This window comes from Pelodiscus sinensis, chromosome 17, assembly GCF_052426305.1.
Source record: "Pelodiscus sinensis isolate ZL-2025 chromosome 17, ASM5242630v1, whole genome shotgun sequence".
In the NCBI taxonomy this organism is placed as follows: Eukaryota; Metazoa; Chordata; order Testudines; family Trionychidae; genus Pelodiscus; species Pelodiscus sinensis.
The window spans coordinates 30,215,161-30,503,518 of record NC_143068.1 but is presented as its reverse complement, the minus strand read 5'-3'; the positions used below and the strand labels follow the sequence as shown (position 1 = coordinate 30,503,518).

Genomic DNA, 288,358 nt, shown 5'->3' with positions numbered 1-288,358 from the left:
GCAGCTTGCTTTGTCGACAGAACTGAATGTAGTCTAGACGCTCTTTGTCAACAGAAGCCTTGTCGACAGTATCTGTCGACAAAGCTTCTGTCGACAAATGCCTGTAGTCTAGACGTACCCTAACTCTCTTTCTTGGGTTGCCATTAAAATGATTCCACTTACAGGCAGCCCTGTATATCTGGGATCAGCAGATGGCAGCAACTTCAAAGAGAGATTACAAGGGCTTTCAAACTGTCTTTTTCTTTTTGAAGGCATCACTGAACGTTAGATGGCAGCAGAGAACTGGAATCTCACGTTTCTTTACGAATCCTGTACTGACACAATTTTTTTATGTTTGGCTGGTAATGGCTGCTATCTGAGTGAGGCCCGCCACAGTGGTGAAAAACAGCTGTTTGTTAGGAGTAGACAACACTGTGCCATCCTTAAAAAAACATTCCCACCTGAAAGCCCTAACCACATGATCTGCTTTAAAGACAAGCTATAAGAAAAGCCCCGTGGTATGTTCCACGTGTGAAAAGTCCTGTGAATGTGTGCGCACATGCACAAGGGGAATGTGTCATTGTGTGCTGTGTGATAAGCAGGAGTCACAGCTTCACACTGACTTCTGTGTCAAAGCAACCCCAGAATTTGCTTTAGAATCTAGCACAGGGTGAGGGAAATCGGAATGAATAGGGGATGGTCAAGTTCAGGATCCTGAGTAAAGGAAGAAAGGAGAGCAGCAAAATACACACCCTGGCGTTCAGAAAAGCAGACTTTGACTCCCTAAGCCTAAGACAACTGATGGGCAGGATTCCCTGGGATGCTTATTTATTTATTCCCGAAATATAAGAACTAGGGATCACCTAGTTTCTAAATGAAATTAACAGGAAACAGGTTTAAAACAAACAAAAGGAATTTTTTTTCACTCAGTGCACAGTCAACCTGTGGAACTCCTTGCCAGAGGATGTGGTGAAGGCTAGGACTTTAACAGAGTTAAAAAAAGAGCTAGATAGATTCATGGAGGTTATACCCATCAATGGCTATTAACCAGGATGGGTAGGAATGGTGTCCCTAGCCTCTGTATGTCTGATCATGGATGACAGGAGAGGGATCACATGAGGATTACCTGTTGTGTTCCCTCCCTCTGGAGCATCTGGTATTGGCAACTGTCAGCAAACAGGCTACTGGGCTGGATGCACCTTTAGTCTTGAAAGTAGGAATAAGAGATCCTCCGGAAAAGGGCTTTATTCCGGAGGATCGCGCCAGTCTAGACGCTTTTTTCCGGCTTTTCCCCCAGCCGGAAAAAAAGCGGCGGACATGTTTATTTAAATCCGCGGGGGATATTTAAATCCCCCGCAGATTTCCCTATTCTGACTTACCTGCTTTGCATGACTTTTCCGGAATTAGGGGCCAGTGTAGATGTAGCCATGTAGTAGGTGACCAGCATGGCTTAATAGTGACATCTTTGGTGAATTTAAACACAAAAAGGAAGCTTCCAAGAAGTGGAAACTTGGATAGATGACTAGGGAAGAGTATTGTTCGACCATGCCTGGAGTTTTTTAAGTCCCAGCTTGACAAAGCCCTGGCTGGGACGATTTAGTTGGGGATGGTCCTGCTTTGGGCAAGGGGCTGGACTCAATGACTCCTGAGGTCTCTTCCAACCCTATGATTCTAAATAAATGACACCAAAAGGAGAATTATGAGTGACGATGCAGAAGCTCCTTTGAGTGCTGCCAAGGTGGGTCTAGTTGTTATGGACCTCAGTTGCTGGATAATGAAAGAAGGACCAGTTCTCCATGGCAGCCTATTGGATGTAATAGTCTGGGATTATATTTTTTGGAGCTGCCTAACTGTTTTGGATACCCAGATCCCAATTAAATTAATGGGAGTTTAGCAACCAAATGCCCTGTGTAACATAAGAAATCCTAGCCCTATAAAGTATGGATGGAGAAGAATGGCATAGCATGAGATAGCTATGGTATAACTAGGGATGACAGAATTAAGAAAAATCAAACTTTAAGACCATGACTCCACTTGCCGAACTGGAGATTGATCTTCTGGTGTTTGATTTAGCGGGTCTAGTAAAGACCTGCTAAATCAAACACTGAGGGAAACCCTGGTCGGCACCAGTATTCCTCGAGTTGTGAGTAGCAAGGGACGCTAACAGAAGTGTTTGCTCCCATCAACCTCCCACTATGAAGACAACACCAAACTCGGCCTAAGGGATGTTGACTCCATCTATGTTATATACATAACTACAGTTGTGCACCTTAAGCCACCCTTCCAAGTCTAGTATAGGATGTACGGCAGGAAACTTTTCTTGAAAGTGAGAGCTAGTTGGTGGCGGAATTATCTCCCAGGTATGTGGTAGAATCCCCATTCCTCTGAATATTTAATATGAGACTATGCAAAGTTCTGTAAATTATACAGGGAATTATAATGCACAGGCAGGAGAATAGACTAGCTGATCAGATTAGTTCCCGCACCCTATCCTGAGCTTCTATGAGTCTAATTCTGTCAGCAATCAAGTGACAAGATGATAGTCTAAATCCAGAGCCATCTGCAATGCCCAGGGAAGTCATGGTCAGCCCCTCTTCACATTTGGCCCCATGGGCAGATGTAATCCACCAGAGGCCCTAACACCATGAGGCCAAACACTTCTCCTACACAGGGCTGTGTCTACACTGGCATGAATTTCCGGAAATGCTTAAAACAGAATAGTTTTCGTTATAAGTATTTCTGGAAAAGGAGCATCTACATTGGCAGGCTGCTTTTCCGGAAAAGCCCTGTGGCCAATGTAGACGCGCTTTTCCAGAAAAGAGCCCTGATCGTCATTTTCGCAATCAGGGCTTTTTTCCGGAAAAGACTACTGGGCTGTCTACACTGGCCCTTTTCCAGAACAGTGTTCTGGAATAAGGACTTATGCCCAAGCGGGAGCAGCGTAGCTTTTCCGGAATAGCGGCTGATTTTGTACAGTAGAGCGTTGTTGCTTTTCCGGAAATTCAAGGGCCAGTGTAGACAGCTCGCAGCTTATTCCGGAAAAGCGGCTGATTTTCCGGAATAAGTGGCCCAGTGTAGACACAGCCAAGCAGTGACCAGCTAAGAACTGCAGCTTTCAAGCTATGCGACTGCTTTTCATAATATTGTGTTAGAATCTGTGTCTCAAATTGCAATGTCATAAGTAGAGAAAATAATAACGGGGGTGGGGCGAATGGCATCAGTGAATCTCAGACAAGTAAAGTTGGGTTGAAAGTTTATGCCAATTAGAATTTTATCCAAGCTGGTTTCCCCTACATTGTTACAATCAACAACACACCCACAAAGTCTCCTCTGATACTCAGCTGTGTTTACACAGCTCATTAAAAAACAACCCACACAAAAGGCCTTCTCTCCACTTCATTCCTCATCATTTAGACTCAGCAGCTAAGGAATTAGAGTTTGATTCCTGTTGTCAGGCTCTTACTAGTGATTGTAAAAGGTGATCAATGAAGCAGCCTGAGTCTCATTTGCAGCATGAATGTTCACATTTCTATGCCAGTGACACCATCACAGGACCTAACCACATAAGCCACCACATCGAGCCTCTATGCCGTCAAGTGCCAACAATGCCCCTTGCCATGTATATTGACCAAACCAGACAGTCTCTTAGATAACGGATAAATGGACACAAATCAGACATCAGCAATGGCAACACACAGAAACTGTTAGGAGAACATTTTAACCTCCTGGGCCATTCTATAATGGATTTAAAAGTAGCCAGTCTTCTACAAAGAAATTTCACCACTCAATTACAGAGAGAGACTGCAGAACTAGAGTTGATTTGCATGTTTGACACTGTCTCCCTGGGCTTGAATAAATATGAATTGGTTAACACACTACAAAGGCAATTTCCCCTGCCTTTAATGTTCACATTTTACATCAATAGCTATGAATGTTAGGTCCATCAATGGCTATTAGCCAGGTTGGGTAGGAATGGTGTCCCTAATCTCTGTTTCTCTGGAAGTGGGTGACAGGGAAGGGATCACGTGAGGCTTACCTGTTGTGATCCCTTCCTCTGGGGCATCTGATATTGGCCACTGTCAGCAGACAGGATACTGGGTTAGATGGACCTTTGGTCTGACCCAGTATGGCCGTTCTTATGTTCTTATGAATAGAACACATCCAGCTCAGACAATTAGCTTCATTAACATGAGTCCTACACTTGACAGGTAACTATGTTTGTTGTTATATATGTATGTATAATTTGGATTCTGTATTTTTACTCCAAATCATCTGATGAAGTGGGTTTTACTCACAAAAGCTCATGATCCTTCACTTTTTTTTTTTGTCTCTAAGATGCCACAGGACTACTTGTTTTTAAAATTACAAACTAACACTCCTACCCCTCTGAGATTTCGTTCTCAGCATGGTGAGCCATTCTAGGGACCATTTCCTTGGAGTAAGGAAAAGAGGCAACCACAAATCAGAAACCTTATTTGCCCTCCAACTTTGGGATCCCCCTCTCAAGGTCTGATTTCTCAGAGGTGACGACTGGAGGTAATTGGAAGAAATCCAATGAAACATTCTTTCAGTGGCATGTTCTCAGTTGTTGACATCAAACCTCATCTTCCCAAAAAAAAAAAAAAAAAAAAGAAGATTCAATTTTGACTATGTTCTGACAGAACCCTGCCTCCCAGGCTGGTTTTAAAACATCCCTAGTTTCCTGATAGCTCATCCACTGGTAGGCTGACACAGAGCCAAGAGCTTCAAAGCTTTGTCTTTGGGGCTGGCAGATTTCCCCACCCCCATCTGGGCTCCAAGGTTTTTTAGGATCCCTCTCTGGGATGCAGAGGGGGGAGTCTCTCTAGGAAGGCTGCCCAGCGCTGAGGTTCTGTTCCATTTGGTGGAGAATTTCAGGGGGTTTTGGTTTTCATTCCAAATTGGAATGAAATTCAGTTTTGAAAATATCTGAATTCTCCATGAAACAGAATGAATGACCTTTCTCCACGCCGTTCTAGGTCTGTGCTACCCACAGCTCCCTTTGACTTCAGGAGCTTCTGCAAATCGGTATTTGGGCATGATCTGGCCTTAGAAGTTTCCACGCTGTAAGCCCTATTTATTGCAAAATGTTACTGTGATTCAAAGGGAGAATATTCTGTTATTTCCATCAGTCATCACATCCTTCCTTTCTCCCTTTTTCCCACCCAGGTCCTGCCCTTTACCCTCCAAGTTCCCCTACCACATTCAGCATGCTGTACACTAGTGGGCAGCCCCACCTGGCTGGTAACCAGGACAGAGGGGAACTGAGTGCTGAAATATGAATTCCAGGCCTGCTCTTTTTTCCTTCTCTTGGAGGTGAACAGTCAGGTTGAGGAGACTTCTTTGGCGTGAGTCTCACAGACTTTTCTTCCCAGCCTCAGGGATACCACTTCCTCTACCCCGCTGCTGCTTGATCTTATACTACCTATTGTAGAAATGTGCATCCATCTGTCTGTCCACCCGTTCATCTCTTTGTGAGTCTGTTTGTTCAAGACCTCTTCCTAAACGGTCAGAGCTAGGACCACCACATTTGGTAGGCAGCTTCCTCTTACCCTAACTTAACGCAAGGTCAGAGTTTTGTTGTGCCAGGACAATGGGATGAGCATGGAATGCGGTTGTTTCACATCAAATGGAAAGGGAGGGGTGTGATAGCAGGGACAGTTTTACTCCAGAATGACCACAGAGGGCAACAAGTACCCCAGTCCCACAGAGCAGCTGCTGGCCGGCAGCACAGCCCCTGCCACCCTGGGCTATATTAGGGAGAAGCTGCCTGTCACCATGTGGTCTCTGCCACCTCAGGTAACTGTGTCACCTGGCCCTCACCCCTGGACCATCCCCCAGGGAAAAGCCAGGCTTCTGCTGTCCCTGGTCTGTCTCCCATGGAGAAGCCAGTGAGTGGACTTAGGGTCTTCGTCCAGCCCCTGGCAATGCGGGGTAAGTCTTCTGGTGAGCCATGTAAACAGAGCCCTATAGTTGGAGTATTTTATATATTGGTGATCTCCCCCCATTATGCTAACTTCCCAGTAGGGGGCACTATAGCGTGGTTATGTCTAGGCACTTTGAAATCTCAAGAGATCAGTGCACTATATTTGGAGGAAGGAATGAAGCCTGAATGTTGCATACATCTTAGCTCTCGGTGTCTTTGATAACACACACACGTAACACCACTGGCTTCACCACATGAAGTCTGGATATCCGCGTCACAGCATGAATTCTGGGTTTCTAACAGAACCACTCTAAAGTGTGATCTCGGCATGGATCATCCAACCCTGATCAAGAAGTCCCATAGCAATGCCTCCGCCAAGTCCCAGGCTCAGGAGCAACTGTGCTGTCAAGAGCCAACATTTTAGCAATTTCTGTAATAAAACTCAGATGACCAACAGAGCTCCCCACCTTGGAGTTTATCCTTCCCTTGTTTCTTAAAAAACTAAATAAATCCTCAATTATCCACTGGATGGTACAGCATGTTCACAGGGGAAAAAAGGACAAGAGACGGAAGTAGGGAAGGGGAAAAAACTCATCCATCTTGATGCCTTTGAGTCACTCAGACAAAGTTCATTTCTCCTTGTCTGTACAAGGCTGGACTTTTTGCATTTTCATGGTAAATTTGTTTACCGAGCCGTTGTTGAAATTCTGGAAGCAGAGAAAATGCATTTGCTCCATAACCTTTCCGGATCTGACAAGTCCTATAAAATCTATTAAAGCCTTTAATGAAATCCCCGCTCAGAGCCAGCTCCCGTGAATGACTGCGGAATCGGAATTTAAATTAAAATGTTGTTTTTGTAATCGGGCTGCTTTCGCCCGGGCAGGAATTAAAGGGACAGGTCCTGAGTTTGGTTTTCCTTGGTGTTCACTACAGAATGTTACAACCCTGGTGGAAGATCTGCATTTCTTTTCCTCTGCTGCCCTCAGTGAGAATGTAGCTAGGTTTCCTGGCTGACTGGTAGGATTGAGTCCCAAGCACAAAATCCTGTAGGTCAAATCATTTCAATTAGGAAAATAAAAATCTGCTAATTGTCAGCACAGACCATGAAATTGGATGCAGAGCCCTTGTTAGCAAATGGAGGATGTATTACGTCCAATTTCCCATTTTCACACTGTAAGTGCATGAGGTTTATGAGGTATAATTTGCACTAGTTCCCAGAGTTGGCTGGCTGCGCTAGGCAGAAAGTAACTAACCCTCGGTGAAGTAGCCTGTGGACTCGGGGTCTCAGGAAAGCACCCTGAATGCTATTCAGGGCTTCCCCTGAGACAGAAGACCACTGCACTACAACCGGCACAGGACGGTGGTTTCCAATGTGGCTGGGCCCAGAGCTATAAGGACAACTGGAGTAAGTCCACCATAAAAGGTACGTGGTGAGCAAGACACGAGGAGTCATTCTTCCACTCTACTCTGCGCTGATTAGGCCTCAGTTGGAGTATTGTGTCCAGTTCTGGGCAGCACATTTCAGGAAAGATGTGGAGAAATTGGAGAAGGTCCAGAGAAGAAGTACAAGAAGTATTAACGATCTAGAAAATATGAGCTATGAGGGAAGACTGAAAGAATTGGGTTTGTTTAGTTTGGAAAAGAGAAAATGGAGCGAGGACATGATGGCAGCTTTCAAGTACCTAAAAGGGTGTTACAAGGAGGAGGAAGAAAAATTGTTCTCCTTAACTACTGAGGCTAGGACAAGAAGCAATGGGCTTAAATTGGAGCAAGGGAAGTTTAGGTTGGACATTAGGAAAAACTTCCTACCAGTCAGGGTGATTAAACACTGGAATAAGTTGCCTAGGGAGGCTGTGGAATCTCCATCTCTGGAGATATTTAAGAGCAGGTTAGACAGACATCTCTCCGGGTATGTCTACACTACAAAGTTAATTCGAACTAATGGATGTTAGTTCGAATTAACTTTGATAGGCGCTACACTAGCAATCCGCTAGTTTGAACTTAATTCGAACTAGCGGAGCGCTTAGTTCGAACTAGGTAAACCTCATTTCATGAGGACTAACGCCTAGTTCGAACTTACTAGTTCGAACTAAGGGCTGTGTAGCCCTTTAGTTCGAACTAGTGGGAGGCTAGCCCTTCCCAGCTTGCCCTGCTGGCCACTCTGGCCAACACCAGGCAAACTCTACTGCCCCCCTCCCGGCCCCGGAGCCCTTAAAGGGGCACGGGCTGGCTACAGTGTTTGTGCCAGTTGCAAGGCTGCCAGCACCGTGCCAGCAGACCCTGCACCTGACACCCCATGAACCAGCCACCCGATGCCCCCCAGCCCTCCCCCTCTTCCCGGGACCAGCCTGGCGGCTCCCAGGAGCCTGCCCGGGGTCGCAAGAGGAGGGCGCCCACGTGGTCTAGTGCGGAGATCGTGGACCTCATCCAGGTTTGGGGGGAAGCATCCAATGTCCACGATCTCCACACTAGCCACAGGAATGCGGCCGTCTACAGCCGCATGGCTGCCAGCCTGGCCGCCAGAGGCCACCACCGCAGCAGGGAGCAGGTCCACTGCAAGATAAAGGACCTGCGGCAGTCCTACTCCCGGGCCTGCCTGCCAGGGGCCGACCCGGAGGCCTGCCCCCACTTTCTGGCTCTGGACCGCATCCTGGGGGCTCATGCCGTCCCTGCCCCCCGGGTGGTGATTGACCCCGGGGCAGAGGGACCACTCCCTGACACCAAGGAGGAGGAGGAGGACACCGAGAGCCAGGAGCCTGGCGGCAGCCTACCCAGGGCCCCCGAGGCACCCCACTGAGCCGCTCGCCTGTGTCGTCTGATGCCGGGGAGGCCTCCACATGTGAGTACCATCATGCTCCCCTTATGTGTACGAGGGGCTGGGGGGAGAGGGAGTCCAGGGACCGTGCGCCGGGGCCTTGCCCACCACGGAGCAGCAGCTGGGTGTCATTCAGGGGCCCTGGCCTTGCAGAGGGGAGCTGGGTTTCACCCACCTGGGCCCCAGGGAGAATTGACCGCTGCTCTTGTTTCACCACAGCTGCAGCACCTAGGCCTGCAGGGCGCACCACCCCGCCTGCAGCAGCCGCCCGCGCCCAGGCCAGCAGGAGAGCCAGGAACCAGGAGGAGTACCAACGGCGGCACCTCCACTTCCTGGATCACCAGCTCCGCACCCAGGACCACTGGGTCCAGGAGGACCTTCGGCTGCACCAGCGGAGCTTAGAGGCGCTGGAGGAGCAGGGCCGTGTCCTCAGAGGCCACCTCCAGAGCCTCCTCGACCAGTTCCCGCTTCCTCCTGCTCCTCCTCCTGCTCCTGCTCCCCCTGCTCCTGCTTCCTCCGCAGCCCCCATCCCTCCTGCCCTAACCTCCACACCCATTCCCCCCCGACACCCCTTCACCCGTAGTGTTGCAAGATGGGAGAGGCAGCCGGACCCCCACCCCTGAGCTTTCCTTTCCCTTCCTCCCTTCCACCCCCTTCCAGCTCCCTCGTCCCAGGTTTCCCCCTCCCCTCTCCCACCCTCACTCCTCCGTCCCCCCACCCCACTTATGTTAAATAAAAAGAGATGTTGTTTGCCAAAACAGGTGTCTTTATTTGACATTAGGAAGGGTGGTTAGGAAGGGGAAAGGGGAAGGTGGGGAGGGTGGAAGAAGGCCCCAGTGGGGCATGCAGGGAGAGTTCAGTCCTCCTCCTCCTCCACCAGGAAGCTCTCCCGCAGGGCTTCCCGGATCTGGACGGCCCCCCGGTGGGCTTCCTGGACAGCGGCGGTGCGGGGCTGAGCATAGTGGCCAGCCATGCGGTCAGCCTCAGCCATCCAGGCTGGCAGGAAAGCCTCCCCTTTTCTCTCACACAAATTGTGCAGCACAGAACATGCTGCTACTACAGGAGGTATATTGTGCTCGGCGAGGTCCAGATGGGTGAGGAGGTATCGAAAGCGGGCTTTCAGTCGCCCGAAGGCCCCCTCCACCACGATGCGGGCCCTGGTGAGCCTGGCATTGAAGGCCTGGCGGGAGGGATTGAGGTGCCCCGTGTAGGGCTTCATCAGCCACGGCTGTAGGGGGTACGCGGCATCCCCCACCAGGCAGATGGGTATGTCCACGTCCCCGACCCTAATGTGGCAGTCGGGGAAGAAGGTCCCGGCCTGCAGCCTCTGGCACACGGAGGAGTTGCGGTACACCCGGGCGTCGTGTGCCTTGCTGGACCAGCCCACATTAATGTCCGTGAACTGTCCCCGGTGGTCACACACGGCCTGCAGGATCACGGAGAAGTACCCCTTGCGGTTGACGTACCGGGAGGCCTGGTGTTCCGGGGCACGGATCGGGATGTGCGTCCCGTTGATGTGCGTCCCGCAGTTGGGGAAGCCCAGGGCGCCAAAGCCCCGGATGACGGCGTCCGGGTCGGCGAGGTGGATCACCCTGCGGAGCAGCACCCGGTTGATGGCCCTGACCACCTGCGGAGAGACACAGCAAAGTGCGAATCAGTGGGGCGCCCGGGTGGCTGGGAGTGTTCGTGCCCTGGCAGTGCCCCGTGCCCCACTCCCGGAAGCAACCCCCCCGGGCGGTGTGTAGTACGGCCGGGAGAGACCGGTGCGGGGCACTTTCGCCTCCTCCCTCCCCCCCCCTTTTCCCTGGGGCGGCCCATCCCCTCTTGCAGCCCCCCTCCCCTCCCGGTCCAGTGGCCAATGAGTGCCATACCTGCATGAGCACTGCTCCGACGGTGGATTTCCCCACGCCGAACTAGTTCCTGACGGATCGGTAGCTGTCTGGCGTGGAGAGCTTTCAGAGGGCGATGGCCACACGCTTCTGGAGGGGGATGGCGGGATTCATGCGAGTGTCCCTTCTGCGCAGGGCAGGGGTGAGCCACTCGCAGAGCTCCAGGAAGGTGTCCCTCCTCATCCTGAAGTTCTGGGTCCACTGTCGGTCGTCCCAGCGCTCCAGGACGATGCGGTCCCACCAGTCGCTGCTGGTGTCCAGACACCAGATGCGGCGGGGCACGCCGGCATCCGGGCACCACCGCGGCTCCTCCACGGCCCCCAGGGCGGGCAGGCGGAGAGGCAGGGGGCTGACGTGCACCAGGTGGTGCCAGGCAGCCTCCAGCCATTGCTGGCAGGCTTGCAGCAGCAAGTCCAGAAAGTGCACCAGAAGGTGCAGGGCGAGCTCTGGCTCCATGTTGCCACCTGCGGCGGCGTCCCCGGGCACAGAGACCAACACTTTGCTGTTCCTCGGTGAGGTAGGCAAGCAAGCGGAAAAGCTGAGAACCGGCTGTCCAGGGGGGTCCCTTTAAGCACGAGCCTCAGATAGCCTCAGACAGCAGCCACACAACGCAACTACTGACCTGATGCGCTGCCGGAACCGGTTTCAGGTGCCCTTAAATGCACCCCTGCATCCAATCAGTGTGGACGCGCTAATTCGAATTAGCAAAACGCTAATTCGAACTAGTTTTTAGGTCTAGCTGCGCTAGTTCGAATTTAGCTTAGTTCGAATTAACTAATTCGAACTAAGTTAGTTCGAATTAGCGCTGTAGTGTAGACGTACCCTAAGGGATGATCAAATGCATTTCCTGCCAGGAGGGCAGGGGAATGGACTTCATGATCTCTCAAGGTCCCTTCCAGTTCAAGGATTCTAGGATTCTGTCATAAAGAGCCTGATTCAAGTCCCCTTGGAGTTAAGAGCAGCCTTTCCATTGTCCTCCAATGGGTTACCAAAGAATACAGAGAAAACGGCATGCATTGGCACACACAATAGGGGAAAATCTCAATACGGCAAAAAAAGAAGCCCTTGAACATCACCCTTGTTGGCACTCCAAGGATAAATTGACAGCATAGTCCAAAAGAAAAGGCCTTACTTTTCTCCACGATTGTGTCTTGCCCTATTTGGAGCAATCAACTTTTCCAGCATTTGTCACAGTGTGGCATAGGGCAAGAGGTGATACTTTAAGACAAGATCTCTTATATAAAAGGCACTAGCTCTCCATCTCTGTAACAGGTTCAAGTCCTAATCAAATGGCCATCAGTAGCAGTTATGTATCTTAGACCCTGCTCATGGCTTTATTAGGGTTGTTATTTGGAACTTGGGGAACTCATCTGATTATTAAAAGTTAGATTAAGTAGGAAATTTGTTGCCATTTTTTTTACATAAATGCCTCTTCAACTAATAGAAGACCTTTCTTCTTCATCAAAATTGCCCGTGTTTTTATTGATAAACTGCAAAAAAAATCAATTTGGGCTTTTTAAATATGAAACCATGAAAAATCCCATGAAAAATTAAGTGCATGGAAAAGAACGTGTATTTTTGCACCAGCTCTATTAAAATATAAAGGCTTGTGTTCAGTAATATATTTTCCACCTTCATTTGCGTTCAAACTAGTGCATCTTTTCCTAACACTCACCCCTATTAAACAGGGTTCATCAGCTTCTCATTTTAAAGAGTTGGAAACAGAGACAGAGAAGTTAAATGACTCATCCAAAGGCTGTGAAGAACTCACTGTCAAAGCTGAGATTATACAGAATTGTCTGGACACAGACATGAGGGGTGTTGTAGGAATACAAATATTTTATTATTGGAAAAGTGTTGCTACCTGTTACAACTGTGATCTGCTCACTGGTCTATACCTATCTGTAAGGGTATGTCTACACTAGAAAGTTAGTTCGAACTAACGGACGTTAGTTCGAACTAACTTTCCTATGCGCTACACTAGCGCTCCGCTAGTTCGAATTTGAATCGAACTAGCGGAGCGCTTAGTTCGAACTAGGTAAACCTCATTTTACGAGGACTAACGCCTAGTTCGAACTAGCTAGTTCGAACTAAGGGCTGTGTAGCCCTTTAGTTCGAACTAGTGGGAGGCTAGCCCTCCGCAGCTTGCCCTGGTGGCCACTCTGGCCAACACCAGGGAAACTCTATGCCCCCCTCCCGGCCCCGGACCCCTTAAAGGGGCACGGGCTGGCTACGGTGCCCGTGCCAGGTGCAAGCCTGCCAGCACCCAGCTAGCAGACCCTGCACCTGGCACGGCACAGAGCCACCCACCCGATGCCCCCCAGCCCACCCCCTCTTGCCGGGACCAGGCTGGCGGCTCCCGGGAGCTTCCCCTGGACTGCAAGAGGTGGGCACCTTCCTGGGCTAGTGCGGACATCGTGGACCTCGTCCACGATCTCCGCACTAGGCACAGGAAAGTGGCCGTCTAGGGCAGGAGAGCTGCCAGCCTGGCCACCCAGGACCAGGTGTGCATGAAAATCAAGGGGGTCCACTGAGACCCCCGACACTGAGCCCTGAGCTTACAATGGCCGTCCTGGGTCAGACCAAAGGTCCATCTAGCCCAGTAGCCTGTCTGCCAACAGCGGCCAACCCTAGGGACCCTGGAGGGGATGGACCGAAGACAATGACCAAGCCATTTGTCTCGTGCCATCCCTCTCCAGCCTTCCACAAACTTTGGGCAGGGACACCACTCCTACCCTCTGGCTAATAGGACTCCATGGACCCAACCTCCATCACTTGATCTCACTTCCCTTTAAACTCTGTTCTAGTTGTAGCCTTCACAGCCTCCTGCAGCAAGGAGTTCCACAGGTTAACTATTTGCTTTGTCAAGAAGAACAACTTTCTCTTACTAGTTTCAAGCCTGATACCCAGTCCTTTCCTTTGGTGTCCTCTAGTCCTTCTTTATGGGAACTCAGGAAGAACTTTTATGAATGCACCCTCTCCACCCAACCCCTGCTTTTAGAGACCTCTATCCTGTCCCCCCTCCGTCTCCTCTTTTCTAAGCTGAACAGTCCCAGTCTCTGTAGCCTCTCTTCATCTGGGACCTGTTCCCAACCCCTGATCATGTTAGTTGCCCTCCCCTCTCCCAGCCTTTCTCTTCCCCTCTCCCACCTCCTTTTCCCAGTCTCCCCCAGTTTTTTTCAATAAAGACAGAGTCAATGTTGGAAGAAACGTTATCTTTATTTTGTACATCAAGAAGAAGGGGGGCTAGGGAAGGGCAAGTGGAAGGAGGTGAGGGAGGAATGGGGTACGAGCCCCCGATGGGGAGGACTGGGCTGGCTCTGCGGGCTTCTGGGGGTGGAAGCTCTCCTGCAGCCCCCCAATTACTCCCTCTCCCCAGATGGCAGCCTGCGGCAAGTGCAGCCGGGCTGATGGCCGAGTGGTGTGATGTGCCCAGTGTGGGCACTCAGGGCACTCCAAGCCAGAACTTCTTTGCAAGCGGGGCACCCCTTAGAACTGTGTGTCCGGGGTGGGGGTCGGGACCCTTTAAGCGCAGCCCTCGGCTAGCCTGAGACAGTATCTCCATGCTCTAAGTCCTCCTTTTATGCCCTGCCGGCACTGCTTCCAGCCATCATTAAGCCCTGTTCAGAGTCCACTCAATGTGGACTTACTAGTTCGAACTAGCAAAACGCTAGTTCGAACTAGTTTTTAGTTCTAGATGCGTTAGTTCGAACTAGCTTAGTTCGAATTAACTAATTCGAACTAAGTTAGTTCGAACTAGCGCTGTAGTGTAGACGTACCCTAATATACACTAGCTAAGCTCTTAAACGTACCCTGATTAGTTAATTATTGTTATTATCAATTTGTATTATCAATTTGTATTATGATAGCATCTAGGAGTCCCAACTGAAATTGAGTGCCCATGAGACTAGGCACAGTATAAACACATAAGAGAAGTTTCTTCCCTGATGACTTCACAGTTGAAGTCCAGGATGGGAAATCTTTTTAGGGTTGGGGGCTGCTGACCCACAGAAAATCAGTCGGGGGCCACATAAAAGCGAGAAGCAAAAAACAAAACAAAAAACCCCACCCCCACCGGTGTGGCCCCTGATTGAAAAGGAGAAAGATGCTTCCCATATTTTCCTCACATACCAGAGCCTAGGGGGGCACCAGCTAGTACATTTTGTGGGGCCTAAAAATGAGGAGTTCAGTGTGTGGGAGGAGGCTGCTGGGAAGCAGCAGGACGGTGGCTTTGGGTGTGGGGGTCTAAGCAGGAGGGAGAGCACAGGAGGGCAGCCCCCCAAGCCTCAGGAGCCTGACCCAAGCAAGCCAGGCGCTGCATCCGACTCCTTGGCCTTATGTTCCTCACCCCTGATCTAAGCAGATTGCATTGGTTCTAAAGACTGACCCCACCCAAAAATGTATTTGTGAATCCATTTATCGGAAATAGGGGCTCATCATTTCTACCCACAGCATTTGCGTGTACTCCTGTTGTACAATCAAATGATGTGGTTCTGATTGAAGTTTGGGTAATGATTGCACAGGAAAATGCATATGTATGGCCCTGGAGTAGCAAAGCACTTTCAGCACATATGTAACTTCAAGCACGAGTCATCCCATTGACTTCAGTCGGATGACTCATGCCTGAAGGTCGAGTTTTCTTATCCCCTAGTCGTAACTCCGGTCATCTGGAGAAGTGGGCTGTGCCCATGAAAGCTCATGATCCCATCTACATGTTTTGTTACTCTATAAAGTGCTACCAGACCATTTGCTTGCTGTTTTTTTCTGGAACAGACTAACTCGGCTACTCCCTGAAGTACCTGCATATGCATGGGAGACTTACTGGGCTTAGTCCTACATGAGAAAAAAAAATGTGTATGTAGATGCGAATGCAGGATGTGTGGGCATGGCGAGTGTGCGCACACCTGAATGTTTGTTCATTTATTGGTTTGTTTCAAACCAAAACAGGCCCCCAAGATGAAACACAAGGATTTGAACCACAAAGGGGAAAAAGGCCAACCTGGTGGGCCCCAGATGCAAGCAAAACTGTAATACCTCCTACCCTCTCTTGGTCTCTCCTGCTGGCTACATTCGTCTCTGCATGTAGGGGGTTGGAATAGAAAAGATTCCTGCTCTATGAGGGAATCTTGTCTGTTTCTGCCCCCTGTTGGCTCAGGAGCACAGAGGAGGAAGGAAAATCGGTGGCAGGACATGATCCGATAGCTGCTATTGTTTTCCATCCAGTTAGAGAGCAGGGGTTTCGGCACGAAATTGGGGTACCATCTGAATAAGAGGGTTAGGGTTACAAATGCGGTTTTGCTATCTGCATTCCTTCAGACTGAATTTGCACGTGCAAAAGGCCTGGGGATCCATTTTGCACACTCAACGGTGGGGCTTTGAGCATAAGTTTCCGGAGATCCCTTGATGACGTGAACTTCCCAGTAGATCTAAGGCTATGTCTAAACTTCACTGTACAATCAAAAGAGGCTATTTTGAAATATGGCATGTCAACATTGTGCCAAATTTTGAAATAAAGTGCTCTTTCGAGCCATCCCTTATTCCTCGTAGAACAAGGTTTACAGGGATGGCGAAAGAGCACATTTGTTATTTTGAAAATTTTTCCGAAATAGTGGACACCATTCTTGGATGCGGCATTGCTGTTTCTGGATACTTCTGGTATTCTGACATAGCAATGCAGTCTAGACGTACCTTCTTCCTCTCTGTCCCATTCAAAACATGCCGTCTGGTTAAAACGTTAATGAAATCCAACCCTTGCCTGCATTAAGCCCCGGTGCCCGTTTACCATCCACGTGAAGGACCTGCCACAGGTGGGAAAGGCGAGCTAATAACAGGTTGTGCTCTGCCAGGGTTGGTGGCAGCATCACAACCCGTACATCTTACATCCAGAGAGGCCCTTACACGGGGCTACTGAAAAAGTTATCCGTGGCCTTTCACATTTTGCAATGTGATTATCTGCTTCCTTCCATCAGCTCAGGCCGGACAGGAGTTTGGCAGCTCCCTGTCCTGTTCTCTGGGCCATATGGCAGGAGGCTAATCTGCCGAGCGCCTGTTCAAGCAGAGTGACTCCTTTAATTAGATCAGCTTAGCGAGAACCAGGCCTGTTCTTTAGCTACAGCCCTTTGCATGTTAATGCCAGACTGAGGCCGCTTATCGGCCCTGGCCGGAGGGGCTGGTATCACTGTACTGGCTGTGTGGAGGAGGTTTGCGCTCCAGAGTGTCTGAGAGAGTAATGAGAAGTGATTCTAATGAGACAGAGGGACCGTTCCAAATTCCCTTTTAAAAGAGATACAAGGGTCTTTCGTTCAGCTCCTGAGGCAGTTTTTAACGTGACTGGGCCTTGGCGGAGTTCAAAAAGGATGGTTTGGGGTTGTTTTCCCAGTTACTTCTCACTATGCGGAGCTGGCCCAAGCTACGGGCTGACCGGGCTATCGCCCAGGTAGAGCTTGCTATGCTCCTCCAGCTGCATCATCCGGCTTCCCGCGGGTGAGTGCAGGGCGGTGCCACTCCCTGCCCTGAGCAATGCGACCGGACGAGCACAGGGAGATGGGGCCGTCGTGCCATTTGCCCCATCACTGCCAGTGAACATGGGGAGAGCTGGACCCCTGCTGCAGTCAGCAGCCCTCTCCCCTTGCTAATCCCACCACTGCTGGCCGGGCCCTTCTGCCCACCATAGCGGGGGCACATGAGAACGGCCAGACTGGCCAACAGTCCATCTAGCCCAGTGTCCTGTCTGCCGACAGTGGCCAGCACCAGATGCCCCAGAGGGAGGGAACACAACAGGTGATCCTCACGTGATCCCTCCCGTCATCCACCTCCAGAGAAACAGAGGCATGTGACCCCTCGAGTCCCCCAGGCATCGCCTATGGTGGGAATAGTGGGGAAATGCCTGGTAGGGCCGGCAAGGTGGTAACCATTGTTGAGAGCTGCCTGTACTGCGCAGCACACCAGGAGACGTTCCCAGTGCACTACAAGAGGTTTTACTGGGCTCCCGATCCCCAGGAACAATGGTGCATATTCCTGAACCCTAGATTCTTGCACACTCGATCTCTTCCTTATTCACCTTCACGGTGCACAGACCCATCTCTTTTACCAAGTGCTCTTGTTGCAGGCTGCTTGGCCAACCCACACGAGCCTTTTCAAAAATCCACGTTCGAAAGCACCAACGATTACTGCACCTCTCTGCCCCGGCCCTCCAAAGAGCCACTCCCTCGTCCACATGAGTGCAGCTCCTAACATACCACTTCTCCATTCATTTCTCCGAGTCTGCCTGGCATTAAGCCCTCGTCTACACTCGGGCTTTATTTCGAAATGACCTCCCTTAGGTCAAATTAGTAAGTGGAGCATCCACACTACCAAGCCCGTTATTTCAGGCCATTTATTTAGAAATCTGGACTCCTGCTTTAGTGGGGAATAACGCTCATTCCGAAATAGTTATTTCGAGATGGCTGTAGTGTGGATGCTCTGGTACCACTATTGAAGTCTGGACACTCCACGGTCGAAGCCCTTGTCGACCGCCCTGGTAAACCTCATTCCACAAGGCATAACAGGGCTTCCCTTGTTGACCGCAGAGCATCCAGACTACCACGCTGTGCTGCCAAACAGCTGATCAGCACAGCGCGGCAACCATTTTGATGTAAATGAAGCGGCAATTATTTAAATCGCAGCTTCATTTCCCTATGTCTAGAAACCTAATCTACATGGCTCCATTGACGGAGTCATGTAGTCTAGACATACCCTAAGTCTGAGGTAGCACGTCGGCATTAACAGAGCCTGCCTCGGACTAATTTCAAGGCTTCCCTGTAGTGTGGACATGCTATTTCGATTTTGTTATTTCAGGAGTTACTAAATCGATCTTTGTTATTTCAAAATAGTTTCCTAGTGTGGACCTGCCCTACCTAGATTTACCTGAACACTTTTCCTTGCCCAGCTGGAAAAGAGGAGCATAGCAGGAATAGCAACTATCAGGAGAAAGGAAGGAGGCATAGATTAAAACAGGAGATGATCACAGAATCGTAGAGTCATAGATCATTAGAACTGGAAGGCACCTCGAGAGATCATCAAGTCCAGCCCCCTGCCCTCATGGCAGGACCAAGCACCAATGATGCGCTATTTCAGTGATGTGCTACTAAAAAATGGCAAAACATAACACCCTATAGACATCACAGGGCAACAGTGTTATCTACACTTGGTGGCAGCTGGAGGCTTGTTGTGGGTTCCTGGATGCCAGATCCAGCTAAGTTTCCTGCAGTTTTAGGACGCAGCAAATAACTCTGGATTGGGCCTTCTTACAGCTCGGCACATGAACCCGTTACACCTGTGAATAATAGCTCCCTGCAGGAAACGGAGCCTGTAACTTTTTTGAGCTGCTCAATGTTGGAGGTTTTCTCAGGACATAGAGAGGGGCCAAAAGTTTCCCCAACATGATACAATACTTCCAGGAAAACCCTGGTCTGCTAATGAAAGATCCAGTCACTTTAACCTTGTCCTCAGCTACAGCTGGAGGTCATGGGAGGCTGCACGTTCATATGAAAGATGAATGCTGGGCTCCCCGAAGAATTGCCTCCTTTTCTCATTGGAAGATGCAAGGAAAATCGGCCACGTGAAGTCACTTTTAGACTTCTCAGCCCCACCCAGCCTGCCAACCAGCCAGTCCAGAAAGTCTCACAGCTGTTTGCAAATGTTGCTAATTGATACAGCCGGATAACTCTGCTGCACTCTTGCTTAAAAATGAGCTATGTTCGCTCCAGGGCTAGAATACTTATGTTACTCGGCAGTCTCGAGATGATGCCTTGTGACCTCAATTGACCCGCACAGTGGAATACCAGGCTGAATTGTGACTTCTGTCATTGCAGCATGGAAAAAGGAAGTGTCACACTCACAACTGTGCACAGTCAGAGGAGATGCAGCACACACACACACAAAACAAACAAAAAACAAAACCCCAATCCTGATCATCTCAATGCCGGTTGATGCCGATGCAAACAGGAGCTCATTTTCATTTGTGGAAGGGGCCTGTATTGCAGTCACATGTAAATAAGGAGCCTATTTAATGCCCTCATTACTACTCCTCTTGGAGACTGAAATTCCTTGGTTTTCTGTAAAGTAGAATGTAAAATCAGAATCTTGCCCGTGATCTTTTTGTTACTTATTTCACAAGGCCATCTTTTATTCTGTGATCTCTGAGAACTTAAGTAATCAACCCTCACAAAATGGGGTATTGTCCCCATTTTGCAGATTGGCAAAACTGAGGCACAGAGCAGCTGCCGACCACGGTCAGCATGGTCACTCAGCGAAGCAGAGTCAGTCACCGAAACTAGGATTCCTGATGTTGGTCCCTTGATCTAAACACTAGACCCACATGCCTCACAGATTCCTTCCACAGACGATGATTATTTATTTGGGGGGGGGTACTATGGCAGCACATAGGAGCCTCCGTCGTGGATCAAGATCCCATTGTGCTAGATGCTGTAGAAATGTTAGAACAAAAATATGGTCCCTGCTTGTATTTTATAGTCTAAGTAAATTTATTAAATCAGAGCTGGGCAAGATGCGGCCCGGGGCCGGATCCGACCCACCTAACACTTTGATCCAGCACACAGCCCGCATCTGGCCACTTTCTATTTATACCCTGCTGCCCCGGCCACTGAATTTCTAGGCGGTGGCTCAGGAAGCCGGATCCTATTTAAATGGCTCCCAGTCATGGCACTACCCCAGCAGGCTTCAGAGCCGTGAGCCTTTAAATAGGCACAGCAAACCGAGATGGCCAGGCAATGTGGTAGTGGCACAGCCAGGAGCCCTTTGCTGTGTTTTTCATTCAAAGCCTCCGACCCCAGATCACTCTGGGAGGAGGCTGGTCCCCAGCCCTGCCCCTTCCTCCCAGGCCCCGTCCCTTCCGGGGGTGGAACTGGCCCGTGACCTTGTACCAAAATTCATTAAGTGGCCCCACTATGAAAATTATTGCCCTGTATTCAATAGGTATTGGTAGGACCAGAACATTTCATGTCTTGAAACTGTCAGAAGTACATAGCTCTGTTTCCCAGATCTCTCCTCCCGTGAGCACAGTAAACAACCGCTTTGTTCTGTGGAGGGCAGCCACGACGCATCAGCCACGTTGTCCAAGAATCATCGAATTCACAAGGGTGTTTGAGAGATTGTGGTTTGAATATGATTTCTGTGCGAAGGTTATTCCTGGAGCTGGCCAGAAAACCAAGAAACATCATGATTTTTTAAAAAAACTGTCGTTTTGTTTTTAATTTTTAGAATCCTCATGTTTTCAAAACTAAAAACAAATCTACAAAAAGTATGGTGTGGTCAGAAAAATAAAATGACGTGGACTCTGGTTTTGTCAAGCTGTTTTTTTTCCCCCTGTGTAAAATTCAAATTGTTGATCAAAAATTAAGGGGAAAAATGTAAAATTTGAAAACTGTTGCCCACTTCTAGCTATCTATATCTTTTAGGGAGTCTGGGCAGCTGTCTGTCTGCTCATGAGTCTGTTTGTCCGTGAGTCTGTTTGTTCAAGAATTACTCCTAAAGGGTAAAAGCTAGGACCATCACATTTGATATGCGAGTTCCTCTTATTCTAACTTAAAACATGGTCGGGGTCTGGGTGTTGCAGGAAAACAGGATGTGCCTGGAATCCAATTGTTTTCCAGAACATAGAAAGGGAGGGGGCTGAAAACAGAAACAGTTATGCTCTGCAATGATCCTGTGGACCTCAGGGGACAGTAATATTGCAGTCACCCCAGGGGGGCAAGCTGCACCAGGAAGTGGGTGGCCAGCTGGGGCCTGGGCTCTCTATATTGCCGGTGTCCCTCTCTGGCCCCAAACTCCTCTCCCCTGCCCCCCCAGGAGGACTGCGAAGTTTGACCAGAGCAGTCCTGTGCCCCCTCTAAGAAGCTTCAGGGCCAGGAAGTACAGCCCTGGCCATCCTCACCCATGCGGCCTGCCAGGGCTAGGGCCAGCACTAGAGCCAGGACCAGGGCTGGGGCCATGAAGCCCCATCCCCACCCCATGCCCTGAGGGCCTGCTGGCACTGGGCACCACAGCCCCGTCCCTCCCCTGGAGGAGCCAGGGGTGGGGGCAGCAGCTGCAGTTCCATCCTCCCTGTCATGGGCAGCCCAGGTTAACCCCCTGAAACCTCCCAGCCCCCTTCCCCTGAGCCCTCTGGCCTGAGTTTGTCTGTCTGTCTGTCCTAAATGGTAAGAGCAAGGACCACCAAATTCAGTAGGCAGCTTCCTCTTATCATAACTTAAAGTTAAGCACGGTTTGGTTGTGCCAGGAGACTGGGATGTGCCTGGAATGGGATTGCTTCTCATAAAACCAGCCAGAATCACCAGGCAGGTGAAAAGGGCTGGCTAGGAGCATGCCTGCCTCTGCCCAGCCCCCCAGTTCAGGGAATCTCCCAGCCCCAAGCCTCCCACCTCCCAGGCATCTTTTAGGGAGGAGGGGGATGAAGGTTCTCCCCCTCCCCCACCTCCCAGTTCATACAGGAACAGTGCTTTGTTGTTCCCCTTCGTCAGGGAGTGAGGGGAAAGTGCCCAGTTTGCTGCATTCCTCACTCTGGCTAGGCAGCGCAGGGGGCATACGAAACTGGACCTGCCTAGGCCAGCGGGACATGCTCCCCTTTCCCTGTAAGCTCCCCAGGCCTGAAGAAAGGATCTGTGGAACTCAAAAGCATCTCTCTTTCTCCAATAGACTTTGGTCCAATCACCCACCTTGCCATTTTGAAATCTTTGTCCTTAATAAAAGCCCATAAGGGACTCTTAACGCCCATCTCCTGGAGACATGAACTTCCTTTGGGCAGATTCCCCCCACCCCTTAGTCTGTCCCTCACCACCTCAATCAAAGGCTGTCAAATCATTCCACCTATTCTGAATATTCCTTTCCACTTTGCTGACTTCCTGAGGGCATCTCCTTTGGAGCTTCCTCCTCATGTGATTTCTAAATACATATTAAGACAAGGTGGCATCAGGGGCATGAGGAAGGGGGAAAGTTCCACCCCAAAACGTTTTTTTTTTTTTTTTTCAAAATTTTAAGTGACTTGGGAAGTGTAAGAAAAACTATTCTCAGGTCAAATAAAATGTTTTATCTGATAGAAACTGAAATTCTTTGGTTTGATTTCAGGCCTTTTTAAAAGTTTTTAATTTGTAGTAAAATGAAAGGGGAATTTGAAATGAAAAGTCATTTTGAGCCAGAAATTTTAAAAAAAATGTTGACAGGACACATTTTGATTTTTTCTTCATCGAAACAAATAGGCAAAATCAGCGCAAACTCACAAAATGGATCAGAACTGCTGAATCTGCATTTGTCATTAAAATAAAAAAGTTTGGACCAAAAAAATTTGCCCCCTTAAGTGCATGCACTTGGTTTTCTCAAAGTATCCAGTTATCGCCGTGAGCTTAGTCAATACTGCGTTCTAGAAAAAAGTAACATCAGCAACAGCCAGAATTGCCAACAGTTATGTTCGTATCTTAAGTTGCAGGATATGTGTCGTCTTCCTTTATCACCTCAGCTCCTGGAGTCAAGTGTTTTTTAGTGAATTTCCACTTTTATGTGGAAAAAAGGAAATTTCTCACCCTCATGGTTGAAAAGAAAAGCTCTAAAAATGTCACCCCGTTGTAGAGTGACCAGAAGCCTTGATTTTACAGAGACAATCCCCAAATTTGGGGCATTGTTGTATATGGATGCCTGTTACTACTCACCCCCTGTCCTGATTTTTCACCTTTGCTCTCTGCTCACCGTACCCAAACGTACCCCCAAAGCTCAGACACCGGTAGGCAAATAAAAAACCCCCCAAATGATTTTTAAAACCTCTTAGAGCTGGCCACACTGACACCGTGCAAACCCTTTGCATGCACCCCCTTGGCTGTCAGGGGGTGAGACCAATAAAATAACCACTGTCCAACTGTGAGAATGACCAGCTCGCTTCTATGTCACACCTGCACTTAAAAACTTTTCTTTACTCGGGTCTGTTTGTAGATTTCCCCCCCCCCCTACCGTTGTGCCACCCCCACAAGGCCTTCTGAGAAAGAATGGAAGAAAGAAAGCCCTTCTGTTTTTAATTAGCCTAATTAGTGGAACTTTAATGCCATTAGAGAGAAATTTTACTGTCTCCACCCACCCCCCATTCAATTAAAGGCCCACTGTGGTGGGGTAAATTTCTAATCCATTTAGAGCTGACCCTTCTTGCATTCCCTCCCTTTTCCTCCTCCTCCCTGGCAGAGGGTTGCTTCCTTCTCCATTTTCTTTAGGAGTCTGTTCAAACAGCACATTGTGAAGAGTAAATAAATTACTCTCTGCCCTCTTGCCCTCTTTTCTATAGCAGCCGGCCCTGTTCCAAGCAGCTGCCTTTATTGTACCCTCAGACGGGGTGGGGGAGGGAGGGAGACAAAGGCCCATGCTGCAGGCCTGCACGCTCCCAGGTCAAGATGGGTCATGCTGCACATTCTTCCTTTCTTCTTTCCCTCTCTGCCGTCCTTCCCTGCCATCGTTGGTTGCTTCTCGTACCTTGGCACTGCCCTGCCTTTATATCTGCGTTCGACTCATGGCGACGGCCTATGAGCCTTGTTCTTCATTGTCCTGCTGCCCCAGATCAGTGGTAACATGTCCCGCTCCATTCGCACTGCTGTGTGGGACAGCACCTGGCTCAAGGAATCCGCGCCCAGGTCTGGTTCCTTGCCAACTTCCTTTCCCCTGTGGTCCCTCGCCAGCTAATGGCTCTAGACTTCTCTCATAAGGACATAAGAACGGCCACACTGGGCCTGACCAAAGGTCCAGCTAGCCCAGTGTCCTGTCTTCCATCAGTAGCCAATACCAGATGCCCCAGGGGGAGTGAGCAGAACAGCGAATCATCAAGTGATTCCTCTCCTGTCTTCCATTTCCAGCCTGTGACAGAGGCTAGAGACACCCTCCCTACCCATCCTGGCTAATAAGTATGGATGGACTTAACCTCCATGAATTTATCTAGTAAAATGACTCTGGTAGGACTCTCTGTGTATCCAGAACTTGAGTCCATACCGGGAGCGGTGGCTAGTTTGTGCAAGATGAGGAGTGGGCTGCCAAGGTGATGACTTACAACATTCGCTAGCCACTGTGCCATGCATTCACCTTGATGGACAAAGGGATTTTTCCTGCAGAAATGCCACAGGGTGGAGAATTTGTGCAGGTCCATGAAACTGGGCAAAGGTGTGTTTTTTCTCAATTCCATAAATTTTTTCAGGGTTGTCTCCCTAGCGGGATATTTCACCTGTCATAGATTTTATAACCAAAAAGGACCATTGTGAACATCTGGTTTGATCTCCTGCAGACCTCAGGCTGGAGGGTTTCATTCAGGGATTCCTTCGTTGAGCCCAATAACTTCTGGATGAATTAAAGCACATTTACTTGTCCCCTCCTGAGATGCATCTAGTTCTCTAGCCTTCGTATCCTGTGGGCTATCCGGTGCTTTATAAAATCATGACTGGTGTGGAGAGGGCAGATAAAGAAAAGTTATGTGTTAGTTCCCATCATAGAAGAACTAGAGGACACCAAATGAAATTAATGGGTAGCAGGTTTAAAACAAATAAAAGAAAGTTCTTCTTCACACAGCGTGTAGTCAACCTGTGGAACTCCTTGCCAGAGGACGCTGTGAAGGCTAGGACTATAAGGGTATGTCTACACTACAAAGTTAATTCGAACTAACAGACGTTAGTTCGAATTAACTTTGATAGGCGCTACACATGCAAACTGCTAGTTCGAACTTAATTCAAACTAGCGGTGCGCTTAATTCGAACTAGGTAAACCTCATTCCACGAGGACTAACACCTAGTTTGAATTAACTAATTCGAATTAAGGGCTGTGTAGCCACTTAATTCGAACTAGTGGGAGGCTAGCCCTCCCCAGCTTTCCCTGGTGGTCACTCTGGACACCACCAGGGAAACTCGTCTGCCCCCCTTCCGGCCCCGGAGCCCTTAAAGGGGCACGGGCTGGCTAAGGTGCCCGTGCCAGGTGCAAGCCTGCCAGCACCCAACCAGCAGACCCTGCACCTGGCACGGCTCGAGCCAGCCACCCGCTGCCACCCAGCCCTCCCCCTCTTCCCGGGACCAGGCTGGCAGCTCCCGGGAGCCTGCCCGGGTCTGCAAGAGGCGGGCGCCCACCTGGTCTAGTGCGGACATTGTGGACCTCATCCATGACCTCCGCACTAGGCACAGGAAAGCGGCCGTCTAGGGCAGGAGAGCTGCCAGTCTGGCAACCCAGGAGCAGGTGTGCATGAAAATCAGGGTGATCCACTGAGACCCCCGACCCTGAGCCCTGAGCTTAGATTGGCCGTACTGGGTCAGACCAAAGGTCCATCTCGCCCAGTAGCCTGTCTGCCAACAGTGGCCAACACTAGGGACCCTGGAGGGGATGGACCGAAGACAATGACCAAGCCATTTGTCTCGTGCCTTCCATCTCCAGCCTTCCACAAACAGAGGCCAGGGACACCATTTCTACCCCCTGGCTAATAGCACTCCATGGACCCAACCTCCATGACTTTATTTCACTTCTCTTTAAACTCTGTTCTAGTTCTAGCCTTCACAGCCTCCTGCAGCAAGGAGTTCCACAGGTTGACTATTTCCTTTGTGAAGAAGAACTTTCTGTTATTAGTTTGAAGCCTGCTACCCATTCAGTTCATTTGGTGTCCTCTAGTCCTTCTATTATGGGAACTAATGAAGAACTTTTCTGTATGCACCCTCTCCACACCAATCATACTTTTATAGACCACTATGATATCCCCCCTCAGTCTCCTCTTTTCTAAGCTGAAAAGTCCCTGTCTCTTTATCCTCTCTTCATATGGGTCCTGTTCCAAACCCCTGATCATTTTAGTTGCCCTCCCCTCTCCCACCTTCTCTCTTCCCCTCTCCCACCTCCTTTTCCCAGTCTCCCTGAGTTTTGTTCAATAAAGAGAGTTTCTATTTTTGAGCACACGTGTCCTTTATTTTGTACATCAGGAAGGTAGACTAGGGAGGGGTAAGTGGAAGGAGATGAGGGAGGAATGGGGTACAAGCCCCCAATGAGGAGGTCTGGGGTGCTCTGCGGGCTCCTCGGGGTGGAAGCTCTCCTGCAGCCCCCGATTGACCCCCCCCCCCCCCCCGGATGGCAGCCTGTGGCAAGTGCAGCCGGGCTGATGGCCGAGTGCTGTGATGTGCCGAGTGTGGTCACTCAGGGCACTCCAAGCCAGGACTGCTTTGCAAGTGGGGAACCCCTGAGAACTGTCTGTCCGGGGTAGGGGTCGGGTCCCTTTAAGCACAGCCCTCGGCTAGCCTGAGACCACAGCTCCATGCTCTAAGTCCTACTCTGATGCCCTGCTGGCACTGCTTCCGGCCATCCTTAACCCCGGTTCAGGGTCCACTCTGTGTGGACATGCTAGTTTGAATTAGCAAAATGCTAATTCGAACTAGTTTTTAAGTCTGGATGCGCTAATTAGTGCTGTAGTGTAGACATACCCTAACAGAGTTTAAAGAGAAGCTAGATAATTTCATGGAGGTTAGGTCCATAAAAGGGGATAGAAATGGGGTTAGGTCCATAAAAGGGGTTAGGTCCATAGCCAGGGGATAGAAATGGTGTCCCTGGCCTCTGTCTGTCAGAGGCTGGAGAGAGATGGCAGGAGACAAATCGCTTGATCATTGTCTTCGGTCCACCCTCTCTGGGGCTCCTGGTGCTGGCCACTGTCGGCAGACAGGATACTGGGCTAGATGGACCTTTGGTCTGACTCAGTACGGCCATTCTTACGTTATCTTTGCCTCCCAACTTTTACACTATTACATGGAGCACAATCCCGTGCCCATTGAAGAGGACGACAAAAGTGGGTGCAGAATGGGACCCAGAGTTCAGGGGTCCTTCATGTTTACATCAGCTCAGGTGATGCCAGAGGGCAGAGCCGGCTTTAGACTAATTCCCCCGAATCGGGCCCCACGCCTAAGAGGACCCCGCGCCCTAAAGCCGGAAGTGTGCTGGTGTGCCGGGCACGCTGTGGGAAGGGGCACCAGCCCTGGAGGAGGAGCGCTGCAGGAGGGGTGAGTTGATCACAGGGGTTTTCTTGCGCCACAGAGGGGGAGGGGGTCATCCCCGGGGTTTGGCGGGAAGGCAGGACATGACTTTGCCCTGTAGCTGGGGATTTAAAGGGGCTGTGACTTTTTTTTTGTGTGCGGTGAGTTTTATTGTTGTTTTTTTTTTTGTCTCAACAAAAAATCCTGGCTGCTGGGGCCCCATCGAAACTGTTCGAATTGGGCCCCGCACTTTCTAAAGCCAGCCCTGCCAGAGGGAAAGATAGAATTTGTGACATGATCAAGGCTGGTGGGGGAGGGGGATCCAGGCATCCCACGTTTAATGCTAGCAGGGACAGAAAGGTACCATTTGACTCAGATCTGAATTGAAAAAACCCCAGACAAACAGATCACAACCCCTCCCCCCAACTTTCCTGAGCTGAACGTCCTGGCTCGACTCCCTCTCTTGCTTTGCTAAAAGGACGCGTGTGGCATTTGCTGGATAGTTGCTGAGCTGGGGGAAGAAACGAGCCAGCAATCTGCGAGGAAGGACCCTCACCTTTTGAAATAGGCTAACGTAGCCAATAAGGTACACAACAGCAGGGAGATGCAGCAGCTGGGGCCGATCAATCAACCAGAGCACCTGAGCTAACACGGAGAGACATGACGGCAGGTGAGGCTGGAAGCCAGCTCACCTGTTAGCTGACACGCTCATCGGCAGGAAGGGAAAGAGACTGGAAACAGAGGCCTGGTTGGTGGGTTTTCTTTTATCCTTCTGCAGGTGCGACTCGGCTTGTTTGTACAGGCAATGGCAAACAAAGGGGAGCTTGGGACTGAAGTGTGGGTGACAGGTGGTGGAGACATACCGGACGGAGAAATAAGAGTAACCAGGGACAGCAGGTGAGTCAAACCTCACAACGTTGTCCTGCAACCGCTTCACCCTCCAGTGCAAACACAATTAGATTTGTCGCTGCTTTCTCTAGGTAGGCAGGCAGGATTTTCACATCTCCGATCTCCCAGCCTGGCACACAATTGCAAGGCCCCTTCCCTCATGGATCACTGAGCTCCTGCACTTTCTTAATGAACCTGTGTTTAACGCTTGACTTCTCCATGTCCTGTTTAATTATGGCAGCTGTAACTTTCTCGTCGCTCGGCTTGAAATAATATCTAAGTGCTTCTGTGCTTCGGAGACTCGCTGTTCTTTTTTTTCTCTCTCTCTAATTATGGTTTTCTTCAGGCTGGTGTGAGCGCCTCCATATACAATAATGTGGCTCGTTCCTGTGCATTTGCCCCAGCGCCTCAAATTTCCAGCAGATTGTCCATGGGGAAAAAGATCTCGACGCTACTCGGCATCAGAAACAGCACGAATCAAATACATGTCAAAGAGGATACGCTAGAATGCCACCTGCTGTACATGGGTGTCGGCGGGGCTCTGCTGATTTACACCCGCTTCGGGTCTGGCCCATCGTTTTCGTATGAAAAATTAAAATAGCACTGAGAATAGCTTGCTATAGCAAGTCCACCCAAAACTTGGCAGCCCTGGTTAAGCCAAAGAAATGAAACAGGTAAACATGATACGTAAGAACCTCTGTACCCCAGGTGTCCCTAATCCTGTGTAACCCATCCTGTTCACTAGGCCAGTGTGAGGTTATTCAGCAAAGGGGAAGCCTTGTGACTTCTTACACAACTGTGGGGGGTACGTCTAGACTACAGGCTTTTGTCAACACAAGTTTTGTCGCCAGATACTGTTGACAAATCTTCTATCGACAAGGAGCGTCTAGACTACAGCCAGTTCTGCCGACAAAGCAAGCCGCTTTGTCGACATGACAGTGTAGACCCAAAGGACAGTGTAGATGCAATTACGCCTTCTGTCCACAGAACTCTGTCGACAAAAGGCGTTATTCCTTGTAGAATGAGGTTTACAGCCGTTGACAAAACTGCTGAGTTCTGTCGCCAGAACTCAGTGGTAGTGTAGACATAGGTATAGTTTTGTTGACAAAAATGGACTTAATCTAGACACACTGGGGGCACATCTAGACTACAGGCTTTTGTCGACAGAAGTTTTGTCGACAGATACTGTCGACAAAACTTCTGTCGACAAAGAGCGTCTACACTACATTCAGTTCTGTCGACAAAGCAAGCTGCTTTGTCGACATGGTAGTGTAGACGCAAAGGACAGTTTACATGCAATAACACCTTCTGTCGACAGAAACTCTGTCGACAGAAGGTGTTATGCCTCGTAAAATGAGGTTTACCAGCGTCGACAAAACTGCTGAGCCGACAGAACTCAGCAGTAGTGTAGACGCAGGTATAGTTTTGTCGACAAAAGTCCACTTTTGTTGACAAAACTCTGTAGTCTAGACACACCCTGGGAGACTAGGCCTCAGGCTCCTAAAACTGCACCATAGGTAAACATGATACATATGAACCTCCGTACTCTGCGAGTCCCTAATCCTGGAACACTCATGGTGTGGACCTTGGCAGGCGGAGGAGGAAACAGCTCTGTGCACTGCCATTTCCCTTCCCCCCAAAGTGGGGGAAAAGCAGCCTAGCAACACGCTTCCCCTGAGGATATTCCCCGCTGTTCTCATAGCGGCAGTGGTGCCTGGGAGCATCGGGGAGCATGGAGCCATGTGTGCCCTCAGAATTGCCCTTCCTCATCACAACCAGACCTGCCACACCTGCCCTGGCCCATCCAATTCTTTAATCCCGCACTCCCTGGGTACGTCTAGACTACACCTCTCTGTCGACAGAGAGATGTAGATTAGGCACGTTGAAATTGCTAATGAAGCAGGGATTTAACTATCCCGTGCTTCATTAGCATAAACGTGGCAGCCACTTTTTTTCCAAACGGAGCTTTTTGGAAAAAAACCCGGCAGTCTAGACGCGGATCTGTCGATAAATAAACCCTTTTTCGAAAAATCCTGTCAACCTCATTTTTTGAGGAATAGAGGATCTTTCAGAAAAGGGTTTATTTTTTTACAGATCCACATCTAGACTGCCGGTGTTTTTTCGAAAAAGCTCCTTTTAGAAAAAAAGCGTCCGCCATGTTTATGCTAATAAAGCACGGGATATTTAAATCCCTGCTTCATTAGCAATTTTGACGTGCCTAAACTACACCTCTCTGTCAACAGAGTGGTGTAGTCTAGACACAGCCCCTGTCTCCCAGGGTTGCTGGATTAAAGCTATAAAGGTTATTAGGGAGCCTATAACATCACTGCAGTGACCCAGATCCAGCGGCAATGAACATCATGTTGTGATGTAATTGTCCAACACAGTTCAAGGTCTTCTTCCAGGACACTCTTGGCAGCATGGAATCCACAGCTGGAGCACACCCTCGCAGCATGAGGGATCTTCACAAATCCACTGACACTCATCCCCTTCAAAAACACTGTGCTACAGCCCCCACTGGGACTGTGCATGTGTCTTAAGTGGGTGGGTGGGCGATAGCCCCATCCATTCAATTCAGGAGTAATGGGGAGAAAAAAGAGTTTTCTAATATTCTGAAATAAGCACAAAATACAAATGCCTCCAGAATTGGGGATCATGACAACAATGCCAGAATATTATGTATGTATTTATTTATTTATTTGTTCAAACTTGGGTATATACAGAGGAGAGGTTATGACGTTAACCCTGCATTCTCAGAATCGGGTGCTCATATTTGCACAGGTCAAAATCTCCATGCTTCTGTGGGCAAGCCAAGGCATGGGTGTATTTACTCTGATTCCACATGCACCGTTGTTGTCAGTGCACATGCCGGTGATCAGCCGAATGTGTAAGCTGTCCTTTGTCCATGGGCTTACAATGACTTCTTCATGCATGACTGAGAATGTATCCTCTTGCTTTGTTATCATTAGAAAGGGTGCAACTTCTTCTCTTTGGGTGTGTCTACACTGAACCGTTGTTTCAAGATAACTAGCGTTATTCCAAAATAACAACATGAGCGTCTACACAGCCATTCCATTATTTCGAAATAATTTCCAAATAACGGACAGCTTATTCCGAAATCTGTCAGCTTCATTCCACGAGGAATAATGCCTCTTCTGAAATAGCTATTTCGAAATCACGCGTGTGTAGATGCTCCATGTCTGCTATTTCGAAATAGCCCCTCACCAGCGCTGTTCTAAATTATTCCTTCCTAGTGCCTCCTGGGACTCTTAATCGAGATAGTACGGCTACATTAGGGAAATCTGCCTCGGGCTAATATTGAGGCTTCCCTACAATGTAGATGTGCAATTTCAAAATAAGGTATTTTGGAATATCTATTCTGGAATAGCATATTTCGAAATAAGCGTGCAGTGTAGACGTATCCTTGGTCCATGGGCCTTGAAGTCAGTCAGAACTGAGACCCAACTGGATACAATGTCTCTAAGGTTGAAGTGCTGATTCATCAAAGTCACAAACTTCAGAGCTAGAAAAAGATGAAGGAAAACGTGGAATTTGCCAGATTGGCTCTAGGCCTGAGGTCTATCAAATTCAGCATCCTGGCCCTAACAAGCAAGTCCCAGATGCTTTGGAGGAAGAGCTGAGAAACCATGCAATAGGTCGTTATGGGATATCCGGCTGCCCATGAAAGTCTGACCTCTAATAAAGATGGAGCCATTTCATCCCTGAAATATGAGGGTTTATATCCTTATAAAATGCTTTCTATTTGTAAGCATTAGCTATTATAACTGGCCCCCCCTGCCAGCTATATAAACAGGCAATCCTTTTTTAGGGTCTTGCTGAGTTCTTGGCCTCCCCAGCATCCAATGGCAGCATGTCCCAGAATCTGGCTGCACGCTGTGTGAAAAAGTATTTTCTTTCTGCAGCGTGGAACGCATCACTTTTGACTCTCCCTGATCTGCCAGTCTCCTGGTGCCAGTTACCCATCATGGGCACTCTGAAGGCCTGCCCCCCTGGAATATTCGACTGACTGGTTGGGAACACACACGGGTTTGTAATGAGAACAATTTTTAAAACCTGATTTGATCCCCGGGCCATCCCGAGAAGAGGCCCAACTCACCAGCCAACTTTTCAGACAAACAGGCTTTTATGTTTTTGCCAACTTCTGAGAGAAGGGGGCTTTGAGATGGCAGAGATCAAGCCACTTGTAAAAGCAAACACTTGCAGCCTCGGCACATCTGCACTCCCAAAAGGAGGAGACGCAAATGTGCCCCTCTTTTCAGCCTACCTCCTTTTATTTATTTTTTTATTTTTTTGGCTTTTAAATAGAGATTTTGTTCTGGTGAAAGTGGAAACAGGGGTATCTCTTTCTTAATTGAAGTTTAGCCAACTATGTAACCCAGGAAACTGCTGTCTGAAGGAAGTGGAGGGGACCCAGAAGCACCCTCCCCTCTCCCCACAACACCCTGCCCCCCTCTCCTCCAGCAGGCAGGGATACACGTCCTCTCTCTGTGCGGAACGCTGCCACTGCTGGACCTGGTGTGTGTGTGGCACGGGGGGAAGCCAATCTGCCTCTTCACCCTCCCACCCTTTCTGTCCACAGGCTCCTGGCCTGGCTGGCACATTCCTATGCCTGCTTGTCCCCAGGGGATGGGGGTAGCGAGGCTCCCCTTTGGGACATGTGTGTCCCTGCAGGAGAGGACCCGGTGTCCAGGCCTCAGATGGTCTTGCTGGAAGCACATCCCTTTCATCTGACTTTTCGGTGTTGGCTCAGAGATGAGGGCTGGCTTCATGCACCGTGTCTCCTGGGGTGACTGTCCTTCTCTTTATTCTCCACAGCTGGACCAGCTGTGAGTGGGGTGCAAGCCACATGTCCCGCACCATCTTCCTGACTCCGCATGACCCACAGGTGAAGACAAGCCCAGGAAGACCTGCAGCAGGAGTACATCGCCTGCCTGTGTGTCCTGCAGTGCTCCCTGGACTGGCAGGACCGCGGACTGGAGGCGGACCTGGAACTGCACCGAAACACCAGGCAGGAGCTGCTGCAGCAGGACCAGCTCTCCTGGGGCTTTGTACATTTCAAAAGCAGGGAATGCGGGGCCAGTGGGGAACGGCTTGAGTCCCTCGCTGTCCGTGCTCCCCGCGACGCTTCCGCCTTTGAAATGTAGCAAGAGCCGGCAGTGGGTTTTACTGCAGATTGTTATTTTTGAGGGCTTAATTGTTGTCCAGCCATGAGCCCCCATGACTCACACTAATCTTCTCTTCTCATAGAATCATAGAACACGAGGACTGGAAGGGACCTCGAGAGGTCATCAAATCCAGTCCCCTGCCCTCACGGCAGGACCAAGTACTGGCTAAACCATCCCTGACAGGTGTCTGTCTAACCTGCTCTTAAATGTCTCCAGTGATGGACATTCCACAACCTCCCTAGGCAACTTATTCCAGTGTTTAGCCACCCTGACAGTTAGGAATTTTTTCCTAATGTCCAACCTAAACCTCCCTTGCTCCATTTTTTAAACCCATTGCTTCTTGTCCTAACCTCAGAGGCCAAGGAGAACCATTTTTCTCCCTCTTCCTTGTAACACCATTTTGGATACTTGAAAACAACTATCATGTCCCCTCTCAGTTTTCTCCTTTCTAAGCTCAACAAACACAATTCTTTCAGTCTTCCCTCATAGCTCATTTTTTCGAGAGCTTTAATCATTTTTGTTGCTCTTCTCTGTACCGTCCCCAATTTCTCCACATCTTTTCTGAAATGTGGTGCCCAGAACTAGACACAATCATAGAATCATAGAATCATAGGACTGGAAGGGACCTCAAGAGGTCATCGAGTCCAGCCCTCCGCCCTCAAGGCAGGACCAAGCTCCACCTACACCATCCCTGACAGATGTCTATCCAACCTGTTCTTAAATATCTCCAGAGAGGGAGATTCCACCACCTCCCTTGGCAATTTATTCCAATATTTGACACCCTGACAGTTAGGAATTTTTTCCTAATGTCCAATCTAAACCTCCCCTGCTGCACTTTAAGCCCATTACTCCTTGTCCTGTCCTCAAAAACCAAGAGGAACAAATTTTCTCCTTCCTCCTTGTGACACCCTTTTAGATATTTGAAAACCGCTATCATGTCCCCCCTTAATCTTCTTTTTTCCAAACTAAACAAGCCCAGTTCATGAAGCCTGGCTTCATAGGTCATGTTCTCTAGACCTTTAATCATTCTTGTCGCTCTTCTCTGTACCCTTTCCAATTTCTCCACATCTTTCTTGAAATGTGGCGCCCAGAACTGGACACAGTACTCCAGCTGAGGCCTAACTAGTGCAGAGTAGAGCGGCAGAATGACTTCACGAGTTTTGCTTACAACACACCTGTTGATACAACCTAGAATCATATTTGCTTTTTTGGCAACAGCATCACACTGTTGACTCATATTCAACTTGTGGTCCACTATGACCCCTAGATCCCTTTCTGCCATGCTCCTTCCTAGACAGTCGCTTCCCATCTTGTATGTATGGAACTGATTGTTCCTTCCTAAGTGGAGCACTTTGCATTTCTCTTTATTAAACCTCATCCTGTTTACCTCTGACCATTTCTCTAACTTGCTAAGGTCATTTTGAATTATGTCCCTATCCTCCAAAGAAGTCGCAACCCCACCCAGTTTGGTATCATCCGCAAACTTAATAAGCGTACTCTCTATCCCAATATCTACATCATTGATGAAGATATTGAACAGTACGGGTCCCAAAACAGACCCTTGAGGAACTCCACTTGTTATCCCTTTCCAGCAGGATTTAGAACCGTTAACAACAACTCTCTGACTACGGTTATCCAGCCAATTATGCACCCACCTTATCGTGGCCCTATCTAAGTTATATTTGCCTAGTTTATCAATAAGAATATCATGCGAGACCGTATCAAATGCCTTACTAAAGTCTAGGTATATGACATCCACCGCTTCTCCCTTATCCACAAGGCTCGTTATCTTATCAAAGAAAGCTATCAGATTAGTTTGGCATGACTTGTTCTTCACAAACCCATGCTGGCTATTCCCTATCACTTTATTACCTTCCAAGTGTTTGCATAGGATTTCCTTAATTACCTGCTCCATTATCTTCCCTGAGACAGACGTTAAACTGACCGGTCTATAGTTTCCAATACTCCAATTAAGTCCTAATCAGCGCAGAGTAGAGCAGAAAAATGACATCTCATGTTTTGCTCATCACACTCCTGTTAATGCAGCCCAGAATCATGTTTGCTTTTTTTGCAACAGTGTCACACTGTTAGCTCAGATTCAGCTTGTGGTCCGCAATGACCCCTAGAGTGTATCTAGACTACATGGCTCCGTCGATGGAGCCATGTAAAGTAGTTTACCCGACATAGTCAATGAAGCAGGGATTTAAATAATCCCCAGCTTCATTAAAATAAAAATGGCCACCACGCTGTGCCGACAATCAGCTGATCCAGCACAGCATGGCAATCTAGACGCAGATCGGTCGACAAGGGAAGGCTTTGTCGACTGCTCCGTTATGCGAGGTTTACCGGAGCGGTTGACAAAAGCTACCCTTCTCGACTGATCCGCGTCTAGACTGCCACCCTGTGCCGGATCAGCTGATTGTCGGCACAGAGCGGCGGCCATTTTTATTTTAATGAAGCGGGGATTATTTAAATCCCTGCTTCATTGACTATGTCGAGTAAACTACTTTACATGGCTCCATCGATGGAGCCATGTAGTCTAGACACACCCTTGGATCCCTCTTTGCTGTACTGCTTCCTAGACAGCCGCTATCCGTTTTAATAGGATGGGGATCTATGACATGCCATGTTCCATGTGTGCTTGCCCCCAAATTCAACCCCTGGAGAATAAAAAGTAAGCAGACACTCAGGGCCAGAACCTGCCAAGAGCCCAGCCAATGTACGCCCAGCATGCGCTCCTGAGCTGTTTTAAAAATCTGGCCTCATTTGTGCAGGGGAGCTGGAACAATTTGTGTAGCAGAAGTGCTAAGCACCATTTGGCCGCAAGGGGCGCCCTGTTTATGATGAATCCACTTGAAACCTGGGCCCTCCACATATCGATGTTTGGTCCCCCATTCCCCCTCTCCCTAAGAAGACAAGAATTGGCTTTGTCTTGTGACTAAAGCGGCGAGGAGTCCTGTGGCACCTTATAGACTAACTGCAGTGTAGGAGCATAAGCTTTCGTGGGCAAAGACCCACTTCATCAGATGCATGTAGTGGAAATTTCCAGAGGCAGGTATAAATATGCAGGCCAGAATCAGGCTGGAGATGACGAGGTGAATCCAATCAAGGAGGACGAGGCCCACTTCTAGCAGCTGATCTGGAGGTGTGAATTCCAAGAGAGGAGAAGCTGCTTTTGTAGTTAGCTAGCCATTGACAGTCTTTGCTTAATCCAGAGTTGATTGTGTCAAACTTGAAGATGAACTGCAGCTCAGTTCCCAAGGCCCACAGACAACCCGCCAACCTGAAGCATATTCTCACCAGAAACTACACACCGCACCATAATAACTCTAACTCGGGAACCAATCCTTGCAACAAACCTCGGTGCCAACTCTGCCCACATATATAGGTGCCACAGGACTCCTCGCCGCTTTTGCAGATTCAGACTAACACAGCTACCCCTCTGATCTTGTGACTAACTTAGTCCTACTCTATTCTTTCCTCCTTTTAAGAAATGAGCAATGATAGACTATTAGAAAGCTGGGGAACTTTGGTCCTAACCCTCCAACTGAAGAGGGGAAAACTGGGTGGGGGGGGAGGGCGGGGAAAACGGAGAGAGAGAGAGAGAGGATACATCTAGACTGCAGGGTTTTTTTTGAGAAATGGCTGTTTTTCCACAAAAACCTTCACTTTTGTCCACACTGCTATTGTGCTCTTCCACAAGAAAATTGAAAGAACAGAGGGGGTTTTCTGACATTAGTAACCCTCATTCTACGAGGAAGACTTTTTGCGAAAGAGCTCTTTCACAAAAAGGCGTGTGTGGACATGGAAGAGGGAGTTCTTTCGGAAAAGCAGGGAAGAAGAAAAAGCACAAGTGCCCTGATGGCCATTCCATTCAGTCTGGACGCCCTCTTTCGAAAAAGCAGATCACTTTTTCAAAGCGCTTTTGCAGTGTGGACGCTCTCTTTTGGAAGAAGTTTTTTCAGAAGATATCTTCCAGAAAAGCTTCTTCCGAAAGAAGGCTGGAGTCCAGACGTACAGACAGACGTACAGACAGACGGAACGAAAGAACGAAAGAAAGAAAGACCATTACTCCTTAAAATTCAGTGGTCTCAAAAGACAGGTCCTGCCCTGTAAAACCACTCAATGAGACCATAGACCATCGCAGATAATTATAAATACATGGAGGGGAGAGGGTGTTAAGCATGGATGAAATAAACAAGCATCTGCTGCACCTCCATAGTAACCCCACCTTCCATGGGGCTCTAGAAGAGAACCTGTATCTTTACAAGAGCTTGGAAATAAAACTTCTGCATAGTGTTAAGAGGCTTTTCTCCCGCGAAGGGAAGCTGGCAGGCACTGGAAATCTCTGAATTGCAGTTGGAAGCCGTTTATAGCCCAGTCAATCCTAATTCATTATTAGCTGTAATTGTTTCAAAGAAAGTGTCCACTGTTATGTAAAACATGGTCCCAGATGCTCCTAATGGTTCAGGCTCTCTGATTGCTATAATTTGCAAAGCGTTTCCTTTTTTCCCCCTGTAGTTATGTTGTGCCTTTTACAAGAGGGCGCGAGAGAAAAGCACGCCATTAGAGGGAAATAATAACGCTGTACCTGAAAGTCCATTAGAGAGGCATATATAAAAGTCTGCATCTGGTCTTTGCTGAACCCAACATGCTAGTCATGATTCACACTCAAACGCACATGGGGGGTGAGGGGAGGGAACACACACATACATGCATGGATGGCCAATGCTAACAAGAGAGAAGAATGGTGCACATTTTGCTGAGGTTAAAAAAAACTGAGCTGCATAATAAGAAATGGCAATAAACCAGTCTGGCCACTGGGAAATATAAATAACCAATGCCTTTAACAAAGATACGCGGTCTCCATGGCACTAGGAAACGAACCATCAGCTGGCGTGTAATCATTTGTACCAAATTTGACAGGATGATGATTTTATTGTGGTGGAGGTTTTGGGAGCAGTTTGTTTTTCTTTCTTTCTGTTGTCACAAAAAAAAATCCATCTCCCTTCTGCCTTGCTAGTATTTCCCCCTGTTTTTGTACAATGCAACAGTATTGCATGCCCGTCACACACATCTGAACTACATTTGCAATGCCCAGCATACGGCAAACGGGACTGGAAGGTGCTGATCCTTGCAAAGAGTTCACTGTTGTCTTTGTGGCTCTTTTTTAATGTAACAGGCTCACACTTGGAGCAGTTGCCACGGGGACAGGTGCTAGTGACTCTGAGGGTTGACCTGACCATTGCACAAGTAAGAGCACCCACAGGGCTGCTCTAATTTACGCTAGCTGAAATGGTCCCTGGATGACGACTCTCCCAATCCAGAAACACACCTCCCGCGATGCCACGTCCCTCCCACTGAGGGTGTGTTTAGACCAGTGGTCCCCAACCTTTTGGGGCTGCCGGGCGCCTGGGGGCGGGGCCGCTCACACGCTGCGCGTATGGGGGCGGGGCCACTCACAGGCCACGTGACTGGGGGCGGGGCCAAACATGCGCCGCATGCCAGAGGCCGGCAGTGGCATGTGCCGCGATCCTGGGCAGGGGCTGCTCAGGTTCCACGCAGCCAGGGCCGGGGCCAAGGCCAGCGCTAGGGCCGGCAAGGGCACGCGCGGTGCACCCGGGGGCGGGGCCAGGGCCAGTGCCAGGGCCGGCAAGGGCACGTGCGGTGCACCCAGGGGCGGGGCCAAGGCCAGGGCCGGCAAGGGCACGTGCGGTGCACTCAGGGGCGGGGCCAAGGCCAGGGCCGGCAAGGGCATGCGCGGTGCACCTGGGGGCGGGGCCAGGGCCGGGGCCAGGGCCAGGGCCGGCAAGGGCACGTGCGGCGCACCTGGGGGCGGGGCCAAGGCCAGGGCCGGCAAGGGCATGTGCGGCGCACCCGGGAGCGGGGCCGGCCATGCGCCCGAGGCTGGCACCTGCCGCACGCCCGGGGCTGGGGGCTGGGGGCGGGGCCAGCCCAGATTGCTCCGCGGGCACACGTAAAGGGCCCGGCGGGTGCCATGACGCCTGCGGGCACCGGGTTGGGGACCACTTGGGTCTGTTTAGTCTGCAGAAGCGAAGAGTGAGGGGGGATTTGATAGCAGCCTTCAACTTCCTGAAGGGAGGTTCCAAAGAGGATGGAGAGAAGCTGTTCTCAGTAGTGACAGATGGCAGAACAGGAGCAATGGTCTCAAGTTGTGGTGGGAGAGGTCCAGATTGGATATTAGGAAAAACTATTTTACTAGAAGGGTAGTGAAGCATTGGAATGGGTTACCTAGGGAAGTAGTGGAGTCTCCATCCCTAGAGGTATTTAAGTCTCGGCTTGACAAAGCCCTGGCCGGGTTGATTTAGATGGGATTGGTCCTGCCTAGAGCGGGGGGCTGGACTTGACGACCTTCTGGGGTCTCTTCCAGTTCTATGATTCTATAAGGGGATGGTTGGATGAAATAACATGATCTTGGTAACTAATTGACCATTCATTATCAGTTGGAAATAGGTCAATGGAGGGATGATAGGAGTTGCTATAGGGAACTTTCTGGGTGTCTGGCTGGTGAGTCTTGCCCACATGCTCAGGGTTTAGCTGATCGCCATATTTGGGGTCGGGAAGGAATTTTCCTCCAGGGTAGATTGGCAGAGGCCCTGGAGGTTTTTCGCCTTACTCTGTAGCATTGGGCACAGATTACAGCTGAAGGACTCTCTGCAAGTTGGGTCCTTCAAAGTATTTGAATGCTTCAATATCTGAGATATAGGTGAGAGGATTATTCTAAGAGGGGTGGTTGAGATTCTGTGGCCTGCACTGTGCAGGGGGTCAGACTAGATGATCATAATGGTCCCTTCTGACCTTAAAGTCTATGAGTCTATGAGACTACATCCCTTTTTCAAGAAAAGGATGTAAATTAGGCATGTCGATACTGCATATGAAGCTGGGATTTGAATTTCCCGTGCTTCATTTGCATAATGGCAGCCACCACTTTTTTTCAAAATGGGGCTATTTCAAACAAAAAAAAAAAAACCATGGCAGTTTAGACGGGGATCTTTCGAAAATAAAACCCTTTTTCGAAAGATCCTGTACTCAAAAACTGAGGTTTACAGGATCTTTCGCAAAAGGGATGTAGTCTAGACACGCCCTGAATGTCAGTGTACTGGGAAGCAAGTAAGAACAAGGTAGATAGCTTTGCCTCACCAAACAGACTACATTGTGGCTACGTCTACACTGGCCCCTTTTTCGAAAGGGGCATGCTAATTTTCAACTTCAGAATAGGGAAATCCGCGGGGGATTTAAATATCCCCCACGGGATTTAAATAAAGATGTCCGCCGCTTTTTTTCCGGCTTGGGGAAAAGCCGGAAAAAAGCGTCTAGACTGGCCCGATCCTCCGGAATAAAGCCCTATTCCGGAGGATCTCTTATTCCTACTTCGAAGTAGGAATGGTGCACTACTTCAAAGTAGGAATAAGAGATCCTCCGGAATAGGGCTTTATTCCGGAGGATCGGGCCAGTCTAGACGCTTTTTTCCGGCTTTTCCCCAAGCCGGAAAAAAAGTGGCGGACATCTTTATTTAAATCCCGTGGGGGATATTTAAATCCCCCGCGGATTTCCCTATTCTGAAGTTGAAAATTAGCATGCCCCTTTCGAAAAAGGGGCCAGTGTAGATGTAGCCTGCTAGTGTAACCGCAACTGGGCAGATTTGAACCTAGGACCTCGGTGTAGGAGCCTATACCGTTTGAGCTAAAAGCCAATTGGCTCTTAACTCATGCTGTAGAGATCTCTTGTTCTTATTTGTTGCTGTGGGCTAGGTGCCACTGAATGGGACAGTGAACCACACTAGGTATGTGGGTTACACTTGCATTGCACAAAGAAGATGGAAGCCATTCTGAGGATCTGGTCCAGTATTTCTATTACATTCGTGCCCAGAGGCCCCATTTGTGGTTAAGATGCTATAGTGCTAATACATACGTAGACATGACCTCTGCCCCACAGAGCATATAGGGGACAGAGTATTTAGTCTGGCTGAGCTCTGCTGGAGCTAGGGCCAGGAATGGGAGGGGATGAGGAAGCCGGGTTTACCTAGCCTGCCTTCCTTCCTGCTCCTGGGGAAAGAACAGAGCTCAGAACCCCTGGAAATCATACAAAAAGTGGGTGAATCATTGTTGTGTCTGCAAGAGCATTTGGAGCTTTAAGTGCTCCTTTGCGCCCCTCCGTCCCTTTCATCCAGAGTACAGAGGCCAGAGAAGGGATGAGGATCTTATCCAAGCAATCAAGTGTTGGGCCCATGGAATTTACAGGCCTGCAAAATTAGTTACTATTTATGGACACTTTAAGTCAGGGCTACTCAACACGCTGCCCGTGGCCCATTTGTTTGTGGCCCATGGAGCAGTTTGGGTTTACGCAGGACTCAACATGCGGTCCACAGGTGGGAGCCAAAACAAAAAAGCAGTCAACATAATGGTCTTCTGTTGAGATGCGTTTTAGTAGTTTAATTCCTGGACTGTCATTGCTCATTAAAAGTGCTGTCATATGGGTGGAAATTGGGTCACTATTGCATTTTATCAGTATCAGCAGAAATGACTTAAATAGGGCCTGTGTGTTGCGTAGTCTTGCCTAAATATTTGTATTCATGCCCGTCAGTGTGAAAGAATCTATTTGCATATATATTTGCATGTATATGCAACCACATTTAAGGTGCGGCCCTCGGACTGTGTGAGAGTATCCGTGTGGCCTCCAGGGCTTCCAAAGTTGAGTAGCCCTGCTTTAAGTGTTAACGATCATATGGGAGGAGTGGAGCGGATGTGGGGAAAACAGGAAGCCCAGGGAACAATATTGCTTTTTTACCCCATTGCATATGCAGAAAGATCGTTTATTTCTTTGGTAGGCTCCTAGCTCCCTGCTATAGAACTCCCAAAAAAAAGCCATTAATTGTCATCTTCTCCTTTCTGTCCCCTGGGATGCCTCGTTATACACACAATGGCCTTAATCATCACTTCTGGGCAAATGAAGATTGGGACTTAACGCTGGATCTGCTGTCAGTGATGTTTTGATACTTCAACTTATTTCCCATTTTTCTCTCTGTCGTGAATTTCAGTTTCTAGCTTCTCCTCCAAATAGTGACTATGTCAAGGACTAACACCTCCCTTTAATCTCCCGCCTTTGGCTTTGTCCCTCTTTTGATGACCTTGATCTTAACTCTGAGACCTCCTGTCACAGGGCTGGGAGTTCTCCTTACCTTTGACTCGTCTTCCCTAGTCCCGGAGCTTCTGTTCTAGGAGTCTACAACCACCTGAAAATCACTAGAATACACTTTAACCTCGAATCTCCTTCTGCCCCACACTCACCAGTGAATCACTTCCCATGTATGGATGGAAAATTAGCTAGATGACCTCACTGGGGACTGCATGGGATGGGTGGGGGAATGGTCACCATAATTATTTCCAGCTGTGACTTAAGGGAGCAAAGATGAAGTCCTGTGAGGTTTGAACATATTTCTCCAGGCCAGGGAGGGTGACAGAATTTCCAGGCCCTTGGGCAAGGTCTGGGGGCAACTCTGCACTCCTGGAAGGGGAGGGGCCTTAGGCAGAAGGGGCGGGGCTTTGGGCAGAAGGGGCGGGGCTTTGGGCAGAAGGGGCAGGGCTAAAGCTAGCCTCCCCCCACCAGTCCTGTGGCACCACCTGGAGCATGTCACCCGGTGCTCTGGCTGCCATTTAGAGAGTCTGGAGTTTCGGCAGCCGCAGTAGCAACAGTCAGGAGTCCCAAGCCTTTTTGAATCAACAGGCCCGGGGCAGCTGCCCCCTTCATGCCCCATGTCAGCGGGCCTGCGCCAGGCCAAGTTTCCATTAGCATGATGGTATCTAACGTGGTTGCTTTCTGACAGCTATCAGATGTGTAATAGCTTCTGACCCGTTCCTGCTGGATAAGGGTATACATTGCAAAACCTGCCACCGCAGCTGGTCTCTTTGGTCCAAGCAGGGAGATCCGGGATTGCAAGGAAATTGGGACTGACTGCTCCTTGTCTCTAGGGCAGTATAGGGTTAAACGGTCAGCATCACCCTTACCCAGCCTGGCCGCCTGGAGCAGCCCCCGACCTGTGGTGCAGGGTGGTGCACTCAGCCTGGCCCAAACAGCTCCCAGCTGCAGCATGGCAGGCTCAGCCCAGCCTGGCCGAAGATTGGGGGCTGCTCCAGCCCGGCCGGGCCCACTGCGATGAAGGGGGAGCTGGAGCGGCCCTCTGCCCATGGGGTCTGTTAGCATAATGTTGAACTGGTTAGCTTCTTAAATGGGATGGTATGTCCCTACTCCCCAAAGGTGATCCTCATTTCTCTGCCCCTGTCATGCCCCACGTCGGCAGGCCTGCTCCCAGCCACGCCGGCATGAAGACAAGAGTGACTGAAGTTGTTGCCCTGGTTAATAGAGTCAGATAGGACTGTAGGAAGCTAGCCAGAGACACACAGGAACCCTTGCTCTGATTTGCTCTGTGCCTGGCTTATGGCTGAACTGAGAACTTCGGCCTCCAGGACTGTTTAGCCTGTCACCTTCTACGAGTCCCTTTTGAAAGGTCTAATCATTGGCATTTCTCTTCCTCGAAATATCTTAAAACCCGTAAATCGAGGGAAAGAAAAGTCTGTCACACGGTGGATTCTCCAAACGCTGACAATCAATGCACCCTCCACTCTGCCTGGCAGCTGTACCCGTCCAGACGTTGCCCTCGTGTGAACTATTCTCCTATTCATTGCTCTGGGATCCGTTTTTAAAGGAGGACCCAGTCAAGGAGGAACAAAACTGAAACACAAAGACCAATGTCAAGCGCGAGTCGGACGCAGGGAAGGGGCTCCATGAATCAAGCGTTGCCCTTTCACCTCTGCTCTCCCAGTTCAAGTACAAAGTTAGCTCTGAAGTCGTACACAGGAAAGATTTCACAGGAAAGCTTCCCGCCCAACCCATCCTAGTGTTAGAACCTCTAGGGATGGGGAAGGTTCTTTGTCCTGCAAAGACTGAAGGGAATGATTTAACAGGAGAGTTGACTTTCCTTTCACCTCCAGGCAGGGTGGTCCTAACAGGTCATGGTTGTGGTCATCAGACGAGCAGAATGGGACATTACCGGGTGTTTAGAAATCTCGGGAGTGGCTTTTAAATGGAAAAAAAAGGCAAGCCAAAGTTGGTTTGGAAGGTCATATCTGCTGGGCTTCCCTCCCTGAGGTAGTGGTTTAAAATCTGCTCACGGTGGGAGAAAGGCATATCTACATCTTAGCAAGTGTTGTCTAATAGCAATTCAAGCAGGAAACAGGGCGTGAGGTATTCTGGGTGCTAACGGTAGCTTTACCGACAACTCACTTGGGAGCATCACTTCAATTCTCTTGTCCGCCACATATGCCTTGTTAAAATTGGCCTAACATTATTCATCCTCATTCCTGCCGTGTTGTATATGAACGAATGGGTATAAAACACTTGGCAATCATAGGACAAAATACACTGTAGAGTGAAAGCCGCATAGACACAATCATAAGAGTATCCCTTCAGGAATTGCAGTAACAGACCATTTTCCATTCAAGAGCCACCCCACAGGATCATGAGGACGTGAGGAGCCAGGATGGTGTCTCTGTGTTGTCTGGACGACCTCATGTGAGTGATACTGAGGCATATCTCCGTGCAGTGCATGGAGCCCTTACGTTGGGACACCACAATGTGGATGCCCTGGAAAGGGTGACATTGAACATCAGATGCAGATGGCAGAAGGGTTGTGGCGGGGGAGGGAATGACCTGCAGATTTTCGTTACCATGCAAGGAGATGCAAGAAGCAATTGTCCAGCTCTGGCGGATCGGAAGCTCAAAACCTACCCAACTCCGTGACGCTCTCATACAAACCAAGCCATGTTCCTTGTCTGATTTTTTTTTTCCGATTAACAATCTTCATTCTTTCCTCCCAGAAATTGTTCATGCTGTTAACAAGCGGGCCGCATTTGCAATGGTTTTTAGCACAAACCATGCTGCTCGGCTTACAGAACTTCAAGGAGGTGTTCCCTGCGGCCGCTTCTTCCCTGTCCCCTGCGTCTGCAGAATAACATGAAAGTGGGTGACTCTGACTGCAAGGAGAACCTAAAATCACAAATAAAAGATAAGCTGGCATCCTACTGTTTCCCACTGGCATCCATGACCATGGGAAAAGAGAAGAGGGGACTGCTTTTAAGAAACATTGAATCGGAGGCTCTCATGCAACAAAAAGAGAAAAATTATTATATCTGTTTAGACAGTCTGAGGCGCTATTTGAGCAAGACCATCCTGAGGGTGCGAGGCCTGGGGCAACCCCCCAAATGTCCCAAGCGTGGGGTTTGGGGCAACTTCCCCACTACAGGCCCCGTCCCGCCTCTGCCCCTACCTTACCCCTTCTTCAAGGGGTTATGTTATACCCATTGTTCTCATAGAATCCCAGAATACTAGAACTAGAGGTCATCAAGTCCAGTCCCCTGCCCTCACGGCAGGACCAAGCACCATCTGGACCATCCCCCGATAGATGTCTATCCAACCTGCTCTTAAATATCTCCAGTGATGGCGATTCTACAACCTCCCGAGGCAACTTATTCCAGTGTTTCACCACCCTGACAGGCAGGAAGTTTTTCCTCAATGTCCAACCTCAACCTCCCTTGCTGCAATTTAAGCCCATTGCTTCTTGTCCTATCCTCAGAGGTTAAGGAAAACAATTTTTCTCCTTCCTCCTTATAACAACTCAAGTGCAGGAAGAGATTCCGAGGGACATCCTTGAAGGACATGTATGATCTCAGAGCGAGGTGGACTCCTTCAAAGGTGCAGCTGGACCCGAATCAAAACCCGGGATCCCATACAATCTAAAGAACATTATGCAAGCCAGGAGACCCACCCGGATTTAGATCCAAATTTCAGTCAGCCCTTACAACCAACTCCAGGTGTTGTCTTCTCCTCATCTCTAGCATTTTGCATTTCAGAATCTCTCCAAGCACTGGACAATTCATGCCTCACAGCTCCCCACTGGGGTCGGTAGTTGCCTGTTTTGTAGAGGAAGAAACTACCTGGGCAAGGGGTTGAGTGACTTGCCCCAGGTCAGTCACAAGCAAGAGCACAATCTGGATCTACCACGTCCTGGCTCTGACCTCTAACCTGCTTTCTTCTCTCCAGAGGCCAGTGGCTGGGCCCACCAGAATCAGGACCCTGCGGCAGGGGATGGCACTTGGCTTTTCCACTACACCTCTCAGTATGGGTAGGTCTCCAACCAGCTCTCCGACTCACAACACTTGCTGGTGCAGAATGCGATGGAGAGAACCAGGTTGCAGCCTTCCCATCCCTGCGCAGGCTGGGGAAACAAAGCAGCTGTCCTGCGGGTTCTCTGGCAAACTGTGAACAAAGTGCTTTCTCCTAGCCCTGCTCCCCCACCCCCAAACCTGGGCGGCATGTGATTTGCATACAGATGCTTACGAAATGCTCCCCATCATTGCTTGGATCAGCTTTGCTGTGAGAATGGCAGCGGGGGAGGGGCAGAAAGGAGGTGAGGCTGGCCAATGAATGACCACCTAAAATCTCTGTCTAGTAGTCGCGAGCCAGTCTGCTGCCTCCCAGAGCCCAGGTGGCCGCACAATGGCCGTGCAGAAAGGGCTATTATTGTCCCCGGCGTTCTCGCCTCCCCCTTCCTCCAGCCTCCTGGCTTCAAGAGCAGAGCCCGGGCTGAGCCCTGCAGGACCACATGGCGGAGCATTCACTGCGAGCTGCCCTTGAGCGCTCGTCTTGTTATTTTTTGGCAGGCATGGGGAGGGGAAGCAGGAGTTTTTGTCTGAGTGTTTAACCCTGCTCCCAGTTAAATGGGTGGGCTTTTCCTTTCTTCAGGGTGAGGACGAAGGGTTGGATTTGATCCTGTTCAAAGCCATGGACAGTCTGTCTGCTTCCCCCCTCCGTTCCCACAGCTTTCATCCTCCTCTTTGTCCTCTTCTCTCTCTTCTTCCCTCACGCTTACCCACTCGCTCTCTTCTCTCTCTTCTCCACTGTCCTGCTTTTCCACCCCGCAGCCTTTCTTCCCTCCGCTTGTCATCTTTCCCTCCTTGTCTCTTGCTCCATTCCACTCGGCTTTTCTCAAAGGGCTGGAGCTGGCTTTAAGACAACTTTTTGATCATGTGCACAAACCATACCAAAGCAGTGAAGGCCGTGCCCTACCGATGCCTGTGGGGCTAGGTGAATGTATCTGGCTGATGTCCGTATCCAAATGACAGAAGCTCTGTTCTTTCCCATCCTCACACCTGATCTGTACGCTGCCCTACAGAGCTCATGTTCCCTAGCAGGAGCTGGACAAAAATGTCAAGACAAAATATATGTGAACTATCATTTGAATGTTGAAACTAACTCCATCCCTTTTTTTCGCATTTGCCTTCAGTGAGTATTTCTGCAACTGCGTTTCAGGCTCAAAAGCAGAGGGGGGAAATGCAATCTGAGGCCAGATTATAAAATTCACGTGCACAACTATCCATCTCCAGAGGGGGTTGCATGCTCATCCCATCAGCAAACTGAAAAAAAAATGACACCACTTAACAGGCAAGCTCAAATTTTGACGCCCAGCCATCAATGTAGAGAGTAAAAAATATTGAAAAAGTATCCATCAAATATGCTTGTATAATGAATAAATAAAGGGAAATGGTGCTCGGCTAATGGCTATGCCTTGAATAGGAGAAGAGGATAAATTTGTCAAAAGCATTATTTGCACAGCTGTACCCCTGAGCATTTTGCAGCATTAAGGAAACTGATCTCCTGAATGCATGAAACAAGAGAGAGACTCAATTCATCACATTCTTTGAATCCCAGTTGTATTGGCTTATCTTTGCTGCTGGAATTAAAACCCCCAGTTGGCATGGGGGAAATGCACATGCAATGGGATTGACTCCGCTCGTTTGAAAAGGCATTCAGAGAGGTAAGACGAACCACAAACATTCCGTGCTCATTAAGAGCTCGGCACAGCACAGCCAGGTGTAGTTAAGAAAAACAGCAGCGTGTCCCTGGAAAGGACTTGGCTCCTGCAGTGTCCTTGAAGTTGCTGCGGTGGGTATTGTTATCCAATATCAGGCATGATACCCCAAATGTGTCGCCTTGGCCAACAGAAAATTGAATTCCTTTGTCACGTGGATGCTTAAGAGGTGCTTGCCATGCAGATAGCCTTGGTATAAATTAATTGACTATACCATGCAATTGTTACACTGTTCCATGGGCTCTTCAGAGTTGACCCGTCTAACAGCTGCGTATTTGCATCCATTTCCCTTTTGCGAGTGTAATGCAGGGCTCCTTAGATCTCAGATGTGCTGGGAGTAGGTTGTTTCTCACCTCTTTCCATCGAGGTGTATTGCTTCCTCCTCCAAGAACTCACTGTTACCGGAGGGGCAAATCCAGGCAGAATGCTAGCTGTCTCAGGAAACCCTTCCATGTGTCCAGTCCTCATTTAGATAATCTGTGGCATACTTCGAGCCTTAAGGGAACCAGTCGCTTTCCTTGAAATGTGGCTTTTAATGTTAAGTGTGAGAAGATCTGCACAGGAAAAAAAAACCCACTGAATGAGATGGGATATCTAAAAGAGACTTTCTAGCAGGAACTTTCTGTTTTGCCTCCCACTCAAAATGCTTCTTCGGCAACCTGGACTCACAATGTCCAAAACTATATCTTCTGGTTTCCTTTTACCCTCATGTTAGCGTCCCAGGGGATCCTGTCCCACCAGTTCCTTGAGGAAGGCAAAGTCTGCTTTTCCACTCACCTTTTTTGCTGCTCTCCTTTATTCCTTTGGCGAGGATCCTGAACTCAACCATCACATGATCACTGCTGCCCAGGCTGCCACCCACAGCTACTTCCCTTCCAAATTCCTCCCTGTTTGTGAGCAGCAGGTGGAGCTGAGCATGGCCTCTGGTTGGTTCCTTCAGCACTTGCAACAGGTGGTTGTCCCCAATAGTCTCCAAAAACGTCCTAGATTGTCTATGCTCAGCTGTATGGGTCTCCCAACAGATGTCAAGGGGATTGAAGTCCCCCATGTGAACCTGAGATCTGGAAACTTCTGTTAGTTGAAGGAGAGTTTCACCTCCAAAGGCAGCTGTTCTTCAGCTTGTGAATTGTCTGGTACACAATACAAGGCTTTACTCATCTATCATGACTCCAATACAATGGCATTGACGCATTTTATAAACATCAGTGAATTACAAATGATGATGCACGGTCCTTTTGTGAGATAATAATAGCCCCATTTTACAGATGAGCACACTGACACAGAGTGATTAAATTGCATGCCCAAAGGTTATATAGGAAGTTAGTGGCATAGCTGGCAACTGAAAGATGATCTACGACATCAGAAACCTCCTTGATACTGATCTACTGGGTCGGTTTCTAGACCATGGATGCTAGACCATTTGTATGTGTGTGTATCTGTGATCATGTACATGGATATGAAGGAGAGGACCACTCTATGATTACATATGACGTCCATGTTAGTAACGTGCATACCCTACCTCTCAACCAGTCATGATCCAAACACAGGGACAATATGTGATCAAAATGCGGGACACCCCAAAATCATTCAGGCTAGATTCTCAAAAGTATTATGGGATTCACGCTGTAAGCATGACCAGTTCTTTCCGTAAACTCATTTTCACAATACTTCATTTCTGCTGGAAAAAATTATCAGTGATGAAAGGAAGAAGAGTCCTGCTCCCCTCCCCTCCCCCAAAATGGCTCAATTTTAGTACAAAATGAGTGGCATCCCTCAAAACAAAGGGATGGTTGGAAGGGCTGGTGTGCATATCTGTGGTTCTGTTAAATCAGTAGACTTGATGCTAGGCAAAAAAAGAGCGAGGCAAGTTCTACAGGGACTGTGAATTCTAAAAGCCCAGAAGTTCTAAAAGGTTCTAGAACCCGTCTTCGCTATTGGTTTGCGACATGAATAAATTTAAAACAAAAAGTGAAACAAACAATCTTCCCCCAGACACCTGGTAGAGACATAAGGGGGGGGGGGGAATTACAAATGTTACTGAAGCCAAGAAATCCTTGGGTGCTGAGGGAAAGATTTATTGGTGGGACAGGGATGGATGGGGAGGAGGAAGAATTGAAAAACTCAAACAGCTGAGCATATTTATTCTTGTCAGATGTGACCTTTTTTTTCCTTTAAATTCCATTTCTTCTGCGGCTAGGAGGCAGAGAGAGGCTCCAACTTCACAGCAGCTTGCTCTGATCCTTGCTTTCCTCCACCCCCTTCGGCTTTGCCGTTTACACACAAAACCTCCAAGTGTGCAAGATGCCAAGAGGTGTGGGGTCGCCTTTTCCGTCTGACCAAAGTCTAAAGAATGACCCACTTGGGGTCCTAAATTCTTGACCTCCCACTTCTCCGGCCCTTTTTCTTTAAGGAATTTCTATGTATTCATGACAGCAATTGATTTTTGTGTCACACGCCCCCGCCACACCTCCTCCCCCTTCTTCCTCTTTCCTACTTTTTGGGATTTATACCCCACACAATCACCACTGCGGGTTCATTTGCTTTTGTTTCCTATTAATTGCTCACTACTTTGCTCCTCCCCCTTTTGAAAATAAATTTTAAAAAGAGAAAGACGCCGAGAGAATGCTTGGGCCCGCTGTCAGTTTTGACATTCACCCCAGTGACAGCTGGACCATGCAAGACCGGGGCCTGTGCCACACAAAGCCTATTAGCTGTGGCCACTCACTTAATGAGGGCTAAAGCCTGGAAGGAAAATCTCTGCCTAGAAGTGTGGCAGGGTCTTTTGTTATTCTAAGCAGGCTGCTGTTTGTGGAGTGCTGCCCTCTTCTCTCTCCTCCTGCCAGCTATGTCTCTCTATTTACTCAGGAAACAAAAGGCGGGCCATGTCATCAGGCAGCCAAGAAAATGCACACAGATACTTGGACTCAGATGCCCACAGATACCTATCCATGGATCCCTCTTTCATGCACCCACACTTGCATGCACAAACAAGACCCTGCATAGTTTTTAGTGAATAAAAACGCACGCTCACGGAAGCATCGTCTAGTGGTTAAAGCAAAGGACTTGCATTCAGGGGATCTTGGTTCTTTTCTTGGCTTTACTTTGCTTTTTTTTTTCAGTGAAAAACTCAGATTCAGGAACACCCAACTGCTTTGCAAATTCCTGCTGGCTTAGCTGAATGATTGTGGGGCTACATCTACACTGCAGTGATATTTTGGGATACCAGAGGTATCCCGAAATAGTTATTCTGCGTCTTTTGAGCGCATTCATTATTTCGAAATGTAACGGGTTCACTATTCTGACGTTCCTATAAACCTCATTCCACAAGGAGTATGGGACGTTTTGGAAGAGCGATTTATTTTGAACTAAGTGCTGTGTAGACAGCACCAAATTTCGAAACAAGCTACTGTATTTCGAAATTGACTCAAAATAAGCTACGCTATTTGCGTAGTTCAAATTGCATAGCATATGTCAAGCTACGGGTGCAGTGAAGATGCATCCTGGCTGAAAAAGCAAACATATTCCAAGAAGATTCAAATGTTTCAATTTTTCAGGTCAAAACAACTTTTCCTTCAGTTCAATTTTCAAAAACACAGAAACATTTAAAAAAAAACAAACAAAAAAACCCTCTGTTGCAAAATTGAAAATTTTCATTTCAGGTTGAATTAAAAGTTTTGTTCGACCCAAAACACTTTTTTTGCCAGGGTTTCCATTTGCCACATTTTTGACAAATATCATTTTGGGGTTTACCTGAAACAAATTTGTTCAAAAGAAAATTGGAACTACCAGTGGGCCAAGAAAATTCATTATTTGCACAGCTCTGATTATGCATCTGTAAAATGGGAATTATAACCCTTCCAAAAAAGCCAAATTCACTAGCCTTCATAGAACTTTGTGAGATCCCAAGAAAGATGGTAGCACAGAAGTGAAACTTCAATTCCATGCTTTTCTTGAGTGCCAGCAACACATATGCGCAGACCAAGGAGGGGAGAAATGGCTTCTGTTTGTTTTGTGAGTAATTACAGGCAAAAACTGATATTTTCACTAAGGAAGAACAAACTGACTATGATAAAAAAAAAAGACAGAACTAGAGCGGGAGGAAAATTTTTCTGACAACATTTTCCCATCAGAATCAAAACTTTCCACAGAAGGTGTCAGTTGCAGTGAAATTTTGTTTTAAAAAATCAAAATTAAACATGTTGATGATATCAAAACATTCTGTTTTCACATTATCAGAATGGAACATTTAGAGTTTTTTGTTTTGAAGGGATTTTTCGTGTTAAATTTACATCTTGTTATATCTAAATTATAGTATAACAAAGCCCAAATGTAAACAAAACATTTCTTTTAATGCCAAAGCCATGTTCTCAATTGTATATTGTGGGATATTTTGAAATTATTTGGGCTTATTTCAATTTTCCAAACAAATTTCAAAATCATGAAGAGAGAGAGAAGAGAGAGAAGAGTGTGTTACAACAAAGTTCACTTCTTCGTGAGCCCAAGATTAATTCTGCTCCCATTTCCCTCCATGACTATGTCTACACTCGCGGCTTCTTGCGAGAGTAATATGCAAATGAGGCGAAGCGTGGAATATTGCCGAGCCTCATTTGCATACCTAATGAGCCACCATTTTTTTTAAGAAGAGGCTCTTGCGCAAAAAGGAGTGTCTACACTGCCCCTTCTTGCGCAAGAAAAACCCTCTTGCGCAATGCCGTTACACCTATTACTTTTCAGGAAAAACGGCATTGCACAAGAGGGTTTTTCTTGTGCAAGAAGGGGCAATGTAGATGCGCCTTCTTGCACAAGAGCCTCTTCTGAAAACAAATGGTGACTCACTAGGTATGCAAACGAGGCTCAGCGATATTCCACGCTTCGCCTCATTTGCATATTACTCGCGCAAGAAGCTGCGAGTGTAGACATAGCCATGTGTTTTGTGATTAAAATCCCTCTCTCAGAACTTTATTTTCACCACATTCTAAAACTGTTTGTGGGTAGATCCATTCTCAGATGATCCCTACAATATCCAGAAGGTAGGAAATCAGAGGTTTCAAATGGGTTAGTTAATAACAAAAGGAGGACAAAGTCCTGATTCTACTCTGTCTTTTAGAGTTTTCTTTATTCCAGTCCCATTTTTCTAAAGGGCCTGTATATTCTGCAAATGAGAAGACAGAACCCTGTCTTTCTTGAGAAATACACGGTGATATTTAATCATGAAGGCACACTGTAAGCTCATCCTGTCCACCCCTGCAGCTTCTGCTGTCGACTCTATACCCCAAGAAGCAGAATATCAGGAAACCTGCACTTGCCCAAGTTCTTTTTATGTCTTTGTTTCTCTTAGCCTTCTGCTCTGGCTTCTGATGAGGGTACATGCCGAGGGGGAGTCAGGCAGAAGAGAAAGTGATGTCGATACGATGTTGCCAAGTGCTCGCCTTCATGTCAATGACAATACTCCTTTTGGCCCGTTTGACTTTCAGGCCATTACAAGGGAGGATGGAGGGAGAGATTGACCTTTCTAGTTGGCTTTGTTTTAACTACTTGGAGTGTTAAGACTTTGTTTGAGCTCCCTCATGCACTGTCAAAACTTTTGTTTGTGAGAGAGAAGACCACCTGTCTTACAAGAGCCCAGACCGCCTGGCGGTGGATGGTGATCATGTCTCTTTTGGGACCCAACGTTTCCCCAGTGCAAGGGGGATCCAGCTTTGGCAAACGTGTTAGCAAGATAGCTTGACGGTAAGAGTAGCGGTACCATGGCAATGATTGGGGTGGTTATGTGCATCGTGCCAATCTTAGGTGCGTTGTAGACCACCCTAAAGAGCTTACCATCTAGAACAGGGTTACTCCACACGTGGCCCACAGGCTACATGCGGCCCATGGGCCATTTGTTTGCGGCCCGCGGTGCAGTTTGGATTTACGCAGGGTTCAACACGCAGCCCGCAGGTGGGAGCCAAAACAAAAAATAGTCAATATAATCGTCTTCTGTTGAGATGCGTTTTAGTAGTTAAGTTCCTTGATTGTCATTGCTCATTTAAAGTGCTGTCATAAGGGTGGAAATGGGGTAACTATTGCATTTTATTAATACCAGAAGAATTGACGTAAATGGAGCCTGCATGTTGTGTAGTCTTGCTTTAATCTTTGTATTCATGCCTGTCCGTGTGAACGATGCTATTTGCATATATTTGCATACATATTTGCATGTATATGCAACCACACTGAAGTTGCAGCCCTTGGCATGTGCTGTGAGTATCACTGTGGCCCCCAGGGCTTGCAAAGTTGATTAGCCCTGATCTAGAATGAGAACTTCCTCCCTAAAACATCATACCCATGAAAACCAATCAGCCACATTCGGATGCCATTTGCTGACATTCTCCCGAAAGCCATTCATTGGGCCTATTGAAGCCAATGGAGAACCTTGCCCCTAAATGTCATGGCTTTTGGATAAGGCCCATTTTGGGGAAAGAAGAGCCTGGCCTCTTTGCCTTTGTCAACTGGAGTTCTGGGAAGATTTTGGACTTGATTTTCCTATGGAGATACTCTATAGAACTGAGTCTTCCTTGCATGTAAACGTCTCCCTTTGAAAGTGGATTGGGACATTGCCAAGGAAATCTGTGTGGAAGTTGTGCTTTTTTTCTCTGATAAGTGATACTGGGGCAGGAAGGAAGGGCCGGAGGATTCCTCAGTTGCTGTGGCCTCTTCATTTCAGTGTGCACCTAATATCTGCAAATTGGATTTCCAGTTATAGACTCTTTTAATATTGTAAAGTTCATTCTTCAGAAGTAAGGGCTGGGCAAACAGTTCAGTGAAGTAGTGCAAACTACCGAAGAGCAAGGGGAACACTGTGAGCATTGGCTAGAAAGCAGGGGTCACCAAATGAAATGAATAGGTAGCAGGTTTAAAACAAACAAAAGGAAGTTTTTCTTCATGCAGCACACAGTTAATCTGTGGAACTCCTTGCCAGAAGATATCGTGAAGACCAGGACTTCAACAGGGTTCAAAAAAGAACTAGACAGATTCATGGAGGTTAGGTCCATCCATACTTATTAGCCAGGATGGGTAGGAATGGTGTCCCTAGCTTCTGGTTGTCAGGTGCTGGAAATGGGTGACAGGAGAGGGATCACTTGATGAGTACCAGTTCTGTTCACTCCCACTGGAGCATCTGGCATTGGCCACTGTTGGCAGACAGGATACTGGGCTAGACGGACCTTTGCTCTGAGCTAGTATGACCGTTCTTATGTTCTTGTTACAGATAGATTGCCATGAAATCTTTCAGTGTAGATGGATCCACATGGCCCATTGGAAATTACCCAGCAGCTCTAGTTCATAGGGCAACTAGACCCAGATTAGAGGCAGAAAGTTAGCCCTCTACATTTATAATTAAAAAAACTCTGGCTACTTAGTCAAGTGTCTAAGTGCTGATCAACTAATTACTCCTGCCAAAGTTGAGGGAAGCGGCGCAGCCCACGTGAAATTAGGCCCCTTACTTAGGTGCCTCACGATGATTTTGGCATCTAAATTTCACCTACCATTTAGGAAGTGGGATTGCTTCGACGGTAGGTTTTCAAAGGACGGGTTGTTAGCCAGCACTGGGTGGTGGGATGTCAGGTGCTGGGTCTCCTTGCTGCAGGGGGATCAGGTGAGCAGTGGGTAGGCTAAGGCAGCGACCTGCCCGTCTTGGCACCGCAGACTGCACTGTGCCCCTGAAGCAGCCGGCAACAGGCCCGGCTCCTAGGTGTGGGGGGAAGAGGGGAGCACACAGGTCTCCACACGCTGCCCCTGCCCTGAGCACTAGCTCTGCACTCCCATGGGCTGGGAGCCTCCTGCTGGTTGCTTCTGGGGGTAGCATGGTCTGCGGGTCCAGGAGAGGCAGGAAGCTGAATTAGTATCCCCGCTGCACGGCTGACTGGGAGCCACTGCCCCAGCCCTCCTGCCCCAGACCTGACCCACCCAAGCTGGAACCTCCTCCTACATCCCAAAGCTCCTCCTCAGCCCCGCACTGGAGCCCACATTCTAGTCCCTTGATGTTGGGTCGCGGGAATCAACCATTTTCTTCAACTGGGTCACGAGAAAAAAAGGTTTGAAACCCGCTGGCCTAGCCTGACGCAGATCCCTGCTGCCTCCCTCTTGTTTCCAGGAAGATTATTCGGTGATAGTGCCCTGAGTGATTCATTCATCTATGCAGAGGACGTGGGGCTCGCGGAGTTTTGTAGCCAACGTCATGACTGAAAACCTCTCCAGTGCGGCAATGCTAGTTGGACTTTTTGGATGCACGAGCCGGGCAAGAGTTTCCCCATTGTGCAGGAAGAATCTATGTGCATCACACAGGAAATAACAGTCGCAAAATTGACATCACAAGTAAAAAAAAAAATCGGTTGTGAAACTAAATGTAGCACGAGGCTCTGTACCCTCCCTTTGCTCATCAAAGTTAAGTCTATTGTCATGCCCCATGCCTTGTCCTGCTGCATGTCAAATTTCCCATCTTCTGGATCCTCTTGCGTGGTTCTAAATCTGCTAGGCATGGAATTGCTGCATCTCTTTGGAAAATAGAATACCAGCCACGCTGATGCAATAGTAGAGCTGGTCAGGATATTATTTTTCCTCTGCAAAAATGTAACGAAAATAAACAGTTGTGGTTTGGGGGAACCTTTTTCTTCGACATTTGGTGGGGGGAGGGACAGGGTGGGCTGCCAGCAATATCCATGTGGGTTTTCAATTTTCTAACAAAGCCTCCCAAAGGAGGTGGTTGTTTTCCACAAAACTGGACTTGTGTTGAGGAAAATAATGTTTGTTTAATTAAAAAGCCATTCCTCGTTAACAAAAATGCAAAGTTTTGATGGGGAAAAATGCCAGCGAGCTTTATTTAACAGATGGTGCTCTGAGGCTGATACGGGACTGTTCACTCAGCACACAGACGGTGGTATGGTTTGGATGGGGAATGAAATCTTAAAAGAGAGGACACTGATCTTTTCGCACTACCTCCACCAATTGTAAAACCCCAAAGGTTCCTTTCCCCCCCACTTTCTTTTTCTGCTGCGGTCTCTCCCGTGTCATGATGTTAGTCACCTTTTGAGGCATCACTTCTATTTCTACTATAATGAGAGTGGTCCAGTAGAGATATGTATATGGAATTCTGAGCTCTGAAATGGAGCTCACAATGCATCTGGATGCAGGGGGATATCACAGCGGTACAACTCCCATTGAATCAATGAGTCTCAAATCCTTATTAATATTCATTACTTAAATAATCGTCCTGCTCCAGGACACCAATCAGGATCAGAGCTCTACTGGGCTCGGTCCCAGGCCAAAATAGAGGAAGACAAAGTCCCTGCCATCGTGTAGAGCTGCGTGTTCAGGATTTGATCACATATGAGGAAAAGATGCTTTATCCTTTATGAGCCCATAAATTCCAGTTTATTAAGTACTCTTATTATGGTTTCTATGCCATCAGGAACACTAGCGTGTGGCGTATTCCTGGAAACACCTCGCGCTCTGCGTTAAAAAGTCCTGCCACTTAAACTCCTCCAAGGCTGCTGTTAATAGGTTAATGAGACCCTCGTCTGACTGAGTTAGAGTGCCTGGCTTTCTAAGATAAAACTATCCAGTGACATTGGGAGGCTGGGCCTCTTTATGACTGAGCGCCATTCATCTGCGTACACAAGAGCTCGCAAATTTAATAAGCAGAATCCATTTCAGCCCTCTGGCCTGCCATGGCAACAGGAGAGAGGGGGCTCCAGCCTCCATTGCTCAGGCGTCATTATCTCCCGGGGCCATCTGTTCTGCCGAAGCACAATCCCAAACTCATTTAAATAGAGCCAGCCTGAAAGATGACGCCTTTTCCCCATCTCTCCCCTCCCCCCCTGCCCCGTTTGTACCCGCACCCCCACACAAACACACACACCGAATAAGAGGTGACATTCAAAGGAGGGGGGAAAAGAGAGCGGAGATTACAAACAGGACGGATGAGGAGGGGGAAGGGAATCCCTCCTTTAGCTGCCATTCCCAAGGGGGTGGACATAAATATATTTTTTCTATTCCTCTTCCTGGAAGAAATATTTCCTAGACAGTGATTCATCACCTCCTCAGAAATCAGCCTGAGGTGGGGGAAAAAAAACGAGTCCCGTTAACTCACCTCTTTCCTTGTTCTCTGAGGGAAAGCCCACCTTCCTCGTAAGAGGCGACGCTGAAGAGATGATCTTGCGTCTACAGGTGTGGTAACTATTTACCCATATGCAGGCTGTGTAGCGGGTTCAACTCACTTTCAGCATGGCTTCTTCCCGCCGGGTGGCTTTTGGGGAAGTAGCTGGCTGCCCCGACGCACTCCCTTTGGGTGTGGTGTCTTCAGGGCACTGCCCTCCAGCAGTGACCACTCCAGCCTTGGTCCGTGCCCCCTTCCGGGATGGGGGGGAAGTCATTGTTCTTCCTTCAGTCCAGAGTCCTCCCTGCTCCTTAGGGTCCCCAGTTCTTCTTCCTGGGAACACCCAGCTCCCTCCAGGAACACACAGTTCCTCAACACCCTCCAGGCCTCAGCGGCCCACTTCCAGTCCCTCTCTAGCCCTGTCTCCAGGCAGACTGGAGTCTCTCCCGGCCATTCCTCCCTGGCCAAAGCACACCTCTGCCTGCCCGGTTGCCTCCTGCAACCCTGCCTTGTGGTCTTATGGCCTGGGGCTCCCCTGGCTCGAATTCCCTCAGCCTACCGCAGCTGCCTCCTTACAGAACTGTGGCTGCCTCCTTGCAACCCGGCCTTTTAGGGCTGCCTCCATGCGAGCCCCACCCTCCATGACTGCCTCCTTGCAGCCTTGGGCCTCAGGCCGGGTAGCCTGGGTTTTCTAGGCCAAAGCCTCTCTCATTGCAGGCAGACAGGCCTCCCTCCTCCTTCCAGGAGTTGCTTTATATGGCCTCCAGCTGGGCCCTCCTTAGCTGCCTCAGCTGGGCTTCCCTCCTTCCCTCCAGCTCCCAGCCTCTTTACGGACCAGTGCAGGGCAACGCCCTGGCTTATTGCAGAAAACCGAGACTTCCATGAGGGTTTGGGAGAAGGTCCTCTGGTGTTGTGAGTGATCGTAGCTCCAGTGAAGTCCATGACATGTCGCAATGTACACCAGGACAATACCTGCCCTTCCGTGCACTGTTATCACGTATTGTTTGGGCTAAAGTTGTTTTGGGTGCCTCCCGGGGCAGAGGTAGGCAAGGCCTGTGCCCTGAAAAGTTCCCAGTTTAGAGTTAGACGTGACCTATCCAGGGAAGATGAAAGGGAAAAAAACCAAGCTTGGGGGAGGGGAGGCTGCATAAGGGGACATCGGTGTGCACTTCTAATGAACTCCCTCCTAGCCGTAAATGTTCATATAAAAACTACATGCAGCGTAGTCTTTGGAGGCTCCGTCGAGGCTGCGTGTTTTCAGCACAGGCTGGACTCAGGGAGAGACAACATGAATCGTTGTGGGAGTAGTAACCCAATGTTCAGAAAGTCCACGAAGCAATGTAGGCTATGAATGTGAGATGATACCAAACTGGGTGGGGTTGCAACTTCTTTGGAGGATAGGGACATAATTCAAAATGACCTTAGCAAGTTAGAGAAATGGTCAGAGGTAAACAGGATGAGGTTTAATAAAGAGAAATGCAAAGTGCTCCACTTAGGAAGGAACAATCAGTTCCATACATACAAGATGGGAAGCGACTGTCTAGGAAGGAGCATGGCGGAAAGGGATCTAGGGGTCATAGTGGACCACAAGTTGAATATGAGTCAACAGTGTGATGCTGTTGCAAAAAAAGCAAATATGATTCTAGGTTGTATCAACAGGTGTGTTGTAAGCAAAACTCGTGAAGTCATTCTGCCGCTCTACTCTGCACTAGTTAGGCCTCAGCTGGAGTACTGTGTCCAGTTCTGGGCGCCACATTTCAAGAAAGATGTGGAGAAATTGGAAAGGGTACAGAGAAGAGTGACAAGAATGATTAAAGGTTTAGAGAACATGACCTATGAAGCCAGGCTTCATGAACTGGGCTTGTTTAGTTTGGAAAAAAGAAGATTAAGGGGGGACATGATAGCGGTTTTCAAATATCTAAAAGGATGTCACAAGGAGGAAGGCGAAAATTTGTTCCTCTTGGTTTCTGAGGACAGGACAAGGAGTAATGGGCTTAAAGTGAAGCAGGGGAGGTTTAGATTGGACATTAGGAAAAAATTCCTAACTGTCAGGGTGGTCAAATATTGGAATAAATTGCCAAGGGAGGTGGTGGAATCTCCCTCTCTGGAGATATTTAAGAACAGGTTAGATAGACATCTGTCAGGGATGGTGTAGACGGAGCTTGATCCTGCCTTGAGGGCGGGGGGCTGGACTCGATGACCTCTCGAGGTCCCTTCCAGTCCTATTATTCTATGATTCTATGATAATAAGTGACGTTGCAGCCTCAGGAAGATGCCTCTCCATCCTGGATCTGAGCTAATCTGAGAGACAAGTGGGTGGGGTAATCTCTTTTATTTGATACCGCCTCATATTGCTCCAATACAGCAGTGGGCCCCTGGAGAACATGGGGGGGGGGTAGCTCTGTACTTCCAGAATGGGCAGGGCCAAAGGTGGAAGGAGTGGGGCCATAGGCAGCCAGCCCTCTGCGCCGCCTGGAGTGTGGTGACTCCCCACTCCCAGCCCTTAGCGTGGCTTGGAGCACGTGGCCTGGGATTCCGGTGGCGATTTAAAGGGTTTAATTGCTACCGTAGCATCGGCAGTGGCCAGAGCCCTTGGCCCTATTGAATTGCTGGGCCCCAGAACACTTGCCCTCTTCCCCTCCCCCCAGTCTGTGGGCCTGATCCAGTAGAAAATATTACCTCCTTGTTTCTCTTATATACTGGGACCAGCTCAGCTACAACATTTCTGATACCCTTATCCGCTAAGGAGAGATTTCATGCAGAAGGAGCAGCTGACACAATGAGGGAGATTTACAATCATATTTATAGCTGACAATGCAGGGTAGAAGTTTCGCAAAACGTTTTCAGCGTTCAGAAACTTTGCCCATCGCAAATCAGGATGAAAAGTCAAACATGTTTGCGAACAGACATTTTTTTAAAGGTTCAAATCAATCACAAGCTTTCATTTCTGTTTGGATCTTTAGTCTTTTTACCATGACTCGCTTAAATTTCAAAACAAAATATCATTTTGAACCAGGAAAGCATATTTCTCCTTTAAAAATGGCCAGAATGCTTTGTTTTAACAATTTTCCCACAAAAAGTGTTGGGCTTGATAAATTGGTGTTTTCTGACTGAAAAAGAAAAAAAAAATGTTGACCAATCCCTGACCAGCATGAGTAGCTAGTTGCAGGGGAAGGAATACAGTAAGAGTATTTGAAAACTCATTATTTCTTGTTTACGGTTTAATTTTTCTGATCATCTCCAGTCCTGTCACGTGAGTAAATATTGACCCTCACTTAACATAGTCCCACTTCCCAGGGTAGAGCCAGCATCTTCATAGTGCAAAGTATCAGAGACTTTTTAAAGGACACCAAGTGAAAGCGGTAAGTAGGGTTAGACCTTAATCTTTGTCTGTAGAGTTGATTCTATCTCTACTTACACAGCTGTGGTTCTTCATGGTCCCAGGACCATGTCCAGTTCCCGAACGTACACAGCAGTGTCCGAGACGTGTTCAGAACAGAAAAGATCAGCTCTTTTCGCTTGCAGGACACGCTGCAATGTGACATACGACTTTCCCAGTTCATGCATATTCAAACAGCACATCGGTCCCTTTCGCCTGCAGCTCCGACCTGCCAAGTTTCATGGTTTCGCTGTGAGACACGCGGCGCTCATGTGGATTACACACAGTTAGTCTGCAATGAGTCGATGAGATCAAACTAAAGACGAGCAGTGCGGCTAGGGAGAAAGAGAATAATATGCACTCATTACATTTATCTAGTGGCTCTAAGGCTCCTGGCACCTTTAACGAACTGCACATGCAGGGAGCATTCACCTACAACTGATAGGCAGTCACCTCTGGGAGAGAGTATGGCAACTAGCCAGGAAATCTGTGTAACGGTGTTTAGGGAGGGAAGGGAAGAATAGCTGTGAACTGATACAGGTCTTTGCTCAGAACCCCAGGGGCATTTTATTCCGGCAGAATGTAATTACTCATTTTGGAATTTGGACCCTGGGGTTACCCACTCCTTCGATGCCTTGGGATCTTTTACAGGCTGATTTTTTACCCCTCACCCATACTGCATATCACTCACATATGCAGGCAGTCTCTTTGAGTTCAATGAGACTATTTAGTTGCATTATTTATGATTTCCATTGCATTAGCACCTGGAAGTCCCAATCAGAGAGCAGGGCTCCATTCATGCCAAGCACAGCACCACCCATCACCAAAAAGACGCTTCCTCTCCAAAAGCGCTGACAGTTTCACTATCTGGTGACACAAGCCTTCATGAATGTTTTTCAGGCAGGTCTTTAGTAACCATGAGTGGTGATGAGGGGGCTGGAGCACATGACCTGCAAGGAGAGGCTGAAGGATTTGGGCTTGTTTAGTCTGCAGAAGAGAAGAGTGAGGGGGGATTTTGATAGTAGCCTTCAACTTCCTGAAGGGGGGGGGGTCCAAAGAGGATGGAGAAAGGCTGTTCTCAGTGGTGATGGATGGCAGAACAAGGAGCAATGGGCTCAAGTTACAGTGGGGGAGGACTAGGTTGGATATTGGGAAAAGCTATTTCACTAGGAGAGTGGTGAAGCACTGGAATGGGTTACCTAGGAAGGTGGTGGACTCTCCATCCCTAGAGGTTTTTAAGTCTCGGCTTGACAAAGCCTTGGCTGAGATGGTTTAATTGGGATTGGTCCTGCTTTGGGCAGAAGGCAAATTCATGCCAATCAAAAAAAGGAGATGACAGTCTGAAAATGTGCCCCCTATCTTAATGAAATTGATGAATTTCCAAATGAAAAGTATCTTCAGCTCCACAGGTCTTGAGATCACCAGTTTTTAACTCACCCAGGGTAATGAATTCCTCTGAGTGGAGATACTTGGGGATTGAAAACCAATCAGTTTCTTGAGAAGACAGATCATTATTTTTATGAGAAAGGAACGATGGGGTTATTGGATGCAAGAGCATCTGTCCTTAAACTGTTTCACTATTAGGAATAGAGAATAAGAATGAAAGCTAAGCAGCCATGTAAAAAAAGATCTAATTCTATTCAGGGGTGCCGGTGACTTTCTGTCTACTGTGATGTCACCTGGGGGGAATTTCCTGGTACTGGATGAGATTGCTGCAGATTTGTTATCTTCTTTTAAAGCATTTTCAGTGGCTGTGTCTAGACTGCATCTCTTTTTCGTAAAAGGGATGCAAATTAGACATATCGCAATTGCAAATGAAGCAGGGATTTAAATCTCCCCCGCTTCATTAGCAGAAAAATGGCTGCTGCTTTTTTCCAGCTTGGAGCTTTGCCGGAAAAAAGCACCAGTCTAGACATGGATCTTTCGGAAAATAAAGCCTTTTCCCTCTTAAAATAAAGATCCCTTATCCCTCTTAAAATGAGTCTTTATTTTCCAAAAGATCCATGTCTAGACTGGTGCTTTTTTCCGGCAAAGCTCCGAGCCGGAAAAAAGCGGCAGCCATTTTTATGCTAATGAAGCAGGGGGGATTTAAATCCCCGCTTCATTTGCAATTGCGATATGTCTAATTTGCATCCCTTTTACGAAAAAGGGATGCAGTCTAGATACAGCCGGTATGTTTCTATTGGAATTGCTTTCTGTTTGCATTCTGTATTCCCTAAACAATCATGGTAGCAGTTATAGCATGCTATGTTGATGGGGCTATGACTGTATGATACCAATCCAGTAGACACAAAACATCTCTTTTTAAATCTCTTCTGGAAACCTGTTTTTTCTCCCATGCTGGAACCTCTCCATCTCAATCTCCTGTTAGTATTCTTTTCCATAGAATACTAGAATTGGAAAGGACCTGGAGGGATCATCAAGTCCAGTTCCCTGCCCTCACGGCAGGACCAAGCACCATCTAGACCATCCCTGATAGATGTCTATTTAATCTTTTCTTAAATATCGCCAATGATGGAGATTCCACAACCCCCCTAGGCAATTTATTCCAGTGCTTCACCACCCTGACAGTTAGGAAGTGTTTGCTAATGTCCCAATCTAACCCGCCCTTGCTGTAATTTAAGCCCATTGCTTCTCGTTCTATCATTAAACAATGTCATTGTAAAAAATTCGATATGCAGTAATTATGAAGCTACTGTTGACAAGAAGAGCGCACTCCTTCAATGTATGGAGTGCCCTCAATTCCCATACTGTCTGAAGTCACCACCTGCAGAACAGTCACTATTAACGAGTTAGCATTACCAACACAATGCAGCTGAGAAACTGTCATTGTTCCTCATACTTGAAGTCAGGTGACTATGGGGTGGGTGTGTCTGTATTACTAATGCATGACTTGTTAATGGCAGCCAGTGAATGAAAAACAGAGTATGCCTAATGAGTGGAAAAAACACATTTTACTCAGTTTCAGAGCAGGGTAACATGTGTCAGGTTTTTTTTTCTGAAAAAGGCAGACTTGGATTGACTAAAACATTTTGTGAATTTGTGCCACAATCACCACAATTGTTTTGATCCAAAGGACTAATCTGCTGAAATATCCAACACACTTTGTTTTGACATTTTCTAAACAAAAAAAAAGGAAAAAGAAAAAATGTTTTTCTTAGAAAATGTTATAGCTTAGAAGGCTCTGTCACATTCCACACTGATGAGAAGTCAAGTGAGCAAGGAGGAGTAGAGCAGTTGGAAGATGGGAGACATGGGAAACACTGAAAAACAAATATCCATGACTCAGTTATCATGAGTCAGGGCAAAATCTGAACCTGTGAACATGAAACAAATCTGGAAGCCCAGATCTATACTAGGACCTTACTCTGAAAGAACATAAGAACATAAGAATGGCCATACTGGGTCAGACCAAAGGTCCGTCCAGCCCAGTAACCTGTCTGCCAACAGTGGCCAATGCCAGGTGTCCCAGAGGGAGTGAATCGAACAGGTAATGATCAAGCGATCTCTCTCCTGACATCCATCTCCACCCTCTGACAAACAGAGGCTGGGGACACCATTCCTTACCCATCCTGGCTAATAGCCATTAATGGACTTAAACTCCATGAATGTATTTAGTTCTCTTTTAAACCATGTTATAGTCCCAACCTTCACAACCTCCTCAGGCAAGGAGTTCCACAGATTGACTATGCACTGTGTGAAGAAGAACTTCCTTTTATTTGGTTTAAACTTGTTGCCCATTATTTTCATCTGATGGCCCCTAGTTCTTATATTATGGGAACAAGTAAAAAACTTTTGCTTATTCACTTTCTCCACACCACTCATGATTTTATAGATGTCTATCATATCCCCCCTTAGTCTCCTCTTTTCCAAGCTGAAAAGTCCCAGTCTCTTTAATCTCTCCTCATATGGGACCCGTTCCAAACCCCTAATCATTTTAGTTGCCCTTCTCTGAACCTTTTCTAATGCTAGTATATCTTTTCTGAGGTGAGGAGACCACATCTGTACACAGTATTCAAGATGTGGGGGTACCATGGATTTATATAAGGGCAATAAGATAGTCTCCATATTATTCTCTATCCCTTTTTTAATGATTCCTAACATCCTGTTTGTTTTTTAACTGCCGCTGCACACTGCATGGACGTCCTCAGAGAACTATCCACGATGACTCCAAGATCTCTTTCCTGATTAGTTGTAGCTAAATTAGCCCCCATCATATAATATGTATAGTTGGGGTTATTTTTTCCAATGTGCATTACTTTACATTTATCCATATGAAATTTCATTTGCCATTTTGTTGCCCAATCGCTTAGCTCAAATTAGTAAGCGGTACATCCACACAATCAAGCCCATTTTTTAAAATAACGAGCCAGAGAATTTGAACTCCGTGTTCCTACTTTTCATCAGGAATAATGCTAATTCCAAACTTGTGAGTTTAAAACAATGTAAGTGTGGATGCTCCGGTGCTTCTAATTCAAATTAATTGGCCTCTGGGGAGCCTCCCAGAATGCTTCCTACGTCTCTGAGTCTGAGGTAGTACATCTACATTAATGGAGCCTGACTGAGACTGCATTCGATTCTTCCCCGCAGTGAGGACACAGAAGCTGGAATTTGTTAAATCAGGAGTTATTAAGTCGAATTTAGTAATTTTGAAATAATTTCCTGATATAGACACGACCAAACTGACAAATCAGGTTCTGAGGGAAGTTTCCTTTGCTGATACAAAAGATTATGTAGATGGTTTCTTCATACATCTACGGTCTCAAGCTGCCTGGTTTCTTTTGGGATACTGGCTGCAGATCATTTCTAAGCCCATTAGTTCTAAGGGGCGAGGCGGGGCGGGGCGGGGCGGGGCAGGGCGGATATAGGGCAGGGTGAGCGGGGCGGCCGCCCTGGGCCCCGCGCGTCAAGAAGCCCCGCGCATTCTCCGTGGCAAAAGGGGGCCCCTCGAAAATGTGCTGCCCTGGGCCCCGCAAAATGGTCATCTGCCCCTGGGAAGGGGAATCCCACATAGTATAGTTCTCAATAAAACATTTTCCTTCCATCTCCACAGCATCCAAATGGCAGAGAAGTGCTTTTCCTAGCATGTATTCTAGACTGTCCCTGCCATGCCCTAACTAAGGCTACATCTACATCACTGTTTCTCAGCGAGTGATACGAGTACTCTCAGGAGTACTCAAGGGAAGTCTGGGGGGTACACCAGCACAACTGAAATTTGGAGAAAACTGAATTTTTGTTGAAAGTTTTACAGCACTTTATTATTTTTGTACTTTTTACACCCCAAAATTTCATCACTCGCCCGGCTACAAGTAAGTTGTTTAAACAAATGTGTTGCAACGGTAGAAAACAATTGTGGGTGTCTGAAAACTATAGGTACTGGGGGTACTTATAATTTTTTTTTGAAAAAGGGGTTGTGACAGCACGTTGGGGGTCCCCCGTCTCCTGCACCCCGAAATGGCACAAACAGACTGCACCAGCTGGTGGAATAGAGGAAGTTTATTGCCTCTCCAGGATACAGCACAGCACAGATGTAATCTGGTCACAGAGCTGGGCTAGGATGCCTCAGGCCCCCTTGAGATGGGGGAGACTGGGCCCCTAAACTCCAGCCCCTTTCCCTAGGCTGTCTCCTCCATGCTCCCAGACAGCAACTAACTAACACTCTTCCAGCCCTGCCCCCCCAGCCAGGGCAGCATTCCACCTTCCTTTGTTCCTCTCCATGGGGGGTGTCTGGCCATACCGGTTGAGAGGTCCCTTTGCATAGTGACTCATCCTGTTTTGCTGGGTCGTGGTACCCACGGCAGCCAGTGGGGGTTACCTCAGAGCCAGCAGCATAGAAACCAGCTTGGTACCCCCACTACGTCACAGGGGTACTTTATAAAAAGAAAAGGTTGAGAAACACTGATCTACACCATAGCAGAAAGTCAACTGAAGCTATGCAACTTCAGCCATGTGAGTAACGTAGCTGGAGTCTACGTACCTTAAGTCAAGTTACTGTGGGGTCTACACCACGGCGGATCAAGGGGAGAAACTCTCTCGGTGACTTCCCTTACTCTTCTCATTCAGGGGAGAGTAACAGGGTCAACAGAAGATTTATCTGCAATCAATTTGACAGGTCTTCACTAGACCTGATAAATTGACCACTGGTGTATCGATCTCAGAACCTCTATCGGAGTTGTAGTGTAAAGGTAGCCAAATATAGAGAGCAGCCCATCTGCTAAGACTACCCATCAAGATCAGGCAGAAACCTCTTCTTCCCATATTCCCCCCACACCTGCAGTTTAAAGCAATTCTTTTGCAGGTTTTTATTATTTTTCTTACGCCTCCTCTGCTTGCATTTCATCCCCTGATTTCACAAGCCCTCCTCTTATCAGTGTATTAATTATCTTCTGGCTGCTGGGACTAGTAATTATCCCTCCCCAGTGTTTTATGGGCTTCCCAGCACAGAGTGCAGCAAGGAAGGAGTGAAATGGCTCTGCTAGTAGATTGGGCAAAAATAAAACGCTTTTTTTTAATCGATGATAATTATTCTGCTCTAGAGAGGATGGAATTGGGGAAAAGGGAAAAAATGCTTTTTTGGGGCGATGTTTGTGTGGCTGTATGAAGCCTGCGTTGTCGTAGGGCATGTGGCAGGAAATATTTTAAAAGGGAATTGAAATGCTTGTTTACACGAGAAGACGTGTGCTTCTCTATTTCTCATTCAGTGATGGAGGAGATCTCTACCCGCTACCAGCATGTGGGGAGCTGTTTGCCTTGTATTGTTTCAAATAACTGTAAAGTGATCAGTTCTTGCAGGGGCAAGGGGAGGCAAATGCACACTGTTGTAGGCGCGCATGGGAAGAGGAAGCTGCTTACCGAGGCTTTCTTTAGTGTACTTGCATGTACTATAAGCACCAGTGTTTCAAATGAGCTTTTAAGAATTGGCTCCTACAGATGTGCCCCCACTTCAGTGCACCAGCCCTGGAGTTGAGTAACTAAGTAGGCCTTTGCCCATGCAAACCAAGAAACTGACCATGCTTTTTGTGGGCAATGCGTTTTTGCACACGTAGATCAGGATTTGCAGAGTCCGCTGGGTGTGTGCCGTTTTGGAGGCCAAGGTAGACAATCATAGAGCTGGATTCACCACTACATTACTCCAGCTTTCTGCCAACATGCCATTGCTTTCAGTGGGAAAGGGAAGTAACTCAGTCATAGAATCATGGGGTTGGAAGAGACCTCAGGAGACCAACCCCCTGCCCAAAGCAGAACCAACCCCAACTAATCATCCCAGCCAGGGCTCTGTCAAGCTGGGGCTTAAAAACCTCTAGGGATGGAGATTCCACCACTTCCCCAGGGAACCCATTCCAGTGCTTCTACACCCTCCTAGGCTATGTCTAGACTGCAAGCCTCTTTCGAAAGAGAGCGTCTAGACTGCACGCGGAATTTCGAAAAAGCAAGCCGCTTTTTCGAAAGAAAGCACCCAGTGAGTCTGGATGCTCTCTTTCTAAAAAGCCTGTTTGCTTTCAAGAACGCCTTCTTTCGAAAGAGCACTTTTGAAAGAAGGCGTTCTTCCTTGTGGAATTAGGTTTACCACCGTCGAAAGAAAAGCCGCATTCTTTTGATTTAATTTCGAAAGAACGTGGCTGCAGTCTAGACGCAGGTGAAGTTTTTTCGAAAAAAGGCTACTTTTTTCGAAAAAACCCCTGAGTCTGGACACAGCCCTAGGGAAATAGGTTCTCCTAATATCTAACCTAGACCTCCCACACTGCAACTTGAGACCATTGCTCCTCATTCCACAGGAGCGGCCCGAGGTGGAAAGCGTGATCGGCGCCCTCACCTGCATGGCCATCAATGACCATGATGTCATCATTGGGCGCTCGGGTGCCCTGTGATGTCATCATCGGGCGCCCAGGGCTGGCGGTGCCCTAGGTGAGCGTCGAGTCTGCCTAGGTTCACAGGCTGCCCCTGTCATTCCGACATCTGTCACCACTGAGAACAACCTCTCTCCACCCTCTTTGGAACCCTCCTTTGGGAAGTTGAAGGTGGCTCTCAAATCCCTTCTCACTCTGCTCTTCTGCGACTAAACCTTCCCAAATCCCTCAGCCTCTCCTGGTAGGTCATGTGCTCCAGCCCCTTCATCATTTTGGTTGCCCTCCTCAGAAGGTGGCCAACACTAATTTCCTTCCCATGACTCAGGCCCCGACCCTGCAAAGCTTTAGGCAAGCAACCCTTATTCACGTGAGTTTAAGATCCCACAGGCCTGCTTCTGCAAATTGTCTTGTTTGTTCAAAAACGTGCTAAGGCAGCCTACTGGTTTAATTGTAGTGGTCTGCAGAGCCATTTGGGAAGCGTCCATTTGTCTCCTAATCACTGTCTCGTTTTGCACAAGGGCCACCGGGGACTGAGAATGCAGCAGAGGCAACATAACAAGCCCCTGAGGTTGGGGAAACGTTGCAATGCTCCACATCGGACCAGTTAAGGTGGGCTGAGTCCTCAGGGAGTCCCATCCAGAACTCAGTTGGGTCTCTGATGCCAGCCCTCAAGCATAGGGGCAGTAAGGAGGAGCAGAAATGGAAGTAACCACAAAGCTTCCCCCGCGGATGCAGATAAACCCATGTGGGCTGGGAGCAAATGATCATCGTGGTTTTCAACATTAAAAAATTCCCAGGTAGCAAACTTCACAAGAGAGCCTCCCTCTGGGTGCCCACAATGGGGCCGTCACATTCAGTAGCCATACAAAAGCTCTGTTTGATCATGACAGGAGGGGAATATGTGTTTGACCGGGTGTTGTTTGGGTTTCACCAAAGATGTCAGCTCGAGGCACGGGGGTGTTTGTGTGCAGATGCGGGTGTTTGAAGGACACTGGTATAAGAACATTGTGTGTGTAACAGGAACATCTGAAGGTTGATGCTGAATCACAGCTGGCACCGAATCTGCACTAAACTGACTAAATAATATTAGTCAACTATTGTCCAGGATTTTTAATAGACTATTTTATACAGATTTTATGCCTCATTGTGTACCCCGTTTAAGGAGCTAGCTGAATGCTTCAGAAAGAAAGTCACAGCCATTTATTTGACCAATGTCACTGACCCTTCAAATACAATATTAAAAGAATATTTTTTTCTCTTACTTACCATCATGTGGGCCTCGTCTTTGTTCCATTTCTGGGCAAAAGATGCAAAATTGCAAATCAGCCTAGTAGTATTTGCCTTCTTAGCAATGCTTGCCATGCTGATCCTCAGGCATGTCTTTGGTCTGTGCACAGGTTGGAGCTCCGAACCTCTGGAATGCGGATGAAACCGCGGGGAATGGTGGGATGTGCAGTCAGTCCTAATAAGCCAACTCTTGCTTGCAGCTGTTGCTTGCCATGGTTTTTCTATAAGCTGAGCCATGACATGAATCTTCAAAAAGTTCTTCACAAGGGCCATGTCTACACTAGGAACCTATTGTGAAATGACTCAATTCGACTTAAGAACTCCCGGTTTCACAAATTCAAACCTGCGTGTCCTCACTATGGGGAAGCATTGGAATGAGTCCGAGGGAAACTCCGTTAATGCGGACGCGCTACCTTAGAGCCCCCGGAAGCGCTCTGTGGAGCTGCAGGAAGCCTGGAAGCGAATTAGTTCAAATTAGTGGCATCCACATTATTCTGAATGTACCAGTTGGCAATTCGCGTTATTCCTCATGAAAGGCAGGAGTACAGAGTTCAAATTCTGCTGCCTCTTATTCCGAAATAGAGGCCTTGGTGCGTGGACGCACGCGCTTAACTAATTCAAGCATGGGGGGGTTATTTTGGACTACGGCCCTAGTGCAGACCAGTGCAGTGCTGAAAATGCATTGTCTGTCTACTTGTTAGGCAAGGGACTATTACATTTCTTATCGCCTTTTAAAATATGTTAGGAGTCACTGAGTGAATGTTTGTGTTCATAAAGATGAAGGATTTATAGCTCCTGATAAAACCAGCTCTATATGTAAGTGGGGGGAAGGAGGGACAGGTCCCGCTATTGAGGGGAACTTTCCTGGCGTCCACACTACCTCAGAGAAATGGGCCAGTGAAAGGATCTGAGTCCTCGCTCCCACTTCCTTTACCCAGAGGCCTCCCTGACCATGAGAGCTCCCCTCCCACTCTCCTGTGTAGCACAGTCGTGGTAACCCCAACAAGGCTGGGCCCAGGATTTCTGGGGGGCTCGACTCCCACCTTTTATGTGCTCCCCCAGGGCAGGGGCTAAGGCACCTCCACGCTGGGGGGCTCTCTCTGCACTGGACGCTGGCCTGACCCATTGATCATTGCGTTGAGTTCAAAGCACATACAATTTATTAAGCAGCAATCGATATAAAAAAAAGAATAAGGAAAAACGGGAATGGTTAATGGAAAACCCATTCCTCCGCTCTGTGGCAGGGGGTTCACACGCAGCATCTGGACAGTTCACAGTCTGGTCCTTGTAGCTCTCAGGTCTCCTTCTCAGGCCCTGGCTTGCGGCAGGGAGGCTGTAGGTCAGACACTTGTTCTGGGTGGCAGGACCTGTCTTCCCAGCGTCTGCCCCTCCCCAGACTGGTCTGCCAGGCTTCTTGCCTGGTGAAGTCTCTCTGCACTGGGCCTGTACCCAGGGTCCCCACCCTGCTCTTCCCCCGCATCCAGCTCCAGCTCCCAGCTCCATCCTTGGCTGCTCTGCCTCCAGTTCCCAGGTGGTTTCTCTGGCCCAGCTCGGATTTGCTCTCTGTGCTCTGTCTTGGGATCTCCGGCTGCAGCTCCCTCCCTAGCATGGATCTGCTCTCTGGGCTGTCTCTGCCTCTCTTTGGCTGGCCTGGCTCTGCTCCCCAGCTCTCTGCTCTCACCATTACGCAGCCCTGCTCTGTCTAACCTGGAGAAATCCAGCTACACGGAGGAGGGGATCCCCCAGCCTCCTAACTCCCTCAATGGCCTGCCCGCCCTGTCAATCAAACTGACCTGGCGTTGGCTTCTCCCCATTGTTCCTGAGCACTGTCTGCCTCAGGGTCCTGATTTCTCATTGACCCTTCCCCTTCCTTTTGATACTGGGGCTAGCCTGCCAGAAACGCCCACTGAGTTTTAGGAAGGGGCCAACCATCCTCTCACACATAGAACAGCCAAGCAATTCACAAGATTTCTCCATGGAAATCTGCTAATGTACCCCAACACAGAACTGACTCTCCTCTACTGTATGAGCCAGAGGCTGCAGACATGCTCCATCCTCAGCTTCCGACCTGTCCAATAGTCCCTCCCTGGGTGCTGCTTTTGTGAGATGGATAAAGACTCACTGGAGTCCAGATTGGCATCACCCAACACATTTTACCTGTGACCTACAGCTACCTATGCTGCGTTTGTACAGCACCTGGCACACTGAGGTCCTCATACTGGATTGCAGCTTCTAGGAGCCAGGGTAATTTAAGCCATAAAAGTCACACTGGGATCCAGAACACCCAAAGTTAAAGATCAAGACGAGGATTGTCAAACTTCTTCATGGGGTCAGCCAGCTCTGGAGAGAGTGACTGTCTCACAGATCCCCCTCCCCTCACCAGTCTGAGATTATATGGGCCATTCCCCTCCCATTTTCAATCGCAGAAAAGTCTGTGGCCAGCAGGAAGCATTTGCACACCCACAGCTCCCAGAACATAAGAACGGCCAGACTGGGTCAGACCAAAGGTCCATCTAGCCCAGTATCCTGTCTGCCGACAGTGGCCAATACCAGATGCCCCAGAGGGAAGAATCACAATAGGTAATCCTCATGTGATCCCTCCCCTATCACCCACCTCCAGAGAAACAGAGGCTAGGGACCCCTTCCTACCCATCCTGGCTAACAGCCATTGATGGGCCTAACCTCCATGAATCTATCTAGCTCTTTTTTGAACCCTGTTAAAGTTCTAGCCTTCGCCGCATCCTCTGGCAAGGAGTTCCACAGGTTGACTATGTGCTGATTGAAGGAAAACTTCCTTTTGTTTGTTATAAACCTGCTGCCTATTGGTGACCCCGAGTTCTTTTATTGTGAGAATAAGTAAATAACTTTTCCTTATTCACTTTTTCCACACCATTATAGACCTCTATCCTATCCCCCCTTTGTCTCCTCTTTTCTAAACTGAAAAGTCCACGTCTTTTTAATCAATCTTCAATGAATTCCAGGAGCCCCTGAATTAAGAACCTGTGGCTGGTTGTGCTGCCTACCTCCTACTCCTATAACTCGATACCTGACAGCTCACTTCTGGCATCTTAGCCCCCCTGTCTCATCTCTGCTTGCACTAGTGGTAAAGGGACCTGAAGCAAAAGGGCACTGGCTGATTCAAAGTCCCTTTCCGCATTCCACTGTTCAATGAGTATTAAGCTGACATGTCTCTGTAGTCAGCTGAACCAGGTCAGTTTTCAGGCCTGACTCACTGCTGGAAGTATTGCTTCCTCAGTCATTGGTCCTTTGCCTGTGATATCACCATCACCAGCTGCTGTCTGTGAGCGTGTCACTGTTTACAGAGACAGGCCGCACTTTTGTAAATGTCATTCTGCCATTAACCAAGTCACAAGCTGGCTCCCGCTCGCCTCGGTTTCATCAGTGATGTTTCCTGGGGCACCCTCATGCTTGGTTGCCCTGCTTGCTGTTTCTCTTCCCTCGTTGTGTCCCTGATCCCGTAACCTCACCACCAACAGCGCTAGGGAGCAGAGACGTGTGGAACGCACAGGAATCCCTGCTTGCGTGCCCTTGCAAAATGGGATAGGCATGTACTTGGGGATTTGTTCCACGGTGGATTTGTATCTCTGCTGCCAGCAATGGGCAGTGTTTTGTGCTGCAAATCCACCCACCGGACAAAGGTGTGAAATGTTTTTTTAGGCGAGATGACAAACTTCTGCCAGGAATAGCAGCCTCTCATTTCAGCAGTGGAGGGAGGGAAAGACGGGGGAGGGGGGGAGGAGAGAGGGAATGGAGCTAAAAATTAAAGAAATGTCACTTTTTTCCCCTTGAATCTTTTGGTGACAGCTTTCCTTGCTGGATTCCCCAGCAGTGATGAGTGTCATTAGTGCCTTGAGATGCCAACCAAAATCAGAGCCTCATTATGTTAGGCAGCGCACATAAAATAAGCAAGAGAAAGCCCAGGCCCCAAACACCTGAATACTCTAAATTGGCAAGATAGACGGTGTGTCTACACTGCAGGTTTTTTCCAGAAAAACAGCCGTTTTTCTGGAAAAACGATACATGTCCACACTGCAATTACATTCTTTCCATAGAAAGTCAAAAGAATGGAGAGGTTTTTCTGACAGCGGCAAACCTCTTTCTATGAGGAAGAAGCCTTTTTCTGAAAAAGCTTTTTCGGAAAAAGGCGTGTGTGGATGCGGAAGAGAGTGTTTTTTCGAAAGAAGAGGCTCCAGGAAAAAGCACAGGTATCCTGGTGGCCACTCAGTAGGCAGTAATCACAACTGAAATGCGAGATAGCATCCAATCAGTGTGCGCGCTAGCTTTCAAAAAAGCACATCACTTTTCGATACGTTTTGGCAGTGTGGACGCTCTCTTTCGGAAGACGTTTTTCTGGAAGGTCTCTTCTGGAAAAGCTTCTTCCGAAAGAAGCCTGCAGTCTAGACATAGCCAGAGAGGTCACACACACACACACACACACACACACACACACACACACACACACACACACACACACACACACACACACACACACTTCTAGAACTTTCTACAGTGTTGCCTAGACTTTCTCTGTTTTTCTGGGTGTTTGCTCCAGCTCTCTCCCTCCTCTGCCCTCCAAATCTCATCAGCTTTGCTTTACACCCTCTTTCTTACCCTCTATACACCCTGCCCCCCTCGCTCCCTTTCCTTGGGTGTATCCCACCCTTCTCTTTTCTTTCCCATTCCGCTGAACCTGTCCTAATTTCACCCACTCCAGAATAAGATGTTGAAGTACCAGGATGTCTGCTTGCCTCTACCGCACTATTCACTCTGATGGTGCGGTCTACTCCATCCCCCACTGCCTGTCCCATCGGATTATCTTGTGAGCTTTCTAGAGCAAGGACTGTCTGCTCCTCCATTTGTACAGCACCCCAGCACAACAGGGCCCCATTCTTAGTCAGTCCTGGGACACAACCATAATCAACATGATGAACAAGAAGAACAAGGTGCAGCAATTTCCCAAAGGTCACATGCCCAGTCAGTAGCAGAGCCAAGCATGGAATCTGGGTCTCCCAGCCCTCAGCTCCCTGCCTTCTCACTAGACTCTACCTCCACTATTTTTGTCACAGGCGTCTAGAAGGAGAGGTGATCTCTCTGGTTTCAAACCCGAGTTTTAAAACTTTGAACAGGGCAATGATTTCTAAATGTCACGCTGCATTGAACGTTTTCGTGCAATATCAAGCAGAAATAAATGGTCCGGAGGCTATAAAGTCCAGATTTTTACACCTGCAAAACTAATCAGCACACATCTTTTCTGTGGCTATTAATATAATCACCATGGTAATACATGCAACCACAGTAACAGTTATATGCAAATGACGAAGTTGATACCTAACTGGCTCTTTGCATAAATGTGGGTGAAAATTGTGTGTGCAATTACAGTCACAGAATCAAGACTCTGCCGGTGTAAGATCCAAATTTCCCAGGCTTTAAATTTGCATGTGAAGATTACAGAGGTGTGTGTAAGGCATAGAATCATAGAGGACTAGAACTGGAAGGGACCCCGAAAGGTCTTCAAGTCCAGTCGCCTGCCCTCACAGCAGGACCAAGCACCATCTAGATCATCCCTGATAGATGTCTGTCTAACCTGCTCTTAAATATCGCCAGTGTTGGAGATTCCACAGCCTCCCTGGGCAATTTATTCCTGTGTTTAACCACCCTGACATTTAGGAAGTTTTTCCTAATGTTCAATCAAAACCTCCCTTGCTGCAATTTAAAACCATTGTTTTTTGTCCTATTATCAGAGGCCTAGGAGAACAATTTTTCTCCCTCCTCCTTGTAACACCCTTTTAGGTACTTGAAAACCGCTATCATGTCTTCTCTCAATCTTCTCTTTTCTAAACTAAACAAACCCAATTCTTTCAGTCTTCCCTCAGAGGTCATGTTTTCTAGATCTATGCATGGGTATGCATAGCTCTGATAATCTTTGTAAAGTGATTAATCCACACAAATAGACTGTACATCCAAAACCTTGGGCTGATTTTGCAAACTCCAAATAGATTTTATTTGTAGGTGCGAGTAATGGGGCCTCCAGAATTATTATTACTAGGTTAGAGGCTATTTTTGAACATTTGACCTAAAATATATCTTTTCAAAGTGACCTTTTGCTCCTCCCACTGTATGAATGTCAACAGTGCCTTGGACACATATTGATTCTCATCCTCATATCTTGGTTTCCAACCAGAAAGAAAAGATGTTGGGTAACTGGGTAACAAAATGGCAAATGAAATTTAATGTGGATAAGTGTAAAGTAATGCACGTTGGAAAAAATAACCCCAACTATATGTACAGTATGATGGGGGCTAATTTGGCTACGACAAATCAGGAAAGAGATTTTGGAGTTATTGTGGATAGTTCTCTGAAAACTTCCACACAGTGTGCAGTGGTGGTCAAAAAGGCAAATAGGATGTTAGGAATTATTAAGAAAGGGATAGAAAATAAGACCCAGAATATTTTACTGCCCCTGTATAAAACTATGGTACGCCCACATCTTGAATACTGTGTACAGATGTGGTCTCACCTCAAAAAAGATATTTTGACCTTAAAAAGGGTTCAGAAAAGGGCAACTAAAATGATTAGGGGTTTGGAACGGGTCCCATATGAAGAGAGGTTAAAGCAACTGGGACTTTTCAGTTTAGAAAAGAGGAAACAAAGGGGGGAATATGATAGAGGTATATGAAATCATGAGTGGTGTGGAGAGGGTGAATAAAGAAAAGTTATTTATTAGTTCCCATAATAGAAGAACTAGAGGACACCAAATGAAGTTAATGGGTAGCAGGTTTAAACCAAATAAAAGAAAGTTCTTCACACAACGTGTAGTCAACCTGTGGAACTCCTTGCTGGAGGACGCTGTGAATGCTAGGACTATAACAGAGTTTAAAGAGAAGCTAGATAATTTCATGGAGGTTAGGTCCATAAAAGGCTATTAGCCAGGGGATAGAAATGGTGTCCCTGGCCTCTGTTTGTCAGAGGCTGGAGAAGGATGGCAGGAGACAAATCGCTTGATCATTGTCTTTGGTCCACCCCCTCTGGGGCACTTGGCGCTGGCCACTGTTGGTAGACAGGCTACTGGACTAGATGGACCTTTGGTCTGACCCAGTACGGCCATTCTTATGTTCTATGTTCTTTTGTACTGGGACTCAGGAGATTGGCTTTCAGTCCCCAGATCTGCCACGGGACCCTAGGCCACTTACCTAATCACGGTGTGCCTCAGTTTCCCCAACTGTAAAATGATGGCACTAAAATACTTCCTTTCTCCTGCCTGTAGTCTGCGTTGCCTATTTAAATTGTAAGCTCTTCCAGAAAGGGAATGTACAGTGCCTAGCACAAAAAGACATCTTCATCTTGCCACCACTGTAACTTAATAAGAACGACAGCTAACATACAGGTGAATGGCTCTGACACCAATTAAAGACTGAGGCTGCCTCACAGTCAAATAGTGCCCCCCCCCCCCATCCTCAGTTCTTCTACTTATTTGGGGCATTAATTATTTTACACGCGGCCACCATCTGATGATGAAACTTTGCTCACCCTCTGAGTTCCCAGCATCCCAGTGTTGGAAGCAGATTGTTCCTGGGCATAGAAAATCCCTTGGAAACTGAACCTTGTCAGCTAACAGGCAAATATTTGGCGACAAAGCGTGCGTAGCAGCAGAACTTGATTTCAGGGTCAAATCGTTTTTGCAGCAAATTGTTCGCCAGCTACAATGTTTATTGTCACCACACTCTGGCAGTTTTGACAGTGCCCATCAAGCGGAGCTTGACAATCTATGCGTGCCGCGGCTCCCTCGTTGTGCTGGGAAAGTGAGGCACCACGGGATGGGGTAAGTGACTTCCTACAGAGGCAAACAGTCCAGAGATAACTGGAGAGCTCCCCCTCTCAAAGGAGGGGCCATGCCTGTTGGGAATTGTTTAGGATGTGCCTCTTCCCTCCCCACTATTCCCTGGGGGGGAAGAAAGGCTGTGCGTCTTCTTCCCTCCCCGTTATTCCCTGGGGGGGGGGGGAAGAAAGGCTGTGCGTCTTCTTCCCTCCCCGTTATTCCCTGGGGGGGGAAGGCTGTGCGTCTTCTTCCCTCCCCGTTATTCCCTGGGGGGGGAAGGCTGTGCGTCTTCTTCCCTCCCCGTTATTCCCTGGGGGGGAAGGCTGTGCGTCTTCTTCCCTCCCCGTTATTCCCTGGGGGGGGAAGGCTGTGCGTCTTCTTCCCTCCCCGTTATTCCCTGGGGGGGGGAAGGCTGTGCGTCTTCTTCCCTCTCCGTTATTCCCTGGGGGGGGGGGGAAGGCTGTGCGTCTTCTTCCCTCCCTGCTATTCCGGGATGCTGGGGCATGCATGTGCTCTTCTCCTCCCCATGGTGGGGGTGGGGGGCATAGGCACGTGGCCTCCTCCCCCCACTGCTCCCAGGGATGGGGGGTTGGAGCTGTGTGTCTTTTTCCCTCCCCACTGTTCTGGGGATTCTGTGTGCTCTTCCCCTTCCCATGGTGGGGTGGCACATGTTCGGTGCACTGCTCTTCCTCCCGTCCCCGTGGTGGGGGTGGGGCCTCAGCAGAAGGGGCAGAGCTGTAGGCGGGGTTGGGGGCCTGCCTCCCCCTAGAAATTTCTCAAGTCTTCTCAAATGGTCTCTGTTGCAGATGGCATGATGGACACCTCTCCTTTTAGAAGAGTATAGACTTACTGCTATTCTATGTCAATTATTCATTGGTCTTCCCATAGCACACCTCAATCAGTGTTCCCTGTAAGTGAAGCGCTTGGACTCAGGAGAGATTCCAATGCAGCTCTGCTGCTTAGCAGAGTGCCCACAGCCGGCAGCATGTGTTTCTAGTGGTGGTGCACATCCACACAGACCTCAGTGCACATAACAAAATGTATTCCGCGCATGGATGGAAAAAATTAAAGGGAACATTGCCCAGGACTCAGTTGTGCTAGCTGCTGTACAAACATGGAAGAGAAGATGGCCCCTGCCCACAAAGAACTTACAATCTAAGCACAAAACAAGAGACAACAGAGACATTCAGACAGAAGGAATAGCACAGGGAGAAAATACTGTCCAGCAGACTAAGCAGTAGTCTCTGCAGACCAGCACCCAAACCATTGCCAAGTTTTTCATAAGTATCATGGCAAAGCAGAGTTTTAAGGAGGGATTTGAAGGGAACAGTGAAGTGGCTTTGCAGATATTCACCAGCAGCCCTGCCCTTGCGTTAGGAATAGCATGGGAGAAAGCACAAAGGTGCACGTCTGAAAATGTGACCAGGAGGCAATAGAGTCTGATAACCCCAGCAGATCGGAGGTGGAAGTCGGTCTCTTGCTACTGAAGGAGAGATGACAGGAACTGCGGGCTAAGGTGATGAAGGGGAGGTCTTTGGAAGGGAAGACAAGTAACTCATATCTGGTGTGACAGAGAACAGGAAGTCAGGGGAGGATGCAAAAAGAGGAAAGATGCTACTTCCTATGAGTCCCAATCTGTGTCTTGACTATTGACTATACCCAACTAGAGCTGACACCAAATCTTGTCTTAGTTGTGTTCCTCCAGGACTAAGGTTATTTTAGTTGCTGATAAAACTGCACTTCAGCAGGATGTAAAACTGAGCCCTGGGGTCACAGTGATGCCCATAAGGCATTGATATTTATTTTCAGGAGTTTTGATATTTCTCTTGACCCATCTTGGTATAATTCTCAGGTGCAAGTCATCCAGGCTTACTGCTGTATGTGTGTATATGCATAATTACACGCCAAGCGTGAATGTAATAAATCCGAGACCAAAGTAAAAAAGAATGAAAGTTTGGGATTGTTTCACGGCACTGGCATGTTGCAAGGTGCTGGCTGAAATTCCATGTATTGTGAGTAGCTGCTTATTCTCATATTGTGCTTTGAAACAAACCCACACCAGGTTGCGCTCTCTACAATGTGAAGGTTGGATGAAATTTGCCACTGAAATTTCTTCCAGATCTTGCATTTCAACAAAAAGCAGACATATAAAAATGAATTTTTCACTGAGTTTTCCCCCTGACTAGTTCCATTCATCAGCAACGTGGCCTCCCCAAACATGTCACAGAAATGTTTCTGGACTACGCATTCTCTGTTGCTTTGTGTTCATCCATCACTTGCCAGGCAAAATTCTGCAGTCTGCGACATTTTACTGTCAGAAGTCAAGAGCAGAGACAGTAAGATCTGGCCCATAAAGGCTCCAGATATGTTTGAGTAAATGTGGAAATGTTTGGTCCAACACCTGTCCAGTTTATTTCTTCTTTAAGCTTACTACTTATCTGTGCAAGACAAGCCATTTTGGAGTGCTCCTGTATTTGTTTATGGGCCTTAGATAGCAAATATTTTAAAAAACCCTGATTCATCTCTTGTGTTTCTCCTGACATACATCAATTTGAACTCTCCTCCATGCATGAAATGCAGGCAGTAAGTGAAGGGAAGTGACCTTGGTAAATCTCCGGCCACTGCAGCTGCCCGGGGAGTGAGATGGAGAAGGAGGAAGGCACTTTGCTGTCTGCCATTAAAGCCCCAGGAGGCTGAAGATGAGAGAAGGACAAAAGTTTCAAATTGCCAGGACATAATTGTGAAAGTCATTTTGCAAGAGCCGAGCCTTTCACAAAGGCACTGCTCATCTGCCAAAGTGGGGCTGGAAAGACAATAAAAGGACAGGATGTTCAGCACCGAGGAAGCCACCAACATAAAGAAAAGTGGTTGTAGTAGATTAAAGAGGATGGTTTCTTTTTCTCCCCATTCGGATACATTAACAGCATTTGTCCAATTGGAATTTATTTGAGGTCTGGTTCTTCCACCCTTTCTTATGCTCAGCTTTTCAGGGAGTCCCCTTGCAACGCAAACTGCCCCTTCTGCAGTTAGATACGACTCAGATGGAGTATCGGTGGCAGAACTGGGCCAGCTGTTGGACTTTGGTTTTACATGTAATCTCCATTTTCTGATTCAAGTCACTGATGACTTTATTTCGTAACCCCCCAAGGCTAATGGAGGATCATGGAAGCAACAGTGCACTTAAAGATGCCAAAGTGGAGGGGGGGCAGGGGTGAAGGGAATCTGCAAAGCTTTTTCCCTCCAACCTTTCCCCGCCAATGAAATCTGGATTAAGAAACTGAGCTTCTTTAAACAAAGGGATCAGCGAAAAATCTTGGCCAAAGAGGACATTAGTCTCTTGTTTGTTATTCTTTGGTAACCTTTATACCATCCCCACTGCTCCAATAATAAAAACAAAAATAATAATAACTCCCCCCCCCCCCCCGCCAGAGTTGCATCCTGCTGGGATAAATTGCCTTAAACTCCCCTTCAGTGAATATCAGCTTTGTCCCTGCTCCTTATTACTGTTGCCACCTGTCCCTCAAACTGCGGGCTCCCTCCTTCCATTTCCCAAATTACCCAAGATGTGAAGAGAGGAGCTTGAGTGTGTGTGTGGGGGGGGGGGTGCCCTCTCTCTCTGCCTACCTCCCTGCTCCTAGGGCTTCCAATTCTCTCCCTTGCTCCCGATGGTCTGCGGGTATGGTTTGCCTCCTGACAATCGGGCTTTGTGTTGCGGGGGTTTTGGAGAGAGCCAAGGGGTCCACCAGACAAAACACTCAAGACCAAGAAGAAAGGGTCACCTGCTTTCCATGTCAGCATGCTGGGCAACAGGTCACCTGGCCCACAGAAAGCCCAACCCAACCGGGCCATAAAAGTTCACCGCTGCCCTACATAAACACACCCGTTTTATCTTTAGGAGTTAGTGGTAACTCAGTTCCTCCCCCTCTCCCCCTCCATCTGGGAGGCCCAGGAAAGGGCTCCTCCCTGGCCTTTAGCCAGTTTTCCCCAGCTGGGATCAGTTACAGCGAGACCATCTGTCCCTTAGAGGCAGGACTGCCCTTTACAGTTTGGAAACAGCCAAGATCCCCTGGCCTACATACACACACATCATCCACATACCCTGTACTTTACCAAAGCATAACATGCACTACCCAGTGAGAGAAACCAGGACAGACCCACAGAGACAGGATGAAAGAACCCAAATCTGAAATGAAATGTCTGTGTCGAAGACCCCCAGCGGGCCAGGTGGATCTGTTTCAACAATGTGCGCGTTGGCAGCAGGCACGTAAACTTCCGCCTCGGTGGAGAGGGCCATAGATCTCCAAGTCCCACCTCCACCTCCTCATCTACATGTTTTGTTGTCTTTAAAGTGCTACCAGACTATTGTTTTGAAGTGTATCCTATACAGATTAACTAGGGTACCCCCTGAAGTTTCTAAGACTGGTGTCACTTTAGAAAGCCCCCCTGTTTGGATCAGGCAGATGCCTCTATACTAATTGTGCCTTTAAAGCAGAAATGGCACCAGGACGCTTAGAGGAGAGGGCAGAGGACACCCCCACACACAGCAGACTTTGCTTCGGAACTTGGGGCTGCAAATCTATAGCCTGTGGCTGCTTACACGGGGCACCGCTGCGCTCCAGCCAAAAAGCTCCCTTGGTGGGGAGTTTGCACTTGGTTAGCAAGAACACGCTGCGCCCCCGGCGCGCATGCTCAGCCCGGGGCGGCAACTTCCCATTGTCTCCAGCCTGAAGAACCATTGTGCGCTCTGCAGACCTGGGATTGGCCGCCGCGTACGCAGCATGGATTTGTAATTAGCAGCTCAGCGAGCTCCTATTGGCCAGGCTGCCTCTCTCTGTGGGCCTCTCAAGCACATAAGTTTTTGCTCTGGAGTGTAACTTTTTGCAGGGATGAAGTAACTTCTGACTTGAGCTGTTGTGTTTTGGTTTTTTTTTTCCTGGCGGGGAGGCGGTGGCTAATTCGCTAGCAAGGATGAAGCTGTGTGGGACTTTCCTTGGTTCGTAAAAGCCTCTCTCAACTTTTCTTGCCTTCTGTGACTTTTGGTTTGTTTTGTTTTCCTTCCTCGCAGCTTCCTAGCCGGTCTCTTCCGCGTCTGTGTTACATGTCAATTTCAATGCTCCAAGCAAAGAGAGTCTGTGTGAAAATGACTAACTTCAAAGCGTGCCTCCAATTTAATCTTTTTTCAAATGTATGTGGCTCAGAAAGGAAAATATGTCGAGGGGGAGGCCAGGAACAAGCCCTTAAAAAAATCCCTCTCTGGCCTCTCCTCTTTTGAGGATGTGTCCGTAGAGATGTTCCTGAATACATTTCCATTTTAAAAGTAAACCTTCACTTCTAGCGTTTAGCAAGTGCCAATCTGATTTAAAAAAAAAAATCTCGTTGTCAAAAAAAAATTGACACGGCTAAACTCGATTTCAGCTGCAACAGCTTTTAGATCTAAAAACACGCTTACAAAATAGGAGAAAATCGGTGTGACTCTCACCTTTGCTTGCTGAAAGTAGATTCCAAAAATAATGTTTTTTTTTTTTTACCAGGTCTTCTGTGTATTGCCAAAAAAGGGAGGGAGGGAGGGCGAATAAGGGCTCTTTCTCTGTTGCTTTCTCGGGTTGTTTGAATACAGCTTTGGCCAGCCTTCTCAGCTTTTGCGTATTAGGAGATAAATGGGGGAGGGGAGTAGGTCAAATATAAAGCTGACTGAAGCCTGTTAGATGTTGAAGTGGTGTGCCAGTTATGGTTTCTAAATGCCATGTCGAAAAAGCAAGGTTGTTATGTAAAAAAAAAAAAAAAAAATTCATGGGCCTGACAAGGAAGCTGATGCTTTCCAAAAATTAGTAGCAGGGTGTGTGTGGTGGTTTTTTTTTCTTAAGCTTCCAACTGCAAACTGAGACAAAGACGTTTTCTAGAAACCGCCGGCTCTGAAAAGTTTTTGTGTGTGTGTGGCGGTGTTCCATCTGCCAGGGGCCTACAGTGGGCAGGGCTTTCTTTCCCCAACCCTTCAGCTGTCCCATATACAATATTAATGCTGGCCACTTCTATTCGGCAAACAGCGCTAATTGTAGTCTGAGGCATTAAGGCAGCCGGCCCATCTGCAATCGAAGCTTTCAGAAAGAAACAAGAAAAATCTTTCACCCCCCAGCTGGCCACCGTAGAAATTGGTGCCAATTATAAATGCACCAAGTTGGAGACCCGAAGTACTTGGAAAGAGGCTTTAAGAAGCAGTAAATTGCAGCTTAGCATTTTGCTGTGTGGATGTACACAAATAATTACATTTGGATCTTAAACAGCCTTAGACTTATAATTCAGGTTTTAAATGACTCATGATCCAGCTTTTAAATGAGAGAGGATAAATATAATCCATTCTGTTTTTTTAATCTTTCAATTTTGTAAGATCCTCAAAATGAAACGGGTCAGTTTCAGTTTGCAGCCTCTAAGGTTCTAATGATTCCCACTATCCATTCTGTTTCAAAGGAAAAGAACCGTGTTTCCTCTGTCAAAGTGGCTACTGAAAAATCAGAAATAACATTTACAGTTTTAAAAACCCAGGGCATTGGCATTCTATGCTTCTCGGTGTGACGTGTCGATTAAAAGAAAACAAAGACTGTCGCCTTTGCAACAGCTTTGCTTAGCTGTGATCGTGACGTTAGGCGCTTTCACGAGGGCGGGTGTTGCTAACTAATGGATAGCAGCAATTGCCCATAAAAAAGGACAGGAGCTGTCCATTTCACTAGTGCTGATTGTCCAGTGGGTGCCTGCATTTGCTTCCATTTTTCTCGCTTTCCGGCGGCTTTTAAAAGTTGAAAACTTCGTCTTAAGTCGCCCGACCCATTATGTGTGTTGCCGAGTGTTTTAACGATACATAAATTAAGCATGTAAGCAATTTATCTTCGTTTTAGACAACAGTGCTAGGTTTAAAAGAACAATAACAACCTCCATGTTTTGTGTCACGTTAACAATAATTTAGTGATGATAACGATACATTTTAGCCTTACGCTGTCTAAATCTAGGTGGGCTGGTTTGGGGTTTACAAGTTTGGAAACTGCAAAGACTCGGCGGGGGGGAGGGCGGAATAAACAGCGGAATTGCATAACTTTAGAGTTCCAGGATACATTTTAGAAGTACACTTCGAGGTTGGGTGCGTGGTGTGTGCATAAACTACACAGCCGCCCTTTTTCTCTTGTTTTTTCGTACTATCTGCCTTGCTTTTGTTTCCCAACTTTTAGCGTGAGGTGTGGGAATGAAATAGCATTCAAGAGTCGCATCCAGCATTGTTCACAGAATGAAGCTGATCCCGCCTGATTCCTCCCTTTGATTCTATCTTGAATGCCGAACAATGAAGATGTAGTGTAGCACCAGGCCTGCTGCCTAGAGATAAGAGTTTAATAGAATTTCTGAATGCCAAAGGTTTAGGATGTAAGAGATCCCTGTCCTCGCAGCATGTCCAAAGGAGATAGAAAATGGCTTTTCAGGAACACTCTCAGCTGAATTCGTCCTTTTATGTTAATGGCTTAGGAGCTCAGGCGAGAACTACTGGCTGGGCCTGCATCATGGAAAAGGGCATTGTAAGAGTTATTCTCCCCCCCCCCCCCCATACTCTCAACGTTCTATGGTTAGAATGTTGTTACAACCCCTCCATTTTAAATAGGTAAAGTCATTAATAACAAATAGCGGATATTCCAAATAGGTAAATAAGGACATGGGCTTTGGTCGAATAGTAGGGGGTTGGGGGATGGGTGAGAAGTGGGGGGAAGGATTATTACTCTGGGGCTCCTAGCAGTACCCAGGACGATCAAAGCCATTGGGTGTGGATGGGGATAGGATGTGGGCCCATGATGACACCTCCCGGCTTAATGATGGATTCTTTAGTAACTGACAGTTATTGACTTCCTCTCTCTCGCGCGCACACACAGGTGCCATAAAGATGGGCACAGGCGAGATGCTCCTTTCTGCAGCGTGCTGAGGAGGGGAGAGGGCAGAGAATAAATGATTTGAGGGGAGTGTTTGACTATGCTGAGGTTGCAACTTTTGTCTGTCTGCTCTTGGCTTTTCTGACCTTATGGGGCTGAACTAGGGTATCGGTTTGGCTCGGCAGAGACTCGTGAGGCGTAGGGATGGGGGGCTATAACCCTCCCCCCCCCCTCCACACACACACCACCACTTCGGTCCCCCAGCTCTGCACCCGAACCCTGGCCCGCTGAAGGCTCTTAGGGGTTTCTAGTCCCTTGGTGTGCTGAAGCGTGTCTTCAACCATCTCCATTAAGATGACAGGCGAGAGGGTAGGAAAGGCAGTTCTGATCCGTTCTCCCAGCGCTCACCTCTTCTTGCAGTAGGCTCCGCTTTCCGCCACGCTTTTCAAAAGTGCCAGTCGACGCCTACGAAAAGTGCCAATGCCCCAGCCCCACAAAGGGGAGATGGGCTAAGATTTGTCCTTCCCTGCCCACGTGGGGTCTCTGATAAGAGCCGGTCTCCTCAGCATGTCAGTTTCATACCACTCCTCCTCACCTTCTCCCCAGGCTGCCACCTTGCTAGGAACCCAACAGCCTGCGGCCAGCATGGGGGGGGGAAACATTCTGATGATGATCGGAGGTGGGGGGGGGGGGGTGAAGGGGAGGAATCTATTTCCAGGAAGGCTTCAAAGAAGAACTGATCCCGATCTTCTCTTCTCCCCCCCCCCCACCTTCAGCAGAGAGTGGGGGGGGGCCTTTCCAAGGCAGAAGGAAAGATGTAACCATTTGAAACCTTCTTCACTTTTCCCGTCTTGGGGGGAAGAGAGAAGTTGAGGAGTGGGATGGGGACTAGGGACTTTCTGGGAACATGGTGTGGTGCTTTTAAGAAAGAAATGTCCATATTTCAACTGGCCCTTGAATATGTACACCGGTAACAGGCAGCACTTCCTGTTTCCTAGAGGCGATAAATTTCCCAGTCTCTTCTTTATGATGATAGGTCATCTTCCTAACCACCAATAAATATTGTAAAGTACTATCGCTGTAGCTATGCTAACCTAGGGCATCTGTCATTCCCTGGTTGTTGCTATTAGGAATTATTGGACTGTACCATCAGCCGAGAATACACGGGGGGAGGGGAGGATGGCAGCTGGAGTATTCGCAGCCCTTCTGTGTGCGTGGCGTAAAAGACGCCCCAACTACTCTGCATATTAATTATGAATCATCTGGGGCCAAATGGGGCACTTTCTGTTGGCTCTGGCGGGGGAAGGGGAGGGAGGCGGCGGGTGGGAAGCAGCGCCCAGTTCTCTCTTCCGTCCCAAAAGTCAGCAGTTCCATCTTTTTTCCCTCTCTCTATGCTCTCCTGTAAATTTATTTCACCTCGGAGAGTAAACAGATATATTGCAACCCCAAGGGTTCATGGGTAGTGTATTTACAAAGGGAAGGCGCACCAAGCCCCCTCTGTGCCATCTCCATTAATGAGAGCGGTCATTAAGTAAATGAGACATCGCCTGTAGCAGGCTTAAGAGTTCACACACTAAGGAGTATCCGCGATTTAATTGAAACCAACAAACCATCTTACACGCGTGTTACTGGTGTAGGCAAGCGGGCAATCCTCCAACAACTCTTCTCTTCTTCTCTCCCCCCCCCCCCCCCCTCACCTCAACCTCCTCCCTCCCCCCATGTAAATTTCATGATTGCTTTCCGTGATGTCATGTTGAAAAGGGCCAGACAATAGCTGAGGGGAAAAGGTAAGTCAATATTATGTTCTTTCGCTGACAAAGGCAGATAATGCTGGCGTTTTTCACCTTGGATGGGAACCGAGGAGAGGGCTCTGGGAGAACACGGTGGATGTCCACAGAGGCAGGCTTTGCTCCGGGAGGCAGGGTTGGTGGGTTTAAAATTACGCTGGAGAACCGAGGGGTCTTGCTAAGATGACGAGTCTCCTCTTTTTCTCTCGCCTTCCGAGACTCGCGTGGACATGTTTTTGCTTCTGACTGAAGAGCGCTTTAAGGGGGGGTGGGAGTGGGGGCCGCGCCTAGCGTCGCTTTGAGCTGCGAAAGTTTGCGACTATTTCTGGAAGAGGGGAAAGCAGCAATGCCCGTGGACCTAGGGATCTGTGGATGCTCCCCAGGCGGAATCACTATGTCTTTATCAGAAGAAGCTGTTTAAAGAGAGAGGAAAACAAGGCAAGCTTCCTAGTTTCTTGCTCGGGGATCTCTTGCGTGGTAACCTCCAGTCCAAGGTACTGAAAAGGAAAGGATGCTGAGACTGCTGGTTCTTTCTGGGGTTGTGAGCGCTCTGGTTTTATTTTCTTTTTTTTCCCTCCCCCCTTCAAACTACTGAAGGGAATGGGGGGACCTATTTCGTTCTTGTTTGCTTTGTACGAAGGATGCAAGCCAATGTCTTAGGTCTGCTCTTAAATCATTCATGAGCTTTGCTTTCCCCATCGCCCCCCTTCAACTAAGTGAAGAGAACTAGTTTTAAAAAACAGGAACCAGCCTGTGGGGAAAATGGCAGGTGTTTAAAAGCAACTTTGGTGTTAAAAGCTCCTGGGTGGCTTGTTCGAGGAGTAGGGTTGTTGTGGGTTTTTTTTTTTCCCTGACTACTTCCCACTTCTCTGTGAATAGCGATGAGACAGGAGGCAAATGTGCCATGTTTGTTTTCGTGCTCTGTTTACCCCGAGCAATCGGAAGGTTTGTTTCTAGCTAGCTTGGATCAGAGGCTGTGCTCGTAGGGTCCCTTTTAAAATAGTCACCCAGGAGGAAAAGTTTTTAAACCCCCCGCAAAACGTTGGCACAGCAAGTGGAAACGGTGCCTCAGCCCAGTTTGCTGAGTGGCAAGGGCTGTCTCTCGAGTCCTTTCCCTACCTCCAGAGCAATCTCTCGGGGCAATTTAGAGAGCAAAACCGCGGGCACGTTCAAGGGGCTTTCGCTCCAAGTGACCTGCCCCAACAAAAGAGCAAGTCACAATAAGATGGACATGAACCACTGAGCAGAACGGATACCTAGAGGCTGGAGGCCTTTGTGTTGTGACTCATCAGGATATTAGCTTTGAAATCCCCCCTCCCCGCCCCGGTTCTGAAGCGAACTGTTCGCTTCGAGCTTGGAACCAGGACCTGCCCGGCTCTCCCCTACTTTTTCTCTTTGACTTTCTGAGCATTAGTCTGTAGTTGTAGGGGACCGCCATTTCCACATCCTGGAGGGGAGGTCAGAGCACGAGCTAACCGTGTTCCTCGTCCGTCCATTGTTGGCTCCTCTTTGCTTGTCTTCTAATCCTTCCCCCAGGAAAGGCAATTTCAGGCAAAGTACCTCCTCCCCATATCCCTCTGCCGGTTCTTTTATTTCTCGCCCCCCCCCTCTCGTTGGTTCATCTGCTGTTTATTATCAGCTTTTTCCATATGGTCACTTTAATTAATGGCAGACAAAAGGGGGTGGGGGGGGGAGAAATCCAGGAATTAGAGTTTATAGTGGTTGTCGCCGAGGCTGTCATAGAAACCAGCAGCGGAGATGCCGCCTGTGCACGTCTTTGTATGATGCTGTTTATTGTTCCAGGGGCAGCGCGCATTGCAGCGGGGGGAGAAAGGATCGAACCACCGGACACGGTGTTGGTTGGTTGTGAGCTCTAGAATTCTAGGGAAGTTGGTAGTTGTTAGGACTGTCACACGGTGTGCCTGTGCCTGGTGGAGGCCGGGAATAGGTGTGTTTGGTGGTTGTTAGGGGTTTTTTTTTGGGGGGGGGGTGAATTGAAATCTGAAGGATACACAACAGTGGAGAAAAGAGGGGCGCTGGGAAGAGCTATTCCCTTCTTAGGGGAACTCTGGAAAGTTTGATGAACGTGCAACCAACCCAGGCTTGCTAATTAACGAGAGAGCCCAGTGCGCTCTATAAATAGCCCAAAGTAGCTTATTTTGCTGGTCGGTCAGGTATGCTCTTACGCAAGCAAGCAGCCCTGCTCTTGCGGAATGGGTGTGGGAGGTTTCGCTAGGGCTGGCTGTGCTCTTGGAAGGAGCCAGGGGCTCGACTCCCTGGCTTAAACTTAGCCCAAAGTGCACGCACAGCAGCTCCTCCTACGGGCTCCCTGGGGTCTCTTATGGGATTCCTTTGAATGGGGGGTATTGGTCACACTGGGGATAACGTGTCAAGACCACACGGGTGTTGATCACAGTAGCGCTGCTGCCCTTGTGTCCCTCCCCGCACAATTGGTTTGCGTGGCGAGGGGGCTTGTAAGCGACCCTTTGCGCCGAGTCTGGGATGTTTCTACCGCGCACGTGTCACTGTACCCGCTTTCCCAAGCGCGTCGTAGATGCGTTTATGGTAAAGAGACAAGCTTCTGCTCTAACCTCTCCCCTACGCTACTGGAGCGGTAGGCATCAGAAATGCAGCTCCGGGGGGTCCCTGCAAGGTAGAGGCGAGTCTGGTCTGACTCCTTCACATCCACACGGGTTCCCTAAGGCCCCAGACCGTGTCCAGTCTCCGATTCGTTGGGGGAAGGGGGGGTGACATTTACTCCTGTGGAGGAAACCAGCTAAGATGCGTCGCTTCAGTCACGTGTGCTGCTGCTCTAAACGGGGGTGAATTTGGGATAACACGGTCCCAACGTGTTGGGTTTTCTCGCGCTTTCTTCCACTCCCCCTTGTGCAAAATCCCTCTCAATAACTTCGTCTCGGGGGTGCATTTTGAGCTTCACAAAACAATGCCCTGCTGTAGTCCTCTAGAACTATTTGTATCTCCCCCACACACACAAGGCCTCCCCTTTACTCCAGTGCTTTGGGTGTCTGTCTACAACTGAAGTGTGTGTGTGTGTGTGTGTTTGGGGGCGGGGCTGGAGCGCTAATGGGCGTGACACTCATCAAGTTCAGGTCGCAGTGGGACTCTCTCGGGGCGCTGCGGTGGGTGGCTGGAGCGCCAGGGGGCTGCTGCTGTCCGGCCTGGTTCCATGCGTCAGGCTGCCTCTGGTTTCCCCTTTGCCCGGCTGTGCTTTCTGCCTGGCTGGCGTTTTCTGCTGCGCTCGGGTTTGTTGGTATGAAGGCGGCTGGCCAAATGCTGACTCCGTGCGGCTCATCCCGCGGTGGGGAGGGGCCGCAGGCCCAGGTGCTTTCAAACCGGGGAGCGGAGGAGCAGAATGGTCCCTGAGAAGAGACCAGCTGGGTCGAGCTGCTCTCTCGTAGGGGCTGGATCAAAGCGGGGCAGGGGCAGGAGCCACGCTCGGGAGGCGGCCTCCTAAGCGGACTAGCAGCCGAAACTGAAAGTCCGGCACATGCCGGTGGGGCCCGCTGGCTAAGCGCCTGCTTCGGTTTCTGGAGGCGAGGGAGGCACGTGTGAAGCCTCCCCAGGTGGCTTCCCAAAATGCAGCCCGAGTCCTGTCTCTGGCAAAGCGGGGAGACCAGCTTGGGGTCCCAACGAAGGCACAGAGCGGCTCCAAACACCCCGGCCTAGCCCTTTTCCTCCCCGCCCTCCTTTCTCCCCCTACGCTGGAGTGACTCCAAATCTGAAAGCAGAGACAAAGCTGGGGCCACGTACTTCCAACCTGGGCACACGTACTTCTAATCCCTCGCCCAGTGGATTCGCCCTTGGCGGCGAGGAGGGGCAGGTGCCTGGAAGGTGTCAGCCCACCCCCTCCCTAGCTCTCCAGCCCTGTCCGGATGGATCTCTGCCTCCCGGGGCCGCCCTCCCTAGCTTTAGAGCCGTGCCCTTATTGACGCTACCTTTGGCGCAGTTGTCAAAAAATAAAACCCAACCCCTTCAAGCCCGCGACTTTTTTTTTTAAGGTTCTTTATGGCTGGCGGATGGCAGCCGTCCAGCGCTGAGAAGCTGCCTGGCGCGGTGTGTGGGTTCACCTCCCTGTAACCAGAGCGCACGGCCTTGCCGGAAGGAGCCGGAGAAAGCTTTTGAATTATTACTGGAAGTCAGATGATCCTCCCCCCCCCCCCCCCTCAGCGGGGCTGAGCTGCGTGTGCGGAACGTCAGCGCAGCTGCCATTTTACTCTCAGACATTTTGGAAACGCTTAACCCTGTGCGCCATGGAGCGCAGTCCGCGTGCGCCCTGCGTGGGCTCTTTCCTCGCCTCCCCTTCCCGGGGTGGGACTTTCAAAGCTCTTTGCTTCACTGGATTAGAAGCAATTCTCCCCCCCCCCTTCTCCCGCTGTGACACACAGGCTGTGATCTAGTGCAGAGAGGGAGAACTTGGTTCCTTGCGCGTGTCCGCCCAAGCTGCGCGCTGCGCCCTGAAACGGAGAGGTTGGGTTCCCTCTCCCGCTCGCAGAGGAACAGCAGGGGGGTGACTATAGCCCGGGCGCGCTTCCAGGAACGGTCAGACACGGCTTCCTCTGGGTTGAACTCATCCCATGAGACGGCCGCGTTTCCCAGAAAGCAGCCGGCGGAAAGGGGACAGCGCAGCGTATGCCCCGGGCTGCGGTGAAGTCAGATGTTTGGGTGTGACTGGCAATGAGGAGGGGCGGGCGCCGGGTCCTGTCCCTCCGCCAGGGCTTCTCCAAAGAGCGCACGGACTCGCTCCTGAAAGTTGGAAAGTTTGAGAGGAAATTGGCGTCTCGCTCTGGCTGCGAGGGCACCTCGGGGAATGAATCTTTCTAGGACAGGTGGATAGAAATCACGGGAGGGAAACTGGCCTGTTTCTAGCGGTGCGCTCTGTGTATTCCCCACAGACGCCACTCGCATCTGCCAGTGATAACCAGCCCCTTCTCCTTGCTCGTTTCTGTAGGCAGCAGCGGGAATCCACTGTAAACCTCACAGAGGAGGGGGACACGCAGGAAGAATAGGTTGCGCCTGGACAAGGATTTCAAAAGCCAACAAAAGGGTATTTCTGCGCCTGTCGATGCACAGAAAAGTTGGATACTGGGCGTAGGACCTAAGTACTCTCCATCAATTGACCCAGCATCCAGAGGCAGCCACCTCTGGGGTGGAATGGGGCAGGCTTTGAAGCATGGACTTGCTAAATATCAGTTTAGAAAGAAGTCTGTGTCTGCTTGCACATTATTTAACTCATTGATTTTTTTTTTTCAATGAGTTTTTGTAGCTGGTAAGTGGTGGTGATGAGGGTGGGGGGAGGAGGGATTACTATGAATAAAGAATCCAGGCTTTAAATGCAAACTAATATACCTTTTGAAGAGCTACTCCTAGAGTAATAATGCAAGTAGGGGTACATCACCCTTCCCCTGGGACTCTTAAATATAACTGAAGGATAGAGGCCACGTTTTTAATGGCAAAAAGAAAACCCCAATCCTTTGTCAGAATAACTTTATTGGGGGGTGAATGAAAGGCAGGTGGGGGTGCATGTGACAGAAGAGGATGCAAATGTGTCCTCTCGCTGGAATGATTCCATGGGAAATAGTTGCAACCCATCCTATAGTCCAGACGTCCTACAGCCTTTCCCACGCAGTGTCGTTCTCCACCCTTCCTTTCCTTCTGAAGCTGCTCTGCTTTTGAGGTTGTGAGGGCATGACTAGGAAGAAACTGCTCTCCCAGGCATCAGCCTCTCCCAAAATTCACTGGATTTCCAATTCATGGCATAAGCCATTTTCAGAATTATCTTCTGATGCTGCCTGTAGCTGGAACCAGCGGAGGACTTGAGATGGGCAGGGGGCTTCTGGCAAGCGCAGACAGAGACCACTAGGCAGCACTCTCTGCCATGGGATAATAGGGTGGGCAGAGAGATGTCTAAGGGAATGTTGTTGGAGAAAAAAAGTATCAATTCAGCCCTCTTGGAAGTCAGAGACTGGTAGGATTCACATGGGGGACCAGGACTCTGCTTGTGACAGAGACAGTCCCTTGACACACACGTGCACGTCACCTTTGCTGGATGAGTCCCAGGACTCCTGCCATTGTCCAAATGAGCCAGTGATTTCATGGAGTCCAGGATTTTAACCTGGATCCCAGGGGGCTGCACGTAGGTTCCACCTTCCTCAAACTCCAGTGTGGCTCGTTCAGCGCAAAGCACGGGTAGGGAAACAGAAGGACTAAGCCCGGTTCCTTGCTTGCCTGCCTGGTTGCCCCTGATTGGCTTGACCTGTTCTCCCAGCATCTGGGAGAGCTTTATGTAACCACCTGGTGGGCGGGGACTTAAAGCAGCTGGGCAGCAGGGTTCCACCCCTCAGATGAGTCATGGACAGGCAGGATGCCTGACACTCCCAAAGCTAGGAGCTAGTGCACTACTCAGACCTGGGCAGTTTAGAGCCCCATGCAGGCATGGGGAGGGGTAAGGGGCAATAGCCCCAGGGCTTGGCAATTCAAAGGGGTTGGGGGCTCTGGCTGCTGATGCTGGCCCTTTAAATTGGTGCTGGAACACTGCGCAGGTCATTCCAGGGGCCTCTAAGGAGGGGGGGGGGAAAGGCATGCTCTAGGCCAGTGGTCCCCAATGCGGTGCCCAAGGGCGCCATGGCGCCTGCTGGGGCATTTATGTGCGCCTGCCTAGTGACTAGGGCTGGCCCGAGCCATTCTTGTGCTCTGGGCCCCGGGCACACGGCCCATGCGCGGCTCCCGCCCGCGGCGCATGCGTGGCCCAGCTGCCCGGCAGCCCCAAAAGGCTGGGGACCACTGCTCTAGCCAGTACTGAGGGCTGGCGGTCCTGGCACTGCCCCTTCTGGGAGCACAGAGCTCCCCTCTGCCCCCCACCACACACACCTTGTCCAGGGGTCCATGCAGGCTGTTGGATCCCCTGGGCGCATAGCCCCAGCTCCTGGGTCTGTTTGCAACAAAGTGGTGCCTGTCCAAAGAAGATGGGTCCAGTGTTTCACCTTTGGTTCCCAATCTGTGCTCCTCCCAGTGGCTCACCCCTAGAATACTAATTTCCCGTCCACCCTGTGCACTGCCTTTGTGTGCTGGTAAACTTTGGCGGAACAGCTGAAGCAAGGGGGAATTGTGACTTTGAAAGCCTCTATAGTGAAGGTCTTGGCAAAGGTCCAGTGTCGTGTGGAAAGGATGGCAGAAAGACAAATTGGGGTTCTGCAAACACTGGAGCCCACTTTTTATTGATACATGGCAAGTTGGAAGAGAATGAGATCAGTGTCTCTGCGGTTAGACTATTTCAAGCATTTGTTGGGTCTTTAAAGTAAGTGACACATTGCTCTAATGCTACCCTTTATCTTTTTTTAAAAAACAAAAATGGAAATATAATCATTTTCACCTGAATTAAAATGCCTTTGATCTTTGTCTTTCATTGAACTCTTTGCTTCAGAGAGAATAGATTAATAAACACTTTCAAATGGAAAAATATAGCTTGAAAAGGTCCCCTTTTTATCTTTAACAGAAAGCTTTAGTGCCAACCTGTATATAGGCGCCAACTTTTTTTATTTTTTCTTCCCTTTTTATGTTAACAGCAATAAGTTTGCTTTTATTGTGATCACATTGGCCTTTCCTGGTCACTTCTTAGTCTTTCTTTTCAATTTTGAAGTCGGCACATTTTTTAAAAAAATGTAATGTTATTTTAATCAGACCGAATGAAAGAGCAAATCAGAGAGAGAATTTTAATCTGCCCCAAGCAAAACTGCCTTGTACATCTGTCATGTTTGGGATTAGTGGAACTCTTTAAAGAAGCTGAAGACTTTTAAAACAAAGTATTAAACATTTGTGACCTGATTTCCATTCTGACAATATTCTCATTAATAAGAGTGCAGGCTGAGAGACATCTGTTAAACCCTGGTTGTTTTAAATATATCGGAGGTTTTTTTTTTTAAGTAATCTAAATGCAGCAGTTAAGGCCAAAATCTTGTCAGTTTCAAAAGTGACTAGTCCAAGTGATAGAAATGTAGCCGTGTTAGTCTGGTGTAGCTGAAACAAAAAACAGGACTATGTAGCGCTTTAAAGACTAACAAGAAGGTTTATTAGGTGATGAGCTTTCGTGGGCCACCCACTTCCTCAGATCAGATAGTGAAAGAAAATTGTCACATTTTGGAAGAAAATGGTTGCGACAATTTTCTTCCACTATTTGATCTGAGGAAGTGGGTCTGGCCCATGAAAGCTCATCACCTAATAAACCTTCTTGTTAGCCTTTAAAGTGCTACATCGTCCTGTTTTTTGTTTTAGTCCAAGTGAAGATGGCTAAAAGAGATTCCACATTCTCTGAAAATTCAACCTCTTTGTGTGCATCTACTCTGCACCATTATTTTGAGAGAACCAGCATTCTTGCAAAATAACAACGAGAGCATCTACACAGCCATGCTGTAATTTCAAAATCTGTAAACCTTGTTCTATGAGGAATAAAGCCTATTCCAAAATAGCTATTTTGAAATCAGGCAAGTGTAGACGCTCTACTGCTGCTATTTTGAAATAGAATGGCCCTGGTGAGAGGCTAAGTTATTCCTCCCCACTATCTCCTGGGACTCTAAATCGAGATAGCACATCTGCACCACAGGGAAGCCTAATTAGTCTGAGGCAGGATTCCCTACTGTAGACATGCTATTTCAAAATAAGCTATTTCCATATAACTATTCTGGAATAGCTTATTTCAAAATAAGTGCGCAGTGTAGACGTACTCTTTGAAATTGTTTTAAGATATGCACATAAAATCACTGATTACTTTGATAGTTTAGCCCTTCAGGCCTTAATCGGGATAAACTTCCCACCAAAGTCCAATGAGACTTTTACCTAAGTAGAGAACGCATGTTCTTGCCCTTGAATTTGACTTCCCTCCCCATGTATACGCGACACAGGAAAAGGATGGGGCAGGAGGGGAGAATTTACCTTTCACCTCCAATGGAAGTTGGTAAGAAATCAATTTCTTGTGTTGGAAAGGCTTTACTACAGTTGCCAACTGCTACTTTCCAAGTGGATAAATGTCTAACACTACAGCAAGTAGCAGGCAGACGAAAGCAGGCCTCTAAGGAGCTTTCAGAAGAGCAGACTGAAGCTGGGAAGTGCTTAGCATTCTCAGCTTACATTGATTTCAGTAATAGATAATGGCTTACAGTTTCTTGCAGGGCAAAGTCCTATCAAAATAAAAACCAAGGAGGGAGACCTCCTTAGACACACGTAGCCTATTTGAATGTCTTCACTATTGCTATTGATCACAATAAGGCAGACTAAAAAGCAAGTCCTTGTGGGGTTTGCTCCCTGTGTTTTGCCTGCTAACACAAACAGCTAAGTTTAGAGACCAAGGGGGAAAAAGCATGTGTTCAGTAACCCACTTGCTGAAAGAATTGTTTAATATTAAAAGCAGATACCTGCATTTAATATTGAGGTTACTATGGAAAGTAGAGTCTGCATCCTGTTTATGCTTGCTGGGTTAAATATTAACTAAGCATCTGAACACAAAGTTCTGATGCGAAAGGATAGCAGCAGGGGAGAGCCATATGGACAGTGCCAGCATGCTCACAAAGTACCAAACGTTTCTTTTTTTGCACCAGACTGAAAATGCTACTTCCAATACATAATATATGAGTTCACGCCTTTGATGACTAATGTTTAGAGTACAAGTGGTAAAGGCGACTCCTTGGAAAAGATGCAACTGAGGGGCATGTTATTTTTTCCCCCCCTTCTTCCTCTACATAAATCCATCTTGAGCCGTTAAGATACAGATATCCAATAGGCTGTAAGACAATATGTTTCCGAAATGAATGCATCAGCTGCCTTTGTTCCAATTAAATGTGACTAACTGCAGAAGGACTTAGGCAAAAGAGGAAACCTGCCAGCTTGAAACTATTTGGAACTGCAGTAGATGCGTCTAGGGCATGGATGGGAATCTTTTTGGGGTCTGGGGCTGCTGGCCCACAGAAAAATCAGTCAAGGGCCACGCAAAGGTGAGAAGCGACACCCGCACGTGCACACACACATTCCCCTTGCAAACTAGAGCCAGGCTAGTAGATTTTTCTCCCCTATGCTCTCAGTGGGAGTCTCTGGCTGGGGAGTGAGCAGTGGCGTTACTGCCGTAATTAGGGGCTTGGATTTTGGGCTGCCCAGGTGGGGTGAAAAATGAGTTCAGTGCATAGGAAGGGGCTGCTGGGAAGCAGGCTTGGAGTGTGAGGTCTGGGAGGGAGGTAGAGTCAGAAGCAGAGTGAGGGTGCGGAGTCTGAGCAGGAAGGGGGCCACAAGGCTGGAGCTCTGTGGGGGAGAGCCCTGAGCCTTGTGGGTCAGATTCAGGCAAGCCAGGAATTGGATCTGGTCCTGGGTCATAGGTTCTCCACCCTTGGTCTAGGGCTAGCTTCCTGCCCCACTTGAAGCCTTTTCAGCTGTGGCCATGCTCACTCTAATGGGTTTGCTCAGACAGCTGGCAGTTCAGAGCCCCTCTGAAAGTAAAAGATTTGGGGTGGAGAGGGAAGGAAAGTTGTCTCTTCCAGCAGTGCCTCAGACTTGTTTACCCAAGTGCTCTCTGCCAGCCTAAGAGTCAGGTGTTATTCAGCAGACGTGAATTCAAAACCCACTTTACGGAGTTCCCATAGTGAGCGTTATTACAAGGTACGTGAGAGGACTCTGGGGGAGGCTTCATATATACACTATTTAAAGCCCAAGGTAGCATGGGTTAATCTGCAGGTAACCAAGGCTGTGTGTTTGATTTGAATTAAAAAAAAAAAAATCTCAAAAGCAACAATTTGACATTGAATGGCTTGTACTGTGCACTTGTCCTCGGGATTTCTCTGCTAAGCCTGCTGAGTTTTCTAGCCGAACTACACTTACATAGAAATGCCTCTATATTGCATATAAAATTAAATAGTCTTTTACGAACTCCTTAGAGGGGGGGTGATGGGCCTAAAATCTGAATCGGCCATCTTTCCTGCACCTGCAACTCTTCATCTTTTCTTGACCTTGAGGAGGGGCTGTTCTGCGTGGGAAAAGGAATGGTTTATCTACCAGGAAGGCATTTGAAGCCCAGTTTCCAAATAACCGGAAATCCATATCTTGCAGCTGAGTGTCCCTTGGAAGAGATCCAAATGGCAACAGCATTCCCATTTAGGCACTCACATTTCAAACTTATGCGTCACTGGGTCACCTGGAGAAAGGCCACTCCAACGACTTGCACTGGTTAGGCCCCAGTTGGAGTATTGTGTTCGGTTCTGGGCCCCACATTTTAAGAAAGATGTGGAGAAATTGGAGACAGTCCAGCAAAGAGCAACAAAAATGACCTAAAGGTCTAGAAAACATGGCTTAGGAGGAAAGACTGAAAGAAGTGGGTTTGTTTAGTTTGGAAAAGAGAAGACTGAGCGGGGACATGCTAGCAGCTTTCAAATATCTAAAAGGGTGTTACAGGAAGGAGGGAGAAAAAAATTGTTCTCCTTGGGCTCTGAGGATAGAACAAGAAGCAATGGGCTTAAACTGCAGCAAGGGAGGTTTTTGTTGGACGTTAGAAAAAGTTCCTAACTGTCAGGGTAGTTAAACACTGGAATACATTGTCCAGGGAGGTTGTGGAATCCCCATCTCTGGAGATATTTAAGAGTAGGTTAGATAAATGTCTATCAGGGATGGTCCAGACAGTACTGGGTCCTGCCATGAGGGCAGGGGACTGGACTTGATGACCTCTCAAGGTCCCTTCCAGTTTTAGTGTTCTAGGATTCTATGAGTTGCATGCTCATGTTAGAGCTAAATGCTAGAGAAGTACCATAAAGCTGTGGCCCCCGATCCAAAATTTCTCCATGCTCAATGGAGAGTGTGGAGCAGAGGTTTGGTCCAGCTCATTTGTACATGCATGCACCCAGCTGTGCAGTTGCCTACAATGGCATATGGCCCATCCATGACTCCTAGTGGCAACTATCCCCAACAACAGGAGAGAGAGGCAAAATGGGAGGGCTCTGATTACTTCCGACAATGTTTTCCCAGGCATCTGGCTGGAAGGTCTCACGTACATGCTCAGGGTATAACTATTCCTTCCTGACCCCAAATATGGGGTCTTATCTCCTAGCTCAGATTGGCAGAGATTTTCATCGTCTTCTGCCGCATGGGGCCTGGATCACTCACTGGTTTGAACTAGAGTAAAGGGTTGACCTTGAAGGCTTTAAATACAGATTTGAAGGCTACAGTGCATCAGCTAGAGATTCTGGGCCTGTTGCAGGTGAAGTTCTGTGGCCTGAGATATACAAGGGGTCAGATTTAGATTATCATGATGGTTCCTTCTAGCCTCAGTGCTGATGGGGGCAGATTCTGCTGCTTGGAGCAGCCCAGTTGGGATGGGAGACTAGGGGAGGGGGTCCGATGTGAAGAAAAGCATAGGAGCTTGTTTTGTCAGTTCCACGCTCACTGGAGACTCTCCTAGGGTGAGGGTTTTCCTAGCAACGGTGTTGGGGGAGGTCTCAGCTCCTTTGCTCTGCCTTAATGATGTAAAGGGAGCTGATTTGGGGCCAAAAATCTCTCCCGGCACGTAGAACTAACTCCTAGCAGTTCCTTACTTGTGATTGTGCTGATGGAAAGTCTGGGCTCTGATTGATCTCTGTAACATGATGGCTTCTGACGACTCCTGTAGGAACTGGCCCAAACACTCGAAAGGCAAATCTGCTAAGCAAGCGTTGGCCGTGAGCTCTGTTAAGAATTCTGATGATGTTGCTATTAACAATCTGCATTCTCCTTATTACAAGAAACCTACTGACTCGTCAGTGGGAGACCAGAAAAGAGCAAGGAAATTTATCAGAGGACTGAAGGGATTAATTTACGAGGAAAGAGGCCATCAGAAAATGCATTTTGCTTGGCTAAACAGTGACTTATGTCTACTACAGACCTCTAGGCCTTGCCTAAACCTACAGCTACACGACCGCAGAAAGGTGACTTATGCTACACAACCATTAACCACAGGGGAGGGGTTGATGGGAGAAACTCTCTCCTGCTGACTTCCCTTACTCTTCTTGTCTGGGGTAGAGTAACAGTTTTGACCAGAGAGTGATCTGCAGTTGATTTAGCAGGTCTTCACTAGACCTGCTAAATCAATTGCCAGTGGATTGATCGCCTGGTGTTAATCCAGGCTATAGCGCAGTCTGTCAAGATTGTGAAAAGGTGTGATTTGTGACAGAGTGGCATGTCTGAAGAGTCTGGAGGAGTGGAATTTTCTGGGGTACACAAGGTATGTAACTGGGAGTAATGGGATGAAATTAAGAGACAAACAATGCTAATCCCTTAGGGGTCTCAAGTGACACCCCAGACTACTCCTCCTCCAGCTTTCATGGTTCCCAGTCCTCAATCTTCTGCATGTCTTTACATAAGGTGACTCTCCAACTCCACCCTGGCTTTCCATTTGCTATGTATCTCATCAATCACCATTCTGCAGGACTGTTTATGCAGTCACAGTAGTACAAGTGCCTTCTTAGAATGAATAATGCTTCTGAAGTGGGGAGCACATCTCGGGGCGGGGTGGGGGGGTTCTGAAAGGCAGGCAGCATTGGTTTAACTCTGCTTTGTTAGCTGTCCAAAGACTCCCAGTCCTTTTCAGAGGGAGCTGTGCTTGTGTAATAACTGTGGAACCCGGCCCTTTATTTTCAGTCCTCAAAAACTTACTGGCTGTGTCTAGACTGGCCAGTTTTTCCGGAAAATCAGCTGCTTTTCCGGAAAAATTTGCCAGCTGTCTACACTGGCCGCTTGAATTTCCGCAAAAGCACTGACGATCTCATGTAAGATTGTCAGTGTTCTTGCAGAAATACTATGCTGCTCCCGTTTGGGCAAAATCTTTTTGCGCAAAAGGGCCAGTGTAGACAGCTCAGATTTGTTTTCCTCAAAAAAGCCCCGATGGCGAAAATGGTGATCGGGGCTTTTTTGCAGAAAAGCTCGTCTAGATTGGCACGGACACTTTTTCGCATAAAGTGCTTTTGCGGAAAAGCGCCCGTGCCAATCTAGACGCTCTGATCTGAAAATGCTTTTAATGGAAAACTTTTCCGTTAAAAGCATTTCCGGAAAATCATGCCAGTCTAGACGTAGCCACTGGGTCCAATTTACTCTGGTTTTACGCTAGCTAATTACAGGAGACTGGCATCGGTATAAAACTGCTCACCTAATAGTGACTCTGACCTTCTCCCTGTTCTAGTCACAAGCAAAGAAACTACAGTACAAGCATGGGTAGAGTGACCAGATGTCCTGATTTTTGTAGGAACAGTTCTGATATTCAGAGTTTTGTCTTGAATGTCTAACTCCTCCCTCTCACTCCAAATTTTTCTTGCTTTCTATTTGGTCACTCTAAGTACAGGGGAGAGAGGACCAACTGCCTGGCAAAGACATAAGTGTTACTGATTTGATGAGAGTGGAGTGTCTTAGGGGATGTAGGTGTGTTTGTGTGTATTTTTTCCCAAAAGTTAGTATCTCCTAAGGCAGGGGTGTCCAAACTTTTTTCAAAGAGGGCCAGAGTTTATGAAGTGAACATGCGTGAGGGCCGACCATTTTGCCTGACATTCTTTGAACCATTAAAATTAAACACAAATTATCTATTTTATGCAAAGTTTATTGCAAACGGCATACTTTTCATTTCGTCACACGGATGACAAATCTAAACAGGTGTTAAATCACTCTGCCTTTCATATCTGAAGGCCAGATGAAAAAAAAAATCCAGGAAGCTGAAATATATGTCAGGAACATTGTAAAGTACATTACATATTATTGGTAATAAAGGTTGTCTGTCAACTTTTAAGTTCAAAAAATATGAACAGGAACATAACACCAAGTATACATGTTGTGTCCAAATATATTTATAACTGATTTAGACCAACTGACATTAACTGAGATTTTACAATGTATTCATCTCAATACATATGGATTCGTTGGGGGCCATAAAAGATAGATATTGCCAAATTACCTGGCGGGCCGTATTAAACCGGCACACGGGCCGCAATTGGCCCGTGGGCCGGACTTTGGACATGCCTGTCCTAAGGCATTAATATATAAATCTGGCTAGAATGTAAGCTCCTGCTGGTGTCTAGTGAGAGACACTGTAGTTATATTGTGTACTGAATAGTAGCAGTTCTACAGTCTCAAATTCTACAGTGGATAATATTCGCTCTCCATAATTTTGAAACTCCATGTCTGACTAGCTTTGGGCATGTGGGTTTAAAGTTTGTGGGCCCAATGTGTTTTGTTTTACTGAGCCAGGGAGCAACTAGCTGCTTTGCCTAGAGAGAAATGCTTTGTCAAATAACAACAGTGACGGGTGAGGATTAGTAGCCCTATAAATAAAGCTGTGCGGTTAAAAAGTGCCTGGAAGCTGTGTAGTTACTTTAAAGCAGGGGTCTCCAACCTTTTTAAGCACAAGCTCACTTTTTGAATTTAAGTGCCATCAAAGATCTACCTCACATCCCAATATCCTTGCCCTGCCTTCTTTGTGTCCCTTCTCTGAGGCCCCGCCCCTGCTCACTCCATCCTCCCTCCCTCCCCCATCCTTCCTCACTTTCACCAGGCTGGGGCTGAGGGTTGGGGTGCAGACTCCGGTCTTGGATTAAGGGATCTGGAGTATGAGAGAAGTGCTGAGCTTGGGGCAGGCAGTTGGGGTGCCTGGAGGGGGTTCTAGGAGCTGGTGGTTGGATGCAGAGGTGCTTGGGGAGGGCGGGTTCAAGGGAGGGTCCTTGGATGCAGGGGTGCTCGGGGCTGGGGCAGGGGATTAGGGTGCAGGAGGGGTTTCATGACTGGGGTAGGGTTTCAGGATGTGGGCTCCGACTGGGCCCTGCTGACTTCCAGTGGCTCCTAGGTGGTGGTGCAGTGAGGCTAAGGCAGGCTCGCTCTGGCCCTGGCCCTGCACCACTCCCAAAAGCAGCCAGCAAACGCCATCCCAAGTCCTGTTGTGTCCCCTCTCTGCTCTGTGGAGATAGGATACAGGGGGGGGGCACCCCAACATCAGCAGCCTCCTTTCCCTCCCCTGCCAAGCAAGCGGGAGGCTCCTGAGGGGCAGCTCCTAAGCAGAGGACATGAGATGCGCAGCAGTGGGGAGAAGGGCAGCTGAAATGCTGGCACTTGACAGCCTCTTGGCCAAAGCAGTCAGGATCACCTGTCAGAGGCTCCAAGATCTACCAGTAGATCCTGAACTACTGGTTGGTGACCACTGCTTGAAAGAAAAAATGACAGTCTGAGTTGTTAACTTTGCCTCCGGTGTCTCCGAGCAGCCCACGATGAGTTGTCATCTCCTTTCATGCGTCCCTTGGAAACTTTCAGCTTCGTGTTGTTGAGAATGGGGCTTTCTGACCGGTAGAAAAATAGATTGCTGTTGGCGTGGCAGAAAACCCTTGGCTTGTTCACTCCATCCATCGCTTACTTTGCAGGATTCTTACTGCTTACTTTGCAGGACCGGGTGGAGATTTGTTTTGATATATATTTGGAAAACAGGAATATCTAGTGATACTAAAGGAGTGGGTGGGGATTCGTTTCGAGAGAGCCAACCTTCTGGCCGTTTCAGAGCTTTGCGGAGAGCAGGCCTCCAGCTACTGCTCCTGGTGCCATACAGATTCCCCCTTCCCAGCTGTGAATGCTGAGTCATTACCCTATTCACTCAACTTCTGACTTAAAAGAACGGCCGTGGCGTCTAGAGAGCCCAACACGGTAGACGTAAAGGTATCCCTCCTCCCTCTGTCAGTGCAGTTTAAGCGCATCCCTGCGAGCCCTGCAAATGGCACCATGAGGATCTGACATGAACACAGTTGGCAGTTCCTCTTGCTTTTAAATAAGCTGGGCACAGGGTGATGCTGGCAAACGGGTCTTTGTGTTTGAGGCTACCTTTTGAATTGACGCAGGCCTCCCTCTCTGCTGCCTAAATGGGTTCATTCCTGACTGCGTGTGCCTAAAACCGAAGCACACTTTGGCAGCCGTACCAAGTGTGGCACTGGAGAGGGGGGTGTTGTGGAGAAATGTCTGACCCTCTCGAAGGCCAGGGTACTGAGCAGTGGTATGTGTCACCCCAAAAGAGTGATTATTTCATCATGATCTCCCCTCCTATTATGCCTTATTGCTTCTGTCTGTTTGACTCGATGACACGCTGATGTGTCAAGTTTTCACTCCTTGTGTGACAGGCGAGAGAAAAGGCTGAATATTGCAGCGACAAGCTGGCATTTTGGAAGTCGCCCGCTTAGTCATCGAACTTTACGTCAGTGGCACAAACACAGCCGGGCTGTTTGCTGGCTGCTTAGCAGCCTGCCTTAAAGACAGTCTCTCCGCTCTCTTACCCTTTCAATAACCAGCGTGGCATCCAACAGTATTTAAAAAAAAAAAAAACCTATGGACTGCGATTCTTATTTGTGGAACCTGGCCAGTGTGACTCAGAATGCAATTTCCCCCCATTCCTTGAACGTGGGTATTTGAGAGGAGCAAAAAATGGCAGACGTTTGCCTGAAATCTTTTATTTAATTTTTTTATTTAATTTTTTAACCTTTTTTTATTTTGACTGTAGAGGAATGGTTCAGATTTAGGAAGCAAAGAACATCTCTCCCGTGATGTTTTTGCATGATTGGGTCAGCATTTCGGACAGTATGACTGGCAGAGGCCTGTTGGTTTCAGTGATGACATGCTGAGTTACACGATCTGAAGACCTGCCTTTGCCTCTTTTTAATCAAACACCCTGGTTTGGGTGGTTGGTCATGGTGTTGTGTTTTTTTTAAACTCCACTAAAGCCATCTGAAGTCGTGTTTGTTTTTGTTTGTTTTGTTTCTGGGTGGTGGTTTTGCTTTTTTTAAAAACTGGACTGTCTTGGGTGTCCATAAGAATGTCAGGAACTGTGCAGAACATATTGTTGTACATGTCTGTCTGTGGTAGTGTAACCCACATACCTTCTGGGGGTGATGCACTGTCCCATGTAGTGGCACAAAGACCACTAGGGCATGGCTACATTGGGGAGTTATTTCGAAATAACAAGCAGAGTGTCCACACCACCAAGCCTATTGTTTCAAAATCAGGGGCTGGTTATTTCAGAATAACGCCTTTTCCCCTGGAGAATAAGCTTATTTTGGGAGTTATTTTGAAATGAAATAATCTCATTGTGCAGACCTAGCCTTACAGGGTGTGTCTAGACTACAGGGTTTTTTTCGAAAAAAGTGGCCTTTTTTTCAAAAAAGCTTCCTCTGCATCTAGATGACTGCCACGTTCTTTCGAAAATAAATCGAAAGAATGTAGCAGTTTTTTCGACTGCGGAAAACCTCATTTTACGAGGAAGAATGCCTTTTTTCAAAAGTGCTCCTTCAAATAAAAAGTGCTATGTAATGCAAACTGTGCTTTTTCGAAAGAGAGCATCCAGACTGCCGGGGTACTCTCTTTCGAAAAAGTGGCTTGCTTTTTTGAAAGTACTGGTTGTAGTCTAGATGCCCTTTTTCAAAAGAGGCTTGCAGTCTAGACGTAGCCACAGAGAGACTGAGTCTGTTCCACAGCCTGAGCTGAGAACCAGCTGGCTTTTCACTCATGCCATAGAGCAGTGGTTCCCAAATTTTTTGGCGTCCCCCCCACCCCCATAGCAAAACTTGTTGATCAAAAAAAAAACTTGGTTGTGGGGAGGGGCCTGGGTCGCCTTGCACCCCCCCTTGGAATTTCTTCACGCCCCACCAGGGGGGCATGCCCCCCAGTTTGGGAACCCATGCCCATAGAGGCTCATGTGCTTAGCTCCAGAGGTCCCAGGTTTGGTCCTGCCTGCAGACAAATGGGACATTACGCTAGGAAAATGTGGGTTGTTGGGGATGCTGACACAGTCTTACTATAGTCAGCACTGATAAGGGGTGAGACTTTCATCCCTTATGGCAGCTCCTGAACTTGGGACAGTAGGGGCAGAATGGTGTAAAGAGACACTGGTCTGGCAGGGGAGAACTTCCCCTTGCAGGAGCTGCAGAGCTCAGCCATAAATTGGCCTTTTGAGACATTCCCTCCCCCTCCCCATCTACCAGAAGCCTTCACATAGGAGATGTGCTGGCTAGTGTAGGGGTGGAGTGGACATAGAAATACATCACACAGTGCTATGGAGATTCTGGACAGTCCTGGAACACACCAGCCACTTTAGATCTAGCTAAGGTCTTTCCAACTGGGTTAGGTTCCTTCCACTCCCACATGTATGAATTACATTCCTCCCACATCACCTGCAAGTTTAGCTCACTCGGCCTCAGGGACTCTGTGGCACAACGAATATGCCAACGAGAAGGTGTCACTTACACCCGCTTTGGGGGGGACGCGACTTGATTCTTCGCTCGCGCATTGGTTTTGCCTGGGCGTCGCTCCTCTGATTTCACTGGAGTTGCTTCCTGTTTCCACCGGTCGATCAGAGCAAAGCGCAGTGACTCAGCTGAGAATTTGGCAGCGCATCTCTGAGCTGTCAATGTAAGAGCTAGGCGGAAAGGAACAGAGGGGCCGTGGTGATCGGCGGGAGTGTGTGTTCTGTGCTGAGAGGGAAGCCACACAAGGAGCCTAGCATAATACACGAAAATCCCCAACACACTCGGGAGAGTGAAGAAAGTCTGTGGCTTGTAAGCAAAACTACTGTATGTTCAACCGGAGTCAAGTGGTATATCTGATGTGTCGGGGAAAGGTGTAAGCTGCCTCACTCTCAACTTAGCCCACTCTTCGAAGGGAAGAGGGGAAGAAGAATTTGCTGGATGTTTTGAATCGGCATGAGGTTTTTTGATGTTTCGAGTGGGGGGGATCCTTCCTTTAGAAAGAGACACCGCTGGACGTGTGTTAATGCCAAAATCAACACAACCACTGCCACTCCCTCCTTCCCCACCTTTTTATTTGCATTCTCCCTTCACCCCAGTTTTCTGACTCAGGCTCAGGTAGCCATGCCTGCCTTTGTTAATGCCACATTTCCTGAGGCCTGACTAGGCCACAGCAGAAGCAACGTCCTGTGTGCTTGGCTCTATTTGAAACGGATGTAATATGTCCAGCTCCCATCTCTCTCTTCACCCTGTTCTTGTTTTGTTCTTTCTCTTCTCTTCTCGGCTGTGTCTAGACTGGCCAGTTTTTCCGGAAAATCAGCCGCTTTTCCGGAAAAACTTGCCAGCTGTCTACACTGGCCACTTGAATTTCCGCAAAAGCACTGACTTCCTACTGTAAGAAATCAGTAAGACTTTTGCACAAAAGGGCCAGTGTAGACAGCTCAGATTTCTTTTCCGCAAAAAAGCCCCGATCGCGAAAATGGCAATCGGGGCTTTTTTGCGGAAAAGCGTGTCTAGATTGGCCATGGACGCTTTTCCTCAAAAAGTGCTTTTGCGGAAAAGCGTCCTGCCCATCTAGACGCTCTTTTCCAAAAATGCTTTTAATGGAAAACTTTTCCGTTAAAAGCATTTCTGGAAAATCATGCCAGTGTACATGTAGCCCTCTTGTCCTCTCTGTCCCTCCCTAGGTTTCTGTCCCTCCCTGTCTGCTATTTAAGAACATAAGAACTGTCATCCTGGATGCCACCAAAGGTTCCTCTAGCCCAGTACTGGTCTCTCAGGTATGACGCGTGCCCAAAGCTTCAACGGGCATTCAACGGGCAGCCCTGGAGTGATCTATCCCCCCTTGTCCAGTCCCAATTTCTGGCACCGAGGGACCTCACGTCTGTCTCTTTGCCCGTTCTCTCCCCCATACTATGGTCCGCCTCACGAGTTTCTCCCTTCATGGCTCCCCCTCCTCACTGCCCCCTCCCCCACACTAATATTTATGGTGTGTATTACCGCAGTGCCTCAGGCTACTCCTAGACAGGGCCTCATTGTGCTTGGGGCTGTACAAACATAGCCCATGTGTGGAGGTGGCTTTTCACACTTTCTGATTCCCCAGCTAAGGTGTGGATGGCCCCTTCGCATGATAGCCGGCCCTGTGGGGTCTGCCCCTTTCTCTGCACTGTGCTTCCAGCCGAGTGGGGAATGGAGCAGCAAGCTGCACTGGCCAGGGAGGTTAAAACGTTCCCCTACAGGCTTGTGTGTGTGACCATTCTGGATGTCGGATCTGTGCCCATTAATCCTTTGTGCTGGCCACCAGCCTGACTGCCAAGCTCCCTGCCCACGCCCGCAGCTGGCCTGCACAGCTGGTTGGCTCTGGCCCCGGCCAGGCTGCGCTGCGCTGCCAGCTCTGGTCTTGGCTACCCCTCCTAGGCAGACTCCGCTGCCGTGTCTGGCCCTGGCTACCAGGCAGACTCTGCATCCCGGCCGGATTCCACTGCCAGGTCTGGCCATGGCCACTGGGCTCCACGCTGCTGGCTCTGGTTCTGCGGCTGGCCCCATCACTGGGATCTGGGCTTCTCTCCCCAGGGCTTTCTGGTCCTGCCAGACCAGAGAATCCTGGACCACAGAGGTTCAACCTGTATATCAGGTGTGGGGAACCTTTTTTGGGTGGGGAGCCGCTGACCCACAGAAAAATCAGTCGGGGGCCACACACAAGTGAGAAACTCAAACACAAACTCCCTCCTTGATGTGGTCCCCAGCTGAGAAGCAGAAAGATCCTCTCCCTTGTTCCCTTGGCACACTACTAGATTGTGTGTGCTCTGTGGTGGGGTGGCTGGAGCACGAGCGCGAGCTGCCCAATGCTGGTGGGGGGGCCCCTCGCCCTCAGGGGCCAGATCCAGGCAAGCTGGGGACCACATCTGACCCCCGGCCTTAGGTTCCCCACCCTTGCTGTAGATGGTGCTTTCCACTGAGCCATTGGCTTCATCCTTCAAGAAGCACAATCTTATGGTGCTGGCTGCGACCACGGCAGGGTGGTCGTCTTGAATGATCCCTAAAAATCTTCCAGCGGGGAATTCGCCTGCTGCGTCGACACATTGGCTCCACAGGATCTTTTGATGTGGGTTGAAAAATCATTATTATCGTGGTGCTGTTTACCAGTTGTTTTTTCACTATGCGGGTGAGGTTAAAAGAAATAATCATATAAGAGAGACTCATCCAGAGGAACTGCCTGCAACATGCTATTTGCATTTTTAAAGAAATGCTTCTTTGAGACAGCTTGGGTGAAAGGTCAATATTTGCATATAAATGGAAAAGAAAGTGTATGAGGCTGGAAGTTACAGCTATATTATTTTCTCAGCGGTGTGCTGCTGTTTGGGAGATTAAGGGACAGGGCTTGTATTTGGCTTTTATTGAATAGAAAAGTTATCAGGAAAGCCAAATTATGCTTGTACGATTACCTCGTTATGTTCTAAAAAAGCAACATCCCATTCTTCCCTTCCCACACACATTGGTGTGCAAATAAGTGTGTAACACATCATCACACATACAGAGGTAATGTACAAAAATGCTCTGGCAAACACCAAGAGGAACTACACATATAAAGGGACTTTGGAGGGCAAAGCAGGTTACAAGTAAGGACTGTTATGTTTTTCCTGCACATGACAGTAGAAGGGATATTGTGAGTAAGAGTCTGGAAATGATAAGCCAGTAATTTGACTTTTGTTCATGCTCAGATCTGTTCCATTGGTTATAAGTTACGCCATGTGCTTATAAGTTACCCAGGTTTGCCCATCTGTTCTTTTGACCACAATCTAAGCTGCTTTTTGTTGCTCCTAGGTAGAGATCCCTGTGCAGCAGGGCTAGGTGTAACCTAGAAAGCAGTGAAAGGTTAAAACCCAAGGTCTCCATTGTTGATCTCTTGTCCCACAGGACATAAAGAAGGTCTCTAGAGATGGTGAGGGGGAGGGGAATTACTGGTAAGTTTAATATTCCTTCTTTGTACTCTTCATCTAAGCAGCCCTCTCCCATGACAGCAGTAACGACATTTGGGCCAGGCTTATTTAGAAACCTTTTTAAACTAGCCAATTAGCCCGTCCTAAGATGGGATTTTCAGGTCTCTCCTCCTCATTGGTCTTCTCTCCTGAGCCTCCAGTCTCTCACTCCATCTCTCTCTCTCTCTCTCTCTCTCTCTCTCTCTTCTCCTCCTCCTCCTCCTCCTCCTGCCTCCCTCACTCTCTCGCTCCATCTCTCTCTCCTCCTCCTCCTCCTCCTCCTCCTTCCTCCCTCTCTCTCTCTCTCTCTCTCTCGCTCCATCTCTCTCTCTCTCTCACTCTCTTCTCCTCCTCCTCCTCCTTCCTCCCTCTCTCTCTCTCTCGCTCCATCTCTCTCTCTCTCTCCTCCTCTCCTCCCTCCTCCTCCTTCCTCCCTCTCTCTCTCTCTCTCTCTCTCGCTCCATCTCTCTCTCCTCCTCCTCCTCCGCCTCCTCCTACTGCCTCCCTCTCTCTCTCTCGCTCCATCTCTCTCTCAGCTCTCCTCTGCCTCCTGCCTCTCTCTCTGTGTCTCTCTTTCTCTTCTCCTTCCCCTCCTGCCTCTCACTCGGGGGACCGCAGAGCCCAAACGGCTGTTTGGGCTCTGCACTCCCCGTGCTGCATGGGGAGCATGGAGCTCAAACGGTTGCTTGTGCCACTTACTCCACACGGCGGCCCGGCTGAGCAGCGCAGAAGTCAGCCGAGCACCACGGCAGGAGGCGAAGGGGGGGTGGGGCGGTGATGTTCACAGCCAGGGGGCGGGGCCTGGAGCTGCTGTCACGCCGCACGTCACCACCACGCCCCCCCTTCGCCTCCCGCCGTGGCACTCGGCTGACTTCTGCACCGCTCAGCCGGGCTGCCGCGGGGGAACGAGCAGCCGTTTGGGTCCCGCACTCCCCATGCATCACGGGCCGCCCAGAGGGAACAGCCAGCATTTCAGGCAACAGCGCCCCCCAGAGGGAACAGCCAGCATTTCAGGCAACAGCGCCCCCCAGAGGGAACAGCCAGCATTTCGGCGTTACAGACTCTCAGACAGTGGGCTACTGTATATATGATGGAGGTGATGGTGAAGAAATCATAACAGAAATGCACTGTTTTGGAAAGCACTTTTAAACAGGGCAGCCAGTTAATTTGTCTCTCTGGTTATGTTAGATATTTCCACTTTAAGTCCCCAATTTAGCAGGTACTTTAATATATGCGTAACTCTTACCTCCAGCATTCGATGTGGCTACTCTTATGAATAAAATTAAATATGTGTTTAAACTTTTTGCAGGATTGAGATATAACTTAGCCAAACACAGTAGCATTCGCTATCTAATGATAGGTTTGCTCTTTCTGATCCCACACCTGAAACTCCTGTAATTTTATATTTTCCTGTTCTTTGACTCTTCTCCCCTCTCTCCCTCCCACCCACCTATCCCTCCACCCTGAAGGTAGAAAAGCAGCTTCCCAGTTTGAGAACAACAGAACAAAGAGCTGGAAAAAAATGCTGAAACACTGAATTATTTTCTGTGGACAAAACTGTCTTTATTTTAAATCCTATTTTACAGAACGGCACACAAATAAAACTGCTGCCGTGTGCCAGAAACGTTTCCCCCTTCTTGAAGAACGTATGAGTAACATGAACATCAGGGAACGGCAGGAAAAAGATGTTGTTTTGTAACCTTATATAGCCTCTTCTAGCCTATTTCTGTCACACTCAGTACAAGGCATTGTCTAGTTAACTGTTCAAGAACACTGGGCCCTCGATATCCTTTTTAATGAGCCCGGTCTATTGTTGTTTTATAGTGTGGGAGTGCTTAGCACCCTGTTCTGCCAGGTGTTGTCAAAACACAGGACAAAAAATGGCCCCTGCCCTGAAAAGCTAACACCTGAAGTGGAAGAGACAACAGGTCTCTACAGCCGGCCAAGAGGAGCACAAGGCCACAGTGAGATATTGGTCAGAGTTACTGGCACTGACCAAAATGTACCCATGGCCTATTCGTTGTCAAGGGTTTTTTGTTTGCCTCATGGCAGGGGTGATAGATTTTTCCTGAAGGGGGGCACACTCTCTCTGGGCCCCTTCCCCCATACCAGGCTGGAAGCATGAGCAGGGGTGGGAAGCTCAGACCTCTCCAGTTGCCTGGGGTAGGACCTGAGAGCAGCCCCCAGCTCATGTGCCTGCCCCCCAGGTCCACCAACCAGGGCAGCAGGGTCCATGGCTCCCCACAACTGCCCGTGTGGCTCTTACCCTGACCCTGCTCCAGCGGGGTCTGGTTTGGGGGCTGACAAGCCACCACAGCTATGGGGAGCTGCAGACCCTCTGTCTGCCCTGAGTGGGAAGCCCGAGGGGGTGGGAACATGGGCTGGGGGCTGCTTTTGCCCTCTCCTACTCTGGGCAGGCGGAAAAGCCAGGGCTCCCCACAGCTGCCAGCCTGCGTGGGCCTGGCTCCAGCTTCCAGCCTGGCAGGGAGGGAAAGGCAGAGTGAGGAACAGGCCCTGTGGCAAAATGTGGGTGGGCCTGTCGAATTTCAAAAATGGGAGGGTCATGGCCCCATGCCCCCACCCCCACTCCAGTGCAGTAGTGCCCTTGCATCATGGCAAAGGAGGAGAGGGACGTATATGGGGAGCTCCTCGTAAGTGTGAGGCACAGAACAGGAGAAAGTAGATGCTTGACTGAAAACTTAGCCAGTGGGCTATGAGGGTAGATTCCATGGCCATCTCAGCCGTGAAGGATGAGGAGCAGAGCGAGGAGACAAGTAGCTTTAGGTTTGCCGTGGAGAAGGGGGAGGCCACGGAAGGAGGCCCAGGAAGAGGCGAGGTGGCCACAGTAACAAGCCAGGAGAACAATCTTGCATCCATTGAAAAGGAGGCTGCCGAGTGGAGAGAGCTTGCGTTTGTCAAGGCTGGAGAGAGGGCCGTTGCGGTAGCTGAGAGGTGTCTTTGCTGGGTGGGTGGCTAAGAGAGACTACATCTCACAGGTCTCATACAGAGAGATGTGGTCTAGAAATCTGGGTCTGAGAGTGCTGAGTAGAAGTTGAGGCACTGACATGAGAAAGAGGGAGTGATGCTTCTGAGGAGGCCAAGGAAACCGCTGAGTCCTATTCTCTGTCCCTTGGCCCGGCCAGCTAGAAGCTCTTGTGTTCCCCTCACCCCACTGCCTGCAGAGCTGAACGGGATTGTGCCCTGCAGTGAATGCCTTGGACACGAACTTCTGCTGAGTGGGTTGTTAGCCATGCAAGTGGCTCTGGGGGCATCTGTCCAACAGGCAGAGAAAAAAGTTCTGATCCTCCTAAAATTGCAAACTGTTCTTTTTTTCTTGGGGGGGGAGAGAGGAGGTAAAATACAACCATGTGCTTCACTGATCGTATCAGCTTGGAAGCCCTAGAAAAGTATGAGCATGGGGGGGGGAAGGGATGGCTCAAAACTTCATGCCCTCAGTTAAAAGAGTTTTTATCTGACCTTGGTCCTTCATGGGTATTTGACTATACCACTGTTCTGCATAATTCGAGGGCTCAGAAGATAACTGGATAGGAAGTAGTGGGGAATGAAAGGGATGTGCTAGGATGCACTGGCAACCTCCATAGGGTTGCCAGGTGTCCAGTTTTTGCCTAGATAGTGTGTGTGTGTGTGTGTGTGTGTGTGTGGTGTGTGTGTGTTTTGTTTTTTTGCTCAACAAGTTTGGTCTCCGCTGTTTTGTTTTGGTTTTTTGCTCAACCAATTTTTTTTTTACCTGCCGTGATTGGGATTTTTTATGGAGGTATCTGGCAACCCTAAAACTCCATAAAGTCCCAGACCACAAGATGTCAGATCAGATGTATTGTACATTGACCAAGTTGCAGGAAAAGGAATTGTAGAAGAGTCATTGTCCAGAATGGAGATGCTGGGATGGGGAACTTTGTCCCGTGTCCTCTGAACTATTGTAAATGGTGCCTGCATTTCTTGTCATCTGGAAGGTCATAGGGGTTTGCTTAATTGCTTTAAATCAGATGGACTGTTGTTGTTTTTTAAAGCGCCTGGGGGTGTGGTACAAACACTATGTGCAGAAGTGAGCAGCTGGGATCTAAATGTCCGTTGTGTATTGTGGAGAAGTGCCCAGACCCGTGGCTGTCCACTGGTATCCTGAGGAGGCACGGGGCAAGGGCCTTCCGAGAAGCACCCACGTTTCCTGTCGGTCCTCCCATCAGCACTTCTATTGCTAACACTTGGTTCACAGGCCGGGCTGGAGGGGAATCTTCGTGCCCAGACCAATCACCTCTTAGTCCCAACAAATCTGAACATCTGGGTTTGAGTTGTGCACACGTGGTGCTTCATGACACAACCCACAGCATGGTGGGGGGACCTGAGTTCTGGGAAAGTGGGGAGCTGCCTAGTTAGGCATCCCTCACCGGACTGCTGGGAAGGCAAATGCTCCCCTGTGGCCTCCTGGTTCTCCAAACATAAGGAACGGAATGAATCCGACCTGTTCCCCCTGCCCCTGAGTTTGGAGATGTTGGTTCTGTGGAGTTTGGAGAAAGGGGCAGTACCTCGCTCACAGAGCTGAAGGATGGGCCTCACAGTGAAGGCTCTAGTCTGCGTCCAATGCCCCGCTCAGCTACAGACTCTTTGTGTGACCTTAAGCTAACCACGTGATCTCCCTGTGCCTCAGTCCCTCAATCTATAAAGTGGGGATAATAATTCCTTCCTTTCTCCCACCCATTTTCTGTCTTGTCCAGGCCTGCCAATGGGTGAGGGGAGTGTAGGAGACAGTAGCCATGGACTTCAGGGCTCCCAGATGCTGCTGCTGCTACTGCCCAAGATCCTGCCCCTTCCAGGAGTACGGAGCTGCCCCCATCCCCTGCCCAGGGGCCCACAGAGGCTGTCCGCTCCCCTGGCCTCGTCTATTTAGACTGCCAGCTCCATAGGTTTTTCCCAGGCTTTGGAGTGTACCAAGAACTGTCAAGACCAGGGGTGGGCAATAATTTTTGCAGGGGGGCCACTTAATGAATTTTTGTATATTGTCATGGGCTGGCTCCACCCCGGAAGGGGTGGGACCTGTGGTGGAAGGGGTGAGCCTGGGGACCAGCCTGGGGCCGGAGGCTTTGAATTAAAAACACCGCACAGGGCTCACGACTCCACTGCTACTGCATTGCCTGGCAGCTGCCCGGAGTTACTGTGGCTATTTAAAGGGTTCACAGTTCCAACCTCTGCTGGGGTAGTGCCAGAACCATGAGCCATTTAAATAGGATCCTGCTGCCTGAGCTGCCACCTGGAAATTCGGTGGAATGGGCAGCCGGCTATAAATAGAAAGCGACCAGCTGGAGTCTGCAGGCCGGATCAAAGTGATAGGCAGGCCGGGTCTGGTCCCTGGGTTGCATCTTGCCCAGCCCTAAGCAAGATTCTGAGCTTTTTCCTAAACAACCGACTAAGTTCCTCCCGACTCAGGCCAAAGAAGGTGAACAAATGGAAACGGAAGAGTCCCTAGAGATCTAGAAGCACTGGCACTTCCATCGATACACCACATTCTAATCTATTTCTTCAGTCCTATTCACTGATAGAGTACGTGATCTGTACCTATTACATGGCTGTTTAACATCAACTAATGTTTTAATGAGTGGTCGTTAACCTTGCGATATATAGTTAGCGTCCTGTGTCAAATCTTAAATGAAATGCATGTTTGGGATGTTCAATTGCAAGCATTGGACACCTCTTTCCTGCAGTACCTAGGATAATATTCACCTTGGGTAGGAAACATTGGGAAGCCGCAAAAAGGGGCTTACCCCCACATTCGCTGAGCCAGGAATGGGAAGAATGGCTAAGTTCGCTTGGATCAGCCATGTCTGTTTGTTTTGCCATCAGCGGTTTTAATGCAGCTCCCTTGAGAGAGCACTTTGAGGCATCGCTGTGAAGGCTAAACGGATACCTACGCTCGCAGCGTATCAATTCAAGCAAATCTCTGTTCCCTGCGTGTGGGGATTAAGCGGGAGCATGGAAATTAGTCACAATTCAGCCTGGGTTTCATTTAACGACATCCCTGGCTGCTGGATGAGAGGGACTCCGTTGTGCTGTTAGGATCCAACAGACAGCAGCCTGGACTCAGAGATGGAAGGATTATTAGCGGCACCTCCAGGAACAAAAGCCCTTGCTCTACCGTGGCTTTGACCACACAGTAAAACAAATTCTGGTTGTTAATGTTCTCCAGGTAGCTGGCTATTACCCTGCTGAGAGCCAGCCTTTTCTGGGTGGGGAAGGGCTTTGAATGCTTTCCTTTGTGGCAATTTTTTCACAACATTTAACTTCTCTCCTTTTTTTTTTTTTTTATACAATATCAGGAAGGTGAATTAATAACCAGAGAGGGGAGGGAGGGAGGAAGATTTGAAAGAAACCCCCCAGAACTGCTCTTAATCAACGCTTGCATTCACACAGTGCATGTAGATGTCGTTGATCACCCAAATAAAGACTCGCCCACTTCTGTTATGCAGCTGCTGCTGGGGTGGAATACAATAGTGGTTGGGGTGGTTTAAGGTTTTTTGTTTTACCAGTGCAGAGCGCCCCCCCCCCCCCCTCCCATGTCTGCACAAAATTGCTGGGGGGATCGGCATAAGGCCATGGGAATTAAACGCAAAATGATTCTCGTGCCTGTCTGCCCATTACCAAAGAACAGTGTCCGGAGCACGTGTGTGGCGGACCTGGAGAACCCTTGTAACATGGTTCCTTCCACGAAGGGCTCGAAGGCTGCAAGTACAAAGCGGGCCTAATCCAAAACCCATTGGGATTAAAGGAAAGGCTCCTGTTGAGGTCAGGGGCCTGTGGATCAGGCTCTGAATCAAGGGTGGGCAAGATATGGCCCACGGGCTAGATACGGCCTGCCTAGCTGTTTGATCCCGCCTGTGGCCCTCCCTGCCGCTCCCCTGCCCCCACGCCAATCCAGACCTGGAGGGGGAGGGGGAAGTGCGCAAAGTCATTCATTATTCAAAATGGCTGGCAGTTTCCTCTAGGTGCTACACGCCCCTGGCAGGGCAGGAATGAGGAGCGAGAAATTTTATGTGCCCCCATGCCCCAATTGGCCTGGGGAGGGGGAGCGTGCGAAGTCTCCTCCCCCAGTCCTGGGCACAGGGTGCCTAGAGGGAACCACCCCTTTCGGGGGCTGGAGACAGCCTGCCATCATGCACTAGCATGCATGAAGTAGTCCCACTGCAAAAATGTTTGCCTATCCCTGCTCTGAGTGCAGCAAACAAAAGTAAGGCATCGCGTAGAGAGCTCTGCACGTGCAGCGAGGTTCCAGCCCTGTCTAGCTCACCTCTAGTTTTCGCACCCCCTACAGTCACCTTCGCAGGGCTTCACGAGAAGCTTTGGGAAGGAGACCTAGTTCTCCTCACTCCCGCTTCCGATCTTGACCCAGGCCTCTGTGTGTGTGGTACCCAGACTGGGGTGTGAATGGCTTGGCCGAAGCCTTACATTACTCCTCACCGTGTTCCAAGCCATGCACACGTAGGTTTCTCTTTGCCACAGTAGCATCCTTGAGTGGCAGTGAGAGAAACTCTCATCCTCTTCCTTCCTTTGATTTTTTTTTCTGGAGTCTGTGTGAATAAAAGAAACTTGGTCGTCCACCTTCCCCTTCTTCCCCCCCCCCCTCCTTTAAGGTAACTTGGTGCCAAAACTGTGATGCTATGAATCCTAGAACTGAAAGGAACTCTAGAGGTCATCAAGTCCACACTCCTGCACTCACGGCAGGACCAAGCATCATTTAGACCATCTCTGATAGATGTCTGTCTAACTTGCTCTTAAAAATCTCTAGTGATGGAGATTCCACAACCTCCCTAGGCAATTTATTCCAGTGTTTTAACCACTCTGATAGGTAGGGGCTGTGTCTACAATGGCGCGAACTTGCGCAAAAGCAGCCGCTCTTGCGCAAAAACTTGCTGCCTGTCTACACTGGCCGCGTGTTCTTGTGCAAGTAAACTGACATTCTACTGTATGAAATCAGGGCTTCTTGGGCAAGAACTATGATGCTCCCACTCAGGAATAAGCCCTCTTGTGCAAGAGTTCGAAGAGGCCAGTGTAGACAGGCAACATGAATTTCTTGCGCAAGAAAGCCCTATGGTTAAAATAGTGATAGAAATGTAGCCGTGTTAGTCTGGGATAGCTGAAGCAAAATGCAGGACAATGTAGCACTTTAAAGACTAACAAGATGGTTTATTAGATGATGAGCTTTCGTGGGCCAGACCCACTTCCTCAGATCAAATAGTGGAAGAAAATAGTCACAACCATATATACCAAAGGATACAATTTAAAAAAATGAACACGTATGAAAAGGACAAATCACATTTCAGAACAGGAGGGGGATGCAGGGGGGGTGGGGGGAAGGAAGGAAGGTAAGTGTCTGTGAATTGATGATATTAGAGGTGGGGAGAGTGGGATGTTTGTGAGTTAATGGTATTAGAGGTGATAATTGGGGAAGCTATCTTGGTAATGGGTAAGATAGTTTGAGTGTTTGTTCATTCCTTTTTGGAGAGTGTCGAATTTTAACATGAATGACAGTTCAGAGGATTCCCTTTCAAGGGCAGATGTAAAAGGTCTTTGTAGCAGAATGCAGGTGGTTAAGTCATTGAGAGAGTGTCCTTTCTGGTTAAAATGGCAAGAAACTGTTTTTTCTTTGTGATCTTGTCTGATATCTGTTTTGTGGGCATTAATCCTTTGGCGAAGTGTCTGAGATGTTTGTCCAATGAACATAGCAGACGGACACTTTCGGCACATGAAAGCATAAATTATATTTCTGGATGGTTAAAATGGCCATCAGAGCTTTCTTGCACAAGAGAACATCTACACTGGCATGGGTGCTCTTGCGCAAAAGCACATGCCAGTGTAGACACTCTCTTCTGGAAGAGTTTTTGCACAAGAACTCTTCTGCAAAAGAGTTTTTGTGCAAGATCATGCCAGTGTAGACATAGCCAGGAAGTTTTTCCTAATGCCTCCCTGGCTGTCGTTTAAATGTATTGCTCCTTGTCTGATCCTCAGAGGTGAAGGAGAATCATTTTTTGGCCTCCTCCTTGTAACAAACTTTTAGGTACTACAGTAGGTTTCCGATAATCCGGAACCTATGGGACCTAGGTGGTGCCAGATTATCAAATATGCCGGACTATCAAGAGGTACTATAAGCTGGTTATATATACTGTATACATTATATACTGTATATAAAGTGTTCTTAACCCTTTTTATTGTACATACTGTACACAGTATACTGTAATGTTTTAGGGTTTTTTAAGCCTTTTTTACCCTTTTTGCTCAGTTCAGCTGCTGCCGCTGTTACCTTGTGACTCATTTTTTGCTGAAGCTCACTCACTAGGCTCTTGCCATTTTGATGCCGGACTATCAGGAGTGCCGGACTATTGGATGCCGGACTATTGGAGTTTTACTGTAATGGTGTATTTTTCTAAAATCCCATGACTTTAAAACCGGTTACATGATTATTGTGTGATGAGAGAGGCTGATTGATGTTTTCATATTTCGGGGTTGGCAACACTGAGATGATGAAAATGTTGTGGAGAAGTAGCATTAACACTGCACCTTTAAGAATATTGTCTTAGACATTTGATCATTTATTAAACCACCAGACACACTTAGTCCATGGCCACAGACTTAAAACCATGTTTTGAAAAAGGGCTGTAATGGGGGGAGGGATAGCTCAGTGGTTTGAGCATTGGCCTGCTATAATGTAATTATACTCTCTGTGTGGCCTTGGTCAAGTCATTTAAACTCCTCGCTGCCTTTTTCACACCTGTAAATAATGAGACAGATCAGATAACTCTTGGATGCTCTGGTGATGGGGGGCAGAATGAAACCTAGGCTGGATGGATGATACCTGCCTGTCTTACAGGACACTGCACTTTTCCTTCACTTTGAAAATATCAAAGTGCTACCAATTCTCACTATTTCACTATGTCAGGATATTTTCTAGAGCTGTGTGGAGGATGGAAATTCTATTCTCTGGAAAACCATGAAAAATGAAACATGAACACTTCAAACTTCTCTGCAAACCAGAAGTGGTGGTGGATTTTTTTTAATTTCATTTCAAATTGAATGGAAACATTTCCATTCAGTTTTGACTTTGTATTCTATATTATAATATAGACTAAACAAACTATTATGCAGCTTTGAAAGGAAACATCGAAATGTTTCCTTCCCAGAATGTCTAATGTTGGAAATTTTTGTCCTCACATGACATTTTGGGGAAATGAGCGTAACTCTGCAAAATGTTACTGATGTCAAAATAACTGCATTCTGACAGACAATTGCTCCATGAGAGTTATTTTCCAACCAGCACTAAGGTTTCTCTTAATGCACCAGTTTATGGAATCACATGATTAGGTGAGACTCTCAGTTTTCCTTCCCCCCCTTCCCCCCCCCCAAAAAAAGATTTTAGCATATCTAGTTGAAGAGAAAAGCTTAGAAATGGGACTTCAAAAGGCTCAATATCCAGCCAGCAGAGAAACAATAATGGTGTATTTTTCTAAAATCTCATGACTTTAAAACCAGTTACATGATTATTGTGGGATGAGAGAAGCTAATTGATTATGTTTGGAGGTGGCAACACTGAGATGACGAAAATGTTGTGGAGAAGTAGCATTAACACTGCACCCTTAAGAATATTGTCTTAAAATTTCAATCATTTATTAAACCACCAGACACACTTAGCCCATGGCCACAGACTTGAAACCATGTCTTGAAAAGGGCTATAATGTAATTTTGTTTTATAGCTGTGCCTTACAACGTTTTCCCCTCAAGAATGTGTTATAAATGGAATTTTATAACATCCTTAAAAGGAAGCTCAATTTCCAGATGGGCTGCTACTTGTATTTGGAAGTAAAACCTTTCATTTTGATAGGCATTTCTGAACCTGTATGTGATGGGGTGAGGTCACAGAAGACCCCTTGGGGGTGTCACCAGGGTGCTGATAAGACCACTTGTCTTCCTGCTCTCTGGGGCTCCTCACCACCTCCCCCACCCAAGGCCCCGGACTGAGATTTCACCCTCCCCCCCACCCCCAAGAAGCAGTACAGACATTGAACTTCTTATAGGGTTGCCAGATGGTTTCAACAAAAATACCGGACACGCTTAGCATGACATCACAATCGACATTCCATCTGATTTAGAAAATACCGGACATTTCTATTGTCTCATTTCTATTTTCTCAGTTTGTTTCCTGAACAGAAAGCTCAAATACTGGACTGTCCGGTTCAAAACCGGAAACCTGGCAACCCTAACTTCTTCAGGTCCAAGGAGAGTACAGTTTTGGGCCCAGCCTCCTGGCATACCAGTCCCCAAATGGGATCAAAACCCCCAGTGAATTAGCTGGGGAAGCTCCCTTTAGCAATGAAAGGAAGTATATACACACTGGTTGCCCCCACCAGGTGGTAATTATTTACCCTGGGTTTGATAGAAAATAAAAGTAATTTAATTAGGTCCGAGCAGTAGGATTTAAGTGGTAATACGTGAGAACAGGCAGAGACAAGTAGATTACAAATCAAAAGAAAAAAAAAAAGGCTTGGCTAATTCTACACTGAATCCTCGGTGCAAACTTTTCAAATTCCCCCTAAAACTGCTTTTCCAGCTGCCCCTCCAAACCAGGGCTGTCTCCCCACCCTGAGGTCTTCAGCTCCTTTCTTTAGGTACAGCCCAGCCAAAAGACCCAGGTCCCTGCTTCCTTATTCTTTTTTAAAGAATTGAGGCCACTCCCTACCAACCACTGCTCCAATTTAAAGACAAAAAAGATTGTTTAACAGTTGCTCATCAAGACATGGAGGGTAACCCCTTCCATGTCTCTCCTTCAGACATTTAAAACCCACAAAGCAGTCCCCGCTCCATGTCTAACGTTACACACAAAAACAATACATACATCAAAGCAAGATAAACAGAGCCAGCAGATCATGATATGAAGATTGATGGGTTACATGAAATAATTTGCTGAAAGCAGCTTGGAGTTAGGCACATTCATGAGCATAAGTCCACTTCATAAAGCATGGGGGTTGGAGATCCATCACATTGTAAAGAGTGATCATGACCTTGTTTTTTAAAAACAAAGCAAAAAGTGTGATATAATTTGTGACCCAAGCAACATGGAAAGTTCATGGCCTATAAAAGATCCCACATTAGATTCCATCTTGCTTGATTAGTCGAACAAGCGTGAACTATGTCTCTGTGGAATAATCCAACCTTTTTCTTTTGTTTTTAAAGATGAAAAATTCTTAATGCTTGTTGTACCCATGTGCCCTATGCTGTGATTGGTGTATGTAATTTTATATCCTACAGTGTGTCTAGACTATAGGTTTTTTTTTTTAAAGTGGCCTTTTTTTCAAAAAAACTTCCCCTGCATCTAGACTGCTGCCGTTTTCTTTCGAAAGTAAATCGAAAGAACGCAGCAGTTTTTTCGACCGCGGAAAACCTCATTTTACAAGGAATAACTCCCTTTTTTTGAAAGTGCTCAAAAGGAGTTATTGAATGCGAGCTGTGCTTTTTTGAAAGAGAGCATCCAGACTGCCTGCGTGCTCTCTTTCGAAAAAGCAGCTCGCTTTTTCGAAAGTACTGGCTGTAGTCTAGATGCTCTCTTTTGAAAGAGGCTTTTTTGAAAGATTCTTTCGAAAAAGCCTCTTTTGAAAGAGGCTTGTAGTCTAGACATACCCCTAGAGAGAAGTCCACACTGTGAAGTTGGGGGGTGGGTCAAGATCTGGACTCCATCAATGTCTTTTGAAGTGCCATGATCTAGGGTTTGGAAATGAGCCCATCCCGGGAGGAAAAAGCAGATTTTGGTGATGCATGCTGCTCCCAAGGAGAGCCCAGCCCTACCCAGTGCTAGAGGACCGAAGGGGGCACGAAGCAGGATGGGGAAACTAGTTCTCTGTGTTGCAGATAAGAATCTGCCTGGTTCCAGCCCCCCTGACTCTAAGCACCAGAGGAGCCGCTGGTTTTATCTGGAATTGTGTGAGCTCTGCAGATCAGGGCATAAACGATGAGGGTAAAATGTCAGGGGGCAGTTGCGTACGTCGCAGAATCTCCGTGCCACTTGGCAACTAACTTCTTCAGCTCAGCATTTCCCGTCGTCCCAGGGAGACGTCGGCTAAAAAAGTCAGCCCTGTCTCAGTGCACTTCGGCGGGTTGCACCCTGGAGTTCTCTGCGCAGCTTTTCAGCATGTTTGGCTCACGGCAGTCTAGACCGTTTGCTTATTCTACATTTTTTCTAAAATCTGGGGCGAAACCAAATACTTTCTTGTGCCTTTCAAAGGGGGAGTGTTGCTGTTTTAGCTTTTGAGGACATCTCAGGGAATTGGATTAGCAGGGGAATTCCTGGGCAATGCTTCATCTGTATTTTGTTTTTTTAAAAATTCGATGGCCACGGTTCAAAATACAGTAGACCAAATTCTGCCCTGGGACTTGCACAGGCAACACTGCCAATTAAACACCAAGCAGGGTCACAGGAATGGCTTAGATCAGAGCTGGGGAACCTTTTTTGGCTCAGGGGCCAGTGACTCACAGAAAAATCAGTTGGGGGCCACACCCAGGTGAGATGCAAAATAAAGAAAATAACCCTCACTAATGTGGCCCCTCCTACTCCCCCCGATTTCCCTCACACATCAGAGCCTATGGAGGCCTGGGCTAGTAGATTTTGTGTGCTCCAGCCTCACAGGGAGACAGCGGGGGGCAGGAACAGACAAGCCAGGGACCACATCCTGCCCCCGGGCCTTGGGTTCCCCACCCCATCTTAGAGCATGATGGAACAGAGCTGGTTGGTTGGTTTGTTTATAAACACAAGGGCTGTGTCTAGACTTGCCACTTTTTCCGGAAAAACTTGCCAGCTGTCTACACTGGCTGCTTGAATTTCCGCAAAAGCACTGATGATCTCATGTAAGATTGTCACTGCTTTTGCAGAAATACTATGCTGCTCCCATTCGGGCAAAAGTCTTTTTCCGAAAAACTTTTGCGCAAAAGGACCAGTGTAGACAGTGCTTTTGCGGAAAAGCGTCCTGCCAATCTAGATGCGCTTTTCAGAAAATGCCTTTAATGGAAAACTTTTCCGTTAAAAGCATTTCTGGAAAATCATGCCAGTCTAGACGTAGCCCAGGGTGATTCCGTCCGGTCCGACTCAAAGGCAGCTCGACTGAGTGCAGAGCTGTGGCAAAGTGGAAGAAGGGTGACAAGGCTCAGACACTGCATCTGACTCCAACCCACCTTAGTCTGCCAGACAGTCTCTGGAGCTCATCCTTCTCCAGAGTGCAAACAGCTACCCCACCTTGAGGGGTGGGCGGGGGGGCTGTCTGGGAAATGTACTAGGCATAGAAAGACCCTCACTCCACACCTTGCAACTGTAACCACCTGAGCTGTGGCCAGGGTTAGGGGGTGAGGTTTCTAAAAGGGTGTCACAAGAAGGAGGGAGAAAAATTGTTCTTCTTGGCCTGTGGGCATAGGACAAGAAGCAATGGGCTTAAACTGCAGCGAAGGAGGTTTAGGTTGGATATTAGGAAAAACTTCCTACCTGTCGGGGTGATGAAACACTGGAATAAATTGCCAAGGGAGATTGTGGAATCTCCATCAGTGGAGATATTTAAGAGCAGGTTAGACCAACCTCTATCAGGGATGGTCTAGATGGTGCTGGGTCCTGCCATGAGGGCAGGGGACTGGACTTGATGACCTCTCGAGGTCCCTCCCAGTTCTAGTGTTCTATGATTCTATGAGGGAGGGTGCAAGCTGCATGTGAGCAGCAGAGATAAAGGCAATATGATTCCTGTGTTAACAAAGTTGTCCTGGCTAACTAGATTCAGGATGGGGACACTTGGGCTGCCAGGGTGGCTGTTTTTACTAACACACATTTCCTAGTCCCTCCCCTGCTACTGCTCCATGACATGATCCAAAGTATGAGTAGGTGAGGATAGTGTCACCTGTGAGCATCAGTAACTGGCCAGTGGACCAGGAATTGTGGCATGAGGGGGTCAGATTCACCAAGGCAGTCACCTAAGGTGACAGTTGTCATTTCTACTCTACAATTTGGCCACCTAGGAGCAAATCAGGCCTCTGTGGGGTGGGAGCTATGCGTTTTCCTCCTTACGGATGTCTCAAAGGGTATGTCTACACTACAGAGGCTTTTTCTGGAAAAATGGCGATTTTTTCCAAAAAAATTTCAATTACATCCACACTGCAATCATGTTCTTTTGACACAAAAATCAAAAGAACAGAAGGGTTTTTCCAGCATTGGTAATCCTCGTGGAGAAAGTCTTTTTCCGAAAGAGCTCTTTTGCAAAAAGGCGTGTGTGGATGGGGAAGAGGGAGTTCTTTTGGAAGAAGAGGAAAAAGCACAGGTGCCCTGGTGGCCATTCCATCCACAGTAATCACAGCTTACATGCAAGAGAGCGTCCATTCAGTGTGGATGCTATCTGTCGAAAAAGCAGATGGCTTTTTCGATGAGCTTTCGCAGTGTGGGCGCTTTGTTTTGGAAGAAGTTTTATTGGAAGATTTCTTCTGCAAAAGCTTCTTCCGAAAGAAACCTGCAGTCTAGACATAGACCATCTCTGAGGCTTTTGCAAACCCCACGTCACACTGCACAGAAGACTTGCAACAGTGGTTTGAGTCTGTGAACCTTTCTTCTGTACCTTAAAGCCCCTTTTCCCCAAAGCAGGTCTGTTAGTTTAAAACACATGCTCATAGTTAAAGAACAGTCAGCGTGAGGTGGAGGCAGACACATGCTACCCCTCCGCAGGAGGCTGGAACATCTGGGTGCCCTATAGATAGTGTCTGATTTCCATTTAGTTTTCATTGAACTTTTGCCTTTGATTTTTTGTTTATATCTTTCCCTCTCCCTTCACTGTCCCACTGTGGGTTTTTCTGCTTTCAGCTCTGTGTTCGCCCTACATGCGCCATCTCTCCCTTTCTCTGCTCCTCTCTTCTTGGATTCTGCAAAGCAGGATGGGGGCTTAATAACACCTCCAATAATAGAAATGACCAGGCCCAGAGAACGTGGCAATAACAAATACAACATGTCCCATTAGTTCTTCCCCGGCCATCAGGGGAAGACCAAAGGTCCATCTAGTCCAGTATCCTGTCTGCCGACAGTGGCCAATGCCAGGTGCCCCAGAAGGAATGAACAGAAAAGGGAATCATCCAGTGATCAATCTCCTGTCCCCCATTCCTCTCAAACAGAGGCTAAGGACACCCCACCCATCCTGGCTAATAACCGTTGAGGGACCTCTCCTCCATGAATTTCTCTTGTTCTTTTTTGAACTCTCTGAGGGTATGTCTACACTACCCCGCTAGTTCGAACTAGCGGGGTAATGTATGCATACCGCACTTGCTAATGAAGCCCGGGATTTGGGTTTCCCGGGCTTCATTAGCTTAAGCGGGGAGCGGCCATTTTTAAATCGCCGCTGCTTCGAACCCCGTGTAGCGCGGCTACACGGGGCTCGAACTAGGTAGTTCGGACTAGGGTCCTATTCCGAACTACCGTTACTCCTCGTGAAACGAGGTGTACCGGTAGTTCGGAATAGGCACCCTAGTCCGAACTACCTAGTTCGAGCCCCGTGTAGCTGCGCTACACGGGCTTCGAAGCAGCAGGGATATAAAAATGGCGGCTCCCCGCTTATGCTAATGAAGCCCGGGAAATTCAAATCCCGGGCTTCATTAGCAAGAGCGGTATGCATACATTACCCTCCTAGTTCGAACTAGGAGGGTAGTGTAGACATACCCTTAGTTCTTTTTTGAACACTGCACTGTCACTCAAAATAAGAGATGCAATTTGAGCTACGCAAATTGCATTTATTTCAATGTTATTTTGACATAGCTTATTTTGTCATTTGGTGCTGCCTACACAGCACCAAATTCTGAAATAACCTGCCATTCTGAAACATCCCTTACTCCTTATAGAATGAGGTTTACAGGGACATAGGAATAGCGAGCTTGATATAACAGGCTTGCCGTTGAGACACAGGATAGCTCTTTCAGGATACTCTGGTATTGCAGTGTAGATGTACCCTTAGGGTGTGTCTAAACTACATGGCTCCGTCGATGGAGCCATGTAGATTAGGCTGATCGGCAGAGGGAAATGAAGCCTTGATTTAAATAATCGCGGCTTCATTTAAATTTAAATGGCTGCCGCGCTGAGCCGACAAACAGCTGATCAGATGTTTGTCGGCTCAGCGCGCTAGTCTGGACACTCCCGCGCCAACCTGAAAGCCCTTTATCGACCTCCCCATTATGCCTCATAGGATGAGGTTTACCAGGAAGGTCGATAAAGGGCTTTCATGTCAACAGGGGAGCATCCGGACTGCCCCGATCTGCCGACAAACAGCTGATTGGTAGAGCGGGGCAGCCATTTAAATTTAAATGAAGCCACGGTTATTTAAATCGTGGCTTCATTTCCCTCTGCTGAACAAACAAATCTACATGGCTCCATCGACGGAGCCATGTAGTTTAGATACACCCTTAGAGTCCTGGTCTTCACAACATCCTCTGGCAAGGAGTTCCATAGGTTGACTCTGCATTGTTTGAAGAAAAACATCCTTTTGTTTGCTTTTAAACCTGCTACCTATTAATTCCATCTGGTGACCCTTAGTCCTGATGTTATGGCAACAAGTAAATATCTTTTCCATATTTACTCTCTCCACACCAGTCATGATTTTATAGACCTCTATCATATCCTCCCTTCCTCTCCTCTCTTTTCTAAGCTGAAAAGTCCAAGAAGGGCACAGATCACAGCCCTTCAAGTTCAGAAACCCACAAGTGTGCAAAGCAAATGTAACGGATCCTGGTGAAATGCCTTTTGTTTGTTCTTTGTGTTGGGGAAGGGCAGATGAAGGATTGTTTCCCTGGGTTTATAATAGCATGACAAAAAAACAAAACAACAAAAACACTTTGCTGCTGTCGACAAAAAGGAAGTTAAATTCTGCTGTCTGTAGCATAGAGGCTGTTGTACATTTGATCCTTGCTTATATCATCATATTTGATATGGGGTGTGCTGGAAAAATTACATGCTCCCTTTTCCCAATGGACTTGATGGTACTAATAGCATGTTTCGATCGCTGCCTTCCTGTCCAATCCAGTCTGGGCTATGAGATCACTCTTGATGGCATGGCAGGTGCAGCTGATGACTCCAATAGCTGCAGCTCGGGGCAGAGAAGAACTGGGAATGACTATTCTAGGACCGGAGAAGCCAAGAGATAGCAGGTTCCAACAGAGGTTCAGTGGCAGAGTTGTGAGAGGGATCCAAGCCAAGAATGGAATATTATGGGCACAGCAAGCCTGAACTTGGGAGATGTTGTGTTGGCACAGCAGTGTGAGGGGAAGGCGGACACGTGCTATCCCTGTTTAGTCCATGTTGTGAGTCCCTCCTAAGAACCAAAGTTGCTCTACACTGAGGCCGAAACAAGGAGGAAGCCCAGGCACTAAGCTAAATGAAAATGGAAGCCCAGATGATGGCTCAGCTCCACCACAGGCAGGCAGGCTGTTGAAAGGCTCTAGTGCTAAGATGCAGGGATGTCATGCACCAACCTGAGCTTTTTTAGTAAAGTGGGGGGTGGGGGGGAAGCACCAGCTTTGGTGTGGATGGGGTAAGTGAGGCATTGGGTGGCAGGGGAGAAAGGGTGAAACAGAAGCCAGGGCCATGGTTCAGGTGCGGATGGACCCCCTACCCCAAACTTTAGGGGAGAGTCTGGTGCTCCTGGGTTGGGGGTATGCCTACAGGCATGGGGTCATGGGTTCTCCTCTTCCAGAGCACCAGTAAGGGCCAGGAGGCTGACGCTAGGTGAGCGCACAAAGCCACTGCTCTTCCAAAGGTGATGCAAGGGTCAGTGATGAGCTGGGCCTTACCTATTCAAGCAGGAGGCCGCCGGCTTTCCTCTCTTCAGATGGTGAGCTTTGTCCTCCCTCCCTCCAAAGCGGCTGTGTCTGCCGGAAACTTCCCCTTGAAAGCCCTGGGCTGTGTGTGGTTAGAGTGGGTTGGATTAACGACCCGCTCCCGAGAGGCTGGTCTTGTAAAAGATGGTTGTCATGGAAACCTGTGGTGAGAATAGAGACACCATAGAGCTCTTCACAATGTCCGGTTGATGGGCTTGTCCTCTGCTCAGAGGTGCAAATGTAGGAGCAGGATGAAAAATTCAATGGGATCTGTGTCGGGCTGAAGGGGCTCAAAGACCAGAGAGGAATTCAGACGTTCTTCCGTACCACAGACCGTTTGGTGCATGGTGTCCGCAGTCTCACCATAAAAGTCATCGCTACATCTCCCAGCCTGATGTAGGACGCATCCTCTCGATGTACCATCTCCCAGTCCTGGAAGCTGGTCTCCACATGTGGAATTCACCACTGAAAAGATTAGCAGGAGCATAGTGTTCTCTGCCCAATGTACTTAGGTTAGACAATCTCTGGGGGCAGAAACCGACTTTTCGTTCTCTGTTCAGAACCTAGCACAATAGGCTCCTCCAGGACTGAGGCCTCCGGATGCTGCTGCAATAGAAATAATAGCAAAGCTATCTCCCCACTGAGGGGTGAACCTCAAATGCTCAGACTTGGGATTGAATTTAAGCTCTTTCCCTCAAGAGTGCTCACCTCTAGATGGAGGCGGACTTTCATGACATTGGTTTATCTCACATGGTTTCTAGCAGTACCGGTTGAAAACTTCTAACTTTTGAATGTTTTCCCCACAATCAGGGTCAATATTTTTGCAAAACTTTGGCCAAAAACATTCTTAATTTCAGCCCTGCCCTACTTTCGGTCAGTTGAAATGCTGTAAGAATGTCCCCCTGGAGTTGGGTGGGTCAGTACCTACTTGGAAGTTACAGAAGAAAGGCACCAAAACACCGTAGAAACCCCAGGGCTGAATTTTGGAACAGTCAAAGTTTAGTCCAAGTTTGGCTGCAGGTTCAGGACTAGGAACTCTTATATTTCTGGACCTGATGGATCATCCTTAGGACCACATCTTGATAGCCTTATTCGGTCTTTATTCATGCAAAACTCCCTCTGACTTACTTCCACGAGAATTTTACCAGAGTGAGAAGCAGTGTTCCCTGTAATATTTCCCATCCCTGAGCGGAATGAATTTTGTTGTCACACATCAACTCCACATTAGTCCATGTGACCCCTTAATATTTGTGCACATAACCCAATTCCTGTGGTGGGGGCAGGGGAGGAGGCAAAGGAGTTCTGAGTGTGGAAGGGGGCTTTGATATGGGGCAGTGGGATAGGGTGCAGGGGTGTGAGGGCTCTGGCTGGAGGGGGCGCTCTGGGATGGGGCCTGGGATGAGGGTGTCAGGGCTGGGCATAGGGTTAGCTCTGGAAATGAAGGGTTTGGGGGGCAGGAGGGAGCTCCAGGCTGGTGGTGGGGTGAAGGGATTTGGAATGCAGGAGGCGGCTGACAATTGAAGTCAGGTGTTGGGGTGCAGGAGGCAGTGAGGTCTCTGGGGTAGGCCAAGGGGAGTTTGGGACGTGAGACTGGGCTCCAGGTTTGGGGAGGGACTCAGGACTGGGAGTTGGGGTACAGGAGGGGGTGCAGTCTTTGCACTGGCCAGATGGGCTTCAGGGTGGGGCTGGGGATGAGAGGTTTGGGGCACAGGAGGTGGCTTTGGGTTCAGGCTTACCTGGGCAGCTCCTGATGAGCAGCTCTAAGGCAGGCTGCCTGCCTGTCCTGGAGCACCTGAGAGGGGCAGGAGACTGTGGTATGTGGAGCCCCGTGGAGCCGGATCTATTACGCTGGCCACATCCCTGGACTGGGAGGAACCGCCTCTCCCAGCTGGCCCCAGCACAGGGGCCCCTCTCCCCACAGCAGCCCTGAACCCCCGCGTAGGGCTTAATGGGAAGCTGTGCAGCCACGCGGCTTAGCAGGAACTTCGGTGAGAAGGCAGGGCTGGTCTCCCCTTTGCGGAAGGGAATGGTGGGCTCTGGGCCAGCAAATCCTGATAAGGAGCCTCTTGCAGAGTATCCGCTCGGCTGTCCCCACTGGTGGATGGGATGCCCCTAGACCTACCCACAAGCCCAATGGCTCTTCCAGTATCCCTAGAAATCAAGGCCATCAGCACTGCTGATGACCGCCCCCTAGGGCTGGCTCCCAGTGGTGGCGGGCTCGGTGATGAGGATCAGACACTCCCGGGTGACATATCTCTTCTGACCAAGCTCCACAGAGCCATCTGTATCCACCTGGACTCCGCCCTTCCCCTGGCACAGATACCAGGCCCACCAGGGCCTCTGTGGATTCAGAAGGCGGAGGGACTGAGTCATTTCAGGCCTCACCTCTCCTTCCATGCCAATCCATGTGCCCGGGGGTCCCTCCATGACAGGACCGCTCTCCTCCTGAGAGGAGAACTCAGAGTCCGACTCTTAACCACAATGCTTTGGAGGAGGCTAAATGTTCCATCCAAACTTTTACTAATGCTGAACCATTGACCACAACACACCTTCAAGTCACTCAGAGGTGGCTCTAATGCGTGTAATGAAATGGGTGAGACCAGGCGATAGCAGCATGTAAAATATTATTTCCCACCTCATCTTTGCCCACCATCCCATCACAAGAAAATTAATTTTTTTTTGGTGGGCAGGTAAAACATATTTTTTTTCATCCTGTCATGGGTGGTGAAATTCTGAGGCAATTGTAGCAGGCTGGCCTACCGTTCTTTAGCGGTTTGGTTTTCTCCCTCTGCCAGGTGTTTCTGACTAAGCTGTAGTCACAGGGTTGGAAATCCTCCATGACCAGTTCTGGGATGATCCAATTGACGAGTACCAAAAGGATATACCAGGGCTATGTCTACACTGGCGGTTTATTGCGCAAGAACGAACGTTCTTCTGCCGAGCATCCACGCTGCCCACTCACTCTTGCGCAAGAAGATTTACAGTAAAGCATGGGAAGAGAAGGCTTCCTGCACAAGAGCTACGCTCTTTTCTAACAGGTGTAAGCTCTCTTGTGCAAGAGCTCTTGTGCAAGAGGGCAGTGTGGACACGTGGCAGGGGTTTTTTGTGCAAGAAAACCCTATGGCTAAAATGGCCATCAGAGCTTTCTTGTACAAGAGAGTGTCCACACTGCCATGGACACTCTTGCGCAAAAGCACATCTCGCACATAGCAGTCTGGACGTGTTCTTGAGCAAGAGTTCTTGCACAAGAACCCTTGCACAAGATGTTCTTGCACAAGAAGCCGCCAGTGTAGACATAGCTGTAGTGTCTTGGTGCTAGAAGCCAGTAGCATAAGCCCTTAAAGGCAGAAGCCATCTTTATGTTCTATGTAAAAGTGGTGAGGAGTCCGGTGGCACCTTATAGACTAACCGAAGTGTTGGAGCATAAGCTTTCGTGGGCAAAGACCCACTTCGTCAGATGCATGTCAGAAGCTTATGTTCCAACACTTCAGTTAGTCTATAAGGTGCCACAGGTCTCCTCGCCGCTTTTGCAGATTCAGACTAACACGGCTACCTCTCTGATACTATGTTCTATGTATGTCCCACACCTAGCACAGTGGGCTCCAGCCCAGTGACTGGGCTTCTGGATGCTCCCACTGTACAAATAATCATTAGACTTCCTCTTGCTTAGTCTTGATGGCGCTGCTGAAGTGGTGTGGCCAGTGGCTACAGGATTTTGTTTTGTTCCCTGACACTGTATTTCTCTTAACCCTTCAGAAAATGAGTTCCGGGGCAAGCTGCTGAATCAAAGGTGGACCTGCGGAGAAAAGCTCAGCAGTTGTGAGACAGCAAAAAGCCTACACAGCAGACACAACAAGGTGAGCAGGCAGGGTAACCTTGCCAGGGCCTCGCAGGGAAGGAAGCCGCCTAGAAATCTTACCCCGTTTTGGACTGTAGAGAGCACCATTAGCAAATCCTATTACCTGCCTTTCCCTGCCCTATAAAAAGATGAAATCCACATGGCCAGCGGGAATTAGCAGAAATGCCTGGCCATCATGAATCCCAGACACCACATATAAAAGGAGAGACTGCCTCCAGCTGTAAAATTTGGATCCCGATCCATGTCCTTCCTTCAAATACTTTCTTTCCCCACGACCCTTTGTTGGGGGATGCTTGGGTCTGGGGAGCTGGGTGAAGCCCATCTCTGGTTTAAAAGGCTCTTTCTCTAAGATGCAGGCTGAGTAGAAGAAGCCCCTTGTGCACCAGGTGAAACCTCAAAGCTTTGGAAGGAGATAAATGAGGCATTCATTCCTGAACCCAGCCTGTTAGATGGCTCAGGGAGAGGAAAGCAACTTTGTTCTCAATACAGCAACTCTTTTAGGGAAACCGGTCGCAGCTGTGGCCCTGTGAAAGGGGTAAAGCCAACACTGCCAAACCTCACGGCTGATTTGGAGGCTTGAATTCGGCGTAACACGGGGGGGGTGCTCACTATACAAAAGACATTTCCGGCTTTCTTTTTGGCCCTTTCAAGGATTGTCTTGATAAAAAAAATCTTACCATGCAATGGCCTATCAGCCAGAGATCGCCCCATAACTGATGTTAATTTACTTCCCCCAAACCTCAAAATAAACCTCAAACCTAGCTGCGGAAAAGCCTTCTTTGCTTAGCAAATTGTGATCTATACGCAAGTGCTGTCAGGAGCGTTCGTGCCCTGAGAGAGCAGTGTAAGCAGCTGTTGCTAAATTTAAAACGGGTTCATTAGGACTTTGATATTGGACATGCCAGATAAGCACTTCCTTTGGATTTAATAGGTCAGGGGTATGTGACTAAAACAAGGGTTTTAAAAACATAATATTCCTAATAATACCTAGCACTCAGCATTTGCTAAGCAGCGTCGCCGATTCTCACACCACCCTAGTTGTCGTGTGTGATTTTTATCCCTGTTTTGCCAATGGGGAAAGCAAGGCAGGAAGGGGAAGGGATTGGTCTGTGGCCTCAGGATAAGTCTTAGGCGTTTGATTGGGGACTGACAGCTGGTCGATATCTAAAAATAGAACCTCACTGCTTCAAAAAACTCACATGCAAGTCAGGGAGTGGTCATGGTAGGGTCCTAGTAGGTAGGTCATGGTCATGGTAGGGCTAATGGAATTACTCAGGCCAAGTCTGCACTAGGAAACTATTTCAAAATTAGTAATTTTGACTTAATTCCTGATTTAATACATTTGAACTAGCGTGTCCACACTACGGAGAAGCCTCAAAATTAGTCCGAGGCAGGCTCTGTTAATGTGGATGTGCTACCTCGACTTAGAGCCCCGGAAGTAATTAGTTTGAATGACTCTGCGGAGTAATTATTTCGAAATAGTGGCACCGGAGCATCCTCACTACCGCTATTTTGAAATAACTATTTCAGAATTAGCGGTACTCCTGATGAAAAGCAGGAGTACAGATTTTGAATGATTTTGAAATATCAGGCTTGGTGGTGTGGACACTCCGCCTATACATTCGACTTTGTAGGGGGGGCATTATTTCGAAATAAAGTCCTAGTGTAGACAAGGGCTCAGAGTATTAAGGACTATGCAGTCATTTGCCACTCCTCCCATGCTTCCTACTTAGTCAGTAGGAGTCTGAACACCCTCCCCTTCCCCCAGACTCTGAGGGTACGTCTAGACTACAGGCTTTTGTCGACAGAGGCAAGTTCTGTCGACAAAGCAAGCCGCTTTGTCGACATGAGAGCGTAGACGCGAAGGACAGTGTAGATGCAATAACACCTTCTGTCGACAGAACTGTCGACAAAAGGCGTTATTCCTTGTAGAACGAGGTTTACTGCCATCGACAAAACTGCCGAGTTCTGTCAACGTTATATCGACAGAACTCGGCAGTAGTGTAGACGCAGGTGTAGTTTTGTCGACAAAAGGTCACTTCTGTCAACAAAATCCCGTAGTCTAGACACACCCTGACTGTGAAATAAAGTAGCAAGTGTCCGGCTTGCAATCTTGAAAGTGGACATATTTTTTGTTGTATGGAGCAATCCCCTTAAGGACTATATGCGCTCACCTGCCCATGGTCATGAACACTCACGTTTTGTGTGTGTGTGTGTGTGTGTGCGCAGAGGTTGGGCCTGGACACACACGTGCACACGCTTGTGCTCTACTCATGTGATCAGTCCTTGCGGTGGTATGGATGACTGCCATGAGCAATAGTTTGAAGGTTTTGATTCTATCCGATAAAAGCTAAGCTAACCTTTATGATCAGAAGGGCCAGATTTTTCAGACCACGTTCCCCTATGGTGCACACATCCAGGTCCATTTAGACACACTTTTAAAAATGAACCTCTGCAATGAAGTATCCATTAACTGTTAAACACTCCTATGCAGCCCTTATGGAAACCCAGCAGGAGATGACGGCTCGGATCAAATGTGAGACTTCATGTGTGTGTTTAATGCCCATACAGAAAATATAAACATCTTCTTTGTAGGAGCTCTGGCTGCAATTTGTAGTCCGCCGAACAGTGTGGCGGAGCGGGACAATGTGGAGTGCGGTTATGCATACAAAGAAACAAAGGCTCAGGTGTGAAATGAGAGAGCAGTCCAGTGATGGGTAGAGTGAGTCTTTACACTTCCAGCTGGGTCCATCAGTCTGGACTCTCCGTTCATCACTCTCCTGGGGCCTGTCACTGCATGGGGGGAGAATCTCTCTCCTTTCCCCCACCCCACTGCTTAATTCTTTTACGCTCTTAAATGCCAGTTGATCAGCAGAAAGTTGGGGTTGATGAAGGCTGGTAGAGATTACATCAACTGCAGAGCTACAGTTCATCTGCAAATTTGACACTATCACCTTAGGATTAAACAAAGACTGTGAATGGCTAGCCAACTACAAAAGCAGTTTCTCCTCTCTTGGGGTACGTCTAAACTACATGGCTCCGTTGACGGAGCCATGTAGATTTGTTTGTTCGGCAAAGGGAAATGAAGCCGCGATTTAAATAATCGCGGCTTCATTTAAATTTACATGGCTGCCGCGCTGAGCCGACAAACAGCTGATCAGCTGTTTGTCGGCTCAGCCTGCTAGACTGGACGCTCCCCTGCCGACATGAAAGCCCTTTATTGACCTCCCCGGTAAACCTCATCCTACGAGGCATAACGGGGAGGTCGATAAAGGGCTTTCAGGTCGGCGCGGAGAATCTAGACTAGTGCGCTGAACCGACAAACAGCTAATCAGCTGTTTGTCAGCTCAGCGTGGCAGCCATGTAAATTTAAATGAAGCTGCGATTATTTAAATCGCGGCTTCATTTCCCTTTGCCAATCAGCCTAATCTACATGGCTCCATCAATGGAGCCATGTAGTTTAGACACACCACTAGTGTTCACACCTCCACATCAGATGCTAGAAGTGGGCCTCATCCTCCCTGACTGAATTGACCTTGTTCTCTCTAGCCTTACTCTTGAATGGAACTCTTTTCTTATGCCTGTATATTTATACCGGCCTCTGGAATTTCCACTACATGCATCTGACGAAGTGGGTCTTTGCCCACGAAAGCTCATGCTCCAATAAATCTGTTCGTCTCTAAGGTGCCACAGGACTTCTTGTTGTTTTTGCAGATTCAGACTAACATAGCTACCCCTCTGATATTTATCAGGAGTGGGGAACCCCAGGCCTGGGGGCCAGATGCGGCTCCCCCTACTTGCCTGGATCCAGTCCCCGAGGCTCAGGGCTTACCCCCATCACTGGGGAGCCCACGCTGACACGCCATCCCTCCCACCACTCCGACTATGGGGCTAGAGTGCACCATGGGCCCCCGTAGGCTCTGGCGTGCGAGGGGAATGCGGGGAGTGTTTTTTCTCCTTCTCAGTCGGAGGCCACATCAGTGAGGGGTTTGTTGGTTGGTTTGTTCTTTGCTTCTCACTTCTGTGTGGCCCCTGATGGGTTTTTCTGTGACTCGGCCCCCAGCCCCCGAAAAAGGTTCCTCACCCCTGGACTTCGTGAAGAGGCCCATCAGAAACCATAGTGATAGAGATGCAGCCGTGTTAGTCTGGTCTAGCTGAAACAAAAGACAGAACTATGTAGCACTTTAAAGACTAACAAGATGGTTTATTAGGTGATGAGCTTTCGTGGGGCAGACCCACTTCCTCAGATCAATTTGTGGAAGAAAATTGGCACAATCATATATACCAAAGTGATACAATCAAAAAAATGAACACATATGAAATTGACAAATCAAATTTTAGAACAGAGTGGGGGTGAGGGGGGAAGGTTACTGTCTGTGAGGTAATGACATAGGGGTGATCATTGGGGTAGCTATAATTATCACCCCTAATGTCATTACCTCACAGAAATTTCCCCTATGATCATCCCTAATGTCATTACCTCACAGACAGTAACCTTCCCCCCTCACCCCCACTCTGTTCTAAAATTTGATTTGTCAATTTCATATGTGTTCATTTTTTTGATTGTATCACTTTGGTATATATGATTGTGCCAATTTTCTTCCACAAATTGATCTGAGGAAGTGGGTCTGCCCCACGAAAGCTCATCACCTAATAAACCATCTTGTTAGTCTTCAAAGTGCTACATAGTTCTGTCTTTTGTTTAATCAGAAATCATGTTTGGCATAACTTTCTGGCACTGATGTTGGTGGCCAATTTGGTCACAGGGCTGCTGTATGCCCCTCCCCTATTTCCTGAGATGGTAACACACGGGGGGAGGGACTTTATGAAAATGCCTGCTTATTACAGAGCTTGAAAACAATGGTGTAGAGGAACTGCAGCAGGCCTGTAAGCAGGAATTTCTCTGTGTGTGACGGGGGAGGGGAGTTGCTTTTTCAGTAAATGTGGACCTCAAGGATGTGAATGAACCCCCCTCCATGATCCCCCAATAAAGCAGGGAAATCAGCCCCAGCCTTCCCCCAGATGCCAGAGCGTGGGGGAGGGAGGCTCCTGCAGCATGCTGTTCCTACCTTCCCATGGCTGGCCAGGGCATGCTTACTTGGAGCACCATAAGGGGGATGCTTACTTGGACCACCATATGGGCCTGTGCAGGTCCCCCCCGTCTTCAAGGATCAAAGAACCGTTTGTTCATCCTAATCCCCGCAGGTCCCTCTGAGCATGAAGTGTTGGGATTGCATGTTGTAGTGCTATCAGTAGGAAACGCTATGTAAACCTAAGCTACCGCCTAAGACATTACCTTGGCCTAGCGCCTGAATGTCAGCCCCATGCATGCAGATGCTCTAGCTGTGGCTGTGTGTCAGCTGTGATGCTGCGTAGCAGCTTTTCTGGTCTGTTTCCCCCATGCGCTGTTCTTGCTACAAAGCATTAGCACTTAGTAAATGTTTCGTTGTGGGCCGCGAGTTTTAGCAAATGAAAAGTGACAGTCCGGCTTCATTAGGACGTTGGTTATCCAGCTGTAATTTTTAATTTGGGGGTTGGGATGAGCTGCAATCTTCCACATAAAGATGTCAAGGAGAAATCCTCCCCAGACTTGACGCCGGAGAACACCAGGCGGGGTGTCCTTGCTCTACAGCAGCGAGGGAGCAAAAAGCAACCGCTAGTTTATTCAGCTGCGAAGGGGACTCACAATGGGTGGAATGTCAGGAGGATTTAAATCAAGCAGCAGGGAGGACCCTAAAGCGGAAGAAGGGGGAGGGGAAAACCCAACCTCCGAGCATGCTTACAAAATAACAGCTGGCAGCCAGAGGACTGATGTGTAGGCTTGGAGATACATTCTGCTTTTAAAAAGGAGACGGGGCTTTAGGCTAAAGGCAAATTTCCTCCCCCTCTTCTTTTTTTCCTTTTAATTAACAGCGATAGCAGGCCCGTAGTGCCAAAGTCATTCTTATTTCATGGAATGTTTGATGGAAAAATACATGAGGGAAGGGTGGGTCTTAGAGTTTGAGTCTGAACTTCAATGGGTGGCTGCTCCCATGCCATCGGGCCGCATTCTGACCTCACTTGGCTCAGCTCTGAAGCTGAGGTAAACTGCGCAGGGCTGAGGTAAATCGAAGACGTGATCCCTGGTAGAAGGGAGAGGGAGTGAAAATGAATCCGACTCGGGTCCCTTGTGCCGTATCCTGGGGGTGGCACGCTGGCTCTGAGGCATGTTGTTAAACTCCAGTCGTCAGACAGCCAGAGAGCAGGGAACTGAAATTCTAGCTAATTGACTCTCACGATCCAAAGGTGGAAACTAAGGGTACGTCTACACTTGCTCCCTAGTTCGAGCTAGCGATGGAAATGTAGCCAACCAAAATTGCTAATGAAGTGGGGATTTAAATATCCCGTGCTTCATTAGCATAATCTCGCCCGCACGTTATTCCGCTCAACAGCTGATGCGAACCAGGAAGGGCACTCCGGGACGTGTTAGTTCGAATCAACCCAATTGGTTCGAACTAATGTTACTCCTCATTTTTTGAGGTAAACTGCTCATTTTTTGAGGAGTAGCATTAGTTTTGGGGTTTTTTTTACTGGACAGGGGAGTCAAATACCAAACAGTCCAGGTGAAAACCAAACACCTGGCAACCCTACCTTGGCTATCTGTGAATATGTAGAGCTCTGCAAACGGGCATAGGCCTGCTCTCCCCCCGGTAGCAACATCTTGCAACTAATAAACTGTCTTCCCACAATTGTAATGACATCAGGAATTTAAAAGTGTCAGTCAATTAGGCACTTGGGTGGGACGAGCTGTGCTCCTGTCTTCTCCTGGTGGACATGGCGCTTAGGTGGGAAAACGACCTGGCTCTCTCCTTCCTAAACCGGATCGGCATGGGCTTATTGAGGGCTGACTTGGCCCAGGGATGAATTGGCAGGCAAACTGCATCTTCCTGGGAAGAGCTGTGCCTGGAGGCACTCCCTCTGGTGAAGCACAGCTCCTGCGGAGTGAGGACATGGGACATGGTTAGACAGACACCTGTCAGGGATGGTCTAGATGGTGCTTGGTCCTGCCAGGAAGTCAGGGGGCTGGACTTTCAGTTCTAGTGTTCTAGGATTCTATGAAATGCTGGGTCACTCCCTCCAGGCCGTTCCACTGCTTAGCCTGGGGGAAAGAAGGAACTTGCCCATCCCACCCAGATGTGCACCGGGAGGCCCTGTCAGTTGGCTGCACTGGAGACCTGAAATATGTAATGTCCGGTAGGGTGGGGCTGTTTTCTCCCCCTTGCTCCCCTCCACGGCAGATTTCAAGTTTTGTCTGCCAAGTGCCCGCTCCCCATCTCTCTGTTTCTTTTATTGTCTCTGTCTCCTGTATAATTAATTTTGCGGGGTGTGAACCAATGAAGGTGGTGGGATGTAATTGGTCAAGTAATCATGCTACAATATATTAGGATTGGTCATTAAATTTCTGTAGAATGATTGGTTCAGATATATTTGAAAATATTACTGTGTATATTAGGGACAAACAAGAAGTGAGGGGGGAAAAGAGAAGCAAAGGAACAGGGAGGAAGAAAGAAAAAGAAGCTGGAGTCCTGCTTGCTGGAAGCTAACCCCAATAAACCTCAAATTGTTTGCATCTTCGGACTTCGGGTATTGCTGTTCTGTTCACCTGCGAAGGACCAGGCGGGTGGGAGGATAAAGGGATAAGTCCTCTAACAGTAATTATTACTGCTTCCTCTTTGAGGGCACTGCCAAACGGTAAGGACGGGGGAAGGACTGAAAACCCCAGGCCGAGAATTACTGCTCAGTCCCTTTTGGTGGAGAAACATGATGTTCCATGCACGTCTTTCTTTGTGCATTCTTACTGCTGAGAGGCAGGTTTCAGTTACTTCAAAAAGTTGTAGTGGAAATGTGTTTTCTTCCTGTAGAGGAGACCTAGCTTCTTGTACACAAATCCCATTGATACCTACAAACGAACAGGAATGGCAACTTTGTTTCGCTCTTTCATTCAGCGGAAAATACAAATTCCACTCGGAAGCCCCCACCCCTCTTTGTTGGAACGAATGCTTTCTAAGTAGGTTTGTGTCTTCCAGGCTCTGCAGCGCTCTTGAATATACATAACATATTACCGCTGACCTTGGGGAATTTCAGCACAGCCCGTAATGATATATTTGCATAGAGCTGTCAAAACGACAAGACAGGCTCCACCTCCAGGGTGGCTGAGAGGTGCACAAAGGCAGTTACCCGTGGGTGTCCTAAGGAACAAGAGCTGGAGCACGAGCTTAAACAAATTGACATTGTGTTTCATACTGTGGTTGGCACCTACAAACCTTTGTGTCCAATTTCTATCAAATTAAGCTTCAGAAGTATATTGTATTGTAACACTAAAGTTGTGTTTTAATTATTATACTCATACTGTGTGTGTGTGTGTGTGTGAGAGAGAGAGAGAGAGAGAGAGAGTTTTGATTCAGACCTTACTCAAGCAAAACTTCCATTGAAATTTATCTTAAGACCTTGTGATTTGGCTCTATAACAAGGGGGCGCAATTTAATGAATTTTGCTACATGGTCATGGGTGAGGTGGTGCCTGGGACAGAAGGGGCGGAATTGGGAACTAGACTCCTCTCGAAGTTGTCTGGGGCTGGAGGCTTTGACTTAAAAACACGGAAAAGGGCTCACAGGCCTGCCACTACCGAGTTGCCTAGCAGGCACCTGGGTTGCTGCTGCTATTTAAAGGGCTCACAGCTCTGGCCCCTGCCGGGGTAGCACCATGCCTGGGAGCTGTGAGCCATTTAAATGGGATCCTGCTGCCTGAGCCACCACCTAGAAATTCGGTGGCACCGGCAGCAGACTATAAATAGAAAGCAGCCGGATGCATAGTACAGGACAGTTCGTACCGCTCAGAGTTTGCAGACTAAACAGACAACAGGATGGAAGGGGAAACAGAAGTAAAGTGACTTACTTAAGGTTAAACAGCCAGTCGGTGGCGGAGCCTGGGACAGTACAGCCTAATGATTAGCAGGACTGGATGTCGAAGAAACCTGGGCTCTGTCACCTAGCATTGGAACAGTGAATCCACGAGGGACTTTGCTAGGGGTGCTGATTTTACACGGAAGTTGTATACAATGGTAACAGGCGGCCCTATAAAATTGCAAGCTAGCTAGCTAGTTGTATGCTGTCCTTGTAATATTATGAATACACAACTGAGCTAAATAGGGTTAGCATTCCCTAGTTCTTTAGTTCAGTATCCAGTGCATCAGAGCAGCGTTGCATCTTTTCAGAGATCAAGAATTAAAGATTGTTACAGTACAGAGAAATGCGCAGAGGTTTTCGTTGGGGGCAAGGGAGCTGGTTCTTTTTTTTTTTTTTCTTTTCCCAGTCAGCGTTAAAATAATAGTAACACAAACCTGGGTAGCTTTCCAACTGGGCCATTATGCACACTGGTGTGAGACTCTATGGAAATACCCTCTCAGTCTCCTGGGCTGCCAACACGCACTCTGTGACCTGAAGTTTCATATTAAAGCGATTTGTCTAGTTTTGGCCTCATCAATGAGAAGTCTTCTAAAGGCCGGTGGTTTCATATAAGCCTCCTGCACAGGAGGCTGACAACACCGACTCTCAGGATGTTTGCTGTTGGCAGTGTTAGCTCCATCCACCGGAGAAAAGTAGACGGGGGGGGGGTCAGAGGAGAACACCTCCGTCTAGTTGTGCACCTTGCTGGGAAATGTTGCCCAAGAAGAAAAGGTTTTATTTTCTAGTCTAATGATTAAAAAAACCCAAAAAACCTTGACGGTTGTTGTGTTCACGTGAGTCTCAATCCTCACTGCTTTAGGGGTGCTGGGGGCAGCACTTTGTTTCATACAGGCCCACAGTTTCAAAAGTTCATGTTTGTGTGTGTGTGTGTGCATGCGCCCATCTTCTAAAACGATTAGCCTCCGTTGGAGCGTGCTATTGGAAATCCATCAGATTAGGAGGGCAGTGTGCCATATAGAGTGTCTCTCCTTTCAACGCTCTGCCAGCAGGCCCCCTTATAATTCAGTAGCAGTTTACAGGGGCTTTCAGGGGCTCGAGGGGAAGGGACATGATGTGCAGCTACATCTCCTTCCCTCTTGTGCATTAAATCCCACTTGTGGTGCATCCCCGCTGTCAAACAGAGGAATGCCTCCAGTTCATGCTTGCAAACCAGGAGATGCTGTTTTTATCTGACTTGAGCAGGGAAAAACCAGAGATCCAAAAATACTGGTGATTTTTATAGCTGGAGAAGTGAGCAAGTGAATTCTCTTTCAAAGCCAATGCTAGTGCTGACGAAAGTGAGGTGACGTTTTTAAGCCATCTTATTGTCACTGAAAAATGCATATGCACAGGGACCAAAACATTTCACCGAGTTGCCTTTTTGTTTTGGCCAAAAAAAAGGGGGGAGTGAGATTAAAAATTGTAGAGTTGAAATGTTTCATTTTGACCATTTCTAAAGGAAATGGTTTGATATCTGGATTCCAACTGCCCTGTTTGTTTTGAATTTTGCATCCTCTGAAAGTAAAAACCCTCCAACGAAATGTTTAATTTTCGATGGGATCTTTTGTTGGACTTTTTGACTTTCGTTTTGAAAAAAAAAAAATAGGCCTTGTACATTGACCCCCCCCATTACATTTTACTAGGTTATTTTTGGTGCAGCTACTGCCCTGAAATATCTGTTAGCACAATTCCGGGGCTCTCCTAGGAGTTGAAAACACATAACTCCACAACAGTGTGTGTCTAATGTGAAAGAGGCAGCTGGAATATACAGTGCTTGGAAAGTTTTTACTCTGGCAAAATACGTTAAATAGGTAGGGAGTCGAAATAGGGGATAGTTAATGCAAGACAGGCCCTACCTCATTACCATCTCCAAAGCCCCCAGCAAAGCTTATGAAAGTGCTCAAAAAGCCTATTTACCATATTTTGATGGGTTCCCCGGTGCCGTAGCCATGTGATGCTCTGATCAGGAATTAGAGGGCCTTATCCATGTGAAAAGGATACACTGCAAAGCCAACTGATCCAGCCAGACAATTTAACACTGCCACCTTCCAGTATCGGCAACATCAGCACATCAAATGGTCAATATCCCTTGGCCTCTTCCACTTCTGTTCATATGATGATCTCTCTGCAGCTGTGTCTTGTAGTAGTTGTAAAAAGGCAGTGGGGTGGTGCCAATGATGCTGACCTATACGTGTGGGGGGGAGTTAGGTGGCTTGCCCACTATCTCTTCAAACTCCCAGTGAGACACGTTTGCACCCAGACACTTTGTGCATGCTCCAGTCCTGGCCGTTCAGAGTTCTGGACTAATTTTCATCTTGTGTAAATGACGAATGTGTTTCCTTTGAGGACCAATGCCGCTCTGTGTGTGCAAAAGAGCAAAGACCCATAAGTTCCCTCCTGTACTTTAGTCAAAAGGTTGTATGAAAATGTGAGCCTCCCTCTATATTTCTTCCATCTCAAAGGGAGGGGAGGTAGTCCAGTCTCCATGGTGACTTCTTTCATGGCCTCTCTTCTGCGTTTGCTAACAAGAATGGATTAACTGGGGACAGGCTTTCTGAAGGATTAGGAGCATAAAGATGTTCAAGAAAGATGTGGAGAAATTGGAGAAGGTCCAGATGAGCAACAAGAATGATGAAAGGTCTAGAGAACATGACCTATGAAGGAAGACTGAAAGAATTGGGCTTGTTTAGTATGGAAAAGAGAAGACAGAGGGGACATGCTAGCAGCTTTCAAGTATCTAAAAGAGTGTTACAAGGAAAAGGGAGAAAAATTGTTTTCCTTGGCCTCTAGGATAGAACATGAAGCAATGGGCTTAAATTGCAGCAAGGGAGGTTTAGGTTGAACATTAGGAAAAATTTCCTAACTGTCAGGGTGGTTAAACACTGGAATAAGTTGCCTAGGGAGGTTGTGGAATCTCCATCACTGGAGATACTTAAGAGCAGGTTGGATAGACATCTATCGGGGATGATTTAGATGGTGCTTGGTCCTGCCGTGAGGGCAGGGGACTGGACTCGATCTCTCCCTTCCAGTTCTAATGTTCTATGATTCTATGTTGCACATCCTGTCTATGATGGCACCAACTTCTGGGCACTAAGGATATATCTACACTAAGAAACTATTTTGAAATTACTTAAATGGACGTCACTCCCAATTTAACAAAATGGAAATAGTGTGTCCTCATTACGGGCCCCAGGAAGCACTGGGGAGTAATTAGTCTGAATTACCCTGGGGAGGAGTTATTTCGAAATAGCAGCACCAGAGCATCCACATGACCACTATTTCGAAATAACTACTTTGAAGTTAGCAGGGAAAGCAGGAGTACAGATTTCTAAATAAGCAGCCTGTTATTTCAAAATAACAGGCTTGGTCGTGTGGGCACTCTACTTATTAATTCGACCAGGGCCGGCTCGAGCCATTCCTGCGCCCCGGGCAGCGGGCGGGTGACGCATGTGCGGCTCTACCCCAAGTGCACGGCGCATGCACGGCCCCACCCCCCGGCACACTGCGCACCTTACAGCTGCAATCCAGTGTGTGGCACTGGATTGCAGCTCTAAGGGGCATCGCGTGGCCCCCAGCCCCGTGGTGCCGGATTGCAGCTCTAAGGGGCACTGCGTGGCCGGGCATGTGGTGCCCCTTACAGCTGCCATCAGGTGTTCCCCATAGGTTGGCATCCCAGGCAGCTGCCCAGCTAGCCTCCCCCTCCCCTTTAATCCAGCCCTGAATTCGACCTAAGGAGGGTTATTTAAAAATAAAGCCCTAGTGTAGAACAGGGCCAACAGTGCTTAACTTGGTCATAATTGTGCCAGTTATCTAGGCTCGGTGCTCACTTTCCAGACTACCTTCTCCAAAGGGCAGGATTAGGACCTGAATTGTCATCCCTCTGTATTTTATCCCCTTCCAGCTGAAACTCTTCACACCAAAGCGAAGAAGTGCTTCCTGTTGGCCTTTAAAAGCAAAACCAACCAAACAAAAAAAAAAAAAAGGTCGATCAATTGCAAATGGCAAGGTGCTTTGGGGAAATGAATACCACAGCTGTTTGCTCCATCAGTAGGAGTTCGCCGTTTGCAAGCAGTGCCCATTATGCTTTCTGCAACCCTCTCTATTCTCTGCTTTTTGAATAATTTATCTGCAGGAAATCCAAATTGCCAGGGCACCAACAGAATGCTTGCCAATTTCCCTGGGAAAACTGACAAAAAACACCCGCTCTAGATTTCATTTCAGCAGAGCATAGCCGCCTAGCAATCAAACATATTAGTTCTATTGTACAGCACGCATCGGAAGGCATTAGCGAGCTCGCTCCGAGCAAGGCACATTTGAAAGGCTCATAAATGTAATGAAGTCCCGTTGACACCTGCTCCTCTCCACACTTTAAATGTGAGCCATTGGTCCATGGGGAACCAGGGCTTTAAAAATAGAAATTATAGTAATTGTCTTCTGGGTTATTGGGAAGGTTGTAATAAACGTGGCGCATAACGCTCCGGCAGCACGAGACTCGAGCTGACAGGGCGCATAAATTACCCCAGGTTTTGATTTTTCCAGCCCTCCTAACAAATGACATAAATCACTGTATGCTAGTGCTGCATTACCGGGGGGGGGGCGGAAGGGAGGGCGACGTGGGCAAATTTCATCTTGCTGATTTGAGGCTCTTTCTTCAGTGGGGGCGCTTTGAGGGAGCTTTGTCATCTCCTGGCTTTTTAGAAAGGAAAATAAACACCTTTCGTATGGAGAGAGACAGGGGCAAATCACACTCGGGGCTCATTCAGTTCTTGCAGTGAAGAAACGGGCCCGCACGGTGATTTTTTTTTTTTTTTTTTGGTGAGGGTTTGTTCAAGAACAGAAGCGGAATTAAAGAAGGCATTTTGAGTCGCATATTTAAATACAGCCTCTCCGGCTCCTCATTGAAGAACAGATCACGTGGTCGGTAACTGGCTCTTGCGTTGGGCTTCATTCCAACGAGAAGCCAGCATGCTTTGTTTTCATTATACGCTACGCCGGCGGAGCAACAGCAGAGGAGAGCCACGCCATAGAGTTCATTACGTCGCATGCGCCCGCTGCACTTTCCAGCTCTCTTCCCTTCCTTCTCCTTTTGAATGTGGTGCACCGATGCCAGGATCCTATCCACACGAACTCTGTTTCGTTATTAGAGCCACTTCATTACAGAAGTGCATCACACGATGCCCAGCAGGACTTTGTGGAGATGAAAATGCTCCGTCGGGGACATTCTGTGCAGAAGGTCATTCTTCCATATTAGGCAAATCTGGTTTGAGTTTTCTTGTTCTCTCTCCAAACCAGACATGGGACGAGAGACCCCCCAAGACAATATCCTACCTTCTCCCTCCTCCCCTATGCTACCCCTTTAAAATCACACTGGAATCCCAATTGTCTGCACCCGGGAGTGGCGGGTATCATAAGCAAGGGAAGACATTGCCTTCCCAAACTGCCAGGCATGGCCCCACCCATAGGCGTACTGGGAGCAGTGTTGTTGCTCCACAGCACCCGCCCTCCCCATGCTCCGGAACCAGGGAGGTTGGGGCCACGCATTGAGCGCCCTTCCCAGTGCTGTGGGGCTGAGCAGGCTGGGGCCATGCATCCTCCTCCTTTCCCGTGATGCTGGGGGCGGAGCCTGGGTAGAAGGAGCGGGGTTGCCTCCCCAACCCTAGCTTCACCCACTGCCCATGTCTGCACCACTTTGACAGCACTAAATACGTGTGGGTAGGCATTGTATCCAAAGCACAGTTGTGCCGTGCCTGTGGCAGAGGAGAGACTGGCAACTCAGTGGTAAGGGAAGTCCAGAAAGCAGGAGTTCCCCTGCTCAGGAATCCACTGGAACTCATCATAAACACTTACACCCATGTTCGAAAACAACGTATTTGGTTCTTGCTCTGATTGTTTCCATGCGGACAGATCCCTCCCTCTAGATCAGTGGCTCCCAACCTTTTCCAGATGGGGACCCATTTTGACAATTCAGGAAGACTTGATGACCCAAGGCAATTCAAAAACGGGGGGAGAAGGGAGGGCAGAGCCACCTGGGGAGATATTTAGCAACCCTTTTGAAATGTAATGGTGACCCATAGGTTGGGAAACCCTGCTCTAGATCCCTTACTAGATCTAGATCCAAGCTGAAGTCTGTTGGGATCTTGCTTCTGGTTACTTCTTGATACAGGTTGAACCTAACCCATAAGAGCGGCAACACCGGGTCAGACCAAAGGTCCCTCTAGCCCAATATCCTGTCTGCCGACAGCATTCAATGAACAGAACAGGGAATCAAGTGACCCCTCTCAGTCACCCATTCCCAGCTTTTGGCAAACATCTCTAGTGACACAGCCTCAAGACATGATGGGTGCTGAACCAGAGAATGTGCCGAATCCCGGGAGGTCAATATGATCATGAGTGGATCTCTTTATTTTGCCAAGGTGAATAAACGGAACAATTTTTGCAGTGCTGCTTAATAATATATGGATGTACTGTTCCAGCCTACATGAGCCTATGCCAAGCTGACTCATAGACTTTAAGGTCAGAAGGGACCATTATGATCATCTAGTCTGACCCCCTGTACAGTGCAGGCCACAGAATCTCACCCACCCCTCTTAGAATAATCCTCTCACCTATGTCTCAGATATTGAAGCCTTCAAATACTTTGAAGGCCCCAACATGCAGAGAATCCTCCAGCTGTGATCTGTGCCTCATGCTACAGAGGAAGGCGAAAAACCTCCAGGGTCTCTGCCAATCTACCCTGGAGGAAAATTCCTTCCCGACCCCAAATATGGCGATCAGCTAAACCCTGAGCATGTGGTCAAGACTCACCAGCCAGACACCCAGAAAGTTCTCTTGTCAGCTCTCTGCATAACAAAGTATTATTGTTGCTGCACAGTTTTACTGTATTGGCCCAAGGATATAAGTAGAGAAAGCATAAAAAACATTACCAGCCCTTTCATGGTTTGCTGGGCTCCGAGAAAACAGTTAGGGTTAATGTAGAGAGAAATAACGGCACAGAACACCGAGAGCCAGGACTGTGGCTGTAAACAAACTTTATGGGACAGTGGAAAATGTGGCCACACTTACAACGAGTAGACTTCTGGCTAATTAAGACCATGCCAGACTTCAGATGTTGCCAGACCAGAGAGTGCCAGATTAGAGAGTTTCAACCTGTATATCTGAATTGGAGCAGGGCATAGTCCTGCCTATAGAAAAAGTTTCTCACATCATCCATCTCTTGGACCATCTTTAGGATGAGGCATAGAACTGATGCCCTGAACATTTTGGAAGGGGCACTGATTTTATCGGGGACTGCAGGCAATGTTCCCTCTAATTTTTTCCACCCTTGTGCGAAATAAATTGTGTTATGTGCACCCAGGCATGTGCAGGTGTGTACCAAACGTAGAAACACATACTGCTGGCTGTGGGCACTGGGAGCGCTCTGCTAATCAGCTGAAGTTGCGTGGTGCTCTCTGTTCAACAGATGCCATCTTCCACCCCAGAGGTGGCTGCATGGCAGCCTTTCACTCCTTCGCGGTTTGTTGTGATGCTTAATTAATTAATGCTGAGCACTTCTGAAGTCCTAAACATTATTTATTCATGTTGTTATTCCCTATTGAGCATAATGTTTGATGTCCACGATCTAGAGGTTAGCCGGCTGCCTCCTTCCATCTGTGTAAAATTTCTCTGAGTGTAGGAAGAGGAGAGCTGTCAATGCTCCAAGGAAAAGGCTACACAGAAGAAGTTATTTACCGTGCTCAACAACAACCTTATTGAACATGCAGACCTGAGAAGAACACAACATGCCCTGTACTCCCATGCCAATAGATGGTGATTTTTATAGACACTAACGCTCTGCAAAAGTGCAGGTGCCACATTCATGGTCTAGAAATCTCAGAATAGAATAGAATTCAGTCAAGGCTGCACAGAGCAGTCTCCAGAGACTGTGGTTTTGGACAAATAGGCGATCTGTCCCATATCTTAGTGCTCACCCGAGCCCTGCTCGCAGTCTGCCAATAACACCAGCCTTGAGCACCCGCTTTTACCCCAAGCATCTCTGTGCTGCCTCCCACAAGGCCCCTGGTGGGTAAGAAGAAGTTCCCCATGGAAATACAACCACCATCTTATCCCCCTTCGAAACCCTCCTCAGAACTCACCTCTATTGCAATGCACGCAGAAAGCTGCTATCTCTCACAGTTGCTGTGACAGGTGAGGCAGTGTAGCCTAGCAGACAGTGCACTGGACCAAGCATTAGGAGACCCAAGTTTTATTTCTGGCTCTGCCATTGGCCTGGTGGATGACCTGAGGCAAGTTGTTTCACCGCTCAGTGCCTCAGTTTCCCCATTTGGTGTAATGGGATTAGGGCTTCCCTCCTGAGAGTTAGGTGGTGTTATTGTGATGGCTACTGATTGTCTTACAGCTGCGCCCAGAGCTATGCTGTGCTAAAACATCCCATTGCATTTGTTACCCATCTTCCTCTGTACTTTTTAGTCTTGTCTACCTGATATGTCTAACCTTGAAGCATGTAAGTGATTAAGAATACAGAGTGTCATTTTGCTGCATGTTTGTACAGCCTCTAGCTCGGTAGGGTACTGACCTTCTAGATGCTACACCGATATAAATGTTAAACAATAAAAATGCCTGTGCAGATTCCAGTGATCTATTAACATTTTGCTACATGTACTTTTTAAGTTGTATTAGTTAACATTTAGGGAAAGGGTTGCACGGCACCTCAAATTTTTGTTTCAGACATGAGGCCAGGTATATCTACTGCGGTAAGGGAAGGGTCACATGACTCAGAGAGAGGGTGACATGCCAAAAATGTGGAGGCTACATTTAGATAAAGATTTGGGTGTGATTCGGAACCACATCCAAAACCTGCTGAGGCGCTCTTTGCAGCTGTGCAAAGTCATGGGCCGGAGGGATGGGGCGGGAGTGTCAGACACTCATTGATCAGTGGCATTAGGCAGTGAGATTCCAAAAGTTAAAGCTTTATAACCATTAAAACACAAGTTGCCAACGTCACATGTGGAAACACACAAAGTAAATATCTTGAAAGCAAACTCCAAGTGCTCCAGCAGCATTTTTCTTACTTTTCCTGTCTGAATTTCACTGATCATCAATAGGAAATATTTTTGTCATTGGGGGTGTGTGTGATAAAATCGACATTTCCCAGTAAAAATCCAATTCTCCTGAGCTGAGGTATCCAGGTCAGGCAACGTTGCCACTGTAGTGACCCTAGAATGTATGTCATTTTTCTGGAGTTTAATAAATTACAAGCAATTCAGCTAAAGATTGATCTGAATTTGGGGGAAAAGTATGGGCTAGTTCTGATGTTCCCTAGTCGCCATGCCTGTTAATAGAGCATGAGTGTTGTGTGTGTGCTGGGAAAATGTCTTTGTACCTTAGTTCAGTGGTAACAGCAGTAGGTGGGGTTTTGAAGACCTCCGGGTAACTTTTCCCCTATGGAGAAGACCAACACAAGCCCTCTTAAGTCTCATTAAAACGCCTTACAATGGGATTGAATGATACTTCCAGAATGCCTAGACCTGGAGCAAGGCCTGTGCAGCGAAGAGAATTTCACCCACTATGATTTTACTCCTTTCTGAAGTTCATCTGCTCATGTTGAAGTTCATTTGGCCCCTCCAGGCTGTAGCTATTTTCCATCATGCATACAGCTGGGCAGAGGAGTCAGTAGGGTTTTGGATACAGATTTAGGGCCTCCTGTCACCCTCCACTCTTGTTACCTAAAATGGTTCCTGAGGTGCTGAGTCCTTTGCAGGCCTGGGCCCCTTTGAACAAAAGAAAAAGCTGCATCGCGTCAAGCCAGGCTCATATGAGTCATCTCTGCTCATGGGAGCAGCTTGCAATAACATAGCGGGAAATCATTGCTCACACGAGTAAAACTTTGCAGGGTCGGGCTTCAAAACTGTGTCCTTAGAAAGTCCCTTCCCATCTTCCCAGGATGGAAATGTGCAAATTGCTTTATACTCAAAGAGGCAAATCATCCACTGCTGCAAGTCCAAAGAAGTCACGGGAACAATAGCATTTCCCACCAGCGGTGCTCAGCGGCTACAAAGCAATGTTTCAAAAACAAAGCCAGCTGTTTACTTGGTGGGACACGATATCACTTCCCCTCTCCCACCGGGTAACACCTCTCTCAGAAGTCCCATTGACTTCAGTGGGATCACTCGTGGTTTAAAATACTATCCAATAATCATCGGGGTATCAAAAACTAACCATATACAGGCAGTCCCCGGGTTACATGGATCCGACTTACATCGGATCCCTACTTACAAACGGGGTGAGAAAACCCCGCACTAGCTGCTTCCCCCCAGCAGACCAGGGAGACGCGAAGCTAGCGCCCCCCCCCAAGCAGACCAGGTAGCGGCTTTTCTCAGCAGACACCTCAGCTTGAGAATAAAGGACTGAGGGAAGTGAGGTGTGGGAGAATAAAACTGAGCTCTGGAGAAATGTTTGGCTAGAGTTTCCCCTACAATATGTACCAGTTCCAACTTACATACAAATTCAACTTAAGAACAAACCTACAGTCCCTATCTTGTACGTAACCCAGGGACTGCCTGTAGAGTGAAATTCTGAACCCATCAAAAGCAACGGTCAAATTCCCACTGACTTCAGTAAAGGCCCCTATATTTTCAGCGGTTTGGTCCATAAAGCAAGCAAAACATTACGTTCCTATTGTGTGAAGTCTTTATATTACAGGGAAAATAAAAATCAGGGCTCTTCCCCTTAGAGCCACCCAGCAAAGCTTAGTTTGGCCTTAATTTTAAAAGCAATACGACCAGTATCTTTCTCCAAAAGACAATCCAGCTTCCCAGTCCTGGGGCTATATATTGGGTAACTGTTTCTAATACATTCTATGCGACTGAGGGTTTTTTTTAAATGCTAATTTTGTCACTGTTTGATTCCAGATGAGTTTAGAAAATGATGATAAGAGAGCACGCACACGATCAAAGTCTATCCGAGGTGAGCCGTTTATTCTCCTCCTGTGTGGAATTACATTCATTGGTTAAATCTGGGGTTAATGGGCTCTGGTTTTTCCAAGCGGGCCTCTCATTTCAAATCCAGCATCCCAGTCTTTCAAGTTTTTAACCACGGCTTCACCACCACCCAGGAGGTCTGGTCACCAAAACAGCTCCAGCAACACTTACAGCCCCGCATAATATCTAACCTTCTTCCACCCACCCCCCTCAAAAATCTGTTCCATGCTTGGTTCCATAGGAATCGTGATAACCTCAGCTCAGTTCCAGAGGCTTTCATCATGAATGCTTTGCTAGAGGCTTTGAAGTTGAACATCTGAGAGTGCCTGGCAGAAGCTGTACATGCCTCAGAAGCAAACAAGCGATCTCATGGCAGGGACTTGAGGACAAATGATTTGTTAATTCAAAGCCTGATTGTTATTTATTTCCCAGCTTTCCAAAAGAATGTATATTTCATCCTCTCGATGCCTTCCCCCAACCCCACAAAGGTGCTGTAATCTATATTTCAGGGTGTAAACTCATATCCAGATCTCTGATAGCCTAGATGATGATTTACAGTGACAGATTCACCTCTGAATGTATTTGTTCTCTTTTCTGTGTCTGTGGATTTGATGCATTTCAAAGGTCACTGAAAGGGAAGGCCTAATAGCACTGGCTTAAATGCAAGGTAATGTGTGAAAGTAACGTATTAGTGTCAGCCATGTAGCCAGGCCATTGTACCTCACTGCTACTGACCCTACATCATTCTCCTCCTAGGCATCTGCATCACTCGGGAACCAGATACAGCCATTTGTGCTGTTTTGTGCCACCTTATGTGGTAGATCGTGTGATCTATGTAGTGCTCATTAAGGGCTATAATGAGATCAGCCTGATTCTGCTTGTTTTCTTACCTTTAAACCTGCCTTGAACACACTGAAACCTGTCTCCTGCTATGCAAAGATAATTTCTTGGCTACACCATGCTACTCACGGTTGCCGCTAGTTTGCTGGAGTTTGTGAGTCACTCCATTGAGATTTGGATCCCCCAGAAACACAATTAGCTCAAACAAATTGGGCAGCTGTGTTATGCCTTTTTAGCCTGTGCCATATAGCAAGCTTCTTTTTTTTTTCTTTTTTTTCGTGTTTTTTGTTGATGTTTTTCCTGCCTGTTTTGATTCCTGATTGGACATGAGGTTTTCCGTAAAGATGACGTGCTGTCATCTGTACTATTCAGAAATGAAGACACGCCCCTATGAATCTGGGGCCTGCGCTGTTGTTACGAAAGGGATTACAATGAGAAACTAAAAGAAGGCCAACGTAGAAAACCGTTTGAAATGCAGATGAACTGCCAAACACCTGAAGAGACATGAGACAATTCAGTCGGTTCCCTTACATCAGCAACGCCCAACCTTTTCCAGATGGGGACCCATTTTGACAATTCAGGAAGACTTGGTGACCCAAGACAATTCAAAAACGGGGGGAAGAGGGAGGGCAGAGCCACCTGGGGAGACACTTGGCGACCCTTTTGAAATGTAATGGTGACCCATATTTGGGTCCTGACGCATAGCTTGGGAAACTCTGCTTTACATGTAAGTGTCCAGATCCTGAAGTGGTTTAAATCCATGTAGCTCCATTGACTTCAATATTGCCATGCTAGTTTACACCAGCTAAGAGTTCGTCTTCGGGTGGGGGAAGTGTCTCTGTGTCTGTCTACATGGAGATGTAGGCCCGTCCCCTGGAAACACAACATGCTTAATTGTAACAAGAGTTAAGCATATGTGGAAGCATTAGCAGGCTGCAGAGCGTTCATGCTTTTCTGTTCACTCTGTAGCTTGGCCCATTTTATGACCTAGGATGATTTAGCTCAGCAGTAGTGGAGGAATCTGTGCTTTTGCTGACGACTTTGTGTTTGTTTCCCCTCTTGTTTGCTGCCCCTTCACTCAGTGCCCACGGAACTCATCGGACAGGAGGTGAGGTAAGAAAAGTTTCTTCTCAACTCCATCGTGTGGGGAGGGACGGGCATTCTGGCATATCCCTTAGGGCAATAGAAGCATTAGGTGGGACAAACCTATTACTAGGCCCGACCGTAACTCTTACTGCAGCCCCTTCTTCCACCCCTCCGACTTGGCGAGACCCATTTTATAGTGATAGAGAAGGGTAAGAAAAACGAGCAGGACTTTAGCTGTGTTACCGCTTCCCACACATCTTGGGTACGTCTAAACTACATGCCTCCGTCGACGGAGGCATGTAGATTAGACAGATCGGCAGAGGGAAATGAAGCCGCGATTAAAATAATCGCGGCTTCATTTAAATTTAAATGGCTGCCCCGCTCTGCCGATCAGCTGTTTGTCGGCAGATCGGGGCAGTCTGGACGCGCCGCGTCGACAAAGAAGCCTTTCTTGATCGGCATACGTAAACCTGGTGGATCCTTCAGGTTCTAGCAGCTGAAAACAGAAAGGGGGAGTTCTCACTGAACCAGTTTAAGGGGGGGCAATACGGGAGCACTGCTTACCCACACCAGGCTGCCCTCTGCCCTTCCCCATTCCCACTTACTTTAATGGCGGGGAAGCCCCGATGGAATTAAATTGACCCATCCGGTGTTTACCATCCATGATGTCCCATCCTCCCACCCCCATACACATCATGTGCAGTGTACAGAGGGCTGAGGCCAGGAGGCAGCTCTGATAGGGATGAGCAGAAGCCCTCTCTGGGTAGCAGGGAAGCCCCCAGAGGACTAGTAGAGCAGCCCCATGACGGCCACATTGCTAGGCCCCATTCCAGCCCATCACCAGTTCCAGAAGCAGAGGCGGCGAAACAATGCCCTGGGTCTCCTCTCTCAGGGTGGTACCAAGGGCGAGCTCAGCCGAGGAGCCAGCTCTCACAGGGAATGGCAGCCTTAAATAATGGCATTTGAAGAAGCAGCCTCAGGTATAATGCAAATGCCATGCCCACCTATTAGCCAGGATGGGTAGGGATGGCGTCAGCTCAGACAGAAGCTGGGAATGGGCGACGGGGGATGGATCACCGGGTGATTCCCTGTTCTATTCATTCCCGCTGGGGCACCTGGCATTGGCCACTGTTCGGAGACAGACTATTAGGCTAGATGGACCTTTGGTCTGACCCAGTATGGCCGTTCTTATGCCCCTTTCTGCCTCTTGTGTCCTTCCCCTGCTCCCATTCCTGGATCATTCTCTGGTTCCCTCCCGGTCTCATCACTCCTGTCCTCCCCATCCATGTCCCTGGTCTTTCTCTCTCCTTTCGCCCTCTCCCCCACCCCACAGACTGGATTTTAAAATTATTGAGCCCAACAGCTACCAGATAAGATGTTCCATTGGTACAGACCTGATGCCACACCCCCAGGCAGCCTGGCTGCCCCCTAGCCAGATGACTGAGATGTTCAGGGCATGGTCTTGGTCATTTGGCCGTAGCTTCCATGCTAGCACCTGCAAGAGACCAACCTGGAGCAAACCTCTGCAGTCTTACAAAGCTTTTTATTATAACTCCCAGGTGCCTGCATCTCTCAGATCTCTGCAAAGCTGACACAAGTCCTTTTACAAGAGGAGGATTCCCTAACCTGGCCACGTGCTTGTGGCAGGGGCTGCGTTTCCATGTGCCCTCTCTTAGAGAGCTTTCCATGTCAAAAGAGTAATTGGACCTTAACTGTCACCGTTTCCTAGTATTTCTGCTCCTCCACTCTGCTATGACTCCTGGGAGACCAGCCGGGGGAACGCTGGGCATTCCGCTTCCCTAACTTTTATTGCTGAGCACTTGAGCGGAGGTGGTAATTGAAGCAGGTGACATATTTCAGGGGCAGCCCAGAGAGCGCCGCACCGCCATCTCTGCAGCTGTCCCCTAATTGCCTGATTAACTGGGCGATTAATCGACTAATTGGGAGCGAGGCAGCGTCTGCATGACAATAAGGAGGCTTTTGTGAAAGTATTAATGCTTTTGAGAAGGAGCGCAGGAGAGAGAAATGGGTGAATGCTGCAAAGAAGGGGAGCCATTAACAAACCACAGAGCCCAGTGCCACTCACGACTGTAAGAAATTTCCCTCTCAAGGTCTTAGGCCCAGCTAAAATGACTCGGCATTCCCGAAAGCACTGAGCACCCCTGCTCTGGCTCTTGGACATCTCTGAAGTTGTCGAAAGCTAAGCACCAAAAACAGAGATATCAGAAATCACCAGTCACTTCAGATGCGTTTGGCTCAGAGCCTTTGAGTGATTTTTTTTTTTTTTAACCACGGGCTGTAATTCACTGCCTTAAGAGGGACTCAGCCTTAATGGATTCAGCAGAGTTTAGAAATGCCCGTAACGTCTTCGTGAGAGCGGCTCTTGTTGCGCACTAAATTCACCTTTTCTTGTCCCAGGCAGGTCATTGCTAGCCTAAACACTGCTCCCCGTCTCTGGGTGCAGTCACTTTGTCTGGGGCTGGTCAGAGCAGAGCGATCGCAGTCACGACTGAAGGCAATTAAAATTAAATAGACCTTCAGCTCATCAGTAAAGAGGGTAGGGGGAACGCTCGTCCAATTATGCACGTTAGCCTGGAGAGATCTTCTTATGAATGACCTCAAGCATGTCACTTGGAAGAGTCCTCTGAGTTGCCACTTCCCCTCATGGGAAGAACCCCGGGAAAGGCACAGTTTGCATGGAGTGTACGCGCTGTCAAAAGCCAGGGGGCAAAAGAGGACACGGCACGTCCTCCCAGTTGATTGCGTGAGGTAAAGGAAGACCGTGACCTCCTCTCTAAAGCAGGTCACAAGTGAGTTTATTGCACAAGGCAGCCCGGGGGTTTCAGTGTCACAAGGACAGGTAGCAGAACCAGCAGGGTTTGGAGATGAGAAAGCTCTAGGCCTACGCAAGGATCACACTGGGGTTCTGTGTGGCCCACATGAGACATTTTGTTTACTGTTGCCCATGGGCAGGGTTGCCATATTCTGCTGGCTTCCGTCAGCACAGGGTCCCCTCCCACACACTGGTATTACTAAAGCAACATAGCACACACCTCCCTTGACGTGCCCTTGCTGTGAGTGCGCACAACATTGATTGTGAGAGCCGGGCGCACCCTCTGCAACTCACCCAAGCACTGCTATGGTTCCATCGGCACCACCCGCACAATCTAGGTCCATCAGCGCTGTGAGCAACACTGCCCTGGCCCGGGAGACCGTCTTGGCTATGACAATCGGGTGGCCCACTGAGATGAAGAGGGCCATCCATGCGGCCCACTCACTAGCCTAGGTTGCCCCTCACTAGTCTGGGCTCTCACTGGGGTAGTTTAATGCTTCTATTCTCCTAGGCCCTGAATTTTGGTCAGCAAAGCCCTTCACCTCATCAGCTTCCATCTGGACGTTGGCCAGGAGTCAACCATAGTAACTGCAGTTGAGCGCCTGGCTCAGCCGGGCTAGTTCATAGGAACACCCGTGGGTGGGAGAGAGAGCAGGATCCTGAAGATTTGCTGCAGTTTCAGCAGCCAGCAGGTGGCAAGGGCCTAGCACAGGGCACACTGCACATGAGCAGCAGGACGCAGGTGTCCCCTGCCGTTTACTCCCTGCCGCGACAGCTGCGAGTTATGAGATCGCTGTGCATCCAGGGGAAAATCCCCTGGAAATTGCATCTCGGGGCCGGAAATGGGTAAGAGAGTTAAGAAACCCGCCAGGCCCGTCCGAAAGTGAGCAGGCCACATCTCGGGTGGCCAGGCTGGGTCTGCAGCCAAGGGCAGTACCCAAAGCCGCACGTACGTACATCAGGCAAACTGTCCAAGGCTGCTTTTCAGCATCTGGACCCCCCACTAATTCCTGGAGACTGGGCTCTTTGCGGTGGGTTACCAATTCAGAGGAGCTTTGCGACACAGCATATACCACTTCCGTCTGTGTTAAGGGCTGTAAAGGTCATGAGTAGTGCGTAGGGCTTCTCGAGGCCTTTGCTCTGAGATTGGCTGGTCCGCTGAGAAGTAGCCAGGGCAGGAGAGCAACTGAGTTTTGCCCCACATGCTCTGGCTCCTAGCATCAAAGGCAGGCTTCCCACATCCACTGCTCAACCTGGCCTTCTCAGTAGGTCCCCCCCCCCATCCTCAGCATCCTCAACCAATGCTCGTCCGACAAGCCATACAAAGAAATAAAAAAAGCCATGATTTATTTTCTGCCCTAGTAAAACAATCCAACCAACCAACCAACCAATGCTAAACCGGGGCTGTGGGAGGCAGGGTACAGTCGTTGTCTGTTGTTTAAAGGCTTGCTTTTACACATGCAAATCTTTAATTAAACATACTCATAAAACTATAATGAACCGTTCATTTAATTAAATGGGGTGAGTCATTTCATTAATTTTTAGCAAACTGCAAAGCTGCCATCCTGCCCTCCTTGCTTGGAATTCAAAGGGATGAAATGAACTGTTTAAAGGAAATTATCTTCCCGTTTGCGGGTTTTGTTCCTTCTGCTCAGATTCTTTTTAACTCTCTATAGTTTACATGCTTTAATTAAAATGCATTCTCCAAGTCATCACTATTCTTGTTGGTTGGTTGTTTCCCCTTCAAGCTGCCCTACCCCGGGATGTAATGGCTCAGGACACATCCGTGGGAAGTATGCAAGACACAGAAGGTAAGATTTGGTCTGGAGGATTTCCAGTCTGAGGATCCTGAATGCCAGTGGTAGACAGATGTAAGACTCAAGACAGACTGATCTATTAGCACCCGATCCAGTTCCACTGACTTCAAGGGGAGTTGAATCAGGTCCTAAATAAGTTTCCCTAACATCATGACTGATGCAGAAAGGAGGAGGCTGTGTTGCTAGAGAGTATAAATTCTGCTGAGATGTCTTCAGGACGAGTACTTGGTCTGCTTAGCAGGGAGATATGGGGGGAGGGGGAGGGAAATAACATTTTGCTGGCTGCCTAGAGTCCATTTTTTTTTTGCTAACAGATTTTTCATCCATTCATTACTATACAGATCTGGACTCTTGGTGCCCATGAGTTAAATATGCCACAATGGCTGGGCATCTAGTTTTACAGCTACGAGCAACCAACAGTGCCCAGGTTGGAAACAACCGGTGTGGAAAAAGTGAATAAAGAAGAGTTATTTACTCCTTCCCATAACACAAGAACTACAAGTCACCACATGAAATGAATAGGTAGCATGTTTAAAATAAACAAAAGGGAGTACTTTTTCAGTCAACCTGCGGAACTCCTTGCCAGAGGATGTTGTGAAGGCCAAGACTATAACAGGGTTAAAAAAGAGCTAGCTAAATCCACGGAGGTTAGGTCCATCAATGGCTATTAGTCAGAATAAGTAGGAATGATGCTCATAGCCTTTGTATGTAAGAAGCTGAGAATGGGTGACGGGCCGGATCACTTAATGATTTCCTGTTCTGTTCGCTCCCTCTGGGGCGTCTGGCATTGGCCACTGTTGGAAGACAGGATACTGGGCTAGAAGGACCTTTGGTCTGACCCAGTGTGGTCGTTCTTATGCTCTTAAATATAAGATGCCATCAGACTAAATGTTTTTACCCAGTCAGGCAAACTCCCAATGACCACTGAGCAAAGAAGTAGGTGCTGGCTTATTAATAGGTGAGCTTCTTTAGAGAAGAGTGAAAAAGAATGACCTCAGTCAACAGCACTATGAGACTGTAACCCAGCTGCAGGTACAGCCCTCTCTATGCATTCCCCAAAGTTAGCCCATTTCTCTTCAGTCCTTAAAGGACTTTTAAAAACCCCTTGCTTCAATGAATAACACAGCCATTTGTGAGGGTCTCTCTCTGACGTACCTCCCTCATCTTGCAATAAGTCGTCTTTTCCTCTAGTTTACAAAGCTGCCCTCTAGCCAAGAAGAGGAAACTTCAGGATGCTGAGGCCGAGCACCTGGTGTCCAAGAGAAAATCCCACCCCCTCAAGCTGGCCCTTGACGAAGGCTACAACGTCGACAGCGATGGGAGCGAGGAGACGGAGGTGAAGGAGGAGTCCGTCAGCGACGAATCGGAGGGGACTTTGGAGGAGGAAGAAGCAGAAACGATAGAACAGGAGGAGACCCACAGCCCTGAGCCAGCAGAAGGTGCTTTATGATTATTGATTACACAGTTTCTTTTACCGATGGACAAAGGGCAGAGAGCGTTAATAATGAAGAGTTATAACACCTCTAAATTACATCTAGGAAGGGTTTTTCCACTGTAATATTCCATGGAAAAATAGCAGAAGAGCCCTGTTTAATCTGAGAAGGGCTGTTCCTGGCTATGGTGGTCACAGTTTGTCTCCAACGTCTTTAAAAATAAGAGTTTTCCCCTCCATGATCATTCCTGGGACAGGAACTATGTCAAGTTCAAAAGGCCTTCTCTGTGTGGCTCTATAAGTAGAGCAATTGGAAAGGCAGCCTGGAGTCTTAGAGCCTGATTAAGACACACGTTGGGTATGTCTAGACTACATGCCTCTGCTGACGGAGGCATGTAAATTAGACATACCAACATAGTCAATGAAGTGGGGATTTAAATACCCCCGCTTCATTAGAATAAAAATGGCCACCACGTTGTGCCGGCTCAGCTGTTTGTTGACACAAACCGGCAGTCAAGACGGGGATCAGTCGACAAGGAAAGCCTTTGCCAACTGATCCTGTAAACCTTGTTTCACGAGGCATAAGGGATCGGTCGGCAAAGGCTTTCCTCGTCGACCAGTCCCCTGCCCTCATGGCAGGACCCAGCACCATCTAGACCATCCCTGATAGATGTCTATCCAACCTGTTCTTAAATATCTCCAGTGATGGAGATCCCACAACCTCTCTAGGCAACTTATTCCAGTGTTTAACCACCCTGACAGTTAGGAAGGTTTTCCTAATGTCCAACCTAAACTTCCCTTGCTGCAGTTTAAGGCCATCGTGTCTTGGCCTATCCTCAGAGGCCAAGGAGAACAATTTTTCTCCTTCCTCTTGTGACACCCTTTTACATACCTGAAAACTGCTATCCTGTCCCCCCTCAGGGTATGTCTACACTACCCTCCTATTTCATGGAATGAGGAGTAACGGTAGTTCAAACTAGTAAGCCTAGTTCGAACTACCTCGTTCGTGCCGCGTGTAGCCGCGCGGCACGGGGTTCGAACCAGCCGGGATTTAAAAATGGCGGCGCCCGGCTTATGCAAATGAAGCCCGGGAAATTCAAATCCCGGGCTTCATTTGCAAGTGCGGTATGCCTACATTACCCTCCTATTTCGAAATAGGAGGGTAGTGTAGACATACCCTCAGTCATCTCCTTTCCAAACTAAACAAGCCCAACTCTGAGCTTATAATTTTTTCCCCTCTTTCTCTTTGCAGTAAGAAGCCCAGCAAAATCATCACACTACGGACATAATGCAGCCACCAATACACCTGGCCCTAGCAAGGCTAATTACAGCAGCTATCAAGAAATCATTGCCAATTCTCTCCTAAATCTTGGCCAAATAGCAGAAGAAACCCTTGCAATAGAGGGGCAGCTGCCTGAAAATGAGCTGCAGGTCGCCAAGCCTCCAGTTAATGTTGTGCACCTGGTCCATGAAGGGATAGAAGAAGAGGTGGTTGAGGAGGCATGTGACAAGGAGATTATCATCCAAACCGAGGATGCGGAGGAGGTCATCGAGGTCGCTAGCGAACGGAGCAGTGAATTGTGTCCGGAGCATCAGGATGATATGAGCTGTGAGGAGTCCTGCAAGTTGGAGAAGGGCATTCAGGCAGAAGCAGAAGAGGAGGAGGAAGAAGAAGAGGAAGAAGAGGAGGAGGAGGAGGAGGAAGAAGAAGAGGACGAAGACGAGGAGGATGAGGACGAGGAAGAGGACGAAGAGGAGGAGATGGCACCTGAAGTGATCTGTGAAGAAACTCCTCAGACGTCTCAGGACTCCCACAAAACCCACTGTGAAGGGCGGTTCAGCCCCAAACCTGAGTACTCGGTCATCGTGGAAGTCAGGTCAGATGATGACAAAGATGACGATGCTCGCTCCCAGAAATCCGCCGTGACCGACGAGTCCGAAATGTATGACATGATGACCAGAGGGAACCTGGGGCTGCTGGAGCAGGCCATTGCCCTCAAAGCCGAGCAGGTGAAGATCACGAGGGAGCCCAGCCGCCTGCCAGGGGAGCACACAAAGCATTTCCAGGGGGACGAGAAACAAAACAAACCTTTGGACACCATCAGAAAAAACTACTACAGCAAAGGTGGAGTATCTGAACAAGCTTCCATGTATCCTTTTCTTCCCCAACAGCCTTGCGCTATGGAAGTATCTGAGCTTCACTGCTAAGTGTCCCATGGAAACTAGATGGTTGTGGATTTTCAAGCTCAGCTAGAACATTGAGTCATGCCATTCCTATTATTCTCAGGGGAATTGCTTGGCTAGTCCACTAGCTGGCTTTGAAAATCTGAATCTGTACCACTAAGAAAGAAATAGCAAAAAAAAAATGCAGAGTGGATAATCCAGGAGTCTACAGGTTGAACCTCACTGGTTTGGCATGCTCTGGTCCGGCAACATCCATGCTGGATTTTAGTTAGCCCAATGTCCACGTATCATGGGTATGGCCAAGTTTCCCGTGGTCCCATCACGTTTGCTTACAGCCCCCAGACCTGACTCTGTGTTCAGTGCTTGTTGTTTAGCTCTAATTTACTCCTAAATGTCTTCTAAGAGCCCAGTAAGCAGTGGACGTGTTGGCAATGCTGCTAGATGATATTGACCGCCCATGGTTCAGCAAATTCTCTGATTTAGCATCCGTCAGGTCCTGAGTATGCCGGACTAGAGAAGTTCAACCTGTATTTTTATTCATTTAATTTCATTCCATTTATTAAAATGTTCCCACCCAGTCTTTTGCCTATATAATCTGTCCAGTGACAATTAAGACCAAAATCCACAAGCAAGGGCCCTCCAAAATAAACTCAGACCAAAATCTTTACAGTCAATGCCACCCTTCTATTCATTCCTCCCAGTCTAGAAAAAGTCTGAGACACCAGATACTATGGACCTTCGAGCCTGATATTAATGTCGTTTGGGCACTGAGTAATAGATAAGTAGAGGCCTTCTCCCTGGGGCCATGATGTACATGATGAATAAACACATGGAGAAAGTTCCATCAATATCCTCAGTTTCATCAGACTCTCTGATCAGCATCCGTTTACTTTTAAATATATTTTTTAACTAAAACAAAAAAAGAAAAGCAGTAACCCAACACATTTGATTCCAAATGCCCCTCTTCTCCTGAGAGTTTGTCATCCTCTTTCCTAGCACAGGGCAGATTTTTTTTTTTAAAGGGTGGGTATATTTGTAAATGTTTCTCCCTTTTTCATTTTTGAAATTAAAAATTGTAACTATTTTTGAAATTGAAACCCAAACAAATGCACCGGTTTGATCCATTTCCATATGAAAATGGACTGAAAACGTTCATAAATAATTTCATTTAACACGTTCCCAATGTAGGAATTCATTGGCTAATTTTCAAATGTCAAAAGTATTAAATCTGGGGGAAAATGTCAACCCCTGCTGCCTAGATCTTGAATGAGACTATCAAGCGGAAAACGAATGCATTTCACACAGTTTTTACTATGTCTTACTGGAGTCTGCTTTCTGCAGGAAGTACTCGCCAGGAAGTGGGCAGGCCTATAGAAACTGAAACCTGGCCTAAAATCAATAACTTGGTTTGGTGTGGCTCTGTCCATGATTGAAGATAAGCCAATGGGATGATCCTGGCATAATTCTTAGATGACCTCACTGGCCTGATATAGCACAGTTAGGGATACGCTTTCAGTCCCGCTAAGCATGGCCTCCCTTTTTGTATCCACCTGCCAAAACTGCACCTAGGATTGCCAGCTGTCCGGTATTGACCCGGACAGTTCAGTATTTTCGCCTCCTGTCCAGTAAAAAAATTCAGGAAATACCAGACACCTAAAATGTCCAGTATTTTCTGATTTTTTTTTCCCCAGCCAGGAGATGAAGATCCTGGGCTATCCAGCTCAATATGGAGGCAGTCTGGCTTACTGGGGAGCTGTCCAACCTCGTGCAGAGAGGCAAAAAGCTTCACCATGCGTTTCTTAAAGGGGCCACACTGGGTTTGTTTGTTTGTTTGTTTGCTTAACAACTCTCGAGGTCTTTTTTTTTTGGTATTTTTTCTGAAACCATTTAGCAATCCTAACTGCATCTCTACTTTTAAACCCACAAAAATGTAATTGGGTGTGCAAATCAGATCTTTGCATCCGTAGCTACCTGATTTACACCAACAATCAGTGTGAATATTCAACCTCGGACTCTCACTCGGACAGGGGCAAACATGCCTGGAAATGTTGACAATAAACTTCACAGCAGGGCTGTACAATAGCCCCTTTTCTTTACTCCGGTTACTCATTATTTGTACCCAATTGCTGCCCTTTTCATGGGTCATATTTTTCCCACTTCCCTTCCCCATGTTTCCTAGATCCCTCAAGACCTGAGAAGCGAGAGATCAAATGCCCAACTCCAGGTTGTGATGGCACCGGTCATGTCACAGGGCTCTACCCTCACCACCGCAGTCTGTCTGGTTGCCCACACAAAGACAGGATCCCACCAGAGAGTGAGTATGCCATAGGGACTTCCACACTGCAGAAAAAGGGCAGCCAAAAATGGGGTGCTCAGGCACTGAGCTTACTTGCATCGTGTGGCACTTCTGCATTGCAGCATTGAATGGGAATGGTTGCTTGTCTAGAGCTAGCCACACTAGATGTACTCTACCTAGTCCGTCCCAAGTAGAAGTGAGGACACAGTGGCAAGGGCTTCAGAGCTGGCTGCACAAGCGTGTCCCCGTGCAGGGGGGCAGGCAGATTTGTGCAGCTCACCCTGCAGCAGCTGTACTTTATTGGGCTAGCTGGAGTACAGCTAATGAGGGTCCATCTGCACAGTTTGCCATTTCCATTCTTAGGTGCACTATAGACCAGCGGTTTTCAAACTACAGGTCGCAACCCAGCACTGGGTGGTGGAATGTCGGGCACTGGGTCTCATTGCTGCAAGGGGATCAGGTGAGCAGTGGGGGTGCTAAGGCAGCGACCTGCCTGTCCTGGCACCGCAGACTGCGCTGTGCCCCAGAAGTGGCCGGCAGCAGGCCCCGCTCATAGGAGGGGGGAGAGCGCACAGGGCTCCATGCACTGAGCACTAACTCCGCACTCCCATTGGCTGGGAACCTGCTGCTGGCTGCTTCTGGGGCGCAAAATGATCAGTGGTGCCAGGAAAACAGCCTTAGCGCCCCCGTTGCACCGCTGACTGGGAGCTGCTCAAGGTAAGCCCTTCCTGTCCCAGCCCTGAGTCCCTTCCTAGATCCCAAAACTCTCCTTCTCAGCCTCACTCCGGAGCCCACACTTGAGTCAAATTCTGTTGGGTCATGGGCATCAACAATTTTCTTCAACTGGGTCATGACGAAAAAAAGTTTGAAAACCACTGATATAGATGCACCCTTAGGCCAGGTCTACACTAGGGGACAAACTCAAACTAAGATACAACAACTCCAGCAATGTGACTAGTGTAGATGGAGTCAACATACCTTAGTTCACATTTTTCAGTGTCCCCACTGTGGGAGGTCGATGGAAGAAACTCTTCCATTGACTTGCCTTACTTCTCATGACCTGGTGGACTACCAGAGTCAACGGGGGCATGATCAGCAGTCGATTTAGCAGGTCCTTACGGGTGTGTCTACACAGCAGTTATTTCAGAATAACAGCTGTTATTTGGAAATGACTATGCAAGCATCTATATAGCAATTCCATTATTTTGAAATAATTTCGAAATAACAGAGAGTTTATGCCCTCTTCTGTTAACCTCATTCTATGAAGAATAATGCCTATTCCAAAATAGCTATTTCAAAATAAGGCATGTGTAGACGCTCCACTGCTGCTGTTTCAAAACAGCCCCTCACCAAGACCATTCTAAGTTATTCCTCCTGGGGCTCTAAATCGAAATAGCACATCTACATTAGGGAAGCCTGCCTCGGACTAATTTTGAGGCTTCTTTGCAGTGTAGACGTGCTATTTCAAAATAAGCTCTTTCAGAATAACTATTCCGGAATAGCTTATTCAAAAATAACTGTGCAGTGTAGACATAGCCTACTAGACCCACTAAATCAAACCCTGGGAGATTGATCTCTATAGCATCGATCTTCCAGCAAATAGAGACAAGGCTTTAGAGTGAAATTCACCCATGTGCGGAAGAGGCTATCACAAGGCTAGGATGCACTGAAGTTGCACTTAACCTCTCCAGTTACAAATTAGATGGTGCATAGTTCATGTGCTGCCCTTTTGCTCAGGGGCAACTTTTACCTTAAGAGCATTGTTTAATTTCTGGTGTTGTGTGATGCAATTACATATTCTTGGTTGTGTTAGCAAGGAGTACCTTTATGACAATCAAAGTTATAGGTACCCTTACAGGAAAATTAAGAGAAAATAATAACCTTTTTATAGAGCTTTAGATCCATCCCATAGAGATCGCCATGCTATAGAATTATGTGGGCTGGTTTAAAAAAAAATGCAGTCTTAAGAAAGGATATCATGGTCTGTTAACTTCTCTAGATGCTGTCACTAATTGCTATAGAACTCTACTAAGTTTCTGTTGAACCTTGGTTGTTTGGTCCTTATATTGAATTCTAGATTTTTTTCCCGATATGGAATAGCTTGTTGGGAAGAGGGAAGAAAGATGTAAAAAAAAGAAATCTCTACAGCAATATTTATTTTTTTATTGTACAGCAAAAAAAGCATAACCATTTGATACGTGCACTATAGTCAAATCTTTTTTTAATCACCCAATCACCCTGACAGTTGGAACATACCATACAAAGACTCATATATTCTGCAGAAAATGTTTATCATTATGCCACTGCCTTTTTTAATAGAGATTTTATTTCTATTTCTACCAACATCCTAAAGAGAATTCTCTGTACATATAAATAAAGTTCAGTATTGTGGGCTCATGATAATGGAATAATGGCCAAAAAAACCCACAACTGCTGCCTTATCTGTAATTTCAAAGGTTGCAGACCTGCCATAAACACAGAACTGCAGGAGACAAGGAGAAAGTAACAGTTATCTTCACACAAGCGTGGATACAAAAAAAAAAGCAACTGTGCGCTTTCTTAAAGGCTTGCAAAGCAAATTATTTTCTTTACTTTTAAGGTCAGTGCTGCAGGGAGTAATAATCCTGAAGATTAAAATTTTTTTAAAAAATCAGACAAAGACTAGTCCTGAGGATAAAAGCACAGATACAACTCCAATCACTTAAAACTACCTAAAATGGGCAGGCATGGCTCTAGAACAAAGGGGGAGGAGGAAAAATGGATTGCGATCAGCTAACAAGGGGAAAAAGACCAAGCTGGCCGGTGCAGAAATGCTAGTCTAGTGCTGACCTGAGCACTGTTGGCTTGTAACTCTTCAGTAGGCAGACAATTTAAAACTGCACCGGTTTTTATTTGCTGATCTCTAGGAAGCTAGCATCAAACCATGACTATTTGTATTTTTTTTTGCTCTGTTTTTATAAAGTTGTTTTTACTTCCCTCCCCTCTTCCCTTCCTCTCCTCTCAACAAAGTCTTGGCCATGCACGAGAATGTGTTGAAATGCCCAACACCAGGCTGCACAGGACAGGGTCATGTGAACAGCAATCGCAACACACACAGAAGGTACTTACTTCAAGTTCTAATCAATAACAGCAGGGGCTGAAACGTTGTCAAGGCAAATGGCAAAAATTGCATTGGTTTTATTCGTGCATAATGAACGTCACACTGAGATATGGGGGAACTAAACCAGATTAACGATGGAAGGCAATAAAACAAACAAAAAAAAACACACAGAAACCCAACAACAACAGAAACAAGTCAGTCAGAATATCAGGTATGAAATGGCAATGCGCAATAAGGCAGACCAGTTTCTTGGTTTGGGTGCAGGTGTTTAGTAGAATAAAGTAAAAAAGGTGGCATGCAGCTCTAGAGGAAGTGGTTCTAGTCCAAATGAAGCACAGAACACTTGTGAGGATTCTTGGTTGGTAGAAATGTCCTACGATCAGCTATTTTCTCAAGGAATTCTGCCTTTTCAGCATAAATATTGTCTGTAGCTCTGACTGGAAGTAAAAATAGCCCCCTTCTAGTTCTGGATCTTGTGCAGATCCTAATCTATAGAAATTGGTTCATACTTGGAGATCCAGAATTGACCCTCAAGTTCTAGTTTTGCCCTTGCTCTTGTTTAAGAGAAGGTTATTGGTGGATAAAAATTCGGAGTGGTCTCCAGAACATATTTCACTATGGAAATATGGGAGGGTTTCTAAGAAGCTTGTGGTGCAAAGAAATGTCCATGGTGGAGAACATAGACTGTATAGCTAAGTGTTAGGGGTATGAAACTAAAGCTTAGGACTGTCCTGGTCAAGTAATTTGACTTTAATAGATATAGATAGATTGACAGAATCATAAATATTACATTAATTTGCAGGTGCTAGGTGAGTTTGCTTAATTATTTATTCATACGTTGTGGGGAAGTCATGGAATAAATTGATCTGATGAATGCCTCCTCACGGCCAGAGAGGCCAGAAGAAAATGAGAGAAATGTTCTCACTTAATTGAGAGGACCTATTTGTCTTGCATGCTAAGTAGCAGCGGAAGCATCTACCGTTACTGCAGATGCTCCTGGGTAGCAATTGGCCCAGAAAAGAGCAGCACCTTTAAAATGCAGCACGAGTTGGGAGAGAAGTTCATTTTCAGGTCAGCCCAGTGTTAAAACCCAGGGACTTTTAGCTGTGTTCAGTCCGATGGTAGATACTCAGCCTAGGGGAACAGGGGGTTGAGAGTCGGGTTTGTGAACTAGATTTGAGACTAGTGGTCTAAATGTAAACCCTGATTTGGGTGGCAGGTGATAATGAACCCCAGGGCCTTTGTCAACATCACAAAACTGCCATGTAACCTCTGCTCCATAGGCATCCATGACTGGAATAGCAGGGATGACCCGGGCCAGGACTAAGGTTCAGATGCAGAGATCTCTAGGGCTATGTCTAGACTGCAGGCTTCTTTCGAAAGAGGCTCTTTCAAAAGCATCTTTCGAAAGAGCCTCTTTCGAAAGAGAGCGTCTAGACTGCACGGAGAAATTTCGAAAAAGCGGCTTGCTTTTTCAAAAGAAAGCATCCAGTGAGTCTGGATGCTCTCTTTCGAAGAAGCCCTATTTACATTGACGAACGCCTTCTTTCGAAAGAGGAACTTTCGAAAGAAGGCGTTCTTCCTCATAAATTGAGGTTTACCGCCATCGAAAGAAAAGCCGCGTTCTTTCGAATTAATTTCGAAAGAACGCGGCTTGAGTCTGGACACAGGGGAAGTTTTTTCAAAAAAAGGCTATTTTTTTCGAAAAAACCCCTGAGTCTGGACACAGCCTAGGGGAAGATCGTGGAGGACATCCTATATGATGCCTGCTCAAGCCAGCCCTAGCAGCATCTCTCCTAAACGGATGCTGAATTCTCAAAAGTCAATAGGCATTTTACCTGACTCAGGACTGAGTAACCATGGAGGGCCTGGAGCCCGTCGCCATGGGAACAAAGCTACCCCACACATAAGTCCAGTCAGATCCTTGCACGAGGAGGGGAGCAGGGTTACTGCATTTGATAAGCTGAGGTTCTATGCCTCCCAAAGCCAGGAAACCCCAGAGACCATGACAAAGGGCCTCTGTACAGAGGCTGCTAGTGGTTCCCTCGGCATTCGCTACTTCAGAGCCATTCTTTAAGTAGAGGGGGATGTGTTCCAAGCCCTTGCAATGGGAATGAACCTACATTTCTACAGACTTTCTCCATGGGAAATTCCACCAGCTTCCCCTGCAGGTGTGAAGGGGAAAGTCTAGTGTCAGACCCCGGGCTGCCAACCCCATGCCCTATCCCTCACCTGTGCTTGCCCTGCTATCTCCTGGGGACTGAACCTTGCAGACCTCTGACAGAGGAGAGTCCACGGTGGGAACAGAAAATGGGAGCCTGACATGGAGGTGGCCGAGAACTTCCCAGCAGCTCCCTTCCCAAGCCAGGATAGAAAGGGGCAGCTCCCCCCCCCCCGCCCCACACACACACACAGATCTGAAGAGAGGGACATTGTGTGGAAATTATGGCCTGGAGGATCCAACTCTGCTACCGCTGGAGTCTTCTGCTGCAATTCTGCTCAAGATCTAGATGGCCTAGGCTCTGAATGGCCCCTGTTCAGCCTTGCCAGGGCAGAGAGGGGAGTAAGTAGCTTCTCCTCCTCGCCCCTTGCATGGCTGCCCAAAACAGCACTCCCTGAATGGTGGAGAGCACAGGGTCAGCGGGTTCTGTTCCCCTACAGAGGGTCCTGGCTCCAAAGGTAGGGAAGGTGGGGTGGGCTCATGGAGCAGGGGATTGTGCTTTTCTGTCATGGGGCAGGACTCACTGCGGCAGCGCCTCCTGCTGGTAGCTCTGGGGAATTAGTCCTTTTGTCAGCAGGGCACCTCCTTCAGGCTGATATCTCCCCCATCCATGCTCCACGCTCCTAGTCTGGAACCGCAATGCTACCTGATTGCGGCATCCTCTCCAGGATACTGCCTTCCAACAGCGCCCACTCCAATGGTCTCTCGCTGCCTTCCAGGGATTATTGGCAGCCCTTTGTCTAGCACCTGCCACCAGGGCCAGCTGCAGCCTTCGTCTTGCCCCTCACTTCAGGGGCAAGCCACAGTCTGTGCTGGCCACATCTTGCTTTGAGAATGATGGAAAAGTGTGGTGCAAGGGGGGAAGGGAGAGGACCCATGCCCATCTGCTACTCTGGGTCCCGAACCAGGGACCCTGTGGTGGCAGCCTTGTCCTGCCCTCCTTTACTCGCCTTCACTGCCTTTAGTTCCTTGGGCCACTTCCCCATGATCCTTTGCACCCTCTTGGCCCTTGTAACAAAGCCACAGTCTGCCAGGTATCAGGCTGGAACCTCCCTCTCTAGGTCCCAGCACTGTTCTCCCTAAGGTGCTTTTCTGAGAACCAGGTCCAACACTTTCCCTTATCAGAGCCTAACTAACTCTCTCAGCTGAGCAGCTCCTTTTATACAAGGCTGCTCCAGCAAGCTACACCCTGATTGGCTCCTTAAAAGCCTGTCCCTGATTGGCCAGGACTCTGTGCAGGTTCCCACCTAATTGCTTTAACCCCTTCTGGCCAGTGTGGGGCAGCGGCTCCAACACACATTCTCAAAGGAAAATTTTATCAGGGCTCCTTTGGGGCAAGGCAGCACCACACCACAACCTATGGACAGTTGTGACTTAAAGCCACCCATGTAGGGCCTGGCACTCTTGTGTAAAAGCCACACTCAAGCCCCTTAAGGCAAGTAGCTGTTGGCACAACTGCATGTCTACAAAGCACATTTTCCAAGTCACCCTGGGAAATGTTTGCTTGAAATAGGAGAAGGAAGGAACCAGAACAAGTAGGGTTGCCAGGTGTCCGGTATCCTATCGGACAGTCCGGTATTTGAGCCCTCTGCCCAGTAAAAAAAATCAGACAATACTGGACATGTGCAGTGTCCGGTATTCTCTGATTTTTCTGGCTGGGCACCGGACGGAAGTCTGATGCCCCCACCAGGCTTCTGTGCAATCACAGGCTCCCAGCGGTGTTCGTGGGAGTCCCAGCTGGGAGGCAGGATTGTGATCGCCGCTTATCCTGTGTTCTTTTAAAAAAATGGTGTTCGGTATTTTTTGGGAGACCATCTGGCAACCCTAAGAACAAGTAAGGAGAAGGAATTCCATTTATTCATTACAACTTCTCCAAATGAAATACCCCCCCCCCCCCCACTTCCCATCATTCTCTTTGAGGAACGTGGTCCCGTGTACTGATATTTTTTATCCATATCCAAACTCTTTGGTTCTTTAATGCTTCTGAACTGCTGTCTGAGCAATATCACACTGCCTGCCCGAATGCTTTACAGCTTGCCAAAAACAGAGAGGTTTTCTCATGAGCTCAGTGCTGATCCAGGTCTGTAAAGCTAATGGAGATCTTCATCCCAGGCTCTTGTGCTTAGCTCGCCTTTCTTTCTGTTTTAATTCCATGCAGTTTATCTGGGTGCCCCATTGCCGCTGCTGAAAAATTAGCCAAATCTCATGAAAAGCAACAACCGCAAGCCGGTGACCCCTCTAAAAGTAGCTCCAATTCTGACCGGATACTCAGGTATGTGAGATTTTAAAACAGGATTTGCTGCAACATTTTTTCCAACTTCCCCACCCCTCGCTGAATAAATTAAAATCTGTTGCAAAAAGAACTCTGACACAATCCAGCCCCAGACGGCTGCATCTTGGTACTGCTGATGCCTGTTATTATGATCATAGGTGTCTCCAAGGTGCAGGGTTATTTAATGGATGATCCCATGGAGGGCATCCAGGACAACGAATTGCTTCTATAGCATCAATTAATGCTGAGGCTACAGGCCAAAGGGTTTTAACAATGCAGCAAAGGCACTTGTGCTGATTACACTACAATGCAAACTGCCTGAGAATTATGGCTATTATATTAGCATTCTAAGTAGGAAGACTTTTTTTAAGGCCACGTACCAATTAGTCCGTCACAGTTGTGTTTTAAGTAAACTTGTCTTTCTTTGACTCCATGGCTTGCAGGAGAGGGATCCTGTGGGTTAGAAGGGAGGCTAATCATTGTCAAATGATTTGATTGATTTTGCTTTGTGTTTATCTGATGGGGACTGGCCAGCCCTAAGAATGTCACTGATTGATTCCTTGCCTACACAGTGTTGTGATTCATGATGCTGTACATGGATTATAATATGATGAGTTAGTTTACAATGAGAGCACTAAGGCACAAACCTTTCTCAATGTTGATGTGCCCCAGCCCAGTGAAGCATCAAACTCTGATGGGCTCTCCCTCCCACCCAGAACAGCTGAAAACACAAAGTCAGTTGGAGCTGAGAGTACTCAGCATCTTTTGCGGCAGGGGGAGGAGGCGATGATTGGGATTATTGCTTGATATATTTATTTATGGTATGTGCCAGGCACTTTCCAAATGTATAACAAGGACATTCCACACTCCAAGGAGCGCACAGTGTAAGGAATAACCAGTGGGAAAAGGTCAGGGGGAAGGTGAATAACAAAAGGCAATTTATGTACAATTTATATGCAGGTGGAGGCCTTCCCTTACAGTGTGTTCATATTCACGGCGGAGTTAAAGCTACAGTGTGACTGCAACAGAACTCTACTCGCTTTTGTAATGTTTCATGCCATTTCTTTTCAGCTCTCCCAAAGGAAAGCACTACCCCCAAGATTTTATTTCTTCTGGCAACGCTAAAAAAAAGCCATAGTGCCCCACAGCAAAATGTTGCACTGTGGTTTATGCAGTTGACATCACTGGGTCTGGTGCGAGAATGAGGAATGTGTAATTCCCAGCCCTATGCTTTACAAGCTTACGCTCAGATTCTGATCTCTTCCTTTGGTGTAAATCTGGAGGAAATGCAACCAGAGTAGCACAGTATTTTGTAAGAAAAATCTGAGAAACCCACAAACAGAGTTATGAAGAAATGATCCTGCTTTGTTTTGAGTGTAATATTTGTAAACCAACCTCTGGAAAAAAGAAATAACTTGGCGCTGTCACTATAAATACCTCACATTTAAAGGAAAAGAAAGAGAAGTATTGTTGGTTTTTGGTTTTCTTTTTTTTATCTGCAGACCTATGTGCTTTGTGAAGCAGCTGGAGATTCCTCAGTATGGAAGCTACAGGCCCAACATGGTTCCAGCAACCCCTAGGGCCAACCTGGCCAAGGAGCTGGAGAAGTACTCCAAGGTCACCTTCGATTATGCAAGTTTTGATGCTCAGGTTTTTGGCAAACGCATGCTTGCCCCAAAGATTCAGACTAGCGAAACCTCACCGAAAGCCTTTAAATGTAAGTTGGGACGAGGGAGGGGTTTAGTGCTGAGTGCTTTGTGCTTTATCCTCAAATATCACTGGCCAGAAAACACTGAGGGTGTGTCTTCACTATGCGGTGGATCGATCCGGCAGCAATCGATCCACTGGCAGTCGATTTATCGCATCTGCTTAGACGCGATAAATCGATCTCCGAGCGCTCTCCCATCCACTCCGTTACTCCACCAGGACAAGAAGAGTAGCTGGAGTTGACGGGAGACCAGCTCCTGCCAACCTTACCGCACAGAAGACACCGCGGTAAGTACGTCGACTTCAGCTATGCTACTTGCGTAGCTGAAGTTGCGTAGATTGGATCGGATTGGGCGGTTTAGTGTAGACAAGCCATGAGGCTCTTGGGAGGACATGTTTGAGTGAAGGGGACGGAACAAGCAAGAAGAGCTATCTATGGAGTGTTTTTCCCAAAGGACAGAATCTTTGGCTTCAACTTTGGGGAGAACTGCATCCAGTTTTGGGTACGTTCATCTGAACAATATTCCTAGGTGTAATAAGTTACATAGTCGCTTCCAGTTTGTCCGTAGTATCTTACAGCTCTCATATGCTCCTTCATTCATCCATCTTTTTCTATTCTAGCTAGCTGGCTTATATTTTATCTTTTTAAAAATCTAATATTGAACTAAGATATTCTAACTAATTGTCTCACATTATATTGTGTTAACCATACACCTTCTATTTATCAGTTATCTAATACCTTCTCTATCTTATCTACTTACCACTCTTATCTACCATGACTTGGCAGAGCCCTTGAGAAAAAGAAGCCTCCAATTAGATGCCTGCGTAAAATGAAATGACCAAATAACCCCCCTGAGGAGGGATCTGTGGGTGTAGAAATTGAGATGGACATGGGGGACTAAAACTAGCAAGCATGTTACACCGCTGCAGAGACTGACCAGTGCAAAATCATGCACTTTTACCATTTAATGTTCCTACTCCATTAGCTTCCATGCATGCATGCTGAATCCATCTTTTAAATCATAAAAAAAAAAAAAACGATTTAGGAAACCAGTTTGCAGAAGTCAGCGGCCTCAAGGGGGCTTTCTCTTTGTAGCTAATCCCACTTTCAGAGTCCTGTTTAATCCAGATGCAGCTGCTCTCTGAAAAGTGCTCATGCTTGAAAGCTTCCCGGTTGTTGCACGACAATGGACGCTCCCCTTTATTACAGTACTAAATCTGTAAAGGATCAGACAATGAAATTGGATGGAGGCCAGAGAGCCCAACTGCCACTGTCATCCTGGGTTAGGGCTGATGGAAAAGTAATTTGTTTCCCAGCACAAGTGATTCTCCCGCTGAATAGATTGTGTTATTTGCAATATTTGCAGAGAATTTTCCGGGTAATTGTACTGACAAAAATAATTCTAGCAGCCCCACCAGGATAATCCTTTCTATTTTTTCTCATCACTCATTTTTACTAATTTGCTGATTGCAAGTCCATTAGTGCTAGCAATACTTAGGAAATGGAAAAGCATCGCTGAGTGTACAGTGTGAAATTGAAATTGGCATCTCACCATTCTGGATGTTGTCAGCTTGTGCTTGCAAATACCCCCACCCTACCAAAAGACATGGGTTAAACTGGACTGAAATAAAAAATAAAGCAATGCACAAGGATAACCATTTGGGTAAGACTCCCATGGGTTAGTCAGAGCAACAAGATTAATATGATTGCCAATCATAGCAGGCAAATCTGTTCCTTTCATTAAGGACTTACTTTAAAGAGATCTTCATGCCGAGGGATGTGTGTGCATAACTCCGATTAATGTCAATAAGCATTCTGTGCGCGCACACAGGCACACACCCACACAATGAGAGAGGAAGCAGTCCTCGAAAAGATTAGCAGTTTATATTGTCTTATTTTTAGAGTTCATAATGAGAATAATAAAATTATTTCGCTTTGCTCTGGCACCTTTATCTGAGCTTGTCAAGCTGCTTTGCAAACATAGGCCAAATCTTACAGGCCTTTCGCAGGCAAAACTCCCACTGAAGTTAATGGAGTTTTAGTTGGATAAGGGCAAAAGAAAAATTGACCAAACCCATCAGAGTCTGGCATGTAAATTTGGAACTACAGAGCCCATCCTGCAGCTGGATTCATATGAGAAGACCCTTCCACCTGCATAGAGACATTGACTTCCATGGGGCTCTATGTGGATCCTTCCACAAGGATTGGCCTGTGAGGTCGGGGCCATAATTTATATTGACTTGATTCTGTTCACATCCCACTAGCTTCAATAGGAGTCACAGGTGCTGAGCTCCTTGCAGGTCCAGCGTATATTGTACAGGGCAGTATAGTTTTGGACAGTATGAATGTATTCCAGGAGATTTAATACTGTAACATCATATTACACTGGTATCATCGTCAGAAAGTCATATTTTATAGCTGTGATTAGTGTGGTTTTGCTGTTAAAATATGATTTTAAAAAAGATGGTTGTTCGTATAATTATAAGATAATGCAGAGTTAAAAAGCAGGTATAGATTCACTATTGTTTCCCCTTTGGAAGCCCTCAGGATAGTACAGGCTACAGTATTCTGGGAATTTGATGGTGCAGTCAGATAATGCAGGAACCTTACATCTTAGCATGCCTGGGTGTGAGTTCCTGGCTACTGAAAGCTTCAGTGCTAGGAGCACTGAGTTTGCTGATGGCTTTATAATAGGTACAGAGTTGCCACTGCAGGATGCATATCCACTGAACTCAGTGGCAGGGGATTGATTTGCCTGTGATGTTCATGTGTAAATTTATATATCAGCCCTGTGTTGTTCCCTTTTTGCAGCTAAACCTTTTCCAAAGGCCTCTTCCCCCAGCCACAGCCCTTCCAGCAGTTATGTGAAGAGCACTTCATCTTCCTCTACAGGCTTCGACTACTCTCACGATGCCGAGGCCGCACACATGGCTGCCACCGCCATCTTAAATCTCTCCACCCGCTGCTGGGAGATGCCAGAAAATCTCAGTACCAAGCAGCAGGATTTTCCCAGCAAGGTGAGTGTGGCTCCAAGGAAATGCAGGGGGCTGAGTGTAAAATCCACAGCAGCAAAGAAGACAATGTAAATGGGATGCAGTTGAAAAACGGTTTTCAGATCATTAATTTCGATGTGCTTAAAAGTAGAGCTGGCTGATTTCTGACCTGAGGGAAATGTTGATATTTTCACATCCGTTTTCATCCTGAATCAGAGCGAAATGTCAAAACTTTACACACAACAGAAAGACTCTGAAAAGTTTTGATTTCCAAAATGGCGGAGGCGAGCCCCTGGTGCATGATGGGAGATGTAGTTCTAGTCAAGAAGCCTGACCAATGGGGGAGAAAAAGGTCATGAGGCATCTGTACCATAACTCCCATGAGGCACTGCATCAGCTCAAGTGAATGCAGGTTATTGTCAAACTGACCTTGATGAAATGTTTCATTTTGATTTTTCCCAATGGAAAATCAGGGTGTTTTGTTTTGCTTTGTTTTGTTTTCAAAATGGAAAATGTCAAGTTTGAGGAAGCCACATATTCTGTGGAAAAAAGATTGAGACACAAAATCTCTGTCCAGCTGTACTTGAAGCCTAGAGAGCAATCAGGCCTGCCAACGAGGCGGGGCACAGGACAAATGGGGTAATTGCCCCAGGCCCTTTAAATTGCTCTTGGAGCAGTGAGCCATGCACTCTGAAGCAGCGCTAAGAGCTGGTGGGGCAGGGGAGCGCTGTGCTCTCCGCAGTCCTGAGGCAGCTACCCTTGGCCCCAGTTCTTCTGCTCTCGGGCCAGCCCCTTCCGGGAGCATGGAGCCATCCCCCTCCCTTCCCACATTACCCAGGCAGAGGCTGTCAACTCCATGGGTGCTAATACTATCGGAGCTTCACTTCACAAGACCCTGCCAGTGCAAGGAGCTGAGCATTCCATTTAGTAGCAATGCATCTTTGTACCTCAAGCAACGAAAGGCGCTTAGCCCCATTGAAAGGCACTCAGCACCATGCAAGATGAGGCCTAAACTTAAACATTGGGGCTGTGTCTAGACTGGCCAGTTTTTCCAGAAAATCAGCCGCCTTTCCAGAAAAACTTGCCAGCTGTCTACACTGGCCGCTTGAATTTCTGCAAGAGCACTGACTTCCTACTGTAAGAAATCAGTGCTTTTTGCGAAAATACTATGCTGCTCCCGTTCGGGCAAAAGTCCCTTTTGCGCAAAACTTTTGCGCAAAAGAGCCAGTGTAGACAGCTGAGATTTGTTTTGCGCAAAAAAGCCCCAATCGCGAAAATGGCGATCGGGGCTTTTTTGCGCAAAAGCGCGTCTAGCTTGGCCACGGACGCTTTTCCGTAAAAAGTGCTTTTGTGGAAAAGCATCCGTGCCAATCTAGACACTCTTTTCCGAAAATGCTTTTAACGGAAAACTTTTCCGTTAAAAGCATTTGCGGAAAATCATGCCAGTCTAGACGTAACCTGGGAGTAACACGCTGGGATGATAAAATCACAAGGGCCTGTGCTAAGCACCGTTCCCATTTGTGCTGCATATTGTACATCTTTTGCATGTTAAGCATGTCCTGTGTTGAAGAAAAAAGTCCTTGAGTCTTCATTTGGAAAATTGTCCAGTATCCACAGGGATGTCTGTACACCTTAGCGTGGAGACATGTAATTCTACAAAATACCTGTCTGAGACAACAAGTCCTCTGGCACCTTAAAGAATAATAGACTTATTTGGGCAGTAAGCGTTCATAGGCAAAGACCCTCTTCATCAGATGCATCTTACTCGAAAAAGCTGATGCCCCAATAAATCTGTTGGTCTCTAAGGGTACGTCTAAACTACATGGCTCCGTCGACGGAGCCATGTAGATTTGGTTTTTTTGGCAAAGGCAAATGAAGCCGCGATTTAAATGATCGCGGCTTCATTTACATTTACATAGCTGCCGTGCTGAGCTGACAAACAGCTGATCAGCTGTTTGTCCGCTCAGCGCGCTAGTCTGGACGCTCCCCTGCCGACATCAAAGCCCTTTGTCGGCAGCCCCGGTAAACCTCATCCCACGAGGAATAACGGGGCTGCCGACAAAGGGCTTTGATGTCGGCAGGGGAGCGTCCAGACTAGTGCGCTGAGCGGACAAACAGCTGATCAGCTGTTTGTCGGCTCAGCGCGGTAGCCATGTAAATGTAAATGAAGCCGCGATTATTTAAATCGCGGCTTCATTTGCCTTTGCCTAGCTGTCTAATCTACATGGCTCCGTTGTCAGAGCCATGTAGTCTAGACACAGGCTAAGGTGCCACAGGACCTCTCTGAGGCTTGCCTGAGAGAAGCATCCCTTCCAAACAGACATTGCATTCACCGCTGGGACATATTCCCATGGGACATTTCGGAAATCCCATTCTGCTCCATTCCATCCCCTTGACTGTCAGAGTTTGAGGAAAGAGGGTGGCATGCTCCATATTGCTTCAGGCCCCGGGGGGGGCTCTGTGCACCAAACGAGACACTTAGGAAACTGACTGCCAGCCCTCACCTAGAATGTTGTCCCCCGTCTTTCAGTCTATGGACATTGAGGTGGATGAAAACGGGACTCTGGACTTAAGCATGAACAAGCACCGCAAACGGGAGAGCGCCTTCCCCAGCAGCAGCAGCTGCAGCAGCAGTCCCAGTGTGAAGTCCCCCGATGTGTCCCAACGCCAAAATAGCACGAGTGCCACTAGCAGCACCATGACCTCACCCCAGTCCAGCCAGACCTCCCGTCAGGATGAATGGGATGGCCCTATTGACTACACCAAACCAAATCGTCAGCGGGAGGAGGAGCCAGAGGAGGTAAGCGGTGACGGGACCGTGTACGTCGGTCGCTTTTCCACTGAGAAGCAGGGAGTAATATGTTCCCACTCTAAAGACCAGTGACTCCTGACTTCCTTGGACACTTCACTGTCATTGACTTCAGTGGCAGCAGAGTTAGGCTAGTGCCAAGTTCTTTGAAAAATCTCACCTGTGCATGGGCGGTTGGTGAAGTTAGGTGCTCGGGGAAGTCAGCCCCCAGCCCCACCTCTTCTACTGAGGCCCTGTCCCCCACGGGAGCCAAACTGCCTCTCTGCACCCCCCAACACACACACCATGGGGAAGGGAGGAAGGCAGGCGGATGGGCACACAGCCCCAGCCTCCCTGGCCCTGAAGCACGGGGAGAGCGGAGGGCGCACGGTCTCAGCTTCCCCGCCCTGGAGCACAGAGAGGGCTGGTGCTGCAGGCAGCAAAACTCTGCCTCCAGACAGCCCACGGGCCGAATGTGGACTGGGCCAGGCTGGCGATTTGGGAAAACAATGCCTTCCCCCACCTAGCATATCCACCGCCCATGCACCCATGCTATACTGTGGATAGTTTTACATTCTTTCTCTTCCCCTCTCTGGTGCTTTTTCAACCTCTGTGTTCACTTCTCACTGGGCCCACTTCCTTCTCCAGTTCTTCTGTTTCTGTCAGTTGTTTTCTCCCTCTCTGCTCCTTTTCTCACTGTCTCTCCTGAGTCCAACGCAGGCAGGGATAGGGTTGGAGTTGCATTCGCGTTTTAAGCCCTCTGGCCCAGATCCTTGGGTCGAATCAGCTTGCACCTAGCACAGGACGCAGGGTGAAAGGGGAAACAGCTTTATACCACCTTTCTGTCACCCTGGTTCAGGGGCTGAATCAGCCGCCCAGCATCATTTAGAGCAATCTAGCAGCAGCTCTAAACTATGCAACCTGGAGTAATCCCTTAGGGACTGCTCCCCCAGCCAGGGATCACCACAGTACAATGTGCTTTGACCATGCCCCCACTTACCCCAGCCTGCCACGGAATGCCCCTCCTCAGTGGTTGGCATACAGCTGGCTACATCTGCTTTGCATCACCTGGGAATTGCTTGACATCACATTAGGGCAGGTCTCCTCCTCCTTTATGTTGCCTGAGTGGGGCGGAGAGGCTGGCGCGCTGACTCACCATGTGCACGTGGTGGCAAGGTCAGGCACAGTAAGGTTCCCCGCTCCTGACGGAGAGGTGCCTCGGTCATTGATGATCCAAGCGGAGGGGAGAAATCATCAATTACTTTTTGTTACACTGTAAACTCAGCGGCCTCCTTCTCCTGACAGTCACATCAGGGCAAATCAACAGTGACTCCAGTGAAATTACACTGACAAACAACCCCTGGAAGAAAGACCCGAACCGGGCCTTCGATGTTCACAATTCCTGACAGGAAAGATAATCCGGGGTAGGGTTCTAGCATGCACCTTGGGCCATGTTGGGTCAATTCCCTGCTCCGCCACAGGCTTCCTATGTGACCTTAGATTCACTGCTTAATTGCTCTGTGCCTCAGTTTCCCATTTGTAAAAGAGGGATAATAGCATGGCCCTCGCTCCCAGAGTGGTTGGAAGGATAAATGTACTAAGGATTGTGAGGTACTCTCATGATGGGGGCCATAGAAAGGCTGAAAAATGACTAGATGGACTCTCTTGATCCCTCAGCGCTGCTATGTTCACAGCTTGTGGATCAATAAAAATATTATTCCTGCTGGTTTCTTACAGTCCGAGCCCGCAGCCCATTCTTTTGCCTCCTCTGAAGCAGACGAGCAGGAAGCATCAGAGGAGAACTTTGAAGAACGGAAATACCCAGGGGAGGTTACCTTAACCAACTTCAAGCTTAAATTCCTTCCCAAGGACATCAAGAAAGAGCTCCTCACGTAAGTCCTGCCTTTTTGATAGGGGAGCCAAATTGACATGTATAAAGTGCTCCGGACAGCCAGGAAGGGTGGTGAGGTGGGAATCCATTAACCAAAAAACCCCACGCAACTAAACCGTTCTGCATTGGTTCCAACTGCGATGGTCTTATTTAATCCAAACACTTCAAACCGAAATCTTCAAGAGAAATCTCACCCTCTGATTAGCAAGATGAAGTGTTATCCCAGATGGTCTTCCTAGAACTGTGTGATGATTAAAGGAACCTCCTCAAAAGCGCTGTCGTCCTAGGATTCAGAACAGTGCCTGTAAAAAAGCATAATTTCAGAGAGCATTTCCTTTATATATTTCCCCTTAAAATTAACACGTGTGCCCACTTCCTTCCCTCCTTAGCTAGGAGATCCTGAACTATTCCCTGAAGTCAATGGTGGTCAAGGGAGCCCAGTAACTTTCAAGTGGCACTGAGGAGCCAGTATCATCCTGTTCATAGTGGGGGAGGCAGGTAGGCAGGCAGGCTTACAGCCATCTCAGCCACTGGAATAACATTTTATGGTAACATAGAGCAGTTAGTATAATCCCTTGGAAGAAAGCAATGAAGACCCCGCAATGAATATTATTAAAACAGCACAGCTATACATCCTTGTGCTACCTCTGAGAGGGCCCTGGACCAAACCCCAGACCTGAACGCCCATAGAAACTTGGGGGAGGATCCCTCCCCTGGCGATAAGATCAACAACCCTGGATCACTCATAGAAGTCAGATCCTGACCCAAGATTTGCAAGTAGAGCCCAGCTCTGATCTAAAGAAACGCTGGGGTAAACTGTTTAGGTCAGGGGAGGGCAAAAGGATCTCCGTGAGCCGGATACAGCCCGTCAAGTGAGTTGAGCTGGCCCGCGGAGGCCCTGCTGCGCACCTGCCCCCAGTGAGGGCCTGGGGGCGGTGGGAAGCGTGTGCAGTCTCCTCCTGCCCTGCCCCCGCCTTGCAAGGAGTACACGGTGAGCTCCTGGCAGGGCAGAGGAGACTTTGTGCGCTCCCCTCGCCCCCCAGCCCTGATTGGCCTGGAGGTAAAGGGGGAGTGTGCAAAGTCTCATCCTGCCCTGCGAAGGGCGTGGCACTGCTAAGCACCGCACACTCCTTGCAGGATGAGGGCACAGTGGGAGGAGACTCCATGCTCTCACAGGCCAATCACAGCTGGTAGTTCTCCTTGGGGATGGCAAAGACTTCGCAGCTCCCCCGTCCCCAGGCCAATCAGGATCTGTGGGTGGGGAAGCATGGAAATGACCTGACCCCGCCCCTTCTGCCTAAGGCCCCGCCTCTTTTGAAAATTTCAAAAATTTCTGAAGTGGCTGCTGGTCAAAAATGATTGCCCTCCTGTGGCAGGCTGATCCCCAAACTCAAGTCAACTTTTCAATGGAGCTATTACTCCTGGGTTTATTTCCAAAGTAACTCTGACCTTTGTACATACAAGGTAGGAAGGGCTCAGCAGGGCTTCATTTCACTGACTTCTCTCAGTCTTGCTCATCATTTAGCTATGCAAGCGGGAGGTTTGAAGGGGAGTATGTTATGCTGGGAGGAAACAGGGAGTAAGTGAAGTCCCAGGTGAACAGAGGAAGACAAGATCGAATGCTGCCTACATGAGCAAGACCCATACTAGCACCCATATGCAATGCTTGACATGTTTGTGGTTTTTTTCTGGAAATGGTATGAGTCTCAGTTTCTGGGGTAAGCCAGATATTCAGAGGGAGACTGTTTCATGGTGATGAACAGCTCTGGAAAGGAATCTTCCTGGCATTCGAAGCATCTCTAAGCTTCCTTTCCACACCAGGCACACCCACCCTTTTTGATCCTTCTGATGTCATCTTGAATCGTGGTGCCCCTAGGCATAGCCTGTTCAGGAGCAAACTCACTTGCTGCAGATTTGAGTTTTCATGTCCACATGGTCCCTGGGCCTTCTCAGGATTCTGGTGGCAAGTGTTTGGGGAAGGGTTGTCCACTTCCATCTTGTCTGTGGCCACTCAACCCATCCAAGACTCTAATGCCACATGGCAATATATATTGTTGTTTGAGCATCTGCAAGTTAAGGATAGTTCCAGTGATTATATTTTCTGTTATTGAGAGAGGGACTTAGGGTTGATATATTTTTTCCTTTCTGTCTCTTGGTGTGAGTAACCTATGCATGTGCCCCTTGTCCCATAATGCAGAGGGAGTGGAGGCACCAACAACAGAGGGTATAAAACAAGTTGTTTTGTGGGGCATCAGAAACGGGAGTCCCAGGATCATCATCATGGACAAACTATGAGGTAGTTGTCCTGCCCTAGGACCAAGAATGTCTCCAGTTCCTGTGCACTGTGTTGATGTGGGTTGCTTCTTTATGTTTTCAGCATACAGCCCTCTCCTTGCTCCCCCGACCCATTCTTGGGATTTCTACTCTCCACCACCCTCAAAGGTGCCATGTTTTATACTGCCTTGGACCAGCTCCTGTCGTGATTGCTCTGTGCACCTACCATGGTTGCTCCAGGCTGATACAAGACACTACCTCCCCGTATGGGTTGGGGGTACTGTCTTTGCAGGACTCCCCCAATCCCTTCAGTTTGGGCAGCTCGGGTTAGGATCAGCCTCCAACTTGGGCATCATGAATAACAGAGTCTAACTCTACCATGAAGCCACTGGGCTTGCCTCTTTGTAGAGGGCTGTCCCGAGAATGGGCAACGTGTGTGATGGAAGGGCCAGGAGGGACCCCGTATTACTGCACCGCAGAGGCAGACATCACGCCTGGGGCGCTGCAGTGGGAATGTATGGAGGAGCAGACCTTGTGCCTCTCTTTGGAGGTTAGCTTGTGCTCCAGTGGCCTCTTCCAGCAGCCAGGGAAGGGAAGCTATCTCCATGCCCAAGGTCTGTAGAAGTCCCTTTCCTCAGGGCGCTTTTTAGTGTTGACCACAATAGTCGGACAACAGAATACAGCCGGTCCCCAAGTTACGAACGCATCAATTTACGACCATTCGTATTTACGACCAACCTCCTATACAGCCGGAACCCAAGTTACGAACAAAATCCGCACTTTCGAACAGCTCAGCCGTATGTCAGTGAATGTAATCCGACTTACGAACACATCAAGTTATAACCAAGTTCTCGGAACGTAACTCATTCGTAAGTCGGGGACCGGCTGTAAAACCCCCAGCCAGAATACCCAAAGGCTTCAAAAGACCTTCCCCTGTCATTCCCCTGGACCCAGCTTCTCCTTCCTTACAGACTCCATCCAACCACACGACAGGCCGAGATTACTCAACCTTTTCCAAGTTGCTGCTTTGACCTCATCCCATGGCCTCATTCCACTGGCCACCGCTGAAGGGGGATGGGGTCACGGCCATGTCCTAACCTGTTTGGCATGTTGACTACTACTGGTGGCACGTCTTGGTCCTTATGGAGCACAAGGGATAGAGGAAGATGGATCCTTACAACCCTCACCCTACTTTGGATACTCATGACGTGGGAGCCAGAACCCCAACCCACAGTATTTCATTAGCACTAGTTCCCAGGAACAGTCCTGAAGCCAGGAATCCATATTTAAAGACGGTTTGGCTACCCGGGAGAGTAAGCCCCACCATATGCAAATGGAGCTGTTGAGTCACACACAGCATTACGGATTTTATTTCCTGACTATCACAAAGCCACTGCACCTACTCCATTGGCTATAAGATTCATTGGGAAGCAGTGGGGAGGTAGAGAGAGATCAAATAAAGCCAGGATAACCCATCTGTTGGCAGTATGGCCGGCTCCAAGCGCTCAAGGACTATGAGTAAAGCCCCGGATAGCGTGAGATTTTATTTTAAACTGGGCTCTTTTAATTTGCCTGCAGGTGATGGAACATTTAGGAACATCCATGCTTTCAAGCTTTTCTTTGCTGCAGCCTTGAGTGCAATTTTTCCTCTATTTTTTTCCCATCCCGGTGTGGAATAAATTTTGATATGTGCACTGAGGCATATGCAGATGGGCACCCAGAGAAGCCAACAGCCTTCACAGGCCCCTGGACAAGATGTGGGGGGAAGAGCCAGCTCTGCGCTCCTGGAAGGGGTGGGGCTTTGGGGGGAAGGGATGAGGTTGAGGTTGCCAGCCCTCCATGCCACCTCAAGTTTGGCATGCACGTCCCTCAGCCTTCAGTGCTGCCTGGAGAATGTAGTGCCGTGTTCTGGTGGCAGTTTAAAGGTCTTGGGACTCTGGCAATCACCCTGGACTCCTTTGAATCTCCAGGCCCTGGGGCAACTCCCCCCTTCGCCCTCCTCTCTCAGTGGGCCTGTATGCACCACCAGTAGAAACACAAGCTAGTGGCCGAGGGCGCTCTGCTAATCAGCTGAGTGGCATTTGAATCTCTTCTGGGGGCTTGCCCAAGTGCTCAGCTTACAGGGGACCCTGCTTGAGGGCTAAAAACTGAAAGGAAGCAAGCAAACAGCAATAGCTAAACCATCACCAGTCCGCCATAGTCTAGTTATTTAATTTAGTCCTGCCTTGAGTGCAGGAGACTGGAGTAGATGACCTATTGAGGTCCCCTGCAGTCCTACACTTTTATAATTCTGTGAACACTGAGTTTCGCAGATAATTACCTGATTTCAGCAGCTGGGAGTCCTCGCCAAATGTCACAAGACTGTGATAAAAACCATGAGAACTGGCCATAGTGGATCTGTAAAGCTGCTTTTCCATTTTAGATCCTTCTTTTAAAAACAGCAAACAAAGCTCCCCAAACAAACAATCTTTTTCCTCGGTCTTCATATTTCGCCATAAATTCCTGGAAAGGGGCCTGTGGCCTTTTGGGAACACAGGGAGAACAGGCCAAAAAGGAAGCATTTGGCTTATCTGTACAGATTTCTAACTGGCTGCTAACACAATAAGTCAATACCAAGGCCAACACCAACTTGTGCTAACAAATTCCAGAACACACACCAGTATTTCACCTACCCAAAAAGCCCTAGCCCACGTACCTATCTTTTTTTTTTTAATTTTTTCAACCAAAGAAGCCTTCTTCCCTGTTTTTACCCATGCATGAATCTTTCAATGAATTCATTTCTTTTTGGCACTTACACTTTTTATTATTTTTGTTCAGTTGCCCTACCCCAGGCTGTGATGGCAGCGGACACATCACGGGAAACTATGCCTCTCACCGCAGGTTTGTTGACCTTCTGTTTCAGGTTCTGGCTCTACATAATTTTTTTTTTTAATCGTGTGGATGGTTTGGTTCTGTTTCCTTCTCCCCTTCTTTCGCCCTTCCCCTCTTTTTCCTAATTTATTTTGGGCTTATCCAGATATTCCATCTCTTCTCTTTCAGCCTTTCTGGTTGTCCTCTTGCTGACAAGAGCCTCAGAAACCTCATGGCTGCCCACTCTGCTGACCTCAAGTATGTTTGCGCTGAACTCAAATCTCCTTTTTTCCCCCCTTGTGCTATGCTCTTGCTTTCACCTTACCCCTCATCTTTAGAAAACCCAATCAAAATCTGCCTGCAAGGATCTCCAATGTGTGAGCCAAACATCTTCCCATGGCTAGGGGAAGAAGAAGACGAAAGGTTAAGACGTGATCTTGGCCCATGACTTGGGCTCTTTGGTGCTATGGTACTACAAACAATACATTAGAATAATATTAATAATAAGATAAGAGCATCAGTGCTCAGGAAGTTTCATTCTGAAAGATGGAACTCCATGAAGATGATCAGATGTATGATTTTAACCCCGGGCAGATTTTTGTTGGCCTCAATAGAGATGTGCTATTTTCTTTTCACTTGGTATTCCTTCTGAGTGCCTGTTTCTGTGTAACATTATTATCTTTATCCTAAAAAATTTTATATAGATTAATACAAACCCAGGTAAAGGCTCATTCCATATTGATGTCCCCGACAGAATTGCTGCTGGTAAAATACTTGTTACCCATCAGTATCAGAAAGAAGCTAGTTCTTTGCAAGCAACCCAGCACCCCAAAATTCGGCACATACTTAGGTTGCTGCTCATTATCAAAAAGGGAGATATTTCCATTCCGCTTAATGGGAACTTGATTTGAGAGAGACAGAGCAGAAGCATGATCATTCATAAGGCCAGATTCGCAGCTACTGCGGATAGGCCCGGTTGCATCAAAGCCAATTAACTGGCCCAAAGCCTTTCTTTAGAATTCAGATTTGCGCTGTTTCTGGACATGATCCTGAATTAAGAAATCCATATGTGAGTCCTGCATGCAACTCTACTCTACAGATGGCTTCACCCCTCCCAAGTCCTGATTAACCTTGATGGAGCCAGACTGAGTTTACACTAGCTGATGAGGCGGTTCATGAGGCTTACAGGAGAGTTTGTCAGTTTGTTGTAAGTTTCCTCCCCTAGAGAAAAGTCAGGCCAAGCTGCTAGATTTTTTTTCAAAGGTGCAGCAGGATACTTAATATCCTCCCCCCCCCCCCAAAAAAAAAAACAAAATGTGGAAAACCAAGTGTTGTGAATCATTTTTCTATCTATATTAGATGGAGCCATTTGCTTTCTTGTTGGTTGATTTTAATTTTGCATTCAACAAAGCTTTCAACAGAGTAGTTGGTGGCTATTATTATTAATTGAATTTGTAGGATAGTAGAAGAGGGGCAGGGCTCTTTGTGCTAGGTTTTGCACAGACACATAGCTTAAGTCTTTGCCCAGCAGAACTTACCATCTAAATAGACAAGGCAGAGGGGGTAGGAGGGGAAAGAGAGGAATGGGGAAATCACTTCAATGTTCAGAGGTCACATAGACCGTGGGTAGCAAAGCGGAGACTCGAACCCAGGTCTCCTGTCTATTACACTGCCCCCAAGAGACCAGTCAGGAGGGCTGAGTGACATTTGCACATTTAGATTGTTTCTCTGTGGGAAATGGTGTTTTCAATGAACAAAAATTGTAAAAAGTTCAACTCTTCCTTGAGAAACCAACATCCAACGTCTTCACTTTTTCAATGAAAATTCAGTATTTCTCACGACGGGAAAAAAAATCTAATTTCCAACCAAATCTGCCATTCAGCCTTATCCGAGGACATGTCTAAGTCGTGATGGCCACGTCTATAACAGGGTTCAAAAAAGAACTAGATACATTCATGGAGGTTAGATCCATCGATGGCTTTTAGGCAGGATGGGTGGGAATGGTGTCCCTAGCCTCTGTTTGTCAGAGGCAGGAAATGGGTGACAAGGGAGGGATCACTTGACAATTCCCTGTTCTGTTCACTTCCTCTAGGACACCTGGCATTGCCCGTTGTCAGAAGGCTAGAAGGACCTTTGGTCTGACCTAGTATGGCTGTCTTTATTTTCGACACATGAGCACATGCAAACTGGTCAGTTGCATATAAGCATGGGTAGCCTACACAGAGGAAGGCTTTGCCTCCCCAAACCGCCAGGCATGGCTCCGCCCACACTCCGCCCTTAGAGCACCTGCTGTAGGCGTACTTGTGGGTGGAGTGTTGCTGCCTCCCGAGTGTCTGCACTCCCCGTGTTCCAGGGGCAGAGGATGCTGGGGGCCATACTGCCTCCTCCCTTCCCCATGCTCTGGGGGGCCGGGCAGGTGGGGAGCCACATGGCCTCCTCCCTCACCGGTGCTCTGGGCACCAGGCGGGCTGGGGCACGTGAGCACACTTGCCCCTCCCATCTCTTCCCCTCGCTGTGCGGGGGGGAAGTGGGGGACACACACTTGGCGTGCTGCCCCACCTCCTCCCCTCCCCATGTTGGGAGGCAGGGCCTTAGCAGAGGGAGAGGGGCTGTAGGTGAGGCTAGGAGCCTGCACTGTCCACCCATGCATATAAGCAACTAGCGTATCCACAAATATATAAATACTTGCAAATAGTTTTATAGGTGGTACTTGAGGCTTATGTGCTAAAAATGAAATTCATTTCAACAGGGGGGATTTTTTTCATAGCCAGACTGGTGTAATTTCTTTTGGTTCACATTTTTCCTCGTGTCTGTGCAGATTTTGGGGCCTCTTCCAGAAGTGCCAAGTTAAAAATAGGGATATGGCTTTTAACTATACTGAACTACTTTGGGCCAGGAATGCTTAATGAAAGGATGGGCGGTAAAAATGATAAATATTTTATTCAAAAGCCTAGAGACTGTCCTACCTAATTAGGGACGTTAGCAAAGCAGCTACAGCTGTACATAGTTAGCCCTAGTATTAAAACCTATTCCATCCCCTTAACAACAAAAAAATCCCTGTGGTATTTTAATATTACCCTTTATAGCAATGCCACCTGTGAATCATGAATCTGCAATTGGTTTCCTGGTAGAACTGTTTTTTCCTTCACAAGGGAGGGCCAGGTAAAAGCAGTTTGGATAAAATAAGAACTGAGCTGAAGCACTGAACTAACTCAAATTCAATCCTTTTCTGAGATTTGAGAAGGTTTTGTTTGTGGCGTTTTCTTGGCTTTTGTTTGTTTGGGGTTTTTTTTACATATATTTCTTGGTCCTGACAGTTGCCTCTGACATTTTCCTGTTAGTTTTGGGTAGTTATGCAAATGGCAATACCCATATAAATATGTGTGTGTGTGGGGGGGGGGGGAATGGCTAACTACCTCACAGAACTGGGAACTGAAATTAGTTAATGTTAAATATACAGTTATGGAGCTGGAAAACATGGTATCTAATGGTCAGCACTGAGTAAAATACAGGAAATATTTTTAAAAGAACACTTTGGGGCACCTTTATTTAAGCAATATTCCTCCATGCTTTACATAGTAGCCCAAAGAATGTCCACTAGATTATTTCACCACTGCTAAGAAGCATTACATTCTATTAGCAACCTTGGCCATATTCGCTGTGGATCAGCAAAAAGATATTGATTGCGAGGTTTTTCTGAAACTATAATTTATTCAGAAAATTTGTTAGTCAATAGACACCTCAAACTGACATTTTTCACCTGAACACATTCATGGTCTGGTGCTCACATCAACCTGTGTTACAAACCAGAGGCATCCTGCTTAGTGCTAAATCTCCAAAGCTTATACTATTATTTGTCTTTGCTTCTGTGCTGGTTTAGCACATTTATAAAAGGGAGAAATAGATGCCAAAGATATTATTGATATGATAGTGTCACCTTTTTCACAGTTCAAGATAAAACTATGTCAGCACCATTATAAATTCTATTTCAGGGGTTAATCTCTCAGATATAAAAAATTAGCTGCAGGCCAAAACATCCAATACAAGAATGATTTCTTTTAAGATAATTAAAAATAAAATCCATATAATTCTCCTCACTTCTTGAAAGGTATTGAAAGGGAAGACGGAATTAGAAGTTAGCGATATATATCTAAAACAATCCTAGAATGACAAAGAAATAGCTCTACTTTCGGATGTAAAAACGTGTAATATCCTGGTGTCCTGTAGTCTCCAAGGCCTGTATTTTGAAAGTTGTCCAGAAGATTTGGACATTCAAATCCCATATCACAGCTGGGGGTAAAAGGTCAAATTTTGAAAATTTCCAACAAAAAACAGGGATAACATTTCTACACAAAGCTTTTCTATTTTCCAACCAGCTCTAGTGTGAATGCTTAGGCAGCTTTTGGTCTGGGCGCCTGTGGAAAAGGTAAAAAGGGGGAGGAGGTTGCATTACTTGTATTTATTTTAGGCTTATGCAGCCTTCTTAAAATACGGGGTAGAGGTCTAGGTTGGATATTAGGAAAAACTATTTCACTAGGAGGGTGGTGAAGTACTGGAATGAGTTCCCTAGGGAGGTGGTAGAATCTCCAACCGTAGAGGTTTTTAAGTCTCGGCTGGGTTGATTTAGTTGGAGTTGGTCCTGCTTTGGGCCGGGGACTGGACTTGATGACCTCCTGAGGTCTCTTCCAGCCCTATGATTAGTCATGGTAGATTCTATGCTGACACCCAAATGCCAGTAAACCAGAGACGTACGTCATATTACCTCAGTCCCCAGAAAAATCATGGAGGGGATCCTCAAAGAATCCATTTTGAAGCACTTGGAAGAGGGGAAAGTGTTCAGGAATAGTCAACATGGATTCATGAAGGGCAAGTCATACCTGACCAATCTGATTAGCTTCTATGATGAGGTAACTGGCTCTGTGGATATGGGAAAATCAGTGGATGTGATACACCTTGACTTTAGGAAAGATTTTGATATGGTCTCCTACAATATTCTCGCCAGCAAGTTAAGGGAATATGGATTGGATAAATGGATGGTAAGATGGATAGAAAGCTGGCTAGACTGTGGGGCCCAACAGGTAGTGATCAACGACTCAATGTCAGGTTGGTGGTCGGTTTCTAGCAGAGTGCCCCAAAGATCTGTTCTAGGACCGGTTTTATTGAACATCTTTATTAATTACCAGGATGAGGGAATGGATTGCACCCTCAGCAAGTTCTCAGATGACACTAAGCTAGGGGGAGTGGTAGATACACTAGAGGGCAGGGATAGGGTCCAGAGTGACCTGGACATTTAAGAAGATTAGGCCAAAAGAAATCTGATGAGGTTCAACAAGGACAAGTATAGAGTCCTGCACTTGGGACAGAAGATTCCCAAGCATTGTTACAGGCTGGGGACCGAATGGCTAAGTAGCAGTTCTGCAGAAAAGGACCCGGGGATTACAGTGGATGAGAAGCTGGATATGAGTCAACAGGGTGTCCTTGTAGCCAACAGGGCTAATGGCATATTAGGTTGCACTAGGAGGAACATTGCCAGCAGATCCAGAGAAGTGATTATTCCCCTTTATTCGGCTCTGGTGAGGCCACATCTGGAGTATTGTGTCCAGTTCTGGGCCCCCCACTATAGAAAGGATGTGGATGCATTGGAGAGGGTCCAGCGGAGGGTGACCAAAATGTTTAGGGAGCTGGAGCATATGACCTATGAGGAGAGATTGAAGGATTTGGGTTCGTTTAGTCTGCAGAAGAGAAGAATGAGGGGGGATTTGATAGCAGCCTTCAACTTCCTGAAGGGAGGTTCCAAAGAGGATGGAGAAAGGCTGTTCTCAGTAGTGATGGATGGCAGAACAAAGAGCAATGGTCTCAAGTTGCAGTGGGGGAGGTCCAGGTTGGATATTAGGAAAAACTATTTCAGTAGGAGAGTGGTGAAGCATTGGAATTGGTTACCTAGGGAGGAGGAAGAATCTCCATTTGTAGAGATTTTTAAGTCTCGGCTTGACAAAGCCCTGGCTGGGTTGATTTGGTTGGGATTTGTCCTGCCTTGGGCAGTGGGCTGGATTTGATGACCTCCCGAGGTCTCTTCCATCTCTATGATTCTTTGATTAGTAGGCAAAAACTAAATTGATGACTATGAGACTATGTGAGATGTGACTACGTAGCTGTGTCCATAGTAGATGGGGCTTGGGGCTACATACATGTAACCTGTTTGAGCATTTTTAATAGGTACATTTTAGAGATATTTAAATAACTGGACATTTAGGGATGAATTCTAGTCCCCATGAAGCCAGTGGAAAAAAACTCCCATTGGCTTTAGTCATGCAGGGTCAGGACCTTACACCTTAAAAAGAATGGACAAAGAAAGTGTCAAATCAGTGTCACAAGGTTCACTCAGCAGGAGTAAGGCCATGTCTCCACTTGCCAGAGGAGCAAGGCTCTGGCAATCAATCCTCCAAGGTTCAATTTAGTGGGTCTAGTAAAGACCCACTAAATAGAACACTGAGGGCATCGTCGTTGGCACTGGTACTCCTTGCTGCCACAAGAAGTAAGGGAAGTTGATGGGAGCATTTCCTCCATTGTCCTCCTGCTGTGGGGCAGCCCCAGAAAATCGGTGCAAGGTACATCAGCTCCAGCTACGCAATTCACATAAGCTGGAGTTGCGTATCTTGCATCAATTTTTCTCCACCAGTGCAGACCTGGGGTAAGTGGCAGGAAGATTTCACAGTCTAAGGGTTTGTCTGCCCTGGGGATGTGATCAAATCACAGGCACTTGGTTAACCTGAGCTGCTGCACGTGTAGTGGAAAAGGCAAAGCCACTATAAGTTGTAATTTTGAACTGATACTTACCTGGCTGCTAGGCAGGAAAAGCTGCATTAGTGTAAATTATGGCTTACAGTGCTCTGCCTGTCTACACTAGCAGAAGTGTCTACACCTGTAGTTAGACACCAATGAGTGTGATCTCTAGTGTAGATGAGCCTAAGCTGAGACTGAATCTTCCAAAATAAATTCTTCTTTTCTCTCTGATGTTCAAATCCCATTGAAATGTATGGCAAACCTCCAATTCAGTTCACATATCCCCATTGCATTCTCATTCAACTACTGAAATTTGACTAAAATCTTTTGGTAGCTCATTTGCAGGCTGGCATGCAGGTAAAGCAACTCACATCTTTTGTGCGTCCCCATGACAACTTTTATTTCTGCAGCATTACCCACCACATTCACAGCAGAGCTCTCTGCTCATCATCGTTCATATTCCAGCACTTTTCACTGCTTTCATGGCCTTAATTACTTACTGTCTGACTTACTCAATTATCTCCTACTTGGTAACAGGTTAAGCCAAAGCCAGCTTTCATGCCATTTTAAATGATCCCAGAAAAGTTGGAAAATCAGCCGCATTGATGCGCTCTTATTCCCCCCCTCCCCTTTTCATGGTTTAATTTCAGTTCTGTTTTTGAATGTTGGATGCTGTAACTTCAGACGAGGCACAGCTGGCAAAAGCTGAACTTCAGTGAACAGCCAATCATGTCTTTATAGGAAGGATGTGCAGTTTTGCAATGTTAAAAAGAAATAAAACACTCTGGCTGCCCCATGCAAAGTGATTTAGGCTGCAGTTTGGTTCGACGTGACTAATGTCACTCAGGGGTGTGAAAAAGCCACCCCCTGTGTGACTCTAGTTACACTGACCGAAGCACCAGTATGGACAATGCTATGTTCAGCCAACATAGCTACTGCTGCTTGGTAGGAGAGGATTCATTCATTTGACAGGAGAACTCTCTCAGTTGGCTTAGAGTCGGACATTCTCAAACTGTGGTCCCCGAGCTCCATTCAGCTGGTGTATGGATAGGTCCTCAAAGGTGACCACCTGGGCAGCTGCAAACGAGAAAATGAAGGGCTGCCCACCTAATTAGGGGCTCACAGGCATGGCTCCATTAAGAAGGGGTCTGGACCTTCACAAGTAAACTGAGGAGGTGGCCTTAGAGAGGGCTAGATGGGAGGAAACAGTGAGATGAGGTGGGGGGAAAAGGGGGGAGGCAGTGGGGGTGAGAAGAGGGGAGCGGAGAATTTGAGGCATGCCGGGCTGTGGTGGACTGAGGGAGAAGTGACTTTCTCGAGCTCCAAGGCTGTGGCTGCTGAGGTAGGGGAGAGTCCCCCAGCAATATTGAAATATGAATTGTGTGTTTTTATTTGTAGAAAAAAAAATGTTAATTATTATTAAGGGATTTTATAACACTTTCATCCAAAGCACTTTACAATAGATCATGCAAGGTGCAAACAACGGTCCACCAAGATTAGCTCCTGATAGGTCCCCACCACTGTATTTACCTGCACAGCCACAGGTGCCAGTGATCGCAGCTCCCATTGGTCATGAATCGTCGTTCCCAGCCAATGGGAGCGGTGGAAAGCGGTGTTCCGGTGTGTGCCACTTCCTGCTGCTTCCATTGGCCGGGAATGGTGATCTGTGGCCAATGGGAGCTACGATCACTGGTACCTGCGGCTGTGCAGGTAACCATAGCGGTGGCCTGCCAAGGGCTAACCCGGATGAACTGCTGCCATGTTATTGTCCACCCCTTGTTTAGAACATCCGCACGAGCTGCACTACAATAGCACGGTTGCATCGGTGCTGCTGTGACACTTTAAACTCTCTAGTATAGTCATAGCCTTGGTGGTCTTAGTGTCAGCTCCTATGGAGAAGGGTTCCACAGACCAAAACACCCAGGACACTGACTGGCAGGATTACCAGAGAGGAAAAGAACTAGCTCGGTCTAGCCTTTCACCCGTAGATAAGGTCCTGTCAGTCCAGCAATACAGTTGCAATCAGATGGTCTTGTGGTTAAGTCATGGGACTGGGATTTAGGAGGTCTGGATTCCTGACTCTTCCACAGAATAACTATGGGCAAATCACTTGACTTCTCTGTGCCTCAGTTCCCCACTGGTAGAATGGGGTAAATCGTATTTCCCTGCCTCTTGCTGGCACTGTGACACTAAATCCCTTGGCGGTTGTGACGTGCTCAGGTACTATGGTGATGAGGGCATACAAATGATAATGAGTACACTGGAGAGACAGTTTGATTAACATAACGGGACATTGCACTGTAGCAGCTCTCACTTTACCTGGTCTGTAAACTTCAGTCTCCAGCATTGTCAGTCCTGAGCTGAGATGCACTTCTCAAACCTCCCCCAGCACTGGCCAAGATGCTCACCTACCAATCCATGAGAAGTGAACACGTCAGCCAGGCTTTCTGTGACTATAGGATCTGCTCCCATTCCCTCATCTTTGCGTGTCCTCTGGGTGGCCTTCGCTGGTTCCTTGGACTCTTTCACTGTGCAGTGGGCACAGTCTGAGGCTCTCTGCTTAGAGTCCCCATTCAGTATCCTCATGTTGAACCTTGTTATCATTTGTGGTCCCATGGAATCAACTCTTTCCTGGGCTCAAGGGCCCATAATTCACTCAAAGGGTAGGCTTTTGTCCTAAGTGTACTCAGGGGCATCCTCAATGCATTCATGTAGGCCTGAGCTGAGAATGTCTTAGGAGGATAGGGTCATAATTCAAAATGATCTGGACAAACTGGAGAAATGGTCTGAGGTAAATAGGATGAAGTTTAATAAAGACAAATGCAAAATACTCCACTTAGGAAAGAACAATCCGTTTGGGAAGTGACTGTCTAGGATGGTGTCCTGCAAAAAGGGATCTAGGGGTCATAGTGGACCACAAGCTAAATATGAATCAACAGTGTGACACTGTTGCAAAAAAGCCAACATGATTCTGGGATGCATTAACAGGGGAGTTGTGAGCAAGACATAAGAAGTCATTCTTTAGCTCTACTCTGCACTGATTAGGCCTCAGTTATAGTATTGTGTCCAGTTCTTGGCACCACATTTCAAGAAAGATGTGGAGAAATTGGAGAAGGTCCAGAGAGGAGCAACAAGAATGGTGAAAGATCTAGAGAACATGAGCTATGAGGGAAGACTGAAAGAATGGGGCTTGTTTAGTTTAGAAAGTAGAAGACTGAGAGGGGACATGATAGTAGTTTTCAAGTATCTAAAAGGATGTTACAAAGCGTAGGGAGGAAAAATTGCTCTCCTTGGCCTCTAATGAGAGGAAAAGGATCAATGGGCTTAAATTGCAGCAAGGGAGGAGTAGGCTGGACATTAGAAAAACTTCCTAACTGTCAGGGTGGTTAAACGCTGGAATAAATTGCCTAGGGAGGTTGTGGAATCTCCATCTCTGGAGATATTTGAGAGCAGGTTGGATAGACTTCTGCCAGGGATGGTCTCGGTGGTGCTTGGTCCTGCCATGAGGGCAGGGGTCTGGACTCAATGACCTCTCTAGATCCCTTCCAGCTCTAGTGTTCTATGATTCTATATCTTGCCATGCACCAATCAAGGAGGGAAGCTTAATAGGGAAGTTCTATGTGGTGATGAGTTGTGTTTCTAGTCCTTTAGACATGGAGAGGTACTCTAGGTGGTGACCACTGATTCCTGGGGTCAGTAATGGGCCACCTATGGCTCATGCAGCCCATCAGTGATCTATGTGTGGCCCGCAATATATTTTGCAACATGCAGGGTTGTTAGATTTCCACTGGTTTCCAGCTGTATCGATTTTTTTCCCCTGCTGATATTATTAAAGTGCATGGACAGAGGGTGAAGGCCTGAATGGGGAAGGCAAGCCAAAGCTCTGGGTCTTCTGCCCAAAGCCACACCCCTTTCCCTGATGCCACACCCCTTCAACAAGCTGTCCCCCAGCCAAGCCCCGCCCAACCCCAGTCGAAGGCCAAGGCTGCCACGCCACGGTCCCAGCCCTCCCCGGGTGGCTGGACAGTGTAGGCAATTTTGGGAATGCAATTTGCCTTTCCTTGCCTACATTACCTGCTGCCCATGCTAAAGTGAAACGCACATAAAGCCAGAACACATGAAGTAAGGGGCATGCTGAGTGCACACAACACTGACTGTGAGAGCCGTGCAAGGGCACCATTTTGGGAGAGCAGGAGGGTCAGCAGCCGTGAGTACTGAAACGCAGCTTGCTTTTTTTCCCATTCCCCTGACTATCAGGGAACGAGGGGAAAGTACTTGTATTCCGTGAATCACACCTCTGCCGCCTCCTTCACCGGCCAGAAGTGAGAGGCTGCACGGAAGCCGTGTACTTTCCCCTCACTCCCTGATAGTCAGGGGAATGGGAAGAAAAACAAGCCGTGTGCTGGTACGCATGGCTGCTCCCCCTCTCCCGACCTCCCGAAACGGTGCCCTTGGAGCCGCGTGTTCCCTTTGCATCCAATCCAAGTGCTGCTACGGTTCAGTCAGCACAGCCTGCAAATTCTAGGTACATCAGCGCAGGTAACAAAACTGCCCTGTCCCAGGAGATCGTCTTGGTTAGGACAAGCTTGCAGCCCACTGAGATGAAGGAAGGCCACTCACTCGCCAAGGTTGCCCACCACTTGCTTGGGTTCTGTCTTAGAGCAGTGTGTATTGTCCAAGGTTCTCTGTTTGCCTTCTGCTACCCTTATTTTCCCCCATGACCTGCATCCCTGCCCTTCACTCAGTGGATACCTGGATTCTGTTCCTACCCCGAAAGAGACAGGCTTTCTGCTATGTTTGGTTCCACCCACCGATCCTAGTCATCCAATAGGTCTGAACCTTCCACTTCATTTCTCTTTAAACCGTACACCGCTATCAACCAGTTTTCCAAGGGTTTCCATTTGGCTTTGTGGTATGAACAATATGGACTGGGCATGATTCTGAGCTATTTGAGGGGTGGGGTGCTGACGGGAAGGAAAGCGAGTGATGCATCCAGTATGATGCTTTGCATCTTTTCCTTTCAAACGAGCTAGCCAAATATTTCATTCAGTCAGTCTGCCAGCCCCAGCTCCTTGCTAATCATGGTTTCCCATTCTTCCACAGGTGCCCAACTCCTGGATGTGATGGTTCTGGTCACATAACAGGAAATTATGCATCACATAGGAGGTAAGATTTTCACTGAAATTATTTTTGTTCCATGGCCTCTTTTTATTTTTTTCCCTCTGCAATGGGCAGAGTTGTAAAGTTCTGAATAAAACATTAATGCTACTGACAACCGAAACCTATTTTCGTCTCTTTAATCTGACTTTTTTTTTGATGTTTCCAGCATTTGATTAGCTGCTCTCTTCAGCAGAATAAAAGACAAAGGGTCAGATTTTAGCTGATGCAATGTTCCTGTTAATAATGCTGCCTATTTATGACTTCTATTATGACTTTAGAACATTAATAGAAGAGATCTAAGACTTCTGTTTCAACAATTCCATTAAACATTGCAGTCTGTTAGTAGATATCTTCTTATCTAGACACCGTTAATTACTAGCCATCTCCCTCAAAATGTGCTTTTCTTTTCCTCCTCACTTCTCCTCATGATGGGAGGCTCTGAAATGAGCAAGATCAAAACACTATGGTAAATTCAAGGGAAAGATGAGTGAGGCAGGGGAGTATTAGAAGCGGTAATTCTGCCAATGAGACGGGCCTTTCTTCTCTTTTTAAACATAGTCTGTCAGGCTGCCCCCGTGCCAAGAAAAGTGGCATCAAGATAACCCCCACGAAAGATGACAAAGAAGACCCGGAGCTGATGAAGTAAGTCCCGAGGCAGTTCCTGAGTAGATCCTTTCAGGATCTGGAAACTGAACAATTTCATTAAGTCATGCAGCATTACACAGATTTACTGACGCGTGTAACTTTACACCATCCATTGATGTCAATGCTAATTCTCTCTGTGCCTAATATTAAGCATGTGCATAAGTCTTTGCATGATCAGGACCTTAATTTGAAGAGGGGAGGAGAGGGGCAGAAAACATAAAGTATTTTCCATTTTTCCTCTGATTATTCTTCCCCATGATTCAAAATGCTTTTGAAATTTGAAGAATTTTGGCTAATTTTAGAGCCGGCAAAAAAACGCGGGGGGGGGGGGGGGAGTGAATTTGTGCTCAATTTTGTGCTCGATTTTTCCCCACTTATTGTCCCGATTTGAGGTGCACTACATTTTTCACCAGCTCAATTTATTAATTTCCTGTCACTCATTCTCTTAATGCATTGGGAAAACGTGACTGTTGTTTGACTGGGCAGAGACTCTAAGGCTATGTCTACACATCAGCGTTATTTTGGAATAACCGACGTTACTCCAAAATAACATAGTCCGCGGCTACACATAACCAATGCTTTCGACTTAATGTCGAAATAATGTCGAGCTGGAGGAGTGCTTACTCTGACTGCACTAACCCTCATTGTATGAAGAGTAAGGGAAGCAGGGGAAAGAGTGATCTGTCTCGAAATAACTGCAAAATAGACAACGCCAAAAGTCAAAATAAGCAATTTCAACTTAAGCTACGCAATTAGCATCGCTCAAGTTGTGTAGCTTAGTTCGGGTTTAGCTCTGCTGTGTAGACATGCCCTAAGTGTTCTAGACTTCCGCCTTCGCAATGAGCAATCCACTGGTGATGCTGAGTTTCCTCAGTTCCCGTTGATGATCATGGGAATTGAGAGCTAGCAGCATCTCATAGGATCAGGCCCATGACAATATTTACTCGGACTTAATGCTACCCATGCGGCCGTAAGGATCTCACATGGTTCCGCAGCTCTGTGCTGATTGAGCCACAAGTGGCCTGCAAGCCACGAATTGAGAAGCACTGCCATAGAGTCTCTGGCTGAGATTTTCAAAGCACGTAGGGGATTGAAGAATGGAGATTCGAAATCCCTTAGGCCACTTTGGAAAATCTCATTGACCGTGAAGTACCTCGTATTAGTTTGTAATAAATATGTGACACACGGGAGTAGTAGAAAAACTGAGAGTTATTTCCTAGCCTCAGTCGCCTGACATGGGCTACAGAAAGTTACACCTCTGTCATGTGACAAGAGTCAGATACTTCAAGAGACAAATCTTTGTACCAGAATGACCACAAAAGCCAGCTGTTTCAGAAACCTGAAATCCTTCTGTGGGAAGCAGAAAGTGCAGAGGAAAGTGAAAATAATCATGAGGCATATAATGATGATCAAAACTTTTCAAACCTCCAGACAAGCTTTTTGGAAAATTCATGTGTTGCCAACTGTCTTGATTTTTATCATTGTGCATATGACATTTGGAGGGTGTTTTGTTGTTGTTGTTTTTTAAGATTCAAGTCCAGGATTTATTTGACAGAGACAATCTCAGTTTTAGTTTTTTAAAAGTAAGTTTCTAACCTTTGTGGTTGCAGAAAAGTTTCAAAACATAATTCAAGTGTACACTAAGCTCTCAAAAACTGGAAGACAAATTAAAAGCATCCCAAATTTTTTTCAAATTGTCTTAAAAATCACGAGATTTTTTTTTTAATCTCACGGTTTGGAAAGAGGCCCAAGTCATGATTTTTAAATGCATGGGATTGGTAATACTGTATTTTAGCCAAACCCTAAGCACACATAATGGGCATATTTTCTGTGGGGCTGAGTTCTGGTTTGCCTTTTTGAGGGCATAAAGTTTCTCCTTGCAACATGAATTGCAGGTGAGTAAATCTGAGTATTTGTGACTCGACATTTCCAGTGTCTGCCTTCAGTCAGGTTCATAAAATAGCAATTTGTGCTCCCTCTTCAGGAGCAGGTGCAAAAATATGAATGCACCTTAAGTGCGGTGCAGTGTTCTAGCACGAATGGGGAAAATGCCATGCTGTTATTCACCAGTGGGTGTTCACTGTAAATAGAGATGCAACAACTAAATAGAAAGGATGCTTAAAAACTAAATGATATGTCAGCCATCTGCTCTGTTTAGTCTTCAATCCACAGGAAGAAACTTATTTGGTTACCTGAGCAGTGTGATAATGACCAGGAATTTATTAAAAATTAAGCAACCTATTCTAGAATCTTCAAAAAAATCCTTTTTGATATAAATGTTCTAAATTGCTAGGGGGAAAAAAAATCCATAATCTGATTCCATTAACCAATGGCATGGGGATGGGAGTGAAAATCAAAAGACTTCACTGGCAGAGGGCTGACTGTCTCCATTTTTGGCCCTGTAAGCACAACCGGCAATCAGCTAGGCTGTGTGTTCCAGTTAGTTTAAATGTTGACTTTCTCTGAGTTACCCCATAAGATGTAAAATAGGGTTGAAGCTGCATGAGTGGAGACACAGGAAATTCAAATAAAGGCTGAATTGGAAGCAAAGCATGCACAGGGAACACAGTATGAAGGATTCCATGGGAAGCTCCAATCTATGCATATGAAATTTACATTCATCCACAAATATATATACACAGAATAGATCACACATCAGTAAAAAAGAGAAAGAGGTTCTTTGATGGACTGTTGCATCATTTCGCAGTTGCTGTTCAGGTGTGCATGCACATTCATATGTGTGCGCACGCACTCACACATGTGCACACACATATATACAATTTATCAGAGCTGGAATAATATGTATAGCAGAGTCGCTTGGAAACTAGAATTTCTGTCATTTTGACATTTTGCAAAAAAAAAAATTGTTCTGAACTTGAACAAAACCCCGAAATTTTAAAATATCCCACAACATGAATATTCTAAAAAAAAAAAATCAATTCAGGGTCATTGACACATTTTGTTTTGATAATGTTTGACACATTCCATTCACATAAAATCAAATCTTTTCATTTCTGTAAGTTAAAAATGTGTCATTTTGGTAATGTTGTCCAGATTTTATCACGTTGGTTCATTTTGTTTAGACTTTTATAGAAAATTATTGACTATTATCTAGTCTACATCTCTATACAACCTACTGTATGCAATATTGTAATTCATATTTTAATATACTATAAAAGACTAACCAAATCAAAATCATAAAGTAGAAACAAAAGGTTGTGCCGTTTCCAAGATGAGCCAGTTGGGTGGTAACAGTACAAGCAGGTTGAAATGATTCAGTTGGGCTCTTCTCCTTTACACATTTCATTGAAATGGGAATCTTTCAGTTTTGACAAAGCTGTGCTTTTCAATGGAAACGTTGTTTGACTGGGTCTTTCATTTAGCACTTTGCAGGTTAGAACCTCAGCTGAAAGAAGCTCGGTGCAGCCCTGGGCATAAAAAGGTCTTTGTGCTGTCCAAATCATGGGGCCAGCAGACTGCTTTATTCCAGCTGTCAATGGCCCCCAGGAGCCATTAGTACAGCAGCACCATGGTCACATGCCCTGTGGAGGGGTTTGTAATAGGAGTTGTTATACCAGCCTTATGCGACCTACATATTCTCCCCATGCGAAGGAGGCACAGATCTGCCAGCTGTATGGTGCATTGCAGCACTAAAAATAGTACCAAGTAGCCCGCAAATATCTGGCCCTTTAGGGTGTATCTAGACTACAGGGTGGTTGTTTTTTTAAAGTGGCCTTTTTTCGAAAAAACTTCCCCTGCATCTAGACTGCTGCTGAATTCTTTCAAAAGTAAATCAAGAGAATGCAGCAGTTTTTTCGACCGGGGAAAACCTCGTTTTACGAGGAAGAACGCCTTTTTTCGAAAGTGCTCTTTCGAAAGAAGGCGCTATGTAATGCAAACTGTGCTTTTTTGAAGGAGAGCATCCAGACTGCCTGGGTGCTCTCTTTTGAAAAAGAGGCTTGCTTTTTCGAAAGTACTGGTTGTAGTTTAGACCCTCTTTTTCTAAAGAGGCTTGCAGACTAGACGTAGCGTTATAGTCATGGTGCTTTACAGACTTCTCCTAATGAATCCTCCTGAAAGCCCTGTGCCATAAGAGAGTAAGGCCTCGTCTACACTTAAGGATAAGTTCAAATTAAGATACTCAACTTCAGCTACGTTAACTGTGTAGCTTAAGTCGAAGTATCTTAACTTGAATTTTGGTGCCGTCCACACCACAGGAAGTCGACAGGAACACACTCTCCCTTCAACTTCCCTTACTCCTTGTAGAAGCAGGACTACCAGCATCGAGGGGAGCGCTCTCTCAGTTTGAATTAGCATGTCTTCACTAGACCCACTAATTCAGGCCCTGGAAGATCGACTGTGGCTGCTTCGATCTTATCTGTAGTGTAAACATGGCTTAAGAGTATTACACCCCTTTTAGGTAAGGAAACTGAGGCAGGGGAGTTAAGGAACTTACAGAAAGAGCTGGGATTTTCTGACTCACCGCTGCATGTGCTGGATAAAATACTACACCCAAATGGAACGACGCGGGGAGACTTAGAACTTTGTCCCCCAGAATGGCATAACCCTTCCGCCCACAATCTGATCATAGCATCATAGAATACAAGAACTGGAAGGGACCTGGAGCGGTCATTGAGTCCAGTCCCCTTCCCACCGCAGAACCAAGCACCATCTAGACCAATGTTTCTGAAAATGCTCTGCAAAACGACTTTGAGAAACGCATTAACTGGCCGCCCTGGTTTGTTTATTTACTGGCGCCGTGGCCACGGAGCCTCGCGGTGCCCATTGGCTCCGTTTCATCCTTTGCAGCCAAGGGGAGTTGCGGGAAGTGGTTTAACCTGCTCTTAAATATCTCCAGAGATGGAGATTTCACACCCTCCCTAAGCAATTGATTCCAGTGTTCAACCACCCTAACAGTTAGGAAGTTTTTCCTAATATCAAGCCTAGACCTCTCTTGCTGCAATTTAAGCCCATTGATTCATGTCCTCTCATTAGAGGCCAAGAAGAACAATTTTTCCTCCCTACTTCTTTTACCATCCTGTTAGATACTTGAAAACTGCTATGATGTCCCCTCTCAGTCTTCCCCTTTCCAAACTAAACAAGCCCAATTCTTTCGGTCTTCCCTTATAGCTCATGTTCTCTAGACCTTTAATCATTTTTGTTGCCCTTCTCTGGACCTTCTCCAATTTTTCTACATCTTTCTTGAAATGCGGCACCCAGAACTGGACACAATACTCCAATCAGCGCAGAGTAGAGTGGAAGAATGTTGTCTTGTGTCTTGCCCACAACACTCCTGTTAATGCCTCCCAGATCATGTTGGCTTTTTTTGCAAGTGTCACACTGTTGACTCGTATTTAGCTTTTGGTCCACTATGACCCCTAGATCCCTTTCTGCAGTACTCCCACCTAGATGCTTTCCATTCTGTATGTGTGAAACGGATTGTTCCTTCCTAAGTGGAGCACTTTGCATTTGTCCTTCTTAAACTTCATTCTTCATTTGCTCATGTGCATTTGCAAATATGGCCTTCTGTGTAAGGGTAGCACATTTGTGCACTTGACTCCTCCAGGGCTCCTTCCTCTTTCCCCATTGCTCTAGGCAGTGCCAATTACTGCATAGTATCTCCCCTGGTTGTTGGTGGACAGAGCTAAGCCACAGCCCCACCCTACCCCCATTCCATGCCCCTCCCTTGCTTGGCAAGGGGCATATCAGGCATACATACCTGGGGCCCTACAGGGCTGTAAAGAGAAGTGGAATTCCCTTTATACCACTCTGTGGGCTTCCATATCTGTCCCTCAGTTATTAACACAAGGAACTGGCAAGCAGAATTTAGGGAACCCATCAGAGATGACTTGGGGGCAAAGCAGCAATAAGAGGAAATGATTCCTTTGTTCCCGAGACACCCTAGTCCTTGGGAAGTTAGCATTTTGTCTTCTCTAACAAGGTACACTCTGGGGAAGGTCCCAGCAGGTTTGCATTAAAGAGGCTTAGCTGTAATTCCATTACTCCATCTGTGTACCAAAAGGCACTTGGAACGGATCCGAGTTTTGCACATTGCCACCGAGGAGAAAGTAATTTAGTCCCTGTTGTTTTGTTGCTCATCCTTCATGTAATTTACTACAGATGTGATTGAACGGATCACCTCAACCTTCAGCCTGGCCCTGGCATAAAAAAGAAAACAACAGAGAATGGCTGCCTAATTGATCAGCCATTACTAACACTTCAGTTAAATAATAATAATAAAGAAGCCCAAGCCAGCTGTTTTGCACAATAAGGCTCTGGTTTATTTTTTTACAATAAAAATGTAATGAAAGTTAAATTAACAGTGTAAAATATGTAACGGCTGGGCCATAGAGGCTGCATACTAAATGCTGGAGGGGTTCTTTCTTTCTTTCTTCTCCCCGCCCCCACCTCTTTTACTCCTGGGGATTCAGTAATTTGCTTGTGATCATATAAAAGCAACGCTGTTATGAATTTAGCAAGGCTCCTGCTGGCAGGGATATTATAAGTGAATTGTGCTGCACTTGCAGATGATTAAAATCGAGATCAGCGTTTTTCAAATTATCTTGGAAAAAAATGGGTGTATAGCTCCCTCCTCTGCTGTCAATTTCTTTTTACACAATATGAAAATAATAAGGGCAATCATTTCACTGGTGAAATGTAGGTTGTGATTTCCAGGAACAGTTCAGTGAATATTTTGATAGGAATGTTTGAAATCCCTAATTACTTTCTTGATGAGGCTAAGCAGGTGAACTCTGCCATTTCCTATTTATTTTTTTATATATGACATTCTCCCATGAGTAATAAACTTTTACCTGCATTTATTATTGACTAGCGTCTTTAAGCAAAACCAGACCACAGCAGAAACCTTAGCAAATGCACCAGGTTTTGTTGAGTGACTGATTTTCATTAGCATGTCATTAGCCCCTGAGTTTAGAAGGGAAAAGGAGAAGAGTTTTCTTAGTATGTTGACACTGGTCTACATGGCTACTAGTGTATATCCATTATAAATCCCTACCTCCAGGACTGTGTAACCAGCTTTAAACATTTGCTTTTATCACATTAAAAATCGGGATAAAAAGCATCTCCTTAGCTTTTTGATTTGGAGTGTCAAAATAAACCAACGAGGTCCCAATCCTAAAATCAACACCCGTGGAGTCTGGCTGCATGATGAAGACCTAAATGAGTGACTGATTCTATGGAAATATTTGTGTTTCCAGAACACAACATACTTTAAACAAATTACTAGTACATTCGAACCCCTTTGCCGTTAGCAGAAGTGGGTCGGGGGCTGCTGACCCACAAAAAATCAGTCAGGGGCCATGCACAAGTGAGAAGCAAAACAACAACAACAATAAAAACCCTCCCCTTACTGAGAGAAAGATGTATCTTAACTATATCTGAGGGGTAGCCATGCAAAAACCACAAGGAGTCCTGTGGCACCTTAAAGACTAATATTTACTTGTGCATAACGCCCGCTTTATCAGATCTGCCACAGGACTCTTCATTGTCCCGACTGTGCTTATTTTGGAAAAGGGGATTTAAGAGCCTGGATTTCCTGGCAAGAATGAAAGATATGATTTGCTGTGGCTATGCCAAATAGATGCCCTTGATTCAGTGCTACTATGATGTCCGTACAAGCATTCTGTCACTAACAGTTAAAAAAGAAAAGTCCAGTTTGATGACTTCTCAATCTTTGGAGTCATTAACATGATCAAGACGGGTGGTTTGAAGTCAGGATTGTGACCCAGGGTTTTAGTTCTTCTGTTGGAAGTTGAAAAGGATTATCGCTGATGTTCTCTGGGTGAAAGGGATTTTTCTGTTAGCCAGTTAATAAATGTACACCAAATCGTTTTTACTTACCCTCCAAGCTCCAAAGACCAGAACCCGATGCTTCCACCCAATGTATCTTCCTCCTTCCTCTTTAAGATGGGCTGGTCTTATCCCAAGTGAGATGAATAGCATAGGGGAAAGAGGATCAAATTTCAGGAGAGACCTGATCTGGCCTCAGGGGTTCATGAAGGCAAGCCAGGGCCAGGCTGCTTTCATACAGACAGTGGAGTTTCCGTTAGAACACTGCCTTCTCAACACCTTTAATCAAATTCTCTGTCCTGCAATTCTGCCCGCCTGTTTTGTCAACTTATTACAAATGAAACAGGCGAGTCTTTGTCTCCTGCTCCCTATTGTATAGGAAGACAGAAACGAGACGGAAAGGAGGACGTAGTGAGCTGAATTTGAGGGATGCGCTCTCCGTCATCCACCCATGTGTCCTCCATTTGTTCTCCAGCCTATTCACCCTGCAATTTGCCCCACCACCCATCCCACCTGTGAGCCACTCTGTTCAACTCCCCCAACAACCAAAACTTGCTCACCCAATAAATAACAAAGTGTTTGGTAGACTCTTCCCACGCTTTCCCCTCTAGGCTGACAGCAAATGTAAGTGCTCTTGGTCAATCTGCCATTTACCCCAAAGCCTACAATCAATGTATTGGATTAAAAAGGGGTGGAAGGTCATGGGGGGGAGAATGTTCAGCTGGCTCACACAACTGCACCCCATGAAAATTTGCTCTACAGGTGTTTTGTGTGTGTTAAACTGATGCATTGGCCAATTTGGCCATTGTCATTGAGGAGAGACATCAAAACTATGACCCTCCCTCTGTTGCCTTTACTTTTAAACATTCATTTTTATTTAAAAATAAACTAGAACAGCCCAGTCCAAGTGAATGCTGACATTGGTTTAAACATCCATTATGGTCATGGAAAGAAACCAGAACCTTCACAGATGAGTCTTTCTCTCTGTCCCTTTCTATTCAGGGTAGCCGAACACTCTAGGCCAGAGGTAGGGAACCTGTTTTGGGTTGGGGGCCGCTGACCCACAGAAAAATCAGGGGCCAGGAAAGTCAGTGTGTGTGGGGGAGGGCGCGGGAGGCTGGAGTGCCAGTGTGGGTTCTCCAGTGCTGGGGGAGGTCCTAAGCCTCGGGGGCCAGATACAAGCAACCCAGGGACCGCATCCAACCCACATGCCTTAGGTCCCCCACCCCTGCTCTGGGCCTGATGGCCCCCAGTCATTATAAATTGATGCTGTGGTCCCACAATTATTGGGGAGATGTTGCTCTGCTCTTATCTACCCATTGCACCGTGTCTTTGCCTGCCCATCTATTGTTGTTCTTATCGTATATTCCTTCCACTCACAAAGCTCTGGGTTATTTATGCTTTGTGCTGGCCCCATCTCCTGCTCCTGTTACTCTTTACCCTTGGCCACAGAAGGGGCTAGTGTTAGGAGATGGCTAATTGTTGGCTGCTGCATTGTGGAGTAGCGTCTAGGCAGAGAGGCACACATGCCAAAATCTCTACAGTGCTCCTGAGTTATGCACCAGGGCTGCATTAGGGAAGCTGGAGGCTGTATCACGAGAAGTCCCTTGGCGACAGCTGCGGTGAGGAGCCTGTTAAGCCTCAAGACAACAGCATTTAGGCCCCCGTTCAGCACGTTACTTAAGCAGGGTGCGATTAAGGCTGTAGGCACCAGAGGAGCGTAGTTTGGGCCCTGCAGCCAAGTGTTCACAAGAGACGCTCTGGTTTCATTTAAACACAATCGAGTACATCGCTAGGCCTCGTGGTTTTCAAGAAAAGTCTGAAGCATGAAAGGAGCCTCGCTGACGTGGTGAGGTCTGCACAGCGGGGCGTAGCTGCTGGCAGGCCATGGCCCATCCAGTTATCACCCACATCTGAGCAGAGGTGTGGTGCTGCCCGAGCGGTCTGGAGCGCTGTCACCTCAGAAAGCTACGTTCTGGCTGCTCAGCCTTGTCCTGTTCTGAGCCACCTCCTGCTCAGGCCTGCTCAGCCGTGTCTAGCGGTGTCAGGGCCAGGGAAAGAGCAGGATCCCCCGTACCTGGAGGATCCCCCCTGCCCATGTCATTTGATGCGGTGGCAGGTTCCTTTGAGTCCGCGAGAGCTCACAGGCGGGAGTGAGGCGCCGTTGTGGGGAGGGCTTGGTCAGTCTTTCCCTCCACTTCAGGTCTGGATAGAGCACTAGCACAGGAAGGGACCTCAAGAGGTCATCAAGCTAGTCTCATCCCCTCCTGGCAGGACTAAGGACCATCAAGATCATCCCGGATAGATGTCTGTCCAACCTGCTCTTAAATGTGTCCAGTGATGGAGATTCCACAACCTCCCTGGGCAATTTATTCCAGTGTTTAACCACCCTGACAGTGAGGAAGTTTTCCCTAATGTCCAACCTAAACCTCCCTTGCTGCAGTGTAAGCCCATTGGATAGAGATTGCAGAGTGACACACGCCCTTCATCTCGTACATGCAGACAGACCTTCTCCACAGAACTGGGAGCTAGTCCCTCCCTCCCTCGCAATAAAGAGCTGCCCTCACACCAAGTGGAGCCCTCCCAGACCAAACCCCTCTTCCTTGTGCATGTGACAGGTCAGCTCCTCAACCTCCAGGGGCCCAGGCTCCATCTCAGACCTGTTTTTGCCTCCAAGGATAAGTCTAAACTACATGCCTCTGTTGTCAGAGGCATGTAGATTTGTTGTTTTGGCAAAGGCAAATGAAGCTGCGATTTAAATGATCGCGGCTTCATTTACATTTACATGGCTGCCGCGCTGAGCCGACAAACAGCTGATCAGCTGTTTGTCCGCTCAGCGCGCTAGTCTGGACACTCCCCTGTCGACATCAAAGCCCTTTGTCGGCAGCCCCGGTAAACCTCATCCCACGAGGAATAACGGGGCTGCCGACAAAGGGCTTTGATGTCGACATTTAAATCGCGGCTTCATTTGCCTTTGCCTATGTGTCTAATCTACATGCCTCTGACGACAGAGGCATGTAGTCTAGACACAGCCCAAGAGGCCATAGTGCCAGCGGAAAACACCCTAAGCCAATCCCGTCCTGCTTTGTTGGGTTGAATGGTGGAAATGGTGATGGAGCTGTGGCTGTGTACTCCAGCGGAGGATCTGCCCCCTCTAGTTGCGATACAGTTGTGATCCGGTGGCATGCCATCTCTGTGTGTAAGACATGCCCTGCATGCCTCAGAATGTAAAAAATAGTTGTCCAGCTGTCAGCCTGCAGGATGATTTTGACTTGGCCCCAAAGAACAAAGTGATGTCCACCACACCATATGATCTCTCAGGCACCTTATGTGAGAGCTCACAGTGCATGGAAGATGCCACTTGGACTGCTTAAGGCTTGCAAGTGTTGAATTTCACGCCTTGCTAAAAATGCCTCGGCACACCACAATTTAGATCGGAACCTAGGCTTAGGAGCACACGCCTCAGAACTTGCCTTGGCTTTCCCCGACATTAATTTTATCCGCAGTGGTTTGCACCTTTAAAATCCTATTTGCTTCCATTTTCATCCTGCAACTACTTGTACTTCCCGTTAGGTGTCCGGTTCCTGGTTGTGTTGGGCTTGGACACATCAGCGGCAAATACGCCTCTCATCGCAGTGCATCGGGGTGTCCTCTGGCAGCCCGCCGGCAGAAAGAAGGATCACTCAATGGCTCCTCATTTTCCTGGAAGTCATTGAAGAATGAAGGGCCTACCTGTCCAACCCCTGGCTGTGATGGCTCAGGTCATGCCAACGGAAGCTTTCTCACTCACAGAAGGTAATAACTGGGTGCACAGCAATCCGATGCACAGCTACACTCAATGAGGAAGTAAATGTTGTCAGATCGCCTTGTTATTGTGTGCTTCCATCCTTTCTGAAGAAGGTGGGCTACAAATATTCCGAGCTTCAGCCACAAAATAAGCTGGAAACGTTCACGCATTGGGGGTTTCGTTTTTGCCCAATTTCTCACAAATTTAAAAGAGGTTTTCTCCAGCAAAACAAATAGCCATTGTACTCTGAAAAATCCAGGAGATCTGAGTTGGGGCAAATTGTGAAAAATGGTAATTTAATTGAATCAAATTAGCACATCAGGGCACATTTTTGACATTTTAAATGTCTTTGTTAGTCAGAGGTGTCCCATCATTTGTCATAGCCACTCCTTTAGGGGATTTGCATTCCTTAATCTTTGCACAACAAAAAACGCTCTTGTTTTATAACTGGGGATGATGGTGGTGTTATTCATAATGCAATTTCCTCTCTAATATTTAGTGTAGAATGTTGTTAGAAGAATTGCCTCCTGGCACAAACTCAGTCAAATGGTAAGAACTCTTGTTGGAGGTCATAAACATCAACAGATGCTGAGAGTTTATGAAACCCATTTTTACTTGCCTTTAGTTTATCAGGGTGTCCCAGAGCTACTTTTGCTGGAAAGAAAGGAAAACTCTCAGGGGATGAAATTCTCAACACTAAATTCAAGACCAGCGATGGTAAGGTTGTTGATCTTGGCTGCTTTATCTTTCATATGTGTTGGAAAAATAATTATTTATGTATTATGACCAGACTGTATTATTATTAGAATCATGCAAAAAATTGCTGTTTTGCCACGTCGTTATTGATTAATTATTGAAATAATTATGTTCCATTCTGTTCTACATAGGTCCTTACACTGTGCTCATGAATCTGTTATCTGAGCACCTGCCAGTAGCACTTACGCAGTAGGACTCCACAGTTGTCTTGTTTGTGCTGTCATCTTCTCCCTCGGGGGAGAAGTGTGTACAGTACAGTCTCTTGTTGTGGTAGGGTGTGTTTATTTCTTTTTGCTAGACCAGCAGATAAGTGCAAATAGTTATTTGGGACTCACTTCTTTTGTTTGTCCCACCGTTAGTCCTGGTTTGCTCGGTGGGACTGTCTGGATGAATAAGGATGGCAGAGTCAGGCTTTTGATGCACAACGCATGTAACAAATAACAGCAACATTGTCACCTCCATTGGACTATCTCTGATAATGATCAGCCTTTGATCAACATGTTGCCTTAAAATAGCTGGAGCCCTATTATTCATTCAGCTTTTCCCTCCCAGAAATTGATCAGGAACATCATTGCTGTGCACGCTCACCTGATTTAGGGCTAGTGTGTGCTCATTACCATGAATTGGGTTACTCTGTCTACCCTTCTCCTGCTATTTTTAACTCCGCCTCGGCTCGTCTGTGGTTGAAACCCCATGTTTGTCTTGATGGCATCATAAAGATCAGTGTCAGATCTGCAGAGGTCATGGTCATAAAGTTTTTATTAAAAAAATAAATAGTGAGTGTCATCTGATACCTCCTTCCCAAATGGGGAAGGCTGACAGGTGCAGTACAGGTTGGACCTCCCTGGTCCGGCACCCTTGGGACCTAACCGGTCCCGAACAAGCTCCCTGCCATTGGCCCTTCAGCCTGCTGCCAGCTCCACTTCCGGTCCTGGCTAGTCACCCTGCCGCCGGCTCTGGTCAGACTGCCTGCTGCTATCTACAGCTCGACTGGCTGCTGGGCAGTCATGCTCCCAGCTTCCCTGCCAGGCTGCTGACCCCTAATCCCGGCTCCCCTATCAGCCTGCCGCAGCCCCAACCCCAACTCCATTGCCGGGCTTCTGCCAGCCCTGCTAGGCTCTCAGCTGCTGTCCCTTCTGCTGTCTGACTCCAGCCACCGGGGCTCTCTGGCCCAGGAACATCCGTGGTCCAGCAGGATCAAGGACGTTGTCAAGACCTGAGAGTCCCGGTTTAGGGAGGTGCAACCCCTACCACTTTCTGACTGTTCAATGGCGCTGATCAGATTATTCACCATGTGGAACGCTCTTCTTAATTTGGGAGACGGTGGAAATTGCAATATGAGGCCTCCACTGGCATTTCAATTTTAATTAGCTTCCTTAGCACAGTCCACAGTTTTGCATCCATATTGCAACATGCACTTTTTTCTCCATTAATATCCTAGAACCCCATTTATCTGTGTTGATAGGAGCTGGGACTCCCGCTCTGAGCCCACCACACTAATGACCCATCAAATGTAGCAGCCATGACCTAGTACAGTGTTTCTCAACCTTTTTTTATAAAGTACCCCTTTTTAAAAAAAAATTATAAGTACCCCCAGTACCTACAGTTTTCAGAGACAATTTTTTTCTAGCATTGCAACATATTTGTTTAAACAACTTAATTGTATCTGGGTGGGCAATGAAATTTTGGGGTGTAAAAAGTAAAAAAAAATAATCAAGCGCTGTAAAACTTAAAACAAAAATTCAGTTTTTTCCAAATTTCACATGTGTGGATGTACCCTCCCTCCCCCCCGCAGACTTCTCTCAAGTACCCCTAAGGGTGCCCGTACCACTGGCTGAGAAACAGTGACGTAGCACTTGAGTGTTTATATTTTTCCAGCAATTTTTCATAAACAAACAGGCCTTCTCAGGCTTTTCCAAATTACCACAATTCATAAAAGTCCATTATTACATCACGATTTTCCTTCTCTTGTTCACAACTCGGCTGCAACTACATTACAATCCTTCTGCAATTGAACGAGAGCCTTGACTACGAGTGATATTTGTTATGAATTTTAGCTGCATGTCTAGCAAACCATTGGCAAACTCATCCTGATTTTTGAGAGTTTATTCGTTCGTCATTGTGTACAGCACAGAGCTTCAGTAAATAATTGTCAGCCTAATGGCTGCTAGCAAATTGTTTACTATGAATATTCATTACCCACATTGAGAAATTGGTGTTGTTGCTGCTCCCGGACTGGATGAGTAGCAGTTAAGAAAAGGAGTATGACAAGCGAGCTTCCATTGTGAATTTTCAGATGTAAAATCACAAGTGCCAATTTTCAAGAATTCACAGATCTTTTTGTGGATTCGTTCTAATTGCTTAAACACTCTCACACAAACTCAGGGCGTTTACTCTCAAAAATATTTGCAAATCGGGTATTTTGGGGGTTGCTTTATTGGCTTCCTACAGGAAGTCCCCAACTTACGAACTGCTTGTGTTCCAAAAGTGCGTTTGTAAGTTGGTTGTTTGGAACGGAGTGCATTTTCCCATGGAAACAGTGCTAGAAATGGTAGTTAGGTTCCCAAGCTAGTCCACAAAAGCCTATTTAACCCCTAATGTAGCTGAAATACCGTATATTTGCAATGCAAAAGAGTAGAAATACTTGTTTATTTAACCTTGAATGCTGGTGCTTGAGGAAAGGCAGGTTTCATTAGAGTAATTAGAGGAGAGTGAGGAGGTAGATGGAGATTCTGAAGGGAACTTCTGGGCATCTTCCACCTCCCTTTCCCTCAGGCTCAGTGCCGACTCCTCTGGCCAGCCCTTGCCCCAGGCTGCCCTCCCGATCACGGATTACACCCAGGCCCGTTCACCAGGAGGTAGCAAGCCGGGGCTGGAGGACTCCAGAGGAGCAGGGGGTGGCTCAGGGGAGAGAAAAGCATCAGATTTCCCCTTTGAAGCAACCACTTCTCTCCAGCCACTGGCTGCACAATCGCCCCCTGCTTCTCTGGTGTCCTCTGACCAGTTTTTCTGCTTCTTGCCACCCCTGGGCCTCTTGCCTGCTCCCCTGAGGCCACGGGTGAGCTTTTGTTTGTACATGCGGCTGTTTGTAAGTCGGATGATGGTCACTCGGAGAGTGCCTGTATTTGATCAAGCCCCACTGTTCCCCTACAACGCTTCCTCCTTTTTTGATCCAGGAAAATTCGACACTGTCCTAGAACTACTGTTGTGATTTATACCCCATCTAGTTTATGACTCAGTCCCATTATCGCTAGCAATGAAATCCACACACATTCCAACGTCACACTAGTAGCGAGCCCAGTCACACGTGCATCTCCTCTGAAGAGCTTCTGAGTAGGAGAGGTTCTGGATGGAAGAGTCCATTACCTGGTTCTGGTTTTATACATTAGTATGATTATTATTCATCATTGTGATTATTATTGTGCCAGGGAGCCATTGGTCGATGCGCATAATTCAATGTGATACTATGGAACTTGTAGAACCATGGGAAGTGTGAGCTCGCTTTTGAGGGGGGGTTAGGAAGAAAATCAGCACTGCCGGGGGCTCTGAGGCGTATCTAAAAGAGAGCCTCCCCGCGGCTTTGTGAGTCAGAGCAGCAGGGTGCCTGACTGCAATTTTCCCACCTGCAGTTCTAGAGAACGATGAAGAAATTAAGCAGTTAAACAGGGAGATTACTGAGCTGAATGAGTCCAACTCAGAGATGGAAGCTGCCATGGTGAAGCTGCAGTCACAGGTATGTGAGGGTGGAGCAGCGGTGGAAGATAATGGAGGCAAGGGAAGGCATTGCCTTCCCAGAACTGCCTACACTCCCTGGCTGCTTGGGAAAACTGGGGCCACAGCACAGAAGTCCAGCTCCCCAACCACCAGGGAAGACTGGGGCCAGGGTCGGGGATGAAGCATCCAGGCTGCCAGGAAAGTCTGGGGGCAGCCTTGGCCCTCCAGGTGGCCAGGAAGGGTTGGGCTGGTGTCGAGCAGGACTTGGCTCCTGGAAGGTTGCTGAAGGGGTGGGACCTCAGGTGGAAGGGGCGGAGCTAGGGCTGGGGCAGGGGCTTGCCTTCCCCAACTGGGCCTTCACTCTGGAATCTCCGAGTGAGAGCCAAAGCTCATTGGAGTCAATGGAGAATGTGTGTGTGTGTGGAGGGGGGGGGACCTCAGCTGACCCTCCAAGGCAGATTTTAAAAAGCTCACCAAAGAGCGGAATCTGCCTGCCAGCCCTCCACCACTTTCTGAAGTATGCAAATGCTTTTCAGTAAAGTACCTCAGCAAAGTACAGAAGGGAAGTGTCATTAACATCAATTCATTTCTTCTAAGGACAATCACAACTTACAAAGTGTCAGTGTGCTTATGTATTAGACAGGGAGACCTTACTTTCCTATGCCGAATACGGGACACCAAGGGTACATCTAGACTACAGGCTTTTGTCGACAGACGTTTTGTCGACAGATACCGTCGACAAAGCTTCTGTCGACAAAGAGTGTCTAGACTACATCCAGTTCTGTCGACAAAGCAAACTGCTTTGTCGACATGGCAGTGTAGACACAAAGGACAGTTTACAGGCAATAACACCTTCTGTCGACAGAACTCTGTCGACAGAAGGCGTTATGCCTCGTAAAATGAGGTTTACCAGCATCGACAAAACTGCTGAGTTCTGTCGACGTTATGTCGACAGAACTCAGCAGTAGTGTGGACGCAGGTTTAGTTTTGTCGACAAAAGTCCACTTTTGTCGACAAAACCCTGTAGTCTAGACACACCCCAAGGTGGGGAGGGGCTGCACGCTGAATGCTTTTGCCAAAAAGGGAAGGGGTCTGCTGGTGCTTGGAGCTTTAGCCCTGAAGCAGAGGAGAGGGGTGCTGGCATTCAGGGCTCCAGCCCCAGAGTGGGAGGGGGGCGGAAGAGCCGCCCAGCAGTTAAAGGCTACGAGTGCCAACAGTTCCCCGCCCACCCTGCGTTGCTGCAGGGACAAAGTTCAGCCCCGCAAAGGCAGGGTGGGGAGGGGAAGGGAGCTGCTAGTGCTTGGGGCTTCAGCAACTGAAGTGCTGAGTGCTGGCAGCTCCTCTCCTCTCCCCTCCTCCCACTGCAGGGGAAATGCAGGACAATCTGCCCATTTTCTAAAAAACGTGGGGACGCCAGGAAGTGATCTTAAATAAGGGACTTTCCTGGTAAAAACAGGACTGAGGGTCACTCTCCTATTAGAGCTCTTTGGGAAGTGGGGGGTTTTCCTCCCCTGAGGAAAACTGGCAAAAATGGGAGAAAATTGTCAACATTTTCAGTGAAAGTTTTTGATTCTCTCCCCCGCCCCCCTCCCATTTTTGCCAGTTTCCCTCAGGGAATTTTCAATGGAAAATCTTAACTTTTCATCATCACCAAAACTTGATAAAAATGTGGCTTATTCCAGGACCACAGACTCCTTCCAGGAAAACATTCATTTTCTAAGTTTCCACAGGAGAAAACTTTCAACGGAACAGTTTTGCCCAATCCCAGAGGGTATTGTAATGAGGCTGAAGCTAAGGGTGAAAGCAACTAACTGTGCTGCACTCTTCACTGTGCAGATATCATCCATGGAGAAGAACCTAAGGAACATTGAGGAGGAAAACAAAATAATTGAGGAGCAGAATGAAGCTCTGTTCTTGGAGCTCTCAGGACTGAGCCAGGCACTTATCCAAAGTCTTGCCAATATCCGCCTTCCACACATGGTAAGGAACTTTCAAAATGTTTGATCATAATCCTTGTGATCAAATGAGCAACACTAAAACCATTTCCGGGATCGGGTTTATATACAGTTAAATATTAAGAGAAATAGCTAGCGATGGTAATCTCTTTGTTCACACATCTGCCTTTCCTAACATCCGCACCTCTACCGTATCTGTGAAGCATACACTGTTCTCTTCCTTTTGTTGTCACTGTCTGCTGGTCTCCCCTTGTATCTATTGTTCTGTCTCATTACAGCTCCGAGCTGAATCAGAAAATAGGAACTTTATCAAGGCTGCACAGGGCCTTTTAGACTAACACCGCACAAGCAGAGATCAGGAGGAATTTGATTTCAACAGCAGAAAGATCTTACAGCTCCTATTATAGTGCAGGGAGTTTCAATTCAGTTTGGAATAGCTGGCAGCCAAAGAATAGCATCCTCAAAGAGAATGTGTTTTGTTTCCTTTTAACGAGGCCCAGCAGCACACAGCCTATTGCCGTAACGTTACTGCAAAATGAGAATACAACCACAAAACTAGAAAACCCAAAGATAACTATTAATTACCTCCTCGCTAGTCCCAGGACATTAATTATTATTGTATAAAATTGGGGGGGTTGTGTGTATATGTGGAAGTTGAGCGGCAGATGTGGAAGACACCTGATTACAGACACTTGTGAGATGATCACAGAGGAGTTGATTCATGGAAGGGGGTTGCAAACTTCATGGCACTGTGATCTCCCTGATAACAAGACTTACCACATGACCCATGAGAAGAGGGCTTTAGCCAGCCCAAGCCCCACTGCCTGGGTATGAGCCCCATTGCTTCAGACATGGGAGAGAAGAGAGGAGAATAAAGCTGAAGTCCTAGGACTTCAGCTCTGGGCAGGGAGCCTGTAAGCTGAACCCCACCACCAAGGTTCCCTGTGCGCTGCGTGGCAACACAGCCCCGCCACTGCTTAATGAGCCCCACTCAGCCAGAGACTCAGGACTCCTGCACGGAGCTGTCTGGCTGGGAGAGGGGCACTTCTCCCTCAATGGCAGGAGGAGCTCCCTGCTGAAGGCAAAGCAGCGAGTCTGTCACAGCCCGTGAGGACACGTCCCCTCCTTCATGGCTGGGAGAGACACAGAGACTCGCTGGTCTGTTCTCAGCAGGAAGCTGCTGCCATCACTGAGGGGAAAGTGCTCCTCTCCCAGCCAGGCAGCTCCATATGCGGCAGCCCTTAGCCCCGGGGGGGTATGTCTACACTACCCCGCTAGTTCGAACTAGCGGGGTAATGTAGGCATACCGCACTTGCAAATGAAGCCCGGGATTTGAATTTCCCGGGCTTCATTTGCATAAGCGGGGTGCCGCCATTTTTAAAACCCCGCTGGTTCGAACCCCGTGCAGTGCGGCTACACGGGGCTCGAACTAGGTAGTGTACCGAGGTGTACCGGTAGTTCGGAATAGGAATCCTAGTCCGAACTACCTAGTTCGAGCCCCGTGTAGCCGCGCTGCACGGGGTTCGAACCAGCGGGGTTTTAAAAATGGCGGCTCCCCGCTTATGCAAATGAAGCCCGGGAAATTCAAATCCCGGGCTTCATTTGCAAGTGCGGTATGCCTACATTACCCCGCTAGTTTGAACTAGGAGGATAGTGTAGACATACCCTGGGTGAGGCGCACTAAGCAGCTGCAAGGCTGTGCTGCTACAACTTAAAGAGAACCTTGCCCAGCACCAAGAGCAGAAGCCCTTGAGCGTCGGCTTTGGCCTCAGCTAATCTAAGTGAGCCCTGGCGACCCCATTAAAATGAAGTCTGGCCCCACAGTGTGAGAACTGCTGATCTGTGGCATGAGTGCTCCATCGCCTTTTTCAGTATTCTTTTTCACCAAGCCTTGGATTTAAAATTGGGCCGGTTGGATACTATCTGTCCTTCAGCAGAGAATTTCCTCGACAAATATTTTGGGGTAGAATTCTCTCAGCTCTGCAGTTGGTGAAAAACTATGTTCATTGAATTGTTTTTTGATAGGCAAAGGTCTAATAAACCAGTCAGCAAATAGGTTTTTAATGTGTTCAACCAGCTCCAGTTCAAATAATGCTCAGAGGACTTACACTATCATATTACTAACATTTCTTCAGCTCCCAGGCCCTCCTTCTCTTCTCTTTCTCTGTCTAATCTGATGTGTCCATCAGGGATTTTCATAGGGTGGTGTCTGGACTGGTGTAGCAACACTGGGTGCTTAATTTGTAATGGAAGAAATCCAGAGTTCAAACAATTTTTTTTTACTTTAATAACCGACATGGAAGCTCAGAGGTGCCAATGGAACACTAGCAGATGCTGGACACCTGTGACCTCTGGAGCATAGTACATGAGCCTCTACCACTTGAGCTAAAAGCCAGCTGCCTTGCAGCTAAGGCTGTAGAGCAGACTCATGATTCTCTCTCTAAGTGGTCTCAGTGCCACTAGCCAGGATAATGCCACACCCAGCAGGTGTGTGGGTTACACCAGGGCTAGCAACTACCAAGCCTACAGATGCTAGGAGTCAGCCTGGGAACAAATTAAGCACTGATGACGTGCTGGAGTTGATAAATCAGTGTGCAAGGACTCAGGAGATGGGGTTTCTAATCCTGACTCTACTATGAGGCCTTAAGCGTGCCTCCACCTTTCATCTGCCTTCTCTGCTTAGCCCTCAATCCTATAAAGGTTTGTGCTTAAATGTATACAGTGTTACTGGTCCATGCATTAAATTAACCATGTGTTTAAGTCTTTGCAGAGTCCTACCTTTAGACTGTAAATTCTTCTGAGCAGATGTAACTGCCACCTGGGAACCTGGAAAGCTTAGTACAGGAACCTCTACATCTGGAGCTATAAAGCCAGCTGGCTCTCACCTTAGGCTATAGAGCTTACTTGTTTTTATCTTTCGCTGTAAGTGGTCAAATTGCCACTATATGAGACAGTGAACCACATTAGCTGTGTGGGTTACACAGACACTGTCCTCTATACAGCGCCTGACACAATGGGGCCCTGATCTTATCTGAAACCTTCTAGCTGGTGCTGTAATACAAATAATGATTAATACCAAATATTGATTGTCACAGCCATGCCCCCAGGAAAAATTAAACACGGCAATTATGCTCTTTTTTTCTTCTACCTCTTCTTCTTTTTAACCATTTATATTTTTGTTTTGTTTTATTGGATTCAGGAGCCAATCAGCGAACAGAACTTTGACGCTTATGTTAATACCCTTACCGACATGTACACCAATCAGGAGTGTTATCAGAACCCTGAGAACAGGGATCTGCTAGAAAGCATTAAACAGGCTGTCAAGGGAATTCAAGTCTAGTGCCGTGGATAACACAAATAAACTGTAAGAAGATGGAACCTTCACTCCAAGTATTCAGGTTTACAAGTTATACAACTTGTCTAATGAATGAAAAAAAGGACCAAAAGTTAACCAAGAGGCCATTTACAAGAAGCAGAACTGAACTGAACTCCATGTTTTCATTTACTTAACTTGGACCTTCTTGCAAAGAGTGGGATTTTTCTACCTGTACCAAGTGGTAGATGAGGATGGACAATGAGACCCTACAATAGGTTGCAGGGCTTGGTTGCTGATGGAGATAAGGCGTCTTTATGAGTTGCCAGGTTTTACTGATGAGAAAGAAGGCATTATAGCAGAATTAATCCAAGGGTTAGTACATTACAAGAACAGGATTTTGTCTGGTTTAAACGGGCGTAAACCCTCATGCTGTCTATGGCCATGTGTCCAGATCACCTACTCACATATGAATTATGTTATATGTTACTGTAAATGAGAAGCTGGAGCTGCAGGCTGCCTGTAAATCTAAACCTCTGCTGGGCCTCCCACCCCCAAGGTATTGAAATATCCACTGGGTGCGGGAACTCTTAAGTATTATAAAGTAGCTTATTTTTATTTTCTGAAGAGCGATTCTGGATCTCCAGTGGAAAGCGCAATGGAAAAAAGGTTCTCAGGGAAGCTTTTGAAGTTTGCAACTACAGTATTCCTTTGTCTGTCTTAAATATGAGAATAGCTATTATGAATAGACGAATTCCAGAGATTTCATACGGAAGAAATTCTAAATGTGTCATGGTCCAGTATATATGATTTTTTTTGGAAGTCTATTGGTGGATGGTTCAGGTTCTTTTCAATATTATGGTTGTTGTTCCAGTAGCACGGCGCTGCCAGTACAGAGATCATGCACCAATGCCAGAGAAATGTTTCAAGTGATTATCAGCAAAAATGAAAGATACAAATTGATGGCCAGCAAAGTGCTTATCTACCATGGACTGTGGCAGATTCCTTACAGATGTACATATGGCGATGGGGTTTTTTTTGTTGTTGTTGTTGGTTTGTTTGTTTTTGGTTTCTATATTTTTGTGCAAGGTTACAGAGCCAACGTCATTCTGCAAAAAGAGCATTTTGGGTGTGGATCTTCCAAAGAACCCTTTGGGAAGCAGTTTGATACGTGCAGCTGACTGTAGAGATGGGAATGGCTTTGCACCTTATTGGGAATGGCTTTGCACCTCATTCATCTCATTGCATTGCATGGCAGAGCACAGTGATTGAAGGTGGTTTTCACACTGTAAGAAAGAAGTCGGCAGAGAGAGAGAGAGAAATATTGGCCTGTCCCAGCCAATGCTGAAGGCTTATTTAATAAACTCATCTCACATGCACATTAACTATGTTTGAGAATTCTTTATCGGCTTGGCGATGACACTTTGCAGGAGAGAAGCCCCTAGCACCCCAGTACTTGTCACATAAACCCCCCACTTTCAATATCATTTCCAGTGAGGTGAGGGGTGGCAAGGAATTTGCTCACCAATAATAAAGTGAAGGATATTGTGTCGTTATGAGCCTAATCCTGCAGACATTTAGGGGATAATGAAAAGTCCAAGGGAAATAATGGAAAGAATCCAGTGGACATTGGATCAGATTCTAAAGTATGTGAATAGGTAGGTAGCCCGACTGAAGTCAATTGGGCACCTCCTGTGAATAAATGTAATCACATGCTTAAGCGTTTGCAGGATCCCAGGAATTCACTTATGTTAGGACCCATTCCAAGTGCAAAAATAAAATGGAAAAAAATGTAATTTGCTGTGTTAAAAACACAATTCTTAACATGTAAATAGAGTCCAACTTGCTTGTGACTACAATTCAGTTAGTATTTAAAAGTAGAGAAATTGCACTTCCTGGAAGAGAGAGCGAGCGAGGGAAAAGTAGCTAGTTTAATTATCCTGTAAATTATTTAATTTTGGCAAGATGTATGTAATTTATATTCACAACACCTTATGTTAACTTTTTGCTATTTATTTAACCTTTCTTATTTATTAATTTTATACTTATTTTAAACTGGACACCACACCATGGAAAAGAAAAGCAAAAAATAAAAAAGTAAAACTTTTTTGACCTTAAATAAAAGATATTCCAAAAAAAAGAAACAAAGGAAAGTAAAAACCCACCTATCTACAATTCCTACTTGTAATTTTGATGCAACCAAGTTATTTTTTATATATTTTGTTATTTATTCTTTTAACAATGGGAATTTTTTAAAGATATTTTATAACTGAGGCATTTTGATAATTTTTGGTTTGTTTTTTTGACGGGGTAGGGACAATGGGAGGGGAAGAGAGACTTTTAGGGATTTTGTTTTCATTCGTATTGTTTCAGGCACTGATTAATGGTAAATGAAAAGTCTGTATTTATTATTTATTTAATATTTAAGTCAAAATGAACTGTGCTCTTGTTGTATATTTATTTTGTCATGTTTCTGTGTTGGTTATGTGATGACTGAGTAATTGTTTATGTGAAGGAATACTGTTAATATTTAAATAATAAAGAGTCACATTGAAAGTTATAGCAGGCTACATGTTATTCTGTGAAAAATGAATACTGTGATCCTCTTTCCTCAGGAAATGTATGCTGCAGACAGCATTTCATTATGTATTCGCAGGGTTCTTTCATAATAAAAACCCAGTTCTGTATGTGACTTCAGTTCCCATGGTCTTTCTTAAAGATATTGTTAAAATCCCCAGTATTTTCTAAGAGCTTTGTTCCAATGCATGGGTAACCTGCTGAGCTGTGTTTTGAATATATTTCTGTGTATTGTATACAATTCTGAAACACCCATTACAGAATGGATGTGGATGTATTGGATAAAATCCAGTGGAGGGCAACAAAAATGATTAGGGGGCTGGAGCACATGACTTATGAGAAGAGGCTGAGGGATTTGGGCTTATTTAGTCTACAGAAGAGAAGAGTTGGCAGGGGGGTGGGAAGGAGAGATTTGATAGCAGCCTTTAACTACCTGAAGGGAGGTTCCAAAGAGGATGGAGAGAGGCTGTTCTCAGTGGTGACAGAATGTGGAGCAGTGGTCTCAAGTTACAGTGGGGGAGGTCTAGGTTGGATATTAGGAAAAACTATTTCCCTAGGAGGGTGAGGAAGCACTGGGATGGGTTCCCTAGGGAGGGGGTGGAATCGCCATCTCTAGAGGTTTTTAAGTCCTGACTTGATAAGGCCCTAGCTGGGACAATTTAGTTGGGATTGGTCCTGCTTTTAACAGAGGGGTGGACTCAATGACTTCCTGAGGTCTCTTCCAACCCAATGATTCTAAGATGCAGATAGGGTTTTCACAGTAGGGCGAGGGCTCAGATTTTCAAAGGAATGTGGGCATTGCTCCTAAATCAGTTCGGCCCCTAAATTTGTTAGGCATTACAACGCTATGTGCAGCAATGCCTCAGTACCGTCAGAAATCTGGGCCTAGGCTCCTAACCATAAATGCACTCAATCCTGGTTTCACGCCGTGGTTATTAAAGTTTCTGCTCATTGCGAAGGAGACACGTTAGCTCTGTGATTTAGTCAATGGATGCAGTGCAATGGGCAAAAGTAAAGCCCTCCCAGCTGTGTGCCTCAGCAAGATGTCAACAGGGAGGCAGGCAGTGCATCAGAAAGGGTCACTCGAGATGTCCTCAGGTAGTACAGAGGGGAGAGCAGTGTGCAAGCCAAGCAAAGATGCATTATTTTTTTGCATTGTTCCAGATCTCTTTTAGAAAGGGCACTGCAATTTTATAGGTTTTTGGTTTGCAAGAAGTTCATTATCCGCACACACTGGGAAGGGATATGCAAGATTCATATGGCACAATACAGTGGTCTAGCATGAGGATTTCTTTTCTTTTCTGTCTTGTTTTCCTCCCCAATTCTTGGGGGGGAAAACCCCAACACATTTATCACTTTCCTCAAAGATGCAGAGTGAAAATGCTAAGGTAGGGGGAGTTAAAATTTTCTTTAACTCCTGGATTAGAAGAGAAGGTCATGAAGTTTCTGTTCCCCAGCTGGACAAGTGGAATGTTAGACCCAAGCTTTGGGAGAAAATATTCAGAGCTGCGAAGCTGGGATTCATATCCCCGTGTTGGATCAGAACTTTTTTCAGCCATCCTCATTCCCATAAGGAAACTCAGGGCATGCGCCAGGGCTCACTAAAAACAATGGCCTCTCGGGTACCACTGGAAAATGTCCTCAAGACGGTTCACACCAAAAGAACCCATCATGGGTGTCCAGCTCAGCAGGATGCAGACAACGGACACTGGGACAAATCCAGTCAGTTCACACATGTGAGTAACTTTGAAGTCAATGAGCTACTCGCATGAGTAATGTTCTTTATGTGCATGGGAGTTTGCCTGATTGGTCCCTCACCTCTACATGTATTTTAATTTTATAGGAGGAAAGAAAATGCACAAATTACTCTGTAGATTCCAGTCTTACTAAAGCAGAAGTCATTCCAGAATCATAGAAACTTAGAACTGGAAGGAACCTCGAGAGGCCATCAAGTCCAGTTCCCTGCCCTCATGGCAGGACTAAGCACCATTTAGACCATCCCTGACAGGTGTTTGTCTAACTTGCTCTTTTAAATCTCCAGTGATGGGGTATGTCTACACTAGAAAGTTAGTTCGAACTAACGGACGTTAGTTCGAACTAACTTTCCTATGCGCTACACTAGCGCTCCGCTAGTTCGAATTTGAATCGAACTAGCGGAGCGCTTAGTTCGAACTAGGTAAACCTCATTTTACGAGGACTAACGCCTAGTTCGAACTAGCTAGTTCGAACTAAGGGCTGTGTAGCCCTTTAGTTCGAACTAGTGGGAGGCTAGCCCTCCCCAGGTTTCCCTGGTGGCCACTCTGGCCAACACCAGGGAAACTCTATGCCCCCCTCCCGGCCCCGGACCCCTTAAAGGGGCACGGGCTGGCTACGGTGCCCGTGCCAGGTGCAAGCCTGCCAGCACCCAGCTAGCAGACCCTGCACCTGGCACGGCACAGAGCCACCCACCCGATGCCCCCCAGCCCACCCCCTCTTGCCGGGACCAGGCTGGCGGCTCCCAGGAGCTTGCCCTGGACCGCAAGAGGCGGGCACCTTCCTGGGCTAGTGCGGACATCGTGGACCTCGTCCACGATCTCCGCACTAGGCACAGGAAAGTGGCCGTCTAGGGCAGGAGAGCTGCCAGCCTGGCCACCCAGGACCAGGTGTGCATGAAAATCAAGGGGGTCCACTGAGACCCCCGACACTGAGCCCTGAGCTTACAATGGCCGTACTGGGTCAGACCAAAGGTCCATCTAGCCCAGTAGCCTGTCTGCCAACAGCGGCCAACCCTAGGGACCCTGGAGGGGATGGACCGAAGACAATGACCAAGCCATTTGTCTCGTGCCATCCCTCTCCAGCCTTCCACAAACTTTGGGCAGGGATACCACTCCTACCCTCTGGCTAATAGGACTCCATGGACCCAACCTCCATCACTTTATCTCACTTCCCTTTCAACTCTGTTCTAGTTCTAGCCTTCACAGCCTCCTGCAGCAAGGAGTTCCACAGGTTAACTATTTGCTTTGTCAAGAACAACAACTTTCTCTTACTAGTTTCAAGCCTGCTTCCCATTCCTTTCCTTTGGTGTCCTCTAGTCCTTCTTTATGGGAACTCAGGAAGAACTTTTCTGAATGCACCCTCTCCACCCAACCCCTGCTTTTAGAGACCTCTATCCTGTCCCCCCTCCGTCTCCTCTTTTCTAAGCTGAACAGTCCCAGTCTCTGTAGCCTCTCTTCATCTGGGACCTGTTCCCAACCCCTGATCATGTTAGTTGCCCTCCCCTCTCCCAGCCTTTCTCTTCCCCTCTCCCACCTCCTTTTCCCAGTCTCCCCCAGTTTTGTTCAATAAAGACAGAGTCAATGTTGGAAGAAACGTTATCTTTATTTTGTACATCAATAAGAAGGGGGGCTAGGGAAGGGCAAGTGGAAGGAGGTGAGGGAGGAATGGGGTACGAGCCCCCGATGGGGAGGACTGGGCTGGCTCTGCGGGCTTCTGGGGGTGGAAGCTCTCCTGCAGCCCCCCAATTACTCCCTCTCCCCAGATGGCAGCCTGCGGCAAGTGCAGCCGGGCTGATGGCCGAGTGGTGTGATGTGCCCAGTGTGGGCACTCAGGGCACTCCATGCCAGAACTTCTTTGCAAGCGGGGCACCCCTTAGAACTGTGTGTCCGGGGTGGGGGTCGGGACCCTTTAAGCGCAGCCCTCGGCTAGCCTGAGACAGCATCTCCATGCTCTAAGTCCTCCTTTTATGCCCTGCCGGCACTGCTTCCGGCCATCATTAAGCCCTGTTCAGAGTCCACTCAATGTGGACTTACTAGTTCGAACTAGCAAAACGCTAGTTCGAACTAGTTTTTAGTTCTAGATGCGCTAGTTCGAACTAGCTTAGTTCGAATTAACTAATTCGAACTAAGTTAGTTCGAACTAGCGCTGTAGTGTAGACGTACCCATGGAGATTCTACAACCTCCCTAGGCAATTTATTCCTACCACCCTGACAGTGAGGAAGTTTTTCCTAGTGTCCAATCTAAGCCTCCCTTGCTACAGTTTAAGCCCATTGCTTCTTGTCCTACCCTCAGAGGTTAAGCAGAACATTTTTTCTCCCTCCTCCTTGGAACAACTTGCAAGAATGTTGCATAAATATTCCTGTGTTTCAGGAGGGGAGCTGAGACAGTGAGGCTATGTCTACACTGGCAGGTTCTTGCGCAAGAACGACTGTTCTCATGCAAGAATCCACAGAGCATCTACACTACCCGCCCTCTCTTGGACAAGAAGATTTACAGTATGGCATTGGAAGAGAGGGCTTCTTGCACAAGAGCTATGCTCGTTTCTAACAGGTGTGAGCCCTCTTGCACAAGAACTTTTGTGCAAGAGGGCAGTGTGGACGCACGGCAGGGACTTCTTGCACAAGAAAGCCCTATGGCTAAAATGGCCCTCAGAGCTTTTTTGTGCAAGAGAGCGTAGACACTGCCATGAATGCGCTTGCACAAAAGCACATGGCAGTGTGGACGTGTTCTTGTGCAAGAGTTCTTGCACAAGAACCTTTGCACCAGATGTCCTTGTGCAAGAACCTGCCAGTGTAGACATTGCCTGAGAGGTTCATGTTCCAATTCTGACCTGTTTTCTCCCCTGACCATGTGTGACAGGGCAGGGCTACCCCGCACTGAACTCCAGAGAGTTTCTCTAGCCCAATTGGCTGAGCGGACCCCACCCCCACGGCCCTGCTCAGAGGAGAGGCCAGGGATAAAAGCCCAGAGATCCAGCCACTCAGGGGGAGGTGCCAGAGGGGAAGGAGCTCTTCAGCAGTTGCTCCAGCCGGGACTGGCCTGTGGAACTGTACGAGGGGGCAGTTACCCAGGGGAGATTCAGATGCTACCCAGCTGATTAGCAGAGTACTCACAGCCAGCAGCAGCATGTGTTTCTACTGGTGGTACACATTTGGACATGCCTTGGTGCACAAAACAAAATTTATTCTGCCCATGGGTAGAAAAAATGAGAGGGAACGCTGCCTCAGGGTGCTTAGGGGAACCAAGCTAGGTGTTCTGTAGAAGGAAGCCACTTAACTCCAGTGTCAACAGGGGCTTGAAGGAAAAGGGACCTCGGTGGGAAAAACAACTATTACAGTACTGTTGTTTGAAGTTACTACTGCTCGAACTGAGGGAAGGCCCACGAAGAGGCATCTGCATCTGGGGCGAACTGAAAAGACTTCAGCAAAGCCGGAGCTTGGAGAAGGGCTAACGGTTTTCTTTGGACTTGATGTTTCCTCCCTGAGAAGCCTTTTGTTAGGTTTGACTAGAAGACTAACTCCCACATCACTCCACCAGCCTGGGAAGATCAGTGTGACCGGTCCTCACGCTGGGCAGAGGTAAGCTGTTCCTACAGCCAGTGGCGTAGCCAGATGAGCCCACTTGGGTGGGTTCTGACTTTGGGACGGGGGGCAGGGAGAGCAGGATGGGTGATGAGGTCACCCCCCCCCCAACTGACCTGGGGGCGAGGGGGGCGTGGAACGTCCAGACACGAAGGTCAGAGGATGCACCTGGAGATTGGGGTCTGCATCCCTGGGTTCCTGAGGTCGGCTCGGCCCTTCGGCCTGCAAGTGGGGTTCCAGTGAGGGTCCTAGCGCGGTGAGACAAGCACTGGGTCATGAGGAGAGCTGGGGGGTGCAGCGGGGGCAGGCCTGGATGTCAAGAGGGAGAGCCACCACCCACTCAGGCCCACCCCCATCTCCGCCTCTGCCTCCAGCCTTTGAATCTGTGTCTTTTGTGTGATTCTCCACAGTCAGCCCCAGAGGTTTCTCTCTCTAACACAAAGCAGGTCCTGGGAACCAAGATAAATGTCTCATTGGATTTCTCAACAAACCTTGCAAGGAGGTTGCTGTGTCTTTCTGGGGTTCCTTTTAAGATGTTGTAGATGTTTGTCTTCGCTTTGAAAAGCTCCCCTATTTGCATGCAGTTAGCCGGTGTCATAGTCCTAGATGAAACTCATGGAATAAGTTGAGTTTTTCCCTGGTAAAATGTATCTGACACTTGAACATGGTTATTGACATAATGAAAGAGAAGCGACTGTAGCACTTGGTACTGGAGTCTTCCACGGAAGAATTGTACATGTGTATCTCTTTTAAAAGTAACTAACAGGTTGATGCGTTCTAGTCCGGCACGCGCTGAGCGGGCAACATCCGTGGTCTGGCATGATTTCAGTGAGCCAGATGTCCACTTATCCTAGGTGTGGCCAAGTTTCCTGTGGTCCCATAAAGTTTGTTTACAGCCACTAGTCCTGGCTCTCAGTGTTCTGTGCTTAAAAATCTCAGGTTATTATTCTCATTATTATTAATCTCATTATTCTCTGGTTTTATTCTCTGGTTACTGCAGGACTCTCAAAAGAATGAGAGAGATGGAGTGGGAGCTTCTCATGTTTCATTTGAGGAGAGAAGGATGTCTGAACCTTTATCTGAGAGATTATTCCCGTAAGTGTCTGCTGGAAGTTTGAATTAAACAGGCATTAACTAAAATCCAAACCAAAATGATAACAGTTTGAAGAACGTCTTTTCCTCTCAGCTTTCTGTCTTTTGCCACAATCCCCAGATGACCAGAGAGGACTCTAGCAAAAACTGGGTAGACAGCCTCTGATATTTCTAAAGCAGAAACAAGCAGAAAGAAAATCAGAATTTTTATACAGGATGATCAAATATAAATGGGGACATACACTTCTCTGTCTGCAGATTGCACTTGGGGGGGGGGGAAGGAAAACCATCATATACTTTAAAAAAAACCCACACTTTCAAAGAGTCTCAAATCATCCTCTGTGTTGGATTTTTTGGAGAGGGAGAGAGAGGTAGATTCTGCCCATATTTTTAGACAAAGAAAAAATAATTCTTCATGTAACATGAGGGCCTGCAACAAAAGCTCATATATCACAGGCTGGGTCTGAGGCCTGAGATCCAGACAGCAATGGTCAAGACCTTGCTAATATAAAACAAAGTAAAGCTCTGAGCAAGAGGCAGGCCCTGCTTGTGAATTTTTTCATGAACAGGGAGTGACTAGACACAGGCCATAAACATATCCCAGAGGGGTTGTAAGAGAACAGAGAAACAGCTCATTAGGAAACAGCTTGATACCCTGCCCTCCACCCCCCGGATAACAGGAACATACCGACTCAGGTTCATGACAGAGACTAACCTGGCAGCACGACAGATCGTGATTGAACCTTCATGTACAAAGTAATGGGTGGATCTAGTAATGTCAGAGGGTGGTAACCTGACATGTCAGGAGTGGGGTGTGTGGCGGGCCCCTCCCGCCTACCCTCTTAAGTCCAAGGCCCTCCAGCCTGAGTCCGAAACACAGTCCACGTCCAGCCCTTTTTGGCAAAGCCGAGGCCCTCCGGCCTGAGTACATAACACAGTTTAGGGTGTAGCAGGGATGCATTCCCAGGTAGAGGGACCCGGCCCCACCCTACTCCACCAGGTCCCGGCACAGGGCCCTGTGAGCGACCAGGTAGTGGGTCATTCCCTCGAAGGGGCAATCCGGCCGAAATGCACCGAGGTTCTCTGGGCGGGAGAGGAGGCTCCCACTCCTGCCCTGGGCCACTTCCTCCCTGGTTTCCTGGGGTTCCTTCCCCTGTACTCGTCTCCTCGGCAGGCAGTCCCTGGGTTGCACCAGCTCTGCTTCCCCTCCGGCCTCTCCTGGAGTCTCTGGCAACAACTGTGTGGGAGCCTCCTTCACAGGTCCTTCTCCTCCAGCTGGCTCCGTTGACTGAGTCCTTCCCCAGGCTTTTATAGTGGAGCTACAGCCCGGGCATGCTCGGTAGGACTGTGTGGGAGGGACTTCTGCAGCCAGGTAACCCTGGCTGGGCCCTGCAGGCTCAGTGCACGTCACAGGGTGTTACTTGTTTGTACCTCAAAAGTGTACCCCAAAGAGTTGTCATTGTTCAACCAAGGAAGCAGTGTCGCATTCCTGGCTCTGACTAAGCTGTGTCCATTGTCAGGGGGTATGTCTGTGTAGTGGTTCGGTAGAGTCTACTGACAACTACTGCTGTACTTCATTTGACAGTAAACCTGGCTGGGCATCTTTGATGCTTATCTGATCTTGGGGTCTTTAGAGCCAATCTCTCAGACAGCTGTGGTGACAATTTGCGCGAGCCAACAGCACACAGAGGAGCACACGCACACAGGCAAACGGTTTTCATTGTGAACGGAGCAGGAGATGGTGACATCCGGAGCTTTACGGCACTGTAACTGGCTGTGTTCGGGAGTAGGGGGGTGTTTTTTCCCACACCCCGAGCCAGAAAGTGACAGCGCTGTAACATGGCAGTGTAGACTTGGCCTGAGAGTAACGGGAGCAGATTAGAGAACTAAGAGCAAAAACACTGGCGATTTTTCCACAGGCTCCATTAGCATTCAAGGAAATACCATGGGTGTCAGACGCTCATATCTCAATCAGTGGCGTGTTACCACAGGCCTGCCATGAACGATCTCCATGGTGCACGATTAACTGCATCTGGCAGAGGCTTAGAACCAGTTTGAAAAGAAGAAGACCCTTTCTGGGAGGGGGTCAGCCGTGCTGTCACAGGCCCTTCAAACCCGTCTTTTAACTTTTGGTACCTCCCTGGTTTGTTTTCAGGCATGGCTGCCTTGCCAGTCTAATCTTCCCAAAGGCTTGTGTCCCCTGATGTGTATGTTGTCAGGCTGAGGTGTACATTGTGTAACCGACTCGGTTTCTTCTCTAGTCCCCTGCTCCTCTTTGGACATGTTACAGAGATGTCAGCTGCATTGGTAAGTGAAAGGCTTGGGCTGATAAGGACAATTGAACGTGGGGCCGGCAGTCTCCTGCAATCAGCGAATGACAACAAAATCAGGCGAGTTACTGGGAGCCATTAAACAATACAGCTGCAACTGTCAGAGATAGTGGAGACAGTGTAATTCAGTGCCTCCCCGCTGACCCCATGCTTGTGTGCAGGGGTAACAAATCTTCCCTTCAGCTTCCACCGGCATTTAGATCTTAACGCGCTAGACACCTTGGGATGCGCGGCGTTATGTCTTGTGCTTTGCTTGTCAGCCACTCAGTGCTTGCCCATCATTTACAATCACTCAGGAAGCAAAGCAGTTCTTCGGGGGGTCTGGTAAGGGCTCTAATGGATGTGCAGCAGGGATGTGAGTTTGCATCCCAAGTTCCTAAGCCAGCGGGAAATGGGGATGCTGCAAAGCCAGCTGAATAGCCCCTTTCAGGCCACATGTGCCCTCTGACAACTCACAGGGCCATGGACAAACAGGATTATGGATTTGCTTCAACACAGTCGATTAGAGATTGTTTGTTTCATTAGTCTTACCGCATCACTGCTACTACAGAGTTAATGTTGCTGAATTGTGGTTATATATTACAGAGTGCACATCAGCAAGCGCTGCAGAGCAAGGCATATAAGAGTAAAAGGCACTTGGAATGCATACGTCCCTTCTACCACGGGGAGTCCCGTCCCTGATCCTCGCTTCAAGGGCCGCGGTCAACGTGGCTCCTGCTGGGGGAATCCAGGGCACCCTCCAGGGTCTAGGTCCCTGGTGAAACTCAACAAGCATGGAACTCCCCACACTAGTTCTATCACAGTTGTTTACTGGGTGTGCACGTACTGGCCCTACGCCACTCTTAGCATTTTCCTGAAGTTGAAATCAAGGTCAACGTGATTTATTCCTTACTACATTCCCAGCTCAGCTGCATGGGCTACAGCCAATAAAGGCATCAGGTGTTTGCGTTTGCAGGGTGCAAGACTCTACTAGGCTGTGTACTCCAAGGATAGAAACTTCCATCTGGGCTCTGTAGGCAGCAGGCCCCGCGAATGGCTTCTTATATGACACCCTCTCTACAGGGCATTTCATGGAATTGTGTGGACAGGATGCAAAGCAAAGAGACTGTAGAAGAGGCTGCTGCAGAAAGGGACATGGAGGCCAGCTTTTGGGCCCCATAAAATCTGGGCTTTGGGAGGGGTCTCCAGTTTACCCCACAATCCTAAATTGAACATCAGTTGTTGGCTGACCAGAGTTACGTGTGCTGTCCTTAGCCCTATGCAGCTGTGTAGGGCACCTGAAAATTTGGGGCACTGCTGGGTCTTAATGTCCACCCATCTCATTCCTTCTACCCCTGTTCTGTGGCTCTGCTTCCTCCAGAGAGGATCTAGTGAGCTTGAAAGAGACAAGGCATGCCGGGGCTATGAGCAGAACCTTGACCCTGTGAAAGAGCCACTCCAGTGGCAATGAAGCCATTGAACCGGCCTTTGCCAACCCCAGGTCTATGCTGTCAGTTTCTGAATTTACTGTCTTAGTCAGGACCCGAATTTTAAAATTCACATTCAAAATATTTCATTCGTGTGTGGCTGGTGATTATAAAATCTCCATCTCTAAAAATTTGCCCTCCCTCGGCTGCCATTGGGCCTAGGGCTCCATAAATCTGCAGGACGGCCCTGGTAGTAATTTAAGCGGGAAGGAGTAACAAGGGGGCAAAGGGGCTTCCCTTCCTCTGAAGATCCTGAACTCAGCTTTGCTCAGTGGGGTGAGGACAAGAGGCTCCAATAACCCGCACTGGGTTGGAGAGGGTTAACCCTGCTCTGAGGGCTGAGAAAGCCACACCCCTTCTGCTTTACTGGGCATGCTCCAGCTATACAGCTATAAAAGAGAGCAGCTCAGTACAGTTGGGGCAGACAGCCCGAGGGAAGCATGTGCAATGCCTGTGTAACCCACACACCTAGCAGGTGTGGTTCACTGTCCCATACAATGGCATTTAGACTACTTACAGCGAGAGATAAAAATGAGTAAGCTCTACAGCAGGGATGGGCAATAAATTTTGGCTGAGAGCCAATTTTTGAAGTAACTCTGGGCCACCCCAGAAGGGGCGGGGCCTAAACAGGAAGGGGCAGGGCTCCCCCACACCATGATGGGCCTGGGGGTTGGGGAGCCCCTTTGCCCTCCCTTCCCACTAGGCACCCATGCTCTAGAAGAGGCTTGGCATGCTCCCCCACCCCCTAAGCCTCCTCCCGCCCTGAGAGGAGCACGTGGCACTTGGAAGTGCTGTAGGCTCCTTGCAGGGCTGGGGCAGGACGAAGGAAGCTGCATGCAGCTCCCCCGCCCCCTAATTGGCCTGTGGGCGGGGGAGCAGCAGGGCCTCCGTGGACTGGATCCACCAGCTTGGTGGGCCGAATCCGGCCCACGGAGGCTCTTTTGCCCACCCCTGCTCTACAGCCCAAGCTGAAAAGTCAACTGGCTTTATAGCTCAAGCTGTAGAGGCTCCTACCCTAAGCCCCAGAGGTCCCAGCTTCAGATCTGTCTGTACGTGGTTACACCTGCTCCAGGCAAGCTGTGGAGAAAATTCAGGCATAGAGGCACCAGAACCCAGGCCGAAGACCAGAAGTTCCCAGAGGCTTTAGGGGTCTGGAGGCAACCAGGAGTGGATGTACCCCCAGCCAGAGAGGAGAGACAGAGATCTGCACCAGAGCTGAGGGGATGGAAGTAGCCCAGGGAAAGGTGACGGCTAGCTGGTGAGTGAGTCGGTGCCGAGAGTCAGCATGTTTCAGTTGGAGCTTTTCTCCTCTGACTCAGTGGTTGAATCTACAGCCATTTAACAAGGCCCTGGACTGGGGTCCAGTGGAGAGGGAGGACTTAGATGCCCCCTGCTGGGGGATGTAATCCCCTCCATGTCTCCTATCTCTAACCCAGGGAGCTACACTGCCCTGCGAACTAAGGTAAACTTACTGACTCTGGCTGTTGGGCCACACTGCCTTGCAGATCAGGGCAAGTTGATTGATTTGGGCCAGTGGACCACACTTCCCTACGAATAGGGGTGAGTTAGTGGACTGTAGCTATTGGGCCACACTGCCTTACGAATAGGGGTGAGTGACTGACTCTGATCATTGGTCCACACTGCCCTGCAAACCAGGGCAAGCTACTGACTTTGGGCCGTGGGCCACACCACCCCGTGGATCAAAGCGGGTTTGCTGACTTTGGTGAGCAGGCCACTCAGCTGCAGAACAATGGGCCGACCTAAAGATACGGGTTGGGGAGAACAAAACGGGACTTTCTACATTCACTCCACAAGGGGAGCTGGACGTACCCGCCCCACACTGGGCGTGGTCATCTCCAACCCTCCTCAAGGAGAGATGCACTACTCTCCAAGGAAAATCTGCTGGAAGTGAAAAGCTCATGGAGCAAAGGATCATGGGGGCTGTTTTTCAAATGTTAAGGAAGAAAACAACTTTCCTATTTGGTTTTGTGTTTTAATATCTCGTTTCCTCCAGAGATCTCTGCTCCGGTGCCATCTGCCCCCGTCACTCTCCCAAGGGCAAACTCTCCTCCCCTTAGTATGGAGCTACTCTTCCCTCTTAGTCCATCTTGTTGAGGCCTTTGTCATTACTCTGTGATCTTCCCGATGTAGGGCCCTGTCTTGCATCCCTTAGGGTGTGTCTAGACTACTGAGTTTTGTCGACAAAAGTGGACTTTTGTCGACAAAACTATACCAGCGTCTACACTACCGCTGAGTTCTGTCGACATAACGTCGACAGAACTCAGCAGTTTTGTCGATGCTGGTAAACCTCATTTTACAAGACATAACACCTTCTGTCGACAGAGTTCTGTCGACAGAAGGTGTTATTGCCTGAAGGGTTGCGTCTAGACTACAGGGTTCTATCGACAAAGCAGCTTGCTTTGTCGACAGAACTCAATGTGTCTGGACGCTCTTTGTCGACAGAAGTTTTGTCGACAGATACTGTCGACAAAACTTCTGTCGACAAAACCCGGTAGTCTAGACGTACCCTTAGTTACACAGTCCCTTCAACATCAGCAGAACTACACACAGGGGCAAGAGGTGCAGGATCAAGAAGAGCCCAGAATTTAAGTTCCTCGGGGCAAGGGCTAATCTGATGCTGCCCCACTATAGCTGACACTGGGCTCTGAATTGGGAACCTCCAGAGCTAGTATCAGGAACTAAAAAGCTAGGCTCCTATGCTGTAACAGTCATCACTTCTGTGGATCAGCTACAGAGGGGCCACGTGTAGCCACACTGACTGGCAGGTTGCACCTACTCTACTGTTCGCCTGCTTTGTGCTCTAGGCTCTTGTGCCTCGCAGTACAACTCCAGCCATTTGGTGGGGGGAAGGGGATTAGGCACTGGAACCTCAAACCAGAAGCCAGAGAGTCTGGGATCCTTTGTGTGAAAACAATGCTGTAAACAGGAAATTTTGAAATGACAATGTGAGCATCTACACAGCCATTCTGTATTTCGAAATAATGGATGGCTTATTCCAAAATCTGTAAACCTCATTCTGTGAGGAATATTACCTATTCCAAACTAGCTATTTCAAAATAAAACGTGTGTAGACGCTCCACTGCTACTATTTCGAAATAGCCCCTCCCCACGGCCATTCTAAATTACTCCTCCCCAGTGCCTCCTGCGGTTCTAAATCGAGATAGCACATCTACATTAGGGAAGCCTGCCTCGGACTAATTTTGAATCTTCCCTGTAGTGTAGACATGCTATTTCGAAATAAACTATTTGGCTACGTCTACACTGGCACCTTTTTCCGGAAATGCTTAAAACGGAACAGTTTTCCGTTATAAGTATTTCCGGAAAAAGAGCGTCTACATTGGCAGGATGCTTTTCCGGAAAAGCCCTTTTTCTGGAAAAGCGTCCGTGGCCAATGTAGACGTGCTTTTCCGGAAAAAAGCCCCGATAGTCATTTTCGCGATTGGGGCTTTTTTGCGGAAAAGACTACTGGGCTGTCTACACTGGCCCTTTTCCGGAACAGTTTTCCGGAAAAAGGACTTTTGCCCGAACGGGAGCAGCATAGTTTTTCCGGAAAAGCATCTGATTTCTTACAGTAGATCATCAGTGCTTTTCCCGAAATTCAAGGGGCCAGTGTAGACAGCTCGCAGCTTATTCCGGAAAAGCGGCTGCTTTTCCGGAATAAGTGGCCCAGTGTAGACACAGCCTTTCAGAATAATTGTTCCAGAATAGCTTATTTTGAAATAGCCGTGGAATGTAGATGTACCCATAGGGTCTTGTCCACTTGCGTAAAGAGGCAGTGCATTTTTTAAAAGGGGAGTGTAATGGGTAACGGAGGGCATAGAATTTTGTTGGAGGCTTGTTTTGCATAGACATTGCATCGTCAACTGGTTTATTGTGCCAATATTTGATCAGGGTGACAGAGCTAATAGACATGCTAACTTGGCCCTCCTTAACGAATCGGCGTGTGCTGCCTAATGGAACGGGTAGATGTGTGTTAAATTGCAGCTTTGGGAGCCATCGTGGTGAGACGTTATCTTCTCCGAGCTGGCTTCCTTTATCGCAGGGAAGGGAATTGAATGGGTTCGCGACGGCACGCGGTACGTTTAGAGGTGTGCTTCAGAGCGGCTCAGGCTGAGCCAGCTGAAAGACAGTGATGAGTGGCGTCAAGGATGGGAGGGAAATGCAGCTTGTCAGTGTGCGGGCGCTCCGACACACATCAATAAGCCATTAACCTACTACATCATTAGTCGGCATGGCAAATGGAGGCTGTTAATTGCCCAGAGCTGATCACTAAATACTCCCTCCACCTTTCTGCTAAAATGGTATGCTCCGCTTGTCAACATTTACTCTGCCTCCCCCAGCTGGAGGATTAGAAGCTGTCTTTCATGTGCTATCAAACACGGTTTTCTTTAGCTTTCGTTTTTCCGTTCCTTGGCCGAGATTATCAGAAAATCTGTGAGGAGGCTGCCAGCAGCCAAGGCTGCCGACTTTAAATAACCTGCCCGGATATGTTCTGCCCAGTTCCCTTCAGACTCCAGCCCTCCTCACGAGGTCACCCCTTAACTGACACCAATTTGCCCTTTTGTCTTCTGTCTTAACACTGACGCCAAAGACCTTATGAGCCACGGAGACTGGACTCCCCTTTAGGTCCTACAGGCGGTTCCCCTCCTGTCGAGAGCGCAACGTGTTGGAAATTTTGCGGCCACTGGCCACGTTCTGTGGTGAAAGGGGAGAATTTTGTTCTCCAGGGACTGGTGCTTCTGCATTATAGTCACACACGTGAATGAACAGAATGTACACATGCACAGAAATATGGCGCTAAAAGGGAGCTTGAGAAGTTGGGATTGGTCCTGCCTTGGGCAGGGGGCTGGACCTGATGACCTCCTGAGGTCTCTTCCAGCTCTAGGATTCTATAAGTCATCATAGTCCGGCACCTGCACTGAGGCAGGCCCAAGTAAACCTACATCGTGCCTGAAAGGTGCCTGTCCAACTTGTTTCTAAAAGTCTCCAGTGTCAGGGATCCACAACTTCCCTTGAGAGCCGATTCCAGAGCTTAACTGCCCTTGTAGTTAGAAATATTTTCCGAACATCTCACCTAAATTTCCCTTACTGAAGATTAAGCCTGTTGTTTCTTGTCCTATCTTCAGGGTACATAGAGAACAATGGCTCCCCATCCTCTTTATAACAGCTGTTATCTTATTAGAAAACTTACCAGCTCCACCTAGTCATCTTCTTGAGACTAGTCATGCCCAGGTTTTATAACCTTTCCTCCCAGGCCAGGTTTTCTAAACCTTTTATAACTTTTGTTGCTCTGATCCGGACTCTCTTGAACTTGTCCACATCCTTCCTAAAGTGCAGTGCCCAGAATTAAACACAACGCTCCTGGCAAGGCCTCATCAGTGCTAAATATAGCAGGACGCTTCTCTCCCACGTCTTTCTGTGACAGAGAGCAGGAAGTCCACACAGCCTGCACTCCGATCACTCTCACGCCCATGAGCACCCCCAGAGAAATCTTCTTGGGTTCATTAGAGGTAATTAGCTAATCAGGCCGGGAGGCTGAATGAGCTGACCAACCAGTTAGAACCCATCAGCTCCAGACTGATATAAAGGCACAGGAAGGACGTGCTGCGGGAAGCGGGGAGAGGAGGAGGAAGGGGCTAGCTGAACCAAATCTGATGGCATCTCAGGGAAGGGAAATCAGCATGTCTTACGTTTGATCCAGCAGCAGCATCTCTTTTTATGGAAGCCTGGATGGCCCATCTCTGGAGCCACCCATCCTACGGAACCACCTGGGAACTCTGAAACAGGCCCTATGTTCTCCAGATTATCAGCAGAACTACACCCACCTTCCATTTACCTTCTGCTGTGGGGTTGGTGTCATGAGGTCGCCAGGGTCTAGACCTATGGGAGTCCTGTGCCACCCTGACACTCCAGCGAGGGGTATTCCTCACAATGCTGTGCCAGAGAAAACCAGCAAATCCTCCGGGTGCTGTGATCACTCAGCCATTCGCAGGTGGAGAGCCACACCCAACAAAATTGCAGGAAAGTTCCCTGAGCCTTGCCCCTCTGGATGAGACCATCTTACAGTGCGCAAGACTCCCTGGGACAGTGCAGGTTCATTAATTAGCCCGCTACTTCTTCAAAGGAAAGCGGGCAAGCACCAGCCTTTGGAATCTGAGCAGGGTCACCAAGCACTGCAGCCAAAAATACGCTGGGCTAGTAATGCCTGTGAGTGCTGCTCTCCAGGCCCTACTGAAAGGCCAGCTGTGGGCATTTCACAACCTCATGGCATTTTTCAGGAGCACATGTCGCAAACCTTCATAACGACACTGTCAAGGGTCGGGCTCCCCCTCAGGCTTACAGCCCCATCATCATCGGGGTTGCCTTCCCCCCAGTCAACCCGATGACACCCGTGTCCCTAAAACTCTGTGCTCCCCTCCCCGCCCGCGTCAGTCAAGACCCGGATGGACCTGGAGATGCCCGTGAGGGTTCTGACCACTCTCGCCAGCTTCGGGGTCGGCGCCCTACTGCCGAACACCGAGGGTTCTTCCCGGGGTGCCTCCAGCCACGGGGCTCCCCCCTCACCACTCACCCATTCGGCCTTTTCCTCTCCGAGCTCCCCCACCGTCTCCCTTTGAGCCGTCCGGCCCTTTTGAATCCCCCGCCAGTATACTCCCTGTCGCGGGGTGATGATGTCACCCCGTGCCTCGTCCTGGTCGGCCCGCTCCCGTGGCTGCCTCGCTCTGCCTCCCCTCTCCTCCGGCGCCTCCAACCCCCTCCTTAGGGCAATCAGGCGCCTCGGCATCCCCCCGCCTGTCTGCCCCTGCGGTGGGGATGGATCCCTGCTGCTGCCGCGTGCGGGGAGGCGTGGTCTCCACGTCCTGTCACAGACACATACAGCGACAGTACACACAAAGCAACAGGATACTACAGTTCAACAGACCAAGACTTTTAAAATGATACCTCAACAGGTATGCAGGTGGTTCTGGGATGCGACTGTGTGTCACCTTTATATGGAGATACACCTATCTCAATGCTGCAAGAGACCTTGAGAGGTCATCAAGTCCAGCCTGCTCTCCTGACAGGACCAAGTACCATCCCTCACAGATTTATTGCAGATCCCTAAATGGCCCGCTCAAAGATTGAACTCACCACCCTGGGTTTAAGCAGTCCAATGCTCAAACCACTGAGATATCCATCCCCCACCCATTATAGTGGTCTCTGCAGTGACACCTGCAAATCCTTACAATTGACTCCAGCTGTTGCAGGATACACCCACCTGTTCCCAGCTGAGGCCCCTCACCTGGTGCTCTACCCCGCGTGCATCCTAACATTCAAAGTCAATATTCCAGCTTGCTTCCTGCAGGGCAGCATGGCCTAGCAGCCAGAGTCAATAGTACAGGGGCAATCAAGGTGCATCTACACTGTATCCTTACCTTGCAATAAGCTACGCAATTTGCACTCTGCAAATTGCATAGCTTATTTTGAAATTTGGTGCTGTCTACTGAGCACCAAATTTCAAAATAAAGTGCTATTCCAAAATATCCCTTAACCCTCATGGAATGAGGGTTACAGGGACACCAGAATAGCACGCCCATTATTTCAAAATCTATTTCAAAATAATGGGCTGCTTTAAAGACGCAGAATATCTCATTCGGGATCCTTCTGGTATCTCGAAATAGCTCTGCAGTGTAGACATAGCCTCAGGGCCCCTTGTAGGGTTGGTACAGAGGGGGCAGGGGGACCCAGGCCTGCCCTCTCCACCAGATCCCAGCCCAGGTCCCTGTCAGGGGCAAGGGCATCTGGCTGAAACATACCGAGCTCCCAGGGTTCAAGTCCCTGCCCTGGGCTACTTCCTGCCAGTTTCTCCCTCGTAGTCCACTCCCTCTCTTTCCTCTGTCCAAGGGCTTCTGCTGACTGGCAACTGTGGCTGGGTAGACCTGTGCTTCTCCTTCAGGAGCTCCTGCAGCACCTCTTTCTTCGCTGGCAGTCAGCCCAGACCAAGCTGTTCCACAGGCCTTTATAGCTGGCCTAGAGTTAGAGCATGCCCAGTAGGGCTATGGGGGCAGGGCCTTCTCAGGCAGGCTTAGCCCCAGTGTGGGGCGGATGTTGCTCTTTTGCCAGGGGAGAAGAGAGGCAGTGCCATTCCACCAGCTGATCCGGTAGCCTGGCCCAAGGCTCAGTCTCATCCTGAGCTCACTGTGGCTTCCTGGAAAACCAAGTGCCGCTCTGGGGTTCCCATTTTTGTTTTGCCTGAGCATGTGTCGTGTCACTAAGGATCCCCGGGCTCCTCCTGATTTCATGCTCTCTGCAGGTTCTGAACTACCCTACACACGCTGGGGAAGGATTAAAGAAAGAAGCTTTCAAGATCCGTGAAAACGTGTAACCGTCCCGGCAGACACGCTGCCGAATTACTGCTTTCCCACCCCCCTCACGTTGGTGCCTATAGCACAATGCCTTTAAGGAGAAGAATGAAGCTCTTCTTCTCTGCACGCCTCTTAGGCGATGTCTACACTCGCGGCTTCTTGCGCAAGAACATCTTGCGCAAGGGTTCTTGTGCAAGAACTCTTGCTCAAGACAACGTCCACACTGCCATGTGCGAGCTGTGCTTTTGCGCAAGAGCGCCCATGGCAGTGTGGACGCTATGCAGATTCTTATGCAAGAACGGCCGTACTTGCACAAGAAGCCACGAGTGTAGACATAGCCTACACCCACAAGAAACATGGAAGTGTTCCCTGGAATTTGTCCAGGTTGCAAAGCAGAATCAATAGGTTCCAAATAATAACTCCCAAATGAGCAGAGGAAGGAGAAGATTCAATTCTGGCTGCTTTCTAAGACCTCTCAGAGGTGTGATTCTTGCGCTTGTGGTGTGAATGATATAGACACGTTTTGAACAGGACAGGCTAGAGATGTGCTTGGGTAACATACATGTGTTGGCACCTGTTATCGCATGAAACCTTTGGGTTGCCCCATGATGTGAAATGCGCACAGTCTCACACATTGTAGCACTGCAGCAAGTCATAATGGTCAGCAGGGAGGAATGCTAATCAGAGGACTCCTTCCATAATCAGCCTCCAGAAGATGCATGGTTGCAAGTCCTGATTGGGACCTTGAAAGCTTCCCAATAACCAATCGCAGCAGGGATTGAAATAATATCCATGTTCCTACTCTGCAAATGGCACACCCTGCTGAGAAATCACTGAAAAGGCGATTCTGACAAATCCCCAAACTTTACAGAACAGCAGCCAGGCAAAGAGAAAGATGCTTGAGCTTCTATTGATCTCCTGCTTCTGTGTTTATTGTGGCACGGATGTTCAGAGAACTCAGCTAGCTTAACAAAGAGGTTTGCATTCACCTCTACAGCTGCTGGAAATGGTATTACACACAAAGGACTGCACCCTCATTAAATTTCTCAGAATGTCACCGTTTGGCCAGCAGAAATTTTGCTTTGTTTTGATAAGCAGCATGGTAATATATTCAGTATCTAAGAAGAGGATAATGGGGTGACAGATGGGAGCTGGACTCCAGCTTTCCTGGGAAAGACTCTTCCTAGCAGGGAAGTGGGAAGTTTCCCACCCATCCTCTGCAACCTTCAGACCACTAACGAAGATAAGAGCCCAAGCAATGGGAGTTATGAAATTAACAACTTCCTTCCCAGACAATAATAAATATTGTGCAGTTTTATCTCTTCACCTCATAGACTTCTCCAGCTGAATTAGACTGTGTTAATCTAGCTACTGATTTTATGCTATTTAATTACTAAATATGATGACTGTGGATGGTCCATATTATTTAATGTTTAGCTGTGGGCATTCCACTCAGAAATGACAAAATATGGCGGGGGAAAGGGTCTGATTCTGCAATCCCAGGAACTTTAATGTGGTTTGGATCAGGCACATCAGGAAAGACCACTGAGCCCTGTGGAATTACGCTGCTCTCAAACAAATGTGAATGGGTTAAATAAAAGGATATCACCAGAGCTGAATTTGTGCCGGGGTTCAGTCCTGGCACGGCTAAGCTTGGCCGTTTATATCCCCGGCACCCGAGGGCTTGCTGCATCAGTTATGAAAGTTTTTTTTAAAAATTGCTGGAGCCCCAGCACTGAATTGTTTGAGTCCTGGCATCGCTTTCATTACAAAATTAAACCGGGGCGATCACAGTTACCAAACCAGCAGGCTGCTTTCCTGGCTGTGCCCATATTTTATAATAGCTCACTTCCTGCTGCTCACTCTGATCATCTGCCTCTTGACATGACAATGTGGCTTGCAGAATGTGATCATCTGTGAGTATCCGGCCACGAAGACAGGAGTTTGGGCATTGGGAGTGGTAAATCATAGAACTGGAAGGGACCTCAAGAGGCCATCAAGTCCAGTCTCCTGCCCGCACAGCAGGACCAAGCACTGTCTAGATCACCCTTGACAGATCTCTGTCCAACCTGATCTTAAATATCTCCAGTGATGGAGATTCCACAACCCTCCTAGGCGATTTATTCCAGTGTTTAGCCACCCTGACAGTTAGGAGGTTTTTCCTAATGTCCAACCTAAACCTCCCTTGCTGCAGTTTAAGCCCATTGCTTCTTGTCCTATCATCAGAGGCCAAGGAGAACAATTTTTCACTCTCTTCCTTGTAACACCCTTTTAGATACTTGAAAACTGCTATTGTGTCCTCTCTCAGTCTTCTCTTTTCTAAACTAAACAAGCCCAGCTCTTTCAGTCTTCCCTCATAGCTCATGTTCTCTAGACCTTTAATCATTTTTGTTGCTCTTCTCTAGACATTCTCCAATTTATCCACATCTTTCTAGAAATGTGGTGCCCGGAACTGGACACAATACTCCAACTGAGGCCTAATCAGTTCAGAGTAAAGCAAAAGAATGACTTCTCATGTCTTACTCACAACACTCCTGTTAATGCCTCCCAGAATCATGTTTGCTTTTTTTGCAACAGAGTCACACTGTTGACTCATATTTAGCTTGTGGTTGACTATGACCCCTAGATCCCTTTCTGCAGTATTCCTTCCTACACAGTCACTTTCCAGTCTGTAAGGCTATGTCTACACTGCAGGCTTTTTGCACAAGAACGGTTCTTGTGCAAGTAAATTTACAGTAAAGCGTTGAAAAACAGGGCTTCTTCCAGAAGAGTTATTCCTTTCCGCACGAGGAATAAGCCCTCTTGCGCAAGAGCTCTTCCACAAGAGGGCAGTGTAGACAGGCAACATGAATTTCTTGTGCAAGAAATCCCTATGTTAAAATGGCCATCAAAGCTCTCTTGCGCAAAAGCACATGGCAGTGTGGACATGCTCTTGTGGAAGACCTTTTGCTGAAGAACTCTTGCGCAAAACAGTTCTTGCACAAGAAGCCTGCAGTGTAGCCGTAGCCTCAGTGTGAAATTGATTGTTCCTTCCTAAGTAGAGCACTTTGCATTTATCATCATTAACGGGACTTGCCAAGAGGCGGCGAGCCCTGCTCGCCAGACATGTGGAACCGCACACTGCGCATGCACAGACCATGCTGCGCATGAGCTGACAACGCTGCATGGCTGCGCTGGGCTAAAATCTACTCGCCACACGCGAGAAGATTACATTAATTGTTGAGCCCTGCTCATTAAACTTCATCCTATTTACCTCAGACTGTTTCTCCAGTTTGTCCAGATCATTTTGAATTATGACCCTAATTCTCCAAAGCACTTGCAACCCCTCCCAGCTTGGTATCATCTGTAAATTTAAGAAGGCTACGCTCTATGCCAATATCTAAATCGTTGATGAAGTCCAATCGTCCAATGCAGTCCAGAAACTTATTGGATAGCCTGTGCCCCGCTGTGTTAGTTTCCCAACATATGTCTGGATAGTTGAAGTCCCCCATCACCACCAAATCTTGGGCTTTGGATAGTTTTGTTAATTGTTTAAAAAAGGCCTCATCCACCTCTTCCACCTGGCTAGATGGCCTGTAGTAGACTCCTAGCATGACATCACCCTCATTTTTTACCCCTTTTAGCTTAACCCAGAGACTCTCTACACAGCTGTCGCCTACGTTCATCTCCAATTCAGTCCAAGTGTGTACATTTTTAATATACAAGGCAACCCCTCCTCCCTTTTTTCCCTGTCTGTCCTTCCTGAGCAAGCCGTACCCTTCCATACCAACATTCCAATCATGCGTCCCATCCCACCAGGTTTCTGTAATACCAATGATATCATAGTTGTATTTATTTGTTAGCAATTCCAGTTCCTCCTGCTTATTACCCATACTTCTCGCATTTGTATATAGGCATCTAAGATACTGATTTGATCTTGCCTCCCTGTTGTGCCCTGACCCTCCTTTCTCCTTCCCATTATAGGCCGTACTCCCCCCCATTTCCAACCCATCTCCCAGTCCCGCACATTCAGCACTTACCTGTGGGCTTTGCTCACCTGTCCCCATCGAACCTAGTTTAAAGCTCTGTAGATCTGGCCTGAATAACCCAGTCCTCCTTTCTGCATCTAGTAAGTGTAGTTCCTCTGTAGCATGCCCTACACAAGTGTTTCTCAACCAGTGGGACGAGTACCCTTAGGGGTATGCTTAAGGTATGTTGACTCCAGCTGCGTTATTTATATAGTTGGAGTCATGTACCTTCAGCCAACCTTCCAGATCTAGGATAGACCTGGCCTTAGACCTTCCCTGAGAGGTGTTGAGCCAACCCATTTTAAAAGCCTCCAGTGATAGGGATTCCAAAACCTCCCTTAGAAGCCCATTCCAGAGTTTAATTGCCATGACAGAGAGAATTTCCTAATATCTCCTTTGCTGCAGATTACATCCATGGCTTCTTGTCCAACTTTTACAACAGCCCTTAATATATTGGAAGACTGTGGGCAGGTCACTCCTCAGTCTTCTTTCCCCAAGACTACACATACCCAGGTTTTTAAAACTTTCCTCCCAAGACTGGTTTTTTAAACCTTTTATTCATTTTAGTTGCTGCCAGCTGGACTCTCTCCCATTTGTCCACTTCATTCCTAAAGTGTGGCATTCTAGCAGACAATTTCCTTTTGACACACCTCAGAATGATCTCCGCCTTTTTTGCAACAGCATCACGTTGCTGACTTCTATTCGCGATCCACTATAACCCCCAGATCCTTTCAGCAGTACTACAAGTTAAACCTAGAATCATAGAATCCCAGGGCTGGAAGAGACCTCGGGAGGTCATTGAGTCCAACCCCCTGTTCAAAGTAGGACCAATCTCAACTAAATCATCCCAGCCAGGGCTTTGTCAAACCGGGACTTAAAAATTTCTCAGGATGGAGATTCCACCTCTCTAGTCCAGCACCCTCGGAAACTGACCATGCCAAACCAGAGAATTTGCCAAACCACGGGAGGTCAATGTTGTCTAGCAGCATCGCCAACACTTCCACGGCTTACTGGGCTCTTAAAAGACATTTAGGGGTCAAATAGAGCTAAAGAACAGCACAGAACACACACTGAGAACCAGGCCTTGTGGCTGAAAAAAAACTTTATGGACACCTGGGCTAACTAAAATCATGCTGGACCATGGATGTTGCCAGACCAGCGTGTGGCAGACTAGAGAGCTTCAATCCGTACTACAATTTTGTAGTTACGTAGTTGACTTTTCCTTCCTAAATGAAGTATTTTGCACTTGTCTTTATTGACTTTCATATTCACATAGCCGGAGATGCGTAGCGTAATTCGACATTGCCCCCTAGTGTAGATCTGGCCTGAATAACCCAGTCCTCCTTTCTGCATCTAGTAAGTGTAGTTCCTCTGTAGCATGCCCTACACAAGTGTTTCTCAACCAGTGGGACGAGTACCCTTAGGGGTACTCGAGAGAAGTCTGGGAGGCACGTGAACACATGTGAAATTTGGAGAAAACTGATTTTTTGTTTTAAGTTTTATAGCGCTTCATTGTTTTTGTACTTTTTGCACCCAAAAATGTCATTGCCCAGCTACGATTAAGTTGTTTAAACAAATGTGTTGCAATGGCAGAAAAAAATTGTTTGTTTCTGAAAACTGGGGGTACGTATAATTTTTTAAAGGGGGTACTTATATATATATATTTTAAAGGGGGTACATTATAAAAAAAGGTTGAGAAACACTGTCCTACACCACACCATGCCATCTGGTCATCTTTAATTTTACTTAATGCCACCATTCAGCTCAACTCTTATTTCTAGGTAGCATCACACTCAGCCAAGATTAAGTAAAAGTTTCAGCCAGGAAGAGAACACATTACATTCTGATTTTTGTCAGCTATAGTAACATCCAGAAGCTTCTGGCTAAGAAGCTGAATCCTACTGACTTGGCTGCCAAGCTCGATATTTTTTCCCCTCACAGCCTTTAATTCAAAGTAGAATCCTGACAATGAAAAGCACTAATAGAATTAGTCTTCTGATAGAAACTGTTTCGTCCAGGCTTGTTAGCTCTGTACTTGACGCCACATTCTTATCAGAACCACCTAAAAACTATTAATCAAGGAGGGCTGCACTCCCTGTATGGATCTCAGAAATGTAATTAAACCAGAAAAATGGGAATTAGTGTTGAACAGAGGAAAGAATAATGCAAGAGGGTTTGGAATTAATAGATATTGAGCTGAATCATCAAATCCTTGCCCAGCGACTTCAAGAAGAATTTGCCTGAGCAAAGCCCAAGTGAAAACTGAGACACTCCTTCAAGACTTTCCCCAGGTAGTTAACAATAAGAGCCAGATGCTCAGCTAGTGTAAACTGAGGTAGTTCCATTGACTTCAATGGAGCTCTGCTGATTTAGACACACTACAGTGGTCCCCAACCTTTTGGGGCTGCCGGGCACCCAGGGGCGGGGCCATGCGTGTGCCACGCATGCACCGCACGCCCGGGGCGGGGGCCACGCATGCGCTGTGTGCCCAGGGCTTGGAGCGCAAGAATGGCTTGGGCCGGCCCTGATCACTCGGCGGGCGCACATAAGTGCCCCGGCGGGTGCCATGGCGCTCGCGGGCACCGCATTGGGGACCACTGCACTAAGGAGTTGACCCTTAAATATTTAAAGGGACAGTGTCCTCCACCAGATAAAATAATATTGCAGTTGAAAAGGCATCATGACAGACAATATGTCAGAGTTTGTCTGTTTGTTCAAGAACTCCTCCTAACTGGTAAGAGCGAGGACCATTAAATTCAGCCTACAGCTTCCCCTTATCATAACTTAAAGCAAGGTAAGGGGTTGATGGTGCCAGGACAACAGGATGTGCCTGGAATGGGAATGCTTTTCATAAAACCGTACGGAAAAGGACAGACTCACCAGGCAGGTGAAAGGGACTGATTGGGGGCACAGCACCCCCTTCTGTCTGGGACTGCCCCAACCCCAACCCTCCTACCTCTCCAAGCACCCTTAGGGAGGGCTGAAACTCTCCCTCCCCAGATTCGTATGGGGATGTTGCTGGCTGTTTCCCTTCATTACTGTCGGGGCGCAAGGGGAAAGTGCATAAACGTAATTGAGTTAAGGATCTGAGCAACACTGGGTAAATGTGCTAGTGGCTTTATAGTTGTTTCTTTAGCACCATGGCTTAGACCTGTGTTTACACAGGATTTCAGCCTTTGAGGGAACTACAGCCAAACACTTACTGTGTTGTGACTGCTGCTTATCATGTTGTCTCATTGTTTCTTGGTGCTTCTCCCATTTATTTGTTGTATCTGCCTGTTGCCTCTCAGCTTATACTTAGACGGTAAGTTCTTTGGGGTGAGGATTGTCTCTGTTTGAATACTGACAAGCAAGGAGCTTCTGGTCACTATCTGGGGAGGGAGGGACGGATAACTCAGTGGCTTGAGTATTGGCCTGCTGAGCTCAGGGTTTGTGAGTTCAATCCTTGTGGAGGCCATTTAGATATTTGGGGCAAAAATTTGTCACGGATGGTACTTGGTCCTGCTGTGAAGGCAGGGGACTGGACTCAACAACCTTTCAAGTTCTAGGAGATAAGCAATCTCCATCTAAGGTGCTCAGGGCACCATTGCAATACAAATCCTACAGAATACTAGTTACTGTTCACTAGGGCAAATGTGTTGGGAGCCCCCGCTGGAGCCAAGGGCCATGGCTTGTGTGTTCCCAAGCGAGGGGATTTGGGGGCATCATCTGAGCTCCCTGCCTCAGGTGCCAAAATGTTGTGGGCCAGCCCTGCCTTTTCCCAAGTGCAAATGGGAATAATACGCTTCTCACAATAAGGGTATGTCTACACTACAAAGTTAGTTCGAACTAACGGACGTTAGTTCGAACTAACTTTAATAGGCGCTACACTAGCACTCCGCTAGTTCGAATTTGAATCGAACTAGCGGAGCGCTTAGTTCGAACTAGGTAAACCTCATTTTACGAGGACTAACGCCTAGTTCGAACTAGCTAGTTCGAACTAAGGGCTGTGTAGCCCTTTAGTTCGAACTAGTGGGAGGCTAGCCCTCCCCAGGTTTCCCTGGTGGCCACTCTGGCCAACACCAGGGAAACTCTATGCCCCCCTCCCGGCCCCGGACCCCTTAAAGGGGCACAGGCTGGCTACGGTGCCCGTGCCAGGTGCAAGCCTGCCAGCACCCAGCTAGCAGACCCTGCACCTGGCACGGCACAGAGCCACCCACCCGATGTCCCCCAGCCCACCCCCTCTTCCCGGGACCAGGCTGGCGGCTCCCGAGAGCTTGCCCTGGACCGCAAGAGGCGGGCACCTTCCTGGGCTAGTGCGGACATCGTGGACCTCGTCCACGATCTCCGCACTAGGCACAGGAAAGTGGCCGTCTAGGGCAGGAGAGCTGCCAGCCTGGCCACCCAGGAGCAGGTGTGCATGAAAATCAAGGGGGTCCACTGAGACCCCCGACCCTGAGCCCTGAGCTTAGAATGGCCGTACTGGGTCAGACCAAAGGTCCATCTAGCCCAGTAGCCTGTCTGCCAACAGCGGCCAACCCTAGGGACCCTGGAGGGGATGGACCGAAGACAATGACCAAGCCATTTGTCTCGTGCCATCCCTCTCCAGCCTTCCACAAACTTTGGGCAGGGACACCACTCCTACCCTCTGGCTAATAGGACTCCATGGACCCAACCTCCATCACTTTATCTCACTTCCCTTTAAACTCTGTTCTAGTTCTAGCCTTCACAGCCTCCTGCAGCAAGGAGTTCCACAGGTTAACTATTTGCTTTGTCAAGAACAACTTTCTCTTACTAGTTTCAAGCCTGCTACCCATTCCTTTCCTTTGGTGTCCTCTAGTCCTTCTTTATGGGAACTCAGGAAGAACTTTTCTGAATGCACCCTCTCCACCCAACCCCTGCTTTTAGAGACCTCTATCCTGTCCCCCCTCCGTCTCCTCTTTTCTAAGCTGAACAGTCCCAGTCTCTGTAGCCTTTCTTCATCTGGGACCTGTTCCCAACCCCTGATCATGTTAGTTGCCCTCCCCTCTCCCAGCCTTTCTCTTCCCCTCTCCCACCTCCTTTTCCCAGTCTCCCCCAGTTTTTTTCAATAAAGACAGAGTCAATGTTGGAAGATACGTTATCTTTATTTTGTACATCAATAAGAAGGGGGGCTAGGGAAGGGTAAGTGGAAGGAGGTGAGGGAGGAATGGGGTACGAGCCCCCGATGGGGAGGACTGGGCTGGCTCTGCGGGCTTCTGGGGGTGGAAGCTCTCCTGCAGCCCCCCAATTACTCCCTCTCCCCAGATGGCAGCCTGCGGCAAGTGCAGCCGGGCTGATGGCCGAGTGGTGTGATGTGCCCAGTGTGGGCACTCAGGGCACTCCAAGCCAGAACTTCTTTGCAAGCGGGGCACCCCTTAGAACTGTGTGTCCGGGGTGGGGGTCGGGACCCTTTAAGCGCAGCCCTCGGCTAGCCTGAGACAGTATCTCCATGCTCTAAGTCCTCCTTTTATGCCCTGCCGGCACTGCTTCCGGCCATCCTTAAGCCCTGTTCAGAGTCCACTCAATGTGGACTTACTAGTTCGAACTAGCAAAACGCTAGTTCGAACTAGTTTTTAGTTCTAGATGCGTTAGTTCGAACTAGCTTAGTTCGAATTAACTAATTCGAACTAAGTTAGTTCGAACTAGCGCTGTAGTGTAGACATACCCTAAGCTATTCTGACTCCGAAATAGCTTGTTTCGAAATAGCATGTCTACACTACAGGGAAGGCTCAAAAGCCTCAGCATGGAATGGCCGGTCCTTGGGTCATGGAGCTAGAGAAGGGGAGTGTCACAATGTGTCTTTGTCTCTTCGGACAGGGGCACTGTTCAGTGTCTGGGCTGGTCCCATCCTTCCTGGACTCCTGCTTCATGGGAAGCTCATCAGGATGGAGACAGACCCCTTGTCTCTCAAAAGTCCTTGGTCAGAGGAAGGGCCCAACAGCAATGGCCTGACCAAGGCTGGCCCACTGGGGAGTGGGCTAGGATCACAGAGTGGAAAATTGATTTCCAGTCTCCCCTTTCCAGTTCCCCCCACCCAGCGCTAAGGCAAAACTGCCCCTGTCCCACTTCTCCATGCTCACCTTCGAGCCTGTCTGTGTCTGGGGACTCTGCCAGCAGCTGCCTTAGCATGTCCTGCCTGCGGTCAGACAAGGCCTTGTGCAGAGAGAGCCTGCCAAGGAAGGATCGGCCATGGGTCACAGTCGGGAAAGTGGGAAAACTTCTCTTCCCTGTCAATAGCCCCCGATCATCCATCCAATCAACATCAACATCCAAAAGGATGGTCCAGGTCACCACCCGAGGGGATCAGACTCTGAGCGCTCTTCCAGCCTCACCTCTTTGTGATGTCCCTCACAGTGACAGCAAAACCCCGACATGCACACACACACCCTGCTTGGTGGAGGCAGGGAGCAATGGAAAAGGGAGAAAAGAAGCAAGAGAAGAAGAAAAAGAGGGAGGGGAGGAGGAAAGGGGAAACCTCCAATATCAGTAGTGAATCTTTGGGACAAAGTCCCTGGTAGGAAATCAAATTATCTTCACGTAGGGTATGTCTACACTACAGCATTAATTCAAACTAACTTAATTCGAATTAGCTAATTCAAAATACGCTAATTCAAATTAGTACATCTAGACCCAAAAACTAATTCAAATTAGCGTTTTGCTAATTCAAAATAGCGCGTCCATACTGATTGGACGCTGGGTTGCATTTAAGGGCAGCTGAAACTGGTTCTGGCAGGGCATCAGGTCAGTAGTTGCGTTGTGTGGCTGCTGTCTGAGGCTCGTGCTTAAAGTGACCCCCCAGCCAGCCGGTTCTCAGCTTTTCTGCTTGCTTGCCTACCTCGCTGAGGGACAGCAAAGTGTTTTCCTCTCCGCCTACCTGTGTCGGTGGTTCCCATTGGGGACGCCGCCGCAGTTGGCACCATAGAGCCAGAGCTCACCCTGGGCATGCTGATCCAGTTTTTGGACTTGCTGCTACAAGCCTGCCAGCAATGGCTGGAGGCTGCTTGGCACCATCTGGTGCACGTCAGCTCCCTGCCTCTCCCCCTGGCCTCCCTGGGGGTTGTGGAAGAGCGGCAGCAGCACCCGGATGCCAGTGTGCCCCGCCACATCTGGCATCTGGACACCAGCAACAACTGGTGGGACCGCATCATCCTGGAGCGCTGGGGAGACCAACAGTGGACCCAGAACTTCAGGATGAAGAAGGACACCTTCCTGGAGCTCTGCGAGTGGCTTGCCCCTGCTCTGCAGTGACGGGACACTCGCATGAGGCCCGCCATCCCACTCCAGAAGTGTGTGGCCATCGCCCTCTGGAAGCTCTCCATGCCGGACAGCTACCGATCCATCGGAAACCAGTTCGGTGTGGGAAAATCCGTCGGAGCAGTGCTCATGTAGGTACGGCACCCACCGGCCACTGGGCCAGGAGGTAGGGGGGCTGCAAGGAAGGGATGGTCTGCCCCAGAGAAAATGGGGGGGAGAAGGTGAAAGTGCCCTGCACGGGAGGGTACAGTCTGTCCTGGCCGTACTACATGCCGCCCGCGGGGGTTGCTTCTCGGAGTGGGGTGCAGGGCAGTGCCAGGGAACGAACATTCCCAGCCACCTGGGTGCTCCAGTGATTCGCGGTTTGCTGTGTCTCTCTGCAGGTGGTCAAGGCCATCGACCGGGTGCTGCTCCGTAGGGTGGTCCGCCTCGCCGACCCAGATGCGGTCATCCAGGGGTTTGATGCCCTCAGCTTCTCCAACTGAGGGGGGGCCATCAACGGGATACACATCCCCATCCGTGCCCCGGAACACCAGGCCTCCCAGTACATCAAGCGCAAGTGGTACTTCTCCGTCCTCCTGCAGGCCATGTGTGACCACCGGGGCCAGTTCACGGACATTAATGTGGGCTGGTCCGTCAAGGCATATGACGCCAGGGTGTTCTGCAACTCCTCCGTGTGCCAGAGGCTGCAGGCCGGGACCTTCTTCCCCGACCACCACATCAGGGTCGGGGACGTGGACATGCCCGTCTGCCTGGTGGGGGATGCGGCCTACCCCCTACAGCCCTGGCTGATGAAGTCGTACACGGGACACCTCAACCCCTCCCGGCAGGCCTTCAATGCCAGGCTCACCAGGGCCTGCATTGTGATGGAGGGGGCCTTCGGTCAACTGAAAGCATGCTTTAGGTACCTCCTCACCCACCTCGACCTCGCCGAGCACAATATCCCTCCCGTGGTGGCAGCATGTTGTGTGCTGCACAATTTATGCGAACGGAAGGGGGGAGGCTTTCCTGCCAGCCTGGATGGCTGAGGCTGACCGCATGGCTGGCCAGTACACGCAACCCCGCACCGCCGCCATCCAGGAGGCCCAGCGGGGGCTGTCCGGATCCGGGAAGCCTTGCGGGAGAGCTTTCATGTGGAGGAGGAGGACTGAACTCTCCCTGCATGCCCCACTGGGGCCTTCTTCCATCCTCCCCTACTTCCCCTTTCCCCTCCCTAACCCCCCTTCCTAATGTCAAATAAAGACACCTGTTTTGCCAACAAAAATCTCTTTTTATTTTACATAACTGGGGTGGGGGGAGGGAGGAGTGAGGGTGAGAGAGGGGAGGGGGAAACCTGGGAGGAGGGAGCTGGAAGGGGGTGGAAGGGGAGGAAGGGAAAACTCAGGGTTGGGGGTCCTGCTGGCTCTCCTGTCTCACAGCACTGCGGGTGCAGGGGCATCGGGGGGGGAGTGGGTGTGGAGGGTGGGGCAGGAGGGATGGGGGTGCAGAGGAAGTGGGAGGGGGAGCAGGGGTGGGAGGAGGAGCGAGAGCTGGGGCGGCCGCAGGGGCTGGAGCAGGAGGAGGAAGGAACCTGTCCACCAAGGTCTGGAGGTGACCTCTGAGGGCACGGCTCTACTCCTCTAGCACCTCCAAGCTCCACTGCCACAGCCACAGGTCCTCCCATAGAATGATGTTTACCTACTTCGAATTAAGCGCTTCGCTAGTTCGATTTAAATTCAAACTAGCGGTTTGTATGTATAGACGCTATGAAAGTTAATTCAAACTAACAGCCATTAGTTCGAATTAACTTTGCAGTGTAGACATACCCCTAGTGATTTCTATAGCTAGAATTCAGCTGGCACCAGGTGGATCAAGCTGTACAGGTTCCAAGCCTCTCTGAGGCTCTAAACTTCTAAACAGGAACTACAAAATCAGCAGCAGGAAAGGAGAAAATGCTGATGAGGTTCCTCCTCATGCTCACATATGTTAATCCTAATTTTCCCAGTACCCAAGGACAGACCTTGAGAAGGAGCCTTCCTGGTGCAAAGCCACAGGTGTCTCTGAGGTTGCCCCTGCCTGGCATCTCTTTCCTGCCTGGCTGATGTCAGGGTCTCACTGTGAGGTCATAATCTCCCCACCACTGTCCCCCAATAGGCTGACGTCCTGCAACAGGCCTTTGTGATGTCACAGCCACACCCACCCCTCCCATGTAAGGCTGGTGTCCTGACCCTCTCTGGATGTTTGAACGGCTTCTCCTGGATCATCCCACTTAATGACACTGAGTCTGGGGATCAAGCTGGCTGCACCATAACACCCCAGAGGCTGTTCCTTAGGCCACACTCAGTTTTTCATTAATTACTAGACTTTAAGGCCAGAAGGGACCATACAAGCATCAAATCTGACCCCTGCATATCCCAGCCCTCCTGTAGATCATAGTAGCTGAGTTTAAATCCAAGCACACACCAGAAAGGCACCTCATCTTCATAAGAAGACTTCGAGAAATGGAGAATCCATCACTTGCTTTGGTAGTTTGTTCCAATGGTGAATCATCCTCACTATGAAATATTTGTGACTTATTTCTAATATCAGTGTGTCTGTTTTCACCTTCCAACCCACTGATCTTGTGCTGCCTTTTTCTGCAACATTAAACATCCCTTTAATGCCTGACATTTTCTTTCCGGGAAGGCACTTAGACACTTCAATGAAGTCACTTCTCAGCCTTCAGTGGTAGGAGCTAAACAGACAGGGCTCCACTCGATAGCTCACAAGAAGGTATTTTTCTTCAGCTCTCACAACACTGGGCTCTTTGCTGCCCCATCTCCAATTTTTCAACCTCTTTTTAAAATGTGGCTCCTAGAGCAGGCTGCAGGGTCCAGTCTCAGTCTCACAGATGCTGTGTCACCTCCCTGCCCTGCTCCCTCCTCTGCTCATGTGACTAGTGATGGCTGTAGCCGTATTCACCACAGCATCCCCTGGGAGCTCCTGTTGAGCGGCTTGCCAAGCATGACCCCTAAATCCTTCTCAGAGTCCCTGCTTGCCTGGGGACAGTTCCCCCTCCCAGGGGTGTGGCCTGCAGGCTTTGGGGCTAGGGTAGGACCCTGCATTTGGCTCTGTGAAAACCTGTTTTGTTCGCATGGGCCCAGCTTCCCAAGGGACCCAGCTCGCTCCACGTCACTGCCCTGGCCTCAGCCTTGTTTCCCACTCGGCTCGAATTTTGCCACCCACACGAGTAACCAACAGGGATTCCATATTTTCTTCCTGTTCATTGATACGTCTTTAAACAATTAGTCCCAGAGAGCCTCTTTAGACCTTGAGTGTCAGGTCCCTGCCCTGCTCTGAATCTTTTCCACTGCTACTGTCTGCTCTTTGAGATGTGTCACCCACAACAGGACAGAGTATTCCGGGTACAGGTGTTCTGTGGATTTAGATAGTGGCACGATGGGATTTTCTGTCTTATTTTCTATCCCTTTCCTAATAATCCCTAACACAGCGATAGCCTTTGGGATTGCTGCTGTGCAAAGAGTAGAAGCGTTCAGAGAATTACCCACAGTGACTCCGAGATCGCTAGCTGGCGCGGTAACAGCTAATGTAGAACCCAGCATTGTCTATGCATAGCGGGAATAGCTTTTCCAATGAGCATGGCTTTGCACTTCTCAATGATGAATTTCATCAGCCGTTTTGTTGCCCAGTTAGCTAGGTTTGTGAGATCCCTTTGCAGCTCGTCGCAGTCTGCTTTGGACTTAACATTCTTGAGTATCCTTCTATCAGCTGCAAACTGGGCCATGCCCCTGTTCACCTCCCTTTCTAGATTATTAGTGACTATGCTGATGAGTGCATGTCCCAGCACCATAGCTGTCCCATGCATAGGATGGGGATTAGGGTGGCTGCTCCAGGCCCTGGGCTTTGGGGGGCCCCAGGACAGCCGCCCCAATTGTCCTATGGATGAGTGGTCCCCTATATGAAGGTTAGCCTGCAGGGGCCATGGTGACCCAGGAGATTACCTCCAGGGTCTGGGGCTGGCAGCAGGGGTCAAGCCCCCGTGCACTCCCAGCTGGGCGGTGCGTAGTAGAGCAACCCTGCCCCCACTCGCTCTGCTCCCCTGAGTGAGGTGGGCTCGGGGGAGTGGCGTGCAGCAGGCCGCTGGGTAATTCCAGCTTTCGCCACCAAAGTGAGTGTAGGGGCCCAACCCCTGTTAGAACCCCGCACCAGCTCCCCCAGAATTCTCTGGGTCATGCTGATTGGGGCAGAGGATTTTGGGGGAGGGGTGCAATGGCACAACTGAGGCAGGAGGCCATATTGATTAAAAAAAGTCAACCTGGTTGAGAGGAGAGGTGACAGCCATTGTAAAACATTGTGGCTACGTCTAGACTGGCATGATTTTCCGCAAATGCTTTTAACGGAAAAGTATTCCGTTAAAAGCATTTGCGGAATAGAGTGTCTAGACTGGCACGAACGCTTTTCTGCAAAAGCACCTTTTGCGGAAAAGCGTCCGTGCCAATCTAGACGCGCTTTTACGCAAGAAAGCCCCGATCGCCATTTTCGCCATCGGGGCTTTTTTGCGCAAAACAAATCTGAGCTGTCTACACTGGCCCTCTTGCGCAAAAGCTTTGCGCAAAAGGGACTTTTGCCTGAACAGGAACATCATAGTATTTCCACAAGAAGCACTGATTTCAGACAGTAGGAAGTCAGTGTTCTCGCGGAAATTCAAGCGGCCGTGTAGACAGCTGGCAAGTTTTTCCACAAAAGCAGCTGATTTTGCAGAAAAACTTGCCAGTCTAGACGCAGCCTGTATATAAAACAAACGGAAGAAGGGTGAAGTGAATGGTAAGAGTTAAATTGCAGAATCTCCTCAGCACTGCTTCATGTCCATGTCTGCACTGATGGTGACACCTTGTGGTAAATCTCCTCCAAAATAAATACCCTAATTTAACAGGCTTGTTAGGCCATTTTTTTTCCTTGAGCACTTTAGAACAAGCTGGTTTTCAGTGTCAGAAGCTGTCAGGACCGGTCAAAAGCTGGACAGAGAGGGGAGGCTTCCTGGATGCACATGCAAACACCCCAGACTAAGGATTTCATTAACCCTGTAGTGCTGCCAACCATAACTCATGAATAACAAAGCCCCAAATGAGCTGTAAGGATGCAGGCAAGGTCTTTTTAAAGTGCAGGGAAGGAGGGATGGGAAAGAATAATGGGTTTCCAGTATCAGAGGGGTAGCCATGTTAGTCTGAATCTGCAAAAGCGGCGCGGAGTCCTGTATCTGACATGCATCTGACGAAGTGGGTCTTTGCCCACGAAAGCTTATGCTTATGCTCCTACACTACAGTTAGTCTATAGGTGCCACAGGACTCCTCGCCAATAATGGGTTTGAGACTCATGATGTCAGAAACACAAACCGCAAACAGCATTCTGGCCTCTTAACTGGTGGATTTTTAAAGTGCTTGGACAGGCGCCGTCTTTGCCTGTGATTCTGTTTTTCAGAAACGCGCATGAAAAAGATACTAAAGAGTGTTTGCTATAAACTGAGAGCAATATTTGGGCACTGGTCAAGGGGGGGAAAAGCCACAATTCCAAAGGAAGGTGAATTGGGTGGACTCACAACACTTCACTGGAGAAAAGAATAACTCATGACTATGCAAAGCAAGTAATTGTGACAGAGGATGCTTAAAACTCAATGTCATAAAGGCCTATTACAGGAAGATAGGATCCAGAGCCAAGCCATAGGGGGATGTGGAAGCTGGAGCAGCCCTCCATCCCAGGACCAAAGGTATGGGGTCCAAGGCAACTCCCCTGTCACAGGCCCTGCTCCCTCCCTGCTTCCAACAATGGGGGCTCCATTGTTTCAGTGCTTAGCTACCCTTAGAGAGAGACATTGTCCTTAATATTTCAATATGCCGACTAAGACAATTCCTTCTCCTCCTAGCCTGGGTGGAGATGCAGAACAAAGGCTCACTGTTCTCTTCTGACCAGCCCTTTAATTGAAGATTATTGGGTCCTCTCTCCCCCTCAGCCTTTTCATCTCTAGACTGGACAACCAGGGCCAGTTCTTTCAGCCGGTGCTCAGAGGTCAGGTTCTCTACCCCCTTTTGTCATTTCTGTTGCTCTCTCTGTCATTTGACCACATCTTTTTTAAATATGTACCTGAAACTGAAACCACACCCTCGCTCCATCCTTCCCTAAGATCTACTAAGTTTGAAAAGAAACTTGCTGTGCAGCCTGGCTACTCCCCGTGGCCATGTTGTTCTTACCTCCACGGTGTAACGACCTTACAGCTCATTTGTACAGAGGAAATTAGGTGATGCCTGGAGAGCAGTGAACATCCTCCAGTTTCCTTCCCCCTGGACATTGCCCTTGCTGAATTTTGGTAGTTTTGCTCCCCACATTGTGAAGCAACTTGGAAGTTGAAGTCAGAGATGTCAGTAGATAACAGGGATATAAATTCCCCTTAAAAAGGTAACTAGTTAAATGACAGTTCTTCAGGGGTTTGTTTTGGGACCAGTTCTGTTCAATATCTTCATCAACAATTTAGATATCGGCAGAGTAAGCTTATTAAGTTTGTAGATGATACCAAGCTTGGAGGGATTGCAACTACTTTGGAGGATAGGGTCATAATTCAAAATGATCTAGACAAATTGGAGAAATGGTCTGAGGTAAACAGGATGAAGTTTAATAAGGACAAATGCAAAGTGCTCCACTTAGGAAGGAACAATCAGTTTCACACATACAGAATGGGAAGCGACTGTCTAGGAAGGAGTACAGCCGAAAAGGATCTAGGGGTTATAGTTGTGGAAACCATTTCATATTTAGCTAGAAGCCATCTTGTATAACAGAAACCATTTCAGCTTCTTGCTTTAGCACAGAGACCAGAGTGAACTTTCTGTCACCCTGTGAGAGAGGCCTACAGGATGGGCTATTTGAATGTGTTAATTGGGCTGGTTGGGTCAGGAGATGCACTCCCTAGTATCTGCCCACCATCTTGTTGATAAGGCTTTGTTTTTCCGAGTTTAACTGATGATTTCTGTAATTGGATACCCTGACATCAGACTGTTTGGTTAAGGGTATAAAGATACTAGGATTGATTGTATTAGCAGCCTTACTGGGCCCGGCTCTGCTGGGACCATGTTTGGCTCACTTTGCCTTATTGATCAAAAAAGCTGTCTGTTTAGCCGCCTAAACTGAGTGAGGTCTTTGCTTCAACATAGTGGACCACAAGCTAAATATGAGTCAACAGTGTGACACTGTTGCAAAAAAAGCAAACATGATTCTAGGATGCATTAACAGGTGTGTTGTGAACAAGACACGAGAAGTCATTCTTCTGCTCTACTCTGTGCTGATTAGGCCTCTGTTGGAGTATTGTGTCCAGTTCTGGGCACCACATTTCAAGAAAGATGTGAAGAAATTGGAGAGGGTCCAGAGAAGAGCAACAAGAATGATTAAAGGTCTAGAGAACACGACCTATGAAGGAAGGCTGAAAGAACTGGGTTTGTTTAGTTTGGAAAAGAGAAGATTGATGGGGGACATGATAGCAGTTTTCAGGTATCTAAAACGGTGTCACAAGGAGGAGGGAGAAAACTTGTTCTTCCTGGCCTCTGAGGATAGAACAAGAAGCAATGGGCTTAAACTGCAGCAAGGGAGGTTTAGGTTGAACATTAGGAAAAAGTTCCTAACTGTCAGGGTGGCTAAACACTGGAATAAATTGCCCAGGGTGGTTGTGGAATCTCCATCTCTGGAGATATTTAAGGGCAGGTTAGATAAATGTCTATCAGGGATGGTCTAGACAATGCTTGGTCCTGCCGTGAGGGCAGGAGACTGGACTCAATGACCTCTCGAGGTCCCTTCCAGTCCTAGTATTCTATGATAATTTAATCATTTAATTTGTTGACTGGACTCCAGATAGCCCACAGCACTGGCAGGCTCCTCCAGCCTGGCCCTGTGCAGGCGGAGGGGCTGCTCCAGCTGGCTGGGATCCAGCACTGAGGATGAACAGGGTTGCTCCTGTTGGCCAGGGTCCTACCACACTGTGGGCAGAGATGGCTGCTCCTGCCGGCCAAGATCCTGCCGCGCCATGGGCAAGGGGGACTGCTCTCACTGGCTAGGGCCACACTGCAAGCAAGTTCTGTACCCCTACTGGTTAACCGGTTACCGGGTAAGCATGCTGGTAAGACTAATATTTATTGGCTAACCAGTAAACCTTTAACATCCCTAAAGCCAGGAGTGTTCCCCCAAGTGGGACCGCCAAATTCTTTCTAATTCTCTCTGCTGCCACCAGAAGTAGCAAACTGCCCCATCAGGATGGACCCGTTTCACTAGCTTAGCACAGCATGGACTCCACGACAAGTGAGAGGAGGCAGAGTGGCAGGCAAATGTCAATCTTTGCCTGTCCACATTAGTTGCACTTTGTTTACATCACAAGTTCGAAAAACCCCAAAACGTTTTCATACGACATTTCTACCTAAACAAACAAATATTTTTTTGCAAAACATAATTGGTATTTTTCACCTAGCTTTCGTGTGAAGGGAAAGGCTCGGACAGGTGAAATCGTTAGATCATTCATTCGTGTGTTTCATGCATGTCCTTTTGGGATACTTGTTGTAAAAGGCGGAGCCTCCAACCAAGTTCCTGCTCGCCTTTATTGGTTCATCAGCGCTACACCCGCACTCTGAGCCCTCGTCCCACGCTTGGTCACTGCACTTAGACGAGAGTCCTACACCGGACGCTAGCGATTTGAGACAGGTAAGGGGTCTCCCTCTCTCCAAGCCCCGACCCAGGGCCCTAAGGGCAGGCCTCACGGACCCCGTCTAGTTCGTGGGGACGCTTCCTACAACACACCAACCCACGGGCTACTCACTAGCTGCACCGTGGGTCGCTTCCTACCACCTCCAGTCCCTGCCAGTTCAGGCTTCTTCCCTCTGCCCAGCGTCACTGGGGGAATCCATCCTCCGACGCGGGCTGCCTCTGCTCCCAGCTCCTCACTCCCCCTTTCTGGGTGTGGTGGTGGCGTTTAAATGCCCCGCCATGCCTGTGCCGTAGCCACTGGCACGACCCCGGGCTGACCCCGCCCCCATCGTCCGACCACGCGCCCTGCCATGGCTCAGCTGCGGCCGCCGAGCACGCCTCGCAAAGGTGCTGCACCGCTGGCTGTCCTGCCCAGCACGCCGGGGATGGTGCCGGGTAAGTGTGGAGCCTGTTGGGCGCCCCTGGCAGGTCGTGTCAGTTTAATTCAGTTTGCCAAATGAGCTCACCAGCTGCAGCCTCCGAGGTCACTCAGGTCACAGAGGCTCAGCTAATGCTAGTGTGATGTCAACTGTTCATGTCCCAGTGTGGGTCACTTTGTGTTGACTGACAGCTGACAGGGGATAGTCCCCTGAGGAATCAGGATATTTCCCCTTTTACCACAGTCCTCATTTTTAACAGGAAACGTTTAGCTTTCCAACTGAACACCTGGTCGAAAAGGGACTCTTCCCAGCCCAGTGAAAATGTGCGTATGCGGGTGGAGGAGAGCAAGTGGCAGAGGGAGGGGATTGGCGTGCGTGGGGGTGGGGCTTCTGAGAAGGGGCGGGGCAAGGGTGTTTGGTTTTGCTCAGCCAGAACGTTGGCACTGTTAATAATGTTTGCAGGTTTCAACTGCATTGCCTCTGTTCATGAGAGCAGCCACTAGTAAACACAGAAGCAGAGCACAACCTATGTCCTATTTTGATTGAATCAGCAACCAGGAGTTTCACTGTTCCCAGTACACAACAGTCCCTTTTTCCCAGGCAGCTGTCTTCTGTGAAATGAAAGTGCAGACATCTACAGTATTACCCTGTGCATATTCACACAGGCGCTGCTGTTGTAATGAAAATGGAGGGAGCTAGGATAATCTCCCGGATGCTGACTCACTTGCTCTAGTTCAAATCCCACTCTTGAGAGGTGTTTCTTTTTCTATGCTTTCCAGTGTGGGTTTATTGTGTCTGGAAGTCGTAAAACGATCTCTTTTTTTGGGGGGGAGGGTACAGGTCTCTAAGCAGCTTACATCAATGGGTGTCTTTTCTAGATGCTAGATGCCCTCTCAGTACAGACTGAAATTACATGAAGTGGCAAATATGCTGCTGCCCCAGATACTGCCCGCTCAGGTCATGGAGGCTCAGCTAATATTAATGTGATGTCAACTGCTCATGTTCCAGTATGGGTGGCTTTGTGTTGACTGACAGTCTCAAGAGGAATCAGGATATTTCCCCTTTTATCACAATCCTACATAGGTTACCACCTCTCATTTTTAACAGGAAACCTCCATCTTCTATTCCCTACCTAGCTCCACAAACATGGTCTGCACAGCTTACATATTCCCTCCTCCCTTAGTTCAAAAACCCCTACTTACCCCCAGCCTAACCAACCTTCATTACATTGTTCATGGCAGGTAGAAAGGGAAAGGAACGCACTGAATTTTGCTCCATGAAGACATAGGAGACAATTGACAAAGGCCTATTTGCAGGGGGTTGTAGATTTGTTTCAATTAGTCTTAAAGAAGGCCATTAGTTTCAGTAGGGCTGAATTTGGCCCATATCATTGAGCATGCTATGGTTTAGTCCCACTCTTATGCAATAAGTCCCCAAACCCTCCCTAGGCATTCTAGATCTTCCACCATCTTTCTTATTTATAATGCTGGGTGTAGGGGCAAGAAACTCGAGGAGCCGCTGAGAAATTTGGTAAACTGAAATAAACTGAAACTACCTGCCAGGGGCACTGCAATGCAAAAATATCCCAAAAGGGCTTACATGAAATGTATGAAAAAGGCCGTGCCAGGTCACACACAGAAAGACCCTATTCAGTGGCAGTACACTGTAGGCAGAGATTAACTCTACGGAAATGAATCACCAAAAAACCGTAGGCTCCCGTTACCACTGGCTGCAGGAGCCATTCCAGAAATGCCTAGGAATAAACTTTCAGCATAGCAGGATTGGTTCAGTCTAGCCACCCACTTGTTTTTATTACCACGTTTGCTATATAGATGGACCCCAGCTAGTGAGTGTATGGGGCAGCCCCCCAGACTGAAACTCAGCTCCAACTTATACCTGAGCAACTCACTTTCACACTGCCTGGATGGCTACCTCCAGCTTCAAGGATGCAAGGCAATACAGCAGAGCCGCGACAGCCAATGCTCGACAGCCATCATGCTAAATGGAGCCTAACTCAGGGAGCTGGGCAGAGTCTGGTGATCATGAGTCTGGTGATGTTTGATGTTTTCCTTGCAGCTTCAGCTCCTGGATGCATGTGAATATGTTGGAATCTCAAGGCTTTTTTTTCTTTCTAGTAAGATTCTTTCTAGTCCAGCAATAGGCAACCAAAGCTGGTGAGTGGGCCACACAAGTGGCCTTCCTTCATCTCAGTGGGCTGCAAGATTGTCATAAGCAAGATGATCTCCTGGGATACAGTGGTTTTGCTCATTGTGCTTGCGTATAAAATGTGTAGGATGTGTCGCTCGAACCCTAGCAGCACTTTGATTGGATGCAGAGGATAGGCACAACTCTCATGGTCAACGTTTCAGAGGGGTAGCCGTGTTAGTCTGTAACTTTAAAAACAATGAGTGGTCCTATGGCACCTGAGAGACTAACAAAATTGTATATAATATCATGAGCTTTCATGGGCAAAACTCACTGCGGCTCATTATCTGATGAAGTGGGTTTTGCCCACAAAAGCTTACAATACTATCTATATTTTTGTTAGTCTCAAAGAGTACGTCTACACAGCAGGGCTAAAGTCAAATTAAGCTACGCAGCTTTTCATCTACAGCAATTGCATAGCTGAGGTCGAAATAGTCTAATTCAGCTTCTGGCGCTGTCTACACAGCAGGAAGTCGAAGGAAGAACACTCTTCGTCCGACTTCCCTTACTTCCTGTGAAATGAGGGTTACCATGAGTCGGAGTAAGAAGTCCTCCAGCTCAACATTATTTCGAAATCGAGTCTTGTAGCGTAGACACGCACTATGTTATTTTGGAATAACGTCAGTTACTCCGAAATAATGGTGCTCTGTATATGTACCCTAAGTAGGGTTGCCAGGTGTCCGGTTTTGAACCGGACGGTCCAGTATTTGAGCTTTCTGTTCGGGAAACAAACTGAGAAAATATAAATGTCCAGTATTTTCTAAATAAGATGTAATGTAGATTGTGATGTAATGTCAAGTGTGTCCAGTATTTTTGTTGAAACCCTGGCAACCCTAACTAAGGCGCCACAGGACTACTTGTTTTTATGGTCAGTGTTGTGTGCAGTCAGGACACACTTCACTTCACACACCTTTGCTTTATGTGCGAGTCACTTTAGTGATGCCCTGTGGCAATGGCAAACAAAGTATCTGGCGGGCCACTCATAGGACTGCATGCAGCTGCAGGTTGCCCACCCTCATCTTGCCCATGGCATGCCAGAGGAAAAGCTTGAACCCGAGGGCTATGTCTACACTGGCATGAATTTCCGAAAATGCTTTTAACAGAAAAGTTTTTTGTGGAAAAGCGTGGCCAATCTAGACGCGGTTTTCCGCAAAAAATCCCCGATGGCCATTTTTGCGATCGGGGCTTTTTTGCGGAAAACAATACTATGCTGTCTACACTGGCCCTTTTGTGCAAAAGTCTTTCGGAAAAAGACTTTTGCCCGAACGGGAGCAGCATAGTATTTCCGGAAAAGCACTGATAATTTTACAGGAGATTGTCAGTGCTTTTCCGGAAATTCAAGCGGCCAGTGTAGACAGCTGGCAAGTTTTTCCGCAAAATCAGATGATTTTGCGGAAAAACTTGCCAGTCTTGACACAGCCCAGAGGTGTGTGCAGCTACAGGGCTGCAAAGGGAGCATGCAAATAAAAGTAACCCCCCAGCTCTTGACAAAACCCTTAATTTTGAAGCCAGGCTGCTGCCTTGGGCCTGTGGGGCAGGGTGAAGAGGGACCCAGCAGAGCTGGGGTCTGGGTCCAGGGGTGCCTGTGTGCTGGGGGCGCAGAGACAGACGTGGGGGGGGGGGGTTGTGTGTGCGTGGAGGTGGGTGTGTCGCTCCAACACTCCACTCTCCTGCCTGCTCTGCGCGTGGAGCTCAGTGGTTACGCTCCCCTCCGCTGCAATGGTACATTCCATAATCTCACCTCCCTCTCTCCCCCCCCCCCCCCCCGCGGTCTCGTCCGTTATCCCCGCGCCGTTGGTCCGCTCCGCGGCTGCGCACTGGCGCTGCCTGGGGGCTCCCAGCTGGGGGAGTGTTTACAGCTGCCCGCCGGAGCCGGAGGGCTGAGGAGAGCCGGGCCGGTGCGGGGAGCCGCTGCCCCAGCGCCCAGGTAGAGCCCAACCGCCGGCTGCCGGGCCCAACCGCCCTCGCCGCACGGGGCCCCTCCCCCTGCAGGCCCCTGGTGGGGGGGAGGGGAGACCCCGCCCCATCGCCCCTTGCTGGGGGGAGGGGCTTGGAGACCCCCCCCCCCCGCCCGTCCGTTGGGGTCTCCTCACACTGGGGCAGCGGCCTCAGTCAGGTCCCCCCCCCCAACCTGCCCCCGCAGCCGCGACCCTACAATAATATAATACTGGGCAGGGGGGGTGTGGTGACCTGGTCAACCCCCCCCCCCCCATCGCAACGGGCGAGGCCCCCCGTTGTGGCAGCGCCGAGGCGGGGTGCGCTCTGCTTAGGGACGTTGCCTGGCTAGGAGGGAAGACGGGGCACAGCCGTGTGTGTGACACACGCAGACACACACACACACACACACACACACGTCACGGGGTCTGGCAGGGAAAGTAACACGGGGGTGCAGAGCGATGTGAGGGGGGGGTCAGTGAGAGGGGCATGACTCCGTCCCCCCTGAAGTGGGTCCCTGTCTCTTATTCTTCCTTGCCCAGCTGGGCTGTGGCAGTCCCACCCGTCGGACCCAGCTGCCTGGCCATGCCTTGCCTGGCTCTGAGCGCCTTTCCAAGCGTGTGGTGAGCTCTTTTCAGGCTTGGTAATAAACCTTTCGGAGATGGTTGTGTGTGCCTGCAATCCAAACATAACTGCTCCGATGATCAACTCTTTATTTTTTCTCAGAAGAGGCAAGAAAGAGCGTGGCACCATCTAAATTGTGGGTGGCATCGCCATTCCTGGAGGGTGCACCGCTCACAAACCGCGCTGTTCTGGTAGTGATCAGAACTGTGGCAGGCACATTCCAGAGTAATGTGACCTGGAACGCTCTGATCGGTACAGAAATCCATAGTCTGCCCAAGAGCTGCAAAAGAATGCAACTACAGAATTAAAAGAGCTATAATCAAAGGTACTTTCCCCCAGCTATCAGCTTAGGAAAGCAAATGTGTAGCTGTTGGGAAAAATAACTTTAGGGTATGTTTTAAAATTCTGCATGTACAGTAGATGTTTCCTGCAAAATGAAGACTGGTTTGTGCTGTGGAAATAATCATTTCAAATCCTTCTTTGCACCCTAGGTCTCATCGACACTACCAGTATAACTTAGGGACCCTGATACAACTTGATTGTCCCCTGACCAGGTGACAAATTAACAATTGTGTGTAGAGTGGATTTAAACGTTGGTGTCCTCATAACTGGGCTAAGGCCTGGTCAGAGGATAAAAATGTTTTAGGTGGGACTTGTGGTTTCTTGATGGATTCTAGTGTATAGTGGACTGTAAAACCATAACACTGAAACTGGGTTGTGATACTGAAGCAAAAAAACAAACAGGATTTGTTTAACCTTGTCAGGAAGCCACACTTTTGAGCCCTGGTAGGACCACAGCCATACTTCGCTATTGTATTTAAACATGGAGATTTTAATAGTGTAAAAAGGGCCTGAATGGAGGGAAGGAGATAAACATACTCAAGACAATAGTGTGCACAAAGAAAAGCCAAGAAAAACAAAGTCTTAAGAGATGGAAGGAATTTTCTATACGTAGTAATTAATTGCAAAGAATACTACCTAAAGGCACCAAACCACCAACCATACTATTATTCAGAAATTAATAACTGGAGTGGAAAAGGGATGAGGGAAGATTCCTGTTTCCTGAAAACAGGGTGGGGGAGAAATATCCAAAATCCTATTAATGTTTTAATGCACTTTGAGGCATACATTTATTAAATAGGCTAACAGTCCTTCCTAAGAACTTGAGTCAAGTTGTTCATGCCTCATATCTGTTTGCAAACAGGTAGGATAAGAACTCTCTGGGTGTGTCTAGACTGGCAAAAACTTGCCAGCTGTCTGCACTGGCCGCTTGAATTTGCGCAAGAACACTGACGATCTAATGTAAGATTGTCAGTGTTCTTACGCAAATACTTTGACACTCCCACTCAGGGATAAGCCCTCTTGCGAGAGGGCCAGTGTAGACAGGACGGGAATTTTTTGCGTAAGAAAGCCCCGATGCGTAAAATGGCCATCGGGGCTTTCTTGAGCAAAATCGCGTCTAGACTGGCCACGGATGCTTTTGCGCAAAAGCACTTTTTGCGCAAAGGCACCCGTGCCAATCTAGACACTCTTTTCGGAAATACTTTTAACGGAAAAACTTTTCCGTTAAAAGCATTTCCGCAAAATCATGCCAGTCTAGACGCATCCTCTGAGAACAGATGTGTTGACATTTTCTTGGATCCTGCAGCAATTGTTTTTATTTCTTTTGAAACTGGTAAGGTATGATTTTTTTTCTCTAGTTCATTTTGTAGAACATTTTAGCTGTGGGCAGATCTACTGAATCTAGAAAACAGCACTACAATTGCTGCTTCTGCAGTTATTGTTAGCACTGCAAAGCAGTGCAAATGAAAATTCGTATTGTACTTTCTGGAATGGAACTTTTTAGTGTGTAGGAAACAACCAGATTAATTTGGAATTATGAATTAAAGTGCTTACCCTCTGTAACTCATTCTTTAAAAGCTGAAGATGTACTGTGTGAGTGTGTGTCCTACATAGAAAATAAGTGCTTTGAGTTCTTTTTTGCAAAATGAATTATGAGTCTGTAAAAAGTGACATCAGCAGTGTCATGAATTTGTAAAGGCCAGATGGGGTTGAAATAGTTTCTAAGGCAGTTGATCTCACTTAACTCTTAGAAGAGACCATGAGAAATTGCACTCATTCTGAGGAAAGTTCTTTCCAACAGTTACTCTCTCTTCTGTGGATATGTATTTTTTTCACTTCTGCTTCTGCCCCTTGATTCTCATCATCATTTTATGTAATGTATATCCATGGACTTAACATCATGTGATGTTCTCCTTTACCCTTAAAGGAAATTTGGAAGGCGTTCTGATTCCTTTTTCTGCCTGTTTCTTTTGCAGTCTGTCAACCACTTTCTGGTGTTACTCAAACAAGTATCCTAGATGATCTTTGAAAATTAGCAAACACAAGCCATGTTTGTATTCCTTATTTTTTATTATGAGTGCTTGGACTCCGTACTGGAAAAGGATGAATATGAATGGGAACTAGAATCCATAATCTTACTGAGCTGCTTAAGTGGAAACAGTGACTAACATGGTAGTAAAAAAGTCTCAGGGGGGTAGCTGTGTTAGTCAGTAACTACAAAAAACTTTTAAAAACAACAGTGATCCTGTAGCACCTTAGACACTAGCCAACAAATATATAGAAAATATCGTGAGCTTTCGTGGGCACAACCTACTTCTTCAGATGACAAATATCTGAAATATTTGTCACCTGAAGAAGTGGGTTGTACCCACGAAAGCTCATGATACTATTCATATATTTTATTATAGTAAAAAGTTCGTGCCACTAGAGGAGGATATTATGCAACTAAAATATGAATATTATGACCTTCCTTCTCCCCCCCCCCCCCATCAACCCCTGTCTGTGATTCTGAAACTCCAGGTACCAGATCTAAATGATTTTGTTTTTAAGAGCTGATAATGTTTTTTAAGTGAGCTTTTGAGTATATGTTCCTTTCTTACGTTTCTATGTTGATATTTTTGCAAAGGAGTTGTCTTCTTTTTAGGACTTTAAGTTGCTTTCTGTTCAGCTGCCTTAGTGCTTATAATGGTGTAAAATGTCTTCTGTTGCTCATCTTCCCCATCCCAGTTTAATTTTAGAACTTGCTAAAAATTGTTGAAGATGGGAGGCGCAGTGAGTGCGGGAGAAGATAACGATGAGTTAATTGATAACCTAAAAGAAGCACAGTACATCCGGACAGAGTTGGTGGAGCAGGCATTCCGTGCCATTGATCGAGCACACTACTATCCTGAGGAGTTTAAGGACAATGCTTACAAAGACCTGGCTTGGAAACATGGAAATATTCATATCTCTGCACCATGCATTTACTCTGAGGTGATGGAAGCTTTGGATCTAGAGCCAGGACTGTCGTTCTTGAATCTGGGCAGTGGAACCGGTTATCTGAGTTCTATGGTTGGACTCATCTTGGGTAAATAGCTTTTTCAGGTTAATTATTGATTAAATTATCTTTTATTTACATGATAGTAGGAAACATTCCTCTCTTTAATTTTAAGATTTTAAATTGGGTCCAAGTGCAATTAAAGAAACTTGACAAATTAAACAAGATTCAGGAAACCTAGTGAAGACTCAAAACAGATGATGAAGTGCACAGCTAATTATCATGGCTTCCTATTGAGACGGTTTTAAGCTTGCTGGGGAAGATCAAGGTGACAGGAGTGGAAAGAGACAATTTTGTGTGGACTGATGATTGAGTTTGGACAGAGAGGGTCCTGACTCTACATCTGTACCCCCATTTATTCTTAATTAATTGTAGCCAGTCTGAGATACATTTAAAGGATCTGATTATGATCTTGCAAGCTAATTTATACCAGTGTAAGAAAATCAGTACCCTGATACCAAGTTCTACAGTTAGTACCAGAGTGCAGTCAAGGTGATGCTTCAAAATACAATTTAACAAATTGTCTTATGTCTTAATAGAAGAAGAGTGATAGTGGTTGCCCAAAGTTAGTAACCTCCTTTTTCCCTTTCCTTCCTCTAGACAAACACATAGCAGTAAATATGTAAGTAGAATAGCTCTTCTAGTGTATAAAAGCATGGCTGATCACACCGAGTTAAACATGAAAATGAAGCGAATCACCTTACATTCTCATGATGACCGTAATCGTTGTGTGTAGAGAACTGTTAACATAAATTTCAAGCTGCATTGATCCTTGTGAAATCCAAAGTCACTGCTTACACACTGCTTCTGATTTCCAGTACAACTGCTAATGGCAGGAGTGTCTCCATTATCCTCCTGGCTGTGGTTGGAAATTTTAATTGTTTAAAAGTTTGGAGTTGAGTCTTAGTCCCACTTGCAGTGAATGGTCATGGAACTGGGACTTACTTATTGATTCGCAACAAGATTTGACAGACTTAATTAGAATATGAACATTTATAACTTCAGGGCCTTTGAACTATTTTCCCCTTAAAATTAGCAAGCCTCTCTCATCTCAAAAGTATGGATGGATTTGTATAGCTCTAATTATAATGTTAGTATGGCTGTTGTCTTCAGTGCCTAGCAGCAGTACTCTTAAGTTGTACATCACTGTAATTCTGCAACAATTTCCTTTCAAATATTTGAAGGCAAATTGCCATATTATGTGTTTTTCTTTGTTATGTCGGATCGTGTTATGTAAAGTCACATGACATGACTGGATTGAACTTGTTATGTCTTATTAAACAAGGATTCAGTTTGTCAAAATATGGAGGTCACGGGGACTGATCTGTTTCTAATGCAGAGTCAAACTCTTCAAAACAAAAATAATCAAATTACAGTTAATTCCCTAGGATATTATAATCTTCTGGAAGCCACGATACTTCCTTTTTTGCCTTCTGTAAAATTTAGACTCCCAGCACTTCAGAGAATCAAAATATTGCTAACCAGCATTGCCTCTAACTGATGTAATACAAAGGTGTTCTAAGCTCTGTTCAGATTCCTGTAATGTTCAAGTTCTTTCTGCTGTAATGCAGAATACTAAATTTTACTTATGGCATACTATGTAAGTGTCCTTCCCTTGTTTTTATGGAACTTAGATTCACCCTTTGTACTTCTCTAATATAATATAGATGAAAGTGATATTTCCAACTTATTAATCACTTTTGGTCTGATGTTTTTTCTCTCTTGTTAATTACTAGTGGCATCTAAGATTATTATAACTGAAAAATAAAAGATAAACAACTTTAGTTCTGTGGGAATTACTTGTTGTATTTGGCAACACATCTCGTGGTGGTTTTAAGCCAAGCCGCTTTCCCTTGTTGGAAAGACCCTTATAAATATGGTAATACAAACAGAAAAATCCTTTAAAAACATTTTTAAAGATTTTTTTTTTAAGTTCAAGCTCTCTCCTTTAAAGGTTGCTCTGTCAGAAATTTGAACTATATATTATCCAATTAAAAACAAATAAAGTAGTTTCCTGTAAGAGGAATGAGTCGGATTTCTAGAGCTAGCTAAAATTACCACGTGAGCTATAACTCTTGCCAAGTTTTGATCCTAGGCATAACTAATTTATTCATTTCATTAAGCATTTTGTTTATTAAAATATTTGTGCTCTCATACTATACTGGGTCAGACCAAAGATTCATCTAGCCCAGTATCCTGTTTTCCGACAGTGGTCGGTGTCAGGTGCTGCAGAGGGAATGAACAGAACAGGTATCATCAAATGATCCCTCCCCTGTCACCCACTCCCAGCTTCCAGCAAACAGAGGCTAGGGACACCATCCGTGCCCATCCTGGCTAATAGCCATTGCTGGATTCTCCTTCATGAATTTATCTCGTTCTTTTTTTTGAACCCTGCTAAAGTTTTGACTTTCACAACATCCCCCGGCAGAGATTTCCACAGGTTGACTGCATTGTGTGAAGAAATACGTCCTTTTGATTTGTTTTAAATCTGCTGCCTATTAATTTCATTTGGTTACCTCTTGTTCTTGTATTATTGGAAGAAGTATTGGTTATTTCCCACTGCATTAATCTTTAGTGATTTACAGTGTATTCTTTATTTTCTACAGCAGTGGTACGTCGGTGATATCAGCATTCCTATCTCACTGTTTGCTGCATGAGTAGGAGCATACTAGTCACAAAAGGTTGATTCACGTTCAGGCACTAGCCCTCTGTAATAGTTAATGGCGCTGCAGATCTCAAAACAAAAGTTTTGAATTATAGAAACCTTTTTAAGGAGCAGTTTATCTGAAACAAGTTGAGAAAGTAACAGGAATCAATTGTGCTGGGCTTTATCCCGTTGGCCATATAACCATTTTCTTTCTTTTTAAACTTGCAGGTCCTTTTGGTGTTAACCATGGCGTGGAGCTTCATTCTGACGTTATAGAGTATGCAAAGCAAAAATTGGACTACTTCATCAGAACAAGCGACAGCTTTGACAAGTAAGAGTAGAGAATACCTGTGGCATCCACTTCATGATTTTGCATTTAATAATTTATCACTAAGGACTACTAGCTCTTTGTACATGCATCTGACGAAGTGGGTCTTTGCCCACAAAAGCTTATGCTCCTACACTTCAGTTAGTCTATAAGGTGCCACAGGACTCCTTGTAGCTCTTTGGGTAGCACTCCTGGCTCATACGCAAGAACTCCAGATTTAAGGGTGATTTGAGGACACGGGCTCCTTAGACTTTCTGAGCTTGCAGTATGTAATAACATTGTAAGCTGACGGGTATGTGGGAGGAGGGAGGTTAAGAAGTTTTTGCTATGTTGTTGTATTCTTAGCCATTCTAATACCACACAGGTTAAGAGAAGCTAAAACTGGTTATTGGCAATAAGACTTAATTACAGCCAGTGTATTGAGGCTGGAAGTGGTGATAGCCATCTGTCTAAAAAATTTCAGAGGGGATAGCCGAGTTAGTCTGCAACAGGAAAACATAAAAAACAACAAATAGTTTAGTAGCACTTTAAAGACTAACAAAACATGTAGATGGTATCATGAGCTTTCGTGGGCACAGCCCACTTCTTCAGATGACCAGAGTGTTGGAAGTCCAGAGCCAAGAATAAATAAGGGAAAGGAGGGAAGGAGGAAAAAAATTGGAAGCGGGGGCTGGGGGAAGACAGTGGTTAGATATGCTTCAAAAAATAGCTGAGCCATGATATTTGCGATCTCTCAGCCTGAATCCCACCAAAGAGTGTAAAGTAATTTCCAAGTTGCTCTAATATGGTTTATTGGGGAAAAAAAATCTAAGAAAGAAATGTTATATCTAGAGGCCTGTTAGAAATATCAGTGACTCTGCAATGCAACTACAAAAGGAGGGGGAGTTGAAGGTATTAAAGATGGGGTCATTTAGATAAGATCCTGGCCCATCTATTTTATATTAAAACTATTGTCAAAAAGGATAGGTGGTCTAGTGTTCCCATTAAAATCCTTTTAATAAAATTTGCCTTGTATCCAAGTCTGTGTACAAACTTCTGATGACTTCATAACACTGAAGCAACTATGTAGTCAAACAAATTGGCCAATTATTCATTGTTTATATACGTTGAGGGGAGTAAGAAAAATAATTTATAAAAGCACACTGTTCTACATCTGACCAACTGGTAATTCAGGGTACACCTACACAGCAACATTATTTCAAAATAACTCAGTCTGTGTCTATGCAGTAGGCAATTATTTCAAAATAATGTTGAAGTGCTGTCAAGCTGGAGGACTTCTTACTCCAGCTCCAGTAACCCTCATTGTACGAAGAGTAAGGGAAGTTGGAGGAGGCGTGCTGACCCTGTGGGCTCCCAGCGGGAGCTGCTGGGAGCTGACAGGACTGGCAGCCCATGGGGTTGGCAGGATTGGCAACCAACCACTGGGAGCGCATGGACTGTGTAACTGACTTGGTTCCACGGTTAATTTTTTCTAACCTTTTTTATATCCCTATTCTTGAAGTCTGTTTCTTTTGTAATTCTAACATATTTTAGTCGGCTGGCTGTCTCCAAGGACCAAAGGTGGCACAACTGTATATTTTGTCATTATTGACACATCAAATGTAGGGGTGGTTATAGTCTTTGTGAATTCTGACCATTCTGCAAAATCAAATATTAACCCAAAATTGTTCTTTTTTTCTTAAACTATATGAGAAATACTCTAGTATACGAATTATTGTCTGAACTGTGAATTCACAGTGAAAACCTGGCTCAGTTGAAATGGATAGTAAAACTCCCATTGATTTCAGTGTGGACAGCATCTCACTCTTAGGCTATGTCTACACTGCACACTTATTTTGGAATAAGCTGTTCTGGAAGAAATACTCCAAAATAGTTTATTTTGAAATAACTCGTCTACACAACAGGGAAGCCTCAAAATTAGTCCAAGGCTGGCTCTCCTAATGTGGACGTGCTACCTCGATTTAGAGCCCCAGGAAGCACTGGGGAATGATTACTTTGAATGGGCCTGAGGGAGGAGCTATTTCGAAATAGCAGCAGTTGCGCATTCACACTACAGGCAGTCCCCGGGTTACGTACAAGATAGGGACTGTAGGTTTGTTCTTAAGTTGAATCTGTATGTAAGTCGGAACTGGCATCAGCCGCTGCTGAAACTGATCAGTTTCAACAGCCGCTGAATCTGGACACCAGTTCCACTTACATACAGATTCAAGATAAGAACACCAGGCGTCCCCAAGTCAGCTGCTGCTGAAACTGATTAGCAGCTGATTCCAGGAAGCCCAGGGCAGAGCAACTCTGCCTCGGGCTTCCTGTAGTCAGCCGCTGGTCAGTTTCAGCAGCGGCTGACTTTGGGACGCCTGGGGCAGAGCAACTCGGGTGCTGCTGGCTTGGTCCAGTAGCGCGGCTGCTCCTCGGAGCTACTGGACCAACCCAGCAGCACCCCAGCTGCTCTGCCCCAGGCATCCTGATTCAGCCACTGCTGAAACTGATCAGCAGCTGAATCAGGACGCCTGGGGCAGAGCAGCTGGGGTGCTGCCGGGTTGGTTCAGTAGCGCCAAGGAGCGGTGCTGCGGGACCAACCGGCAGTGCCCCACCTGCTCTACCACAGGCCCCCGGCTTTGCTCCACGTCTCCCTGGTCTGCTGGGGGGGCACTAGCTGCGTCCCCCCCCAGCAGACCAGGGAGACGTGGAGCAAAGCTGCGGAGGACCCGGGCCGAACCATGGCGCTTCCAGATCAGCGCCGCGGTCCGGCCCGGGTCCTCCGCGGCTTTGCTCAGCGTCTCCCTGGTCTGCAGACCAGGGAGACGCTGAGCAAAGCCACAGAGGACCCGGGCGGACCTGCAGCTTCCAGATCAGCTGAAAGCGCTGCGGGTCCTGCCTGGGTCCTTCGCTGCTCTGCTCAGCGTCTCCCTGGTCTGCAGACCAGGGAGACGCTGAACAGAGCGGCGGAGCACCCGGGGCCGGACCCGCGCCGCTTCCAGCTGATCTGGAAGCGGCGCGGGTCCAGCCGGGTGCTCTGCCACTTTGTTCAGCGTCTCCCTGGTCTGCAGACCAGGGAGACGCTGAACAAAGCGGCGGAGCACCCGGGGCCGGACCCGCGCCGCTTCCAGATCAGCTGGAAGCGGCGCGGGTCCGGCCCTGGGCGCTCCGCCGCTTTGTTCAGCGTCTCCCTGGTCTGCAGACCAGGGAGACGCTGAACAGAGCGGCGGAGCACCCGGCAGGACCCGCGCCGCTTCCAGCTGATCTGGAAGCGGCCGCGGGTCCGGCCCCCGGTGCTCCGCCGCTTTGCTCCCGTCTCCCTGGTCTGCTGGCTCCACCAGCAGACCAGGGAGACGGGGAGCAGCTTTTCTCGCCCCGGAGAAGGCGGGCGGCGGGACCAGGCGTCCCGCTGCTCTAGTTCTCCGGGGCGAGAAATCCCCGTTCGTAACTACGGATCCGACATAAGTCGGATCCGCGTAACTCGGGGACTGCCTGTACTGCTATTCCGAAATAGCTATTTCAGAAGTGGCATTACTCCTTGTGGAATGAGGTTTACAACATCCGGAATAAGCCACCCATTATTTCGATGATATTTCGAAATAACGTTGCTGTGTAGATGCACCCTTAGTGTTGAAACCTATTTAGCCAGTTAAGGAAAAATGCATGGAAAACCTAGCCGAAGACATACTGGTTTCAGTTTTAAAAGAGGTTAGCGTTCAAATTACATGAGTTATATTTATATTTATGCACAGATATTATAACTGGGCCCACAAATAGGGTAATTTTATGACCAGTCCCAATCCTGACTATTTGCATAAGCAGTTATCCAGGATATGTGTTAAGATCATACATACACCTGACATCTTTGGAAACTCTCATATATGAGTAATTTCATTATCATTCTAGCCTAGAGGGCCTCAGATTGTGGCCCTTTTCTGGTACAGGTTGGACCTCCCTGGTCTAGCACCCTTGGGACCTGACCAGTCCTGGATGAGAGATTTTGCCAGACCGGTCATTTCTTGCCCCCAGCCCCCTCCAACCCTTGCCCAACTACTGGCCTCCCAGCTGGTTCCTCGCTGACCCCTGCTGCCCTGTCAGCTGCCACTGCCCTACCAGGCAGCCCTCCCACCTCTGCGCAGCGGGCACTCGCTGCAGCTCCCGGCTCCTGCTGCCACACCGGGCAGCTCCACTACCTCTGCATGCCAGGCTCCCCTTGCCCTAGTGGGCAGCCCCACTACTGCGCATGAGGCTCCCGCTGCTCTGCTGGGAACCCCGGCTGCTGTGGGTCAAGCTCCCGCTGCTCTGCCAGCCAGCAGAGCTCCCAGGCGCTAGCTCTCCACCCGGGCTGTCTAGTGCGGCAGCTTCCATGGTCCAGAAGGAGTTTCAACCTGTATTCTATAGAAAGTAACTTTTTGAAATTCAGGAAATTGGGTCTTAGGAGGGAAAATCGTCAATGAAATTTCTTTTCTCACCAAGCCACAAGTGTTATAATTGGGCTGCTTCTTTTTCAGATTTGAATTCTGTGAGCCTTCCTTTGTTACTGGCAATTGTTTAGAGATCTCTCCAGAGTCTACTCAGTATGACCGTGTTTACTGTGGTGCTGGGGTACAAAAAGAACATGAGGACTACATGAAGAATCTGCTGAAAGTTGGGGGAATTCTTGTCATGCCACTTGAGGAAAAGGTCGAGTGCCTCTTTACCTGTGATTTTGATTTCTTTATTCTTATTTAGTCTGTAGCTCACTACATTCTTTAGAGGCAACTGTTTGGCATATCAGCTCTTACAGTAAGTCTGTAGTAGGAATAAAAAGAGCAATTTCCAGAAACTGAATTACAGGAGGCCCCCGACCACCCGAGTTCTGACCCCCCGCACTTACAACCATTTTTGTAAGTGCAGAAGGGGCCAGAAACCCCCGACTTGCGTCCTTGGCCTGCATTTACGACGGCGCCCGGCGCCTATCGTAAATGCGGGTTCGAGTTACGACACCCCCGGAACCAATCACATCTCAAGTTTTAATTGTTACAAAGTGTGCATATTTCTACCAGACAGTCCTTTTTCAGCGCTTTGGCATTTAATTTTGAAGTGAATTGTGAAACTACTCTTAAGTTGTTAACACTTCATTTTTGTACTTCTTCAAGAATGTGTCAGTCAAAGTTTGTTGAAGTGAGGTATCGTAGCACAGTTTCTGCTTTACAGTGGTAAATTAACACTGTGCATAAAAATATTTTTATAGTAAGTATTTGGAAAAGGAAGGTAATGTTTCAGTTTTGGGTTGAGTTGTAACAATATGAATCTTACATCTTTTCATATTTTTCATTTGGGGCTAGAAGAGGGAGAAAACACTGAATTATAAATTTGGTTTCAAATTACCCGTAGCTTGAATTTCTGATTCTCTGTTTTTAAACTACTTCATAAATAGATTTTTGCAAATGAATAGTGTAGTGTCTTGTTATATTTATTATAACCAGCAAATAACTTTTAAATTATAAATCAGGAATACTTAATGTTTGATCATTTCTTTTAAGCATTTGAGTCAACTTCACAAATTATCTTCTAAAGGGCCATCCAATATACCAACATTCTGAAGTGCCAGTGAGCATTTTGTACACCTAAACTGGGTAATTTCTGGGTATTTGAAAATATACCTGATTTATGCACGTAAACATTAGAGGTGTTAAGAAGGCCAGTTAAAAACTTGAACTAAGAAGTTAAAGATTAGCTAAAACCTTTTCCTTCACTATTAAAGACATAAAAAAGTTTTTTTGCTGGAATAAATCTGGGTTTAGTTGTTTGTTTTTCTCTATTTATAGTGTACACTGTTGGAGATTTGTCTAGTAGGAAATTTGTTCAGAGTTTCAGATACAGCAAGTGAGAACTGGACAAGGAAAATGTGTCAGCCTACTCTGCCAAACAGGAAGTATTCAAAATAGTTGCAAGTCATCGGTTAAGTAAACAGCAGCCTGTAGCCAAAACTGCTGCTGATACAAAATGGGCTTTCTAGGCCTACCCTCTTTCTACAGTGCAAAACTAACAAGACAATTATTAGACTACAGTTACTTTATCTGTTTGTTGCCTTCTTTGTGTCAGCAACAGCCTGTGGAGTCTGTTTTTCTTAGGATTATGGTGCTGTTATTTACTAGCCCAACTTGCCAGATACCAGTTTTTTTAATGCCCTGTCATTTTTAATGGTTTGCCAGAAATCACTGTTGATTTCAGACTATGAATAGCTATGTTAAAGCTTTCTAAACAAACATATCAAGAGATGCAATTCTTACATCTGTTTCAAACAGAAATGTATAGTCAAGGAACTGCTTAGTTTAGGATAGAAAGTGACATGGAGCCCCTTGTCTTCAAGTAGTTAGTTTCTGTCAGCAGTCTGCAGAAATCATTACCATTCAGAAGTTGTTAGATCACCTACACTATGGGAAATGAATTGGTGATCTTAATTCTATGCACACAACACAACCAACCAATATTGTTTGCAATAACTGTTTTGAAGCCAAGGAATAAATGTCTATGGGATATCAAGATTCTCTTTGCCTGAAATCTAAAAGGCAAACAATAGATTGTTCATTCTTTGCATAACAAATTAGCAGTCGATAACTGTTTGCATAGTGGACAACACTTTTTTTTTAATGCAGCTGACGAAGATAACACGTATTGGTCCTGCTGCGTGGGAAACCAAGAAGATCCTTGCTGTTTCTTTTGCTCCTCTGATTCAACCCAACCATGCAGATTCAGGGAAGTCAAAACTTGTTCATTTGCGTAAGTAAAAATATTTATAAGCATATATGCTCTTCTTTCTGCTGTCCCCTTGGCTGTTAGTTTGATTTTTATCCAAGCATACTATTCCTAGGCAGCTGAGGTGCAGCTTCCTCCTCCTGGTGAAAACTGTGCAAGCTGTTTCATTCATTTGATGGCTGTTCAATTTTGTCCATAGTGTGCTGGACACCATTTTTTCTTTCAACATATTTGAAGAGTTATGTTGTAGGAAAGCAAGTTACAAAACAAATCCAAAAATATTAATGTGTGCTCTATGAAATTGAAATTGTGTGTCTTTGTATTTTAAAATATTTTCCCTCCGTTTTCACATTTTCAGCTTCCTGTTTGACAGACAGTACTGCCTTGCCCATGTAGTCATACATGGCATCTTAGGCTACGTCTACACTGCAGGCTTCTTGCACAAGAAGCCTTTTGTGCAAGAGGTTACATTGCATTGTGTCTACTTGAGGTTGGACCTCCCTGGTCCGGCACCATCGGGACCTGACCAGTCCCAAACGAGAGAATTTGCTGGACCAGGGGAGGTCTCCTGCCACTGGCCCCCAAACCCGTCACCTGCTACTGGCAGACTGCCCCAGCAGACACCCTGTCTTGCCCTCCCCCCAAACTGGCTGGGCTGCTTTCCCAGCTGCTGCTGGCTTCCTGGGCAGCACCAGCTCTGACTTCTGCCACAGAGCTCTGACCCCACGCTCCAAGAGGCTGCTGGAGGACTCCGGTCCTGCGCTGTCGAGGGGCTCCAGCCTCGGCCCCGTGCGCCCGGGGGCTACCGCGCCAACCCAGGCTGTTAGGAGAATCCAGCCCCGCAGCTGCCACGGGCTCCAGCCATAATCCTGCACTTTCCCCAGCTGGGCTGCCAACCCTGTTGTCCCAGGCCAGCTGGCTCTCCTGACCTTAAGCTTCCAAGCTCTCTGGTCCAGGAGTATCTGTGGTCCTGCCGAACCAGAGTGCGCCAATTTTCGGAGGTGCAACCTTTACAAGGAGGCCTGCAAGTATTACATACTTTATTTTTTTCCCCCTTCCTTGCCCAGATCAGAAGAATGTCTGTGTGTTTTTTTTAAATCCACAATGGAACAGAATTTTCAGTTTAATTTGATGCTTCTCAGTGCAGGGATACATGTATGCAAGTGCAGTTTTTCTTTTTATTGCATGAGAGACATAGAACTGTGCAGTGATATCGACCATTGCTGCACAAAAGAGGTGCAGAGTCCTCAGCCCCTGAAGAGGGTGGGTGTACACCCTATGTATCAGGCTCTCAAACTCTATTTACCTTAGGGCCAGGGCCAGTCTTCAGCTCCTGCAAGTGGGCCAACGAGTGCCCCTCTGTGGCAGGGTTCTGGGGGGTGGGTATGTGTGCATCTCCACGTGTTCCTCCCACCCCACACATCTACCAGCCCTGCCTGCTGGTTTGTGCTCCTCCCTCCCTCCGCATCCCCTAGCTTTGCCTGCTGCCCCCCCAGGTGATTTAACTCCACCCCCGGGGACTCCATTGCCACCACTGGTAACACAGCAGTGGTGCTAAGTGGCTTCTGTCTGCTAGCTCTGCGCCACTGCTGGCATGTCCCTATTGCCTGGGGGAGATGTGTGCAAAGCCACCTCGTCCATAGGACAGTTCGGTGTAGCCACCCTGGGCCCCATGCTTGGGAGGGGTGGGGCGGCAGCAGCTGCCGCACCTGTCCAAATGATGGGATGGTCCTTCATTCTCAGGTTAGCCATGGAGAAATGGAGCAGGAGCCATGGAGAAATGGAGCTATGCAGCAGCCTGCTCTGCAGCTCCGCCATCTCCCATGCCAGCCCGCTCTTGGTCTGGGGCACACCGCTTCCTGCCACTGTGGTGAATTGGAGCAACCGGGCTGGCCTGGGAGATGGCCGCAGAGCCGAGGCTGCTGTGTTATGTTGCTTTTTGGCAGCTCCTGCTGCCGGGGTGAGTGCGGGGCGACCCGACACCTGCTGCAGCCTCATGCCAAGTTGCATCCTTTGGGGAAGGGGTGTGATGGGGGAAAGAGCAGACAAGGGGCAGGAAGAGGCACGGCAGAGACGGAGCAGGGGCTGGACTTCAGGGAAGGGTGTAGAGACCCTCCAGAGCCACAGAGGTTTGTGTGCCAGCAGCTGTGTGCAGGCTGGATTGTGGAACTGCTCAGGCTGCAGATAGCCTTGGGCCATGAATTTGAGACCCCTGCTATCAGTCAGGTGCTTCTAGCTCCTTCTATCCAAGGATCTTGAAGCAGGTTTCATATGCTAATGATGTAAGCCTACACATTTTGAAATAGATAACTTTTGTCAGTTTCTTCATCATTCTTAAGTGACTTGCCCAAAGTCATGAAATTAATCAGCGACAGAAATGGGAGTAGACTTTTTTCATGCTACTGAGAAGTCCAGAAACAAACTCTTCCACATTATGTACAGTCTAAATTGCAATCTCAAAGTCTAAAATTTTAAAATTAAAACACTGTTGCATAAAATAGGTTCCCTGATCATGTGAGTATAAAATACTAAATCTCTATTTTAAATATTTCATCCAGTGTCTACCTATTTCAGTTTATGCAAAGACTGGGATTTTGTGTTTGAACTTTTACTCTCATTTCCTTCTCTGTGCTCAGATTAAAGGAGAAGTGCCTATCACAAGTTTTTTGGGGAAAAGCTAAAGTTTAATCTGAATTGACAGATTGAAATAAAGCTTTTTTTAAATAAGCATGACAGGAAATTGATATAGTCTGAAACTGAGTAAAGCTTGTGCTGCTAGATTTTTTTTTCATTGTGTTATAGCACCAATGACTGTCCGCAGCCTACAGGATCTAGCTCGCATTGCCATCCGAGGAACTATTAAAAAGATAATACATCAAGAAACAATGAGCAAAAATGGAAATGGGCTGAAAAACCCTCCAAGGTTCAAACGAAGGCGTGTTCGCCGCCGTCGCATGGAAACCATTGTTTTCTTGGATAAAGAAGTCTTTGCCAGTCGCATCTCAAATGCCTCAGATGATAACAACAACTGTGAGGAGCTCGAGGAAGAGAGGAGAGAGGAGGAGGAAAAGGGTATCTCTGAACTGAAACCCGAACCCCCTGTAAACTTTCTGAGAGAGAAGGTCTTGAGTCTGCCTTTGCCTGATCCCTTGAAATATTACCTGCTTTATTACAGAGAAAAATAAGTTTCTTGTTCATAGAAAGCAGAAAGGTAGATATGAAAATAAAATACTTTGTAGGGCTTGACAAAAATGTGTACCACTTGCTTGCCTGTTAACATGACCACACATGGCAGTAGGCTGGCTGGGGAATGTGGCTGCTGTATACTTAAACATCATAGCTTTTTTAAGTTTCCTCTCTTTCTTGAGTGTATGCTATAGTTTTATCCTGCAGCAGTGTTTCCTTTTAAAAAGCAAGCCGATGAAGTGTTCAGTTGCTTAGAGTGAGAAGGATTTAATTCCCTGAAAACTAACTGCACAGAGATGTCTATTGAAATCTCTTGGTTCACTTTTACCAAATTTAAGTTTTTAAATATTCTTAGACAGTGCTCTAAAGACTTCATTGCCCATGCTCTCCTACTAACTTTGCCACAAACTGAGTATACATTTGGTTTCTTTTTTGAAGAACAATATTGGTACAGTCTGACCTGGTAAACCATATTTCTTCCAGAAATCTGTGGAAAGCACAAAGATACAAAATCAGACTTTGATAGTTACTTTGGGTTATCCAGGTTTTGAACACTGAAGCAAAGCACTGGCCACCTTTTAGTTGGTGGGTCAGAGTGTAGCTTTAAACCTTACATTTTTTTCGATGTGGGGGAAAAGAATGTTTGCCAGGGAGTTGGTGCTTCCTTCATAGAAAACAGCTTCCTTGTAAAATCCAGCTTGAGGTGAGATTCCAGCTATGTAAGGTTTAGAAAGAAGTAAGGAGAGTGAACTTAATTCGGCGTTGCTAAACTGATCAGCCAAGTTGCCAAGTGTCCTAGGGTGATCAGGTTTGTGGCTGTTTTCTCTGGCATCGTTTACAATGAAATTCAGAAAAAAAATAGCAAGGAGGAGGAGAAACATAGCAAGGAGCTGAACAAGGCTGGTTCTGATGCACTCTGGTGCACTCAGGAGACCTCACATGAGTTAATGTGTGACTCCTGTGCGGAACATAGAGTAAGGCAGGCAGTCTCAGGCATGGCTAGCTTGGACTGACTGAAGTAGCCAGTGTCCTGGGAAATGAACCAAACTTTGTTTCTCAGAGGTTGTGCAGAAAGTGGAAACAGGCTAGGAAGCCAAAGTGAGTGATTATGCTACTGACACACAATGTTTTAAGTGCCCCATGTGGGGTTCTGCTGTAGCAAGGAGACTACAATGCTGTTTATGTATGTCTTGTCCTTGTAGGTTAGGAGGAACTAGATTTACAACCTTCCTAGTTCACTTCATTTTTGTTTCTTTAAGTAGCTTGTGTAGAAAGACTTGATAGCCAGCAAATTTCATGGAGTGTAAATTCTAATTTTTATTCTCAAGTCTTCCTGTAATGATGGTAGGAGATTTATAGTCATGTGTTGAGGGGAAGATTGCTTGATTAATTTTTCCTATTTGAAAAAAAAATCTATGTACAGTATTGGGGGCTAGAAGGAAACAATAGAGGCTGCGTTAATTCGAATCCCTCCTAGGTTAACAAAATAATAACCCTATCAGTAGATAATCTGGCTATATTAGAATAGTATTTCCTTATTAGCTGCAGTTGGTAGGCTTGATTTTTGATCTCATTTTGCATTGTCTCCTCAACTCGCTAAGAGGAGTGAATGAAGATTGTCTTGCCCAAAACATGTTAACCTGGACTTCAGTACATAGTACGGAGTCACACAATTTGCATTGACTGAGTTGTGTGTTTAAATCCTGTGCAACACTTTGAAAATGCAGAATTTAGCCTACGTGTCCAAGCAATGCTTTTATGCTTATTTGGTCCCTTTTAAGAAGTCTCCAAATACCCACTCTGTACTTGTGACAACTAACGTGTCTTTTCTATAGAAAACAATGTATGGCTGTCCAATAAAATCTCTATGAACTGCATTTTTTGTGGCCTCGGAGGATAGTATTTTCAATTCTGTTAAACATTTGTGTTTCATGTTTGTCATAGATACATATGCCTTTCTCTCCAGAGGCAAGACAGATTTTCACCCTTTGAGCAGCCTTTCGATTTGGGCTACTAAGTCCCCATCCAATTTATTAATTGAAGGCATTTCTACAAATACTGTGTAGAAGTCTCCTATTTTTGAAATGGTCAATAACAACTGGAAGTGGATGTTTATATGAATAATCCAATGTGTTGCTTCTGTTCCTTTATCTTTGCATTTGGCCCTGTTTGATGTTTTTCCCTATAACTATAAAAGAGATTTTGTCAGATTTTCACCAGATTTGCCTTCTTATAACATTTGCTAGATTTTGTAAGGCTCTTTAAAACACATAGAAACACATTTTTCCCATGTATAATTGAATACAGCAAATATATACACAAGCAATTTGGGTTCTAGGTTGTCAGTGTCCCATTGTCAAAAAACATGGTAGAAAATCTATATGTGTACTATAACTGTGAAATAGTGTAGTTTAGAGCCTGTAAATAAAGGGGAATTGTAAATATGATTTTCCCTGTGCACAAGCATTTGCACTGTAGTTTAGTACAGTAGATTTGTGTGTTTAGTAGATTAACTGTAGCATACTATTTTTTGTATAGTCTATTACCTGCCTTTCTGATGACTGATTATTTTTGTTTTTCACATAGTCTGCATTTTAAATGTCATGTGACTTCTTTGTAGATTTTGATAGGATACTAAGTACATAAGGAAACAAGCGTCAAACTGTTGAAATCTAATGTAAGTTGAGAAATAAGTGTGTAAAGCAATTTTTTTGTCATTTCTAAACTCATGAGGCATGCAAAAATGTTAAGCATTTGAAAAACAATTTTATTAAACCGGTGTTTCTATATCAATAAATGCAGTAATGACTTTTTAGCCTTCTTAACATTGCTTCTACATCGTGTTGTGCTAAGAATACTTTGCAAAAATATGTATTTTCAAAATTACAGGAAGTCATTTCTGTTCTTAGAAAAGGCAATACAGTACTTAATGCCAAGCCATTGTGTAGTTTATATTGACTTCATCTTCATGTGGAACACCATCTTCCAAAAGCAGCACAATTAGTGCTGCACAAACC

At 47.6% G+C, this 288,358-nt stretch overlaps 2 protein-coding genes across 9 annotated transcripts; both read left to right on the top strand.

The window, feature by feature from the left end:
* The first annotated feature begins 83,933 nt into the window (after positions 1-83,933).
* MYT1 (myelin transcription factor 1) lies at positions 83,934-225,321 on the top strand. Of its 8 annotated transcripts, none has more exons than XM_075901022.2 (24): positions 83,934-84,123; positions 134,192-134,292; positions 154,186-154,240; positions 156,177-156,207; positions 160,762-160,824; positions 162,022-162,269; positions 163,515-164,387; positions 166,626-166,760; positions 169,752-169,842; positions 174,222-174,335; positions 175,838-176,052; positions 178,936-179,060; positions 181,567-181,836; positions 183,562-183,716; positions 185,913-186,011; positions 188,807-188,869; positions 189,029-189,097; positions 200,726-200,788; positions 201,341-201,424; positions 212,810-213,031; positions 213,649-213,740; positions 217,409-217,512; positions 219,330-219,473; positions 222,648-225,321. In XM_075901022.2, exons 1-24 carry the CDS (start codon positions 84,099-84,101, stop codon positions 222,786-222,788), a joined length of 3,582 nt encoding a protein of 1,193 aa, XP_075757137.2. In that variant the 5' UTR covers positions 83,934-84,098; the 3' UTR covers positions 222,789-225,321. The 8 variants fall into 8 exon arrangements, with proteins under 8 accessions (XP_075757137.2, XP_075757141.2, XP_075757135.2 ...); XM_075901020.2 differs by having other exon boundaries at positions 83,935-84,123; positions 178,855-179,060; XM_089769733.1 differs by lacking the exon at positions 83,934-84,123 and adding an exon at positions 88,820-89,312 and having other exon boundaries at positions 178,855-179,060.
* A 42,975-nt stretch (positions 225,322-268,296) lies between these two features.
* Positions 268,297-288,138, top strand: PCMTD2 (protein-L-isoaspartate (D-aspartate) O-methyltransferase domain containing 2). The gene is made up of 6 exons (XM_075901028.2): positions 268,297-268,452; positions 272,154-272,493; positions 275,339-275,441; positions 279,926-280,097; positions 282,056-282,179; positions 284,958-288,138. Exons 2-6 carry the CDS (start codon positions 272,187-272,189, stop codon positions 285,338-285,340), a joined length of 1,089 nt encoding a protein of 362 aa, XP_075757143.1. The 5' UTR covers positions 268,297-268,452; positions 272,154-272,186; the 3' UTR covers positions 285,341-288,138.
* Positions 288,139-288,358: the final 220 nt, after the last annotated feature.

Bases quoted from the DNA above. Each gene is read 5' to 3' on its own strand.
- MYT1 (XM_075901020.2), top strand. From the start codon at position 84,099: ATGAAGCTGTGTGGGACTTTCCTTG. The intron at 189,098-200,725 runs GTATGTTTGCGC...ATTCTTCCACAG, and splicing joins GCCCACTCTGCTGACCTCAA to GTGCCCAACTCCTGGATGTG. The intron at 213,741-217,408 runs GTAAGGTTGTTG...TCCCACCTGCAG, and splicing joins TAAATTCAAGACCAGCGATG to TTCTAGAGAACGATGAAGAA.
- PCMTD2 (XM_075901028.2), top strand. From the start codon at position 272,187: ATGGGAGGCGCAGTGAGTGCGGGAGAAGATAACGATGAGTTAATTGAT. The intron at 272,494-275,338 runs GTAAATAGCTTT...TTAAACTTGCAG, and splicing joins TATGGTTGGACTCATCTTGG to GTCCTTTTGGTGTTAACCAT. The intron at 280,098-282,055 runs GTCGAGTGCCTC...TTTTTAATGCAG, and splicing joins TCATGCCACTTGAGGAAAAG to CTGACGAAGATAACACGTAT.